General features: G+C 49.8%; 2 protein-coding genes and 1 long non-coding RNA gene across 7 annotated transcripts; 2 read left to right on the plus strand and 1 right to left on the minus strand.

Moving 5' to 3' along the window:
• The first annotated feature begins 21,101 nt into the window (after positions 1-21,101).
• CMKLR1 (chemerin chemokine-like receptor 1) lies at positions 21,102-66,879 on the plus strand. 2 transcript variants are annotated; one of them, XM_032847401.1, is made up of 3 exons: positions 43,317-43,881; positions 63,879-63,951; positions 64,496-66,879. In XM_032847401.1, the coding sequence occupies exon 3, from the start codon at positions 64,499-64,501 to the stop codon at positions 65,591-65,593; it is 1,095 nt and encodes a 364-aa protein (XP_032703292.1). In that variant the 5' UTR covers positions 43,317-43,881; positions 63,879-63,951; positions 64,496-64,498; the 3' UTR covers positions 65,594-66,879. The 2 variants fall into 2 exon arrangements, 1 of the variants encoding a protein (XP_032703292.1); XR_004381390.1 differs by lacking the exons at positions 43,317-43,881; positions 63,879-63,951; positions 64,496-66,879 and adding exons at positions 21,102-21,214; positions 21,482-21,530.
• A 40,160-nt stretch (positions 66,880-107,039) lies between these two features.
• Positions 107,040-221,434, minus strand: WSCD2 (WSC domain containing 2). Of its 3 annotated transcripts, none has more exons than XM_032847396.1 (9): positions 221,046-221,434; positions 156,520-157,420; positions 145,870-145,984; positions 141,911-142,095; positions 129,565-129,686; positions 127,076-127,250; positions 120,856-121,020; positions 113,887-114,087; positions 107,157-107,509 (listed from the first exon to the last, which is right to left on the minus strand). In XM_032847396.1, the coding sequence occupies exons 2-9, from the start codon at positions 156,896-156,898 to the stop codon at positions 107,157-107,159; spliced, it is 1,695 nt and encodes a 564-aa protein (XP_032703287.1). In that variant the 5' UTR covers positions 156,899-157,420; positions 221,046-221,434. The 3 variants fall into 3 exon arrangements, with proteins under 3 accessions (XP_032703289.1, XP_032703287.1, XP_032703288.1); XM_032847397.1 differs by lacking the exon at positions 221,046-221,434 and adding an exon at positions 219,035-219,050; XM_032847398.1 differs by lacking the exon at positions 221,046-221,434 and having other exon boundaries at positions 107,040-107,509; positions 156,520-156,898.
• Positions 221,435-223,124: 1,690 nt separating this feature from the next.
• Positions 223,125-224,895, plus strand: LOC116860990. 2 transcript variants are annotated; one of them, XR_004381389.1, is made up of 3 exons: positions 223,125-223,161; positions 224,495-224,600; positions 224,857-224,895. It is a non-coding gene; the product is annotated as an uncharacterized LOC116860990 (long non-coding RNA). The 2 variants fall into 2 exon arrangements; XR_004381388.1 differs by having other exon boundaries at positions 224,495-224,618; positions 224,857-224,894.
• Positions 224,896-286,912: the final 62,017 nt, after the last annotated feature.

Here is a 286,912-nt window from a genome sequence, read left to right on the forward strand (position 1 = left end):
GAGCCACAGAGCTGGGCGAGGATGGAAGGCAACCAGAGAGACAGAAGCCAGAAGCTGCAGATCCCGGGAGGAAGGGGAGCAGGGGCTGTGGGCTCCTTCTCCTTGCAGACAGGTGCCGGGTGATTTAGCGCTGAACACAACGATGAGCATATTACCCGGGTGAGGATGCAGCCCCAGCAGAAACCATGAGCCAGTTCTTGAAATAGCACCCCAAATCGGTTGAAATCATACCATCAGATTCTAGTGGGTCTTTGTTTCAACAGAGTAGACATTTCCTGAGCACCTGTTCCATGCTGAGCTCTGTGAAAGGCATTGTGGGAATTAAGAGAGGCAGGGCTGCATGCAATGAAGAGAATGGGACCTGGAGCCAGACTGCCCAGGTCAGTTTGCTCATCTGTAAAGTGGGGGTAATAGTAACACCCCACGGGGTTATTGCGAGGATTAAATGAGGTAATACACACAAACCACTTAGCACCGTACTGGCATATAGTGCGTGCTTCATAAGTGCTACGAAGATGTGACTAGAGTGCATGCCTCTGGCATTATACACATGGGACTGCAGGGACACTCTGCCCTAATTACAAAGGCTGCCAGCCCCTGCTTGGAGGACCTACTCCCCCTTTAATATCTTCCCCTGGGGTTTCTGGAGGGCTTCAGGGATGCCTCCCTCCCTTGTGTTCAGGAAGTTGTCTACCCACGTTCTCCTCCTCTGAGCTCCCCGAGGAAGTCCCTGCCCACATGCCATTTAATTGTCCAGGTCATTCCTACAGTCCGGTCCCTATTTCAGACCTCACAGATTGGCAGCCTGCTCTGCATATGTAGTTCTCAGACAGATTTTTATGGACAACATGCTGTTTCAAAACCAATTTGAGCTGACTTCTGTAAGCCAGGAGATTTCATATTTAAAGAAATCATATTTTCAGGCATTTTCAAGCTTTGTTTGTTTGCTTGCTTGCTTGTTTGTTTAGAGGACAAGCTGGAGGGGCAGAGGGAGAGGGGAAGAGAATCTCAAGCAGACTCTGCTGTGCGTAGAGCTCAATCTCACAGTCTGAGGTCACTATCCCAAGATCACCACCTGAGCCAAAACCAAGATTCGGACGCCCCGTTAACTGTGCCACCGAGGCACCCCCTTTTCGGGCAAAACAAAAAGGAAGATCTGGCACATGTTCCAGAAATGCAGAAACAGGTCTGCCTTTCTGCTGGGCAGTGAGAGAGTAGGACTGAGGAGTCGCCACCCTATGGGGTCAGAGCACACAGTCTCCATTTGGCCCCGGTTCCTCGGGATGCCTCTACTCACCCCCAGCCCATTCATCAGTTCCTGTGGCCAGCCTGGCCTCTGGAAGCATTCATGTCTCCTGATCTGTTCTCTTCCTGGCCCTGCTGAACAGGTCAGGGCTGTTAGCCCTTAGCATCCCCTCCCCAAGAATTCACCGCCCTGAGCATCCGATGCTCCAAAGACTTTCTTGCTACTAACTCCCACCCTATCCCTTGCCCTTGGAGCATAGATTTTAACACTGGCACAATTGATTTGCCAAGGACAAGTGATTAATTAGAAGCGAAGACTCGCTGCAGGAGAGCCTCCGAGGCCCTTTTGATCTCTGATGCCTCTTGAATTTTGCTGCCTTTGTTCTGGCCCCAGATGGGGGACTCCTTAGGCAGCGGGGGTGTGCAGATGGTTTGCTATTTATGACAACCACCTACCTAGCACCCCATCTTCCATCCCAGCACCTTCGCTTTCTTCCTGAGATCTGCTCCATGCTCTAAGGGTGTGTGTAGAGTGGGAACGGGGCGCTGCCCCGGGGCTTTGAAGCCTGGATGAGACACAGGTGTGCACCTGGCTGATTGCCAGGGTGTATTTTGTTCTTTCCTTATACTTTGTTATCAGCTCCAGGCGATGCTTGGGACTGTCAGAGAGGGGAAGCAGTGGTGGGAAGCAGCAGCCCTGGTCGAAGAGGTTTCCTGGAGAACCTTGCCATCCACAAATAATTCTTGGCCCTGCATTGACACTGGGAGCGCATTAGAAATGCAGACTCTTGTGCATCCATCCAGACCCGCTCAGATCCCCCAGGCAATTCATGGGAACAAAGCACTTTTCATCTTTACCTGGGTTCCCATACGTTCACTGAGAGCGGGTGCAGCCTTCTGTAGTGATTCTCAGATGACGGTGGGACCTTAGGCTCACTACCCCCGCCCCCAGCCTGCTGCCTGGCACAGAGCAGGTGCTCAGTAAGTTTTCGTAGACTTGAATCTTCCACCCGGGTTAGAGGCCCTGTGTAGTTCTCAGCCATACTGAGACTACTGTGTAGTTCAAGGCCATACATTGCTCCGAGGAGCTTTAAACATTGCTGGTCACCGGCCCCAACCTGCTTAAGGATTGGTTGTGGTCTTGGTGCAGCCTGGACAGTGAGGCTCAGAAGCTCTCCGCAGTCCTAAGCACAGTCCCTGGCTGAGAACCTCTACGTTGGTGCCTATGACAAAAGCTCACGGTCAAAAATCGGTCTTTCAAATCCCATGGGAGGCTGATGCTGGAATCCCATCCACCCTCTCCATTTTCCCTGCGTGCTGGGATCAGACAGCTGTACACCCATTGAAGAATGGAGACCCGTGCTGGCGTGCATTTAGGGACCACGACATATGAAATACATAGTTTCAAATGCAAAGATGACACTTGGAGGATGGCCCAGGGTGGCTCACTGTATGAGAGGTACACGGGACACCTAGGTGGATGCCCCTGCCTTTTTACCTCCTTTTCTTCTCCCACGCCCTCTGGTTAATTCGTCTTCTTTAGCTCTGAACTTGATGGTCTCTTCCTCCAGGAAGCTTTCTCTGACCAAGGGAGGCAGGTTGCTTCGTTAGAAGTTTTCAAAGAAAGGTGCTCTTCTTCCCAGAGCCCAGTTGCCAGGCACTTGACCATGAGCTTGGCCATGATGTCTGGCGCCCCCTTCTGGACCGGAGGCTCGCCGGAGTCCTGTTGTATTTCCAGTGCATGTAACTGTACTCAATAAAATAAACATCGTGAGGAATGTTTGAACGAGTGAACGGATGAATATATGCAATTCTGCAGTCACATGTGGCTGAGGGTTCCACAGTTGGGGAAAGGTTCTTCTTTTCCACACATCTGCTATGTAGACTTGGTTTATCCAATTACCGTGAGGTGTTCTGTCAACCCTGTAGTGTGCAGTGAGGCATAGCCGTATTTCTTAGGTCTGTGATCTTCCAATAATTAGACCTTCAGGCACGTATGTCTTGCGGTTCAAATATGTTTCAGTTATATCTCTGTTGCTAAAGTAACTGCATACGTAAACCCTCAAAAATGTGCTTTAATAGTGATGGTCTACTGTGAATGTGTGCTATTTAAGTAACTTGCAATATATTTCCAGGACAATATAATTACATGGCTGGGTTATTTTTAATTTCACTGGGCAGCATTTCTCAAGGTTTGGTCATTTCAGCTCCACTTTTTTTTCTTTCCCTGCTTGTATGCCACCTCTATGGTATCATGAATTTAATATTTTTCTTGAAATCTACTCATTAAAAATGTCAGTAAATGTACTCCTTAACTATCAATAAATGTAGCTCAAAAAGAAAATCTACATGACCACAGTAAATAGGAAACCAGCTTTCACTTTCCTCAAATAGAATATACCCACCAAGCACCACTCCCAATAAACAATGAAAATAAACAATGTTATTAAATATTAGCCAGATACTGCTAGCTGGATACCAAGGCTCTGAGCCTGATGCTTGCTCTTTCTTTGTTATAAAGGAAGCTCTGCAAGTATTGGAAAATGTGGTAAAGATCTGTTTAGTACCAAATCGATACCTTTTCTTGGGTATAATTAGACGGATTGGGAAAAAAATTGAAAAGAGAATAATTTTCTCATGTTGTGACTCATTACATATTTAGTGTCTTGTCCATATTAAAGGGTATTGCTTTATCACAAATTCATTTGTATGAACTCATAGTTTGCTCTTATAAAGTCAATGTCAAGTTTAATGTTTCAGTATTAAGTTTACAACAACTAATTTTGTTTTTCTCCAGTTCTTTCTTACAGACAAATTGAAAAGGGTAGAAACTGGGTGGACCTTGAGGTCTTTTGTTGTGTATAAACTGTAAAGTTAAGAACCACTGACCAGCTCCTGGGTGGCTCAGTGGGTTAAGCATCTGCCTTCAACTCTGGTCATGATCTCAGGGTCCTGGGATCGAGCCCCACATCAGGTTCTCTGCTCAGCGGGGAGCCTGCTTCCCCCTCTCTCTCTGCCTGCCTCTCTGCCTGTTGTGATCTCTCTCTTTCTGTCAAATAAATAAATGAAATCTTAAAAAAAAAAAAAAACACTGACAAATCACAGGTGACTTGGAAGAGTCACTAATGGGGTTTGGAATCCTGATTTTACCACCTGTTTGTTCTGTGACCTTGGGCACCTACTTCTCTTAGTTTGCAATTTCTCAGCTGTAAAATGTGAATAATGGCATCAGCCTTAAAGTACTGATTTGTGGCTTATAAAAAAGTAACGTAGGGGTTCCTGGGTGGTTCAGTGGGTTAAGCATCTGCCTCCGGCTCAGGTCAGGATCCCGGGGTCCTGGGATTGAGCCCCACATTGAGCTCCCGGCTCAGTGGGGAGCTTGCTTCTCCCTCTCCCTCTGCCGCTCACCCCTGCTCATGCGTGCTTTCTATCTCTCAAATAAATAAAATCTTAAAAAAAAAAAAGTAGTGTATGTGAATTACCCTGTCAAACAGAATAGGTGGTCTGTAATTAGTAGTTATTGTTGATCCTGTAGGCTCCGAGAAAGCAGGATGTATCTTACTTGTACCACAGCATGAGTGGTTGGTCCCTGGTCAATGTTCAATAAATATCCTCACACTTGACCAGGTTCAGGGGTGCAGAGGGTGGGAAATGCTGTTTGCTCATGCTGTCTTGTTCAGAAAGTCTTCTCTGATTAGGGGGATTGAAAAGTGTCGTGTGTCAATTCAGACATTACTTTTGGGGGCAGAATGGCTCTTGAGATCCTGGGGGCTGGGACTGTAATGGGCATTCAGTAGGAAGAGCTGCAGACTGTCTGTTACATGAATGGTGGAAACAAAGGCAGCACATGTGAGATTACAGAATCATAAACCATCAAAATAGAAGGACCAAGTGCCCTCATTTCAGAGGGGGAGGCAAAGGCCTGAGAAAGGAGATGATTTGACTAAGGTCATCCTGCTGGCTGGGAGCAAAACAGAGGTTTGAACCCATGTCTCTTGATGCCCACCCAGTCCAGAGCTCTATCCCCCACGTCATATCCAGTCCTTATTCGCTATTGTCACATAGTGATGAGCTGCTTGTCTTTCTTCCCGCTATTTTGCAAAGCCTCTGGCCTCATCAGCCCTCTGGGAATAAATCTACCTTCTCCGCCAACACCCGCAGAAAGCAGGGGATGCTGGGAGCCTCCGTGTGCGCACATGTCCTTCCATTTAGGGCCCAGCTGCGATCCCAGGGGCGTGAGCGTGCTCACACCACAGGGAGGGCTGCGCTAAGTCATCTCCAGAAAAACATTGCCTGATATTTTCCCTCCTGGGCCTCCTCTGTTGGACAAAAAAATGTTTACTCTTCAATATTATGCAACATTCTTTAAAAATATGGAAAAGGAAAAAAAGTACCAAGAAGATAAAAAAAAATCACAATCCCACAACCTAAAGATAACCACTGATAATCTCTTGGCATATATCCCTTTGGTCTTTTTCTCTGCTGTATATGTAATTTCCTCTCCTTTCCCCCACCCCCTGGTAGACTCATATCCTGCAAACAGAGCTTTGTACCTGCTTACCACTATATTATGTCCACTTACGGCCATTTCCCCTAGTTAGTAAATATTTTTTTCTTTTTTTTCCTAGAGCATCAACTTAATTCATGGGTTTGGAGAAAATAAATCTTTTTATATTAAAATTAACATGGCTGTATTTTGAAATGGAAGGCAGAATGTGCCTGACTTATGTAACTAAAGCTCGAAGCTTCAAGAAAAATGTGGCTTGTGGCTTAGGCTCCATGCTAGACCCTCAGGATTATGCAGTCATTCTTTGTCATTTGGTGAGAAGTATTTGTAAAAATCTGAGAGATTTTTAAAATATGATATTCAGGGACGCCTGGGTGGCTCAGTTGGTTAAGCAGCTGCCTTCGGCTCAGGTCATGATCCCAGCGTCCTGGGATTGAGTCCCACATCGGGCTCCTTGCTTGGCGGGGAGCCTGCTTCTCCCTCTGCCTCTGCCTGCCATTCTGTCTACCTGTGCTCGCTCTCTCTCTCTCTCTGACAAATAAATAAATAAATAAAATCTTTAAAAAAAAATATGATATTCATTGGGCATCATTTATTTTGTATGTATATATGTTATATATAACACATTGACAGTATGTATACACAGTGTATGTAACATGTTATATATATCTATACTTAATATATACATATATTTATATTATATAATGTGCTTATATATGATATGCTTAACATATAACATTTATTTTGTAATAATATATATAAAATAGCTTCACTGACATATAATTTACACCATACAATTCACCCATTTAAAGTTGTACACTTCCCTGGCTTTTAGTATGTTCTCAAAAGTGTGCGACTATCACTACAACCAATTTTAGAGCATTTCCTTCGCCTCAAAAATAAACCCTGTACGCATTAGCAGCCAGCTGCTCTTCATTTCCCTCCAGCCCCAACCACGAATCTGCTTTCTGTCTCTGTAGATTTGATGTTTCTGGATCTTCCAAATAAATGGAATTATACAATATGTGGTCTTTTGTGTCTGGCTTCTCTCACTTAGCATCACGTTTTCGAGGCTCATCCTCGTTGTACTGCGTGTGAGTACCTCTTTTCTTTCAAGATTTTATTTATTTATTTATTTGAGAGAGAGAGAGAAAGAGCACAAGCAGGGTGAGCAGCAGAGGAAGAGGGAGAAGCAGACTCCCTGCTGAGCAAGGAGCCCGATTCAGAACTTGATCCCAGGACCCCGAGATCATGACTTGAGCCAAAGGTAGACACTTAACCGACTGAGCCACCCAGGCGCCCTTCTTTTCTTTTGTATAGCCTAATAATCTGTTACATGACTGTACCAAATTTTGTTTATTCTCCTCCTCGGCCATTATGGGTAATGGTGCCGTGAACATTAGCGTATACGTTTTCTCGTGGACATAGATTTTCACGTCTCTCGGGTGTGTTCTCAGAGCGGAGTGTTGGGTCATACGCTAACTCTGCTTGCTTCTTTTGAGGAACCGCCAGGCTGTTTTTCCAGCGTGGCTGCGTCATTGTACGTTCCCACAAGCCGTGTCTGAGGGTTCCCGTTGCTCCACATCCTCTCCGACTCTTGCTATTGTAGCTGTCCTAGTGGGTGTGAAGTGTGGATCTCACCGTGGTTTTGATTTGCATTTCCCTAATGACTAATAATGTTGAGCGTCTTTTCACATGCTTATTGGCCATGTGTATATCTTCTTTGGAGAAATGTCTGTTTAGGTCATTTGCCTGCTTTAAAAATTTTTTTTATTTTTATTTTTTAAAGATTTATTTATTTATTTGAGAGAGAGAGTGAGAGAGAGACAGAGAGAGAGAGTACAAGGAGGGGGAAGGGCAGAGGGAGTGGGAGAAGAGAATCCTCAAGCTAACTCCCTGTTGAGTGCAGAGCCCAACATGGAGCTCGATCCTGGGTCCCTGAGATCATGACCTCAGCCGAAATTGAGAGTCAGACGCTTAACCAGCTGACCCACCCAGGCACCCCTCATCTTGCCCACATTTTTTTTTAATCATTTGTCCACTTTTAAATCAGTTATTGAATTGCTTTTTTTTATGGTGAGTTACAAAAGTTCTTTTTATATTCTAGACACAATCCTCTCATCAGATATGTGACTTGCAAATCTTTTCTCCCATTCTGTGGGTTGTCTTTTCACTTTCTTGATGATACCCTTTGAAGCACAAAAGTTTTTAAATGTTTATGAAGTTTCAAGACTGTCTTCCAGAAATGATTTTATGATATGATTTAATATTTCATCTGAGCATGCCATGATTTTCTTACCTAATACCTGTTGTTGAACCCTTGAATTGTTTCAGCTTCTTTGCTATTATCCATCATGTGAAGCTATATATCTGTAGAAATAAATCTTTGTGCACAATTCTTATGGTCTCCTTAAGACAGACTTCCAGAAGTGTAACTACTCTGCACAAGGTGTGAATGCTTTTACGACTCTTGGGCTGTTTGCTTTCCAAAACTCTCCTGCCCCCACATGCCCTCCCCTATACTGCATTTAAGTGCCTGTTCACTGTGTCTTCTGGTGCTATTATTTACAAAGGAAAACACCTTTACTGAAGTCACAGAATGTCACTGAATTGTGCGATGTGTGGGTTTTCTAGCTGGGTCTGGGCTCCCCTGTGCTTGTCTGGGGAGAGAATTTTAAGGTCCATGAAGGGGAAGTCCAGGTAGAAGGAATCCCAGAATATCTTCCAGGAAAGGCAGTTTCGGTCCTTCTGGGTTACAGACAACAGCTGTCTGGAAGAAGAAAACCTCCCCTCCATGCGGTTCCTTGGGGAGGCTGCTTCTGTGCCCACAGCAGGAAAGGCCGCTGCTGGCCGGCGTGGACACCCTCCAGGGTCGGTGGCTGCTCATTCTTGTTTGTACCATCCACATACCACTCCCTTCCTGCTGACAAAAAAAGAATCCATTTGAATTATCCCCAAATCCCAAATGAGAGCGTTTCGGCCATCCAAAAAAATCTGATCATCAGGCAGCTTGGCAGTTTGTGGTTTCAAACAGTCTTTCCGTAATCGATTCATCCAGCAAACCTTTCTCCAGAACCTATCATGCACCCACCGTTGCAATAGGCATTAGGGACGCAGCTGGGGATCAGATTTGGGGTCTCATGTTTATAAACCATTTGAGGTTCTGGAAGTCTTTTGAAAATCTGATGAAAACGTCAGACCCCCTCCCTAGAAAACCCTGTGCACTCACTCGGATAATGTTACGTGTTTACAGCCTCCTCACAGACCGTCACTGGATTTCCTGAGGGTGGGGGGCTCAGAAGCATTGTTATATTCTAATAAATGAAAGAAAGATGCCATTCTTACGTTCGTGTTGTTACAATTACGTAACACCTTGAAGCTCGACTCCTAACAGGATTTCCTTCCTCCCACCGCAGCGTTTGTAGACTTTGACGTTTGCGCATCACTTCCTGTGTGGGGGCTGTTGGGAGATTCGCAGCTTCAGCAGAAAGTCCGATAAGCCTGGTCCTAGCCCTCACAGAGCCTGCAATCCAGGGAGGAAGTCCTGTCCTCACCGGATCTGGCCTAGCCTGGGGACGCCTGCTGGATCTCAGCAGGGCATGCGTCCTCTGGCTGTCCCTGACAGCGTGTTGGGAAGAAACAAGAGCCAATGAGCTGAAGAGACAAAGCAGGGGGTGTGGCATCTGGGTGCCTGCATGTCACCAGTCTTGGTGACCCCCAATAAAGACAGGGACTGCAGTTGGCTGAGTCCAGCCTGGTCTTCTAGGTGACATTAAGGCCAATTTGGGTTTTGGGAACCAATACTCCTAGAATAGTGGAAACCATGGGATGAAGCCCGGGAGCATGGCCACGGGGATCCTTAGGATCTGGGAGATCTACAAATACCTTTCTGTGCTGGGTTGTATACCCCACAACCAGAATCCCATCAGGCCAAGGAGGCAGGCCAGATTCTCCTGTCGAAGTAGGGAGAGGACCAGACAGGAAGACATCTTTCTGTGGTGAATAATTCACAGGTTTCCTTTGCTGAATTCCCAGTAAGCTCTTGCCCCACCCCACCTCCCTCCATGGCCTTTCTCTTGCCCCAGCATCACACACATCATACGAAAGGAATGTGAAGCGTCCTGCACCAGGAGGCAGCCAGCTGCTCAGCGTGGGTGCTAAAGTAGCACAAAGAGAAAGCTCATCAGTGAAGCCTCGGCGGCGCCTGGGGCCCTGAAGCGGGACTGTCCGAGAACTGGCAAGCCCAGGAAAACAGAGGAGGGCACGGATTTGGTTGCAGGCCAGCTCTTCTAGTGTTTACGTTCCTGCGCTTGTGGACTTCTCATGGGTCCACGGGTGCCTCTGGGAAACCAAGGAGAGCTACAGACCCCCTCTCCATGCACTAGGATCGCCAATCATTTAAGGAAGCTTTGGGACCATTGGAGCTCAACTGTGGGTTGCTAGGGCTTCCTGGAAAGCAAATCTTAATTTGTGTGGTCTCCTGAGAGAGATGAAATGTCTCTGTACTGCAATTATTGCCATGAAAGGTCAAGATGATAAAAATCAGGAAACTTTTTCTTAAACTGCCAGATAGTCAATATTTTGGGTTTTGTGAGCTGTACAGTGGCTCATCAAAACTCCTCAGCCCTGCCGTTGTAGCAAGAAAGCAGTCATAGCCAGTATGTAAATGAATGGGCATGGCTGTGTTCCAATATTTATTTACAAAAACAAGCAGTGGGCCAGATTTGGTTCATGGGCTATAGTTTTCTGACCCCTCATAATAATAACAGCCAGAGTTTAGGAACACTGACCATGAGCCTGGAGCTGAGCTATGTGTTTGTATTATTGTATTATATTATATTATATTATATTATATTATATTATATTATATTATATATGTTTGTATTATATCCCCATTTTATAGATGAGAAATCAACATTAATGACGTTTTGTAACTTGTCCAAGGTCACTCAGCTGGTAATTGATGGAACCTGGATTTTGATTTCATTCCTTTGATTGTATAAGGTGGTCACCAAAAGTGTTCTGAAGGACTGGGGTCAGGAGATGATGATAAACCTTTATTAAGATTCTGCTCTGGGCCAGGGACTATGAGAAGTCCTCATATGAGTTAACACCAGTCATCCCCACCACAACTCACAGTTACTAATAATACCCATGAGTGGGAGCTGAGGCACAGAGAGGTTAAGGTGCTTGCCTTAACCTGGTAACTGGTGAGGCAGGATTCAAACCCACACTGTGCTCTCAATTCCCGCTCCCCCACCGCTGCCCCACCACAGCCACCTCCAGTTGCCATGTTGAACCCCATGGGCTGCGTAGTATCCCTTTTATCATCCGATAGGACGTCCCCAATTAGAAAGCAGGCCTGGGTCAGACTTCTGGCCCCCCCGTTTGTCGGTTGTTTACCCCTTTAGCCCCTGGGTCATGGCGTGGTCCTAGGAGAGAGTCTTGTTTAGCTGGGGTTTACTGGCTGGTTAGATAGTTACAGAGCTGGTCTGAGCGCCCCAGCTGGGCTCCTATAAGGTGGGGCTGTTCTGAAGAGGCCCGTGGAACGGGAGTGTGTAGAGGAGCACAGAATGGGTGGCCTGTGTGGTGATCAGAAGCGCCAGGGGCACCAGGGTGCCTGGAGGACATGTCAGTTGAGGGGGATCTGCAGCCTGGGACCCTTGGGCGCCACCCACCCTCGCCTGGGGCCATGACACCCCCCCTCCACCCCTGCCTCCTTTATCTCCTCGGGGGCAGCTGACTGAGTTCTGGGCTTGCCCCTGAGTCAGAGGCCCCAGCAGGAAAATAAACTTTCTGTACTAAGGGGAGGAGGGAGCAGCTCACTTTTCAAAAATAGGAGAGGCAGCTCTGTTGCTATGACAAATTTCTTGTGTTGCTCCGTGTTTTTGAAATTTTCTACATTTTTTTTATGACCCACATAAAAAGGTACATACAGCCTCCTTATAAAAATACATGGAAAAATCTCCATCTTATGCCCGATCTGAGGGAGATTCAAGGAGCTTTGGGGCCAAGAGAGCTTGTCGTAAAGGCTTTGATGGCTCTGGGATCTCTGACGTTTTGGGGACCCCCACCCTACACATTGTGGCAAACCTCAAAATGTCCCTATAGATCCCATTATAGATGTGCCTTTCTTATAAAAATATCTGAAAAGGTTTTAAAAGAATTTATACAATCAGGGTTGGGTTTTTTTTTTCGAAGAATAAATTATTCAGCATGTTCTTGTGATTTGGGCTTTTCTATTTCTAAACACACAGGCGCTGTGGACTAGCAGCTGACTCACTAGTGTACTGTAGATCGTTCACCAGACATTTATTAATGTTGAATTTTTAGCTGCCTTTCAGGGTCCTGGGGTCGGTTTGCTTGCGATTTCAGGTTCTGCATATCTCCAGACACCTTTGACAAGCTTGTGGACTTCAGGTCCTGGGCCTCATTTTCCTGTATGCAAAATGGGAGCAGTTTAGGAAGAGGCGAGCAGAAAGGAAGGGGGACGCAGAGGACGAGGATGTTAGAGCAAATGGAACAAGATAGCAAAAATCAGTGACTTTGGGCGAAGGTGCAAGGAGTTCCTTGTCCTATTGTTGCTGCCTTTCTCTGAGTTTAAAATGGTAACAAAATGAAAAAAGAAAAAGTTCCCCCTCCCATCGCAGGTGGTGGTGGTGGTGGGCCAGGAGTCATCAGTGGATTGATGGGAAGCTTGCAAAGCCTGGAGGGGCAGCAGGGGCTTAAGGGGTGTGGCTCTGTGACCCCCCACCCCCACCGCCGTCCTCTCTAGCTGAGCAGGCGCTTTTTCATGTGCCTTTATATTTTGAGGATCTCTACAGATCCTTCTGGAAGAAAGGCGTCTTCTAAGAAGGAAGCTAGAGACCTGTGGCCATGGAATCTAAAGACTGAGTCCATTGATCTTGGAGGCCTATCATTTTTCTAACAGCGGAGACTAAAGAAGCCAAGTCCCTGGTTGTAAACTGGCGGGTGGAGCAGGAGCAGGGGGGGGGGGGGGGGGGGCGGGGGGGGAGGCAGTGGGAGGAGAAAGAGGGCGGTGGAAGAAGTGGCCCAGATGGCGAATTCGTGTCTTCCTACAGCCGCCTTGCAAGCCAGCACGCAGCACTCGCCAGCTGCCACTCTCCGAGCTTTACCAGCACGCATGCTAATCCGACAATACCCTGCCAGGCAGGTACTATTACTATCCTCATGTTACAGAGGAAGAAACGGGGACTCAGAGAGGTGAAGTCGCTTTCTCGAGGTCACACAGCCCAGGGGGTGGCAGAGCTTGGATGCCCATCTGGGCACCTGGTTAGTGTGGCTTAACTTACTCCATGTTAACAACACAGCTAGAACAGGGACTTTGGTGACTGATGCAGGGCCAGAGCCAGGAGACAGGGTGGGGGGGCGATGGGCTTTCAGAAATGACCCACCGAGCTATGGCAACACTAGGTATTAAGCGCTGACTCTGAGCCTTGTGTCATATACACACATGCATCATCTCAGAGAATCCTGCAAAGCAACTCTGCAAGGTTGAAATCAGCATCTTCATTTTGCAGAAAGGGTAAGAAAGGCCCAGAGAGGGCAAGTATCTTACTCCAGGTCACATAGCAAGAAAGTGGCAGGGCTGGCATTCAAACCCAGGTTTTTCTGACCTCAAAAGTCTGTGTTCTTTTTTTTTTTTTTTTTAAGATTTTATTTATTTATTTAAAAGAGAGAGAGAGAGAGCATGCACGAGCCATGAAAAATGGGCAGAGGGAGAGGGAGAAGCAGACTCCTTGCCGAGCAGGGAGCCCAACACAGGGCTGTATCCCAGGAACCCGGGATCATGACCTGAGCTGAAGGCAGATGCAGAAGTCTGTGTTGTTGTTGTTGTTGTTGTTGTTCTTTTTTAAAGATTTTAGTTATTTATTCGACAGAGAGAGAGAGAGAGATCACAAGCAGGCAGGCAGAGAGAGAGGGGGAAGCAGGCTCCCCGCTGAGCAGAAAGCCCAATTCAGGGCTGGATCCCAGGACCCTGAGATCATGACCTGAGCCAAAGGCAGATGCCTAACCAACTGAGCACCCAGGCGCCCCAAAAGAAAAAGAAGCCTGTGTTCTTGACCATTAGGCTGAACTGCCTTAAAATGCAATGGCTTTGGTGCTTCTGATCTGTTTCCAGGAGTCCACAGTAACAGCTGGTCCTGGGAAGGGAGGTGCAGGTGTGAAGCCTGGCTCAATTCATCAAAAATTTCCAGTGTGGGTCAGGCCCAGTGCTGGTAGCTGGTACAACAGCAGTCTAGGGGTGGAGACAGATGTATACCTGATAAAAGGAAGAGGCAGTGTGATTTGAGAAAGGATGAATGTGTTGGCCAGATACAGACCCTCCTGGCAGGTCAACCTTCCCAGTAGGAGGGAAGAGGTGGGGTGGCCCTGGAAGGCTGACTGGAGGAGAGGACATCTTGCATTTGAAAGTTGAAAAGGTTACTGTGGCTGGAGGCAGGGTGGCCAGACAGGGTATTTCTGGCAGAGAGGACGGCTCTAGCACCGGTGCAGAGATTTGAAACCACATGGATGGGGTTAGAGTTGAAGGAAGGGAAGGGGTGAGCCATGCAGCTGGAGGGATGGGCATGGCGAGGCCACTATGTGTGTGTGTGTGTGTGTGTGTGTGTGTGTGTGTGTGTGTGTGTATAGCAGGAATGGAGGAGTTCTCTGGGAACTGAGAGAACTGGCTGTTTAGGACTTGCTGTGTGGCTTTGAGCAGCTGCTAACCCTCTCTGAGCCTCTGTTCTACTGCCTGGAACATGGAAGGTTTCCCAGACCTGGGGAACGGCCAGCTTGGGTTTGAGATGGGGCCTCAAACATGCTCCCAGCTCCTCCCATCCCCATCCTGAAGCAATGGGCTGGAACAACCCTGCTGGTGCCCCCACTCCTCTCAGGCATCCAGGGTGGTCTCCCTTCACCCCTGCAAATCTCTCTATCCCACTGGGAGGAGCTGGGCTGAGTGGGCAGGCTTCTGCTCATAGGGGAGAAATGGGCCTCATCCAACCCCCACCCCACCTCCCCCAGGAAGCCCCCTCCCCTGTTAGGGCTTCCTCACTCCTGGTCACATACACCCCTCAACACTCCCTCTCAGTGCTGTTAACCCTTCCCAGCCTGGACAGGAGCCCAGGGACTGGATTCTTGCCAAGCAGACAAAATCGGCTGAGCTGTCAGCACCCTCCTACCTCCTCCTCCTTCTCAGTTCCCAAAAGTCAGCTTCTCACTTCTGTGCTCTTTCCCTCTGTCTCAGATGATGTCCAGGAGCCCGAGGAATCCTCCTTCCTCCTCCCTTCCTGAGCCCCATCTACAGGACCTACCGTTACCTGAACACATACCGCACAGACAGACATCATGTTCCCAATAACATTTTTGGCTGTAGGAGTTACCAATGTCTGATGATGCTTGGCACAGCGTTCCACTGTCCCATCTTGGTAGCCCCGCAGGCCTCCCCATGGTGAAGAGCCAGAACTTGGCCGTCAGGAAGAAGTCTTTGGGAACATGGCCCAGCTGGTCCGAGAAGGCTGGTCATCCATCTGCTCATTCGTTTAACAAATATTTATAGAACAGGTACTATGGGCCTAGCAGCAGTCCCAGCCCCTGGAGCTTTATGTGTGGTTACGGGGACGGATGGTATATTCACAATACGAATGATCGGGGCATTACAAATGAGGTCGGTGCTACAGTGTGGGACGGGATGTCACGAGAATGAATGACAGGGACACTGACCTTGCTTGGGAGTGCAGAGAAAGTGACATTTCAATCGACGTGGGAAGATTTGGGTCCTCCAGTCCTCTTTCAGCTTTGCCATCCCTTTCATTTTTTCTTTCCTGGGAGATGAGGTTAGGTACTAGGGAGCCATGGAATATTGTTGAGCAGTGGTGTGGCCTTGAACAAAATGGAACATCGGGTTGGTGGCTCTAGTAGTGCCCCAGGGATGGTTAGAGGGCCTGCATTGGGCAATGCCAGCCTTTTAATGCCCAGTAGGACAGCAAAGTGATCTGACATTCATTGAGTGCTGTGTGCCAGACTGTTCTGGGCCCATTGTATATATCAACTCCTTTCATCTTTCCAACAACGGTCTGAGGTAGGTCTTTCATTACTCCTTTGTGCGGAGGAGAAAGAAAGTCTCTCTCTGAGACTCAGAGAGGTTAGGAAAATTGTGCAAGGTCACACAGCTAGCAGGTGAAGCAGGGACTCGAACCCAGAACTGTCTGCCACCAAAGTCAGTGTTCTGGTCTCTAGAACAGCCCTTGTGTTAATGTCCTCCTGCTCCTCTACAAATTACCACAAACATTATGGCTTAAAACAGTATGTATTTACACTCCCTCAGTTCTGGAGCTGGGAAGTCCAAAATAAGTCTGAAGGGGATAATACCAGGATGTGGTCTGTAGGGCTGGTTCCTGCTGGAGGCTTCAGGGAGAAGCCGCTCCTTGTGTCTTCCAGGGGTGGAGGCTGCTTGTATTCCTAGGCTCGTGGCCACATCACTGAGCTATCTGCTTCCTTCCTCATCCTACTGTCTTCTCCCCCTTTGATCCCTTGCCTTCCCCTTCTGAGGACCCTTCAATTACCCTGGGATCCCCTGGATAATCCAGGATAATCTCCCCCATCTCAAAGGCACAGTTTCATCACATCCACAACTTAATCCCACAAGTACTGAACGAACCAGAGATGAAAAATGACTTGCCCAAGGCCCCACAGCCAGTCAGTGGCTGAGACAGAGCTCCCATTCCAGTGCGGTCTGTCCACATCTTTTTTTTTTTTTTTAATTTTATTTTTTATAAACATATAATATATTTTTATCCCCAGGGGTACAGGTCTGTGAATCGCCAGGTTTACACATTTCACTGCACTCACCATAGCACATACCTTCCCCAATGTCCATAACCCCACCCCGCTCTGTCCACATCTTAAGCAAAGTCTGAAGTAAGCACAGTGTGGGTTTATAGGGAACCCTTCATGTCACAGAAAGTTATCTTCCCCAGCTTCCTGTGGTTTGAGAGCCTCTCTGGTAAACCTAGTTTCGCAACTGATAATCAGGGAGAACAAGGAAACCATTTGCTTTAACTAGAGTATTGGGCATCAGTGAGCGCTAAAAATCAACCAGAAAGAGATACCAAGGGGTGTGGGAGTTAAGGTATAAGTTTATCTACACTAGGGTTGGCCAATCCATGGGACAGGATGAAGCAGAGCTGGCAGTGGCCCCCCAGTCCCCTAGGCCAATGGATGGACTTTTGTTGGAGAACTGAGTGGGATGAAAGAGGCAAAGCCCTTCCTTTAGGTCCAAGGTAGGCATTGCTCATGGGTCACTGTCCAGCCACACGTGGATGTGGCCTCAGATTTCCTTTAACACAGAGCTCTAGGATTCCCGAGCCAACCAACTAGATTTGGGTATAAGACAAAGCTCGATCTGCCATCTTGGAACTACACAGCATTTCTGAGGGAATTAACAGAGTCTTCTTTGCCACCACCTATCTTGGGAGTCTCAGTACCCCAATGTTAGGGCTCGGGTTTCAGAATCTTATTTGAAAACAACAACAAACAACTCCCCCACCCCATCCACAACCCTCTTTATTCCAAGGAAGAAAAAGCCAGACTTCTCAGCCACATTCAGCATGGTGACGGAAGACCTGTGGCTTCTGACTGGTGGGGGCAGCAGGACCCTTGCTGTTCCTCCCTGTCGGCCCAGGTGGGGCTGTGTGCACTGATCCTTACTTTGGGCATCCAGGCCCCTCACTCTCTTAGATTGCCCAGCCAATAAACCCAAACCTCGTTACAGCCTTGGGTTGGCTTTGGAGACTGGGGGTGGGGTGGGGGTGGGGCTCCAAGAGACCTGCATTAACAGGATCCAACATCCAGTGAAGGAGGAAGAGGAAATTTCCATAAATCCATCCAGACACTGAATTCCCAGGCTAGGCTCCTCTTCCAGGATATCCTGAGTGTGCCAGATCTTCCTCAGAGGTTACCTCCCTGTCTCCTCTCCCTCCTCCTCTCCCTTCTCCCCTCCCACCTCCTCATCTCCTCTATCTCCTCCACATCCTCCTCCCCTCCCCTTCTCCCCTCCTCTCTCTTCCCCCTCCTCCTCTCTCCCTGCTCTTCCCCTCCCCCTTTATTTCTTCCCCTTCCCCTCTCTGTCTGTACTTCCTCCTCCCTCCCCCTCCTCCCTCACTCCTCCCTCTTTTCGTTCCTCTCCATACTCCAGCCCCCCTCAGTCCCCAGCAGATTAAGGAAACTGGTTTAGAGAGGTGGGAGGACTTGCCTCAGTCACACGGCTCACAGTGGTGGAAACAGGGATTCGGTCCCATCTGCTCTAATGTCAGAGCCCCCAGCTCTTGACCTTGGACTCACAAGGTAACTTGTTCCAGGATCCAGGATTTATTCCTTGTGGAAATATCCATACCAGTGGTTGTCAAACTTGAGTGAACGTCAGAATCCCCTGGTGACTTTTGAACACACAGCTCCCTGGGTCCCGCCTGCAGAGGTCATTGTTCCCAAGGTCTGTGGACTGACCTGGCTCGAGAGCTTGAATTTCTAGCAAGCTGCTCAGCAAGGTGGCAGTGGGTCCAGAACCCACGCTTTGAGAACCACTGATCTCTGTTAATGACAGACCCTTATATGGTGCTGTACCCAGTGCTCAGGCTGCTGTCGCATTGTGGAAATAGCCTCACCTTCGGACCAGGATGCTCTGGGGCTGTGACCTGGGACATCCCTACCTTCATTGGGTCTAGTGTTCCCAGTTGTGCAGTAAGGGTGTGGATGAGATGCTCTTGGTCCCCTGGGCAAGCCTGGCAGCACAGGGAGGAGAGGGGTTTAGAGTCAGGCTGAGTCTGACTTCCTGACTCTAGGGAGCTGTGTGACCTTGAACAGTGCCTTAACCTCTCTGTGCTTCCAGTTAGTATCTAGGAAATGAAAGAGATGATAGTTTCTAAGTGTCAGTTTCACTGAACTAACAGTTGAGGATGGTGGGAAGAGGAAGGAGAGGTTCTGAGGCTGGTCAGATGGTGAAGGACATGTCCACAACCACCCAGACCCTTAGGTCTAAAGAAGACAGCATAGGGGCACCTGGGTGGCTCAGTGGGTTAAAGCCTCTGCCTTTGGCTCAGGTCATGATCTCAGGGTCCTGGGATCGAGCCCCCCCATTGGACTCTCTGCTCAGCAGGGAGCCTGCTTCCCCCTCTCTCTCTGCCTGCCTCTCTACCTACTTGTGATCTGTCAAATAAATAAATAAAATCTTTAAAAAAAAAAAAAAGAGCAAGAGACCCTCTCTTCCATCCTCTCTCCATTTTCCCTTCTCCCTTCTTCCCCCACCCTTCTCTCTCTCTTTCCTACTCCATCTCTCCCCCTCCCTCCCTCTTTCCTCTCTCTCACCTTCTTCCCTCCCCACTCTCCTCCCCTTCTCTTTTCCTTTCTACACAAGTTAGTTTTGGCAGCCTTCCCTTTGGAATGAGCCAGACCTGGGTTCAGGGGGGCCTCTGTCTGCCAGCCCCATCTGGGTGCCCTCGGCCAAAGAACAACTCCCCACAGCCCCAACACCCTCAAACTGTAGAACAGGTGAACTGGCAGGTCCTCCAGAATGGTGGGAGGGTCATGTGACCCATTCCGTGGGAACTGCCCCCCCCCCCAGCCCTGGGGTGGGGCCATGCACACAGTGGGCCCCTCTGTTAGTTTATCAGTCTGGAGGCCAAGGGCTGGGCTCTGGACCCAGACAGCCTGGGTGGAATCCCAGCTCTCCTGCGTATGGGCTGTGTGGCCCACGGCAAGTGACTTAACCTTTCTGGATCCCCATTTCCTCGTTGGTACCACAAGGGCAGAAATAGCACCGCCTTAGCAGAAATAGTACCTCCTGAGAATGAAGGAGCAAGTGGCCGGCCAGCACCCTGTCTGGGTGTGCACTCTTGTGTTTATTCTGCTGATGATGCAATCACGCGGACAGCGAGCCAGCACCTTGCTTTGCGGCGCAGGGGCCAGACGGAATACAGCTCCTTCCCCAACTGAGTTTCCAGGGTAAGGGAGACAGAAACTGGAAGGGGAAGGGACACCCCTGCTGCTGTGGTTGTAGGGGAACACCAGGGGAGCCGAGAGCAGGCCCCCCAGTGGCAGGGAAAGGCTTCTGGGGAGATGGTCCCTAAGTTGAGACTTGAAACGAGTGAGGCAGCCCCTCTGAATAATAAAACGTATGTTCATAGGAATTTTGGATAAGAAAATAATTGGACAAGTGTGAAGTGGGGCATTTATTATAGTCAAAGAGTTGAAAAGAACCTAACCAGTCACCCAGAAAGTGTCAATTCAATAAACCTATGTAAGTAGTAAACTGCATCCATTGGGGGTGGGGGGGGGAGTTAAATAAATAAATAAATAAACAAACCAGTGCATCAGTTCAATGAAATAATGAACAGGGTAAGTTGTGTACACACACACACACACACACACCCCTATCGCTGAATGAAGGAGTTTACAGTTTGGAACGCGGAGTATGACTGAGCCATTTTCCATCTAGATGTAGCATATATATGTGTGTGTGTATGTTCATACCGAAGTGTTAATGATATTTCTCTCTGGGAAGCAGGGCTTGGGATGAAAGCAGGATTTATATTTAAACAACACTGGGCCTGAACGTAGTTAAAGGTTTTGGTGTGTTTTGTCAGCCAGCTCTCCAGAAATGGTCTATCAAGGTATATTGCAAGTACGCAGATGTTTTGCTTCCCGGTGACATTTACTAAAACCAGACATTATGAAACATTTTCATCTTTGTACATTTGACACTAAAAAAAACCCCAAAAACCAAACCCATTGCTGTTTTAATTTGAAAAAAAAAAAATTAAATTAAAATAAAATAAGGAAAGGGGAGCACGACTAGGGGGCCAGGAAGGGCATTCTGGTGGAGAGAGCCGGCCCAGGCTGGTGGGATATCTGGCAGCTCCTGAGACCCTTATAGGGAGCAGCTGCCCTTCCCACAGCTGCCTGGGGCTCGCATGTGCTCCTGGTTTGCGTGCGCTCAGATGGTGGGCACAGCTCCTAGCTGGCCTCCGCCTGCCAGAGGGGTGGGTCATCCCCAGTGGGCCTTGCCACCAGCCACCCAAACACCACCCACAATCCCAGTCCCGGCTGGCCTGCCCGCCAGCCTCCTCTGGAGGCCCCCACTCCACGCAGCTGGCCGCTCCCGCCCTCAGCCAGCCCAGTTTCCTGCCCCTCCCTCTCTCTCTCACTCTCTCTCGCTCTCTCCTCCCTCCAGCTGTTTCTCTGGCAGAGTTCTGTCCCATTCAGGCTAGCGAGGAGCTCGGGAAAGCACGAGGTCTCCCAGAGAGGCTCCTGAGGGCTGAGGCTGTTTTGGGCTGGGTGGGGGTGGGGGGCATCCTGTGGCCGAGAGAAAGAAGCTGGACCACGCAGGTCCCCTACACGGCCTCCAGTGGCCTGAAGTTCAGGGGAGCCCTTGGGAAGACCTAGGCGGAGACCAACCACAAGGTAGCACGCTTGCCTTTGACACTGTCTGGAGGGGCCAGCAAAGGGGAGAGTCATAGAGAGAGGAGGTCTGTGGTTCTGCTTAGCATTTAATGTTTGTCAAAATGAAAACCTGATTTTTCAGATTTCCGAAGTCATGCATGCTAATTGTAAAAAACAGCAGGGTCACCCTATTTTTAAAAGCGGCGAGCTCCGTGTTTTCCTTCATGACTCCAGTGCTCACAGCTACGAGGCAGGTGTTTCCCTCTCACAGGTGTCCTCATTTTACAGGTGAGTGAACCAGGACCCAGAGAGGGAAAGGCAGTGGCTCAGAGCTGCAAGACGGTAAGCGGGGGATGGTGGGGGTGTGGGGGGCAGTGAGGGGAGGTTGAGATTAGAACAAAGCCGGTGTCATCGGCACAGCCCACTGCCTCCATACAGAGACTTCGAAGGAGGGCCTCACCCAGAGGTGGCCCTTCAGGGAGCTCTCTCCGTCGCTCCTACACTTGCTCACTCACTAATTCATCTTGAGAGCCTACTAGATGGAGCAGACACAGCTAAGGATGTAGGTGTGGGCTCGCACACACGTGTCCAACATCTGATTTGGCAACCTCCCTTGTCTTGCACAGGGGACTGTGCACTCCCGTCTATTCCTCCAAGATGCATTGTAATGGCTGCATGGAAAGGCTGTCTTGGGATTTATGTAACTGCTTCTCATCGTGGTTGCTTCCTTCTTTTGTTTGTTTGTTTGTTTGTTTGTTTCTTTTTTCCATGATTACAAGCGGTGCTCTCTCGTGTACATCATCTTTGCATGTCTGGCCTCTGGATACTTTTCCAAAGGCCAAATCCCTGAGCCAAAGGTGTGCCTGTTCTTAAGGTTTGTGAAGCTTCTAACCGCTTCCCTCTACATTTCTTTATTAACGCTGATCACCCCCTGCAAGTTGCTTGTCCATTTTTCTTTTATGAGTCTATGGTTCAAGTCCACTCCCATGTTTTTTTCTGTCAGTGTGTTTATCTTTGGCTGATTTTTAAGAGTTCTTTGTATATGGAGGATGGGAACCCTTTGGCCATGCTACCTGTTGAACAGACCTGCCCTCCCCTCTGCTCCTGCTGGCACGGGGGTGCTGTGCTACTGTTGAAATGAGTACGCCGGAAAGGCTCGCCTTGAGCAAAGTTAGGAACAACATATCATAATCCAGTAAACACTGCTCGCTACAAGTCTGATCCCTCAGACCAGCCTGTGGTTCCGATAGGCCAACGAGGAGGGGGTCAGGTTTTGGGTCTGTCTTCTTTTTCTAGTAAGAGGCCTGATCCCCGCCCTCCCTTTTGGCAGCCCCTACTTCCTTTCTAAGGGCGATCTTACCTGTGGTTCTCGCTGTCTCTTTTCCTTCCTCCAATCTCCAGTGGTGGGAGGAAGGATGCTTGGCATCTTCTCGAGAAAGAAGGCTTAGCTTAAACCAGGGATGCTCAGACAGTGGGGTGTCAGGCACTGAGAAGCCCATAGGAAGAGTTCTCTCTTGGGACCAAGGACTTTCTCTGGACTCTGCCAAAACTTTGGGGAATAGGTAAACTTGACTTTGGGCAAGTCACTTCTCTCTGGCTTGACCGTTTCTGGGAGGTCCCTCTCTCCATGCCTAGTCTCGTCTGTCTCTCCTGCTGGCCTGGGGCTCCTTGAGGCCAGACTTGGGATATTTACACTCCTCTCTATATCCTCTGGGTGCTCGGTAAATATTCTTGAATAAGTGAAGTAATTAGGCCTCAGTTTTGCCATCTGTAAAATGGGACTGGAGGGTCAGACAAAGTCTCATCCCTCAGGTATTTCCTTAATTAAATCCTCCCGGTTGGCAAACCACTTTACTGCCATGCTTTTCTTGAATCCTCACTGTGGCTGCATGATAAAGATATTATTAACATGCCCATTTTACAGATGAGGAGACTGAGCCCTGGGGAGGGGTTCTGATGTTAGACCTCCATGGAAGGCACTAGAACATTGTGGCTGCAGCATGAGTTTGTTTGGGTAAGTTTGAACCCCATCTGCCCCCTGCCAGCTGAGTGACATGGCACAAGTTATCTGTATCCTCCAGTCTCCTCATCTGTAAGACCGGGATATCATAAAGACTACGTGAGATCACACATGTGGAACAATTAGCAGAGGGCTCATTGCGTAGTAAGGAACTCTAGCAACGTTAGCCAGGAGTCTATGATCATTTCTACACCACACCTGCTGTCCATACTTTCAACACCCATCCGAGCCAAATAGAAGTTATTATTAATTTCTTTACCAGTGGAGTATTAATGCTCAGATTCCCATCAGCTTACAAAAAATCCCTCAAAGCCTGTTTCACTCACTCTGAGGTACGCTGCACGAGCATGGTTATTACTGCCCATAATGATTGCCACTTTCCAGGCTACAAAGTAGACTTGGGGCTTCTCAAAGTGTTGTCGTGGGAATGCTGGCATCAGAACAATCATGAATAATATCATTCATGCCGGATAATCATGGATATCTCCTAAAGTTTCAGTTTGGGCAATCAGAGTCTCCAAGGCGAGGCATGGGAGTCTGCACATGGCACCAGTTTCCCAGATGATTCGGATGTACCCCAAAACTTGAGGGCTGCTGAGCTAGAGGATGTGAACATCTTTTCTGTTTGCCTTTTGTCCAGGTTTCTGGGTTGTTTATTGCACACTGAGGTTGAATTTTTTTCCCTTTCTAAGCAAATATCTACGCACTTCTGTGAGCCTGTGTGTCTGTCCTGTGTCAGCAGTTGAGACCAGGAGGCCTGGTGCAGAAGTGAAACTTTATCTTGTAGCACCATAGACAGTCGGAACATGCTAGCCGGCACCCAGTGTGTGGGCTTTGGAATTATTTTAAGAAACAGAACTCTTTCCTGCAATGAAGACATAGGGAGGACGGCAGTTGGAATGCAGATACAAGGCATGTTATTCTAGTTGAAACAGAGATGGAGGATTCCAGGCCGTGTTCATGGAACCTCACTCTTGGAGCTCTGTAGGGCAGGTTGAAAATGGCACATCTATTCCAGACTGATCAGAGACCAAAATTCTGGAGCTTTGCAGAATTTGCTACTGATCTTAGGCAAGGTGTTTTCACTCCATGGCCATAATCATCTCATGTGCGAACAAGGAGGTTGAAGGTTGTATTAGTCAGGTAGTAGCTGCAGTAACAAATAGTCCCAAACAGGTATAATGGCTCAGACAAAACAGACGTTTACGAGAAAGCAGGTGTTTCTGTGTGGGGGGAGGTCCTCTTGCATGCATGTCCCTACTGTCCCCTTGGACTACACCCCTGATGAAAGAAAGCATAGAGGTGTGTGGCACATTTGCTTCTTCACTGCCCTCTGCCACATGGGAGATAGTCATATGACCAGTGTAGTCACAAAGGATGCTGGAAAATGGAGTTCTTGGCAGGGTGGTTCTATCTCAGTGTCTGATGTATGCTATGGAAGGGGAGGGTAGATTTTTGTGGACAGCTAGTTGTCTCTGCCACGAATGTGGTATCTTTGGGTGTCTCCCATTCTCTGATTTTCAGTCTAGATTTTCACTAACATGGTGCTAACAAGGTGATGTTGGACCCACAAACACTTTCCTATCCTAAAGATAATCCCCATCATCAGATATACTGAGTAAATGCCCATGGTCCAGACCCATCAACGTGGGTTTCCCTGGAACTTAGGCAACTACTATTCTCTTTCCCTCCTGGAATAAACATAACAATTCTATTGAGCACAGCACACTTCCTGAGCCCAAGGCTTTCATATCCAGCATCGCCCTACAGACTGACTTGGAAAGGCTCCATGATTATAATCCCCATTTTAGAGATGAAGAGATTGTGGATCAGAGAGGTAAAGGGACTTGCCTAAGGTCACATACCTCATAAGCAAAAGAGCTGGGATTTGAACTCAGATAATCCTAGTCCTGTCCTGAGGTGGCATTGCATGTTGGATGTGTGTGTGCAAGCCTGTATGTGTGCATGTGTGTGCATGCTCCCATGTGCATGTGTGTGGTTAGGGTAGGAGGTCTCCTTGGGCTGCATCCCCCAGGGCTGGGCATGAGGAAGTGGAAGTGTAAGGAATTGTCCATATTGCGAGCATGGGCTGTGCTGGCTGGTCATAAGGCAGCTGGGTGGTTGTCCTGGCCTGGGGGAGCTCAGTGTATCTAAGTGTCACAGTCACTGACCAGAAAAAAGGGAAGGGGATGGTGTGTGAGGACACAGACTGAGGGTGTCTGGATGGGACTGAGGCCTCAAGTGGGCCACGCACATAGTGGGTGGTGGGAAAAATTTCTTGCATGAATAAGCCTATGGAGAAGTAGAAGCTGGACCAATGTGAGTACCTCAAATGAATTGGGCCCAATCTCTGGTCTGAAGGCCCTTCGGGGACGAGAGGGAGGCAAATCAGTAACAACTAACTTTTCTTTATTCACCCAATAAACATTTATTAGTACCTACTATGTGTCTGACACCCCTCAAGGCAGAACGAGGAAAAAGACAGGACTCTTCCTGCCTCAGTGGAACTTTGGATGGGCTGCGGGCTGGTTATGTTTGCCCCCACTTTAGACAAGAGGAAGGTGAGGCCCTGATTGGTTCAGTGACATTCCCGAGGTCACTTGGTGGGAGTAGGACCTGGGCTCCTAGTTCTCAGTCCAGAACGCATCCTTGTTCCCTTGGCCGGGACTGGGATGCAGGGAAGGCGCCCTCCGGGTTGATAGTCACTTTGTGCCACCTGTGGATGGACATCAGGAGAGGCTGGTTTTAGGCAAAATTAGGAAACTCCTTAACTTACTTCTCTTTTGGAATTTCTGTAGTTTTGCAGTGATTGGCACAAGAGGATCCAGAAAGTAGAATTTCTTGCCCGGCTGGGTGGAAGGGAGAGGCGGTCATTCTACCCAGTGCCATCCAAGAAGGGAAGAACCAGTGGTCACAGAATCCACAGCTGCTTGCTCTAGAGTTTAGAGCCCATCTCTGCTTCCTAACGTCCTGTCACCTCTGTGTCCTCCTCTGTAAGATGGGTGTACTCTAAACACCTCCTTCATGGCATCATTGGGGATCACATGAGTTAATATACGTAAAGCACAGCATGGCACATGGTCAGCTTAATGAAGACCTTTCTATTGTTTACTAGGAAAGCAGGCATGGAAATTTGCCTTTGCACACCTGGGTCCCTATGGGAGTGTGGCACCTCGTGAGCTTGGATCCCCAGGTGGGAAAAGGTCATTTGGGCGCATCTCTTGGCTTCATGTTTTGCCCCTTGGAGAAGCCCTGGGCTGGGGGGAGTGAGGGAGTCTCAGGCCTTGTTCTACCGCACCCTCCCCCCCCAATAGCCACTCTGCAAGCTTGGAAGTACCAGCAGCTGACTCAGCAGGGGGTAGTCAGCGGCTACGCAGGCAATATGTCAGAATCGGTTCTGCTTTCTTGAGGTTCATGACTCGGATCCTCTGATCCCAGCCCTAGGGACAGCTCTTATGCAAGGAGATGGTTGAGTAAGGCAACTGGGGCAAGAGACCATGGCTAGCGTCTTCAGGTTTTCCTCTGGGAGCCTGGGCCCAGAAGGACAGGAGAGCTGGGTTTGGCTCCAGCCACCTGGGTGAGCTTGGGGCAGCCCGTTACCTCTCGAGCCTCAGGTGCTTGCTGCCTCAGTGTTGCGGAGAGCCCGTCTGCAGCGCTCAGGAAACGATCAGGGTGGCGATGAAAGACAGGGCGACGTACCACACGCACCCATCCCTCATTAGCTGGATTTGTTAGAACGGTTGTCTGCATCTATGAATTCCTGAGTATGAGAGGAAGAGCTCAGGGAGCCAGTGTAGGAGTTCGTCACTACTGCTGTAACAAACACCACAGGTGTAGTGGCTCAAAACCACGCCCATGTCTCAGCTTAAGGTTCTGGAGGTCAGAAGGCCCGAACGGGTAGCACTGGGCTGGAAGCCAGGTGTTGGCAGGACTGGGCTCCTTTCAGAGGCTCCGGGGGAGAATCTACCCCGCCCCCAACTTTTCCAGCCTCAAAAGGCTGCTGGATCCACAGTCCGTTTCTCCATCTCCAAAGCCAGTGGCAGTGGGTTGAGTCCTTCTGATGTGGAGTCGCTCTGACTCTCCTGGCTCCCTCTTTCATTGACAAGGACCTGTGTGAGGACACTGGGCCCACCTGGATAATCTGGGATAATCTCCTGATTCTCAAGACCCTTGACTCAATCCCAGCTGCAAAGTCCCCTTTTAACACGTCAGATAACATATTCTCAGGTTCCGGGGGTGAGGACACGGCATCTTTGGCAGAGAGAGGCATTATTCTGCCCACCACAGTGGGGGGACATCTCGAACACTGTTCTGGATCTGTTTCCTGAATTGGGAAATTGAGAGTTCAATTTGGTGGCCGCTGCTGCAGTGACAGCTGGCTCAGTGAGGCACTGACCAGTCAGAACTGATATGGGTGTGAACCGCCCACGAGGCTGTACTGGGGTGTATGGGTGACCGTCAAGCCTGACCGACGCCCCAGGCTTTGGCATCATTCAGCCTGGATTCAAATTCCAGCTCCACTACTTACAAATCCTGTGGCTCTGAGCCAGTAAGTTTCTCCTCTGTGAAATGGGATGGCAAGCTGTAAGTCAGGGTGGTGGTTAGGAAGAAGTGAAGGTGCCCACGTCTCGTGTGAAGCGTGGTGTCTGGAACCTGGTAAAACACTCAACGTGAACTAGTGATCCTCCTGGTGGTTGGGCCTCTACGTCCAGCCCTGGTGATTTCTAGACGGAGAACCCTTCTGTTTCTACCCTGTGCTAGGGGAGAAGGGCTAGCCTGGCTCCTGGGCTGCGGGTACCCTCAAAGAAAGAGGGTTCATTGTTGGGAGTGTGTATGCCAAATCATGCTTGAGTTTGGGGCCGGGGCGGTACCAGATGCCCAGCCAGGCTTGTGTTCAACTAGAAGTTTCTCAGGCTCTGACGTGGCTCCAGGGAGGGGCCGTCTCATCCCTTCCGCTGTAAGACCCTACAGCTCTCTGTCCTGCTGTTCTACCCATGGGGCTCAGTTTCCTCCAGGTTTGTGTCTTTTTGAGTTTCTCTTTCTGTTTCTGGCTGTGCTCCTAATTGTGCCACCCTCTCTGTGTTGTCTGCTGGAACAACCCAAGAGGGCCCCCTGGATTCATTGAGTCCTAGCAGGGTCCTGCTTTCTCTCTGAGGGATTAATGCCCCCCTCAGTCAGGAACCTTCCTATCTAGTAGGCCCAAGACAAATCTCGAATTGACAAGGAATCAAATTGACATCGTCCTTGACATTGTCTCGTCCGTGGAGCTCCACACTCCTCACTCATGAGCCACGGCAGACATGGATCTGTTTCAGTTATTTATCTCTGTGATTCAGATCACTCCAAAATGTGAAATGGCTTCAAATGACTTCTTTATTCACTGTTCTGTAGCTGGGCTGAGTTCCGCAGGGATGGCCCATGTTCATTCCTTGGGGTCTCTGTCAGGTCACTCATGGGCTGTGATCAGCCGGGAGCTTGACTGGGGCGGGGCTCCTTAAGATGGCCCCATGTCCTGCGGGGACGTGTGCTGCCTCTCCCCACATGGCACCACTGCCTGGACTTCTCTCCCCAGGGGCTCAGGACTCTGAGAGAGTGAAAGCCAAAGCTGCCAGACCTCCTGAGATCTAGGCTTGGGGTTGGCAAGCATCACTTCTGCCCCACTTCATGGGTCACAGCACATCACCAGCCCAGCTCAGACTCAAAGGGAAAAGCAGTAGGGTTCACCTCTTAATGGAAGAGCAATGTGCATCTATGGGAAGGGGGTGATGTTAGGGCCCATCGGTGATAATGAGCGATCAACCAGATTTGACCTTAAAATTTGGTGGACGACGATGTTCATCTGAGATGATCATGTGTCGTTCCTGAGTGCCATAGTCTGTTGGGGCTGCTTTCACAAAATACCAGAGACCGGGGCCTTGTAAATGGCAGACACTGATGGTTCATAGTCCTGGAGACTGGAAGTTCAAGGGTCAGGGTGCTGACGTGGTCAGGTTCTTCTGGGCTACAGATGGCTGACCTCTCGCTGTGTCTTTACACAGTGGAGGGGGTGAGGGAGCTCTCTGGGTCTATTTTATAAGAGCACTGATCCCACTCATTAGGGCTCTACCCTCATGACCTCATCGCCTCCCAAAGACCCCACCTCTGAATACTGTCACACTGAGGGTTAGGACATCAACATACAATTTGGGGCGTGGGGGAGGGGGAGGAGCAGAGGGGACACAAACATTCAGACCAGAGGCCTGAGTATGAGTTAGTCCCCCCCTTTCACTGCTCTGATGGAGAAACAAGCTCGAGAAAGGAAGAAGGACTTGTCTAAAGGGGCCCATGAAGGTAGTGAGAGAACCAGGATAGAGCTTCTGTTCCCCCCACTAGCATTTATTGAGCACCTACTGTGTGCCAGGAACATGGCATCCAGGGAGAGACCAGCCCTGCCCTCAGGGGGCTCCCAGTCACTTGGGAAGACAGGTATGTAAACAGAGTGGGGTCCCTCCAGCCGGAAGGTTGGCTTTCATGGCGGGGTGCACAGCACCAACTGCTCTTGGGTCATGATCAGCCATGATATTTTCATCCATCATCCATTCACAACAGTAGCCGAACCCTAGTCATTTGAATAAAAGCACATTGTTGGTGGTTTTTTAGTTTTTTGGTTTTTGTTTTGTTTTGTTTTGTTTCGTTTTTACAGATTTTATTTATCTATTTGCAAGAGAGCATGAATGGGGGGAGGTGCAGAGGAAGAGGGACAGGCAGACTCTGTGCTGAGCACGGAGCCCAACTTGGGGCTCAATACCACAACCTGAGCTGATACGGAGAGTTGAGTGCTCAACTAGCTGAGCCACCCAGGCCCCCTGAAAGCATATCATTAAATACACTCAATGCACCCAGTACTATAGGGGCAAAGAACTTTGCTGGGGGTGCCTTTGCTGGGGAAGTCCGGAAATAGCACCTTGAGAAGAAAGTGCAGATTTGAGCAGGCTCCAAGGATGAGTTGGCTTTAGATGAGACCTCCAGTTGGCTGGAGCAGAAGCTGGCCAGAAATAAAAGATATTTCAGGTGGGGAAAGCAGCATGAACAGAGATTGGGAAACTTCATGAGCCTGGGGTGTCTGGTGTGGTGGGTGGAAGCAGAGAGTGGCCGGGGGAAGTCTGGACACTCTGCAGGGTCTTGAAGATCCCACCCAATTTTCTGGGTGGTCCAAGGCTGCCAGTATTCACCAGAACAGCATCCTGTTGTCCTGAGGCTCACTCTCTCCAAACTCTGTGCTTAAGCTTAAACGTTTGAACAATCAAAGATTCCAGACAACCCCAAGCTAATTGAGTTTGAGCTTCCAACTTGGCAGAGGGCATGTTGGTTTGTGGCTCTATCTCTTGAGTTGTCTGGTCCAGAAACCAGCTTGGAAAAGAGAATATTTCTTTGCATTGGTGGCTTTTGTGACAGAATGATGGGTCTGCTCTCCTCCTGTGCCTGGGACTTGCTGACGGATGGAGACGCGGAGCTTGGGGCTAAAGAAAGTTGATTTAGGCTGGCACCCGTGGTCAGCCTGGGACTTGTTTACTGCTGGGAGACTTTGCCAATGCTCCATTGGAGCCAGACTGAGCCGGGCTGGGAGCCGAAGGGCCCACCAGCCTCCCAGAGGCAGGGGAGGTAGAGCTGACTGATGTTGAGAGAGTCTTTGGGGAGTGAAGGCAATCTGCAGTCTCTTTTCTCGATGACTTGTCTCACAGCGGGCCCCTTCAGCTGTTGGGGATTTGGGTCACGAAGAAAAAGGGCGTCCCTTGAGTCAGAATGGGACAGCCATCTGGTGCGTAGAAGGAGAAACTCGGCCAGTTCACAGACCTGGTTTGAAACCTGTTTCTGCTGCTTGCTGGCTGTGAAACGCAGAAAAGATCACTTAACTGCTTTGTGCCTCAGTTTCCCCCACTGTAAACTGGGGATCACCAGGGTGTTACGTGGCTTACATGAGATCATGTGTGGCCCAGAGGTGGGATTGAAAAGCACTGTGGCCTCTGCGTGAGGGGGCCGGTCTCCAGTGGCTCAGAATGGTGATGGGGGAGTAGGGACCAGAAGTCCTGAGCCAGGAGAGGCTGAGAAATGCCAAGTGTGGACCATGCCAGGGTAATGTTTGGCCCCACACTTTCCCCTCCATTTCCTGCCTTGGCCCGAAAACATGGCAGGAGTGGGTGGGGACCTTGAATCACCAGCCTCTCGTCTCTTGGGGGATGCCAGGCCTGCCTGGCCTCAATGGACCTTTCTTTTTCTGATCCCCGCCCCCCCCCCCCCCCCCCGCCCTCCATTTCCTCCTGTGAAAAACCCTAGCCATGAAGGAAATCTGGAACAGGGCTCTGGGGAAGGGCAGGGCAGCTTCCTGGAGCCTGGCTGGGCGATGGCTCTCACCTCACCCTCACCAATTCCTGGCAGGCCTGGTGGTGAGGGCCCTGGTCAGGCTGGGGTCCCGGGCCTCCTCCCTGTCCAGCCTGGCTGGCCCCGGCTCCACGGTTTCTGTTTGCTCCACGTTCTCGGGCCTCTCCCAGCGCTGGCATCTCATGTTTCCTGGGAAGCAATATCACCCAAAGTTCTTCCTTCTCAGAGCTTCTTGTGTTGTTTCCCTTGCCCCAGGGGACAGCTAACTTCCATTGGCTGAGTCCCTGCTGGGCTTCTGCCCCATCCTACTTCCTGTCTTTCAGATTGTCTTCTGGGGCCAGTAGGCATCCCCTAGCCTGTATGCAGCCGTACTTTCCTATCCAGGATGAGGCTTAGAGAGGTAGGTTGGTTGCCTAAGGTCAGACAGGAGACAGGCCCCTGACACCTCCTTCTCTACCTGCCCCTACACCTAACTGTATCCCACATGGCTCTTCTTGTTTTCCTGGCCCCTTTGTCCAGAGTCTACCTACCCTCCTCCTTTGTGGCTTCTGGGCCTTTCTGCCTTACGTCTGCCTCACATCCTCCCTATTCCAACTAGGGCAACTCTTATTCTCTTATCTCTTCTTCCTTTTTTTTTTTTTTTTTAAATCAAATGCCCCGTTCTGTCAGAAGCCCATTCTCATCCAGGTGTCCAGTTGAAAACCACAGCAATCCAACTCATTCACACTGAGGTATTTGCAACTAATGACAGCTCACCAGAGTGGGGGGTTGTGAGCAAGGTGGCTTAAGTCAGCAGAGAAAGTCTGTGCTGGTGGACATCCAGGCACTGTAGACACAAGGCAAAGGGAGCTTTTGGCCAGGGATTCCCAGGCAAGCCAGCAGCAGCTCTGTCCTCTTCCAGAGATCCGAGGACAGGCAGTTACAGAATCAATTTCATAGAAGTGTATATTTCCAACTTCCTCACACCTCCGCCAGAGAGGGCTTCTCTGTCCCTCCTTTTTCTTGTAGATAGAGTGGCCAGAATTGAGCCTTTTTTTTTTTTTTTTTCTGTGACGAAGCTGCACTTTAGCAGCGTGGGAAGCCGTGGGGACAAGTGTCGCAATCTGGGCACACCCCGTGTCTACAGGGTCCGCCTGCCTGCCACTTTCTCCCAGAGCCTGGGGGCAGAGGTACTTGCCACAGCCAGGTCCTGGATCCTAGGTGAGGAGCCTGGTGTCCCTGTCACCCTTCACTGAACTAAGAAAACTGTCCCCCGGTGCAGGCATTGGCGGGGAGCCTGGAGGCTGGGCAGGTGTGGGGAGAAGCCCTTCTCGTCCAGGTGCGTCTGGAGAGGTAGGGGGCATGGCCAGTGGCATTTCCAGAATCCTACTCACTGTCTGGTTTCACAGTCCTTGACTTCCTAGCTATGAGAACTTGCTTTCCTTATCTGTAAAATGGGGGAGAGGATGATACTGCCTCATAGGGTTTTTGGGGTTGGGGAAGATAGATGTAGGGGAGGGCACATTTTATGTTTTATCTTTTTTTTTCCCTTTAATATTTGCCACCATCAGCTGTTTAAAGGAAGAATGTGGAATGGGGCGTCCACACATAGCGTGCGTGCAGCTCGGGGGCCCAGTGATCAATGAATGCCCAGTGTTTGCGATTTTGCCATTAGCGGTCCAGTCCAGTCTGTCCCTAGCGATGAGGTGGCTTTGGGAAGAAGCTCTGCCCTTTTCTGCTTTCTTGCCATGAGGGTTTGAGCAAGTTGCTTCACCTCGTTGAGAGTCATGTTCTCGAAGACTCGAGATGCATTGAGAGGGTGGTTGAGAGGGCGCAGGGCTGAAGCCAGAAGCCCTCCTGGCTCCAGGGCAGTGATAGGCTTCTGGAACCATTTGAAACTGTCTCTCTGGGCATCATCTGGCTCCTCCAGGGGTTGGGGTGGGGGCTGGCTGGTTTCTCCCTTCCATGTCATATGGAAATGCTGCAGGCATCTTGGGACATTCACATTCCTGAAGGGGCTCTAAGACTCGAGGGTTCTGGGCTCTGTCCCCAGACATGGGGGTACAGAGCCAGGCTACTGTGAGAAGCTGGGACAGAGGCGGGCTGGCCCTTGTCTTCTCCCTGTACTTCCCTGCCCTATGACCGCTTCCTCCTTCTCACTCTCCCTCCTCCCCCCTCCACCTCCTCCTCCCCACTCCCTCCCCTCATTCTCCCTCCCTTCTTCCCCCCTCCCCTCCCCTTTCTTCCCTAGCCAGTGCTCTAAGTTCCAGAGGCTGAGTGGACATCTTTGGGCAAAAGCAAGCACTTACCTTGAGGTGAGGGAGGGTCTCTGAAGCTCTGGGTGCCAGCTGGGCTCTCTGACTTGTCTGGGAGCTGGCTGAGATAAGATGCCAGGAAAAAAAGAAGCAGGCCTCAGTGGTCCAGGAAACCTGTCACAGGCACCCCACAGCCCTGCACACATTGTGGGCACTGCACAAGTGCTAGTGGAGGGGGGATGGACCAGCGAGTCCCAACAGTGGAGGGGCACGCTCTGGGAACCACAGTCTGGAGCATCGCCTCAAGACCCCTCCCTCTCTTAGCAAAAACCGAACACTCACTAAAGTTATTTTGAGGTTGTGTGCCTATTTTTAAAACATAAAATTATTTTGAGGGTGCTTTGTTTAAACAAACAAACAAAAAAAAAGCATGGAAATTTTGCATTCAGTGCCATAATATTCTCCTGCATTTAAAGACAGAAATTGCGGCCCTCAGAAATTTTGGGGTCAGCTCTGCGGAGGGGTCCTTCATCTGTGTTCTGGTTTCCTGTCTCTATGGCTCATTCAGAGAAATTTGGGGTAGAAAATGCATGGATCGTCAGGTTTGAGGGGGACAGTGACAGATGACTGACTCTTCTTCCCCACCCCACCCCCATCTCTCCACTGTGTATTGAGGAAATAGGCACAGAGAGGTTAAGCGACTTGCTCAGAGTCACACAGCTGGTAAGCAGCAGAGCTAGAGTTTGAAGCCAGATAGAGTTCACCCTAACACTTCAAGAGATGCCCCTTGGGTGAGTCCCTGTTCCCCTTCCCCTGATGCATCTATGGCTGGGCAGCTGGGGCAGTTTCCTGGACATCTGAGACCCACTTCCTTCCACTGCATCACCTCTGGTCACAATCAGCTCCCAGACCTCAGAACCACTAAGAACCCAGCTAGCACCTGGGGCTGCAAGGACGTTCCCTTCGGAGATAGGGACAGTTTTGCCCTAAGACGCAAACTTTAGGATTCCCCAGCTCGAGTCCTGGACCTCTGGCCTGGGCTGGGTCTCTCTAGAGGAAACAGCCTGTGTGCCTTCTGAGGCAATGGCCAGCCTCTTTTTCCAGGTGGTTTGGCTTCTGCCCAGTGTCCGGCCCTTGGCTCCTTGACTGCTATCCGTGAGCCAACTGTGAGTTGGCAGGTTTCTGAGAACTCATTTCCAGAAGAGGAAACTGAGGCCCAAACATGATGTCAGAGAAAGAAGCCTGGTGTCCGGGCCTATCTCTCTAGCCATGTTGGCATGTGTGTTCAGGTGGGACTGATGCCCTGAGTCTTCCCTGCTGGGCAGAGGGCTTAGGGTCTCCTGGAAGAGCCACATGCTCGTGGCTTGGAGAGGGAAAGAGATTTGTGCAAGTTCAAGGGAAATTAAGAGCAGAGTGGGACTGGAAGCCATGTCTCCCACCTCCCCCAGCACCTTGTTTGTGCCTCAGTTTCCCCCACAGGGACATTCAAGGCTCAGGGTTTGGATGGGACAGACAGAGCTGCTCTTGGGGTCTCCGTTTCCCCTGCTTATATATATCCCCCTATAGGGCGATTGACAAACCTGGCCCACTGGAACCTGTATGTGGTCAAGTTTTTACTAGTCTGCAGAGAAACAGAGAAAGAGAGAGCATACAGACAACAGAATGAGTTTTTTCCTAAAGTAAGATGTTTTCAGCTGAGAAAGAGGTCTTTTTCCCACTGATTTTTGTTGGCATTAACATCCTGGTTTGTTTTTTTTTTTTTTTTTTTCTGAAATGGTGGGGGCGGTAAAGGACAATTTTAATATTGCAACACTCTTACTTGGCATAGAAAGGTGGGGGCTCTAGGCCAGTTTCAGAACTGGGAAACGTAACTGGGTTCATGAAACTCCTAAGCTTGGAGTTCATTTAGCTAACACAGGGTCTTGGTCTCCTTTGAGCTCAAGGAGGGTCAGGTAGGCAGAGGTGTGGCTGAGGTCACATGATTGGAAAGTGCTGAGAGACTGGGCCCTGGGCATGGAGGGGAAGATTCCAGCAGCTAAAGCCAGAGCCAGACTGCAGAGCAGGGATTGTACCTGGCACATAGTAGTTGCCCATGATTATCACGTGAGTGCTCAGCACACAACTCAGAGTCAGGGCAGTGGGCAGGGAGACAGAGGACTGGGTTCTGAGTTGGATAGCTGTTGTAGGTAGGGTTTCCCCAAAGCAGAGCCTGAGGCAAGGATTTAGGTGAATGTGAGGTATTGAGTAAGTTCTGTAAGGCAGGGTTGAAATTCAGGGAGGTGAGTGAGGCAGGGTCACCCAAGTTCAAACTTGGAGTCCATCTTTGTTTAAAATTGTGATATTTTGCTCATCATGCATTTTGTGCATTAGTTTCAATTTTTAAAAAATACGGAACTAGGCATGCCTGGGTGGCTTAGTCTGTTAAGCGTCTGATCTTTGGTTTTGGCTAGGGTCCTGATCTCGGGATTGTGAGATGGAGCCCGGCATCTGGCTCTGAGCTGAGCTGGGTGTGGAGCCTTCCTGGGATTTTCTCTCTCCTCCCCCTCTACCCCCCACCCCTCCCCCGCTTGCAGGCACTCTCTCTCCAAATCAATCAATTAATTAATTAAAATATGGAACTTAGTATTAAGATAATAAGATAATATAATTAACATAATGCTAGAATATGGAATTTGATTAATTAATTAAAAATATGGAACTAGGGGGTGCCTGGGTGGCTCAGTGGGTTAAGCCTCTGCCTTCAGCTCAGGTCATGATCTCAGGGTCCTGGGATCGAGTCCTGAGTTGGGCTCTCTGCTCAGCAGGGAGCCTGCTTCCTCCTCTCTCTCTCTGCCTGCCTCTCTGCCTACTTGTGATCTCTCTCTCTGTTGAAATAAATAAATAAAATCTTTTAAAAAATATGGAACTAAAATATTATTTCTTCTGATTAGTGTATTTTGGAGCATAATCTTTATGCCTTCAAGGACAGAGCAGAGGAGGAACTCAGTAAGGAGGCAGTCTCAGGCAGAGACAGCCTCAGCCTGGTCCCACGGGGAGCTCTGGAGCCTGAATTGTACTCTGTCCGTTGGGAAGAGGCAGCCCCTGCTTAGCTCAGGGCCCTTCTCAGGAGAGGGGGCCAGCTGTGAGCTGTGAGCATCTGGTACTCTATAGCTGTGGGATGGGTGCCCCCAATGAGGAAAGGGGATCTGAACTGGGCCCCAACATCTACCACGACACTCTGTTTTTCTTTGAGAGATGGCAGTAAAACATTTGAATCATTTATAAGTGCTTTTGGCTGTTGGACTGTGTTTCTTTGTCTAGGAGGGTGCTGAGGCTTTCAGGACCCAGCTTCTATTCCTGTTATAGAATGGAGGAATGTATGAATGTTCTGGAGCAGGGAGGGCATTCTGGGTTGGGGAAGGGAAGGGGCAGGGAGCTGGTGTGGATATGGGCATGGCCCAGGGGGTTGAGCTCATTTCAGCTACCAGCTCTTTTCCTGGGAGGGTGGGAGCAGGGGGAGAGGAAAACCCGAGTGGGTTAGGTGTCTGTGATTCTGGCCAGGGAGGGAAAAGCAGAGGGAGGAGGAAGAGGAAAGGAGGAAGGAGAGGGCTTTGCCCCCCAGTAAGCAGGCATGTAGTCGGGGTGTTGGGAGGTGCCCTGCCTTTTCCTAAACTGGGAAGCTGAGGAGTGTTAAGCCCCTGAGGCCTGGGATATTTAGTCCTGAGTCCCAGAGCCCTGGAGATGGCTGGGCTTCTTGGTGGAACTCAGGATAAATACCACCAACCAAGTGTAGCGTGCATCCCAGGGCTCAGGGAGAGAGGCACGGGGTTGGTTCCCTGACCACACCTTCCCTTTGGGGTTTTAGGGTGACACCAGAGTCCATATGTTCTTGCTCAAATTCTGCTTCTGCTGCACACTGTACCTGTCTGTACACCATCAGAGCTTTAAATCCGAACTCAGTCTGAAATCACCTACTCCATACTGTAGCTGTGGGACCTTAGGCAGGTTGCTTTGCCCTTCTGTCCCCTCAACTGTGAGATGGGGTGGGAATCAGGCCTGTGGGGAGGCTGGAACAAAGTAAAGGATCAGAAGGATCCCAAGGGCTGACAGTGATGGTTCCCAGGGCTGGCTCATGGCTCCTCACTGTGGGGGCCCTTGGAAACCTGCACCAGTTTCTTGGTTTTTGGCAGATGGATGAGGAAGCAAGGAGCAGGGAGACAAAGGCCCCTCTGTCTGTCACCTGGGGCCCTCCATCTGGGAGGTGAGTTGGGAAGAAGTAAGAGCCCCGCAGAGGAGATGAGGACTCCTGCCTAGAAGTGGGACGGGCACCATGCTGTCTGCCAGGATTTGTTCATCATGAGCAATGGGTGGAAAATTATCTTGGATTCTTTCCTGAGGGGACAGGAAGGCTAGGGCCATCCATGGAGAGGAGAAGTTTCTCTACACCAGGAATGTGATCACTGATTTATTTTAAAATAGAATAAAAGTGGAAAACTTTCAGTTGATCATGGTTTGGGGCTGCTCATGGCTGCCTAGCCAGGTCCAGAATATGACTCCTCAGGAGCTCAGGCTCCAGCCTTTGACATGGAGACAGCTCTGGAAAAAGTGCCAGTTGGCCTGTCACTGCCCAGTTCTCTGGGGAGCCTTCCCCCTCCAGCCTGACTGGCTTCTTTTCTGGGAACCCACAGGGTCCAGATCTACCCTTTGGAGTTGGCAAGGGGGTTTTGGGCACAAATCTGTCTCCCTCGTACCAGAAATAGTTTCATACACCTGCAGAATCCATTCCTGATCCCTGATCCCCACCACGGCCCTGTGTGTGATTGCTTTCTCCCTCTGATAAATCTGGAAACTGAGAACCAGAAGCTGGAACAGCCGGGACAGTCAGAATAAAAACCAAGAACGCCCAACTTCCTGTGACACCTCATACCACAGATGTGGCTTGGGCTTTCTGGGGACTGACAGTCTACGTGGCTCCGAAGCATTTTCTTGACGGATTAAAACACAACATAGCCACTGCAAAGGGAGGCCTGAAGTCTTGTTTGTTCATCGTGAAAGACAAGGGCTTGAGAGCACCAGATGGTATTAAGAATTAGTAGGAAATGATACACACAAAACATGTTGATTATATTTTAACACATATGCAATACTGAATTTGAGTAGTAAGAGACTAGAAACAAGTCAAGTGCTCAACCTGGGGAGATTGGATCAGTAAATGGTGGTTTAAAAAAATTAATTTAAAAATGTGTGTGTGTGTGTGTCTATATCCCAAAATGGAATACTATGCAGCCATCAAAAAGGACAGGTACTTTTTCTACATACTGATGGGACATGATCTCCAAAATGTATTGTTAGGTAAGAAAGGCAATTTGCAAAGTAGCATGTGTAATATACTACCTTTCATGCAAAACAGGAGAGAAATAGAATATACATTTGTGTTTACCCAAAGAAATCCTGGAAGGGGATATGAGAAGCAAATGCTGATAGTTATAGAGGGGAATGGGTAGATGGTGGCACGGTGGGAGCAAGGATTTGCATTCTAACTTTTAAATAATTTTAGATGGTTTTGAACATCACTAATCAGATGGGAGTTGTATTACCTAGTCAAAAAATTAAGTTACAAAACCAAGTGAGAATCAAAGGCCCAGTAGACTAATAATAAGAGTTATTATGAAGTATTATCTAGCCTGTAATGACTTTTGCCACCATTGTCCCTTGACTGTCACGTGAACACATTTGAGGTCTTAAACCTAGCTTGACCTGACTCTGGCTTCCTCAGTGTCCCAGGAGAGGGTCCCTTTTAGCCCACTTTGAACCTAGCGAGGGTTCCTATTTGGGTTTATGCTGGGCCCACACTTCCCTCTAACGTCCACGTCATCTTGGTGGCCCCTTTGGCCATGGGTGGTCAAGTCAAGAGACATGCTTGTCTCGTTCCAAGAAAACCCTTGAACTTTTAAACTCTTGGTGAAATGTTTATAGGAAAAAATGTGTCCTTGTGGGCTCTCCCTGATGCTAATATCCAATGGACGGAGACTCTCTAGAGAAGATAATGACTGAAAACCTGTATATCATTTGAGAAAACAACCTGATAGGGCTGTTAGCCAGCCTTTTCTCTGCCAGGACCTCCCCAAACACTGCTCCCACCCCACCACCCAACAGCCTGTGTGTTAAGTGATGCTTGCCGTTTCCTGTTAAAATGAGCCAAAGACACAATGCGGCCCCACTGCATCTTCTGATCTGCGTATGGTCCCCCGTTGCCCAGTGGCTCCAGCTTTCCTTCCCAGACCAGAGGCCCCTTACATTTCTACAGTGCTCACACCTTGCTCCTAGCTCTCTGGTCTTTGGGAATTTCGGAAATAGCCTAAGGCTGCCCTCTATTCTCCAAGCTGCTTTGGAACACCCACAGGGCTGTTCGTGGGGCCCCTTCTCAGCCCACTCTGGGTTGGGTCCGTAAGGCCTTCCTGAACCTTCTCAGGAGTCAGGCAGAAAGGTGGCTTTCAGCCTTTCCCCCTTCTGTCTGACTCTGAATCTCTGTATTTGCTTTGTCTTAGTCTTTCTTCCCTGCTCTCACCTTTTAGGTGCTTCCCTTACCCTCTCTGTCGACTCTCTGTCTCCCCATTCCTGCCTCTTGCTGTCCCCCTCCTCCCGTCCTCCCTGTTCCTCTGTATCCTCTTCCCTCTGTGAGGGACTTGGCTGCCCTGCCCTCCTCCTATCTCCTTCTGTGTCCACCTCGGTGTCTTGCCCTGCTCCCACACACCCCTACCCCAGCCCAGATCGCCTGGCCCACCCAACCCCTACCCTGCTGGGCTTGCTGGACTCTTCCAGAGGGGGCACCCCTCCAGATGGGCAGGGCCAGCTTCATGGGTGGGCCACCAGGGCAGCTGCCTGGGGCTCAGAAGGGCCTGAGCTTGGTTTGACACCTCAGAGTTGCTGTCTTGAAACTCTTAGTACTTTTTGAATAAGCGGCCTGCTTGCTCACTTTGCACGGGGCCCCACAACGTAGGCAGCCTGCTCTGCTGAGGGGCGTGGACTTTCTGGGAGGGTCCAGGTTCTGGGCATGCTGCTGCCCCCTCCCGCCTGCTAGTAACCACATCTGGACGTGCGCCCAGCTTCCGAGGCGCTCCCACTATGGGCTGTCCTGCAACAACAGAAGGTAATTGCCAGATTCATTCCCATTTTACAGATGAGACAAGCGAAGGCTCAGAGAGGCCAAAGTTCCTTGCCCCAGAGCCCAGAGCTCAAGAGCCTGCCTCTCAAATCCAGGCTTTCAAATTTCAGGCTGAGACTTCAGAGTCTCCAGCAGGACCCCTTGTGTTTCTGAGCCAAGCGTCAGTCTCTGCCTCTGTGAAATGGAGGTGGTGGGAGTAGCTGCCCCACAGCAGAGCCAGTGGGCACTTAAACCTCGAATATTCTGGATACAGGTGCCTGGCACGTACATTTTTACACAGTCGCCCCAGCCTCTCTGTACCTATTTTCTCGTCTGCCAAGTGGGGGTCATGGGAATGTGAGGACCCAGATCAGTGCTCAGCACAGGGTCCAGCACGGGTGGGCGGGCAGGGTCCGCACTCAGAAGCCTCTGGCCGCCCTCCCTCTTGGGCAGAGGATGGGGTGATTTGTGAATAGGAAAACCATATTGTCCAAACTGGGGCACTGTGAGAGTAAAAGCAGCACTCTTAATAAGCATGTTGAGATAAGAGGCCCAAGCCAGGATATAGGGTCACTACGTAGGTATCGTGAGCATCTTGGGCCTGGTAACAGGAAAGCAAGCATCGGGGAGGGAGCAGAACCACACCCCGGGCCTGCCTCCAGCTGGTAGGGACTAGGGCTGGGATCTAACATTTGCCACAGAGAATGGTTGTCCCACTTGCTCTGGCTCATAACATCAAGACATCTGTTCAGGGAGAAACAGGATCAGGGAGGGCACCTCAAAGACCACACAGTTCAGGCCCGCTCCCAAATATTCTAGAAATGTCTTCCAAGGAAACGGGCAATGCGTAAACCGGGTCTAAACACTCCTGCCCAGGCCCGGCTGAGAAAATGGGCTCTTAAGGAACTGCCCTTTGGGGTTGGGCTGCCAGCTTGGAGGGAGGGTGCTGTATTCAAGCCACAAGCATCTGGATTCCTGTCCTAAAACAAGCAGAACCTCAAGCCTGTGCCCATGGTCAGGGCCTCGGTGAGGACAGTGATCACCACATCACACCTTGTCCTTTCTCTACAGACCTCCGGAGAAAAGTCCTTCTGCCCCCTGGTCCCAGGAAGGCCTCCCATTCCCCGGAGTGGGTTTGTTTGTAGCCAGAGGCACGTGACCACTGGGACTGGTTTTCGTTTCTGAGACTAGGAGTCTGGGAGTCCGTGGTTTGGCCCACCCAAGCTAAGCATGTAGGACATTACTTATCGTCTGCATTTTTCCCCTCAGCCCTGGCTCAGCTTTCTGTCTCCACCCACGTTCCCTTCCTCCTTACACTCTCACTTTTAATTTATGATCCCCTGTATTTGTGAGTCTTTTGAGATTTTTTTTTTTCCTCCCTTCTGGACCAAGTCAAAACATAAGCAAACAGACAAACCTGCAAGCAAAAACATCCTGTAGCACTCCTCCTTCTGCCTGGACAGAGAACATCCCAGCCGGTGAGAGCCAGAAGGCAAGGGGTTAAGAATGTTGCAGAGGAAGTGCTGGCCCACGTTAAAAGTGAGGAAGTGATCCTCATTTGGGGGCAGGGGTGGGAAGGAGGTAGCCAGCTTATCCCGTGTGACTCTAGGGAGGCTGAACCAGGCTTGAGGTGAATATGACAGGTTGCTGCGAGTTCAGTTTAGTCCAAAAAGGAAGAGCTTTCTAATGACTCGATGGGTTTTTCTGGAAGTTCTGCTGGGGAGGGTTTGGGAGGGGGGAAAGAAAGAGGATTGACCTGCCCTGGAACATGGCAGAACCCAGGGCGAGTTTATTTTGGATTCTTTTATTTCTGAGTGTTGACCTGGGGGCCCAGGGGATTCCTGAGGGACAGTCCCAGGGGCAGTCTCCCCCCATTTCCAGGCAACGCTAGGCAGTGAGACTGGCCGCGGGCACTCCTGCACGATGTCGCCCGCATGCTGGTTTCTTGGGTGCAAAGACTTGTGTCTCGTCCCCGCGTGAGGTGAGCTCTGCCAGACACGATTCTTTGCACACCTTGCTCTCTGCGGCATTCCCATACCTAGCCTGGCGCCTGGCCCACCGCAGAGATTTGTCACAGTAATCAAATGAAGAAAACAGCTTCTGGTGGCAGAGCTAGAATTCCAACTCGGTATTATCTGCCTCCAGAAATAGCCCTCTGTAAACATAACAGCCAGGGGCCTGTGTGTTGGGGCCAGGATCGTTACCTACGGAAGCTGCCCGATCCATCCTGGTTTGCCTGGAATGTTCTGGAAGCACCGCTTCGCAGGACACCCCCAAACTGGATGGCTGATCTCCTATACACCCTGTGCTGGGGATCCCACATAGTTTTTACAATGACCAACCTTGCAGATGAGGCGATGGCTCTGTGGCCCGAGGTGGCATGGCAGGCGTGGGGCTGGGCCAGCCTGAGCATCTGGCTTTGCTGCCGCCTGGTGAGGCTTACGCTGTAACCGGAGGGGGGCAGACCCCTCCATCCTAAAGCCTCTCCAGCAACGGCTTTGGAGATCCTGGAATTTCCTCTGGGCTCCAACCAGCTGTTTTTTCCGTTGAGGGTGGAGGGGCGGTTTTCCCAGCAAGACCCTTCCTTAGGGCAAGGCTGGAGTGTTGCCTTGGGAAAGGTGACGGCGCAGTGACGGGGTCGAGGGGGAGGGCAGCCTGTTCCTCCTCCCCCCACGCCTGGGAACAGGGTGGGATCTCAGGCTCCCCTGTCCCAGTTGCTGGCAGCAGCGCCTGCCCTTTTGTCAGCCGCCTGGGCTGGAGCCAGGGAATTCTAAGGGGCCAGAACCTGCCTAGATGCCCCAGGGCCCCTGTGCCCAGGGCCAGCAGCCTGGGCAGGGTGCAACTGGGCAGCTCACGGCTCCAGGATCTCTCGGGGCTCCACCGGGCTGAACGGGCCTCTGCAGCCCCTGCCTGTCCAGGAGCCTGGTGAGTGGCGACTATTTTCCAAAGTTGGGTGAGTCTAGACACCAAAGGCTCTTGGAAGGTGGGGTTGGGGAATGTGTGAGACGCGGTGGCCCTGCCAGCCCTGGGCCCGGGTGGGGGTCAGCAGGCATAAGAACGCAGGGCTCTGTTCCCAGGGATCTCTAGCAGGCAAGTCACAGAATGTCAGCTACAGTCACAGGGACCGCAGGTGGGGCCCTCGTGTCAGGGCAGACCAAGTTCAAATCCCATCTCTGCCCCTTCCTGGCTCTGGGATCTTAGGCGAGTGGTCTTGCTTCTTTGTGTCTCAGTTTTCCACCTCTGCAAGATGGGACTGCAAAAGCCCACGTGGGTGGGTTGTTCTGAGAAGAGGTACTGGGTGCACAGTGGGCACCCAAGACGTGGGAGTTAATGTCTCATGCCAGCCTTTTGGTTTCTGTTACTCTCAGCTCAGAGCTGTGCTCTAGGACCCCAAGACGGGAGAGGGCTTCTGAGTCCGTGCATAGAAGCTTGCTAGTGAGACGTGAGGGAAGTCTGACAGATAAGAAAGGCTCATCACAGCCTTATAGTGGAAGGGCCGTCTTCCCCTCCAGATGCTTGGACGTGCTGTGACAGGACAGACGGATATTTCAACCAGCCTCATGGACTGCTGCTGCGATCTGTTAGAACAGACCCAAGTTCCAGGCGTGGTTGGTGATCCTGATCCTGTGCCTTCCAGAGTCCCAGTTTCAACACCTGTTAGGTGGGGATGGTAATCCCCCCGTCTCTGGGGGCCTTGTCTGGAGACTGGGAGATAAGGAAGGCCAGACCCAGCCAGACGCCTGGCTGTCCCAGCAGGAGCATTTGCTTTCTTCTCCCAGCTCTGCCTGGGTTCCTAACAGAGTGCCCAGTGGGACTGGGAGGAGCAGAGGGAAAGAGACAGGGCCTCCCCAGGCAGAGGAATCTGCCCGGGTAAGGGCCCCAGAGGTTTCAAACACTCCTGGTGCCCAAGGGAGCAGGTGGGATTAGAAGAACTTGGACTCTGCGGTCCTTCACTCCCCAGCCCAGGTAGCCCTTCTTGACCCTAGGCCCTGCAGCCCTGTGCTGGGTCAGTGACCCTAGGTCGCTGACATTACCCAGGACCTGTGCTCACATTCAGGGGGCCTCTCTTCCTCTCTTTGTGGCTTTTCTGCACCTGGGCTCCTGCCCTGTGCTGCTTTTCCCCACCTCAGCCTCTCCTCCCTGGAGCTTTGTAAGCACACAGCGCTCCCCACAATTGTAACTCCCACCTCTCCCTGGGTCCCACCTCCCTGATGTGGCTCTGCTGTCCCCTCAGTCCCCTCTAGGATGCAAACCCTCAGCTAGAACCACTCCCTCCCTCTTCCCTGCTCCTGCCATGTGCCCTACAGATGTCTGCCACAACCCTGTAAGTCCCCATTCTAATCCCACTTCTGCAGTTTCCTGGCTGGGCGGCCTCGGGCAAGCTACTTAACCTCAGTGAGTTTCTCCTCCTTCATCTGTAAATGGGGCTAATAATAAAATAATAGTTCTAACCTCCTGAGACACATAGAGACTGAGCTAGTAACATGAAAATGACACACACATAAGAAGCTTTCAAATTTATTTAACACATTTTTTTATGGAGCGCCCACCGTGTGTCACTTATGACTTAAGGGGCTGGGGTGCAGCAGTGGCCAGAACAGGCCACAGAGGCCACAGCCTCTGCCCTCAGTAAATGTCAGCTCTGACTCGGGCATCTATTTGCATGACTGCTTTTCCCAGCTCCCCACAGCAGGGTGGGCGGGGATGTGGGGGTGTGGGGTGGGGTGGGGTGGGGGTGGGGAGGAATGTTGTCTAATTCATCTGCATGTCAGACTCCCAGCTCAAGGCCTGGTCTTGCTTGCTTGTGAAGGGAAGGGAAGGGAAGCCCTCTGATTCTGGGCTTCCCTTGGCATTCCTGATTTCCCTGGAGAGTTGATTTCACCTGAAGGGGAGCCCCTTCCTTCAGCAGTGGAACATTGTAGGGTCAGGCAAGCAAGTCTGTGAGGCTCTAGGTCTCTCTCTGTCTCAAGCTGCTGCCATTTTGGATGGTCCTGGCACTGTAGCAGTGAGGTCCCTCCTCAACATTGAGATATCAGAGCTGGAACAGCTGCGTGTGAGGCAGGGTTCTCTCGGTGGCAGGGGACAGGATCCCAACTCAAACTGGCTAAAGCAGGAAGGGAAATTCATCGGTTGAGGGGAACTCATCTGTCCAGCAAGTGTTTCAGGCATGTTTGGTCTCGCTCCATCTTTGAGGTCTGCTTCCTTCCACTTTGGTCTTGTTTTCTGGTGGAGTTTGCCCAAGGGGTGACAAGAGTATCTGGGAAGGCTCTCACTGGCCCACTTCAGGCCCCTGTACCCAATTCCTAAAGTGGTCATTGGTGGCCAGGGGATGGGGTATTCTCATTGGCCAGGCTTGGAGCAGGGGGCTGGGTTATCTCTTTCCAAGCCCCTTAGCCTGATGAGGCAGAGGGAGGGCTGGCTTTCCACAAAGAAGAGATGGTCGGGTCACTCCCCAGAGGGACCCAGAAATGGGCACCACCTGGGAGCAAGTAGAAGTCCAGAAGCTGTCTCTGGATTCCAGGGGCTCCTCATCAAAATCTTAGGGTTTGCTAAGCTAAGGTTTGCTGAAGGTTACCAGGAAGGGGTACTTCTAGAGAGAAAGGCAGCATTTCTTCTGTTAGGGGAGTGATTTATATTTGATTCCTTTCTGGGACCATACACCAGGAAGGAGGAAGGGAGCAGACGTTGCTGGCCTCCTACTCTGTGCCGCACACTGCTAAGCTCTGCGTGCTTCATGACACCAGAAGCAAGCACAGGTTGTGGAAGGAAACTCCAGAGTGGTGAGCAGGGAGGAATAGAGTGGATGCCCACATCTCAATCCTGGTTCTGCCCCTTCCTAACTGTGTGGCCTCAGGAAGATTGCTTGACCTCTCTGTGCCTCAGCTTCTTCATCTTGAAATGGGAGCAGTAATACCCTCTGTGCTGTTACTATCTAGATTGCACGAGCTTGTGTGTTGAAGTATTTAGGGCAATGTCTGGTGCATTGCAAACTTCCAGTGAATGTTAGTCATTGTTTTAGTCTGTCTTGGTGGCTATAACAAAAATATAAACTAGGAGGCTTATAAACCACAGAAATTGATTTCTCACTGTTCTGGAGGCTGGGAAGTCCAAGGTCAGGATGCTGCCAGATGTGGTGGCTGGTGAGGCCCTGCCGCCTGCTTCATCGATGGCTGTCTCCTCACAGACCGTGGAACTTGGGCTCTCTCTGTGGGGTCTCTTATGGAAACACTCATCCCATTCATGGGGCTCCGCCCTCAAGACCTCATCACTTCCCAAAGGTCCCGCTTTCTCATACCCTCACATTAGGAATGAGGCTCCAACATGTGAATTTGGCAGGGGGACAGCGTTCACGCTACTTGTTATTGTTACTACTTTTATGGCAATTAATTGGGGGAAGGGAATAGAAAGTCCATGTCTTATGGTGGAATTCAAGGCATAGCAGCGGGGGTTTACCAGATGTCAGTTTGGGGTGGGGGAGGATGCCTTTCTGGAATCCAAAAACCAGACCCAGACGCTGCTCCTTCGGCTGCATCCATACTCATCTCCTGGGGGTCTCCACACTTACCTGCCTTACACCCTTGTCTTAGATGTGCGTATTTTGTGAGTTGCTGGTTCTGGCTGCCCCTTGGCATTACTCACCCCCACCCCCATGCTGAAAGACCCCAGGTCAGTGAGACTGAGAGATGAGGAATCAGCATTATCATGGTGACCAGATTGCATCCATGGCTTCAGGGGCTCTGGGAGCAGATGAGTCTCAGTCCCCGGGACTGGCCAGTGTGGGCCCCTCTCTGTGACCTGGCTTCTCCCATGAAGCCTCATTTGGGTATCTCTGGTCCCCACTTGTCTGTCCATCTAAGACCTTTCTTAGAGCATTGGCCGTTGCCATGGAAACAACTCTTGAGGCAAAACTGCCCACATGGGCTGAGGAAAAGGAAATAGGGAGATTACCAGATTCCCTTGCTCTCTGAGGGGACCCCAATTCCTAGAGCCTCCAAAGACTGCTACTTCTGACTGGACTTGGAACTAGCAGAAGGATCCTTACCCAGCTCACAGGGCCCCTTGCTTGTCTCCTGCCTCCAGCCTCCAGCACAGCCCCCATATCAGCTGTATGAGTTAGAACTGGGGTCATTTGAGAAAAATGGACACCCCTCTGCTCAAAAACCATCCATGGCTCCCTATTGCCCCCAGGGAAAAGTTGGTGCTTTGCAGGGGTCTTCTTCTTACAGCCCTCCCTCCTGCCATCCCACTCCACACGTACTCTCACCACACTTGATCAAGCCTCTGTGCCTTTGCACACAGTTCTGTCTGCACAGATGCTCCCCTCCTTCTGTGGCTCCACTTAGCAAAGGCTTTGCACCCTCCAAGGCTCAGCCCAAATGTCACCTCCACCAAGAAGCTTCCTCTGATTTCCCCGACCAACTTGCCTTTACTTGGTACAGAGCCAGGGTAAAAAACTTGGCTGCTAATGGCCAGGAAGGGGACACAATGAGTAATGTAGGGACTATGTTGTCACTTCTGCAAAGAGATCTGCACCCTCCCATTACAGCTAGAAGTGAGAATGACTTGGCTCATCTTTATCACCAGATCTCTCTGATCTCTATACCAGCAGGACCCAGGGCAAACTCTGTGATGAACTGCCACTGGCTCATAGCCACAGAATCAAGAAGGTATTAGGGAGGGGTGGAGATGGCAGAGAACCCCATCCTGTTTGTGATGTAGCCCAATATGGCCAGTTCACTGGAAGTCTGGACTTTAGATGCTCTGAGGAGCATCGACAATGCCCCTGTGCCCACCTCCCCTACATGAGGCCGGGGACTGGCCATCTCACACCCACAGCTTCTAGCAAGGAATGTGGCACTTAGAAGGTGTTCACTAGCAGCCTTTTGAATCAATGTTTGAATGCACAGATCTGTGCCGTTTCCTGAACCTGTCAAACCTGCTCCTGCCACAGGGCCTTTGCACTTACTATTTGTACTGCCTTCAATCAGATAGTCACATGTCTCCCTCTTCTTATATTCAAGTTTATGCTCAAAGGTCACCTTCTCAGAGAGGCCTTCTCTGAGCACTCAACCTAAAATAATACCCTCTCCCCCATCTCTATGCCCCGTTCCTCTTTTTTCTTTTTATAAGATTTTATTTATTTATTTGACAGAGAGAGAGCGGGAGAGGGAACACATGCAGGGGAGGCAAGACAGGGAGGAGCAGGCTCCCTGCTGAGCAGGGAGCCCGATGCAGGACTTGATCCCAGAACCCTGGGATCATGAACTGAGCCGAAGGCAGATGCTTAACGACTGAGCCACCCCATTCCCCTTTATATTTTTTCTATAGCACATCCCACCACCTGCCACTGTAATCATTTTATTTTTCCATCATTTACATAGTGTTTCCGGTGAGCCAGGCCTGCTTCTAAAACACTGACAATGTAAACTCATTTAATCCTTAAAACAACCCTGTGAGGGAGGAGCTGCATCCCTGCTAGTTTTCAGATGACGGAGCTGAAGCACAGAGAGGTATGGTGACTTGCCCGAGGTCACACAGCTGGTGAGTGGCAGAGCAGGGATTCAAACCCAGGCTCTCTGGCTCCAGGGGTGATGGCCCTCTTCATTGTGCCTTTGTTTATCTGTTTGTTCCCATGCCCCCACCCCCCTAAAGAATACCAACCCCGTCAGTTCCCAGATCCAGGCTTGGGGCCTGATAGATGTTTAATAAATATTGCTTGGAAGGTTAGAGCAAAGGAAACAGGAGGATCTGAGAACTGGAGGGAAGAATCCCCGGCCTTCAGAGCTTTCCGTTAGCCCAATGTCAAGGCCATCTTGCCGGAACTTTCTCAGCCTCCCGGAGGGTTTGAGTCAGCCTGTCTGGGAGAGGCCCCAACCTAGCCTCTCTCACCCTCCCTCACCCTCCAATAGGGCCTCTGTTTTCTGACCTCTCCCAGGCCAAGGTGCCAAACCGCACTCCTGGAACCCCAGGCCCATGCTGAGCGCACTTCCTCCTGTGACAGGGCCGCGGAGGAGAACGTTCCGGGCCCGAGGCAGGAAGTCTCGGAAACAAGGTGGCCTGGAGTGAACAGGGCTGTTGGGCAGCCAGGGAGGGGCCCAGCAGGGCTGTCCTCCACCAGATGTGCTGGGAGCCTCAGCGTGGCTCAGGGGACAAGCAAACAGGACATGAGGAAAAGGCTGGAAAGGGGCCCAAGTTCCGATGCTGCAGCCTGTCGGTGACCCAAGCATAGCCAGCACTCCCTGACGTTTGACCCTGTTCGGAGGGCTTCCAGAGAAGGCACGCGCCCTCCCAACTTCCCCTTGGACCCTCAAATAGCAGGTCTGCCAAGGTAGCAGTGGGAATGCAGTTCCCAGGCTTTACCTTGCCGGTGGTGTTTGTAAGTCCTTGTGATTGTGATAGGCACTCTGCCCGCGGCTTCGCCAGCCTCATGTCACTGAATGCTCACAGCTCCTGGAAGCAGATGCCAGGGATGAGGCTCAGAGAGGTGAAGCAACTCATACCAGGTCACACAGCCTACAAGGGCCGGAGCTGGGATCCAATCCTAGCTCTAAGTGGGTTGGAACCAGATTCCAGGAAAGACCACAAGAGAAGCCAGATTCTACCCATTGCTCATTTGTCGGGGTAACCTGGGGAAAGATCATGAAACTTGTTTGAATTTCAGTTTTCCCGTCTGTCAAATGGGAATAAGGGGAACTCAGCATCGCGTGAGACCCCGCAAGGGCTGGCTGTGTTGCTAGGTGCATCCCGTTGGGCCTTCTCCTTGATCTTCACAGCCTGCAGGGTGATCTCCACGCCCCAGAAACAGAAATGGGGGGTTAGAGATGTGGGGAATGGGTCCAAGACCTCACAGCCTGGGGCTGGCTCTGGGTGATGCTGTGCGGCTCTGTGTGGACCGACGCAGGACAATAGCTTGGGTTCAGCGGAGAGATTTCATCAAGTGCAAAACTGCTTTGTAGAGGCTCTCGTGGAGGATGTGGGGACGCAGGACGGGAGAGGAGACTGAGCTGAGGGCGGCGATGGCAGTGGCCAGGGCAGCTGTCTGATCCCGGAGGAGGAGGCTCAGAGGAACCACTGCCTGTGGCCTGGCTCCCATCCCTCCTCTGCCCCCAGGCACATTCCAGGCTGGTCTTCAAGTTCCGTTGGTTTCTAGAAGTGTGGCTTTTTGCTTCGGTTCAGAATCTGCTAGCTGGATTCAGCCCAGCTTTCTCTTCACCCGGGGACAGGGATGCTGCTGGTTCTCCCAGATAAGCACCGTCTGAATTTTCTCCACGAATGTTTGCTGAGCACCTGCTGGGTTGGGGGGTGGGGACACTGTGTCCACCCATGTCATTGCTTCATGACCCGCTCATGAGAACTCTAGGAGGGAGGTTGTACCATCAGCCCCAAATTACAGACGGGAACACTGAATCTTGGAAAAAAGATAATTTGTACCTAGTTGCTTAACTAGGAAGGGACTTTGAACCTGGTGGGTAGCTTGGAAGGGGGAATGAGCCTGAGACCACCTTGTCACAGTCAAGAAGGACCCCAGACTTCCTCACGGGGTGGGGAAGGGGAGGCTTCTAATCAACCTTCAACCCCTGGGCCAGAAATCTTAGAACTGCAAGAGGTCCCAAGAGATGATTTTACTCAGACTCCCTGATTTTCTGAAAGGAAGGTTTTACCTTTTTTTTTTTTTTTTAAGATTTATTTATTTATCTGAGAGAGAGAAAAAACGTGGTAGGGAGGGGATGAGGGACAGGGGAAGAGAGAGAGAGAGAGTCTTAAGCAGACTCCATGCTGAGCAGAGCCAGACACAGGGTTCGATCCCACAACCCTGAGATCAGGGCCTGAACCGAAGCGAGAAGTCAGACGCTTAACCAATTGCCCCACCCAGGCACCCCTGAAAAGAAGGTTTTAATATTACCATTTTATAAGCAACCCAACCACGCGTGGCCCCTCAGAGAGGGAAAGTGATTTGCTCGGGGTCACACAGCATGGAGCTGAGCCACCCTGTCTTTTTATCGGCACAAGACAGACCCATGCCCCGTTCGACTACGGCATTTTTTTAAACCTGGAAGGGAGACTTTGACACCATCTATTCCAACCTCCTTGTTGCACAGATGGGGAAACCAAGGCCCCTAGAGTGTCAGGGGTTTAAATAAGGACATGTGCCAAGCAAAACCAGTAGAAGTATAAAGACCTTTGCCTCTCAGTAGCCCTGTGACCCTGGGTAGACTCAAGCTCGCTAGGCCTCTGCTTCAACTCTAAAAGGGTCATAATAATGCCCACCACCCCCACGGGGTTTGTGTGAGGGGGTGTATGTAAGGTGCTTCTCAGCATCCTGGCACCCGTAGTAGGTGCTCAGTAAAATACCATTATTTTGATGATGATTATTAATACTATTTAACCCTGACACTCTGGGCTCCAGGGCTCCTTACAGGGATGGTCTATCTGGTCTCAGATACCCGGCCTGGGGCTCTGGTGTGAGTTTCAGGAGCTACAAAGAAGGAGGGAGGGACCAGAGCCTGGAGGCTGAAAACAAGGGCTCCAGAAGCAGGAGCCTGGGGCTCAGCTTGCTTGCTCTTGTCTCCCATGTAGGTTGGGGCCCTGCTGATGGAGAAGGTTCCTTTGGCCGCCAGCTCCCAGGGGTCTCAAGGAGGCAGGGGAGAAGCCACACCTGGGGGCAGTATCAGATTCACTCTGACCCTCGGAACTGAAGGGGCTGTGCTGGCCTGGACTTGGGGCAGGAGCTGTGATGATGACTTCTGGGGAGCACCCAAGAGCCCCTGGGAGTCAAGGCTCCAAGCCCACGCTGTGAGCAGGACCCTGAGCACATGTGGTGCGCCGGCGCCTGGCCTGGGGAGACGGCGACCACCGCTGGCAGCCCTCTCAGACCACATCCTGAGCCGCTCATGCCTACGCCCCCAGGGCCTGCCATCTTCCGGATAAACTGTGTACACAGCTTGGGGATTGCTTGTGTGAGCGGACTCAAGGCTGATTTCAGGGGATTAGGCGGATCGGGTGCTGGGCCTCCTAGTCTCAGGGGACCTAAGCAGGGAGGAATTTGTTTACAGGCCACCTCAGGGGCTGGGGGAGTGTTTATGGGAAGAGGCACAGGCTATCTGTCTGGAGTCTTTGGGCACAATCTGAGTGCTTGGGAGGACACGCGGTGTTTGTGCATCAGACCCACTAGTGGGGCCAGAGCTTCCACTGAGCCTGGAAGGAGAGGTGTCCCCCCAAGCGCTCTTGCTATCGGCCTTATGCAGCCAAGCCTGGCTGCTGGCTCTCCCCTACGAAGTGGGGCCAGGTTTGCAAGGAAGTGTCTGTGCTCTCCCTGGGCACCGGAACCTGATGCCAAGTCAGGCTCTCATCTGGGGCCAGGGTCCAGCCCAGGCCCAGTCTCAGGATAGAAAGGGGCCTGGGGGACTTTGGGAAGGAGTTGGTGCTGCTCTCAAGGAGGGCTTTGAAGCAGAGAGTTGCAACCTCTCCGGCTGCCAGTTGGAAAATGAAATCACGGTGCAAACAAGAGGCTGGTTAGGCAGTGGCCACACTTCATTGTCAGCCAGGCTGGTGTCTGCTGGGCAGAAGTCATGGGCAGATCTGGGAGCTGTGTGGGAACAAAATGGGTCGGATCTGACAGATGCGGGAGGAGGGCAGGGAGAGTCTTGTTCAGGTCTTAGCAGGAAACAAATGACCAGCTCAAACTGGGAGGGAGCCTGACCACCCCTCTCTCTTCCTACCCTCTTCCCCCCAGCTGGGACTCTCATGGATCAAACTCAACTAGAGGTCTGAGGTCAAAGAGCCTTGTGATGTCAAGGGGAACCCTAGGACACAGAGAAGGGGGGACTAGATGGGGACAGACAGAGCATGCTGGGGAGGAAGGAGTGGCATTCCAGTGGGCAGGGGTACCAGACAGCGGAGTGGGTATTTTGGGGGTCTCCTGCTTCTGGGCACTCATCACCATTGGGGGTTTCCTGGGGTCTCTGGTCTCTGCGCAAGGGGGTTGTCCGGGTCCCAGGCTGTAAGCTCCGTGCTTTGGCCCTCTTACGGGGTCCTCAGCTCAAACATGGGCCCACCCAAGCCAAAAGAAAATGGGACAGACTGTTAGGCAGCCAGCACTTTCTAGTTCACTGCAGTGACTCAGCGTGAGCTCTTAAGTGTGGGCGTGGGACCGGGGAGGAAATTTGCTCTGACATAGAGCTAATTCTGTCCCGGGGCTGGCGGCCAGCCTGCGGCAGGAGTATCTGCGGTGCAGTGTGGTTTTGAGGCTCCTGAGTCCCTCCAAGCTGGGGATCCAGGCATTGTAACCCCTAAGGTGTCTCCCTGAGAGCAATCTGTCGGGGACCAGGGGCCCTTCTCTCTGCCCTGAAGGGTGGTGAACTGGTAGGTGGGGGCAGCCAGGAGACCCTGCAGCAGACTGACATCAGAACCTACAGAAGCTGTCTGGCTGGGGTGGGGGGTTAGGGGGTAGGGGGGTAGGGGGGTGGGGGGAGGTGAGGATGCCGGTGGGGAGGGACTTCTGTGAAGGAGGAGCCGCATGTGGAAGGCCTCCTGACACTTCAGCTGCGGGCCGAGGCTGTGATCTTGAGCAAGTAGAAATAGCAAAGATTTGGGGGTCAAAGCATCCTTGGTTCAAGTCCTAGGCAAAGGCTTAAAGGCCATGGGAGCCCGGCTTGGCCACCTCCCCTCTCTGAGTGAGCCTCTATTTGTAGGTCTCTGAAGGGAGGCTCCAGAGGGGTGAGGCATGAGGGCGTATGGTGGGCCAGACAGAGTTCTAGGCTCTGGGGGACACACTACGCACAGGACAGACTGAGCCCCTCTTCTCTGTGGCTTAGGGAGGGTCGCTTGCTCAGTCAGAACCCCAGTTTCTCCAGCCCCAAAACGGGGTGCCCTCTGAGGGAGAGGCGTCCCCTTCCCGAGGTTGGAGGGAACTAGAAGAGAGGCATCAGGGCTGGCCCTCTGCCCGCCAGGGTGGGCCGTGTGGGGGGGGCAGAGAGGAGACCAGTCCACGGCTGCCCCAGCTCACTTTCTGGCCATGCCACCCCCACTTCCAGGCCAGACACCAAGGCAAGCGCTTCCAGTTTCCCTGATGGGCTCCCACACCCACGGGCCCTGATAAGGCCCCTACCGTGGGCCCGTGGCCAGGAGTTCAGTGGCAGGCGCGCTGTGGCTGGAGAGGCGGCGGGTTGGGAGGGTGAAGGGCCTCTGGTGGCAGGGGCCAGGTCGGCACAGAGGTGAGGGAGGGCAGGTGAGGGGCCGCTGAGCCTCTCAGAGGGGAGGATGGGGCGGGGCGGGTGGAGGGGGAGCCGGGAGACAGAGACAGGGAGACTATAGGGAGGACAGAGTGCGACCCAGAGACGCACACGCACAGATAAGGAGAAAGAGGGAGGCTGAAGGACAAGCAAGCAGGGAGAGACCTGACAGACGGACACAGACAGACAGGGAGCGGTGAGTCCTTTGCGGACTTGGGGTGCCCGTTTAGCAGGGGCATGAGCAAAGACACAGGGGGGAGCAGAAGGCACACAGCTGCTGCCCAGATGCCTCTCAGCCCTGCTGTCCCCTGAGCCCTTGGGGACACAGGCCAGCGGGCAGCAGCTGGAGAAGCGGGGGCCTTGGACTCAGACCAACCCTATTCAAATCCCTGCACTGCCGCTCACCAGATGTGTGCCTTCAGGCAAGCACGACCACCCCCACCCCCTCTGGCCTCAGCTGTCCCCTTGAGAAGGCTGACTTGGTGACAGCCACCCTTTCGGTGTGAGGAGGAGGTCTGGATGGGGAAAGGCCCAGGTGGTGCAGCCCAGCCTCCAGGCCTGGGCCGGGGGTGGGAGTCGGGGGATGGAGGACACAGTCTCCATGCATGCTTGCAGAATGGATGCACGAATGCACCCCCATCTCCAAATGACTTTTCTTGCTGTGGGGCGCCCGGGTGGCACAGTGGGTTAAGCCTCTGCTTTCGGCTCGGGTCATGGTCTCAGGGTTCTGGGATCCAGCCCCACATCGGGCTCTCTGCTCAGCGGGGAGCCTGTTTCCCCCCTCTCTCTGTCTACCTACCTGTGATCGCTCTCCTTCTCTGTGTCAAATAAATAAATAAAATCTTAAAAAATAAAAAAAAAAAAGACTTTTCCTGCCGCACCTGGGATGATGACACATTCCTGTTTGGGCCATTCACTAGAGGTAGGGGGTCCCCGGCAGAAAAATCGTAGGGAACCTGGAACCCTGTCTTGCCCCATCTGTAAAATGCACACTGTGAACCCTGCCAGACTGACCTCATGGGGGCTCTTGGGAAGTTCCACTGGAGCAAAGACCAGAGAATTCCAGAATGTTCTAGGGAGGCCAGGTGGTGAACGAGGACAGAGAGTGGGTTTGGCAGTGTGGCAGGCTGAGTTTGAAGCCCAGCATGATGCCTACCTGCCTGGAGCCACACACAATGCTCATTTGACCTACCTTGCGTACCTGAGTTACCTCTGTGACCTTGGGCACATTTCTCACCCTCTCTGGGCCTCGGTTTCTTTGTAATAGTGCATAGAACAGTGCCTAGAATGTAGTGAGGGCTACATGCATGTTTCTTTAATAAAAATGAAGCCAATAACATCCTCCTGAGGTCTTGTGCTCTTTGTGGCAGGAGGAACCAGATGTGGATTTGAGCCCCCATCTGTCTGGCCAGGGGAGGGGATTGCCAAGGAAGTGTGAGGACTTGGGTGCTGTGGAGCCAGCTTAAACTGGACCAGGGCTTCCAGTGGCTCATCCAAATTCATTCCCAGTCTGAGAGGAGGCTCCGGGGTTGGGGGTACCCAAGGGCCCTGGGCAGGACCAAGGCTGCTTGCTTGGCCCTTGGCTGGCCCAGCGTGGCTTCATCGGGGATTCAGGGATGCAGGCGTGGGCTGGGCACTGCCCGAGCGTGAACGCCAGCCAAGGGTTTGGGCTGTCTGTTTGCCCTGGGCTTTTCTGGACCTCAGGAGACGAGAGAGGGCTGACATAATGGACACCCCTGCATCCATCCTCGTTCACGTCACCGGCCTCCGGAAGCCCCCGCACTTGACCTCTCTTCCTTCACAGTGCTCATTTCCTCTTAGCCTCATTTTCTATCCTTCTCCCTCCCACCGCTGCTCCCACAGGGCCATTGTAATCCGTTCAGTGTGTATCTTTTTATTTGGTAGTGTTCTTGCAAAACGTTTGTTACTGTTTTGTGTGCTTTGCCGCATTTGCATGTGTGTTTTCAATGCACTTAAGAGCTATTATGGCTAGGTGGTTTAAGATGCTCTGAATGCCACTGCTGTGTACACACTGGATAATCTGTTGCTTCTACCAGCTGCGTAGCATTCACCGGTCCCATCTCCCACAGTGGACATTCAGGGGCCTCCAGCTTCCAGCCATCAGGGGATCCTCTGTGTGCTGCCCACCACCCCCAGCATCCCGGAACCTTGATGGTTTTCATGCACATGATCTCCCCATGGTCTCTTGCCTTGACAGCCAGCACCTTCACTCTTTGTTGGGAGGAGTGACCTCAGGGGCTGGGAGTGCCTGGGAATGCACATAGGCAGGGCAGAGGGATACAAATACTCAGCCTCCTGGACCATGACCTCCATTGTTCCCGGAGCACAAGCAAGAGCCAAGGGCACCTTCTGCACCCTTGTCCAGCCTCCTCCCCTTCCTGATCCTATTTCTCCACTCCCTTACTGATTTTTCCTGGAACATTGCCTTGATAAATCACTATTGCAGGGGTCATCATTGGACGTTTGCTTCTGGAGAGCCAAAGCTAAGGCATGACCCCTAACCCCCAAACACTACCCATGAGCGTCCCCAGTGCTTGGTGCCTCCTGGGGCTGGAAGGTGCACAGGAGTTCTTGGGTACCCATGGTGTGGCATGAGAACCCGTGCCCCTACCCTGACAGCCTGCGGGGTAAGCTTGCCAGCTTTGCATTCATGCCACAGTCCAGTAGGCACTAAGTGTTATCTGGCTGTGGTTCTCATTTGGATGTCTTTGAGCGTGAATTTGTCATACACCGACATTTGGAGGTTTCTCTCTGGTAAATTACCTGTTCGTACCATTTGACCATTGTTCTGTTGGAATTGTTCTCTTTTTAGATTTGAAGGAAGGAGTTTTTGTACCTTGTAGACGGCAATCCCTTGATGGGTTTGGAGATTATGGCAATCCCTTGATGGGTTTGGAGATTATAAATCTCTTGGAGGCAGGCAGCCCTGGAGGCAGGGCCTCTGTGTGTGTGTATGTGTGTGTGTGTGTGTGTGTGTAACCCACTGTAGGCAGGGGGCTTGGGCCCCAGCATGGGTGAGGCCCTGGGGCATAAAGCTGGGAATAAGACCCTGTCCATGCTCAGAGTGAGCCATCTGGAGGAACCACAAATAGCAATGCTGGGTTATAACACTAATGACAACACACAGGTGTTATAAATTGAATTGTATCCCCCACCCCCACCAAATTCATATCTTGACATCCAAACCCCCAATACCTCAGAATGTGACTATGTCTGGAGACAGGGCATCTGGAGAGGTGCTTAGGGTAAAATGAGCTCACAAGGGTGGGCCCTAATCCCTCCTGACTGGGGGCCTTATAAGAAGAGATCAGGACACAGACCCACGCAGAGCGAAGACCATATAGGACGCAGGGAGGAGGTGCCTGTGTAAGAGCCAGGGAGAGGGACCCTCGGAGAAACCAATCCTGCCAACACCTTGATCCTGGACCTAGAGCCCCCAGAACTGTAAGAAAATCAACATCTGTGTTCTTTGAACAGCCCATGCTGTGGTCCTTCGTTACAGCTGCCCAAGGTGACTGCCCTAGAAGGCATGATGCTCCTTGTTTCCAAAGCCTCGGGGGAGAAGGACACCTCCCCCCCTTGCAGGACTGTTACCTGTGACCACATATCTAATGGGCTTGGCACCTGCCACACAGAAGTGTCCGGTCAATGATGATGTCACACGTGCCCCTTAAGTGCGTGCTTTGTGCCAGGCTCTGAGCTGGGTACTGGTGAAGAATGAGCATCTGTTGTCCTGCAGGCCTTTTGGAGGTGCTGGGGGGCAGTGGGTAGGACGTGGTCAGCATCACAGGGAGAGGCCTGAGAGCTGGAGGGACCAATGGGGTCAGAAGCAGGTATCAGTAGGAAACTCTAGCAGATGCTGATTCTTACTGACTCCACCGCCACCCCACAAACACCAACATTAGTGGCCTTAGGCTCTACCCATATGTGTACAGTGCTTCACAGATCTTAATTTGCCTCCCTGTGCCTCCGTGTCCCCATTTGTAAATGGGTATGCTCGTGTCCCGGCACCGGAGTTCTGTCGTGAGGGGTGAGTAATGCGTGCGTGAAGTGTGTGGTCCGCTGTCCAGCACACAAGAAATGATCCGTTAGTTATAGGGGTGAGCTTTCATGCCCCAGGCAGCACCCAAGCACCCCAAAACACACCCCCACCTACTCAAGCCTCACAGCAGCCTGGGGGTTGGTCCTGGGATCTGCCCCGTTGCACTGGGATCGCGGTGGAGCCCCCGAGAGGACTCAGTCCCTGTCCAGGCTGCTGTAGCAGAATGCCAGAGACTATGGGGCTGAAGCCTCAAACCTTCCTGTTCACAGTTCTGGAGACTGTGGGGGGTGGTGCAAGACCATACCTGAACAAGTTGCTTCTCTCAGGGGTCTCCGTTGCAGGACCTGCAAATAGGAATGATAAGAACACTTGCTCTGCTGCTTCTCAGGGTTGCTGGGAGGGCAAGCTGAGGCCATAAAAGGAAAGAAAGCCATCCTTTCCTTTGTACACTTCCCGTAGGTCTCCAGGAGGGGATGCCAGGGAGGAGAGGGCATGGAGGCAGAACACTGTCTCGGTGGCCTGGGGAAGTCTGTCCCAGAGGCCTCAGAGCTGCCCAGCTCCAGGCCTCGTTTCAAATGGGTGTAAGGTCAGGGTCACAGGCCGAATCTGGGAGTGATCCAGAGCGTCCTGTTTGCTCCCTGGGCTCCTCTGGGGAGCTGAGGGTGGAAAGGGGCCAGGCTGGCCACAGGCTCACCTGCCTGCCTGGGCTGTGATGAACGATGTGCCCTGGGCCTCCACCAGATGTCCCGAGAACTGGGGAAGTGGCTTCCTTGACAGGTTAGGAAAAGGGGAGCAATGAGTAAGACGCTCTAGGGCATGAGGAGGTGTGGGAACAGACATGGAAAGACGTGCTCCACCTTCTGGAAAGCCAAGTGGCTAAAAGCAGGGCTCAACGTCTGCTCATCCTGGGTGTGAATTGGCCACTACTTGACTGGGTGACAGTAGCCTCACTTCCTCGCCTTTACATGGGGAGGTGACAGCAGCACCGCTCCCCGGGCTTCCTGGGTACGCATGAGCAAATGTAATGAAAGTATTTACAAAGTGCATGGGCTATTGTACGCACCCAGTCAATTCTTATTTATCACCAGGAACTAAAACCAATCAAAAGTATCAATAGACAGAGACCTAAGAAGCAACCAAAACCAGTGCAGATGCCTGAGGAGCAGCAAGGCCAGCGTGGTTGCTGGCTTTGACCTGTGAATGTGACTGTGAGCTTCCCTGTGGCCACATCAAACAGGGAAATGCAATGTTGTAGCACCTGAATTACTAAGAATGAGGAAACAGCCCAGTTCCTCAGGAGAAGCACTGCTGCTCTTTTGCTGAATTCTCCTGGGCATTTCTCACCGAGCAGGGGGCTTCCTAAAGGGCGCCCGAGAGAGGCAGTGGGTGGGCATGGGTCCCGGACTGGGATACACACGGCATCGTAGGTGTGATTGTCACATGGAGCCATGTGTAGGCACCGCGAAGGAAAGGAGAAGGGAAACCCTGCACGGTGGTTCAGAGAAGGCAGCTCCATGGGAGGAGCAGGAATGTGACGAAAGTCTGAGCTCTCCGGGTTCAAAGTGAAGGCTTAAAGAGCTCCAAGGGGTGAGTGGCAGGACTGGGGACCGCTAATCCCTCAGGGAAGCAGGGGGAGCCCAAGACACTGCTCGCTGGGGTCCTTGGAGGTCCAACTTCCCAGCTGTGTGGCCTTGGGCGAGTCGGCCCCCCTCTCTGAACCTCCATTTTTTTGCACCTGGCAGTTAGATTTACCCCTTCGGGGCTGTCAGGAGCACTGCATGGAGCCTGGCAGAGCAGTGTTGGGCGTATACTGAACGTTCCAATAAATGTTGGCTGTGTGTATACAGAGAAGACGCATTTGTAGTTACACATGCTTTTTTCAGGAGCTTCCTGATTGTTTGTTGAAGGAACACAAATAACTAGAACTTTATAGCTCTTTATCATTTACCGTTGGCCAAGGGTTCACTGCCGCTTCACCTGACCTTCCCGACAACACGAGGGAGACACTCTTACCCCTATTTGAGGGACAAGAGATTAGAACTTAGAGAAGCAAAATCCTTGCCTGTGTCACCCTTGATCCGCCCTTAAACCCAGAAGTGGGGAGGTAAGTGGAAAGGACGTGAGGGTCCTATGGCCTTTCCAGCCCCTCCTCCCTTCCCAGGCAAAGTTCATTTTAGGAGGGCCTTAAGAGTAGAATCCTGGGACTGGAAAAGCATAGTGCTTGCCCTGTTCTAAGAGCTTCACAGGTGACATTCAAGCCTCACAGCCATCCCATGAGTTAGAGACTGTGGGGATCACACCCATTTTACAGATAAGACAACTGAGGTGTTGAGAAGCTAACTGACTTGCCAATGGTCACAAGAGGTTCATGTAGACCCAGGATTTGGGAGCTGGCAGCCTGGTTGGGCCGCGGAGTCTGTGTCCTTGACCCCCTGCTCTATGGCCTGGGTTGGCGCAGAAACAGGCTCAGGGTGGGAGGGATGTGTGTTGGGACAGGCCGAGGGCAGGCGTGTGATGAAATACTCTCCCGGGGAGGGCTGAGGGGCTCAGGGGGAGAGCACAAGCCAACTGGGGACACTGACTCACTTGATTCCTAGTCGGCTGAGGGGGTGGACGGACAGACATGCCTAGAGGATGTCAGTGTCACCCTGTGCCACCTCAGCCTGCCCACCCCCATCCCTGCTTACCGATGAGAAGACGTAGCCTCTGCCCCCGAGCTGTTCCCAGCCCAGCTGGAGAGCCAGACATGACGTTATCTGTGTCCAGTGCCTGTCTGTAGACGCTTGGAAAGTGCTGGATCCCCACTCCTCTTCGCCTTCCTCTTGGGTTCAGATGTGTGCGCCCCCGCCCCCCCAGCCCCACAGCCAAGGAGGGAGGCATGCTGGGGGCAGGGAGATAATCCCGCCTGCTGCAAGAAGCATAGGACAGATGCGCAGGCTGGGGGACGCCCCCCTCCAGGCTCCTTCGGGCTTCCTGGCCTTGCTCCAGCCCCAGCACACATCTGTCCTGTGCCTTGTGACTGGCCGTGAGCCCCTGCGGGAAGGGACCCAAGGAAGGCACTTCCACGTGCCTGGGGCCTGCACAAGCTGGCATAGGGAAGGAGGACATGGTCATTTCGTCTTCAAGGCCACTCTCGGTGACTGTCATCAGACCATGATTTTGGGGGCAGCATGTAGTGACGGTGAGAGCCCTTGTTCTGCAGACCTGGTCTTGAACACCGGTCACATTTTGCCCCAGTTACAGGGGGTGGGGGGTGCCGCACTATTTCCATCTCCTCTCTGCATTCCAGGGGTCACAAGAAGCCCCAGGGAACCCCTCACTGGGCATGTCTGGACTGTCCTCCCAGCCTGCGGAGTAAGTTGATACCCACGTGGGGTGACACTTGAATTCTGAGTCCCTTGAGCCTATGATGCTCAAGGGAATTGTCCAAGTGGCTTTTATTTAATAAAAACAAAAGATGACTTTTCTGCCATAAAATACAACCTCAAGCCCATTAAGGACCAACAGTGCATTTCTGCAGTGGAAGGCTGGAGTTATTTATAATGAAGCATTGATTGGCAGTCGTGCGAGCTGAGCGTCTGGTTTGGAGCTCATGTGTCGGGATGGGAAGAGCTTGAGTGGTGGAAGGTGTTTGGGTGTCCAGCTATCAGAGCCCCATGTTCAAAGCCCAGCCTGGAATTCAGCAGTTCCCCCACGGGGCCCTAACAGAATCACTAATATTTTTTGAGGGTTTATGATGCGCCAGCAACGAGCTGATGTGCCCTATTCCCGGTGCCTGCAATTTTTATTTCCGTCCTGCGAAGGAGCGCATGTTCCCATTTCATGGATGAGGAAACAAAGGCTCCAAGAGAGGTCACATAGCCAAAGCCACATGGGTGAGGTGGTCGAGGTTGGGTTTGAACCATGCCCGTGGGCACACCTCCAAGACCTCCCAAGCTTGCCAGCTCCCCAGAATCTCAGGGTGTTCCTCCTTAGAGTGGGAAAATCCCCAGCAAAGTTGTTCTGGGAATTGGCCCATGTGCCACTTAAGTCGCCTGGCACATGGTAGGTGCTCGGTGAGTGGATTCGTGGCCATGTCCTCCCCAGACTGCTGCGACACAGGTCTGTGTGTGATCCATGGCCCCCACGGAGCTCAGGGTACGCCCGGAGGAAGGATGCTTCTCTCTCTCTGGGCCTCAGTTTCCCCAGATCTGAAACAAGAGTCCCCACGCCGGCCTCTGAGAGGCCCTGGGAAGACAAAATGAGGGAATTATTCCTTGGCATGTAGTGGGTGTTCAGGGCCATTTGTCCTCTGTCTTCCGGGTAACGGGATGGTGTTTTCTGGGCTGTCCTGGCAGCAGACCTGCGTGGAGCCGTCTGCGCACTCTCCCCCGTGCCTTCCCCTGCACCCACCCCCGACTCAGGCCCTCCTCTGTGGATGTGCTGGGTGGGGTGGGGGTGAGGTTGGGATGAAGGGTCCGGTGCTTCATCTGGTTTCGAGGGGCTCGGCCACTCCCCGGCCTCCACCCTTGGGTATCATTCGGCCTTTCTGAGCCTCTGCTTCCTCCTCTGTGTACTGGGAGCAGTGACGACAGAGCCTGTCCCTGGCTCTGAGTCCACCCAGGCTCCCACCCCAGACCTGGCTCCAACCCCTGCCTCTCTGTTCTTTTCCTGCAGGTGTCTCTAGCTGTGCCCAGGGACTGACGGGCCGAGGACCCCATCGGAGAGCCTTGGACACGCTAACCGAACGGTGAGGGGCTTTTGTGGTTGCAACTAGCGTCTCCAAAGGCCACACCAGTGGGGGACCCGTGACAAGGGGGGAGCACTTGGAGAATGCCAGCCAGCTGTCTCCTGGGTTTGGGAAACATGGAGGGACCCGAGCTCCCAGCACTGCACTCCCCTCCTACATTGCACCGAGCATCATCACCATTTTACCATGAGTTGAGGAATCTGATGAATGATTGTCTCCCTCACTAGACTGTAAGCAAAGGGGAGGGTCCCGGAGAGGCAGCAAAACAGGGTGGTAAAGAGGCTCGACTCTGAAGCTGGGTGTGGCTCCCGGCTCTGCCTCTTCTTCGGCCGTATAACCTCAGGCAAGGGACTTAGGCTCCCTCTACCTCAGCTTCCCTGTCTGTGAAATGGGGTTTGTAGTTAAGTAAGCACTTAAGCCATCAAGATACCGAACTGGCCTGGCCCCGAGTCAGGCAGATCCCCGGCGGCCTTGCTGGTGTTGGCCAAGCCCTTGGAGCCAGTCGCCATCACGCTTCCCCACTGACCCCTGTCTCCCCTCGCAGAGAATGGGGGACGAGGATTACAACACTTCCCTCACCTACGATGACTACCCGGACGATTTTGACCCCATCATGGTCCTGGAGGAGTCTTCTCCCCTGGAAGGCACAATGGCCAGGATCTTCCTGGTGGTGGTCTACAGCATCATCTGCTTCCTCGGGATCCTGGGCAATGGGCTGGTGATCATCATTGCCGCCTTCAAGATGAAGAAGACGGTGAACACGGTCTGGTTCCTCAACCTGGCCGTGGCGGACTTCCTGTTCAACGTCTTCCTCCCGATCCACATCACCTACGCTGCCCTGGACTACCACTGGGTCTTCGGGACGGCCATGTGCAAGATCAGCAACTTCCTCCTCATCCACAACATGTACACCAGCGTCTTCCTGCTGACCGTCATCAGCTTCGATCGCTGCATCTCCGTGCTCCTCCCCGTCTGGTCCCAGAACCACCGCAGCGTGCGGCTGGCCTACGTGGCCTGCATGGTCATCTGGGTCCTGGCTTTCTTTCTGAGCTCTCCCTCCCTGTTCTTCCGGGACACGGCCCATGTGCACGGGAAGATAACCTGCTTTAACAACTTCAGCCAGTCGGCGGCCGGCTCTGCCCCGTGGCCCACTCACTCCCGCCTGGACCCCGTGGGCTTCGGCCGGCACACAGTGGTGACCGTCACCCGCTTCCTCTGTGGCTTCCTGGTCCCCGTGCTCATCATCACGGCCTGCTACTTCACCATCGTCTGCAAGCTGCGGCGCAACCGGCTGGCCAAGACCAAGAAGCCCTTCAAGATCATCATGACCATCGTTACCACCTTCTTCCTCTGCTGGTGCCCCTACCACACCCTCCACCTGCTGGAGCTCCACCACACCGCCGTGCCCAGCTCCGTCTTCAGCCTGGGTCTGCCCCTGGCCACTGCCATTGCCATTGCCAATAGCTGCATGAACCCCATCCTGTATGTCTTCATGGGCCAGGACTTCAAGAAGTTCAAGGTGGCCTTCTTCTCCCGCCTGGTCAATGCTCTGAGCGAGGACACGGGCCACTCCTCCTACCCCAGCCACAGGAGCTTTACCAAGATGTCATCAATGAACGAGAGAGAGACCAGCATGCTTTGAGGCCCATCTGGGAACCCCGATGGACAGACACTCTGGCCTTGGAGGCCGCAAACTCTGCCTTCTTGAGACCATGGAAGAAACCTCCCCAGGACACACTGACACCCCCTGTAGTTTGCATGGTGTTGACTGGCATTTTGAGCTGGGAGTCCAGGGCTTGGAACTCCTTTGTTCGAGTGGCCTGATGGACTGGGCAAGCCATGTCCTCTCAACCTTGGACTCTTTCCATGAGGATCTGGGGTCTGGGGGAGGCAGGGAGGGAGAAGAGCTCAGGCCCTCAAAGGAGGCTGACTGAAGATACTCACCCTTGAACTTTCCAGGGTGATGGTGCTTTGCGGGGCCTTAGCTGTTTGGGAGATGGGATGGTGCCAGCCCCTCGCCCCAGGCCCTGCTCGCACCTTGCCTTTGTTTCCTGGGGGCCGGGTCATGGCAGGCAGCATCATCCGCAGTTTCCACCCCATCCTGGGCCTGCCCTTCTTTCCCTGGTCCACCGACCCCGGCTGCCGGTGCTCAGAATAAAGCACGCCAGGGCGGGGGGCCAGGGAAGGAGGGCCTGTCCTCCTCCTCAGCTTCCTTCGAGCCTTGCCCAAGTCAGCTTCAGGAAACAAGCTGGGGTTGTCCTGCAGGTTGAAGAGCGGGTCCAAGGTCTCAGTCACGGAACTCAGCGGAGCCTGCAGCCTGGGCCCTTGTCCTGTGCTGCTGAGAGGCAGGCGGTGGGGCCCGCCCAGGAGCAGCCCTGTTGCCGTTTCTCAATGAGGCCTGACACCTTCCCGTGCTACAGTGTCATTATCCCACTTACAAGTGACAAAGAGGACGTTCCTTTTCGGGGTGGGGATGGGGAGTAACTCACAGTGACACGCAGCTAGCCGGAAGCCAAGTTAAGAGGTGAAGCCAGCTCTGTCTGGCTCCAGAACCTCTGTTTTTTTTTTTTTAATGGAGGGTGTATCTATTGAGAATATTCTAGACTCTCATGATAGCCTACATTTACTTAGCATGCCCTATGCTAGACACTGTCCATGTGTTATCTCATTTACTCCCCTCTGCCCCGGCAGGCCTGAGTTAGGTACGGTTATTACTTCCCTTTAACATATGACGGATAGCTGCAGCTCAGAGAGGTTAGGTAACTTGCCTAAGGGCGTCCAGTGGGTCTCTGCCAGAACCTGGATTCGAAAACAGGTCTTTCTGGCTCAAAGAAGGCTGTAGAATCAGGGTGCGGAGAGAGGCTTGGGGTTTTGACCATAAATATCTATTACTTGGCAGATTCATATAAACCTCTTAATAGCGCATAACCCAGGCTTGCAAAAAGTTTTTCAAAATGACCCAACACGGCAAAGAAAGTACACTTGGCCTCCAGTCTCCTGACACCCACCCACACGTGCCCACCGTGGTTCCCATTTGCTGCACCCCCGGCAACCTCCAGGGAAGGCGGGGTGGGGAGAGAGGCTGGGCCAGAGGCGGTCTCCAGTGGGCCTGAGGCCCTCCAGCCTCTGAGTGTCCACGTTCTCTTGTCTTCCATGTGCCGCCGTTGTGAAGCCAATTCCCTGACAAGATGCAGTGAACACATGTAATGTCTACACAACGCTGGGCAAGTTCCCGAGGCCACGGGCTGTTTGGAAATCACACCTCATTAAGAGAGAGACTGTTCCTTCCCTCCTTGGGTCATTGTGCTTATGAGGAGGCAGCTCGGAACTGACCCTAAGTCAGGGCATCCAGTGGCTTCAAGAAATCTAAACTCGGGCCATCTGGGAGCAAAAAAAGGGAGCTTGAAGTCGTGGCCAGTGCCTTTTGTCACCTCCCACCACTGTGGCACAGGTGAAGGAGCTAAGGCACAAGACAGCATGGGATGTCCGGCCCCAGAGGGACAGTCCTCAGCCACTCAGCCTCTGACCCCCAGGTGCTACTTGCTCGGGCTGGGGCCCTCACTCCTCCTGGGCTGCATGCCGTCTGGGCCGGGCCAGGGAGCCAGGAAATCATTTTGTCGTTGGAAAAGCTGATGAGCAGGAGTAAAACTCAAACCAGCTGTTTCCTCCTTAGGGTCAGGCCTCTTTCTGGCTGCCCCACCAGGAGTTTCTCATTAAATACTGAAATGCAACCGTGACTTCCTCCTGCATCTTGTCCCTGCAGCTTCTTCAGAGTGTCTCCCAGGGGACATATACAAAGGTCCTGTGGTTCACAAAGAGTGTGCCCCTGCACTACTCCACAGGTGGCCAACGTGCTTTGTGCCTGAGAGGGCCTGCCCCTGTTCGGGGCCAGGAACCAGACGATGGGGCACCCATGCTGCTTCCTGGGTGGGGTGGGTGGGCGGAGGGCAGACGGGGAAGTGGGCACAGGGACAAGAAGTGAAGGTGGGGTTTGACAGGAAGAGAGGAGGGAAGCACAGAGGAAATGCAAAATAGAGACAAAGCAAAGGGGTCTGGCATTCATTAAACAAGTCTTATGTGTCAGGCTCAGGATCTCATCAGACCCTCAAAAGGAGAAGAGGACCATCGGAGCCACATGGGTGATGCAGAACCAGAGGTTCGGCTTGCAGACCCCACCTGCTCAGGGGGAGCTCCCAGCTTATTCAGCCTACGGGAGGAAGGAGGGGGCAGGAGGCAGAAGCGGGACCAGAGGGAGGGGCTCAAGAGGGGACAGTGACCCAGATGTGGCACTGGCTGAGGAATGAGGAAGGAGTGGCTTAAGCCTGCCCCCAGAGTCAACTCGGGAGGGCTTAAGGGCCATGCTGGGCAGGAGAGGATAGAGCCCAACAGTGAGTGCCACAAGGGGCGTTCCCATTTTACAGATGAGGGAGTTGAGAGCTGTTCTTTGCTGCAAATGGAGCTGGTATTTGCTTGGATGGAAGTGATCCGTGATTCCCCAGCCCTTCCCTCTCCCGTTCCTCCCTAGCACGTGGTGCTATGGTGGAGATGGGTGCCCTGGGCCTGTGATTGCCAAACCCTGGATTCGGAAAATTGCTGCTAGGGGTGGTATTCAGGACCAGGAGGATCCAGGAAGCTATTTGTCCAACCAAGAAATAATTCAGGAGGGTGGGGGTTGCTTGCTTTCTCCCTTTGAGGACATAGTTGCTTTTGAATAAAGAAGCGAGAGATGAGAGCGGGGCTCCGTGCTGGACGTTCCTGCCCACCCCCAAACCCTCTTGCCTTCCTCCTCCACCTCACAGAGCAGCAGGCGAGGCTCAGAGAAGTGCAGCACGCTGCCCAAAGTCACATAGCAGTGTTGTGAAATGGCAGCAGAAGGAAGCCAGAAATTTCCTACCATTCCCCAAATTTAGGACTTCAAAGAAACTGTGTTTTAAAAAGCATTCTCTCCACTTTATTTCAATTTCTTAGCAACCAAGGACAGTAGATTGTTATAGTAATGACTCAAGATAACCCCACCCATCCACTCCAACATCCCTCTACCCACCCAGCTACCCAGCCACCCATCCATTTACACAACCCATTCATCCATTCCATAAAAATCTGTTTAATACCTTCTCTTTGCCAGGCCCTGCGGTAGGCACCGGGAATGCAAGGGTGATCAGGGCATTCACAGTCCCTGTCCTCAGGAGCTCATTCATTGGTCAGTGGGAGAGATAGCCAATAATTTTTTAAAAACCACACCCTTGATGGAAAACAACCACTCGAAGCGCTACACACCTATTAGAGAGAGATCTGACTCTGTCCAGAGGCGAGAGAAGCCTTGGGGAAGAGACGCTTGAGTTGAGATGTGTGGGATGGATAGGTGCTGATTCGGTGGTGGAGGGGCGGGTGCTGGAGAAGGTGCTCCAGGTGGCGGGAACAGCATGGGAGGAAAGAGTGATGGCAAGGGACGGAAGGGGGTGGGTGCTGCAGCAGAGGGAGGAGAATGAGCCCAGAGCAGACAGGATGGAGAGGAGGGCAGGGGAGGCCATGGACAGGGCAGGACGTGCTCAGATCTGCATCTTGCAATGATGGCGGGGGCTGCTCTGGGCGGAACAGGATGTGGAAGAACAGGAGGGGAAGCCGGGAGGCTGCCGCAGCCCCCAGCTGAGGGTGATGGGCGCAGAGGTAGAGCTCAAGAGAAGGGGACTATTCTAGAGATACTTAAAATCTACCCAAGCTTTCTCAGGGGAGCGGTTAGCGGGAAGCAACGCAGGGCCCATTTCAGCGGCACAGAGGCCTCCGTGCGTTCCTTTATTGATGGAAATTAATTGTAAATATTATTCAAATTTACCTCCCAATGCACAATTACATTTCTCAGGGGAGCCCTCTGAGCACATAATAAAGCCCTATAAATAATACATATATTAACCTAAGAGGAACGGAGGCACATTAATGCTGCACTTGCGGGTGGCGGCTGGGGGAGTTGATGCAGACAAGACGCTAAATGCTTGGACCGAGGATTAAACTTGGGAGATCACCCGAGCTCTGTCCTGGGGAGCTTATGGAAGTCTCCCCCCATTCCCAGAGGGGCAGCTAGCTATTGCTCTAGAGGCCCAGTCAATGGCCAGGTGGTGAGGGTGGAGAAAGCACAGGTGTATAGGACCCTTACCTTGTTCCCGAAGCCCCAAGAAAACATTTCCCATCGTCATAATAGTTGGTCCTATTAACTGAGCATGCGCAGGGTTTGGGTCTCCCCCAAGTGCTTTGGTTTCATTATCTCGTTGGATCTTTACAACAACCTTTGTGGCAGCAGCCATTCCTCTCCCCACTTCCCCATGAGGAAATGAAGGTTCAGAGAGGTGCAGTGTCCTGCCCAGCATCACACAGCTAGTAAGTGACAGAGCTAGGCTTTCCAACTCAAGTGTTTAACTTGAAAGCAACTTGCAAACACAAACTGTCCTCTAACGAGACTCCTTCCTGGAGAGAGGAAGGCAAGTGTATGCTCCCTGTCCAGCGTCAGATTTTAAGGAGATGGGAACGGGGCTTGGGGGGTGGATCTGACAGATTGCTTTTTCCTCTTGGAGGAAGGAAATGGTGTCCGGATGGGCTCGTCATTTCCTCACAGCCCTAGGAATCTTAAAAACCACATCCCTTCCCACCCCCAGCCCCCATTTACAGATGGTGAAACTGAGGCTCTTTGCAGATCAGAGGGGAGCCTCCCACCTCCCTGACTGCTGGGACATGAGATGCATGTGGGAAAATGCCCACATGAGCCACATTTCTGAGCACCACTGTTCTAGAGATCCGAGCATTCACTGAGCCTCTAGTTTGTCAGTAAAGGCTTTGGTGCTGAGCTGCCATGAAGGAGCCCTGCCCAGCATCTGGGGCGGGGGCGGGGAATGTCACTGGGTCATTTCCAGCAGAATCCTATAAAGGGAAAGCAGGAGACCTTGGAAACCCTGGTACAGGGCAGAGACAGGCCGTGTTTGGGGCGTAAACATTATCCCTCACGTTTGTCCTGCATATGGGTAACGATGCTCTCTATCCGGATCTTGGTGCTACTTACAGGACTATCTTCATCCATCCAACCTCATTTGTCTATACATACGTGATCACTGCACTTTACTGTAGTAAGTTAGGCCTCAATGAAAGTATTTGGAAAAATAAATTATAAAATAAAATGTACCATTTATGAACCTATTCATGGGGCCCGCAGGAGTGACACGCCACTTCCTTTGGCACTCTGGACAGAATCAGATTCAAGAGAGCAAGTCAGAGGGAGGTAGTCCCAGCAGGGTCCATCCAGGGAGGCAGCATCTCGGGAAGGACTGAGCTCTCCCAGGGGTCACCCCAGCCCTTTCCCCATAGCCTTGGATGGCTATGACACGGGGTTGTGTGGGCTCAGGCTTGAATCCCAGCTCCACCACTGACGTGGGCTATGGTTAAGGCCCTATGACTTGGCCAAGCAGCTCAACCTCTCCAAAGCTTCAATGTTCTCATCTGGAAAATGGGTTTAAGAATCTGCAGCTCACAGGGTTGCCACGAGGATTCAAGGAGATGTCACAGGTACGCACTTGGCAGGTACCGGGCTCGCACATACCACCCACTTTCATCTGGAAGTACGTCAGCCTCCTTCCTGGGCTCTGGCCCTCCAGCCTGGCCCCGCCCCCCGACAACCCACCCTCCACGAAGCAACTGGAGTGAGCTCCGTCACGGAACACAGCAATCCAAACCCCTACAGGGGCTTACAAAGCCCTAGAGGATCGGCACTGCCTCTCCTTCAGCTCATGCTCTTCCCCATGCAGGCGTCCCTCCCTCCCCAGACCACTGATGGCATAACCAGTCCCCCTCCTCCTGCCGGTACCAGCCCCTTCTGAGCGAGGCCCTTCTGGACCCCGCCCTGCAGGTAAAGAAACCCCATCCCTATTCACGGTCTATCAGATCCCCTATTTTCCATCCCTGACACGACTTCCTGCCATCTGGAAGAAGTTTATGCATTTGTGTTTAGTCGCTTTCCGTCTGTCCCTCTGCTGGGTGGAGAGCTCCATCCGTGCGGCAGAGCCCTTGTCTGTCTGGGGCACCTCTGTGTCCCTGGCACCCAGAGCGGTCCTTAGCCCAGGAAACGCGCCTTGGTTGTACAAATGAAGAAATAACCATAAGCTGATGTTCCTTTGATCAAATCATCGCCATCATTGAGTTTCAGGACGATCGCTATTACAATACACTGTTTCCAAAGTGCTTTCACATTTTTTTCTATCCCGAAGAAACTTGCAGGAGGGGACTATTGCCCATTTCACAGATATGGATACTGAGCTCCCCCATCCCCCCCACTCCTGGCCGGGCTCACTTGGTTCAGAAGTGGAGAAGCCAGCACGGAGTTCTTGTCAGGGTACCAGCAGGAGCTCTTCCAAACCAAGGAGGTTTCCATTCAGGGCTTTTATCTCCCCTGGCCTTTTCCTTTTCCCTTTGTCTGATTAATTGCAGCCTGAAAATAAAGGAACCAGATGCCTCCCCTCCCACCCACAACACCCCCGCCCCTTGCATTGTTTTGTAGTTCTTTTCCGGACCAAGACTCTGTTAAGGATTTGGCTGGTACGACCATGACCACAAACTTCCTGTGTTTATCCTTCCACTTAGAAATCATGGATTAAGCAATCAACTGGGTACCAGGTCTGTGGTGGGCACTGGCCGATGCTATGGCAAAAAGTCCAGCTAGACACCTGATGCCTGAGGACCCCTAGAGCCCAGAAGAGAACCTCAGGATTTTCTTTTTCCCTGGTTTCCACCATGCAGGTGTCTGGCACCCATGCAGCAAGTATCTGGATGACTGAATGAGTTTCTGGTTGGCTCCCAGACGCTGGAGCTGTGGGGTAGGGACACACACACAGGGAGGTGGGGAAAGGGGGCTCCCAGCCATGGCTGGTGGGTGGTAATAGCTGGCAAGCCCCTGGTCGATGGCAGGCAGTTTACTATGATGCTCAGGCCACGGCCAAGACCCTAGTGCTTGACTGGGAAGCCCGACTCCTGATGGCATTTCAGGCAACATGACAAACAGCCAGAGCCAATGCCATATCCATCATTTCGTCTCATCCTCATTAAAAACCAGCTGGGAAAAACCGCCTTCACATTGGACATGAAGACGTTGAAGTCCAAAAAGGTCAGGGATGTTTCCCAGAACCACACTGACAGCCACCCGTTGATTTCTGTCTTGAGCACCTACTATGTGCCAGGGACCATGCTGGGTTCTGGTGATACCTCAGCAGCCACCGCCATAACATTCTTGAATCTTATGACATGTTTGTATGTTCAAGAGCTGGGATTTGAACCCATGCCTGGAGAGCTTTGTTGCTTCTTCTCCTCCCCCAGGTACACTGCTTCTTGAGTTACAGAACCCAGGTACAGAGGAATCAGTACAGAATGGAGAGAAAGGCTTTCTGTTGTCATGCCTCAAACCTCTCAGGAGTTAGAGAAATTACATCTTGGCTGGGAACTGAGATCGATTCTGGGAACCAGGAAGCAGCTGTCAGCAACTGCTCTCCCCTCCCTGACTCCTCAAAATTGGGCAGTGATTGATTCCTCCAGCTCTTTCCCTCCTTTGAAAGACCAGCAGGTAGAGGCGCCGCTTAACCCAAAAGAACAGCACGCTCGAGCTGGAACCTCAGGAACTGTGGCAGACCGACAGGACATGAAATTAGGAATGGAGTGGGTTCTACAGTCCCCTCCCAGACTCACTATGGGATCAACAGGGTTTTCATCTGAAATGTCACCTTTTCTAGACCCCGGATTGTAAGCCTCATCCTGATCCCCTGGCCGCAGCATTGTCAAAGATGCACTAGATCGATGGAAGTGACTGTTCAATCTTAACATGTCAGATGGCAGGGTCCTTAGGGTCAGTCGAGTCAAACCCCTGCCCAGGGGAGGGAGGTTAGTCCCACAATCCATGGGAGGTGACCCAGGAAGGAACCCAGAGGTCCCCATGCCCAGCGATTTTGTTCCCTGCTCTTGTACATAATCATTTGTGCCCTTCAACGGTGTGGGCTTTTGTCACATTCTGGTTCAGACACATCAATCCATGTAAACTTGAGAAGCAGAGAAACAGACAATCAGTGTATCTTCTAAAACTGGGAATATAAATAACACAAATAAAAGTCCTAATAATCCGTGCTGTTTGGCGTTCATCTCCCCACCAACCATGTGAAATAAACCAAGTGAAGGACGAAAGAAATAAGATCATAGCAATCAGGATGCATTTGGCTGCAAGTAACAAAACCACAACTAAAAACGTCTGACGCAGTAAGGAAAGCACATTCCTTCAGGCAATGGGAACACCTGTAGGTTGGTAATTCAGCAGCTGGTGATAACATCAAGGGCTCAGAGCGTTCCCTTCTCTCTGCTCTGTCATCTTCAGAGATTAGGATTTGTCCGCAGAATGGCATCTCTCCTGGTTATAAGACAGATTCTACCTGTGTGACATCACGCAGAAGGGAGAGAAGGTTTCAGAATGTTGCAAGCGCCCCTGGCAAGCTCCCCTGGCATCTCATTGGCCAGAACCGGGTCACACGCTGTTGCCGAACCAATCACTGGCAGGTAAAGAAGATGGCTTAGACCAATCAGAATCCACCCAGGAACCATAGGTGAGAGAGAGGACATTCAAACACAGGGTACTACCCGGAAGAAGAAAGGGAGGGGATTAGGGACAGCATCCAGTGGTGTCTCCTACAGAGAAGGCAGGAGATGTAAGTTGATCAGCTGGAAGATTTGCCTCCTTGTCCTGCGGAACCAGAAATCCTCAGACCTGACCATTTTAAAACTACAGGGGGCCTGCGGAGGGTGGGGGCAACTCTTAGAAATTAAAAACTTATTTCTTAGAAAATCAGCATGCTTTATTCCCTGAGAGTAATGATTTCTTCCTGTTCTTTATATTAAGTAACGCATAACCTTTGGCAAAAAACGAAACAAAACAAAACAAAACCTTCATGTATTGAACGAGCAAAAAGAAAACAAAAATCAAAGGAAAATCACTTATGATCCCAGAGATCACACAGGTATCATCACTACTAGCATTTCGGTTTATAACCTACAGTGTAGTCTGTTTTTATCTTCTTACAATATCTATCAGTGTAGCAAAAAAAGCCTTATTTAGATATTCTCTTCTATAACATTTTAGTCCATTTTTTAAAAATCAGGTCATCCAATGTCCCCAGAGCATTGATTGTTCAAGTGACGGCCAGCAGATCTGGTAGTCCCACAGTTAATTTGGCCAATCTCCTTTTGATGGACATTTAGGTTGTTTCCTTTTTAGAAGTATGATTTTTTTGTTGTTTTTATAATTCCCTGATGGGTTTTCCCAGAAGCAGCTGCTAGAGAGCCCTAGCCCTGGGTGGCCTCCAGATCTAACCTGGGCTTTTTGCCCACCAGCCCAGCCTCTGGGTCCCTGCACTCCCTTCTCCCCTTGGAGTGGAGGGAATAGTTCTTGAGGCTCTTAAGACGAGGTCAGCCGTCTCAGGAAAGGCTCTGGCAGGGTGGGCAGTGATCACACACACGCAGGCTCTGGAATTGGGCCAGGTTGATTGGGCACATAACTGTTGCTCTCTAAGCTGGGGTTTACCCATCTGTGAGATCGGGAGTGTAATAGAAAAAGCCTTGTAGGGTTGCAGGAGAGTTCAGTAAAATAATCCACGTAAAGAGCTTATCACGGCCCCTGGAAAATATTATGTGCTTGAAAAGTTGCTAGAGCTTGCTGTTATGTTCTATTCCAGTTTTCCCTCATACCAGTGCTGCAAGACTGCATTTGCTTTGTTATCTCTGGGGGCCATGCTTAATCCAGACCAATGATTTGGGAGGCTGTGCAAATCTGCCTAAATTATATATTGGGGTTGCACATTGAATGCTTGCTACAATTTGGCTGTGTGAAGAAAATGTAATTTCTTTGTAACCCGCATGATCTGACTTATGACGTCTCTCCCAACCCCTCCCAGCCCTTACCCCACAGTGACAGAGAACAAACCAGAACACAAAAAATTAAGCTTCACCCATGTTATGGCTCGATTGCACCCCCTAAAATTCCTGTGTTGATGTCCTCACCCCCCAGCACCTCAGAATGTGACCTGCTTTGGAGACAGACCCTTTCTAGATGTCATCGAGTTAAAATCAGGTTATCAGGGTGGGGGGCCCTGATCCAGTATGACTGGTGTCCTTAGAAAAAGGGGATGATATGGAGAGAGGCTGGCATGGGAAGGTCATTGACAAGCCAAGGAGAGGAGACTCAGAGGGAGCCAACCTTGCTGGCACCTTGACCTTGGACTCCCAGCCTCCAGAACTGTGAGACCTTACCTTCCTATTGTTTAAGCCCTCCAGTCTGTGGTGGTTTGTTACAGCAGCCCTACCCAACTAAAATAACCAGTTTTTTTTTTTTAAGATTTTATTTATTTATTTGAGGGAGAATGAGTGAGAGAGAGCATGAGAGAGGAGAAGGTCAGAGGGAGAAGCAGACTCCCCAAGGAGCTGGGATCCCGATGTCGGACTCGATCCCGGAAGTCCGGGATCATGACCTGAGCCAAAGGCAGTTGCTCAACCAACTGAGCCACCTAGGCGCCCTAAAATAACCAGTTTTAACATTTTAGCTCAAATGTCTGTTTTACAGGTTCCTGAGCTAAGTTTTCCTTGGATAAACATACTCTTTCTCTCCCAGGCGGTGCCCTCCCCTCCCTTTCTCCTGGGCTAGTTGGGGCACATGGTGGGCAGGGTTTGCTCTAATGTCTCCACAGTCTGGCAGAGCATGGAGGTGCCCTGGGCCCTCTGCCTCCTGGAGCAGAGATGTGTCCTGCACGTGCAGGTGGAAACCCATGGGAGGAGGATCTGACTCTGGGCGTGGCTGACTTGGTTCCCTTTGGCTCCTCCCCTTGCTCCCCAATGCAAACGCCCCACCCGGGGTGTCCCCCCTGCCCCCCCCCCCGTGCTGGATGCCTCATCCTCCCTGTACCAGGAGCAAAGTGAACATGCCTGGCTGATCCTCTCTCCAGAATCCCTTTCCCCTTCTACAAATCCTGGTTCTGGGAAAGCAGCGGCTTTTCTTCTCTGCCAGTGCTCTGTGTTCCCATCATCGGTGGTCAGGGAAGTTGTTCCCGAGTTGTTCAGGGAAGGCGGTCTGATGCTCACCCAGGGAAGAATCCAGAGCTGGGCTTCCAGGCCCGGCTTTGGTGTGTCAAAAAAGGAAAATAAGGGAAACTGGAAAATCCGCCCTCGAGACAGTGGTCTGACTTGAGTCCATAGCCTTGCGGCTGCCAATCCTTCCATCCCTCATAGACCGCCAGCGCAGTGTCCCTTTCCCCCATCCTTCCTCTTCTGTGACAGAGCCTGCCCTCTTCCTGTGCTCACAGGCTCATCAGATCACTAACAAGAACGGCTTCTTCGTAATTTCCAGAAAAGCCACCCATTAGAGTTACTTCTCCACGCTTTCTGCTATTCCCAACAGGCTTTGCGGCTTAAAAGTTGAAATGAGAAAGTCAGAATGATACTATTAAGATGATTATTAACAACCCTTCAGTAGTTACTGACGAGGGTTCCACGCTTCGCAGATGGGGAAATGGAGGCTCAAGGAGGTGAGTCACCTGCCCAAGGTGACCTGGCTGGGAGCTGCGGTGGTGACAGGTGTGAAAGCCACCTGTGTCTGACTTCAGACAAACCCGTTTCTCTTTGCACATCGAAGGCTGCACTGTGGCTGCCCAGCGGGCCGCTGGTACGGCTGTGAGCAGGTCCTGTGCATAGCTGCATGTCCTGTCTCTGCTCGTTGATGGGTTGAGCTGCTCACCAGACTTATGAGAAGCTGGGGATGGGCCAGCAACAGGGTTGGAAAAGCTCCATGGGGAGGTGGGGCTTCAGACGATCCCCTAAGGTTCATAATGTATCTGTAATAGGATTAGGGTTGCCTGGAATCCCCGGCGTCTGTCTTCTCTTCCTGAGCAGTCTGTGGCCCCTGGGTCTGAGAGTTGCCAGGAATGAGGAACCCACCCAGGCCTTTGCAGACTATGGGAACAGATGCTCAAGCTGTTCCCCAACTGTGCTGTGTGCAGGGCTGTCAGCCTCCTGCTGACCTCACGCCACCCCAGATGTCCACTGGGATGTCCTGGTGAGCCCCGCTTTTGAAGAGGAGGAGCTGGGGGCTCAGGGAGGTCAAGGTATGTGCCCAAGCAACACTAAAGAATGGTGGGTGCTAAGACCAGAGTCCAGGGCACCATGGCTGTAGGGCTTCTGGGCTCAGCACCCAAGTGGGTGACCTTGGCCACTGAGTCCCCACTGCTCTGTGCGCCTCAATTGTCCCAGCTGCAAAATGGAGAGGCAGTTCAGGATCTGAAATGAGATGTCAAATCAGGGACCAGGAGACTAATGTTTGAGTCTCAGCTCTGTTACAGGGTCTCTGTGTAAACTTGAGGTCACATGCCCTTTCTGAGTCTCAGCCTTCCCCTCTGGAAAGTGGGAGATGGGTTTTGAGAAGAGTGCAGTTACCCGAAGCTGGCATATAACAAGTACCTACCTGTGCCTAAGGGGCTTAAGATACAGAGCACTTCACAGACCCCTCTCAGCCCTGGGCACCCTGCCGGCATGGTTCTGCACATGTTATGGGTACGGAAACTCAGGTCTGGGTATTTATTTGCAGAGTCTTGCACTTGGCAGAACAGCCTCTGAGGACCCCTATAAGCTCTGGCTTTCCAAGATTCTAGGCAGAGGGTTTGGACAGATCAGGGTTCAAATTCTGCCTCTGCCACTTCCCAGCTGTGTAATGTTCTGGACAAATTGCCTCGCCTCTCTGAGCCTCAGTTCCTTCATCTGCAAAATGGGTCCATCGGGTCCACCTTGCAGAGTTACTGGGATAATTATATGATGTGCTACAAGTCCGCTCTCAGGCTCACGGTTAAGTAGTGGCTCTTTGTCCTTCCCCCACCCACATTTGTGGGGATGCTTGAGATAAAGCATACTAAGCCAGGAGGCCAGAAGAGCCCTTCTCTCCCAGCAAAACCCCACCCACCCCTCCCTTGTTGCTGTTCTGCTCCGCCACACTCCAGTTCCAGCAGCTGCATTTAATTGGATTTAACTTAATAGTTTTATTGATGCCTTTTGGTTCAGGGGACAAAGAGGCTTCTGGGTAACTGGCATGTTTCTAACAAACCAAATAAAGAGCTGATAAGCATAAACAAGTCCGTTTTAATTGGATTAAGGGAAGCCTTGGCTTTGGGACTGCTAAAGCACAGAGAGGAGCTGTAGAAAAAAGGACTCAGATTTTCTGCTTCCTTGGACCCCCAAGCACCCTGCACAAGGTGCTGATTTCCTTCTCAGGAGCTGTGTGCTGGTGTGTTTGCATCCGTCCGTGTCATACATTGCACAGGAAGCTCTCCCCCACCCCTCTACCTCTTGTCCTTCCCCACCTGCGCCCTGCGACAGGGGATGCAACCCTCCGGCTTGGTCTCAGATGCCCTGAAGTTCAAGTCCTACCTGGCCTGTTTCATGTTCACCTTGAGCAAATCATTGAATCCTGTAAGCCTGGTTTCTTCAGCTGTAAAAGAGGGTCATGGTGGTTTCTATCCTCCAGGGTTAGTGTTTGAATTACATGCTGGTAAATTACCTGCTACTGAAGAGGTTCACGGAATCGGAAACCGCAGCCTCTGATAACCAGAGTCAGGATGAGGGATCACAGTCCCTGCTCTCCCCAGGGTTCCAGCCAAGGAAAGGAGGAGCTGCCGGAGGGTATGATCCTTGCTAAATAGAGGGCCTCCTAACCCAGCCTAGGGTGTCCAGGGGACAGCTTTATGGACTGAGAGAAGAGACAGAGCTGAAGCAAAAAAGCATTTATTAGGGGTCTCAGAAGTGCAATTCGGGGAACACAGATTTGGGCATCAACCCAAATGGTGTTTCTCCCCACCCACCTCCAGTACAAAAGTCAAGGTTTTTTAAAGATAAAAGGGAATGCTAGTTTCTGAGTATATTGTTCACAAAGAATTCTGATTGGTGTTCGTGGCAGAAAACTCATCTTGGCTGAACACAATCAGTTTCCAAAGCAAAGTCTCTCATTGTAGCAAGTTGCAGGTGTTGTGGTTTGGCATGGTTCACCTTCCCCCGGGTGAGGACTGCATGAGACCCACCTCCTTATGGCCTCCCAGCTCTGCTTTAAAAGCCTTGGGCACAAGTGACCCCACTTTATTTCACTTTCACAGCTTCCAGGTGGCCATTGAGGAATGAATAGGAGTTGCTTGCAGTCATGCTTCCCAGACTTGACGGCACATGCAAATCCCAGGCATCTTCTTGTTAGAATGTAGATTCTGATTCCATGGGTCAGAGGGGGAGCCTGAGATTGATTTCACATTTCTGATCGGCAGCCAGGTGATTGTAGGAGGCTCTTTGGAGGACCACGCCTTCAATAGCTGGAGGCTAGAGGGTTGATGGGGTCCTGTTCTGAGACCAGTCTGACCTTCAAACCTGCCTTCTCATGAGCCCACTAGGAGTGTACTGAGGGAGGCATGGCAGATTCCAGAGTCCTCACTACCTATTGGCCATTTTTGACCTTTTTCTTGCTGACTGAACTCTGGTTTTGTTTGGGGGCAGCAACAGAACCAGCCCCTCGGATGCTTTCTGACTCTATTACGCCTCTCTGCCCCTTTCCTTGTACTACATACTTACTTTTTTCAGCCTCCTTTACAGCCTGCAGTGGTTTATCTGAGTCTAGTTGAGCCCATGATGGGATAAGGGGAAGTCCACAGGGTCCGGACAGTGTCATTCTAAGAAAGGTAGTTTGTTTCCTAATTAAAAGGGATAGGCATGAGAGAAGAAAGAGTTGGCTGGCAGCCCCTCTTCACTTTTTTCCTGCCCCAAATGCAGGCATTGGTGGTTTGGGCTGTGGCAGCCATCTTGAGGCCATGAGGCAACATACATGAGTTCATCCAAAGATGAACACACTAAGAATGGCCAAAAAAAAAAAAAAAAAATTGGATCCTTGGTGTCATTTTTGAGATATTGAATTGGGCCTGGAACACTCTACCTCCAGCCCTCTTGTTAAGTGGGGTAACAGTTATTGTATAAAGTACTACAAATCTGGGCTGTGGAGTCAGGCAGAACAAGGCTGAATTCCATGTACCTCCAAGCTGTGTAACTTTGGGCAAGTCTCCCTCCTCCACCTGGGCATTAGGTTTTTCATTCCCCATCTGTAAAATGGGTAAGAATACTACTTCTCTTGTAGAGCTGCTGTGAGTCACCACATATCTCCAGCATATTGGAAGCGAACTATACAAGAAGTAGGAAAGCTTGGAAGGATTCTATGGTAACTGAGCTAAAGAGAGGAATGACAAATATAGTAAAAGACATCACTACCAATGAGAATCACTAAATTCCTAGAAATAAGTTAGTTGGCAGCTTGAGGCAGTTAGCTCTACAAGATTTTTCTCACCTTTTAAATATATAATATAGATATGCATATAAAGATATGTATTACTACACACACACACACACACACACACACATACTGTGAGTTAGATATAGTCTAGTACTTACCATCCAAAGCATTCCAAACTGATAGGGCAAGGAATTGTTTTGTCATATGAAACACTACACAAGGGGCACCTGGGTGGCTCAGTGGGTTGGACCTCTGCCTTTGGCTCAGGTCATGGTCTCAGGGTCCTGGGATAGAGCTCCACATTGGGCTCTCTGCTCAGCAGGGAGCCTGCTACCCACCCCCCGCCTCTCTGCCTACTTGTTATCTCTCTCTCTTTGTTGAATAAGTAAATAAATAATCTTAAAAAAAAAAAAAGAAACACTACACAAAACTTCAATACATAAAACAGAGAACTAGTAGTATTCCAGTTAAAATTAAGTTAGGGGTTGGCACCACCCCCTTATACTCACCTCCCTCTGGACACTTCCACAGACCTTTACAACTCTGAGGAACCCTATTTTCAAACTCTTAGAGTGGGTAGTGTATCAGTTACCTACGGCTACCATAATGCTGTCTAACAACCCCAAATTTCAATGCCTATAACCATCAGGGCTTGTTGCACTCCCCTCTGAGCTGATCAGCTAGGCAGTTCTGCTGATCTTGGTTGGTCTCACTCAGATATGTGGGGATGGCTGAGGGCTGATTGATCTGGGATGGCCTATACTTGGGCAGTTGGGGTCACTCAGCTTTGCTCTCATCCTCCAGCAGGGATGGCAGACATGCAAGAGGGAGATCAATTCTAACCATGAAAGTACATTTCCCACCTCTGGTTACATCATATTTACTAACCTCTCTTTGACCAAAGCCAATTATGTGACCACACTCAGAGTCAGAGTGGGAGGGTGCCTCAAAGTCACATGATGATGGGTATAAGGAAAGGTGAAGAACTAATGGCTTAAAAAAATAATATAGGGGTGCCTAGGTGGCTTAGTCAGTTAAGTGTCTAACTCTTGATTTTGGTTTAGGTCATGATCTCTGTGTCCTGGGATCAAGCCCTATGTCAGACTCTGTGCCCAGTGTAGAGACTGCTTGAGATTCTCCCTCTCCTTCTGCCCCTTCCCCTACTTGCAGGCCTGCGCTCTCTCTTTCTCTCTCTCTCTAATAAATGCAAACTTAAAAAAATAATAATATAACACACATGGTCTCTAAGAATCTTCCTGATTTGAAACACATGATCTTGAGAGCTCCATTGAAACTCTACCTTAAACTCTACCTTAAGAAGGTAGCTTTTTCTATTTCACTGGTGGGGCCACGTGGTTTGGGGGGTTATGCCTGAGGGCTTGTGCTATAAAAATTATAAGCTCTCAGATGCTCAGGCCAGCTAGTTGTTGAATAGTCCCCCCATTTGTATGACTGCAAATATGACCTATCTTCCATCTATATCTCTAAGTTTAAACATAAGACTAGAAGCATTGCACTGTGGGGGGTGGGATCAAAGAGCTTATGATCCCAACTCAATTTTCTGAAGTGGAGAGGGGGCGACTTGTAGTTCAGAAACATAGGAAGCCTATCAAACTTCCACGAAATCAGCCATATAAAATCACAGAACTTAAGGCACAGTTCAACTTGTTCTGTGATGCATAAATGTCTCCAAGATGAAAAGGAAAACCCCAAGGATCCTTGTATAATGAACTGAGGCTGACACAGCAATTATGTCCTGTTGGTGTGGGGCTTGGTTTTCTTTCCTGCCCCTAGGAACTTCTTTGTGTGGTATCCACACAGCTTTGTGCCCCTGAGTACATGTGTTCTCACTCTGCTCCAAATACTTGATTTTCTAGTCCTGCTCACATGTGGTTTCTTTCCTGGGAGCTGTTACCACTTGAAAGGTTTGTCCAAACAAAAGTCTATCTTCACCTCATCAGTCTTTTAAGGTAACTGTCTGCCTCTGCGCATTTATGCATCTTATTTTTATTCATGTCTTTCATTCTCTCTTCTTTCACCTGGATTAAAATTCCCTGGAGGGTTGGCTTGAAGTTAGGGGTGTTTCAAGAACAACAGTGGCTTCTTTCTTTCTTTCTTTTTCTCTTTCTTTCTTTCTTTCTCTCTTTCTTTTTTTAAGATTTTATTTATTTATTTGACAGAGAGAGATCACAAGTAGAGCAGCAAGCAGAGAGAGAGGGGAAGGAGGCTCCCTGCTGAGCAGAGAGCCCAATGCGAGGCTCGATCCCAGGACCCTGATATCATGACCTGACCTGAAGGCAGAGGCTTAACCCACTGAACCACCCAGGCGCCCGAAACAGTGTTTCCTTAGGCAGAATGATGTTTCAGAACCACGGACAGAGCACCTCCCACTCTGTAGATATGGTAGCCTACAATGTAGCCTGTGGAGAACATTTAATTTTCCTCTGTGTAGGGCACCATTTCATCAAAAGATGGTTCAGTGGTTAACAGCTTGAGTCCGGGGTTAGAATGCCTGAATGTAATTCTGCCATCCCTCCCATCACTAACTGCCTGCCTCAGCCATGGTTTCTCATCAGTAAAATAGAAATCATTAATAGTGTCTAACTCCTAGAGTTGTCAGGATTACGTGGCATGGCATATTGAATTATTGGCCCTGATTCTTCAGCTCTACTGGTTATGCATGCTATGAAACTTGGCAGTTAATTCTGCAAGAGTCAAAGCCTGCCACTTGACCTCAGGCTTGGCCATATGGCTTGTTCAGCCTATGGGATGTTTGCAGATGTGATGTAAACAGTGACCACAAATATGTTCGGAAATGCTCTCTTGTGCTTCTGTCATTACCATAAACAAAGCTTCCCCCCAAGCAGTTGCTGCCTCTTCAGCTTTGCCCCTGGAATAAACATGGGAACACATTTGAACTCAGCCTTCAGTCTGGAGCTTGGCATCCTATCTATCCCTGCCAAGTTGCAGCTCACACCCAAACCCATGAGAAGAAATGGTTGCTGTGTTGACTCACTGAGTTTTGGGGCTATTTGTTATGCAGCATTTTTTGAGGCAGTAGCTGACCAATACAAGTAGAACAATGCACGTAAAACACTTTAAACAGTGCCTGCGCAAAGTAAGTTCACCATTCCTTTTGGCTCTCAAGGTTCTTGTCAGGAGGAGATGCAAAGATCGGTGGTACATTACTAAGATCTGGCTGTCTGACCCTGGGCAAGTCCTTTAACCTCACTGGTCCTCTCTTTGCTCATATACAAAGTGAAGCTAGGAATACCCCTTCTGAGTATGTCCAAAATCATCAAAGGAGACATGAACCTAAAACAGTATTGGAAACTATGGGCTGGTCAGCAATGAAGGCTATGTGATCAGGTGCTTCTACCACCTCCCACATGTTAGAAACATTCAGATTCAGTCTGAAGACACCGGAGTATCAATGGGGGCAACAGCCATGAAATCAACAAGCTACCAGCTTTAAACTCATTTGTCAACACTACACTTTCTACTGATTTGATGCTAATTTCCTTGTCAACACTACACTTTCTACTGATTTGATGCTAATTCCCACGTACAGAGTCAGGACCCATCGGAGACCTCATACACGTTGTTTAATTTAGCATCAGGAGGGCGCCTGGGTGGCTCAGTGGGTTAAAGCCTCTGCCTTCGGCTTAGGTCATGATCCCCGAGTCCTGGGATTGAGCCCCACATCAGGCTCTCTGCTTCATGGGGAGCCTGCTTCCTCCTCTCTCTCTCTCTCTTTCTTTCTCTGCCTGCCTCTCTGCCTACTTGTGATCTCTGTCTGTCAAATAAATAAATCTAAAAAAAAAAAAAAAAACTTAGCATCAGGAGAAGATCCAAGTAGCTCCCACCAATCTCTCATGATAGCTGGGGGAAAAATGCTTCCAGGAACACCATTCTCTTGAAGGAAGGCGCTTACTTTTGCAGGATCCTTGAAAAGGTGTCTAAGTCACTAAGAACAGAGACACAATGATAGTTATGTGTCTATGAAAGATTAGCAAGCTCTCCGCCAACTGGGAAAGGGAATGAGATGAGTGCAGAGGTGTTCTGATGGCGGGCATGGGTTAGGCTGGAGGAACAAAACACAAAGCATGAAATCAGGTCAAGAAGAAGGAATTGGAGTGGGAGGATGGAGGAAACCAACAGTGGTGTTTGTGGAAGGTGGTAGGAATTCAGCCTCAATATGCCCGGGTTCGTAAGTGTATGTGGAATTTACACAAAGATTTCTTCAATAGGATGCAAGAAGTACAAACTGAAACAGAAAACTGATAAGGTGGTCTTTGTTAAAATGAACAATTCTTTCTCTTCAAAGATAATGTTAGGAAAATAAAAAGGAAAGCCACAGACTTGCAGTAAAGCCCTTATACCTAGAATATATAAAGAATGCTTCTAATTCATTGATGTGAAGGCAGCACATTTTTTTAAAGGGCAGAATATTTTTATTTTAAATTCCAGTATAATTGATACACAGCATTGCATTAGTTACAGCTGTACAAGGTAGTGATTCAGCAAGTTCATACAATACTCCATGCTCATTACGATAAATGTACTCTTAATTCCCTTCACCTATATCAACCATCTCTCCTCCTCCCCTCTGGCAAACACCAGTTTGTTCTCTATAGTTAGGGGTCTGGTTTTTTGTTTCTTAAATTCCACAAGAGTAAAATCATATGGTATTTGTCTTTTTCTGATTTATTTCACTTAGCATTATATCCTCTAGATCCATCCATGTTGTTGGAAATGGCAAGATCTTACTCTTTTTTTATGGGTAATATTCCAATGTGTGTGTGTGTGTGTGTGTGTGTGTGTGTGTATACACCACATCTTCTTCATTCATTTATAAATGGACACTTGGGCTGCTTTCCTATCTTGGTTATTGTAAATAATGCTGCAATAAACACAGGGTGCATATATCTTTTTGAATTCATGTTTTCATTTTCTTTGGGTAAATACCCAGTAGTGGTAATTTACTTTTTTAAAATTATTTTTATTAACATATAATGTATCATTTGCCCCAGGGGTACAGGTCTGTGAATCATCAGGCTTATACATTTCACAGCACTCACCATGTCACATATCCTCCCTGATGTCCATAACCCAGTCACCCTCTCCACAACCCCCTCCCCCTTCAACCCTCACTTTGTTTTGTGAGATTAAGAGTCTTTCATGGTTTGTCTCCCTCCCGATCCCATCTTGTTTCATTTTTTTCTTTCCCTACTCCCCACAACCCTCCACACTGCCTCTCAAATTCCTCATATCCGAGAGATCATATGATAATTGTCTTTCTCTGATTAACTTATTTCACTTAGCATAATACCCTCTAGTTCCATACATGCCATTGCAAATGGCAAGATTTCATTTCTTTTGATAGCTATATAGTATTCCATTGTATGTAAATACCACATCTTTATCCATTCATCTGTTGATGGACATCTAGGCTCTTTCCGTAGTTTGGCTATTGTGGACATTGCTGCTATAAACATTTGGGTGCACGCGCCCCTTTGGATCACTACATTTGTATCTTTAGGGTAAATACCCAGTAGTATGATTGCGGGGTCGTAGGGTAGCTCTATTTTCAACTTTTTGAGGAACCTCCATGCTGTGTTCCAGAGTGGCTGCACAAGCATGCATTCCCATCAACAGTGTAGGAGGGTTCCCCTTTCTCCACATCCTCGCCAGCATCTGTCATTTCCAGACTTCTTAATTTTAGCCATTCTGACTGGTGTGAGGTGGTATCTTATTGTGGTTTTGATTTGTATTTCCCTGATGCCGAGTGATGTTGAGCACTTTTTCATGTGTCTGTTGGCCATTTGTATGTCTTCTTTGCAGAAATGCCTGTTCATGTCTTCTTGATTGGATTATTTGTTCTTTGGGTGTTGAGTTTGATAAGTTCTTTATAGATTTTGGATACTAGCCTTTTATCAGATATGTCATTTGCAAATATCTTCTCCCATTCTGTCAGCGACTTTTGGTTTTGTTGACTGTTTCCTTTGCTGTGCAAAAGCTTTTGATCTTGAAGAACTCCCAATAGTTCATTTTTTCCCTTGCTTCCCTTGTCTTTGGCGATGTCTCTAGGAAGAAGTTGCTGTGGCTGAGGTCGAAGAGGTTTGCCTGTGTTCTCCCCAAGGATTTTGATGGATTCCTGTCTCGCATTGAGGTCTTTGATCCATTTTGAGTCTATTTTTGTGTGTGGTGTAAGGAAATGGTCTGGTTTCATTTTTCTGCATGTAGCTGTCCAGTCTTCCCAACACCACTTTTCTCCATTGGACATTCTTTCCTGCTTTGTCAAAGATTAGTTGACCATAGAGTTGAGGGTCCGTTTCCGGGCACTCTCTTCTGTTCCACTGATCTATGTGTGTCTGTTTTTGTGTCAGTACTATACCGTCTTGATGATGACAGCTTTGTAATAGAGGGGTAATTCTATTTTTAATTTTTTGAGGCACCTCTGTACTGTTTTCCACAGTGGCTACATCAGTTTGCATTCCCACCAACAGTGAACCAAGTGTTCTTTTTTCCTCCACATCCTCATCAAAACTTGTAGTTTCTGGTGTTTTTTATTTTAGCCATTCTGACACATATGAGATTGTTTCATTGTGGTTTTGATTTCCACTTCCCTGATGATTAGTGGTGTTGAACATCTTTTTGCGTGTCTGCTGGCCATCTGTATGTCCTCCTTGGAGAAGTATCTGTTCTTGTCTTGTGCCCATTTTTAATTGGATTGCTTTTTTGGTTTTAAGTTGTAGAAGTTGTCATATATTTTGCATAATAACCCCTTCTCAGATGTATCATTTGCTAATATCTTCTCTTTAGTAGCTTGTCATTTTATTTCGTTTGTGGTTTCCCTTGCTGTGCAGAAGGTTTTTACTTTGATGTAGTTTCAATAGTTCATCTTTTATTTTGTTTCCCTCGCCTTAGGAGAAATATCTAGAAAAAATGTTTGTATGGCCAACGTCAGAGAAATTATTGTGTGCTCTCTTCTAGGATTTTTCTAGTTTCAGGTCACACATTTAGGTATTTACTCTGTTTTGAGTTTAGTTTTGTGTAAGAAAGTGGTCCAGTTTTATTCTTTGCATGTGGTTGACAGTTTTCCCAACACCATTGGATGAAGAGACTGTCCTTTCCCCATTGCATTATCTCTCCCTTTTTAAAAAAAAGATTTTGTTTATTTATTTGACAGAGATCACAAGTAGGCAGAGAGGCAGGCAGAGAGAGAGGGGGAAGCAGGCTCCCTGATGAGCAGAGAGCCCAATGCGGGGCTCAACCCCAGGACCTGGGATCACGACCCAAGCCAAAAGCAGAGGCCCTAACACACTGAGCCACCCAGGTGCCCCAGCCTCATTGCATTTTCTTGCTTCCTCCTCTGTCAAAGATTAATTGACCATATAATCATGGGTTTATTTCTGGGCTCATTATTCTGTCCCATTGATCTATGTGACTATTTTTGTCCCAGTGCCATACCATTTTGATTACTACAGCTTTGTAGTGTATCTTAATCTGGGAATGTGGTACCTCCAGTTTTGTTCTTTTTTTTTTTTTTTTTTTTTCAAGATTGCTTTGGCTATTGGACATCTTTGTGGTTCCATATAAATTCTAGGATTGTTCTAGTTCTGTGAAAAATGCTATTGGTATTTTGATAGGGATTTCATTAAATCTGTAGATTGCTTTGAGTAGTATGGACATTTTAACAATATTTGTTCTCCCAATCCATGAGCATGGAATATCTTTCCATTTGCTTGTGTCATCTTCAATTTCTTTCATCAGTGTTATAGTTTTCAGAGTACAAGTCTTCCACCTCCTTGGTTAAGTTTTTTCTTGGGTACTTTATTATTTTTGGTGCAATTGTAAATGGGATCGTTTTCTTAATTTCTTTTCCTGATTCTTCATTATTAATATAGAAATGTAACAGATTTCTGTGTATTTACTTTGTATCCTGCAACTTTACTGAATTCCTTTCAGTTCCAGTAGTTTTTATTTGGTAGAGTTTTGTATATATAGTAACATGTTATCTACAAATAGTCAAAGTCTTACTTCTTCTTTACCACTTGGATGCCTTTTATTTCTTGTCTGATTGCTGTGGCTGAGAGTTCCAGTACTATGTTGAATAAAAGTGATGAGAGTGGACAACCTTGTCTTTTTCCTCATCTTAGAGCAAAACCTCTCAGTTTTTCACCATTTGGTATCTGGACTTTTCCTCTAAGGCCTTTATTATGTTGAGGTATATTTTCTCTAAACCTGCTTTGTTGAAGGTTTTTAAGGGATGTTGCACCTCACTGAATGCTTTTCCTGAATCTATTAGAATGATCCTATGGTTTTTATCCTTTCTCTTGTTGATGTGATGTATCACATCGATTGATTTGTGAATATTGAACCACCCTTGCATCCCAAGAGTAAATCCCACTTAATTGTGGTGAATGGTTTTTTTTTAATTTTTTAAAAGATTTTATTTATTTCTCTGACACACAGAGAGAGAGATCACAAGTAGGCAGAGAGGCAGGCATGGGGTGGGGGGAGCAGCTCCCCACTGAGCGGAGAGCCCGATGTGGGGCTCTATCCCAGGACCCTGAGATCATTACCTGAGCTGAAGGCAGAGGTTTAACCCACTGAGCCACCCAGGTGCCCCATGAATGGTTGTTTTAATGTATTATTGGATTTGGTTTGCTAATATTTTTAAAAAGATTTTATTTATTTATTTGACAGACAGAGATCACAAGTAGGCAGAGAGGCAGGCAGAGAGAGAGGGAGGGAAGCAGGCTCCCCACCAAGCAGAAAGCCTGTCGTGGGGCTTGATCCCAGGACCCTGGGATCATGACTGGAGCCGAAGGCAAAGGTTTTAATCCACTGAGCCACCCAGGCTCCCCTTGGTTTGCTAATATTTTTTGAGGATTCTTGTATCTCTGTTCATCAGAGATATTGGCCTGTAGTGTTTTTGTAGTGCATCTGGTTTTTGGTATCAGGATAATGCTGACGTCATAGAATGAATAGAAAGGAAGGTTTCCTTCCTTTTCTAGGACTAGTTTGAGAAGAATCAGTATCAAGACTTTAAATATTTGGTGGAATTCATGTGGGAAGCCGTTTGGTCTTAGACTTTTGTTTGGGAGGGTTTTTTTTTTATTACTTATCAATTTCATTGCTGATAATCATCCATTCAGACTATCTATTAATGATTCATTTTAGGGCCATATGTTTCTCGGAGTTTCTTTCCTCTAGGCTGTCCAACTTGTCAGCATGTAATTTTTCATAATACTATAATCCTTTGTATTTCTCTGGTGTTGATTATTTCTCTGCTTTAATTTCTGATTATGAATCTTTTCTTTTTCAGTCTGGCTAGAGGTTTTTCAATTTTGTTGATCTTTTCAAAGAATAAGCTCCTGGTTTCATTGGTCTGTCCTATTATCCTCTTAGTTTCTATTTGATTTCTTTCTTTTTTTTAAATTAAAAAAATTTTTAGATTTTTATTTATTTGAAAGAGAGAGAGAGTGAGAGAGAGCATGAGAGGGGAGAAGGTCAGAGGGAGAAGCAGACTCCCCGTGGAGCGGAGCCCAATGTGGGACTCGTTCCTGGGACTTGCTGATCGTGACCTGAGCCAAAAGCAGTCGCTCAACCAACTGAGCCATCCAGGTGCTCTATTTCATTTATTTCTAATTTAATCTTGATTATTTCCTTCTTCTACTGGTTTGGGAGCTTCTTCTTCTTTCTCTAGCTCCTTTAGTATAATGTTAGGTGTTTACTTGAGATGTTTCTAGATTCCCGAGGTAGGCCTGTACTGCTCTTATCTTCCTTCTTAGAACAGCTTTTGCTACATCCGAAAGATTTTGGACCTGGTGTTTTCATTTTCTTTTTTATCCATGTATTTTTTTTTTATTTCCTCCCTGATTTCTTGGTTGACACATTCATTGTTTACTAGCATGCTCTTTATTTAACCTCCATGTATCTGTGTTCTCTCCAGATTTTTTCTTGTGGTTAATTTCCAGTTTCCTAGCATTGTGGTCAGAAAAGATGCACAGTATAATTTTAACCATTTTGAATCTGCTGAAACTTGTTTTGTGGCCTAACAGGTGACCTATTCTAGAGAATGTTCCATATGCCCTTGGAGAGTGTGTATTCCACTGTTTGGGGGTGGGATGGTCTGTATATAGATTTGTATTCAGAAATATTCACATTCATATTCAGAATCCTGTTAGAGTCATCAGGTCCAACGTGTCATTCAAAGCCACTGTTTGCTTGTTAATTTTCTGTTTGGATTGTCTATCCATTGATGTAAGTGGGGTGTCAAAGTCCCCTACTATGAGCGTATTCCTATCAATTTCTTTATGTTTGCTAAAAACCACATTATGTATTTGGGTACTCCCATGTTGGGGAGTATTTACAAAGTAAATACAAATATTTACAATGGTTATGTCTTCTTGTTGGATTGTTCCTTTTATTGAGCATGTAGCGTCCTTGTCTCTCGTTACAGTCTTTGTCTTAAAGTCTGTTTTCTCTGGGGCACTTGGGTGGCACAGTTGGTTGAACGTCTGACTCTTGATTTTAGCTCTGGTCATGATCATGAGAATGAACCCTGCATCAGGTTCCATGCTTATCACAGAGTCTGCTTAGGACTCCCTCTCCCTCACCTTCTGCCTCTAGCCCCTCTCAAATAAATAAATAAATCTTTTAAAAAATTCTAGATAGATATAATGTCTAGATAATATAATGTCTGATAGAAGTATTCTTCCCCAGGTTTCTTTTCATTTCTGTTTGTATACTCAACATTTTTTCATCCCCTCACTTTCAATCTACATGTGTCTTTAGGTCTGAAATGAGTTTCTTGTAGGAAGCATATAAAGGGGTCTTTTTTTCCCCATCCCATCACCCTATGTCTTTTGATTGGAGTGCTTCATCCATTTATATTCAAACTAATCATTGATGGGTGTGTATTTATTGCCATCTTGTTATTTGTTTTATGGTTGTTTTTATAGTTCTTTTCTGTTTCTTCTTTTGCTCTCTTGTGGTTTGATGGATTTTTTAGTAATATGCTTAGATTCCTTTCTCTTTATTTTATGTATATCTATTACAGGTTTTTAATTGGGTTACCATTAGGTTTCTATATGATATCCTATGTATATAGGAGTCTATATTAAGTTGATGCTGACTTAAGATTAAACCCATTCTAAAAGCACTAATTTTTTACTCTTCTTCCTCCTGCCCCCACAACACACATGTTTTAGGTATATGGTGTCCTATTTTATATCCCTGTGTGTGTGTATGTGAATCTCTTAACTGATTTTTATAGATATATTTAATTTTCCTGATCTTTGTGCTTCCTACGTCTTTCTTTTTTTTTTTTTTTAAGATTTTATTCTTATTTATTTGACAGAGAGAGACACAGTGAGAGAGGGAACACAAGCTGGGGGAGTGGGAGAGGGAGAAACAGGCCTCCTGCTGAGCAGGGAGCCTGATGTGGGGCTCAATCCCAGGGCTCTGGGACCATGAACCAACCCAAAGGCAGATGTTCAATGACTGAGCCACCCAGAGGCCCTTGTGTTTCCTACTTTTCTTACTCCTGCTTTTGGTCTTTCCTTTCCACTCAGAGTTCCTCTTTTTTTTTTTTTTTTTAAAGATTTTATTTGTTTATTTGACAGAGACACAGCAAGAGAGGGAACACAAGCAGAGGAAGTGGGAGAGGGAGAAGCGGGCTTCCTGTAGAGCAGAGAGCCGAATGCAGGGCTTGATCCCAGGACTCTGGGATTGTGACCTGAGCTGAAGGCACATGCTTAATGACTGAGCCACTCAGGTGCCCCCCGCCCTTTAACATTTCTTATAAGATTGGTTTAGTCATGATTAATTCCTTTCACTTTTGTTTGGGGGAAACTCTGTCTCTCCTTCTATTCTGAATGATAACATAGCTGGATAGAATATTCTTGGTTGTAGGTATTTTTCCTTTTAGTGCTTGGAATATATCATGCCACTTTCTTCTGGCCTGCAAAGTTTCTGCTGAAATATTGACTGATACCCTTATGAGATTTCCCTTTATATGTAACTGTTTTCTTTTCTCTTGCTGCTTTAAAAATTATCTATCACTATTTTTTGTCATTTTAATTATTATGTCTTGGAATGGACCTCCTTGGGTTGATTTTATTGTGGGATCTTTGCACCTCCTTGATCTAGATGTCTGTTTCCTTCCCCAACTTGGGAAGTTTTCAGCTACTTTTTATTCCAATAAATTCTCTGCCCCCTTTTCTCTTTCTTCTCCTTCTGGGATCTCTATAATGAGAATGTTATTAGATTTAATGGTGTCACTGAGTTCCCTTAACCTATTTCATTTTTAATCCCTTTTTCATTTTCCTTTTCAGCTTGCTTATTTGCCATTACTCTCTTCCAGCTCACTAATCTGTTCTTCTGCTTCTTCTACTCTATTTATTCCCTCTTGTGTATTTTTAATTTCAGTTACTAAGTTAATCTGATTCTTTTTATATTTTCTGTCTTTTTGTTGAGGGTCTCCCTGAGATCCTCCACTCTTAAGTTCAGTGAGTATCTTTAGGACGATTACTTTATATCCTCTATCAGGCATATTGCTTATCTCTGTTTGATTTAGCTCTATTGATGTGATTTTTGTCCTGTTTTTCCATTTGGCAGAAATTAACACCTCTGTCTCCTCATTTTGTCCAACTGTCAGTGTCTGTTTCTATGTTTTAGGCAAGTCAGCTTTGTCTTCTGCTCCTGAAAATAATGAGAAAGAGGTCCTGTAACAAAAAAGGCACAGTATTTGAATAGACACTTAAAAGGAAATATAGAGCTACTAAGTACATGAAAAGATGTGCAACACCATTCACTATTAGAATCACAGTGAGATACCACTAACATGTACTAGAATATCTAAAAACAAACAGATGGGCATTACCAAAGTTTGGTGAGGATGTGAGCAATTGAACTCTTGTACACTGTGGGTAGAAATACAAAATGGGACAGTCTTTCTGGAAAACAGTATGGCAGGTTTTTTTTTTGTTTTGTTTTGTTTTGTTTTAATAAAGTTAAACATACACTTGTGACCCAGCAGCAATTCCACTCTTAGGTATTTACTCAAGAAAATGAAAACTTAATTTTATTTTTAAATAAAAAATTTTATTTTATTTTTAAGTCAGCACAAAAATCTGTATGCCAACATTTATAGCAGCGTTGCTGATAATAACCCCAAACTGGAAAGAAGCCAAATTTGCTGTCACTTGGTGAATGGGTTTAAAAAAGATATGGTATGTCCATACAATGGAATACTACTCAGCAATGGAAGGAATGAACTACTTATACTGATCATGCAACAATTTAGATAAATTGCAAAAGCATTAAGATAGCTAGAAGAAGAGAGTCTTGTATGACTTCATTTATATGAAATTCTGGAAAAGTATAATGCTAGCAAAGCAAACCAGTGGTAGCCAGGGGCCAAGAGGGAGAGCACAGCAGAAGGAGGGAATTAACTGCAAAGGGCATGAAAGAATTTTTTGAAGAAATGTTTAAGTTCTATAGCATTATAGGGATGGTAGTCATATGATTATATCATGAATACTAAAATTAACTAACTCATATACCTGAAATTGGCAAATTCTGTCATATAAAAAATATATTTCAATAAAGCTGACCCAAAAGCAAAAGAAAACATTGAGCTCATGGTAAAAAAAATACTAATATTGACAACAATAATTAAGTCATTTCAATGGGTCAGATACTCTGCATATATTTGCCTCCTTTTCTAGACTAGGAAGCAGATGCTCAAAGAAATGAAGCAACATTCCTAATGTCACACATCTGGGACGTAGCAGGGCTGGGACTTGAACTTGCAAAGGTAAAATCACAGCCTGTATGCTTTCTGCAGAAGTCCACATCTGGGCTCTGATACCAACTAGCCTGCCATCCTGTGGCTTGGAAATTGGATGACTTGCTGGGGAAAGACGCAGCCCTCACACCTGAGGGGTTCCTGGTTTCTGCTTGGGAATTAGCTAACAATTAACAAATCCATGCACTTAATGAGGTGGAAAGTGGCCTATGATAATAATAATTAGCTCTCAAACATTGTTCTTTCACATTAGCTTGCTTTAAAGGCATGTTTATTAATTAAATACTTTGCACAGCCCTAGGAGGCAAGAGAAGGATGGGGTGGCTGGCTTTCCAGAAAAGTCAGATGAAGCGAGGAAGTGGGTATGGTATGTCCCAGGTCAGGGTCCTGTCAGCCTCCCATCAGGAAACAGTGGCCTCAGTAGTTCATTCAACCCATCAACATGCAGAGCAAGGTGGAAGCTCTCTGACTTGTAGCTTTGACATCAGGAAAGTAGGTGTGAAATACCGTGTGCCTTTGGGCAAAGCCCTTCCCCTCTCTGGGCCTTATTCCCCTGGTGGGTCGGTGTGTGTGATTCCAAGTCCTCCATATGCCCCCAGTCTTCTCAATCCAGGGGTGACTGAATTCTTAGGGGCTTGCCCAGTTCAGCACACTGGTTTTGCAGAGGGGAAACCAAGACCTGGAGAGGGTAGAGCCTTGTTTTTGTGGTTTTTCTGAAGCAACATTTAGCTCCATGATGAGGGAGGGCAGAATGAATGGATTTGAAAGGAACAAGGAGTCACTGAAAGTGCCCCTCTGTGGTTCAGTCCTTGTAGGATAGCCTGGATCTGCGGGAGGGCTGGATTCCTGTGGAGTGTGTTGGATAAGTAGAACTTACCAGGGAGTGAGTAAGGGTGTGGTGATGTGTTGACGGTGAACCAATCATTCCGTGAATAAGCAAATAATGAATTGATGGAAGAGGGGCCATACTTTCCTGTTTCTTCGCATGCCTTGTAATTTTTTGTGGACAGCATTTTGAGTATTATAATGTGGTAACTCTGGAAATCAGGTTCCCCCCCACCCCCTTCTCTAAGGTTTGTACTTGTGGATGATTGGGGCCTGCAACCGTTTCGTGACTTTTCCAGCCATCTCTGTCTGCCTCCGCCCTGCAAAGATGGTATTACTTGTCGTGTGTGGTCACTGAAGTGTCCACTCTGTTATCTCCATGGTCAGTCCGAGGTCTGAGTCCTGTCACTTACTTAAAATGAAATTCATTCCTTACATTGTTTTCTTCATGAAGAATGCCCTGGTTTCTGGAAGTCTTGGATTAGGTTTCAAATGCAGAGGAATGTTCCTCTTATCCGGAGTTGATTTTTGTTGGTCTTTGCAAGTCAATGGTTGTTTCGGTGAGGGGTCTGATTCTTTGAGTAGCGTACTCCACAATCTGGGATGCCAGTGTGCTATATAATTCCCACCTCATCACAGTTCCCAGCCCTCCCGATTGCCTCCCCCACCACCAGTGCCAAGTTGACTGCACTAGTGTATTTTTCTTACAGTAGAGAATGAGTTCTCTGGATGTGTCTTTACTAAAAGTAAAGGTGTAAAAATTAAGGATACGAGAGCCTGATGTTTCAAGAAAATGGGGAGGGTCTATTTCTTTACAGAAAAGAGGAATATTCCTCTGTGAGGAATGTGTGGGCTTATTGCACAACTTACCTCCTTTATGGCGCTGGACTGGTTCCCCCAGGTATTCAAACTTGAGAGCTTCTACTAAAGCTGGTCTCGTGGTTTTTTTACTTGGAAGAGTGGAAAAAGGAAGATTTTTGAGCATTCTAGCTGAGCCAGTGTCAGGTGGAACCTGTTCCAGAAGTGAACTGCAGATAGGGACCGGGGGCATGTCAAATAAGCTCCTCCCTGAAGACCATTATAGTGGCATTCACCCACAAAGAGCCTCCTGATGACTCCCTCCCTCCCTCTCCTGCCAACCTGCCCTCCATTTCACCCTTTGTCTCAGAGTCCCTCAGAGGCACCCAGTTTCACTTCCTAGGAGTTCCCTCTGTGGGATAAATCATGTCAGACAGGTTCACGAAAGCGAGGCAGATTACAGAGCTGAGAAAAACCGCTTTCAGGTCAGCGCAGCTGCACTGGCAGAAAGGTGACCACTCCTGTTTGCTGGGCACCTACTTTAAGAGGGTAAGCTCAGCCCCTCCTCCCAGCAGCTCTGTGAGAGAGAGGTGCCATTATGCCTACCTTATGGAAGGAAACACCGAGACTCCGAGAGTTTCATCATCAGTGGGGGTGAGGCTTGAACCCAGAAAAGGAATTGTGTGTCTGTTGTGCCACATCCTTGTTTGCTCACTCTGGCTTTCAGTCGTGGCTGGTGTGGACCATTCTGTGCGGGAGTGGGGGATGGGGCTTCCCATTCTCATTCCTGTCTTGTCTCAAGTGTGGGCCACACACCTTGCTTTTGGTCCTGGGTCTCTCTAGTGCCATGAACTCCTGCTGCATCCCACACGGGCCATACAAGGAAGTTCAAGGCTTCACTGATGACCCCTGACCTGTGGAGGTGGAGAGCTGATGGGCAGATGTTCCCAGCTCCATTCTGTGCATGGTCTGGGATACATCCTGTATACTCTTCAAGGGGTCCTTGTGGCATAGCCCCTTCCCTTCCCTGCCGTGGTCTCCACCTGAGACCTTCATTAGGTACCTAACGTTGTCCTTTTCTTGTGTCATCTTTCCTGCTCCCAGGGGTTGCCTCTTGATTAAATGACCTGGACATAAATCCTTGCCCCAGATTCTGCTTTTAGGAAACTCCCCTCTGCCCCAAGCAAAGGCAGGCAACATATATTTCTTAAATCAATAGTCATCCCAAAGATGGTTGCCGGGGTTCTAACTGGTGAATGTAGGAAGTGTGGGTATGCAATTATAAGGGGGTGTTTTCTATGAACTGCCAGACCAGACATGCCCACAAGGGGGTTGTCTGTCTGCTTCAAGGCAGTCCTTGTGACAAGTGTCTCAGATGACATTGATGAGAGACATTCATCTACTTTGGGGCTAGTTTATAAGCTGCACAGGGAGAAACAGTCCTGTGATCACGCTGCTGTGGTACGTTTTCAGTTCGACAAGACACCTCTCACCTTAATCATGTCCGTGGAGGTGGCTGTAACAGATCATCACGGACTGGGGGACTTAAACAAGACATTTATTTATTGTGGTTCTGAAGGCTGGGAAGGACCCTCTTCTTGCCTTCTTGCTGGGTCCTTACACAGTGGAGGGAGGGAGAGGGGTAGAGGGACCTCAGTCTTGTGTCCTTGTCTCCTGTTATATGGGCATTAATACCATCATGACTTCATTGAATCCTGGTTCCCTCCAAAGGCCCCACATCCTGCTACCATCACCCCGGGCCTTAGGAGGATGCATTTTGGGAGGACACATTCAGTCCCTAGCTCTCCTGGGTCCCTTGGGCTAGCCAGGGAGAGATGCTTCTCCGAGTTATTACAAATGAAATCCTTCATTTGTGAAATCTCCCACGCCACCATTAATAATGTCATGAGAGCAAAAAGTACAGCACCCTCGTTCTTTGCTTCCCCTGTGCATAGGGTCCTGTGGCCAGCATAGCAAGCACCTATGGTTATAGTTCACGATAACCTCTTTTTAGAGATGAAGACATTAGGGAGCTCCATACCCCCACTCCTCACCCACTTCACTGAATCAATGAATGAAAGAATGGATGGATGGATGGATAGAGGGATGGATGAATAATTCCCCTTTTTGATCTTACACCAGGGTTTGTCGACCTTAGTGCCACTCACCTTTTTGGGCAGATCCTTGTGTCATGGAGGGAGCTGCTTGTGCTCTGTGGGATACTGAGCAGCACCCCTGAATTTTACCCAGTAGATGCCAATAACCCTTCTCTCTCCCCCAGTTGGGACAACCCGCAATATCTCCAGACACTGCTAAATATCCCCCCGGCTGCAAGATCACCCCTGATGAGAACCCCCGCTACTAGAGGCATCACATTTGGTTTTGATTAAAGATAGGATTCCGTTGCCCTAATTGGGAAACCGCTACATTAGATGATTTTTTAATTTCTTGCTTTAGGTCCCAAGGGATCTACACAGTCCCTGAAACCACACAAAATTCTGTAAGTGTGGGTGCAGGTGGGTGCTCACGTTCTTCTAGGGAGGTAATGCATGGTTTGCGTGAGATTTTTATGGTGGTCTGAAAACCACCTTCTGCAGGCCCTTCCCAGTCTGATGATTGGACCTTTGGGGTTTTAAGCCCCCCTCTCTCTTTTCTTCTGCCCCCACCCCACTCCAATATCTCTTTTCTATTGTCATAATAAAAGAGTCTTGGCTCATCTTATCCAGCACAGCTTCTCCTGGGGAAGAGGCTGTCACCTTGCCTCTGTGGGCTGGGGGGAGTGGCCGTGAAGGGAGGAGGAAAGAATTTCTAGAGAATCACTGAGCCGTGGAGTAAGAGATTACCGCTTAGCAGTTGCCATGGGGATCTATAAATCAGCCTCGCTGCTTAGAACCCAGTGACGTCTGGCACACCGCTTCCCTGCCTGCCTCCCCGCCCCACCCTGAGGGTCCTCAGCTCCAGAAAGGCCAACCCTTCCCAGGGTTTATTTTCCTTTCTCATCTCCTGTGCTCTGGTCTGTCTTCTCCCAGTTGCCTTGCCAGAGCAGCGCCTTCCTTCTTGGCTTGGCACTCCTTTTCCCCTGAGGATGCAGCGTAGTGGTTAAAGGCAAGGACTCTGAAGCTAGACTTCCCAAGTTCGAAGTCCAGTTCCTAGAGTCTGGCTGTGGGTCGTTGGGCAAATTACTTACCTTCTCTGAGCCGCCGTTCTCTGGTGGTAAAATGGGGATACTGAGTCTCTGCCTCCCAGAGGGCACTGATGATTCCATACATTCCCCATGTGAAGCTCTTACCTTAGTATATATATAACTTGCACTCCAACGTATAATTTGTCCTCAATAAATATTACTTACTCTCATACGTAGTTTCTCATTTCCCTTATTGGCCCTTGTCTGGGCAGCTGGATCCTTTTATCCTTTCATTGCAATGTTTGTGAGCACTGAGGTTGGGAGCTGTTGTTAAATAGGATCTTTCATTCTTTCATTGGCTAAATATTTGCTTATTACCTAGTCTGTGTTGGGGGCCATGGAAATGGACATTCAGAGGTAAAGATATGGTTTCTGTCCTAATAGAGCTCAGGTCCTGGTGAGAAGAGAGGGAGAGAGATCCCAAATTATTCAAGTGATCACAACAATGGTCATGTCCAAATCTATGATCAAGGTTAGAGGAAGAGCTGAATTTGGTCTTTGTAGTCTGGGAAGGCTGCCTGGAAGAGAAAGAGCCTGAGCCAGTTCCTAAGGAGGTGAAGATATTAACCAGATAAAGGCTTTCCCGGAAGAGGGGACGGTCTGAATGAAGGACAAGCCCTAGCACGGTGTGTGTCTGTGTGTTGTGGGCCGTGGTGTGCTTGTAAGTACTTAACAAATGACTGGCCCTACCCCTCACTTCCCCACCAAAAGACAACTCTGCCCGATTTGCAGCATTTGCCAATTTCCATGGTGTAAATACTCTCCCCACAGCCAATTTCCAGCTACCAGCACGACTTCACTGAACGTGAATTTGAGAAGAGATGTGCACAGACGTTTCTCAGGATCGTGTAGAGCCATTGGCTTTGGGGATTCAAGCAGGGGGTCTGTCATTAATTCGGTATTACTGCAGATAAAACTCAGGGCAGCTGAGGGAATAATAACTCAGGTCTGCTTCGGCTGATGACCTGTGGCTTTTCTCTGAATATCCTTTAGTATTCCTTAATTCACTTACTTAGAAAACCCCACACACATTTCCTTAGCATTTACTGTATGCCGAGTACGAGCTAGTTCCGAGGCATACAGAGCTCTCAATGCATGAAAAGCCGGGAATGCCTGCATAATAACAATGGTCCTTTGTACACTTTGGCTGTGGTGATGCCTAGACTGGGGCCAGTGGTCATCAGTAAGAGCCCCATAAGCATACATTTGCCTCTGGCCCCCACTCCTGGGCTCCATCTTTGGGAAAACTTGACTCAAAGTCTGACCTCAGACCAAAAAGCCTGGTGGATTACAGGTTGGGTGTTAACTCGGGTCCCAGAGGAGAATTTGGCCTCGTGCTTGCCTTCCACATGCTCATGTCCTGTCCCCACTGTCTTGGACACACAAGAGTCTGGTCACCTCTGGTCCCCTCAGAGATGGACCCTCTCCATTCTGGTTGACTGGTCCTTCCCTGTAATTGTTGAGCAAATGACTCCAGAACACACAAAAATCTTCTCATTTCCTTGCATTCCATTCCGTAAGGACTGTTCATTTTTCTTTTCTTTTCTTTTTTTTTAAGATTTTATTTATTTATTTGACAGAGAGATCACAAGTAGGCAGAGAGGCAGGCAGAGAGAGAGGAGGAAGCAGGCTCCCTGCTGAGCAGAGAGTCCGATGTGGGGCTCGATCCCAGGACCCTGTGTTCATTACCTGAGCCGAAGGCAGAGGCTTTAACCCACTGACCCAGGCACCCCAAGGACTGTTCATTTCAATTAGCCATCAGAGGCCCGAAGCAGAGATGCATGGTCTGCTCTGGTCCATCCCCACCTTTGTTTCATGTTGGATTTTGGGCAGCCGGGGAGTGGGGTTGGGGGATGGAGTGAGGAGATAAATATTTTATCATTGTTTCTCCACAATGTTCTGCCAGTTCTCATTTCCATGTTTCTCCCCCTGCACGCCGGCAGATTGCAGACCGTAAATTTGAGGGGAAATAGTAAACGTGCAAACATGATAAATAAACATGTTGCTTTTGCGAGGTTGGATATTATCATCCAGATTTATGGCTTGCCTTGCCCGCACGTTTTATTGCATTTTGGGAAAAGCTGAGCGAGGTTTCTGTGTTACATTGATCAACTTTCTGCCCTTCGCTCCTGTCACCCCCTCACCCTCACTGAGTCACTGAAATATCAACCTGGACCAGGGACATAATTTGTCTCCCAGGAAGGGAATGCATCTTGACAGGTGTTTTCTTTGGGGACAACTATTTATAGCTGTAATAACGATCGTACTGCTGGGCACTGTTGTCCTGTCCTCCCCTCCCTCAGTTCTCAAAAATGAACATATTTGTGTTGTCCTGGTGGGAAAAAGTGCCAAATCAGTGATTTAAGTCACTGCTCTGTTCCTCTGTCTCTCTCTCTGCCTCTCTTTCCGTCGTCAACCCTCTCTGTGGACAGGCTCTGGATCATGCCCCGGCTCGAATCCAAGCGTTGCCACTAATTTCTGTGTCACCCAAGCAAATTATTGACCCTCTCTTACAGGGAGAATTGCAGGAGGCATTTCTGTGCCTGTCTTCACCTTCCCTCCCCCGGTCTCACCCCAGCTAGATGGTGAAGGCTTGCCGTCTTTTTTCCCTGCCCTCACCTGCTCCTGGGCCCCACGTTCTCCGTCTGTCACAGGACCCCCACCTGGGAGCTGCCTAGTAGAACCTTGGTGACCCCACTGCCTTCTTTGTCACTGCCCCCTCCCCACATCCAGCCGGTCACCTGGTCCTGTGGATTCCTCTGCATGCCTCTCTCTGCCCCGCCTCACCCCTCCTATTTTTGAGTGTCCTCAGAGTGCCAGGCACTGAGCTGGTCTCTGAGCACTGTCCCTTCTCAGGGTCACGACAGTGATCTTTCCGGGGACTCCTGTCTCCTGGCCTGATGCTGCCTTCCTCCTCTCGGTACTTACTGTAACCGCTAAGGGACCGGGCAGTGGCACGCGTGCCTGCATTTCTGTTGCTAAGGAAACCACTTCCTTGGTTACCAGCCCGGGTAGCATTTGTCTTACTGTGTCTGCCTCCTGCAGAGTTGTCCCCCCACTCTCCAGGAAGATGAGGAAGAGGAGGAGGAGGAGGCAGGAGAGGACAAAAGGGGTGGGGGTGAGCAAGGGACAGGTAGGGAGACAGAGATCAAGAGGTAGAGAGATGCTGGCACAGACAGCACAGAAATCAAGGAAGAGATAAGGATGAAGGGGGGGATGGAGGGAGAGGGGGTTGGTGAGGACAAGACAGAAGAGGTTTAATGAGCAGCTGGAGAAAATAAAAGCAGAAAGAGGGAAATGGAGCCCAGGAGGCACAGGCGAAGGAAAATGGAGAGAAACCAATGGTGGGGGAGGGGTCTGGGCCTCTGGGATGAGATGGGTCCTTGTGGGATGGGCCCCCAACAGCCCTCTGCCTCATCTTTCTCCCCCTCCCACACTGTCCACCGAATGTTTGCAGTGGCCTCCTGGTTACTATGCAAATAGGGAGGAAATCCCAGCTATCAGCAGACCCCAGGTGCTGCCTGTTCTCTTCTAGAGGTGACCACAGGATGAGCCAATTGTCCTGACTTCTGAGCCAGGCACCCCCCCCCCCAACTGGGTAACCCCGGAATCCCCAGGGGGCACTGTTCCTCTGTGCATGCGGAAGGACTTTCTGGAGAAGGCCCAGTTCTGCTGTGACCTCTGTGGGGCTCAGGCCAGTTCCAGCCAGTCTCAGGCATCGGTGTGCATCACCCCCATCCGTTAGGGTCATCAGTAACCTCCGGGGGGTCGGCCAGAACCCACATAGGGTCATTGCCTTCTCAGCCCCGCATCACATCCTCAAAAGCTTTCTGCCACTAACAAGTGTCTGCTTGGGACTTGGTAAAATGTAAGCTTGGCAGGAGCGGGGGTTTTTTTTATCGGTTTTGTTCCTCTTTAAGTCTCTAGACGCTAGAGCAGGGCTGGGCACACAGGAGATGCCCAATAAATATCTGTTGAATGAAAGAGTCAATGCTACCTTGGTTCCTTTTGGGTCTGGAGTACAGATTTGTTTCAAGAGGGTTGCAGAAGTGCGGTAAAGACGGGCAGAGACCAGCCAGAGAAGTTGCTCAACTGTCCATCTCACCAGCCCCCTGCCCCGCTGTCCTCCTTGGTGGGAAGGACACGGCACAGGATCTGTGAGATCTGGGGAGGAGTGTCTAGGGGAGCGTGGGGCTAGATAGTCGCTTCTGGTCGGGGAGGAAGAGATCATAGACAAGGTCAAAGAAATTGGCATAGGGCTTCAGCACTCTATTTGGTACCAGAGTCAAGTTTCCACCTGTGGTTGGGTGAGGGCCCAAGGGAACCAAGAGAAAAGACTCCTCCAGGGCCAGGAGCGGAGCTCAGTCTCTAGCCAGAATCAGCTGTGGTGGATTCAGGCTCAGTCCAGACACACCCTCGGCCCAGGCTTGGGGGCAAGTCAGGGTTTAGCCTGTGCCTCAGGTTGGAGTGCTGCCAATGACCTGGGTCAGGACTCAGTATGGAAAAGGCCAAGGTTTGATGCGTGGCTGGAACTGGGCATCAGTATAAGACTGCGATTGTCGATCAGTAGATGTTCAGAATTGGGACTCAGTGGTCACCCGGGATCAAGACTCTAGGACTGGGGCTCAGTCTGTGAACAGGTCAGAGTTGGCTGATGGGTGTAGCCTGGGGCTGGTGAGTCCCTGAAGAAGGCTTTCTGAAGCCCCAGAAGAGAAAGACCCTGCCCTTGGTCCTGGAGCAGCCTCACACTTTCCCCTTCCCTGAGCTCTTCCCCTGCCCTCTCTATTTCAGAGAACCCAGGGCTGGGGGAAAAGGCCTCCTCCCCACTCCTCCTGAGCACTCCCCCATGCCGGGGTGTGGCGGGGGGTGGGGGGGGGGGAGTCTCTCCCTGCTCCTCCTCTGCCTGCCCCAGCTCTGCTTCCGACCTCCCTCCCCATCTCCATCCACGAGGCTGTATGTAAACCCTCGTCCCTCCCAGAAGCTGCCTGCTCCGCCCCCTTGTGTGCTCACGGGTTCCCTCTACACGCACAGGGGCACAGCACCGCACACCCAGGACACACTGTTGCTCGCAAACAGAATGGACATCCCTCCCAGACAACCTCTTCTGGACCCATGCACCGCCCCCCCCCCCCACATATGCACATTTACCAAGGATCAAGGGCAGAGGCAGAAGACACCCCCCGCTTCTCTGGCAGGGGCTCAGGTACTCCGGCCCGCTCCTGTCTACACCTGGGAGCTGACACAAACGCCTTAGAAGTGGGGTGGTTAAAAAAAGTTGTCATGTGAACATGGGGGACATAGTCTCTTCACTCAAAAGGGCAGGTGAACACAATTTTACACACACACACACACCCCCCACACCCCCCAACTTCTCAAGCACAGACACAACTACCTGCCCCAGAACCAAAAAAAGAGAAAAACCCGTTTGTGAACTCCCCTTACACAACACTCTACCACGTGGTAGAATCAGCAACAAAACTCGCTTTTAATGACGGTGTTGACCTGAGGAATCTTCAGACAGAGGCCTGCGGCCTGAGGCGACCGCCAGAAGAACGGGCCCAGGTCTCAGACCCCACGGCTCCCAGAGAGAGCGGATGTCCCCGTGGGAGGGGAGGCCATGCTGTCTACTGCTTCTCAGAAGACTAGAAACTAGCCTGGGGTGGGGGGGTGGGGGAGAAACATGGTACAAAATACATTCCGGGCTCCCCGGCTGGGCCCTGAGCCTGGGCGGGGAGCAAATCTCACAGAGGAGGGGGTCAGGGAAGAGAACCACAGGCCTAGTCCCTAAGCCCTGCTTCTCTTTGCGTGGCCAGGTGCAAAGGGGCAGAACGTAGTAGTTATATTCCTCTTAAAAAAATAGATCTCTTTACAGTCACCTTCTCCATAGTCTCTTGGGTATTTGGGAAAGAGCATTTACCTGCACCCCAAGCCTTCAGAGGGGCTGACTGGGGGGCTGCTCCGGACAGAAGAGCAAAGCTCTGGTACCTATGGCTTTTGCGTCTATGTTGTAGGGGACGGAGCAGGTGTGGGCAGGATGTGAAGCCACTGGGATCCGAGATGGGACAGATGGGGTCCTGAATCAGTGCTTTCTGAGACTGATGGTTAGCAACCCAGGTCCTGGAGAATCCTTTGGTTTGATGTCTTACCACCAAGGGAGGTGTGTTTCTATGGAAACGAAAGAACCATCCTCTCCCTTAAAGAATCATTTCCATGGAAGCTGGCCCCAAGGGACTAGGACCAAGGGGTGGTTGGTGATCTGGGAAGGTAGTGGGGGGATCTGTGTGGGTCAAGGTCCCCACCTGATGTCGAGCACTCCAGGCTCTCTCACCTGGATAGCAAAGGACCCCCGCTAGGGGTCAGAGGGCAGTATAGGGTCACTGTGTTGGGCTCCACTGTGGTAGAGCTGCCCCTGGGCGCTGTCAGTCTTACTCAAGCTTCTGCTTGTGGCATGTGACCATCCTGGAGTTAACTGCTGGCACCTGAGGACCCCTGGGAATGGGATCAAAGATGCCAAGGTCCCCTCCTGGGTACAGTTTGGGGGGAGCGGGGAAGGGCAGCATTCTGGCAACCAGATTGTTTCTCGGAGCCATGGGACCTGGGGGTGGGCTCCTCATGCTGGCCCCCCACATGGCAGTGCCTGTTAACCTCCTGGGGGGTACCACTGCCTCCATAGCCCCCACCGACTGTCAGAGACCCTTCTTCCAGCAGAAGCGGCCTGGGTCCATGTTGGAGTCCCTGCTTCCCTGGGGCATGGAGGAGAGAAGGGGAAGCTGTGAACGCTCAGCCCGGAAGGGAAGAGCACCCGGGGCCACTTTCTCCCTTGACCATCCCTTTAGCTCTCGAATCAACATCTTTGATTTCTGCAGTGGGACACCTGCTTCTTGGGGACACTGTGAGCCCTCGCTCCCTACAGGCAGGATCCTGAGTGGTGGGGCCTGGGGCACCGGAGACAGGCAAGGGTCCATGGGGCTCGAGTGCCCCAAACCAGCAGCCCCAATTCCAAGGGGGGCAGGGAGTTGGGTGGTGAGTTCCCCCACGGTCTCTTCCCTTGAGCTTCCTTCGTCATGCAGGAAACTCCACTGAGGGCCAACACTGAGGGGATTGTCCCCAAACCAGAAAGAGAGGACAGGTTGGGGGGAGGTTCCCCAAGGGAGGAGAATCTCGAGACCCCAGCTGGGTGGGTACTCCCAACCCCCTCGTCCCCAGCCCAGGCATCATCTGGGGTAGTAGTCGTCAGGGACGCCCGTGAGGTTCCTCCCCTTAAGGGCCGCGTCCACCATCTTGATGTAGGCCGAGATGACCTTCTGCATGTCGGCCGTGTAGGGGTCATACTCGAGCTTTCGGAGGCCCGAGCGCTTGAAGTTGCCGTCCTTCTGGCTCTCTACGCACAGTAGCCGGTCCTCCCTGACGGCCACGCCCAGCAGGCTCACCATGCGGCCCAGCTGGACGAAGAGGTCCTGCTTCAGGTCCTCAAAGTGCACCACCAGCACCTTCTTGCCAAACTTGAGCCAATCCAGCGTGTGAGTGGCCCACCACGGGGCGTAGTTCCTCACAAACTCCGGCCACTCTGGGGAGAGGAGGCAGGGCAGGGTCAGAGAAGGGGAGGGGCGCCCAGAGGACCAGGGTCAGGATCAAGGCAGTTACGGCAACGCCCTTCGCTCCTTCAGATCCCACACTGGCCCGGTCCCTCCCACCTCCATAATGTTGCTGCTACCTGCAATGTTCTCAGCCTTTCCTTGTCTTTGGAGAGAACCATAACCCCTCTTAGGTGCTTCCTGCATGGCCGCCCCAGCCTTCTCCATAAATGCATGTTATTGTGTTTTTATATACGTTTGTATTAGTGTAGCTAGTAATTTGCTTATTCCTCACGGCAACCGTTCTCTTCCTTGAACCCAAAAGTGAGGCACAGAGAGGTCAAGTAACTTGCTGAAGGTCACACAGCCATGCAATGGCAGAGCCAGGATTTGAAACCAAACAGTCTGGTTTCAAATTCTGGGCTTTGAACGATCAAGTTGTCCTGTTTAGTAATGTTATATACTCACAGGAGGATAGTAGGACCTTTGAATAGAGAAGTGGATAAAAGCATATGAAATTTGGCTGGGGGGATGGGGTAACTGGGTGATGGGCATTAAGGAAGGCAGTTGACAGAATCAGTACTGGGTATTATATGCAACGAATTACTCCTAAATTCTACCCAAAATTAATAATCTATACTATGTGTTAACTTGAATTTAAAACAAAAAAGTGACTGCCCATAAACAAACAAAACAGTCTCTGAGGGTTTTAGCACGGCACCCCATACTCAGTAGGTGCTCAGTAAATGCTGCCTGTTTCTCTTCCTGTCATTGTTCTGAGCTAGGACCTTGTCTCCCCGGACTCCCCAGGCCCAGGCTGGTGTTGCCTCTGGGCTTCACTGCCCCCTCCACAACCCCCATGTGTATATTGTCTCTCTCCAGTAGACCAGGCTGGGAGTATAGTTTAAGTCAGATTCTATCTCGTCATCTTTGCCTTACTGTTCTACTTTTCATCATGGTTTTTTTTGTTGTTGTTTTGGGTTTTTTGTTTTTGTTTTCAGTTTATTACCTTACTGCAGTAATCTGGCAGCGGGGGGACTGTCATGAACAGGGAATGGTGTGTTGGGGTGGTCTGGCTTGAAGACAGGCTACACCAGAATGTGGCTGATTGCTTGGGGAGCCCCAGAGAGAATCTCAAAGAGCTGCAAGCCAGCCGTGGGGCTGCGGAAATGGACAGAATGAGAAGTCCCTGTAGAGGAGGGGGGCGGTCACAGAGAACATTGGGAAGGGAGAAAGGGATTCTGAGCCCCCGCTGGACAGTCACAGGCAGGTGCTCTGAAACCCGGAAGCCAGACCCCCTGCTGCTCACAGAGGCAACGCTACCCCGCACCCCCCAGAGGGATCTGTTTTTAAATTTTTATTTTTTATTTTATTTATTTTAAAAGATTTTATTTATTTGACAGACAGAGATCACAAGTAGGCAGAGAGGCAGGCAGAGAGAGAGGAGGAAGGAGGATTCCCTGCTGAGCAGAGAGCCCGATGCGGGACTCGATCCCAGGGCTCTGAGATCATGACCCGAGCCGAAGGCAGAGGCTTTAATCCACGGAGCCACCCAGGCACCCCAAGGGATCTGCTTTTTGAACGAGGGTTTATCAGTCTCCCAAGCTGGGCTGGGGGAGCCCAGTTGCTTCTTGACAACTAAATCCTCCTCCTTTGCTGGGTGATGGGTACTTACAATCTCATTTAATCCTAAAGTGTACCCTGAAGGGAAAGGGCTACTGCTGACTTGTATCACCAGTGAGGAGACAGGAGGCTCAGAGAAGGGAAGCGACCCGCCCAAGGTCACACAGCCAGGGCCCAGGTCCTAATCTTTCCCAGGCACCAGCAGCCTCACCCCACTCCCTCCCACTGCCTTACCCGCAGCAGGGTCTCAACAAACGGCTGTTGAACTACATTGGAATTCCTCACCGCCAAACTGTGACATGATAAAGGGCTCCTCTTCCTTCGCAAAACCCATCCGACCCGTGGTGAGCCTCCTGCTCCCCCAGCGCCCAGAACACCGCTGCTACTAGGGAAATGTGAATGCTGGGGACAAGGATATCTTTTATCTTTAGGATAGATGATTTACAAGGTGTCTGGCTAATTGGGCCCACACTGTTGTAATGGGTTAAGACCAGATGTATCTGAGTGATTAGAGGAACATAGAGCATGTACATAGTCTGTTGTAATTTTTTTCTTTTTCTTTTTTTTTTTTTTTTTTTTGGGAGTCTGCCCCCTCCTGAGTCCTCCACCCACCCCCGCACATATCCCTGCGGGGTCCGGACACCTGCTGCTCTTACCGTAGAAGCCCAGCAGGAGGAAGGTGGGACTCAGTTGCCCAGGAGCGAGCAGATCACATTTCTAGGCTGGGCTACTTCTGACCAACCATCTCAGGTATTTGCTGGGGGGGGTTGCTGCACAAGCTCCCCCCAAAAAAGGAGAGGGAAGACCCATCTGCAGGGTGGTCAGGGCCTGCAGAGGGCGGTCCCAGCCTCGGGTGCTTCTTCGGGGGTCGTTTAAGGCTCAGGGTCTGGGCACAGACCATTTTGGAGGCAGACGGCAGTGTTCACAACCCCCTTCCTCTCTCTGTTAGCTGTGGCAGCGTGGGGACCTTGGTTGGTCGCCTCAAGATTCAGTTTACCCATCAGTGAAAGAACTGTGCTAAGACCTGCATCCTGGACGTGAGAGGGAATGGAAGCAGAGGGGCAAGGACCCCAGCCCTGGGCCCCAGCAGTGGCTCCTTCAATGTCAGCTGCTGGTACGAGGATTCTGGAGGTAAGCGCCCTGGCGTCACCAAGACGCACCCCCTTATGTCCCATCAGCTAGGTCAGCGCTTCCCACCAACAAGGCTTGAGCAACCCCGCCCCCAGACTGCTTCAGCAATAGCTGCTCACCTACTCCCCCAGATTCCTTCCTGGGAGCTCCTGAACTACTTCACTAAAAAGAATAAAAATTACAAACCAAAGCCCTGATGAGCACAGGATCCCCGTCCCAGTGGGTCATAAAGGCACCCTGAGCCCCAGACCATGGGTCCTGGCCCCGGTTCTGCCAAAACAGTCACCCTTGGAGCTCCCGCCTCTTGCCAGGGGGAGGAACCGGGGCCTGATTAATAGCTTAACTGCACTTAATTCCCTGCGGAATCATTAAACACAGTCTGTTTCATTAAACGGATCTAGGACAATTCACCTTGTGTAATCATATCACATAAAACTTTGCTTTGGACCCACTCCAGGGAGACTGTAAAATTAACATTATGGAACCAAAAATGGGGGGCGCAGGGAGGGTTGCAAGAGCCTTGCTCCAGCTCTACATGGAAAAGCAGGCACCGGCAGGGAGGGGTGGACCTGCTCCCCAACGGGGACCTCTGCTTTTGGGGGAGGTGGGGAACCCTCCCACACTAGGCAGTGATGCCCAAACATTCAAGTGCACTGGAAGCTTCAGGTGACGGGGGCGGGGTGTGTGGCGGGGATCTTTTTCAAGTGCAGATTCCCATTCAGGGATCCTGAGGGCAGAGCTGGGCTTTTCTAAACCCTCTTCCAGGTGGGGTCAAGGCACTGCTATGGAGACCCCACCTGGAGCAGCAAGGGTTTAAGGTGTTAACTCTTAAATTGGAGTGTGTATCAGAAACGTCTGGAGGGATTGGGAAAACACAGATTGCCAGGCCCCCTCTGAGTTTCTGATGCAGCAGGTTGTGGGGTGGGAAGGTGTGGGGCTGGAGGATATGCGCTTCTAACCCATTCCCCCAGGCTACGTGTTCCAGCATGGCTGGCATGGGCACTCTAAAGCCAGGGTCTCAACTCAAGTGCCTGCGGGGGCCAAATGGGAAAGCTAAGAGCAAAGAAAGAAAGGGGTTCTTTGGGGGAAGGCTCCCAGAGCCCTGAAGACCTGGGTCAGGCCCGGGAGGGGATGCAGGGAGAAGGTTCCCCATCCCAGGCTACTGTGGGGACCCCAGGCACCCTGCCAGGAGATGCGTGTGCTGGAACCTTCTCTCTCCCTTGCCCTGCAGTCTCGTGCTTCAGCACGTCCTGACTCCTCCCTAACCTTCGGTTTGCAAGCTCCCAGCTGCCCCGAGGGAGGAAAAAGAGGCCAGGCAGCTCCTGGGAACTGGAACTGCCTGAACCTGAGACCAGGTGCCAAGCCAGGCAAGCTGTAAACTCATCACAAAGCCAGGGTCACCCCTAGGTAAGAGACAGCTTGGGAGCCAATGCCTGGGGTCAAGCTCGCTCAGCACCGTGACTGTTCCCTTCCTGGGCTGGTTTTCTCACCTGTGCAATGGAATGCTGCAGTGACCAGCAGCCTTTCTTACCTCCTCTGGGAATTAGGTTTAAATGACCTAATGAATGCAAAGAAATTAGCCCTGGGAGCTGCCCCATGGAGTCCCCGCTCTTCCCCCTGGGGGCAGCAGGAAGCCTGGGAGGCAGACAGTTGGATTTTACTCCTGTCCCTGGGTGCCCGAATGACCTTGGCAGGTCCCTGCCTCTCTCTGGGCCTCAGTTTCCCTGTTAATCAATAGAGGGTCAATCGAGGTTTGGGGTCCTACCTGAACTCTAGAAGCAGCGAGAGCTTTAAAAAAAACACCGGAGCCCAGGTTGCATTCCAGCAATGGTCCCAGTGTGGTCGGGGCACTGGCCTTTGTCCCCACTCCTCCAGGGAGGTGTGGCTGCTGTGTGGCAGGGGCTGAGGATCCCTGGGCTTGGTCGCCCCCAGGTCCTTTCCAGCTGGGCTGGCAAAGTCTCTGCTCAGCCAGGCCTCTGCCAAGTGCCCCTGCAGACTTCTCAGCCTGGCCTTGAGTGTTCATTTCCAACCGTTCCACAAATGAATCAGAAACCTCTTCTGGGAACAGTGGAACAAATGTCACCACCTAAGCTTCCACCCTCTGAGAGGGGGAATGAAGCAAGGGGAGGGACAGAGGACCCCCTGGACTGAACTGGGAAGCCAGGGCCCCGCTGGCCAGACAGGCCCAGGGGTTTTAAGGAATGACATCATTAACCACAGGATGGCCGCGTTAACACCTCTGGTGGGGGACAGTGTGTGGGGGTGCTTTGGAGCAGCTTTAGGAGGGGTGAAGTGGAGAGCACCCCTTCAAGGCTGAGGCTGAAGCAGCCTGGTTCCTGGAGGCTAAGGTGGAGGGAGCTCCCCTTTACGGAGCACCAACTGGACTGACTGACCCCACTGTTCCATCAACATTTTATCCCATCCATCATCATAGCTCAGTGGTTAAGGGCTTGGGTTCAGGAGCAAGACTGTGTGGGGTCAAACCCCAGGTCCACTACCTCCAGGGAAAGCCTCTTCACCTCTCTGAACTTGGCTCATCCCATCTCTAAAACGGGGTTAATTATGGGTTTCAAGACTCTCCTTACAGTGATGGAGATGCGGGTGATAATGGATATGGGATTTTTTTTTTTTTATATAAAGCTTTTATTTGACAGAGAGAGAGAGAGAGACAGTGGAAGAGGGAACACAAGTAGGGAGAGTGGGAGAGGGAGAAGCAGGCCTCCCTCGGAGCAGGGAGCCCAATGCGGGGTTCGATCCCAGGACCCTGGGATCATGACCCGAGCCGAAAACAGACGCTCAACGACTGAGCCACCCAGATGCCTTGGATATGGGATTTTAAGAGCCAGAGGGCTTAAAGATTTTTAAGATGCTCAAGGGTGGGTCTGACTTCAACGCTCTCACCACGATCGTGGGCCACTGGCTCTGGACTGAGATCTTTATCCACAGGGCTGTCATCTACTAAGTGCCAGAAGTGAATCTCAAACCCCGATCATATTAAGATTCACGGCTGTGGGGCCAACATCGTCACTCCTCAGCTGTGTGACCTGGCACAAGTCACTTACTCCTCAGCTGTGTGACCTGGCACAAGTCACTTACCCTCTCTGAGCCTCACAACCCAGAGCTGCTGGAGGTGGTTCATTGAAATGACGCTCTGTGAGTTCTTAGGGGGCTCTTGAGTGACCTCCTGGCCATCAGCCACTGACCATGGGCTGGATTCTGACCATGGGGCTGGATTCTGGTCTCCCGACTCCCAGGAAAGGGCTCTTGAAACTGCGTCCAGCCATCCCATATCAATTACATGAGGATCTCCATTTCCATAATTACTGAGTGTTTTTAAAGGGTTAAACTCTTATAGCCCCACTATTATTAACCCCATTGTATAGGCAGGACAAGCCGAAGTGCCAGAAGATGGTGGAGCTGGGGTTTGAACCCACGGAGTCTCGCTCTTGAGCCCATGCCCTTGACGGCTGCCTGTGACCCCATCAGACTCCCAGCAGGTGCAGCTCATGGGCTGGAGGCCACGGGGAACCCTTCTGGATCCCTGGCAGCACCCAGCACCAGCTGTACCGCCCACCCCCGCATGGCAGCCTGCCCCTCACCCCCATCCCTGCAGTACCTTTGCCCTTCCAGTGGGCGTGTGCAGCAAAACCGATATGGCCGCCGTACTTGCGGTTGAACTCGGCCATGAGCGCCTTGTAGGGGTTACGAATGAGCAGGATGGCAGCATCGAAGGCCTCAATCTCCTTCTGGCCACTTTCGTGCGTCTTGATGCAGATGGTCCTGCCGCTGCGCCAGTGGTCCCGCTCGCCTTTGAACCCTGCTCCAGTCAAAGGAGGGAGATAGAGAGCAGTGAGCCCAGGGCCAGGAGTCCCGCCCAGTCCCCCAGGCTAACTCAGGAAGCCTGATGCATTCACTTGTTTCTTCCCATGTTTACTGAGTACCTGTGTGCCAGGCACTGTGCTGGCAGGTGGGAATAAAATCTGCAAAAATCTTCATGGGTCTTGCCATCTTTGGGAGTCAGGTAATGCAGATCATGACCTCGTTGACCACAATGAGCCACCGTGCCACAGAAGTGGCTGGGATTTTGTGCCCAGGAGCCCCAAGAAGCACTGGAGAGGGACGCACTGGGGGAGTCCTCTTTGGGTGGAGTGTATGTCTCCAGGCATGGCCCTATGACTCTCTTTGGCCAGGGCAATGAGGACAGAAGTGGTTTTCTAGCATAGCCCCCAGGCACATCTCATGTTCCTTTAGTCTTATGTGCTCTGCCGTTACTGTGAGGACGTGTACTACAAGGCTGCTGGTCCCAGATGGTGAGAGACTTGTGAAACAGACACAGGTGCAACCTGGAGGGAAAGGGGTATAAAGTGACATGGAAAGGATGAGAAGGAATGACTAGCCCAAGAGAGGAAGGGAAAGGTGTGGGGGAATAGCAGATACAAAGGTCCTGGGGTGCGTCGGAAGAAATGTGTCACATGGATGACTTCTGAGGGGGAAAAGAGGGGAATGTAAACTCAGATCGGATTGTAGCGGTCATGATGGAGAGTTCAGCACTAAGACAACAAAGATTGGGAAGCCCTGAGAAAGGATTTAAGCAAAGACAGCAGGACAAGATCAGATTTTCCTTTCAAAAGCCGAAGACCTGACAGAAGTTGTGGGTTGCAGGAGAATGTTTCTCTGGTGCCAATGGTTTGCTGGACACTGGTCTGAGCCTTTCATGTAATTGGGCAACTCCATGCTTGCATTGATCCTAGGAGAGATTTTTATGGATAAGGACAACTGAGGCACCGGGAGATCAAAGAATTTGCCCAGGCTCTAGAGCGAGGGAGGGAGACGTGAAGCCAAGATTCAAACCCAAGCCATCTAGGTGCCAGAGACTGAGTTCTTGGGCCTCCTGCTCTCCCAGGAGTGAGGGCACTTGGATGGCATCTTGAAAGCCAAGCAGAAATGCTCTCAGACGACGCCTTCAAGATACCTGCTGTGTTTCCAACTCCATGATATTTCTTTGGGCCTCCGTTTCCTCATCTATAAAATGGAACCATGCTGCTTCTCCTTCACAGGGCTGTTTGAGAAAATCAATGAGGCCCAGAGGAGGAGTCCAATCAATGGCAGCTCAATGACAACAAGTTTTGCGGGGGGACACGATGGGCTGAGAAGCCACCCTTCCTCCCCTTTTCTCTCCTTGTCCCATGCACAAAGGTTTCTGAGGCTTTTAAGGTGGATTAAAATGAGGCCAGCCTGGTACCTATTCCTGTTCCTGGAGATCAGGTTTCAGAAAAGGTAAAACTCCAGTTTCAGAAAAGGTACAACAACCCACCCCCCAACTCCCCGCTGGGGTCACAAGAAATGGAATATCATCTCCTGAGCTAGAGTCCATCCTGGGACTTGCCAAGTGAAACCGCAGGAAGTATCTTACCCTTGCAAATTAGCACTGGCCCCTGCCCACAAGGAAATATTCACCCACAGTCTTGGAGGCCCACGGACTGCCCCATGTCATGGGACAACGAGGAGTGGGGTCTGGGAGCTGAAGAGCAGAGCCTGGGACACAGATGTTGACCCACGAGTTGGGTCCAATTTCAAGGCATGCAGTCCTGCATTCCATCAGCAAAGTGCCCCATGACACAGACAACGAACTTCCCATCTGGGATGGCATTTTATCTTTGCCAAAATGCATTTCAGCATGAGCACAGCAAGAGAAAAACACATATGGGGGTTACACAAGGACACATACAGTTTCTCAGAGAAGAAAGAGAACTAGAAACTTGGCGGAGGGGTTACAGTAGTTTAAATCAGCTCTTGCCATCAACAGACGAATGGATAAAGAAGATGTGTATATATATACTCTGGAATACTATGCAGCCATCAAAACCCCAAAATCTTGCAATTTGCAACAACATGGATGGAACTAGAGGGTATTATGCTTAGCGTAATAAGTTAATCAGAGAAAAACAATTATCATATGATCTCTCTGATATGAGGAATTTGAGAGCCAGAGTAGGGGGTTGTAGGGGATAGGGAGGAAAAAAATGAAACAAGACAGGATCAGGAAGGAGACAAACCCTAAGAGATTCTTAATCTCAGAAACCAAACTGAGTGTTGCTGGGGGGTGGGAGGGGAGGGATAGGGTGGCTGGGTGATGGACACTGGGGAGGGTATGTGCTATGTTGAGTGCTGTGAATTGTGCAAGACTGATGATTCACAGACCTGTACCCCTGGGGCAAATAATACATTATATGTTAATTAAAAAAAAATCAGCTTTGGTGCATTGTGAGACCTAGAGTCCATTTCTCTGTTACGTGGTGGAGTCAACCCAGCACCACATTTATCAAGAAACAAAGATTATGCACATCGGAAAAGACCTGGTCTAGACTCCAGATGTAGGTCTCCTAAGAAGTTAGTCTGTAAGGTGCACTGCAAAAGTAGGTAGGTGGAGAAAATTCCATTTAGCACAATGCCTCCCAGAGAGAGGAGTTCTGTGTCTAGGAAGGAGCCTTTAAGAATCTGCATGGGATCTGCCTGAGAAACTAGAGATGGTTGCTCCAGCAGCCTCCAGGGAGGGCCTTCTAGGTGATTACAATCAGGGATGCAAGCGGAGGGCCAGAGCAGAATTGCTGAACTCCACCACCAGGGGGCCCCCTCTCCACTCCTCTGTGACGCAGGACCCAGCTCCATTGCATCTGTGTGGAGCATTTCAATCCTGTTCCTTTGAGGGTTCACCATAATAGCAGCTCATCTGGGGTACGCATGGGACCCTCAGAGACTCTGAGGAGCCAGACAATGGTCGAGGCTTTGGAGAATAAGCTATTTATTCTTCTCTCCACCCCACTGCCCACTATGACATGTGCTTGTGCAATCTGCAGTTAAAGAAGCCGTCAGGGAGAGGGGCAGGAGGCAGGGCTCCACATTTCTGCATGCCCTGCTGTTTGCTGGGGAGGGAAAGGCCCCCAAGAGCCTGCCTCATCCATGCCCTGCCACATCTGTGTGGCCCCAAGGAGCGGAGAAAGACTCTGCCGAACTCTGGGCAGTCATCCCAGCCCCTCCTGCCTTGGGGTTCACTCAGCCCAGAGAGCTGGAGCCTGCACTCTGGGCACTGGGGTCCCTGAGATGGGGAGGGGGACAGAGAGGGGAGAGGGGGCCTAAGGAGAGGGAGGGAGAAGGGGAGAAGCAGACACAGACACAAAAGAAGAAGAGAGGCATAAAAAAGGAGAAAGGGAGAGAGAGACAGATGGACACAGACACAGAGAAAATCATGTTTTGCAGATGGCCAGCCTCTCTGGGTAAGGGCAAGAGGGGGCAAAATGCAAGAGGTACACACACTTGGATTCTTGGAGAATGTTCTCCCCCTGCACCCCTCCTTCACTCAGCAGCCCCTCAGGGGGGCAGGCTGTTGCCAGGAGGAGAGAAGAGGAGGTTGCAGAGAAAGTGCCAAGCAGCCCGTTAGACCTAGGAGGGCCCTGGGGGTCACCCACTGAACACAAGCTTGTTACACAGGAGGAGATGGAGGTTTCAAGCTGGGTGGTGGTGGTGTCCCCCCTTATCCAGCTAGTTAGCTGCAGGGATGAGGGAGGAAACTCTGAAATATCACGAAGCCAGAGTCCCTGGAGCATCAGCTCATCCTACAGAAACCAGCCCCCTCCAGGCCCATCCCTGAGGCCCCTCACTTCCAATCAATGGGCTCCTACTGTCCTTCCCACTGTCCCCTGTCCCCACTACTGTCCCTGCAGCTGGACATCCTCTCCAAGTTCTGCAGCCAGAGGCGTATTTTCACACACACAAATCCCAGCACACCACTCCTCGGCCTGAGATCCCTCCATACCCCACTCCGCACCGGGCCAGGGGCCCCAGCATAATATGCTTTCAAGGGCTTCACCCACCCAGTCCTGGCTGTCCCTCCTGCATCGCACCCCCAACCCTCACCCCTGCCACCGTCCAATGCCACTGAATGGCCATTGACCAATCACACAGTCCCCTGCTCCTCACATCACTGCCCCCATCCACAGCCTCTCCCTGGGGCTCCTCCTCCACTGGGGGGGAGGGGGGGGGAGTCCTGTATACTTTTGCACACCCCTGCCCCAGACTAAATCACAAAATATGGAAAGCACCCACCCCAGAGCTGGGCCCATCGCAGACATTCCATAAACACCCACAACACTTAGTATCACTAAGGGCGACATGACGTATTGTAACGACAGGGACCATGATGAAGGAGGGCTCTGGGAACAAGGAAGATGGGGCAGGTGGATGTGGGAGTCTGCCAGAGGTGCTGGAAGGAGGTTGTGATCTCGGCTTGGGGAGAGCAGGTTTCCAGGCAGAAGAGCTAGGATGGGGTGGGGGTGGGGACTGATGATCCAGGCGTGTGGCTGGCATGTTTTTGAACTATGAAGACCACATCCTACCTGGAGCCTGACACTCGAAGGGGGCAGCAGACCAAGCAGCCAGTGGGCTGCAAACCCCCTCCCCATGCCCCACCCCCCAGAGTTTGAGGATTTCCTTAAGCTGCAGAGGTCATGTGGGGAGGGACTTGGGGTTAGCAGGACTGAACAATGGTATTTTAACACCAGAGCCTCATACACATTGTCTTATATCTTTTTTCAAAACCAGTGTGCATTTGCTGTTGACATCCCCATATTATAAATGAGGTAACGGAACCTCGGAGAAATAATGAAATCTTGCCCAAGGCCCCACACCTGATAACTACCAGTGTTCAGTCTGAAGAGTCAATGTCCTGACTCTGTCTTAAGACACAGTTTCCCTTTGAAGCTAGGAGGCTGAGTTAGATCAGAGGTGGTCCTATCAGGCACATAGCCCACCATTCCCCCTTCTACACCCTCAACAGGCATCACTACTAGATTAAGGCACTTAAAGAGAACCTCAGAATCCTTCTTAACACATCAACCTAAAACAGGGATTCATCGGAATGAACACAGGAGATGAAACCACTTTGAATACCTGGACTGATGATCCTGAAAGACCCTTATATTTGTAAATTCTACAATTCCATAAATAGGGTTCCTGCCCCAGCCCAAGGGCCAGCCATGGGATGCTTCCTGAGTCTGCTTCTCCCTGCCACTCTCCAGGACAAGCCAGAGATATTCCAGACTCTGCCTGGGTTCCTCCCAACAACCCCCATAAAGGTAGCACGACAAAGTGTTTGTTAAAAGCACGGATATAATGTTGACAGCTGGGCCTGGGTTCAGATCCTGATATAAGCATGAAAAACCCTCACCTTGGAGCCTCGAACACATTTCATGCTCAATAAATGATTGCATAAGCCAAAACGAAAAAAATCAGTCATACCGAACATCGGGATCCTAAGACAGACCTTACTGCTTGTTAACTCCATCCTTCAACCTGTCCCTTTTCATCCTTCTTGACTTTCCTCCTTCCCGCTTCCCACCCTCAGACAGAGGTCCCCTGGCTCTCCCAGTGCCTGGTCCCCAGACTGTAGTGTTCACAGCCTACACTGATGGCATGCTCACTCTGCGCTAAGCCTGTTACATGGAGCAACTTCTTAACTCTCACAATGACCTCACCAGGGACATACCGTGATCTCTGATTCGTGCATGATGACGCAGATCAGAGAGGTGCAGAAACTTGCTCAAAGTCACACAGCCAGTAAGCGGGTCTTCATCTGGTTTGCAGACACAAAGACCCACAGCCACAGGCTGCCCCGCGTAAAGACAAAACCTCTCACAAACAGAGCTGCTTCCCTGATGCCCCTGCCAGAGCTGGGAGGGGGCCTCACATCCAATGGGGCTTTCACCCAAGGTTTTCAATTTCCCAGTAAGAACCCCCAGGGTCTTCTTGCCCAGATGATGGGAATAGTAAGAATGCAGGCTTTGAAACTGGGATGGCCTAGGCTGTAATCCCTCACCAGCCTGTTGAAAACAATCTGCGTGACTTGGAGTAAGTAACCTTTTCTCTCCAAGCCTCAGTTTTTTGAATCTGGGAAATGGTACCACATCCTATGTCCTAGGGTTATTATGCTGGGCTAAAAATGGAGCACCTGGCATGGCTCTTGGCAGCCAAAGAAGTCTGTCCGTGGCCATCTAAACCTACACAAAGCACATGGCACACAGTGCCGCATAAATGCCTGCCAGGAGACTACACTTAGGAAGTGCCTCTGGAGCCGAGCAACGCTCAGTGAACATCTGTGAGCAGAAGGAAAATAAAGCACCCGCACAACAGATACCACTGGCTTCAGGGTACGTAGGACACTTGGTACATAGTAGGTGCTCAGTAAATGTCTCCCAAAATGAGCTTCATTCTCTCCTTCTTTATATAGCACAGAGATGCTGGTCCATCGACATTGGTGGCGAGGGACCTGCCTAGAGTTGGCACTCCAGGAAAGTTGCAGTGCCCTAGCCAGAGAGAGAAGATAGCACGCACATACTAGGTGCTTGATAAATGTCCCTTTTTGAATAGATGCTGCTCAGGCAAAGTTTGTGGAGCATACAAGGAGGCAGGGTACCGAGCGCACAGTAGGTCCTAGCAACCATGCCCAGGTGAGCCAAGTGGCACACAGTAGGGACGCAGGAAGGGTTTTCCCTTGCCCTCCCCCCAGGTGGGTCCGCTCCGGCCTCCTCACCTTTGTTGTAGAGGGAACCGTCGAAGTAATAGCTCCCGGTGTAGAAGCCGGTGGCCAGTTCAATGAGGTGGCGAGCCCAAGTGTTGCCGGCACCGGGGAAGCTGGCCAGAGCGATGAGCTGCTTGGACTTGGCTGGGAGGAACTTTCGGTCCATGCAGCGGTTGTCTGCAAAGGGCAGGACACGGTCAGGGGCAGGCAGATGGAGCTGGACAGGAAGGGAGCAGGGCGTGAGTCCCACCCCGACCCCTTCCCAGCCCTGCAGCCCAGGTCGTGTGCTGGGACTCTCCCCGGGCCCCCTCCCTTCCCATGGCTAAAAGGAGAAAAACGGTTCCTCATCACTGGGTTGACACGAGGGTTGAAGGAGACCACGGATGAGGAGGGAGGGATGATCCCGTAGCAGGAATTCAATGAACATCGGCTAGTTCTGATCTCCTGCCTCAATCTCCCCCCCAGCATGGAGACTCATTCTCACACCACCCCCACCATCCTTTGCTCAAGAAGACAACCCTCCAAAGTCATCTGCCTACATGGGGTCCGATCCAGGGTTCTGACCTTGGCTTCCAAGACAGGTGTGGCCAGGCTCATGTTTCCTTCCAGGCTCATCCCTCCCACCCACCTGCCGGCCTCCAGGGTCCCTCCACTTCCTGTCTGTGCTCTGCTCCTTCCTGATCCAGCAGCACCCCCAGGGACAGTAAGAGACTTTGCTGTCCCCACCACCCCTGCTTTTGCCAGGCCGATGTTTTATTTCCCTGTCCTCTGCCGAATCAGCACCGCCTGGCTTCCCTCCTCCCCAGGTTAGCCTTCCCGAATGGGGTCCTTCCCCTCCTTGTCGCTCATCTCCATTGTTACTCGAAGGATGATTTGTTGATAATGCCCTTTGCTTATTCTCTAGCACTTTCTATATCCTCTGGCACAGAGTAGGGATAATAAAAGCGTCTTGGGTGGATGGATGGATGACAGATGTGTAGGTAGGTGAATGGGTGGAAGGATGGATGGTGAGTGGGTGGGTAGACGGGGAATAATAGTATTTACTTTATAGGAATCTTGTAAGGATTGACATAATACATATAAATACATTAATACGATAAAGTGCTCAAAGGGGAGATTTTTTCCTTTCTCTCTTTTTTTTTTTTTCTTTTTAGTTTTCATCCTCCTCATGTGTATGTCTAGATTCTCTGGCTTTATAGAGTCCTGAGGGTGCTCCTGTTGTCAGAGCCCCAACACCTCCCACTGCAGCACAGAAGGCACCGTGTTGATTTATTTTGACCCCTAGAGATACAAGGGAAGCTGAGGGAAGGCCCAGCATAGGGGACTCTGCAGCAGGGGAAGGAGAGGAGAAAATCCTAGATTGGGGTTCTAGCCCTGCCTCCTCACTTGAGACCAATGAGCTCGATCCTTAGTTACCACAAAGGGACAGCAGACATCCCTGTACCCCTGGCACGTTTCGCCTGCCCCTGAGCCCATCAGACCCCTTGCCCCCCCCCTCCCCACGCTCCTCCTTCCCTCCCACTCCCAAGGGAGAAGGGCTATCACCGCTCCCGTGCCTGGGTCCCCATCTCTTCCCTCCTCCCCTTCTCTCTCATCCAGCTGGCTCTATCATATCCATACTCACACATGAACAAATCATGCCATCATTACAAAAATCTCTTTAAAGGAACACCTCTCTGTTCTCATCCCATTCCCATCCCACCTCTGGCTGAGCTGTCCACACTCGCCATTCTACCCTCTTTCTGCTCCTCCTTGCTCCCAGGAGCTCCCCTCTGAACTCCGCCCTGTTCATGCACAGACCCAGACCCTCTAGAGTCCCTGGTGACCTCCTGGAGCTCTGTGCAGCACCTGACACCATGCCCCGTCCTGCCCTTCACAGAATTCCTCCACAGAATTCCTCCCAGGGTTGTCTTTCCTGTCCTGCAGGACCTGCCCTTACCAAGATCTTGCTGGGAGCCACACTGATGTCTTATAACAGCCCATCAAGAAAATGTCTGAGTTCCTAAACTGAAATTCCAATTCTGCCACCTGTTTGCTGGGTGCCCTGGGAAAAATGACGGGTCTGAGCCTCACTTTCCTCACCTATAAAATGGGACTACTGAGACAGTGGTGCCCTTGGGAAGGTCACAGGAGGGAAGGTGTATGAACACGGGGCTCCCACATTAGAGCTCTGATCAACCACACCTCATGCTGTGGCTTCCAGTTGGGGGGCCCCAGTTCTCCATCCCCCCCACCGCCCCAGGTTCAGTATGTTCAGAGCAGACTTCAGAAAAAATCCAGTTTTGGTCTTTGTTAATGCCAAGTGGGTGCCTGGGGACAGTTTTCCTGGAAACACTGCAGAAAAAGACTAGGTGTGTAAAATTCTTGGTTAGGTCTTATATTTTGATACGGGTACGGATTATCCTGTTGACTTTGAATGGTCCCCTTAAAATCTTACATGCTATGTAAATGTTACTTCAAAAAATCAATAGTGGGAAGCCTGGGTGGCTCAGCCGGTCAAGCCTCTGCCTTTGGCTCAGGTCATGATCCCAGGATCCTGGGATAGAGCCCTGCATCGGGCTCCCTGCTCAGAGGGAGCCTGCTTCTCTCTCTGCCTGTTGGTTGCCCCCCTGCTTGTGTGCGTGCTTGCACCCTCTCTGTCAGATAAAATCTTAAAAAAAAAAAAATCAATTAGCCAAATTCAAAAATATTTTTAGAAAGCCAAAAATATTTTTAGAAAGCCAAAAATATTTTTAGAAAGCCAAAAATAGCAAATATTGAATTATAATTAAAGATATGTACATGGACATGTAATAATGCAACTTAGAGTTGACCTTCAAAAGACCTGGGTTTGAACTGTGCAGGTCTGCTACACATAGAATTTTTTTTTAATAAATCCAGTACACGACCATAAATGTGTTTTCCTTAATAATATTAATAATATATAATAATTTTATAACATATAATAATATATTATAATATATAATATATAATAAATATAATAATATAATAATAATAAATGTATTTTCTTAATAATATTCTCTTTTCTCTAGCTTATTTATTTGGATACGGTGTATAACAAAAGTAACATACAAAATATAGGTTAACTGAACACTGGTGTTACCAATACGGCTTCTGACCAATAGCAAGCTGTGAGCTAAGTTTTTGGGGAGTCCAAAGTTAAATGTGGGGGTGCCTGGTTGGCTCAGTCGGGAGAGCAATGCAACTCTTAATCTCCAGCTTGTGAGTTCAAGCTTCACTCTGAGCACAGAGATTACTCAAAAATAAATAAAACTTAAAAAAAAAAGTTAAATGTGTGGGGTGGCTCAGTGGGTTAAGCCTCTGCCTTCTGCTCGGGTCATGATCTCAGGGTCCTGGGATCGAGCCCTGCATCGGGCTCTCTGCTCAGAAGGGGGCCTGCTTCCCTCTGTCTCTCTCTGCCTGCCTCTCTGCCTACTTGGGATCTCTGTCAAATAAATAAATAAAATCTTAAAAAAAAAAAAAAAGTTAAATGTGGATTTCTCAACCACACCCGCGAGGTCATCACCACCCCTGACCCCCATGTCATTCAAGGGTCAAGGGTGTTTTGAAACGCACGAAAAAAATAAGAAGGATTGAAGGATGGCAAAATGGAGAGATGGAAGGTTGAGTCTGTATAATAAAAAGTCTATGGGATGCATCGTGGGTGTTCACGGTGTGATTCCAGTTTTTTTCTGGAGGTTTGACATTTTTTTTTTCCCCATCATAAAATGTTGGGAGGGAGGAAAATCAAAAACAGAAAACAAAACCCTAGTCCCTCAATTTCTCCAGAAAATGGCATTCTCCATTCAAATGCTGCTTGGGAGGTCAAGACCCATTTTGAGGTAAAGGCTGTTGTGTTCAGCCTGCAAAATAAAGTTTATTTGTTTATTTCAGCCCTGAAAAAGATAGCTCCAAAAGTCCAAGCAGGTGCTAGAGCTTTGGAATCAGAGCTCGTCTTACGCCAAGGCTGTCACAGCCAAGCATGAACAAGGCTTTTCCCTCTCAGAGCCCATTTCTTCCTGGAAAATGGGGCTAATCTCCCTACAGGATGAAATGGAGAATACGTAGGAAGCATTTTCAATGGATACTGAGAAGCTCCGGTTGCCCAGGATTCAGACCCCACCTGGGTCTGCATCCCAGCTCTGCCCCGTCCTAGCTGTGCCACTCAGGCCCAGCTACCCAACCTCTCTGCGCCAAGTTGGAAGACAGTCATTTTAGAACTTTTGTATATTTCAGAATATTTCTAAGTATTTAGAATTTTTGAACAGTTGTGGACCAGTAATAATACGGGCACCTAGGTCCTTGCGAGGACTGAATGAGTTAATTCAGTCTCAAGGGCTTGGACAGCACCTGGCACACAGTAGGTGTTGGAGAATCCTGTTCCCGGCAGGAACGTCAGGGTTTAGCACGCAGCAAATGCAGAATAAATGGCAATCATGATGGACCAGACTCTTGGCAACCTAATAAACCATGGGTCTCTCGAACCTTGCCAGTGTGAGGGACTGCAAGCCTGTCATGGAAAAACTGGAGAGCAGTAATGGCCTGGGGATATGGCCCAGGGGATGAGCAAAGCCATCCATCAGGGGCTCTTTATCGGCTATTGAAAAGACTCCACTGTCTACTCCGTCCACATCAAAGCCATTCACAGTCACGGAATAATTAATCTGTGCATGACTCTGCCTTAGGCCAGGGCCACACGGTTCTGCAGAGAGTCACCCACACTTCCTAAATGCTAACACATGTTCATCCCTCCTCGCTGTGCTATAAACAAAGCCAAGAGCTGCACTTACTAGATTCTTGCTCACTGGGCTCTTAGCACAACTTCAAGTACCACAGAAGGAGCTCCAGGAGGCTGCTACTGGTATCCCCATCGGACCCAACAGGGGACAAGCTCTTACTGGAGCTGCCACTAGCTCTTTAGACACCTTTGTGCCCATTAGAAAAAGACACCCTCCCCTTCCTCTGGGTAGAAGTGCTGCTATCCAGAGTGCAGAGCATGGCCTGGCTTTTGGGCACCACTTATCTTACAAGTTGTGACTGTGCAGTGCTCAACCTGCCCAACCGTACATGGAAGCCCAGTTCCTGGGAGATGAAAAGGAGGTCTAGCCCAATCATGTTTCATTGTATCTCCAGGCTTCAGGGGGTATGGGGATTGTTCTTTGCTCTGTGGGCAGAGTTTTCTAGCAAGGGCTTTGGAGTCTGAGACATGAAAACAAAGCACTCTCATAGAGTGCAATTGTGGCCGGTTCCCAACCTCAGAGTGCTGCTTCTCCCACCTGGAAAACAGAGATGATGTCGTCCTGATTGTAGGCTTACTATGGGCTTTACATCATTCAGGGAGCTGAAGTGGGGCAAGGGACCCGTGCTTAGTAGGTGGTCAGCATATTCAGATATTCAGATACTGGGGTAACTCAGCAAGGGTTTCCTTTGGCCTGAGTGCCCCAGCACCCTGTGTGCTACCCACACTTCATGATGCCTCAGTCTGGGGAAATGGCTTTCAGCTAGAAATTGTATAAGCAGCGTGACCTGGGGCAAGGCCCTTAACGGTTCTGTGTCAGTTTCCCTGCCTGTTAAAGCAGCCATATTGACTATTCCCACCTCCCGGGAGAGCCGAGAGGATTCAGCGAGAAAGCATGAACTAAGAACTCAACACAGACTCGGGCACCAGGAGACGCTCAGCACTGCCACCATTATGGGCCAGCAGCCCCAAGAGTCGGGAGGGGAGCCAGGCAAGAAGCCGAGGTCCTTCCAGCAAAGAGAAGATGACAGAAGATGAAGAAAGAGAAGATTTTATAAATAAATGGACAGACTCTTGGAATTGAAAGGGCTCCTAGAGATCAACCATCTAGAGCTGCATTTTGCAGATGGGGAAACTGAAGCCCGGAAAGGGGACGTGACTTGCCCAGGATCCTGCTGCAGGTCTGGGTTGGTCACCCACATCCCCCACTCCCAGCCCCAATGACATCACCCTCAATCTCACAGCCTCTACCACGGGAGACGAGCCACCCAGGTGGGGGCTCAGTAGGAGGGACAGAGATGAGGGTCTCTGGAACCTCCACATCCCTTGCCTCTGCTGTCCATTGGGATCACTGAGCCAGGCCAAGTTCTCCAGCCCTGTCCTTGCCTCTGCACTCTGGCCTACACAGTCGGAGCGGGATAGGCTGGGATGGGCTGGCCGGGAGCCCTCTGCTGGGGGGGGGGGGGGACGTCCGCGGGGAGAACCCCGGCTTACCTTGGACTTGTGTCTGGTACACGATGAAGTAACTGGGAGTCCCGCAGCTCTCAAATTCTTCTGCACTACACTTCTGGGCACAGAGCTGCTCGTCCTCCCTCTCGTGGAGGGGGAATCGCGTTGTGGGGAACCCGCAGTGGCAGGCATTGCCAGCGAGGGCGGCCAGCGGGTACTCCTGGACAGGGGAGATGAGAAGGAAGAGCGTCACTAAATCCCCGGACGGCCCAGACTCCCCATGCAGACCAGGCCTGGTGTTCCAATCGTCCCCAGCCTGAAAGGTCCCCAAACTTCACTTGGATGAGTTTGCCCCTCTTCGCGTCCCTCCCATGCTAGCATTTCTTTCCAGCTTAATTGAGGTACAATTGACAAATAAAACCAGGCACTTTGGTACATTCTGCAAATACTATAGAAAGAAACAATGTAATTACTTTCCAAGGAGGCACTCTGCCTGCCAAGACTCTGAGTCCCCATGGGCTCTGCTTTTCCTGCAAAGGGGAGATTAGTGGAGGGTTGAGAGGCGTTAGAGACACCTGAGCACGGAGACGGAGCTTTCTCCTGGAGGACTGGAAAGAAAACTACAAAGAAACTGCTTTTCTTACCGTCCTGCGCCCTGCCACCGGAAAGCCTCGGCTCTCAGAGGGACCTGAAGCCCATGCTTTGGGAAAAGCTGTCTGAGCCCATACTTTTAAGCCAAAGAGGACACGGATCCCCACGTCAGCTACGCTCTTCTTGGGGACAGCTGCTCCTAACTTCTTAATTTGTTCTGCGGAACAGCTGAGCCGGAGCGAGGTGGGGCTCAGGTTTGCTGTCCTTTGTCCGACCCGCAGCCCTGAACCCTCCTCGACAGGAATAACCTAGTAATACACCAAGGTCGCATCTCTGTGGCCAATCCTGCAAACTTTGCATAATAGGTTCGGCTTCTTCCTAACACATACTGAATAGGAACTTTACCTCTCCGCTGAAGGGCAGAGGCAGAAAGAGAGGGACAGCCAGATGCTGGTACGCAGGCGGGGCTGCGTGGGGCGTGACTGATGGCGTTTCTAACAGGTGATACACATCGAGCCTCGGCCGATTGCCTAAATCCCCTACCCTCTACCCCACGGCACAGGTAGTTCTGTACCCCTGCCCACAGGATCCCCTCAATTTTTCTCTTGTGACCCTTAAGGAGATCGGAGGAAACCAGAAGAGGGAGCTTTGCAGAGGGGCCTTCCTGTCCATCTACACACGCTCGCTCCCCTCCAGTCCTGCATACGGTCTGACTTATTGTTGCGCTGCTTCACCTGGGGCCTCACTGTCTCACCTGTCTGTGTCCCACCTGCAGCTGACCGGTGACTTGAACTTGCCTGGCTGCCCTCGAATGGTTCTGGAAGCCTCTCTAGGGTAGCTCAGAAATTCGGAGTGTAGATGCGGAGTAAGGCTCAGGTGTCATCCCTACTTGCTTGTGCTATGAGCTCAGGCAAGTGACTTCACCTGTCTGGGCACTGGCTTTGTCATCTGTGAAATGGGCTTGAAAATCCTCAACTCCAAGTCTCCGTGTGAGAGGTAAACTGAGACCCATGGTGCAGAGGGCTACACAGTGGGTGTGCTCAGGAAGCAACAGCCTCTTGGCATTCCCACGAGGGGCTTCGTGGATCGGGAGGCTCAGAGGGGTGAGACAAACAGGGGACGTGGGGCATTGGTGAGTTGGGGTGCAGGCTTGAGCACCCAGCAGGAGCCACAAGGCCGGCCCCCAGCAAGTGCCAGCATCTCTGAGGACAAACACAGCATCTGGTTGAGCCCGCATCCCCAGCACTGAGCACGGGGTTCTGGCACAAAGCAGTTTCTTGGTAGATATCAGCAAATGAATGAAAGGGGCAACCACTTTTTGTGGTGTAGAAGGGGTGGTTTTTTGGACCCTCATGGAATGAGTTCATCTTGAAAGAATGGAGCTCCTCAGACATCACTGCCTAGCCCAACTCTGGGTGTTGGGAGGGCACCAACGTTCGAGGCACAGCCCCTACTCTTGTGGAATTCATGGTCTAGTTAGGGAGGAAGGATCTCAGGATCTCGGGCTAAGACAGGACCCACAAATCATCTAGTTCAACTTCAATCCAACACCCAAATCCTTTGGATTCAGCTGGACACGACAACTGCCCTGACTCTACTTGCATGTCTCCAGTGACGAGGATCTCACTCTGTCTCAAAGTGGGGCTGCCCTTGCCTTTCCCTGACAATCTCATGCTTGTGGGCCCAAGTTAGAATGTTACCCTCATTCCTGAGCATTCCTGAGATTAGAATAAACTCACCTCCTCAGTGGGAAACAGACAGACCCCAAGTAACTTCTACCCCTTAGATTCACATGAAACTGTTGTGTCCCTCCTGTGTCACAGATCACAGAAATGACCCCCTCATCCTGGCTGGGCCGCTGCCTCTCCAGCCAAGCCCCTGCTTCCTGTAGCTGTTCCATACTGCCTCTTCCCGTAATTCTCTGAGAAGGACCCCTGGCTCACCTTCTCGGTGCAGAGGTCCACACACTTATCCACGGACATGTTTGGCATGGCAGCTGTCACGGGCAAGGCCAGGGAGAGGTTGTCAGGTCTGTGGAAGCAGCCTCGGAAGACTGCGCTTCCATCTGGAGAACCGGGGGAGGGGAAAGCAGGAGTCAGATTTCGGCTGGAGAACCACCTTCTGAAGAAAGTGCTTTTATTTTCTTATTTAAGATTTTTAAAATTTATTTGAGAGAGAGCACCAGCGGGGAGGAGGGGTAGAGGGAGAGGGAGAAGCAGACTCCCCACTGAGCAAGGACCGCCCCCCCCCACCAATGCAGGGCTTGATCCCAGGACCCTGAGATAATGATCTGAATCGAAGGCAGATGCTTAACCAACTGAGCCACCCAGGAACCCTATGATGGTTGTTTTAGGTCAACATGGCTAGGCCATGGCACCCTGTTGTTTGATCAAACATACATCTAGGTGTGGCTATGAAGGTATTTTGTAGATGTAACTAACATTTATACATACTGGACGTCAAGGAGACTTACAGGACATTACCCTGGAGCACATGGGTGGGCCTCACCCAATTAGTTGAAGGCCTCCAGAGCAAAACCTGAGGTTCCCCAGAGAAGAAGGAATTCTACCTTAAGGCTGCAGCATTAACTGCTGAGTTCCCAGCCAGCTGGTCTACCCTACAAATTTCAGGCTTGCCAGCTTCCACAACTGCACAAGCCAATTCCTTAACTAAATCTCCTAACGTGTGTGTATGTGTGTGCGTATGTAACTCCTACAAATTCTGTTTCTCTGGAGAACACTAACTAATAGAGTAGCATCATAGGCAATTTTTATTCTGATCTTTTTAAAACCATTTCTAGCTTTCTGTATGGTGAATATGTATTTTTAAAGTAATTAAGACAAATTTAAAAAATGTTTAGGGGCACCTGGGCGGCTCCGTCAGTTGAGCGTCAGACTCTTGATTGCATCTCAGGTCGTGGTCTCAAGGTCGTGAGATGGAGCCCCTCATGAGGCCCCGAGATCAGCAAAGTCTGCTTGAGATTCTCTCTCTCTCTCCCTCTGAACCCCCACAACATGCTCACACTCTCTCTCGCTCTCTGAAATAAATAAATCTTTAAAATTTTTTTACTGCCCCTGTCAAATCTATCGAAAGGCTCATGATGCCCATTTAAAATTGAGGTCAGCTGTTCTCAAATTGGAGTTGCTTGAACCTTTCCAGAACACAGCTGTCAGGTAAAACCAAGGACACTGTCCAGACAGCGCACCAAAACCAGAAGCCCAGACATTGGTGTTGTTTACTGAGTGCCTGCTGCTTGTGATCTACTCTGCTGGGAACTTTACTGACATCCTCTCACTGCCCCTTCTGGAAAACTCTGCAAGGTCTGGAGTAAGCTCTCATTGTGCCCCTGAGGGCAACAGGGCTCAAGCCGTGAGGTTACGGGACAAACCGAAGGACCCACTGTTGGCAAAAACTTACTGGAGATCATCTCCCCAACCAAATAAAGCAAGCTGCAAAAACCATGCACCTCCATCCCTGTCTCCCGGTCCTTCTTGAGCATGAAACCTCCCGGTTGGCGCACACGCATATGTTAGGTTTGCATGCAGGGAAAGGATACAGAATTGTCCCCTGGGCAGCCGAATGGTGGAGGAGCAGGAGGGAGGGAATTTGGGAGTGATCGTTTTAAAGGTCAGCTGTCATCCTGGGGATTATCTCTAGCACTTGGCACCCAGGAGCCCGAAGTCTTTCCTGGCAGAGGTAAATCTAGCAAACTGACAAGACATCTGGAATTTGGGTAAATGGTGACTTTCCAGAGCTAACTTCCAGCCTTGCACCATCCAGTCCTGTCTCCCTCACTGTCCTCAGCAATTGCTCCAGGCTGGTGAGGGAGCTGGCAGTGGCTGTGGTGGCTAGAAGTGGTCAGTGTGCTGTGGACCCACCCTGAGGTCCTCTGGGCCTCAGTTTCCCCACATACAAATGACAGGGAGGCGGAGAGACCACACAGATTCTCTTCCGTACAGGGTGGCACTCCATCCCCCCTCAAGTAAGGCACTGTCACACCCCAAATATCACTAGTGTCCCATCCCGTAGCCCAGGGCACTCACAGGGGAGCCCCAGAAATCAGTCACCCCTAGGAAGATTTGAGAGAATGTGCCATCCAAAGTGAGGCCTGGGAGAGGAGTCAGGCATTGGAGCTAAAGACTCACGGCTACGAGATGGGACACCGCACACAGGTGTGTGGACCCTCATTAACCAGAAAACTCCATCTGGAAGCCCACTCCGGTCCCAGGCCAGAGAGATACTGCCTGGTTTCCAGAAAGAGGGGAGCTTGTCTTCTCTCTTCAACTCTCCCTCCGGCTGATTGACCCCTACCGCCCATGCTGGGTGCCTGGCCTCTCTTCACGGCAGCCCCTGGGGTAGATGCTGGGGCTCCCCCCACTTATAGATGTGGAGCCAGAAACTCAAGGACTCTCTGCCTTCCAGCATCACCAAGTGGTCCAATGACAGAGTGATATGAAGCCAGGTTGCTCTGTCTTCCAAGTCCCAGCTTCTTCCAATAAGAATGATGCAGTTATGACGATTGGGGGCTTCGAGGAATATCGGGGTATGGCTGGGATCACCGTGGTTCCCGCATACCGGCCACATGGCTGTCTGGGGGAACCAGGCTTAGCTGCTCCCACGCATGGACTTGGTGAACACTCCCATCACTCTAGTGGCGAAAGCTTTCCCCTTCGTACGGATATAGGAACAAGGCTCAGAGGGCTGAAACCACTTGACGCAAGTCAGTCAACATCGAAGAGGCAGAGTGGATTCTGGAATCGAAGTGAGACTCCTTGTCCTGGCTGGGTGTCCGTCACTGGGTAAATACCTCTTCCCTACAAGAAAGGTCTCATTCTCCCCATTATACAGAAGGGGAAACGTAGGCTCAGAGAAGGAGAGTGATTTGCCCAAGGTCACACAGCTGACGAGGAGTGGCTTTTGGATTCTGAACCCAGGAATGTCTAAGCTCCAAGGCCTCACAATCTGGGCTGTCCCTCTTTAAGAAGCCACCTCTGAGCCTCATTTTATTAGCCTTTGCAAAACACTGTGACACTCGTTTTGCCTCTCCTGCCCTTTACACTCACTCCACCTTGACTATGAATCCTTCACAAAGTCAAGGCCATCGCTCTGAGGTATCTTGACACTGGAGTCAGATTTTCTTTAAGTACCAAGAAAAACTCTTGACCCTGAGTTTCCAAAACCATATTCGAATTGTTAACCTTGGGGCGCCTGGGTGCCTCAGTGGATTAAGGCCTCAGCCTTCAGCTCAAGTCATGATCCCAGGGTCCTGGGATCGAGCCTCACATCAGGCTCTCTGCTCAGTAGGGAGCCTGTTCCCCCCCGCCCCCGCCTGCCTCTCTGCCTACTTGGGATCTCTGTCTTTCAAATAAATAAATAAAATCCTCAAATTGTTAACCTTCCTATTTCCCATGGGATTTTATTCAAGAGACCATCCTATAGCCGCCTGGGTCATGGTTGAGGCTGGGAAGGCTGCTCTGGGAGATCATTCCGGGGCTGAGGCTCAAGGAGGCCCCTTCGGGATGGGGGGTAAGCCGGGGTGTACTGTAAAGTTCTGAAGCCCACCACCTCTTCCCCTCTAGGAGCTTCCATCCTAAGTGCCCCTGCCACTCCCTTGAGACTGTATGGGGGAAGACAGAGTGTGTTAGAAGGTGTTAACGGTGTTGGGGCACCTGTGGGGTGAGAACATGTCTCTGCATCATTGAGGCAAGAGGAGGCAGCCATGAGGCTAGCTGTGGCCTGGTTGTAGTGAAGTGTGTGGGAGGTGGGACAGGTGTGCATACTATGTGTGACGAGGAAGTGTGTGCCCCTGATTGTGGCAAAGTGAGTACAGATCGACCTATTCAGGCGTGTGGACGCTAAGCACTGAGACTGCGAACCTGGCCATGAGGGTCTGTCTATGTGGGTATCTGTACGTGGCTGCGGCTGGGCATGGGACCCCCACGGTGGGGTGGAGACAAAACCCTAGGTGATCTCTCTGGGCTGCCCGACAACCATGTACCCAAGAAGAGGGCTCCCTGTCTCCTAGCAGAGGGCCAGGCGGAGCCTAGCCAGCCTCCCACCAGACAGGCTCAATGCTACCAGGGTTGGGCATTTCTCAAAAATCCCTGAAGAGCCAGCACCTAGGTTCCAGCCAATATGGGTTTCCGCAGTGCACCATGCCAGAGAGAGATCAGGAGGGGGCAGGTCCCTCTACTGAGCCCAGCCTGAGTGGTGTCTCTCCCCAGGATGCTGTGAGTATGGGGACTATCCCCACTGGAGCTCACAGCTGGGCACTATTGGTATCTGTCTGGGTCCTGCGTATCACGGGACCTGATGTATTGATCTCTGGACAGCAGCATGGGTCTGCCTGTGGGCATGTGTGTGCTGGCATCCACCCACAGCGGTCTCTGGGGTCGCCCCGCTAGGAGTCACCCCTGCATCCTCTTGCAGACGTGACTTGGAGTAACTGAGGTCATGGGGCCATGAGCCCACACACACATCAGGACCCCCCCAGGGCCAAACGCTCGGCCCTCCATCACCCCAAGCCTGATACCTGCGTCTGGGGGTCCAACGGCTGATGGGCCCACACCAGCATGTATCTGCAGGGGTCTCGAGGTGCTCGGCTCTGACCCAGGGTCTGTCCAGTCTGGCCCCACCCCCAGAAGCCGCAGTTCCTCCCTGGAACCGACAGGCTGGGGACGAGCTGCCTGGCCTGGGAGTTGAAACCCAGTGGTAGGCACACATGAGCTCTGGTGCTCACTTTGCTTCTCTCCCCTGGAACTTGGGAGTCTCCACCTGCCACACAGGCAGCTCCGCCCTTCCATGATGTTTGCCCCTGGGCAGTTTTGGAGGCTTTACATTCTCATCTCTAAAATGGAGGCACGGACGCTGGGCGGAGGACACAGAGACAGCGATGCAGAAGTCTGGTGAGCGGGAAGTAGAGTGGAAGGGGCAGGGGAAGGTGTGGGGACCCGTCTCCTTGTCGCCTGGCCTTAGGCTTAAATGGAAAAGCAGGTGGAGAAGTAGTTGAATCTCTTCCCCACCATCTCTCCGTGTGACTTCTTCCCGCTGGCCTGGACACCGTCTTCAGGCAGGCAGACTCCGAGGGCGGGAAGGGGTGGGAAAATTGTCAGCCCAGCTCCACGCAGGTTGTCTCCCTTTGACGTTTAAGCATCTGCTAATGAGTCCCTGACCCTCCCAGCTTCAGAGGACGGCTGAGCTGAATTCTCTGAATGGCAAATGTGGCAAGGTTTTCTAAGGATGAATGAGCCAGGATGGAATCAGGAGGGCACTGTTCTGAGTCTCTCTTTGGGCAAGGTGTGCGCTAGGGTTGGGGAAGGAGGGGACCAGGGGTGGGAAGGCGGGTCCAGGCACAGCTGACCTGTGGGATGTGGGGTCTTCCTCCAGTCCTGCCTGGTAACTGGGGGCTTCCTGATGTCCGGCAGAAAGGCGGGGCTCCCGGGGATCTGGGAAGCATGCCTTGGAGGCCACTTCTCTCAGCCGCTCGCTCTCCTTCGTGGTTTGGTGATGGGAACGTGGATACACATAGTGGCCAAGACCTTTAACTCTCCCGCTACTCTCATCTTCTCCGTCTATAAAGTGGGCCGCCTGGTTCTCCCCATCAGTGGTGAGTGGCCCTCTCACTACTTACGTCTGCAAATGAAGAAGGGGCCAAACCCGGGTCCCTTGACCTTCCTGACACTCTTCTTTGATAGAAAGAATTTTGCATTTCCACGGCAGTCGGGAGAAGCCTTCCTGTTTGCAAAAATCCCTGGTACCCGCAGAAAGGGAAATGATTTACAGTTCAGGCAGACCTGGGCCAGATATTGACTAAGCTGTGTGTCCTCGGGCAGGGGACTTCCCCTCGCGAGCCTCGGTTTCCCGAGGAAATAAACAGGGATCCTATTAGCGCCGCACAGTGAAGGTGGAAGTCCGCGTGATCGTATTTACAATGCCTGAGACCTAACCAGGACTCCCTGCTCCTTTCTCCTTCGCCCATCCATGATATGGGAAGGGTGTCTGGATCCTACAAAGGAGCCACTCTCTGTGCCCCATTAACGAGCCCCTGGCACTCCCTATCCTGAGACAGATGGATAATGACCAACAACAAACACCCAGGACTGGGTCTTTGAACCAGTGAGGAATGGGCTGGACCTACCAAGGAGTTCCTCTCCCTAGGAGCCCCCCTCAGCCCATGATGGGGGAATGTGGGAGGGTAAACACCGCAGCTGCCTGTCCCTCTGGTGGGACACATCTGAAGCATGTTTATCCCCATCTCCCAAAGCTCCCCAGTGGGATTAAGGTTCAGCTGTCCTCAGTGGTGAGATCTGCTTTGTAAAAAACCTTGTAAGGGCTCCCTCCCTTCCTTGTCTCACTTCTTCGTCTCTCACAGGTGCACCTGCAGCTGGCTTGAACCCAACTTGAAATGGCTTTGGATCTTGAAGCATTTTTAATCCACAGGGGAAGTCCCACATGGAGTTCAGGGCCACTGCTCTCCCCAGGCCACAGTGTGTGGGAATGGTGCTCGGGGAGTTGAGCCATACCCAGCCTCTGGACAATGGCAGTGACCCTGGGTAGGATCTTTCTCCTGACCGACACTAAAGCCAGTGGAACATCAGCTGCTGGCTCTACGTCACCAGTGTTGCGTGTTACACGTACCACACCTATGATGTTGGCCAGACTGTTATCCGGTTTCACAGGTGGGGACCCTGAGACGTAATGAGAATTCAGTTGCTTTTCCAGGTCACACAGCTAGCGGGGAACAGAGCTGGGATGTGACCCCCATCCTGCTTGACATCTCCTCTTGGTTTTCTAATCCTCTGCCGTTCTGCGGGAGGCCTGCCCTATTCGCACACGGCTGGGGGCTCCAGAGACCCCACACCAGCCCCCCGAATTTCCCAGAAACCCTCTCAGGCCCCACAGCAGGGGTCCAGGAATCACAAAAGCCCATGGCCCACATTCTGATAATGTCAGCTCTTCATTGCCAGGCCAGCTGGGATGGTGCCTGACCTCGGCAGCTTGAGGCTTTTACTAGCAAGAGGTGAGCAGAGCAACTGTTTGGCAACTCCCTTTGCTGGGGGCAGATGAAGAACAGCCCGGAACCAGCTGCAAGTGTCTCTGAAGTCCTATCATCTCTTTGTTCTGGGGCTTCACAAAAATGAGGTAAATGTCACCAGGCGTCAGCTTAAAGGCAGGTGTGGAAGAGTTCCCCTCGGTTTGAAAGAGGCCACCACCCCCTGGGTAATTAGGCCAGGCTCTACTGCATTAAAGATGCCAGCGAGGAGGGAAGGCAGTGAGCTGGGAGCTGTTAACGGCTACCTATAATCAGAGAGAGATTGAATTACACAAAGAGCCTAACTGTCCGAGAATTCAAACCAGCTATTTTTAGCCATCACCAAAGGCTCCCATGGGCTGTTGCAAATTCAGAGAGCATGAATTGGGTGCTGCTTAGAGTACATTGAGTTTTCATTTCAGGAAGAAAGGGGCATCACAACTGCTCAAGAACACTGAGCTAGGTGCTTGCTTGACTTTATCTCCCTTGGTGGTCACAGCCATCTTTAAAGGCTGGAATTGTTCCCATTTTACCAATGGGGCACTCAAGGCTCAGAGAGTCAGCAGCCTGGTCAAAGGCAACACGCCAGATAAGTGAGAGACCTGGAAAAGAAACCATGTCCACCTGAGTTCAAGACCTACAATGTCTCTATCATAGTCTTTGTGGACTTTCTGAGGGGTTAAGAGCAAACCAAGTATTCCCCATCATGTTGCAGAAGAAAATTTTTCTAGCTATCATCTTTTTTTTTAAAGATGTTTATTTGTCAGAGAGAGACAGAGAGAGAACACAAGCACAGGGAAAGGCAAGCAGAGAAGGAAGCAGGCTCCCCGCCGAGCAAGGAGCCCAATGTGGGACTCGATCCCAGGAGCCTGGGATCATGACCTGAGCCGAAGGCAGATGCTGAACCCACTGAGCCACCCAGGCATCCCTAGCTATCATCTCCTTGACCCTACACAGCAGAACTCCTGAAGACCCATATAAATTATAAAATTCAGGGGTCCTGGGAACATATCAAAGGGGAGAGAGCTCCAGAACTGGCAAAGGAGGAGCTAGGGATGGTCCCTCCAGCCACTGGGACTTTCCACGATCATCTGTGGCTCTCCTTGGCAGAAGTGGCTGGAATGGAGTTATCAGTGAGCATAACACAAGCACAGACAAAAAACTCTCCTAACTTTCAAAGACAACAAATCGCCAAAACTCACAGTGCACAAAATACACTATGTAAATTGTGAACCCTAAGTCAAGGATCTGTTTTTTTTCCACGATCATGTAATACTTCCACGATCATAATACTTCCACCAAGACAGAAAACAAACAAACAAACAAAAAACAAGAGGAAAATGTGCTGAGTCCTGGGAGAAGCTAGTCTATCGGCAATCCTGGGGGTTTCAGGTAGAACTAATGGGCGGTCACCACCACGGACAGCCACCCAACGTGTCTTGTATGTACAGAACAGGTCCAGTATAGTTCGAAGAATCCATGTAGCACATATCTTGGCAAGAATCTTACAGGTAAATGGAATTTCTTGCAACATCCCATAAAGCCTTAATGCTCTGCCCCTGGGAGGAGAGCTATGTTTGCTGACACATTTAGCAAACTTCTGTGAAAAATGTAATCCAACCAAGAAGGAAGTCAATTTCTCGCTTCTTTTGTAACAAGAGCAAAGAGACCATGTGCCTGAGAGTCTGTGCTAAGGAAGAATAGGAGGGTGCCTGCAGACATTTGCTCTGCCAACCTCTTAATGCTCTTGCTACTAAAGGAGCATTCCATCACCCAGGAACACATAGGCTGCCTCCCTACACAAGGCGTATGCCCCACCAGAGTGGAGCTCGAAGAGAACAAGCCTCCTTTAGATCTTTCCAATCATTAAGAATTCTGTGCCACAGCTCAGGGAAACACAGTTAGGATACAGTGTTAATATGAACTAATGACTATACAAATGGAGTCTGGTTTCTACCATACCTGTTTCCTGGTGCATTTTCTCATTTCCCTGCCTAGTGTTGAGCCAGTAACTTGGAAGGCCTCCCATTCTGATTCATTTGTACACAAATGTATAAATCAGAACCAGAAATGGGAAGCCAAAGGTACACTGGGTTAGAGCAAAGACACTGTCAATTCTGTTTTGCTTGGAGTCAGCAAAGGGGGCAGAAAGATCAGAAGTCAGGGAAAGTAGGAGGTAATGTGCTTTATCAAGGGTTGTAAATCCAAGGAATTCTCCCCAAAGAGAGAAGCTGAGGTCCAGAATCCAATACAAGAGGTCAAGGGACCCATAGCACCCAAACTAGGAGTCAGAGGGGTGGGTTCCCACCCATGTGCAGTCCCTAGGAAGCACCGTGGCCTTTGGAAAATCATGCTTGCTCACCATTTCCTGAAGCCACCTTCAGACATTTGCACACTAATTTCTTCTGCCTACATTTCTCTCCCATCCCTTTGCAACTTGAGTCTAGATATCCCCCTTTCCTACACCAGGCAAAATCCTATGCATCTTTTCAGGCCCTAATCAAATAGCTCCCTTCTGTGAAGCCTCCCTCTAAGGCCGTTCAACTCAGCCACTTATGCTCTCCAGGCTTCAGTCCCTAAAGCTATAAAAGGGGACATAAGCAAGGAAGGTGCTTCCAACAGGGTACTCGACATAGGACCTTTGCTGACCCTGCACCTTTTGCTCGTGGTTGGAATATAGGGCTCTCCCTTTCATCCAGAAATCTCCTTGGAATGAGATTCAGCTCAAATGTTGCTCCCTTGGTTCCCACCGACAGAGCCCCTGCGATCCCCCAACACATACCACCCCTGGGGCTGGGTCTGTTTCTCCACTGGATGGTGAGCTCCCCAAGGACAGGGACTGTGCTTCATCCTCCACTCATCTTCCCCATACCTAATCCACGTACATGCCCCTCAAGCATTTTGCCTCAATGTATGGTCCCCATGTTCTCTCCAGACACCCTGTTGCCAACTAGGAGCCCACCAGAAATCTCAGTCTGACATATCATCAACCATCCATCCCCTTATCCAAGCCACTTCCATTCTTGTGTCAATCTTGAGGTTAATAAGGCTTCGGTTTTCTTCCGGAGGCTTCTGCTGAAGGTACCCGCTATCATAGTCACGGATGCCATCCTCTGTAGACACAACTTATGTTCCCTTCTTGGACATCAACTTCAAAGACTCTTTTCTCAGATGGAATAAAATGCCATCCCGGGTAATTTTGCTGCTGCAGGAGGCGGGTAAGCTGAGGGGAGGCAGCGGCATCCCTGCCAGCCCCTGGGGGCTGACTCCAGCAACCACCCAGCCCTCCCGCTGCTACAAGGGCAGGACACACCCTGTCATACAGAATCGAGTGTCTTTGAATCCTGCGGCTTGTGTATTTCAGCTAAAAAATCTTAGATGGCCTGTGATACTGTTCTTCCTATCAGGTGGTCACAGTAGTTGTGTATGTGTGTGTGTGTAAGAGAGAGAGAGAGAGTATGTCAGGAGTCGGCGGGGGGAGGGGCAGAATATGTCCAGATTATCCAGCCAATCTGAACATTAACCAAAAGGAAGTCTGGCTGCTGTCTGGCTAACGACCGACATGGCCTAATTCGGTGACCCAGCTCTTCCTAATGCACTAGGATGCTGTAATGGCAATAGCTTTCTCGCCAAACACCCACAACTCTAATGCCACGTCGCCAGATAGTCAAAGTCGCCATCAAAATAACATAAATATTGGCATAAATAAAGGGATCTGCTTGAGGATGGTAAATCTGCCATCAAATTAAAACCTCATTACACTAACGGCCAAACCAGAGCCTTGCCGTGTGAACATTCTCCAGCCTGGATGTCACACACTGCCTGTGACCGCTGCCAGCCAGGACTTCAGCCCCAGGTGACCTGGGGCTACTCTGGGGCGGTCGATGGTGCCACTGTTTGCAGCAGTCAGCACCCTTGGAAACTGGCAGCACCCTCAACCGTCCTGTAGCGCAAAGCTCGAGCAGGGGCTTCAAAAGCGCGGGATTTGGGAGACAGAATGCATTATCAGGCAAACCAACAATGAGTTTTTATAAACAACAGCACTGGCCCTGTGGAAGACAGGCAAACCTGCCCACGTGGGCAGCCCCCCCCACCCCGTTCTGGGCAGGGCAAGTCCCCCGCTGAGGTCTGAGGCCTTATTATTCAAAGTGTGGTCCCTGGCCCAGCAGCCTGGCATCAGCTGGGAGCCTCCTCAGAAATGCAAAATCTCACCCTGACCTGCTGAAACAGAATCTGCATGGTAACATCTCCATAGGGTTCACAGGCGCATTCAGATCTGGGAAGCGCTGGCCCAAGGGTCAGAGCTTCGGTTGTGGGTTCCTGTCCCTGCCTCGGGACTGCATCAGAAGGGTAACGGGGAGAGACGCAGCCCTCCAGCTTTTGTATAGGCCCTTAGCCATTTTCGCAAGTTTGTGGGTCACCTTTAAATAGCCTGGGTGACCTTGGCAGGTCTACTTAAACTCGGCGAGCCTCAGTTTCCCCACTGTAAAATGGGAATTAACACTGGTAACCGCCTGGAGGAGCTATAGGGAAGGGATACGAAGTTGGGTCTGTAGCAGGCTTGACATAGCGCCTGGCACACGGCAGATTCTTGCTAAACAGACATTAACTGTTAGGAAGCACCCAGAGCAGGGGACAATGCGACGATGTCTGCAGAAGACGGGTCAGTGCCCATGCTCTCCTGCTCGTCTCCCTCCCTCCCTCCACGTGGAAAGGGAGGGTTTTTCTAACAAGACTGCAGCATCAACGTGCAAGAAATTCTCTCAATGGGAGCATTAAAGACACAGCCTGCGGAGTTGGTTTAAATCCTCTGCGGCTTAGGTGACACGACCCTCAGTTTCCTGGTCGTCAGATGGGAGTCAGAGAACAGTGCCTACTTGCAGGGTCACTGTGAGGATGGGCTACTCCGCATAAGGCACTTAAAAAGGACCAAATGTCCGCTCTTGCCAGGGTCATAGTCATCTTCCTCGCCCGCATCATCAATACAGACAATAGGCTCTCAGGAAATCAGGAAGGCTCACTTTGTCAAGGAGGAAAACGGGAGAAAGGGGGACGCGGCTGGCACAGGGGACAGCTCAGTGTGGGAGGGAGAGGACACGGACAGGGGGAAAATGTTTGGAGAAGCTGGAGCAGAGGACTCTGCAAGGACTGTGGTGGAAGCTGGGGCAGGGCAGGCCCGTGGGGGTGCTGGGGAGCCACGGAAGGCGCAGGGCAGGGAGCAGCACAGCCACGGAGAGGGGCAGGGCCGACTCACGTACACCTGCGAGCAGACTCCTGGGCCAGCTGCAGCCGGTAGACGGAGAGGCGGTTGGCGCCACCGCACACGCTGCCACGCTCGCCCTTACATCCCATGTCACACTCGGCCTCGCTCACGTTTGTCGCCTGGATCTTGTGGCCGCAGTAGCACTCGGCTCCGAACTCCAGCCCGGCATACAGGTAACCCCTGGGGAAGGCTGCAGTCAGGCTACCGTGCGGACCCCAGGGGCCGGGAGACTCGGGGGGATGGGAGGTCTCCGGGGCCCAGAACCCCCAGGACCACCCCCCTGCCTTCATCCCCATATACCTACCCACGTGGCCACAAGTGTCCTCCTGACTTTATACATGTCACACACACACACACACACACACACGCCTCCAAGCCTGGGGTCCGTCCATCCCAACCCATCCTCTTGCTCCTCCCGTCTAGTGCCAGGCGCTAATTCTATCTCCAGAGTCCAGCCCTTTTATTCCAGGAAATGTCCCCCAAGAATGATGCCTCCAGGTCCCTTGAGAAGAGCTGGAATGAAAGGAGGAGGCAGGGACTCTTGTATCCCCTTGGAAGATGGCAAAACCAAGGTCACATAGCCAGCCAAGGAAAAATTCCTTCCCCTAAAAAAAAAAAAAAAAAAAAAAAAAAAATCCAGGCACTGCAAGGTTTTCAACTTTTTTTTTTTTTCCTTAGCCATCAGATTGTTTCCTAAAAAGGACTCTCAGTGGACACCCATTCTGTAAACAGAAAGGCATGGCCTGCTCTGGTTGCAGGGGGTGGGGACAGAGGGAGAGGGTTGGGACAAGTCCTGCTCAGCTCCCTTGCCAGTGAGGTGTTCTCCAGAACCAGGAAGGCTTAGCCTGCAGGGCCCCTGGCCATGCATGGCGGCCCCGAGGGGAGCGGTCAGCTCACATCTTCAACTGATGGACCCACGCAGACTCAAGCCTCCACACACCCCCACTACCGTGTGGCATGTGCTAGCCTCTGCTCCACACGTTCACCTGGACAGGTGCAGCTAATGGGCACCTTGGTGCCTACCCCCAGCATCCTGGGGCTGGGCCAGACTGCCTTGCGCCCATCTTTCTCAGAACTGCTGTCTCTCTGAAGCCCTGGTTCTGGGGTGCCCTGAGCCCCTCTCGTATAACTAGATCCAGTGATGGAAGGAACCCAAGGCGGGGGAGAACCACTTCTAGGGGGTGTCACAATTCTAGAACAAGCAGTAGCTTCCTCCTAACCCTCTCCCTTGGATGGCTCACAGCAGGGAGGGCGGGGGACAGCTGCTCTGGGAGGATACAGCCACCAGCTGGGAACTCCTGTTTCAGAAGGGGATTTTCAAGTCCCGTCCGTGCCCTCAGATGGCTGCAGTCGCTGCCCCTCTTGACCACAAGGTCATAGAGACACTGAGGCAGAAGCACCTGGCTAACCCCACTCCTAGATTGTAGTTTCTGGCACCCAGAAACTCTGGGAGATGATAATGTTTGTTGGCTTAAGACGCTAAGTTTGGGGATAATTTGTGGCCCAGCGAAGGATAACTAATACAGGAAGGGAAATGGAGTCGGCCTTGCTATCCTTAGGGTCCCTGGGAGGACCTCAGACAGTTAATCTTGATGTGCCTGCAGCGGCCTTCGACAGAAAGATCTTTCCAGAATTCAAACAGATCACACCTCTCTACTGCCCCACCGCCCCCTCCCCTGCCCCACCCCCAGCTTCCACTGCAGGCAGATAAGCTTCCAGACGGCTTTGCTCAGCCTACAAACCCTATCAGTGGTTCTTTAACATGGACAGCCATTAGGATCACCTGGGGAACATTTTTTAAATGCTTCCAGAGAGTCTAATTTAATTGGCCCTGTAATTCTAACGTGCCGCTTTGTGTGAAATTCAGAGGAGTGGTGCACCAGCTGTGGGCCCGGGACCCACAGAATCCATATGATCTCTGTCTCAGAACTCAGGAAAAATGCAAATTCTGGTCGCCTTCCGCCCCCTCTCCCTCACCCCGGCCCAAACCTACCGAACCAGAAAGTGGGAATGGAGTCCAGCCATCTATATTTACAAGAGCCCGGGTGATGGAGTTATTCACTCCAGGCCGAGGACCCCTGTCCTAGATGATCTGCTCCCCCCCACCCTGTCTTCCCCCCCAAACTACCCCTTCATTCTCAACACCTGGTGTATGCTAAGTGTTTAACAAATATTTGTGGAATGAATGTACATCAATCCCCCGATTAACAGCCTCCAGCAGCTCCCCCTTGCCAGTGGCTAATCCAGATGCTTCAGATGGCATTCAAGGCCACACGTCAGCAGGTGTCAGCCAGCCCTACAGCTTCCCCTCCCTCCTGACAGCTTCCCATTGGGACTCCCTGTGCATCCCCATCCTGCCTACCTGAGGAGGCTTGGTATTGAGGATGTTTCAGGAGTTCTGGTCTTTGAGTAGGCTGCTTTTTCTATCCTACTGACCTCCCTAGAAAACTCCTATTCATCCTTCAAAACCTGGTTCAAGATCTCACCTTTGTAACTCTTCCTGAGCTCCCCATTCCCTCAGCCTTTGCAAGCCTGCTGTCGTCTGGCTAGCACACGCCGCCCAGCACCCCTCGTACTTGATGTCCCCACAGTCTGGTTTCCTCATCAGCCTCTTAGGGATTTTGTGGGAGGGGAAGGAGTTTAAGAGTTAATATTTGCAAAGTGCTGAGAACGGTGTCTGGCACAAAACAAATGCCCAGCACAGATAAGATTCTGCTCTTCTATTCCCCAAGCCTGTGCCTGCCTCCATCTTCCCAACCAGCTGGGGAGCCCCCAGAGGGCAGGGCTGCGGCTGACTCACTGCGGCTCCAGCACCCGGACACACACACGGACAGCAATAAATATCTGCTGAACTCAAACGGATTTCGTGAATTCATCCAACTCACTCTGAAGCTCACCTTGGTGGTCACCTCCTCTGAGTCTTTCCTGATGACTGAGGCAGGCTGGGGGCTCTTCTGCATTTCCACGGTCTGCAGTTCATGCCATCTGAACCCTCATCCCGCTACAAGGCCCTTCTCGGTGTACCTGCCTATCTTCCCGTCAAGGCTGTGACTCCATGGGGGTCATGAACTCTGCAGAATTCACCTCTGTCTCCCCACAGTTTGGTACATCCTAAAGGGCTCCGCATCTTTCACAAGATGGAGAGGGCCCCGGGCTCAGGGAGCGGATTATAAAGGGACATCCTCATCAAGCACAAAGGGAGGAGTCCCTCGGCCACCCTCGTGCTCATTTCTAGGACAGCCACGCAGCTGAGGTCCATCCGAATTTGTGACCTCAGAGCTAGCCAGAGAGAGTCCGAAGGTAGACGAGCCAGCAGCCCCTTCACAAGCCACCCCCAGACTAAGGTGGCAATGCCAGGGCCCAGGCACAAGCTGAGGCCCCTGTCCCCACTTGCCAGTCCTGTGGGACCTCCTCCACTTTTGGGAAGTCCACTGCCTCCCCCAGTATATGTCCCCATCAAGAACATCACTTACTGCAACTGGAAATCACTGTGGGTACAGGTGCGTGTTTCTACGTGTGAGATGTCCCATGGGTGTCCTACAAGCCTCCCGCTCACCGAGTCACACCCGTGAGCTTTTCCCGCACACGGGCACAGGTTTGGAGCCTTGCACACAGATTCACAAAGTCTCCTGCGCACACAACCACCATCACTTAAAGATCATGCTGCATGCGCGTGAGGCTTCCGAACCTAGGCCGCTGAACCCGCACGCTGTACGCACAAACTCACACCGAGGCACAGGGTCAAACTATGCGACCAGAAACTCCCACAAACCAACGGTCCAGCTCATTTGCATACACGCAGGCGCACAGCATGCACACACCCCCACCCCCCAGCATCATAAGTCCCTCGTGACCACGTGCTCATCCTCCACTGTGCCCTTCCGCGGAAGAGGAAAGAACACCGCCAAAGGAAGGAGTCTGGAATGAATGGAGCGCGGGACATCAGGGCCCTACCGTTCTGCGCAGTTGTCCTGGCAACGGAAGATGGTCATCTTCTTGTAGTCAAAAAAGGACACGCCTCGCAGGGCCCGGCTCTGGGTGTCATCCAGGTAGCAGCCGATGTACTTGGCTTTGGGGAGAAGAGAAAAGTCAGATCTGGCTGGGGACAAAGCAGAAAAGGATTTGCAAACGAGTGGCAACCGGGGTCCCTCTGGGTACGTGGTCGGTTCTTCCCTCCCATCAGAAAAGCAGAAACAAGAGACTGAAAGTCATGTGGGCTGGCAGACGATGACCCTGAAGGGCACTGGAGGCCAAAACAGGATGAAGGGACTCTTCTGCGGCCAGGGTAATGAGCAAGCCCCTGGACTCCACTGGTGACAACCAGTAGACGCCCAGAGAGCCAAGCCAGGGTCATTCTCCAGTGACCCATATGGAGACAGCTCGGAAGAGTCTGACACAGCTGATAGCGTGTTCTCATTTCTACAAGCTGCCTCGAGATACTTACTTTTCCTTGCACACGTGGGCTGGGAAAGCTCAAAGGATAGCCTCAAAGGCTTCCCAGTTTGGTTACTTCCGGGCACTGGCCTAGTGAGTCTGGGCCAGGGTCCCTCCCTAAGGTCTAGTGTTCTTCACTGTGGGGATGAAAACACCACCAGTGAGGTCAAAACGGAATGATCTGCATAAATGTTTCTACCATAGTGTCTTGAGTGTAACAGGCGCGAAGGTAAAATGAGTGCAACACGATCTGTCATTCGCAGCGCCATGCAGGTACTTCACAGTGTGCCCACGCCCGGGCCAGGGGGAGTGCTCTCATCCAAAGAAAAATTTTAAATGATGTATAAAAACCAATGTGCTCTTGTACTTCACGGTAAATAGTCATTCTCGCACATCAAGACCACACTTCACAGTTTATAAAACGGTCTTTCCCTGTATGTTCTCAGGACTGGGACGTGTGCTTTGCTAAGTGGTTTACATAGACTGTCTCGCTGAAACCTTACGATCATCTTCCAAGTGCTAATATTCCCACGCTATACAGAAGAGGAAATGGAGGCCCAGAGGGGTGAAGCACTTGCCCAAGGAAACACAGCTGGTACTTGTGGAGCCAGGGTGGGCCCAGGTGCATGTCCTGAATCCCTGCTTATTTCTAGAATCCAGAGAACCTTGCAAGGACCCAGGTGAAGTGGGGAGTGCTGGCAGGTTCATGCTCTCTGATGACTCAGCAGAGGCCCGGAAAGGTCCAGCGGCTGGCCTAAAATTTGAGGCTCAGTGGTGGCAGGACCAAGATTTCAGTCCAGATCTATGGGAGCCCCAGACCACAGCTCTTTCCACTAGTCCATTTGCAAGTAACTGGAGGATGCCGCCAGCTCTCGCGGAGGATGACTGAGGACAAGATGGGTCACTTTCCCTGGCAGGCCTGCTGTCTCTTTCAGCTGTGGGCTGGCACCCCCCGTCGCTTGTGGTGGAGAACGGGCTTGAGCAGAGGGTACCAGCTCCTGCTGAGCAGTTGAGCCCCTTGGGGCCAGCCTGCTAAGTGCAGAATTTGTCAGCGCTGCTGGAAACGGGCCTCGTCCTCATCACTCTGAATTTCTTTTCTTTTCTTTTTTTTTAAGATTCTATTTAGTTATTTATTTGACAGAGATCACAGGTAGGCAGAGAGGCAGGCAGAGAGAGGAGGGGAAGCAGGCTCCCAGCTAAGCAGAGAGCCTGATGCGGGGCTCAATTCCAGGACCCTGAGATCATGACCTGACGCGAAGGCAGAGGCTTTAACCCACTGAGCCACCCAAGCGCCCCTGAATTTCTTTTCTAAGACAGCGGTGATGTGGTTGGCTAAGAAGAGTCCAGCTTGAACAGAAAGATCGCTTCCCTGGAGCAGGCCCATCACACGGGGACAGTTGTGGAGAAGCCCCCTCTTGTCCCCATGTTTGCTCTATGTTGTGTGCCTTTCCTATCACAGAGGGGGTCCTGGCCTGGGGTGCTGTTCACACCTGAGCTGGGAGGAAGAGCTTCAGCTCAATAGTTCAGTAAAGGACATAGTGTTCTGGGAAGGATTGTAGAAGGAATAGGACAGGCGTGGGGGGGCGGACAAATGGGGAGTAGGAAGAGGGAGAGAGGAAGGGGGGAAAGGTTATTTTGACAGCGTGAGTTCTTTGTTATCAGATCAAAAGACTGTGTGTGGGGCCAATGATTGAGCACCTACCGCATGCTGTCTACTATGGATTATTCCTTTTAATTTTTAAAAATTTTTAAGGTTTTGGGGCACCTGGCTGGCTCAGTCGGTTAAGCATCTGCCTTTGGCTCCGGTCATGATCCCAGGGTCCTGTGATTGAGCCCCACGTTCCTTCTCCCTCTGTCTACTGCTCCCCCTGCTTGTACACTCTCTATCTCTCTCTCTGACAAATAAAATCTGAAAAAAGAATGTTTAAAATTTTTAAGGTTTTCATTCCAGTAAGTTAGCGTATAGTGTTTTATTAGTTTTAGGTGCACTATACAGCGATTCGATAACTTGATATAATTCGATAACGTTACTCACTCATCATGGTAAGTGTCCTCTTCCTCCCATCCCCTATTTCCCCCATTCCCCCACCCACGTCCCTTTTGGTCACCATCAGTTTGTTCTCTAGAGTTAGGAGTTGGGTTTCTTGTTTTTCTCCCTCTCCTTCTCCCCTCCCTTCGCTCATCTGTTTCATTTCAGGAAGTCCGGATAGGAGTGAAATCATATGGAATGTCTTTCTCTGGCTCATTTTGCTTAGCATTATTTTTTTTTTACATTCACACCCTCCCATGCTTATTAACCCATTTTACAGATGAGGAAGCTGATCCTAATGACAAGGACACCTTCCTGCCTTAGAAGCGACTCTGAGTTTTGGCATACTGTGTCTGTTCTGACCCGTCACCACGTTACTTCTGTTTCTCCTCTTTTCTAAACAGAATTAGAAGCTACGGCATTTACCTCAAGTTCCTACACCCTGTAAGCATCTCGCTTAAAACTTAAGCCCGAGTCTGTCCTCCAAATGTTTTATTTGTGGGGAGGATCTGCTTCCATTGGTCCAGGGTCACCAAGAGCCACATAGACCTGATGGGGAAAATTGCAAACGCTCCCCGATCTGCTGGGCTTGAAATGAGATGTGCTATGGCTTCGGGTGGTCTCACCTAAGGGTGGAGGTAGGGGCATTTTGCTCTATGCGGGACAGTGGATCGATCTGTGCTTGATGCAATTTTGATCATCAGAGTAACAACAGTCAGGGTACATGTGTGTATACACGCGTCCACTTTGGAGTGAACGGGGGTAGGGGGTTGTCATGATATCGTTCACACCTTCAAAGCAATACCTCTTCTGTTTTTTTCTCCTAACAGACCTTACCCGCCCCTGACCTTGGCAGGGCCAATTATGTTGCCCCTCCCACCAGCCAGTGATTGTCTGATTGCTCCAGGGAAGGGCACACGGTCTACTCTCTGGATTCTTGCAGATCAAAGCTAGAAGAAAGAAATCTGTTTCCCTTGGGTTAATGACATTGGCAAGTCTCTAAGCCTAGAGCGACCAAGAGCCATGATCCCTGGGACCAAAGTCAGCCTGTTTGGGAGGATGAAACCCATGGAGGCAAGCAGAGAGGAGAGCCACAGAGAGATAGAGGGCGCACATCACTCCTTTGAAAACTCCAGTTCCTTCTGCAGTTGGTGACAAGACACAATGCATTTTCCTCTTTAGCTTAAGCTGGTTCAAGGTGGGTTTTAGTTCCTTGCCCCCAAAGTGACACTGATTTACGTGTTAATACTCAAGCCAAAGGGCCTGAATCCACCCAGCTCTGAGGGTCCAGACTAAACCCATGCTCAGGCCTGTCTGTTCCATGCCCCTGGATGTGTACCATGGTGAGTCTCGGCCTGGGAGGAGGACATCTCTGTCCCCAATAGAGAGACCTCCCTGGGGATGCTGGGAGAGAGAGGACCCGTTAGAAGAGAGCTGGGATTTGAGCTTACGTCCAGCTGTCCCCAAACCTGGGCTTTTAAGTGCTGTGCTACCTCCTCTCCATCCCTCCCATCAGGCCAGACAGCAGGCTGCAAGTTCTCACACAACGGGTGCTCTAACGGGGTGGGGGTGGGGTGGAGGGGAGATTCATGGTCCCTCATGAATGCCCTGGAGAAACATGGGTGTGTTACACACTCTGACCTGATGAAACGGCTGAACTCTGTGGGTCAGGAAGCAAATTCTGAATGTTTCCTCCCTGGCCTGGGCAAGTGCTAGAGCATCTTTCCCTGCAGACCCCAGTCAGCACAGCCATCATCCGGCCCCCGGTGTCAGCCACCTGCTGACCTCATCACTGCAGTTTCCCCGCCAACCCGCCTCAGCGGTTTCCCCAGCGCCCTGCCTTCAAATCTTGCTGTGGTGGCACAATGTGTCCAAACAAGGGGGGACACCAGGTATGTAAAACTCAGGCAAAATCACAGGCCACTTGAGGGGGGATAAATGGCCAAGTTCATACCATCTATCAGCTCATGTCTGCAGCTATTCAAATATTGCTGAAATGGCAGAGTCGCCCCGGCTGGACTATTTATCTCCGGCACGGGCACCACGGAGCGGGGAGCCCGGGAGAACGCAGGCAGCTGGAACAGAGCCCTCCCCACTGTGGGTTCCCCTCCCCCCTTTCCTTTGCTTTTTTCCTTTTGCTTCAATTAATCTTCCTTTTCAAGAAACGTTGCTCTCTTCAATAAAGGTAATTTGTTAAAAGGATAACTAAACACGAACAGATCTGTATTCCTTTTCTTTACTATCTGTGAGTAGATTCCACAAACCAGGAGGGATTACGGAGTGTGGGAAGAAAACCAACTGTGGGATCAACCAGATTTGGGTTTCAGTCTCAGCTCCTGGATATATCATTACCCTGCCTGGAAAGTGGGAATAAGAAAGTGGGGGAGGGGATGGGTTGAATTGTGTTCCGCTTCTCCCGCCCACCCCCCAAAAAAGACAGGCTGAGGTCCTACACTCAGAACTTAAGGATGTGACCTTATTTGGAAACAGGGTCATTGCAAATGTGATTCATTAAGGTATGAGTGTATATCAAAGTGATGGCACGGCAGTCGATAGGACTGGTGTCCTTATAAAAAGATGGCCATCTGAAGACACAGAGCCACAAGGTGAAGGCATGTGAAAAGAGGCAGAGGCAGGAGTTTTACAGATGCAAGCCAAGGACCGTCAACGGTTGCTGGCGATGCCAGAAGCCAGGAGAAAGGCATGGAACGTGTTCTCCCTTGGTGTCTTAAAGAGTGCACGCCCCTGCTGACAAATTGATTTTGAACTTCTGGCCTCCTGAACTGCAAGAGAATACATTTCTGTTGCTTTAAACCACCTAATTCCTGCTGCTCTGTTATAGCCGTGCTAGAACAGGAATACAAAGGGGTATTGTTAAAGTAAGTAGGATTAACCTATACACTGAGCCTTGGCACCAGGCTTGGCACAGAGCAGAGTCTCAGGAGTTATTTTCTCTGCCATTCTGAATTCTCCATCCTTCAAGATGACCACTCCAGCGCTGTCTGAGTTTCCTAGTGCAGAGAATAAAATTTTCTGCTCGTACCCAGGCTTCCGTGGGGCACAAGAGATGCATCTTTCACTTTGGCCAAAAGGCTACAGATCCCACAGACTCAGCTCAATAATCTCTTCCTCCAGGAAGGCAGCCATGATACACTCCGATGGCTGAACGGGATCCCTCCCTTGGGATGCCAGATCCCCTGGCCCCCACCCTTCCCTAACGCTGTTCTAAACAATTCTCCAGACAATGTCCATTCCTTTTCAAGCCAGAAATGATTTAGGCTCATCGCAGAAGAATTCTGACCACAAAGAAAAGGTGTTAGCACGGGGGAAAGCAAGACGCAATGCTATCTAAATACAAGATGTGCTTTGTCAATACACGTGGGAAGGAAAGAGACAGGCAAGACACCCAGGGTAGATGGTGGTTGCAGGCAGATGATCTGTATTTTCTTTTTTTTTTTTTTAATCTGTATTTTCTTCTCTTTCTACACATTTTAAGTTTTCCACAATGAGCATGTGTGATTTTGATAATCAGGACCAAGTTATTTTTTGAACATACAAATTTTTCGTTTTACTTGCCTGTCTGCCTTCCCAGGGACTGTGACTGTTCCTCAGAGGGAAAACTGCTCTTGAATCATTCCTGTGTCTCCACCAAACAGCACTGGGCAGGGGTCATAGCGGGAGTGTGATAACTATGAGATGGATGGATGGATGGATGGATGGATGGAGTGAGGTGGGGATTGTATAGCTCAGTGGTTAAGAATAAGAGCTTTAGGCTCAGACTCGGGTTGGAGTCACCTCTTGACAGCTGTGTGACATTGTTTAAGTCACTTAACCTCTCTGAGTTTCAGTTTCTTTGTCCATGAAAGGGGCTCCAGTTGCTACCTCGTGGGAAGCTGAGGGTATGGATACACCGTCCCTGACATAGACTGGACCCTCAACAGCCCGCAAAGATTGTATCTTCAACTAGAGAAGATGGGGAATGGGTGCCCCGCTGCTCTTTCCAAAATTGCAGATCAATTCTCCCTACTGTCCTTCTTCATGCCTGGGCTTCAAAATCAAATTGGATTTGGTTTCTGCACAGGCTCTGCCTGTGACTAGCTGTGTCACCTTAGGCAAGTCCCACCATCTCTATGCTTCTCTGTTTTCTCCTGTGGAATTATAATAGTGATAATAAAAGCTGCCATGCCTTAAGTGCTTGCTATGTGCCAGTCTCTGGGCTGAGCACTTCCTGTATACCGAGAAGTGAGGCGCTACGATGGTCAAGGTTCAGAGGTAAGACTCAAAACAGCAGGGTTCCCAATACTAGTTTACTCCCTCCTCCTGCTGGACAACCTTGGGCAACTGCCTTAACCTCTCTGTACCTCTGATTCCTCCCTGTGAGATGGGGTTAACAACAGTGTGCCCCTCACTGCGTTGCTATGAAGATTGTGGGATGGAATAGGTACAAGGTGCTTGGAAGCACGCCTGGCACTTAGCCCACAATCGATTCATCTTGGGTAATCTGCAGGATAGCCCGCTGCTGTTAGGTACTTCTCAGCTGCAAAAGGAAACGGAGGCTCAGAGAGGTGGAGAGACCTGCCCAAAGCTGCACAGTCAGCAAGCTGCAGAACTGGCAGGAGGACCCTGATTTGGCGGCTCAGAGCACAGGCTCACCCAGGGCTGGGGGAGGTTAAAGGAGCTGGCAAGGTGCGCGTGGTACATCCAAAGTGCCAGCCCCACCCCGGAAGTGAGACACGCCCCAGCCCTGGAGTGGCTCCTCCCTCCCCTCCCAGCCCGGGATGGGCTCTGAATCCTTGACAGCCCAAGTCCCGCATCACTGCATCAAGTAGAGCCCTTGGCAGCTTCAGAGAAAAACCAAATGTGTTCCGCGTCAGGTCAGAGAAGCGTCTTGTTTTTATTAGTGTTAATCTAATATGTTGTCTTTCCTCGCTGAACTCTGAATAAGTTAATCAAGGACAGGCTGGATTTGTGTTTTCTTAATAACGCCGCCTGATTCCGAAGACTGCCTGCTGTGAGCTCTAGGCTCCGGCTCCTTGCTTAGTTTCTCTTCTTCTCTCTTTACATTTTATAAAATATCTATAATGTCCAGGGGCAGAGGGGTTAGCATGGTATAGAAAAAGGCTCGAGAGCTTTGGAATGAAATGAACCTTGTTTCAAATCTCAGTTCCTCACGTCTACCCATGTGACCTGGGTTTCTGAGTTTCAGATTTTCCCATGTGTGAAACAGAATAACAGTGGTTTCTAACTTTCTGAGTTGTTGTGATAATTAAGTAAGGCAATGAAGCACTTACAACATGGTCTAGACCACAACGATCACTCAAGAGGTGGTAGTTATTATTTCTACTATGGACAGTAACAACACCGGTTAAGTGACCTATTATTATGAACTAGAAGAGGTGATAAGCATCTTACATATAACATTCCATTCAAATATTATGTGAAAAACAGGACACCTGGGTGCTCCTTCATTTAAGTGTTTGCCTTTGGCTTGGGGTTGTGATCTTGGGGTCCTGAGATCAAGCCCTGTGTCGGGCTCCCTGCTCAGCAGGGAGCCCGCTTCTCCCTCTCACTCTGCCCCTCCCCCAACTCTTGCACTCTCTCTCTCTAATACATAAAATTTTAAAAAATCTTTAACATATGGAAAACAAACCGGACAGTGGCTAGCATGATGTAGGTGTTCAAGAACTGATAATAACTGCTAGTAGTAGTGGCAGTGAGTTCATTCTCACAACTGGGAGGTGTTGTGAGTGTTGTTTGTATCAACTGCACCACAAGGAATTCTATCTGGAACCTTGACAAGCACAGGTGATTATCATTCGCCTAAGGGCCCTGACAAAGACCAGAGAGGAAGGAGGAGCATTTGATCAAGTCTGGCAGGGGATCACAGACAATTTCCTGGAGGTGAGCGAAGATGAGAGCTGGAGGGAGTGGAGTTGACCCTCAGAGGCACTCCAGACAGAAGGGTAATTATTCATTCACGGGTCCATCTGATCTTTCATTCATTCAACAAGTAGGTCTGAGCACTATGCCTGTGTTGGGTGCTGTCCCAGGTGCTGAATGAACAGAAATGGTGGGAATAGGACTGGCAACATCTCCGCCCTCACGGAGCTAACAGTCTAGTAGGGGAGACAGACTACAGACAAGGAAGCAAAGACATCAAGAGGATGCTTTTGGGTGATGGTAAGTTGGTAGTGCTGTCACAAATATAACTGGGGAGTATGTTGTGACCAAGTACAAAGTGGGGCTATTTTCCTTAGGAAGGCTTCTACCAGAAGGTGAGGTTTGACTGGGGACCTAAAGGAAGGGAGGAATGGAGCCATGGAAAGATACAGAGGAAGAGCATCCCACATAGGAGGAATTGGCCATGTAAAGACCCTGCGTTAGGAATGGGCTTGGTGCATTCAGAGAAAGGGAAGAAGGACGGTGGGGTGTGGTGGTAAGAGGGACAGAAGGAGTGCTATAAGATGAGACCCGAGAGATGGCCACAGTAGGAGACTCTGGACTTTATCCTAAGTGGAATAACAGTATAGCCTAAGGTGTGGGCTTGTGACAAACTTTGGGGCTTGCAAACTACCAGAAGGAGTTGGGAGTGGCTGGGGAGGAGATACAGCCAAGTGGGTAGAGAAGGAAAGAGTAGCCACTTCCTGATTTCTCCATCAGTGCAGCACCTCACACCTCTCCCATGCTTACAGGAGGGGGTCTCTTCCCCCAGGCAGATCCACGAGAGTTTCCTGACCACCTTTAAGAACCCACTATGTGCCAAGTGCTTTTACAACCACTGTCTCAGTGAGCTCTCAGGAAAAGCCTAGGCGGGTGGGGTTCCTGTCCCTACTTTACAAATGATGAAACTGAAGCATGAGAAGGTAAAGCCATGTGCCTAGCCACATGGCCAGCTGGGACAGAAGTGGAATACAAATCCAAGTCCCCCAATCTGTTCTGCCACCTCCCACCTTCTCCTTCACCTCCCTGTGAAGAGGCAACTTCTAGGAAATCCCTGAGGGCGGGATGGTGGGGTCTCCTGGCTGGCTCCTGAGCCAGGTATGGGGTGGGACGGAAGCAGGGGAACGTGTTTGCGGGGGAAGGGGGAGGGGCAGTCCCACCACTAATCCTGCTTCCCTCCGTGGGGAGAGAAGGGGTTTTCTAGGCGCTGAATCACAGCGGAAGTGTGACATGTGGCAGGAAACACAAAGGCTGGGGAGGATTTCCTTCTGTCCTGATTGGTGCTGGATCTTCCCAAACCATCTGGTCCGGACTCCCAAAATGTGCGTTTGTGTTCATCTCCGGACCGGCGGGGTTGCGCGCTCCTCCCCGACACGCCGGCCAGCTGCCGGGAAGACATTGGCTGACTTTGGGAGACTGTCAGGGGGCCGAGCATTCAGGCCAGTCGCGTTTTATTTCAACTCTACCGCTCTCCGGACTTCGGCAAGGGTCCCCCTTCACCAAGCCTCAGTTTCCCCAAGTGTAACCTGGTTGTAGGATCATCCTCCTTGCTCAAGTCCATGGGGCGGGGTAGAAATCAGATAAGGTACTGCACTCACAAAGAAGAGCCCTTTTTGACTGAAAGGCTAAGAAAATGCAAGGACATGTGCCCAGGGCAATGATGTCCTCCGGGAGCCATCACCAAGAGATCCAGTGAGGCGACCGACAGGCCATGCGGGAGAGCAGTAGCTCTACTGCTTACCAGCTACACAGCCCTGGGCTTGTGGTGCCTGTTTCCTCCTCCCTAAAATGGGAATAACAGCACCATCCATGTGGAATCGTAGGAACACTTTAGTACAAGTAGAGGGCTTAGAAAAGTCCCAGGAACACAGTAGGTGCTCAACAGATGCTGCTTCATTCTCGTGTGTTATTTATTTAACAAGACGGAGAAGGCTGTGAGGAAGAGTTAGCTTTGAACTCTAATGGTTGCAGGGTCCTAATCCATGCTTGGCTGTTAACAAGCTGTGTGACCTCGGGCAAGTTACTTAATCTCTGAGCTTCCCCTTTCTCCTCCGAAATGGGGGTTACAGCGCTGCCCAGCATGCTGATAGCAATGACTGTATGGCAGCTGGCTCCTATTATATGCTGAGACCTGGTGGCTCTTGCTATATTCTTCCAAGCCCCTCCCTTCTGCTTGGCCACCATCCCTGTCTACCCCTTACCTCGTTCCTCCTCCTTCTCCCGGACGATCCTCCCCTTGAGGGCTCGGCTCCAGGCTCCACCGTAGTCACTCAGCTTGGTCCTCTCACTCCCGTCCTTGCCCTTGAACCAGGGTCCGTAACGGCGGGCAATGCTGGAGGCTTCGCCCGTGTCCCGGAAACCTCTGCCCAGATGCAGGTCGCCCAAGAAGGGCAGCTCGGCGCTCTCAGCCGGGACCCCTGCGGCAGGGCTGGCCTGGCTCTGGGAGACGGCCGGCTGGCCCACAAAGCCAGAGTGCAGGAAGACCAGGCTCCCGGCCGTCAGGTAGAGCACCAGGAAGGTAAAGAAACGCACAGGCTTCCTGCGGAAATACCGCTGGAATTTGAACCAGAGCTTGGCCATAGCAGGCTCATTCCGGACTGGCTCGCTGGGAGTTCGGCTGGTAGGTCAGGGGTTCAGGAAGGGGAAGGAGGGGGCTGCGTTTCCCAAGCTTCCCTTAGGGATGGAACCCCTGGGGGTCTGCAGTCTTCTTTCCTCCGTGAAAGTGATGGCCAAAACCAGAGCAGAAGGCCAAGTCTGGCACTTGGCCGAGACCAAGAGAACAGGACCCTCCTGTGGTCAAGGCGAGCTTCTCTGGGCCACAAAAGAGGCCCAACATCCAGGAGTTGGTCCCATTTTCCTACATCTTGTTCTTTGTCATGGAGAGTTCCCAAAGAACTTTGACCACAGCAATCGCAGGAGAAATCTGCCAGCTCACTTCTCGCCTCTTCCTGGCTCCTCAGGCCTGTCAGGGCTGGATGATTTCACTCAGGGCAGTTTTCTGGTCCCTTCTGCAGATGGCAGCCAAGCTCAGCGTGTCCACCTCATGGAAACAGAAGTGGGTGGGCTTCCATCGGCTCAAGCATTAAGGCTTGGAGCTGCGACCTGCAAAGCAGCACGAACACAGATTTAAGAAGCTCCCTCACAGAGACCCTCAAAGGATCCCTGAAACCTTCTCAAGGGGGATGTAGAGGCCCAGAGAAGTGAGGGAACCATGTCCTGAAGCACGCAATAGTGCCGGGTCTTCTAGAATCCCTCCCTTTTTCTTTAAACCAAACTGGGAATCTGGGGGCTTGACTCCTATAGGGCCCATGTTTTGGGACAAGCTTTATCTTGGACAAACCCAAGTTCTTACACCCCCCCATTTCCTATATATTTGTCAGATATATACGGATTCATGAATTGTTTTAAGTCCGAAAAACACCTCCTGGGGTCCTTGCTGAACTGCCTCCTGGACCTGGCTGATTCTGAACCAGATCAAATTAATTCCCCGCCCCCACCCCCCCGAGGAAATACTTAGTGATCACCTACTATAAACCAGGTGTTGTGCTAATTTTTGGAGATAACTCTGTGAACCAGAGAGACCAAGCCCCTTCTTTCACAGGGCTCACATTCTAGAGTGGGAGAGATCAGTGTCCTAGCCTCTCTCCTCTATCCAAGGAAGAAAAGGAAATCAGGATTATTTAGCAACAGAGTCATTCACTCTGCATTTATTTAGCACCTACAGTATGCCCAGCTTTGTACCAAACCCTCTACGTGTATTACTCCTTCATTCTTCCCAGTAGTCCTAGGGGAGGTAACCATTTCCTTACTTTACAGATTAGGAAACTGAGGCCACTTAGCCAATGAGTGGTGGAGCTGGGATTTCAACCCAGGACAGTCCAAAGGCAAAACCACAGCTCGTAACCACTGCCTTTATGACTTGGCTTTTTTCCCACCCAGAATGGGTACCAGGGGGAGATTGGGAGAGAGACCCTGAGGCAGTAGCCCATCTCCACTGCCTCTCAGTGACCAGTGACTCACTCATTTGACAGGGGGTCCTCAGAGCGTGGTCCAAGAGCCCCTGATTCATAATCACCTGAGAGCCTGGTCAAGTATGAAGATTCTGGACCTCTCCAACCAGAATTTCTGATAGAAGGGGAAACCTACAGGTATAACAAGGTGCCCTCAGAAAATGGTCACGGGCACAGAGGGCTGAGGGCACTGCTTTATGAGTAAACGTTAAGGCTCATTAGTCAAGAGGAAAACAGAATGTAAATTAGGAAACAGAATATGCCTTTTGGCCAATGCGTTTTCATATTCTCACCAGCAGGGGGCCTCGTGACCATCTTGGTCAATGCCCAGGATTAACTGGCCGCCAATGGAAGATCAGAGGGGTAACCACTCCCCTCCAGTCCAGAGCAATATGGGAGTTTAACTGTGGTTCGAAGTAGATTCCATCAGTCCTCCATATGCCATCCTATTCATTCTGGGACGAAGTACTAAGCACGTACTGGGCACCAGTGATTGTTCGAGGCACTTGGAATAGATGAAGAAACAAAACAGCCCCAAATCCATGCTTTTGTGGAGTCAAACTACCTGCTTATCCATTGATCCATCTATCTGCCCAGCATCCTTTAATCCATCCATCATTCCACCTACCCATCCATCCATCCATCCATCCATTGCCCACACCTCAGTCCATCCACCCATCCCTCATTCGTGTCTCCATCCATCTGAACTACGGCAGCCCATTCATTCACGCAGCTCTCCCCCCATCCGGCCATCTGCCTGTTCCTCACTCATTCAAACACGTGTGTTGCTCGCCTACTGTGTGTGCTTGGGAATAAATCGTCCAGGGTCCCGCTTTCAGAGAATTCAGAGTCTACCGAGGGGGACAACAATGGAATCAACCATCACACCAAACGGCTGTACTAGAGAGTGATAAATCCTGCTGGAGAGGTACGCAGAAGACAAGCAACAGCAATAATATGAATAGCTAATGTCTCCTGGGCACTTGTTATGTGCAGACATTGCTCTGAACACGTATGGACTCTGACTCAATCCCCACACCAATCCTAGGAGAGAGAACTGTAGCCTTTTCACAGAGGAGATAAATGAGGCTCAGAGAGATTAAGGAATCTATCCAGGGCCACACAGACACAGCGAGCCTTGAAGGCCAAGTGCAAGAGTCTGGTTGGGGTTCTAATGGCTTGTGTGGGGAGTCAGTGAAGTTTCGTGGTCACACCGGCACTCTAGAAAGACCTATTTCTTAATCAACATGAAAGCCTCCAGCCTCCAGGCAGTGGGGGATGACCCATGGTATTCCGTGCAGATCACACACGGGCCAGATGTTTCTGCAGCTGGGCCTGAGAACCAGCCAGCAGCCAGCATGGGGATGGGCAGGGGGAACACCAGCCCTTCCCGAAGCAGACAGGCAAGAGCCTGGGCTCTGGAGGTGGACTGACCTGGGTTCAGAACCTGCCTCTTCCACCCACCTGCGGTGTGACAGGGGTCAAGACACCTGTTCTCACTGGCTGAAAAGCCCGGCTGTGAAGTGGGCATAAGAATCTTGACACCTCCCCAAAGATACACAGCTGGGAGGACTGCATTTAAAGACGTCGCCGAGGGCCTGGCATGGGCGCTCCAGGAAAGCACGTCCCCACCCCGCTCCTCACTCCTTGCAAGGGCACGTGGGAGCTGCCTTCAAAGGAGTTTGCCTCAGCAGCACATTTGCTGCTGTGGAGACGACAGAGATTCTGGCTGTTGTGTTCCCTGTGGCTTTTTGTCTCTCTGAGGATATTTCTGGGTCTAGTCCTTTTTTGTTGTTCCCTTCTCGTTCTTTTCTATTTCAACACATCTTTTCTCTAAGTGGGTGCCAAATGGGTTTTAAGAGGATAATGAGATCATTAGAAGCTGGCAGGGAACAAAAAGAGATGGAGGCACTGGTGATGTGGGGAGTGAAGGCGGCCCAGCCGGAAAGGGGCTGTGAGGAGGGGTGCTCCTTCCAGGGGGCCGGGGGCGGGGCTGACTTGAGCCACCCACACACCTGCCAGGGCTGGGAGGGAGGGCACCCCGGAAGCTGGGCTCTCCACAGAGGTGGTAGCATCCTGTCTGTTCTCTCTCCAAGTGAGCCCCAACATCTGGAGCACAGGCAGTCCCCAAGACATACAGGACATGAGTGAAAAGAGTCAGGGGACTGACCTCCCCTGGGGGCTTAAACCTACACCCTGTCACCAGACAGTGGGGACAGCCTCAGAGAACAATCTTCAGGACTCTGTGGAGACAGTGTCTTCCATTTCTCAGCTCTGGGTGGTCCTGGGGTTCAGGGCCCCCCACTGAGCCACAGTCTCACCTCCCCAAGGGAACCTGGAAGACTTCTCTGCCTCTCATGACCCTCTGTCACTCCCCCATCCCCAGGTTGCTCTCTATCTCTTTCCCTCTCTCTGTCTCTCTCACCAGACAGAAATTCTGACCCAAAGGGAATGGGGACATGAAGCGAATGCCATTTGTGGAACACCTGCCACACGCTGGACACTGCCTTCAAAGGCTTTGCAAACACATTTGAACAAATTCCTTCCTCCCAGCAATCCCGTAAGGTAGGGGACGGTCCTCCCCAGCCCACAGACAGCGCATCTACAACCCCAGGCAGGGGGCACGTGGGAGCCTTCACCTCTCGGTCTTCATTGGTCCATTATGCGCTGGAAACCACAATCCTGTCAGCATTCTCTCCTGTCACGGGCATGAGACCCGGGCATGTACCCTGACCTCTGTGAGCTGCAATTTTCTTTCTCTGAAAGGGGTCAACCATAGAGTTTTCTTCTTGGGGTCCCGGAAAGGCCTGATGGGACAGCCCACCAAGGGCTGGAGCTAGTGCTCGCCATGAGCTCTCCGTTCTGCATGAGCACACTCTGAGCCTCAGTTTCCCCATTGACTGAACGTGGCGGATGACCTGATGCCTACCCTGCCTTCCCTCCCCGGGGCCAGTGTGAGTTTCCACAAGGGGGAGGGCAAGTGGCTGCCTTTGTAAGAACCGCAGCATTTGGTTACTGCAGCTCGTGTTTCCAGCTGGAGTCTGAGAGTGTCTAAACACAGCCTATTTTTAGCACCGAATGAACCTCTGGTGCCGAGCTGCCAAGAAAATGACTGGAGGGGCAGAGCTGCCCTGCGGGGAAGGAAAATGGGAGGTTCAGCTGCCCACGGCTCCCTCCCCTGGGGGGCCGTAGAGCTGCCCCTCCAGATTTGGGGGGTGGCAGATCCTGCTGGAAACCCATGAGCCTAGGCAAGGGGCACTCCCTCTCTCTCTCTCTAGCCTCCTGAACTTGACTTGAGGGCACCCGCCCAGGGACCAGCTGACCCATCAGACCATCTGAGCTTGGGAGCCAAGAAAGAACTCCCAGGTTGTGATTTCTTCACACTCTGAGTAGGAGATGCACCTGGGGCTCTCCAAGAAGCTGGGAGCCCAGACCAGAGACAGAATTTTAGTCTTAGTCTAATGATAACAGTATTAGCCAGAAATCACCAGTATTTGCTGGGGATTCACTTTGTGTCAGGCACTATGTCAAGCACCTTATTCCCACTGGGCCATTTAATCCCTTCAAGGACTCTTTGAGGTGGTTATTAACCTCTCTGTTCCTCAGTTTCTCCATCCCTAGAATGGGGGGAAATAATAGTACTTTTCTGATAGGATCTGGGGGAGAACCAATGAGTTCATGTACGCAAGTGTCACCTATGTGTTACCTCTTACTGTAATGATTTGTAGATCATGTATGTAGTTTTGCCTGCCCAGCACCCATTTTTGTTCTGGTTTGGTTGTTTTTTGTTTTTCGTTTTTCCAGGAGAAGGACCCCATTTTCCTGCACAGAGCTTCTGTGTCATTAATTCTTAGCTTGTATGGCTGGGGTAGAATGAAACTCCCTCACCAGCTGCTGCAAACACTTGAACCTGTCATCTCCTGATATCCGTGCTCCAAGCCCCCTATCCCAGTTGGAATATGGGCTTTCCTGTTGCTCCAAATCAGCATCAACACTCAACATTGTCAGCCTTTTGCAGTTTTGCCAATGTGATAGGTCTTTCATGGATATCGTATGTGTCCCTCTCGGGGAGTTAACTCCCAAAAGCCATTTGGAAGCAATGGCGGGAGCTGGTGAGTCAACAACCCCACCCCTGGCTCCATCTACCCTGGGATGGGGTAACTGTCAGGTGGTCAGTTTTTACAACCTCCCTCACTCTCCCTGGAGGAAATTGCCAGTTTTCCTCCCTTATAAATAAGTAACTCTACGGTTAATCTCCTGTACGTAGATCTTTGTCCAGATTCCTGGAAGGCAACATAGGACCTCTCAATAATGAGATCTAGTTATAATTACACCCATTTTATAGATGGGGAAAGCCAAGGCTCACAGAGATGAAGTGATTTGCCCAAGCACATAGCTTGCAAGACACAGAGCATGAATCCAAGTGCCCAAATGTCTAGATCTCAAAATTGTGATACGCTGCCACCAAGTAGATCACCAGAATACCTAGCTCCCCCTTACCTATTCCTCCCCTCCCCGCCGGGGAATCCCAGCCTCAATGGAAAGATTCTTCCTGAGCTTGGAGACATGGAAAACCATCCCTCAAACACTTCTTCTCCAGGGAGCCTAATTAAAAAGTTCTGGGGCGCCTGGGTGGCTTGGTGGGTTAAAGCCTCTGCCTTCGGCTCGGGTCATGATTCCGGGGTCCTGGGATCAAGTCCCGCATTGGGCTCTCTGCTCGGCAGGGAGCCTGCTTCCCCCTCTCTCTGCCTGTCTCTCTGCCCACTTGCGATCTCTGTCAAATAAATAACTAAAAAAAAAAAAAAAAAAAAAAAGTTCTTCTTTCTCATCCTTCCTGCTCCTGGACCAGCCATTTAGCAAATGAAAGAAGTCATGAAATAGCCCCCAAAATGTCATTATAAATTATATGCCAGTCTCGTGGTTTTCACTCATGGTCTTTAGGAATCTAGAATTTTCTTTTTTTTTTTTTTTAAGATTTCATTTATTTATTAGAGAGAGAACATAAATGCGGGGAGGGTGGCAGATAGAGGGGGAAGCAGGCTCCCTGCTGAGTAAGGAGCTCGATGTGGGATTCTATCCCAGGACCCTGGGATCATGACCTGAGCCGAAGGCAGATGCTTAATGACTGAGCCACCCTGGTGCCCCAAGAATCTAGAATTTTCTTAACCCAATGAACCTGAGGAAGAACTTTATACCTCTACGTGCTGTGTGGATGCCCCGCCAGGACATACTCTTCCCCTCGTGGGTGTCCGCCATATAATGATGCCACTGGGTCCATGATGGACCTGCCGTGTGGGATCTCCCCAGTTCCTGGCTGCTCTGTGCAAAGGTACAATGGGCACTTTTCAGACTTGCTTTGGGGAACCGAAATGTGGGATTATGGTGTCCCAGACTGTGCAAATTTGTGTGTGTGCCCACAGGGGGAAAACCTTGCTGCAGGCTCCTAAAATCGGCCTGTGCCTTCTGCATGCTCATGTGGCCTCCAGGAAGAGTCCTGGAGCCCCCGCACTTCCTTCCTTCTGTTCCTAGGACGGGACTCACCCGCCACCACCCAGCATCCACAGCTCGCCATCCGTGTCCATTATCATTCATCTTTCCCAAAACTCAGGAAAATAAATGAGAAGGCAAAGTGCCATTAGCTTAATGGCCTTTAACACCCAGCCATCTGCCATGATGTAATTAAATAAAAAAATCAAAAGGAGCATATGGTGCCCATTAAAAATAAATATTAAAATTTTGTTTCCCTGGGTAATGACTCTAGTGCCTCTTGCTCCACAAGCAAATTTTATGGCCTTCTTCACTTGTTGCAGAGAATCAGGCTGGGGCCACAGTGAATAGAAACCAGCAGGGGAGAACCGTGGAGAAGGATCTGATCCAGAGGCTGCCATTTCAGGTTTGACCCCATGTCAGCCATATGGTGGCTGTGGGATCTTCTGGCAAGTGGCCTGCCTCTCCAAGACTCAGTTTCCTCACCTGGAAGATGTGGCCAATCTATGCTGCCTCACTGGTAAGACAAGCTAAAGTGTGTCAAAGACAGAGTACTGTAATAATTGCACGTCCTCTTGTTCATTGAGCACCTACTATGTGTCAGGCACTTTTAACCCTCCTAAAAGAAAGGTCTCATTGGTTAGCCCCATTTTACAGATGAGAAAACTGAGGTTTAGAGAGGTTAAGCATCTGTGCAAGGTCACACAGGTAGGCAGTGGTGAAGCCTGGCTCCGGACTCCACATTCCGCCAAGATGGACACAACAATTTCTCAAAAGATGGTCATACTATGCCCCAACTTTGGCCAATTCAACAAACCATCTCCCCCCTTCTCATGACCAATACCGTTGGTCCAGACTTCATCTCTGAAAAGGATGAAGATTCAATGAGCTGTTGTGATGAGTCTTGACTACCCATGGTAGGTGTGGAAGACCCATTCTGGGGAGGTCGGTCTAGTGAGTGACCTCCAAGCCCCTGCTCATGGGGGGCAGGTCCCGGTGGCCATGTCTGTACCCCATAACATGCCCACCACCATTGCTGTTGACCACAGGTGGACTCATATCTAAAACTGGCCAATCAGTCCTTGCCCCTCTTCCCCCAGAACGTGGAGATGGGGTCTGAGACATGATACTCTCTGATTGTTGCTTGGACGAGAAGCTGTTATCACACAGCCAAAGAAAGAGCTGAAGTTAGTCTGCAAAGAGAGGAAGAAGAAAACAGACAAAGACAGAGGGGCCAAGAAAGCTTCGGGTTCCTGACTCATGGCAGGCCACGTGCCAGGCTGCAAGGCCTAGAGTCAGCGCTGAATGAGAAGATGTGAGCACTTTGCTTACTATGGGGCTGTGTATACAGCAGGGACTCAATAAGAGTTCACCGGGGGTAGGGTTCAAAGGGCAGCCCTACAAAACTGAACATACTCTAACCATGTGATGCAGCACTCATGCTCCTTGGTATTCAGCCAAAGGAGCTGAGCACACAGGTCCACACAAAAACCTGCACACAGAGGCTTACGGCAGTTTTATTCGTAACCGGTATAACTTGGAGTCCACCAGGATGTTCTTTAGCAGGTGAATGGTTACCTAAACCGTAGTACATCTGGACAATGGAATATTCCTCAGTGCTAAGAAGAAATGAGCTCTCAAGCCATGAAAAGATATGGCAGAAGCTTCGATCCATCTTATGAAGTTAAAGCAGCCAACCCAAAGAGACTATGTTCCGTACGATTCTGACCACAGGACGTTCTAGAAAAGGCAACACTAGAGAGACAGTCAAAAAAATCAGTGGTTGCCGAGGGGTGCAGGGGACGGGGAAGGAAGGATAGGGAGGAACACAGAGGATTTGGGGGGCAGGGCAGTATTCTATGTGATACCAGAGCAGCAGATACAGGTCATTATAGATTTGTCCAAATTTGTCCAAATCCAGTGAGCCCGAACATAAACTGTGTCCTCTGGGTGACAGTGACGTGTCAGCGTAGATCCACCCACTGTAACAACTGTCCCACTCAGCTGCGGGATGTTGGTGGTGGGGGAGCCAGAGCAGGGGTGGGACAGGAGGCCTCCAGGCCATCTGTGTACTTTCTGCTCCATTTTGCTGTAAACCTAAAACTGCTTTAAGAAAGTAAAAATCTGTTAAAAGGGGGGATTGCAATCCTACACCTGAAAAGGCGGGACCCACCAGAGCGGATGTCCACAAGCCCTTAAAACTCTGGCCTGGGAGAAGGGGCTGAGATACAGGAAGGGACGGAGTGGGGGAGGGTCTTGAGAGGGGTAAGTAGCAGCTCCCCTCTGTCAAGGGTTTGATGAAAGCAGCCCAAGGTGCAGCTTGCCCAGTCCCCTGGCCTTTCCTGTCAGACACGCAGCTGGCAGCCTTTCTTGGAGCCCAGATCACTTTCCTCCCCAAGAGGGACGTCTAAAGAAAGGCCCTAAATTCCTATCATTAAGCCATCTGGAGTCATCCTTCTCCTCCAGGAGCTGCTCTGTCGCAGGTCAATTAGGGCACATTTGCATACAGTTCCTTAATAGGTTGCTAATTGTCTGGGGGAGATAATGGATGGCTCTGGTGATTCTGGGCAGAATGTTTACCCACAGGGGCAGACCTACAGGGGGTATCAGAGACTAGGGAGGAAGGCAGGAAGGGAGTAGAAAGGAGGGAAGGGGAGGGAAGAAGACGGTGGGGGGGGGGGGGGGGGGGAACAGAGCAAAGGTTACGGCTTGACATGCAGCAAAGGAGAATTACCTTGTGAACCTTTTGCTTCAGTTGTGTGTGTGTGTGTGTGTGTGTGTGTTTGTATACTGGATCCTAACTGTAAAATGTCTTTCTCGCTGTAAGTCCATTAAAATTGCTTGAAAGCTCTTGTGATGGAGAAGAGCAGGGGAGAGACGTTCTGGGTAGCATTGTTGCAGAAGGACCCACTGAGAATCAGGCGGCATTGGAGCGGAGAGCTGATCAATGAGAAAGGGGGTGACCGTGGAAAGATCTGGGGCAAGGCTGTCACAGGCAGAGGGGACATAGTGCAGAGTGGGAGGTGGGAAGGGGCCCAGCACATCCCAGAAGTGGGTGGGCAGGGTCCAAGCAAGCAGGACAAGGGGCCGGGCACTGGGGCACGGACCCTGGCACCCAGGGGCCTGTGGGAACTGCAGCGTGAGCCACACCTGTCTCCCACAAGGAACCGTGAGGAGGTGGCAGAGGGTACTTGGGAGGACCCTTCCTGTCCCAGAGGACTGTGCCCACGACTCTGTGACCCTGAGGTGGGACTGGAGAGGAGAAATGTTTGTTGAGTGGTGGAGCTGGGAACCTGCCAAGCGATCAGTGGTGGCTGGGGAGTTTCTTTCTAGGTGGGGCTCAGGGGAAAACTCTGGCCACAAGGGCAGGCTCGGGGTTTGACCTGACCGTGTGAGATGTCAAGCCCTTAGAAGAAGTGAGAACGTTTGTCACTATCAGGGTTGGCCAACCATGACCTCGGGTCAAACTGGCTCTTGGCCTGTTTTTGTCAGCCCTAGAGCTAAGAATGGCTTTTATATTTTTAAAGGGTTATGAAGAAGGATAAGCAGCAGCAGACCCCATGTGACCCCCTCAAAGCCTAAAATATTTACTATTGGGCCCTTTCTCAGCAATGGAGGCTGATATCACACTCCCCTGTGGCGACCACAGCGGAGAAAGGCGTAGGGCCTTCCTACCCCAGAGCTCAAAGACCACCCCCGCGCCTACTCTCTTATCAAGTTCCTCAGAGCAGGTGACAAAGGGCTGGAAGGAAGTCTGGAAATCCTTGGCCTTGAAAAACAGTCTCCTTTTACAGAAGGGAAACTGAGGCCCAGAGAACCCTCATTCATGTGCAATGCCTCCCACGAACCTGAACCCAAATAAGGCTTCATTAAGTTTTAGCTATTCCCATCGTTATCACTATTGTTTTTATGCCACCATAGAATCATAGAGTCAAAGGGTCCTTAGAAGCTGTGAGAATAAGTCTGCGAGTTTCCAGATGAGGAACCTGAGGCTCAGAGAGATTCAAGGGTTCCCCAGGGTCACAGAGCCAGGCCAGGTAGCACCAGTTCCCAGACCAAGCATGAGGCCCTACAACTTTCTTCCCCGTGCTCATGTCTCTCCCCCTGCCACCACCACGAGTCCATCCATGGACACTTACTGGCTCCCAGCTGGCAAAGGTGGATTACACTCTCATTTAGGACCAGGGACAGCTCCCGTGAGCAACTGCTCCCAGGAGAGGTTTTCTTTCTTTTTTTTTTTTTTTTTATTATTTTATTTATTTATTTGACAGAGGGAGAGAGATCACAAGTAGGCAGAGAGGCAAACAGAGAGAGAAGGGGAAGCAGGCTCCCCGCTGAGCAGAGAGCCTGATAGCAGGGCTCTATCCCAGGACCCTGAGTTCATGACCTGAGCCAAAAAGGCAGAGGCTTAACCCACCAAGCCACCCAGGCGCCCCATGGAGAGTTGTTTTCAGCAGGGGGTTCCCTGGCAAGAACCCTTGCTCCCACCCCCAAATTCCCCAGGCCCGTCTTTCTGCCCAAGCTGTTATTGTATATGTGTGCATGTGTGAGAGGTATGTGCCTGTGTCCATGTAGGGGTGTGTGTGTGTGTGTGTGTGTGTGTGTGTGTGTCTGTCTGTCTGTGTAGGTGTAAGTATGTTTGTACATGCATATCTACGTATGGGTTGGCATATATGTCTGTGTAGGTKTGTGTATGTATGTCTATATCTACGTGTTTGTGTGTGTGTGTGCAGGTGTGGGTGTGCATGTACATAGGTGTGTGCTTGTGTGGGTGTGGCTGTGGAGGTCTATGTATACAGGTGCAGATGGGTAGGTAGGCATGTGTGTGTCTGTGGGTGTGGGTGTGTAAGTGTATGCATGTTTGTATGTATGGTTGTGTGTGTGTAAGTGTAGAGGTCCATGTATGTGTGTGCAGATGTGTATGTAGGTGTCTGTTGGGGGGAGGGGCCTTTGAGCCCCCAGCCCAGCTGCTCACATTCACGCTCTCTCCCCTCCCAGTGCACTGACCCCTCTGTTCTTAGAGCAGAACCGAGAGGTAGGCGCTCAGCCCATCAGAGCTGGAGGGAGGACCCTTCACAATCCCCAGGCCACTTTCCTCACTGACCCAAAGGGGAAGGTGGCGTCAGCCAGTGACTCTATCCAGACCTCCTAGATCCCAGCTAAAAGTCATGATGTCCTCCCTGGGGGAAAAGGACAATGTATAAACTGCTGTTTATTGCACACCTACTGCGTGCCAGACCCTTCCACTTACACTGAGTCACTGCTTCTCTCCCATGGCTCTATTCGGCAGGTTGGGTTTATTCTCACCTTACAGCTGAGCCAGTCGGGGTGGGCGGTGGGGGAGGCCAGTCACCTGGGCAGAAGGCCAAGCTGGTGAGTAGAGCAGAGCAAGACCTGACCCCTGGCCTGTCCAACCCCAGAACCTTAATCACAACATCCCTGTGACATTGCCTCTGGCTGCAGCACCGACCTCCGACCTCCACGACCACCAACCTCTGACCCCTTGGACCTCTGTGTGGTGAGTGCGCTGATCCCAAAGGCTCCAGAAGGGCTTTCTCCAGAGAGTGTGCCTGGGCAGCTGGTGCCCCTTCTGAGACCCCTCACCTGGGAGTGAGGGAAAGGAGCCCCTTCTAGAAGGCACAGGGGTTTGGGGACTTCAGTGTGGACTTCGGTGGCCCAGGGGGATCTGCTGGCATCCGACAGAGATGTCCCCTCCCAAGAAGGTAACCACTGCCAAAAATGGACAATACCCCAGCCCCCTGTTTCACCATCTGGACGTCATCAAGAAGAGACACAGGCATGCATGAACACGGACACCCCCGAGCCTGTCACCCTCCCTCACAGCAAGCATGCATATGGACTCACTCCAGTTTCTCCAACCCCATTAACGGCACATGGCAGGAAGCCTCCAACCTGACTCCCAAATGACAGACAGCAGACCCTGGGTGACACCCAGACATGCTTATGGTTACACCTAAAGCCAGAAACCAAAGCTTCTCATTGGGACCAAACACGGCCCCTTATGCCCTGGGATTACCAAAAGAACAGAGGAATGGACCAGAACACCACTCTGAGCCCCTCTGACTCCAGACGCACAGAGTGAAATCATTTCTACAGCTCAGTTCTAAGATTTTCCCCCACTGCTCTGTCGTCAGAGAGATCATAAGCTCCAACACCAGGATCCCTGACGCCTAGCACTCTGTGCTGGGATACCGGGGTCCGTTTCAATGTTGGCAGGGTCTGAGATTCTGAAATTCTGCTCTGAGCCCGTAAGATACCATCTCCTCCCGTGTCAAGGTTGAAATTCTCCCCGGGTGACAGCCATGCCTCACTGCCTTCCAGTGACCAGGATGAAAGACGAGCGCATGAATTATATATTTCCAGGCATCTCTAAATTGCTCAGCAATTACGGAACACCGAAGGTCAGCCACCTGGAGCAAGACTGTCCCCTTCGGCAGAGAAAAACAGCTGGATGGAAACTCACCAATGTACATAAAGACATTACCTCTCACAGGGAAGGTGTATAAGGTTTTTTTTTTTTGTTTTTTTTTTTTTGCATTTTGCCTGTCTTTTCTTTCTTCCCTTACTGGCTATGGTTTAAAGAAAGAGATGGAGAGTGCATGGATTTTTGAGGTCAATGAGACTTGAGTTGGGATCTTGGCTTCATCACCAGCACTGAGCAGGAGAGGAAGCCATTTACCTCCCCTGGCTGCAGACTCCTCATCCATAAAATGGGATAAGGATGGTGGGCCCACTTCACGGGTTGTTTTAAAGCATTTGTCCAAGGGGCCCCTGGGTGGGTCAGCTGGTCAAGCATCCGACTTTTGATCTCAGCTCAGGTCTTGGTCTCAGGGTTGTGAGTTCAAGACCTGTGTTGCGTTCCACACTGGGTGTGGAGTCTTCCTTTAAAAAAATAAATTAAAAAAAAAAAAAAAAAAAAAAGAAGGATTTGCTCCAGTAACGCACATAAACTACTTTTTAGCACAGGGTCAGGCACACTGCTGGGTCTCAACACAATCACAACCGTTGCTAACTTCATGTTTGAGTCCAGCAGGTAGCCGAGGCTTGGATGAGAGCATGGGGTTTCTGGAAAGTACTGGCGTCATTGAAATCCTACTTTAACTGTCTCTGCCTAACCTAAGACTTCAGTAGAGCATGGCCCGTCTCTGAGGCTCTGTTTTCCCAGCTTGTAAAACGGGCATACACAGGCCGCTTCTCGAGGTCCCCCATGGGCGTCTGGCCCCAGCAGCTGTGTCTTACCTGCGATGATCATTCCAGTGAGTGAATATACCGTGTTACACTAGCTTCAGGTGGACGATAAAGTGATTCAGCCCTTCCATTTATCAGCCAGCACTCATCACCACGAGTGCTCTCCTTCATTCCCATCTCCTGTTACAACCCCCTGCTGCCAGAGGGCTGGGGCCTGCCTGGGGCAGAAGTTGGGGGGGGGGCACCTGCTCCTTCAAATTATTCCTGATTCTTCTTAAGGAGAGACCTCACCAATCTCCACATTCATAGGCTGTTGCTGGCATGATGGCTTTAAATTTAGACAAACAGCCCCCACACAAACACGCATCCACCCACAGACTCCCAGGAATAAATCTTCCCCTAGGGGAGGTGGAGGGAGGTCTGTCTCCTTCCATCCTGGGAGGGAGAGGGAAGCAGGGGAGCAGTCAGGTCCCAGGGGGGCTGGGGGGGGCAGGGAAGCTCCTCTCCTCCCTGCCCAGAGCGCCAGACCGCAAGTCAGAGCACTCAGACGCTCAGCCCCCAGGGGTGCTCAGGGACAGGTCAGCACAATAAAGGAGCAGACTTGATGACTGCTAAGGTCCGTGGGTTCGAATCTGGGCACCCGAGGACAGATGGGGTGTCCCAGGTAAAATGTGCAGCCTGTCCGAGCTGGGGTTTCTGCGCCTGTAAATGAAGTGGTCACAGGGCCCTCTCCCTGGGCATGCGCCCCATGTGGTCTCGTGGGATCCCGCCCTTGGTTTATGGCCACCATCTTGAAAGTCTTGGCAATTACTGGACAGGAAGCACCCGCATTTTCCAGGAGGTCCTGCAAATGACGTAGCTGGTCCTGGTGGCTGTGAAGGTAGAAGAGGCTCAGGACTGACACCCCGTGCAATCACCAGATGAGGATTCAGATTCAAGTCTCGTCTTTCACTCTCCTACCTCCTCCCCCGCAACCTTTCAAGCTCCTTCTATGCCTATGTGTCTCAAGGCAACTGGATTGTCCTCTGGGTGCCTTCGGTTTCTCCTTTGGAAAACACAAAGACTACGTAAAATGTCTTCTGTCTCCTGCTCACTGACCCCCTCCCATTCAAATTATGATTCATTCATTCGGTGACTGAATGCTCACTGAGCGCCAGCCACCTGCCAAGCCAAGGTTTGCCCCCCAGGCCTGATACAGACCAGGGGATCTATCTGTGGTGAGAGCTTGTCCTGGAGAAACTTCACAAATGCATCATCTCTGGAGAAAATTTCTCCTTCCTCACCTCGAGAGACCCCTGCTCTGGGCCACAGGAGCCCAATACTCTCCCCCAAATGTCCACCATCTGGGGTGTGCAACGTGTTTTCATTTCTTCATTCAGCAAGCATTTATTGCGTGTCTGCTGTATGTCAGGTGCTGTAGCGATCTCCCGCCGCCCCGCCCCAAAGAAGATGGGGCCTCTGCCATCAAAGAGGTCAACCTGATTTCTTAGCCTGGGCTCCAGGGAGGGGGAAGGGTGAAGTAGGTGATGGGGATTAAAGAGTACATTTATCATAGGGAGCACAGAGTAACGTATAGAATTATCGAATCACTATGTTGTATACCTCAAACTAACACTCTTTGTTAACTCTACTGGAATTAAAGTTTTAAAAATATAATCTTGGGGTCTACGATGGTTTCAAGCACTAACAATGACACTTCGTTAGCTTCCAGAGCTTGTAATGAGGAATTTCAAATGCTCATAATTTTGTAAGGTGGGTGCTATTCTCTCCATTGTACAGATGAGAAACTGAGGCTCGGGTAGGTCACTCAGCTCACAAGAGGCAGAGCTGGGATTTCAGCCCAGGGGCTCTGTGGCCTCAAAAGGTTTTTGGTGACACCACTGCCTCTTGGATATCTTTCCCCCAAAGGGAACATGTGCTCCTCAGGGCTGGGGACCCTGCCTCAGAGTCTTCTCATCTCCATGGTTGACTTGTAGCTTGGGACATGGAACCTTCTAGCAAGTCCTGACTGAGTCTCTGGAGCACACCATTTTTTTTTTTTTTTAGATTTTATTTATTCATTTGACAGATCACAAGTAGGCAGAGAGGCAGACAGAGAGAGAGGGGGAAGCAGGCTCCCTGTGGAGCAGAGAGCCCACGCGGGGCTCGATCCCAGGACCCTGAGATCATAACCTGACCCGAAGGCAGAGGCTTAACCCACTGAGCCGCCCAGGCGCCCCGAGCACACCATTTCTGAAGGAATCCCAAATACAAACACCAGCCCCACCGGAAGAAACTTTTCTGTGCTACTCAAACAGTGAGTCGGTTCCCGAAGTCTCTGGAATCAGAGACGAGGAAGCCATTTAAGACCAGAGAGCCACAGGCTGTAGGCCACCTGGGGCTGAAGCTTTAGGTCCCATCTGCGATCTGCCCTTTGGACCTGATTCAGTTAGGCAATTCTGTGCTTCGATGTGATCCTCAGGGTTGACAAAGCAGGGGTTCTCAAACTGGAGTCAGCACAGAAAACCTCTGGAGGGCACAGGGTCCTACCCCCAGTGTTCCTGATTCAGCAGGTCCGGGGCGGAGAGCCTGACAATGTGCTTTTCTTTTTCTTTTTTTCTTTTCTTTTTTAAAGATTTAATTTTATTATTTATTTGAGAGAACAAGAGCAAGTGGGGGGAGGGAGAGGGACAAGCAGACTCTGACCTGAGCGCAGAGCCGGACGAAGGGTCTCGATTCCAGGACCTGAGCTGATAACAAGAGTCAGATGTTCAACCGACTGAGCCACCCAGGCACCCCGACAATGTGGGTTTCTAACAAGCTCCCAGGGAGGTGGCGGCAGCTGCTGCTGTTGGTCCCCGGTCCAGACTGTAAAATCCTCCTGTCTAGGTAATTCGTAATTACAAGAGGCTGGGACGAATCAGGATTTGATCCTCTGGCCAGGGGCACAGCCTCAGGAGACAAGCAGACCTCCATTCACATGCCAGCCCCCCACAGGGACCCAGGAGACATGGGGCCCAAAAGGGAGCTGTTCTGAGCCTCAGTTTCTTCACGTCTGAGTGGACGGTAACGCCCTCACAGGTTGCCATGAGGAATACAGGAGTGACACCTCTAACAGTCGTCCAAGAGCGCTTTCTACGCACAGTGATGGGTTGAACTGGGTCCACCCCAATCCCCAACCAAATTCAGATGTTCGAATCCTAACCCCCACACCTCAGAATGTGACCATATTTGCAGCCAGGGTCTTTACAAAGGTAACCAAGTTAAAATGAGGTCACGCCAGGGCTCCTGGGTGGCTCAGTGGTTAAGCATCTGCCTTTGGCTCAGGTCATGATCTCAGGGTCCTGGGATGGAGCCTCCTCGCTTAGCAGGGAAGCCTGCTTCTCCCTCTCCCACTCCCCCTGCTTGTTTCCCTCTCTCACTCTCTCTGTGTAATAAATAAAATCTTAAAAAAAAATAAAATAAAATGAGGTCATGAGGGTGGGCCCTGATCCATGATGACCCGTGGTCCTATAATAAGATATCAGTCGCAGGTATGGAGGGAAGCCAGTGGAAAGTCATCGGCAGGAGGTGGCTTTGTAGGAGCCAAGGAGACAGGCCTGGGGCAGAACCTTCCCCCATCACCGGCCCTCGCAAGGAACAACCCTCCTGACACCTTGATTTTGGATTTCCGGCCTCCAGAGCTGTGAGACAATACATTCCTGTCATTTGAGCCACTGGAGCAACTCAGACTTTGTCTTACCATTGTTTTTTTTGTTTTTGTTTTTGTTTTTTTTAAGATTTTATTATTTTTTTGAGGGAGAACGAGAGGGAGAGAGATCACAGATGAAGAGGGAGAAGCAGAGTCCACTGAGCAGGGAACCTGGTGTGGGGCTCGATCCCAGGACCCCAGGATCACGACCTGAGCTGAAGGTAGATGCTCAACCGACTGAGTCACCCCGGCGCCCTGTTGCTTTTTAAAACAAAACAAAACAAAACAAAAAACCAAACAAACAAACAAACAAAAAAAAAAACCCAAGAGAACCTGCATACAGTTTGGTAAAAACCGCACATCTTTTTTTAATAACCTTTTTTTTTTAAGATTTTATTTATTTATTTGACAGAGAGAGATCACAAGTAGGCAGAGATGCAGGCAGAGAGAGAGAGGAGGAAGAAGCAGGCTCCTTGCTGAGCAGAGAGCCCAATGTGGGGCTAGATCCCAGGACCCTGGGATCATGACCTGAGCCAAAGGCAGAGGCTTTAACCCACTGAGCCACCCAGGTGCCCCTTAAGTGCAGGGGAGTCTTATAGAATCCTATGTTACACACATGTCCACAGTCATGTGGCCTCACCGGGATCAAGACCTGGAACATTCTCCGCACCCCACAGAGGATCCCTCGTGCCCCCTCTCCAGCAGCCATGCCTGGTCTATCACCGTACATCAGTCTGGTGTGTCCTTGAGCTTCACGAAGGGATGAACAACATGGAACAGAGCAAACCCACCCGTCACATTTTAAAGCCACCTGACTCTCATAAAAGTCCCCCCCTCCCCGAAAATGGTACTATGCTGATTTCCATGGTAAAGATGAGGAGTCAGGGGCCCAGAAAGGTCCTGTAACTTGCCCAGGATCACACAGCTAGGATGTAGGCAGCAGAGCCAGGATAGGAACCCAAGTAGTCTGGCTCACTCCCTATATTTACTGCTTTTATAACACACAGTGAGTGCCCAGTAAATACAACCACAGTGACTTCTACCAAGCCGGTATACTATATTATATAATATATACATATACACACACACACACACACACTATGTAGCATAGCTAGTTGTAAATATTAGCACTGTCCCCTTTTACGGAGGGAAAACTGAGGCTCAGAGCCCATCCAAAGTCACAGAGCTCATGAGTGGGACAGCGGGGATGGAGTATGGCTGTGTGCAAACTTCATGCTCTTGGCCGCTGACGTCACCAGCCCCTGGCCAGCTTCCTCTAAGGGATAGCACCAGGACCAGAGAACACAACAAACTGCACTTCCATTAAAACCACAATGAGATACCACAGCACGTCCCCCAGAAGGGCTCCAATGTGTGACCCAACAATCTGAGTGCCAGAGAGGATACAGAGTGACCAGAACGCTCCTGCAGGCACGGGGCAATGCAAAAGGGGATATGGACACTTGGGCAGGCAGTCTAATGGTTTCTTATAAGATTAAATGTCCACGTAGGACCCAGAAACCCCACACCTGGGTACTGACCCAAGAGAAGGGAGAACTTGTGCTCACATGAAAACCTGGATGCAAACGTTGATAGAGGCTTTATTGTCGTTGCTGAAAATAAAAACCACCCAAATGTCCTTCAAGGGTAAAGGGACACCCTCAGAGGCATTTATAAAAACAGGAGTAGTACTTGGCCATTAAAAGGGATCCACTACTGACACACACAATGGCACTGATGAATCTCAAGGCATTTCACTGTGTGGAAGACGACAGATTCAAAAGGCTGTATGATTCCATTTATAGGACATTCTAGGGAAAAACCAAAGGCAAAGAGCCCAGGGGCTAGGATTGGGGAGGGGGCTGCTGGAGTGACTACAAAGGAGCACAGGGGAATTTTGAGGGCGACGAACTCCTTTCTATCTTTATTCTGGAGGGGGTTCTGTGGCTGAATGCATTTGTTAAAACTTGTAGAACTATAAACTACCATGGGCAAATTTTACTGTAGGTACATGATACTCCAAAAACTGTGCTGTTTCCCCACCCTGCTCTGCTGGCTGAGCTCCGAAGGAAGAAAGGAAGGCTTCCAGGAGAGTCAACACCTGCTCTCTTCTCCTCTCGGGGCCCCTGGGATGCTCACCTGGCGGGAAGGAAGGGCTCAGCCTGGGCAGGGATGGCTCCCATGAGCACCTGGGTGCCCATGTGACCCTCCACTCATCGCAGGCTCTGCTCCGAGAGCAGGAACAGTCAGGGTTATTTTTGCTCTGAGAAGTACCAGCCATAGGGTACATCCTCCACAGGCAGCCGCCATCCCCTGCTGTGTTTACATAAAAACACATTTGCCCAGGGTTTTGTTTTTACATTTGTCTTAGCGCCCTGGATTCTATTAACTTGTGGGGAGGCCTGATGATCTGGCTGCAGGCAGCTGGTGGGAGAGGGCACAGGCTGAAGGCAGGTGGCTCAGGCTTGAGCTCCCTGCCAGTCCTACAGAGCCCTGGGGTCTCTGTGCAGAGATGACAACACTCACCATGCTCCCTGGTGCACACGCCGGCATTTCCCAACCTTGGCATCTGGGGGCTGGATGATCCGTTGTGGGGCGGAGGGGACTGTCCTAGGCATTGCAGGATGTGTCTAAGCATTCTAGCTTCCGCCTACCAGCGCCCCTCCGCCAGTCATGACAATCAGAAAGGTCTCTAGACATTGCCAAATGTCTCCCAGGGGAACAAAACTGCCCCCTCCCAGTTAAGAATCACCAGCACATACACAAAGATTCATACACGCCAGCTCTGCTAGGCATCCCTCCACCTTCCATCCCTGACTCCTTCCAAGGTGCCTGACACATTCGTATGCTAGACGCTCAAAGCCTTTTGTGGGATGGGTTACCCACGGCAGCAGGGCTGACGCCTGTGGTCCCGAGCTGCCTTGGTTTGGAGGATACAGTCCAGGCCATGTGTTCATCTACACCCCGTACCTGGCGGTCCCCACATCACCACACCCAGCCCCGGGATGGAGGTCCATGACTGTCCCCATTTGACAGGTCAGGTAACTGAGGCAAGGGCAAGGAAACTGGGGCACTCGGCTGGTGGGTGGTAGAGCTCGTCTGACACGAGCCCCGATCTCTTCATCATCTAACTCCACTTAAGGCAACTGCAGCCTTCAATATTTTTTAAGGACAAGATGAGGAATAAATAGTGACCGAGATTCTCAGCTTAGCAAAGCTCTACTCAGCCTTCCCTGAACTTGCCTTCAAGTAGGCGTCTCTGCATTGTCCAATTTTAGCAAGAATCCTGTCAAGTCAGCTCAGCAGTTTCCCCATCCTCTGTAGCTGATCACCTTCAACACCGTCTCGAGCTCCTCATCGCCCCCACACGCCACCCCCTGCAATCTCCTCCCGCCGAAGGTACCGTCTGATCCCCCGGCCCACCGGCGGCACCAATCCTATGGGGTCGGTTTAGTCAGAATCCCGCCCTATACCCCCGACGGTTCCCAATCTCCCACCCACTGACCGCCCCCCAAACCTGGTTTTAGCTCTAAGTTTCCATTTGCCCATGTGGGATTCAGATTGGAGCTGTTTCTACCCATGTGTCTCTTTTCCCCACATTACACAGTCTTGAGTATGATCTGCTTCTATCCCTGCAGCCACCGCCCAGCTCTGGGGAGGGAACATGGTCACAAGGCAGAGACCCTCCCAGGGTCACTGCGGTCAGGAGGTGTGAACTCTGGCAGAAGACAGAGCCGCTTACCAGCTCTGTGAACTTGGGCCAAGGACTGAGCCTTGATTTTGGTCCTCTGCAAAATGGGGACAATGACAATAATACAGCCCAGGATGTCTGTAATGGTTAAATGAGATAATGCTGGAAAGGGCTTTCCTAGAGCCTGGAAAATAGCCCGGGCACCATAAATACTAGTTGGATGAATGTGCACATAGGCTTAGGGGAGAGTGGCCCAGGCTAAGGTGGAAACCAGAGGGAGAAGAGACTTGATCCCACCAAGCGTCAGGCAAGGGTGTTCAAATCCCAGACAGTCCCTAACACACACACACACACACACACACAGTGAGCCTGAAGCCAGCTACTCCTTGATGGCCTCCTGCCCATTTGATTGGACCAAGTGGAGGTCCACGGTACATGTTAACCAAGGACAGGCTGGCAGGCTGAGTAAGAAGCCCACCCCGGGCCCTCTGCCTAGGCATCAAAAGGCTGCTGACCCCCTAGAAACGGCAGAACCTAATTCAGGATCCCCTGACCCCTGCTGTACAGACAGACCAAACCCGAGAGACTCTGACCTGGCCTTGGCTGAGACTCTGGGAACCACCAAGAGGCACCACTGTCCCTCCCAGGCCTGACCGCAGGCCAAGACAAAGGCGGCCATCAGTCATGGAAGGTTCTGCTTCTCCTCGTTAATTCAAGAGCATCCACGGCCCCTGCTGAGTCGCTGAAGAGCTCTCTGGAACCTCTTTTCAACTGAAAACAGTAATTTGCAAGAGCTCACAATGCAAGCAGCAGACGGGATGTCATGCCAAGTTGAACCCAGCCGGCCTTTCTCACAGCCCCCACCCCCCCACACACCCTCCACCCCCCCACCCCTGCCCCCGGCTCTGTGGAGCCACTTGGAGGCTGGGCCACTGCCACAGGCCGGTGGGAGGGGACAGGGATGGGAAGGGAGCACCACACGTCCACAGCTACCTGGAACAAGCTGGGGCATTCACCGTGACAAGCAGCAAGACTGTTATGGCTGGAGCATCTGCTTCCTAGGGCTGCCGTAACAGATGACCACACTGCGGGGCTTAGGACAGCAGAAATTCATCTTCTCCCCGACCCGGAGGCTGGAAGCCCAAAATGCAGATGTCGGGTGGGCTGGTTCCTTCTAGAGGTTCTGAAGGGACATCCATTCCGTGCCTGTCTCCTAACTTCAGCTGGCTTCTGGAAATCTCTGGCTTTCGTTGGCTTTTAGATGCGTCAATCTGATCTCTGCCTCCATCTCTACGTGTGTCCTCTCTTGGGCATCTGTCTTTGTTTTCTCTTCTTAGAAGAATACCAGTCACTGGGTTGGGGCCCAGTCAAACCTAGTAGAACTTCTTCTTAACTCCTTCTACCTAGTTCCATCAAAGGCCCAGTGTGGACGTTCCTGATGGACACGAATGTTGGGGGGACACTATGCAATCCGGTCTACACTGTACTGAATTCCACTTTTGCCACTTCCTGCTGTGTGATGGAAGACAAGTGACTTAACTTCTCTGATCCCATTTCCTCATCTCTATTTTTTTTAAAGATTTTATTTATTTATTTGACAGAGAGAGAGAGAGAGATCACAAGTAGGCAGAGAGACAGTCAGAGAGAGGGGAGGAAGCAGGCTCCCCACTGAGCAGAGAGCCTGATGCAGGGCTCGATCCCAGGACTCTGAGATCATGACCTGAGCTGAAGGCAGAGGCTTAACCCACTGAGCCACCCAGGCACCCCTGTTTCCTCATCTTTAAATAGGAATAATTTCAAGACTATTGTGATAGCTAGACCATGATGCACTACAGCAAGGTGTCACAAGCAAAGACTCTAGAGCCGGATGACCTGTCACCTACTTGCTGTGTGACCCTGGATAGGTTGCCTAACCTTTCTGATCATTTGCTCGCCTGTCTGTAAAATGAAAAGGTTAAAAGAAATCATGGTCCTCCTCCCCCTCCCATATCCCAAGTTCTTAAAGATCCCTAAAGGTACCACTGAGGTCAATGGGACCTCTTAAGATTTCCAAAAGCCTAGAAATTACACATTAACTGTCAACAATGGTACAACTCCATGTTTGGGGGCTGGAATTGGATTCACTTGTGCTACACTCCAACCTCTCTCAAGACAGACAGAATTCCTTATCAAGAATTATCAGTGTTGGGGCATCTGGGTGGCTCAGTGGGTTAAGCCTCTGCCTTCGGCTTAGGTCATGATCTCGGGGTCCTGGGATCGAGCCCTGCATCAGGCTCTCTGCTCAGTGGGGAGCCTTCTTCCTCCTCTCTCTCTCTCTGCCTACCTCTCCGCCTACTTGTGATCTCTGTCAAACAAATAAATAAAATCTTAAAAAAAAAAAAAAAGAATTATCAGTATGGGGGTGCCTGTGTGGCGCAGTGGGTCAAGCATCTGACAATGGGTCTTGCCTCAGGTCGTGATCTCAGGGTCATGAGATCAAGCCCCGTATAGGTCTCCACACTCAGTGGAAAGTCTGCTTATGACTCTCTCCCCTTCTCCCTCTGTCCCTCTCCCTGATCTCTCTTTCTAAAATAAATAAATAAATCTTAAAAAAAAATGATCAGTGTCTCTGATAAGTCTTTTTTTTTTTAATATAGTGAAAAAAAATTCTTACTTAAAATCATGCAGTTCGTTTAAGAAACAAAAATCTTTCTGGTCCCAGAAGGGACAAATAAGAACATTCTCAGGGCTGGAAAGGTCTGGGCTCCATGGGGTCAGCCCAGATCAGCTCATAATAAACAGCAACACAGTTCTTAGTTATGGAACACTCACCTGATGCCAGGTGCTATTTTCACTACCGTCCACCTTGTCTCTCATTTGTTCACAAGATAACTCTATGAGGCACGTATTCGTCCTATCTTTATTTTACAGTGGAAGAAACTAAGGCCCAGAGAGGGGCAGTGAGTTGCCCAAGGTCACACAGCTGGTTAGGAGCTAGGCATCCGGAGATCTGAATTCAGGTCTGGAACTCTCCTGAGCAAGCTGTTCGACTGTGGAACTATTAAATCTCCGCTAACTGTGAGCTCAAGAGCAGAGAATTACAACATCAGCCATGTGCGTAACCAAAAATGCTCAAGCAGCCACATCCAAAAGGAAAAACAGGAGCAATCAGCTTTAATCAGGTACTTCAACAGAGCCCCCAAATCTAGAACATTGCCAACCCAGCATGAAATAAATAGAAACATGATTATTAACAACGTATTTTATATTCTTTTCTTCACACGAAGATCCCCAGATCCAGTGTGTGTCTTACAACCTACACAGCACAGCTCGGATCAGACTACCCCCTCTTGACCGCCCGGTGGCCCCACGGAGGCTGGGGTAGCCCAGCAGATCCGGAGATCCATCTGCGGATTTGCAGAGCTGGAGAAAATATCTGGGTGGAGCTCACTCCAAATCAGGAGGCATCCCAGGGCCTCCTTAGGTGGGAGGCGAGGGAAGTGGCAAACTGTGCCTGGCATCCAGATCATCTAGGCACCAGGGGACTCCTGCCGCGTGTCCCAGAGCTCTGGCCACCCCTGCCTTACCCACTCCAACCCTGCAGGCAGCCCCAGGCCGCTCAGCAGAGGTCCTGCTGGGGGCTGGCTCAGCTCAGCATGCTCGGGGGCCCATCTGGGCTCATGTGGACCCAGCCCACGCACCCCATGGATCGAAACCACCGTGCAGGGATGACTGAAACTGCTTCTGCAGGCCAACGGGACTGGGCGCCCATGCCTGGCTCAGCACCCTCTGTGTGGGAAAGCAGGCCTGCTCCGTAAGATGGGAGGTTATCAGAATACCCCTCCTACACGGGGTTCACAGGAGGGCCCCACGAGGAACTCTCAGAATCACTTTTTTTTTTTAAAGATTTTGTTTATTTATTTGAAGAAAGAGTGAGAGAGAGCATAAGCAGGGGGAGGAGATGGAGAAGGAGAAGCAGGCCCCCACCCAGGAGGGAGCCCCAGGCAGGACTCAATCCCAGGACCCCGAGAGCATGACCTGAGCTGAGGAGAGATGCTTAACTGACTGAGCCACCCAGGTACCCCAAGAATCACCTTTATCTGGGACACCTGGGCGGCCCAGTCAGTGAAGCGTGGGGCTCTTGATTTCATCTCAGGTCATGATGTCAGGGTGGTGGGATCGAGCCCAGCATCAGGCTCCATGCTCAGCGGGGAATCGGCTTGGGAGTCTCTCTCTCCTTTTCCTCTGCCCCTCCCCCGGCTTAAGCTCTCCTTCAAATACATAAATAAATCTTTAAAAAAAGAAAAGAGAAATAAAAAGAATCACCTTTATCTCTTGAATGTTTATGTCAAACACTGAGTGTGCTCCAGAGACGTGCCATCTATGGATAGGGAAGCCAAGGCTGAGATGAAATCACTTCCCCAGCATCACACGGCTGCCACATGGTGGATCCAATGACAACAGATCCTGGCTCACAGAGCGGCTACAAGAATAAAATCAATTAGTACATTAAATGAAATCACTTCAAAGGGTGCTGGGCACCTAGTGGGCTCAGTGGGTGTTTGCTCGGTCATCACCCCCATCGTCATTGATATCACATCACCATTTATATTATCGTCACCATCACCATCGTCATCATCACTGTTAACATTGTCACCATCATTGTCATCATCACCATCACGACCATCACCGTCATCATTGTCATCACCATCATCACCACCATCACCACCATCGTCATCACCATCATCACCATCATTGTCATCATCACCACCATCACCACCATCACCATCATTGTCATCATCGTCATCACCATCATCACCACCACCATCATTGTTAACCCCATCACCACCATCACCATCATCGTCATCATCTTTGTCACCACCATCGTCATCATCACTGTCACCATCACCACTGACATAACTCTCACCCTCATCCACTGTCTCGCCACATGTGTGTGAGCAAAAAGCACTGCTGGGCATAGAGGGACAGGGCCCAGCTTGAGTAAGCTTCTTAACCTAAGTAATAAATTGACTGAAACCCAATCAATAACACATAAAAATCAAGGTAAAGCTGAAAGCGGATTCTTATTTGGGACAGACACATACACATACACACCTCTACACCCAGGACATTTTCTTTGGCCAAAGAACACTGCCAGCACACAGCTTTGAGCATGCCTGGGTTGGGGGGTGTGGGTGTGGAGAGAAAGCTAAGTCAGCCGCCACAAGTCCTATGCAGTTTATTTTTATTTTTCTCCATCTTTGGCTTCTTGGCCTCCCACGGAGGACGCTGCCAAGTGCAGTAACCTCCCTCAGGTCTTTAATGGTCTGTCCAACAGAGGGGGGCTTGTTTGGGCATTCTGTTTATATATTGTTAGCTCTGCTGCCAGCCCAGCTTATACAGGGTCACTGCAGGTCAGGCTCTGGGCAGAACCAAAGACGCTCTCTCCAGCTGACTTTCCCCAGCCTCTCAGTGACTCCTTCATTCCTCCATCCCTGACCCTGCAACAGCTACCAGCTGGGTGTTCTACCCCCGACAACATGCTGCTCTTCTCATTCACTCTTTATAAAGCCAGTGACACCCTGGAGACCACGGATTTAGGACCAGATATCTGGGTGTTAGCGGGGCCTTCCTGAAAAGTTGGGGTTCTGGGTGGGGGGGTCTGGCAAGAGCAAAGACTGGAATCTAAGAGAAGAGAAACCTGGGACATTTATTCCACAAGTCTTATTAAGCACGTACTATACACCAGAAGGGATGCTAGATAATGAGGTAGAGGAGAGAATGATAGGAAGCCCAAGTTTCATGTATCTTACATGACAGGAGGCTAGAAAGTTGATTTCATTAGCTCAATAGTCCCCCAGATGTCAAAATCACCCCCTTTTATTATTTTTTTAGAGATTTTAAGAGAGAGAGAGTACAAGCATGAGTAGAGGGGGAGCAAGGGGAGGGGGAACATCTCAAGCAGGACTCCCTGCTGAACAGGGAGCCTGGCATGGGGCTCGATACCACAACCCTGAGATCAGGACCTGAGCCAAAACCAACAGTTAGTTAACCGACTGAGCCACCCAGATGCCCTAGAATCATTATTATCTTAAACTAGCATTTACTGAGCCCAGCTCCTGTGTTAAATGCTTAAATTACACAAGATAATTACTGCAACAACTCCAGGAGCTGGGTACCACTCACATTATCTCCCTTTGACAGATGAGAAAACTGAGGCACAGTGAGGTTGACAGACTTACCCCCACCTCATTCACTGAGAAATTGGGACAAGTGGGACTTGTACCTGGAAGTCTAAGGCTCTACAAGAACATGAAGAGGCATCCAACCCGTCCTGGGGTCAGAAATCCGGCAGTGACCTGAGATGTGTAGGTGTGCCTAGTGGAGGAGCTGGGGACAGAAAGAAAAGACAGTGGGGGATATGTGGAGCTGTTGGCCCAGGGAGGGTAAGGCACTTACCTGAGGGCCTGAGACAAAAGTGGCAGAGCCTGATCATGTCCAAAGACTTGTGCCTCCAGTCCCATGTTTCTGCTCCCTTTTTATACCCTTGACCTCATGAGCCCTGTTCTCTAACCAGCTAAGCTAAACCAGGGCTCAGCAGGGGCCCAAAATAGCTGCAGCTTCCCGGCAAAATTAGTGCAGAGTCAATCTTGCCCCATTCATCACTCTGACTCCAACCTTGTTATTTTCAGGCCACACAGCACTGGGAATGAAGAGAGAGAGACAGATGGACAGACAGACACATAGAGAGATGCTCCTTCAAACCTATTGCACTGTTAGGTCTCTAATGGAAAATCTATCATTTCTTCATCTCAGAAATGTGTCAAGACATTGGCTGATTGCAACCCCAGCATCCTTTTATCCCCCCCACCCCTCTCTCCTTCCAGCATCAATTCCCTACAGAATCTACATATCCTCCAGCCTGTGTGGTTTGAGTAAGGCTAACTCTAGATTCAGTTCCAAAGATCGGTCCTGACAGGCTGAACCCAATCACCATAGACCACCTCCCTCGCTCACCCCTGGCTGGTTCAAAAAAAAAGCAGGTAAATTAGAACCAATAAGACTGGCTGGCAGAAGTCCTGGTTCCCAATGGATTCGGGTATCTAAGAGAAGTGGTCTTGGATTCTTTGGGACATCTTGCTACTCTCGGAGTGCCAACAATGAGGGAAATGCAGAGAGGCAGAAAAGCTAAGACCTGATGGTCTTTGAGCCTGGATCAAGCCATACCTGAAGGTATTGTAGATTTTGGTGACTACAAGCCAAAATAAATTGCTTTCTTCTTAGAAAGTCTATCTGAGTTGTGTTTTTGCCACTTTCTACATAAAAAGGTCCTACCTGAGTCAGAGCTGTTGTAGAATTCCCACCCAGGTTTGTGAAAATCTGTCGTCTCAGCTGTGGGGAGCAGAATTTGAGGACAGAATTACAGTTGAGAGGGAGGAGCTTCCTGACACAAAGATTTGGGATGATCAGGAGTTGAAGAGGCAGAACAGGCTTTGCAGAGAATTTAAATGCAGTCCATGGCTTCCTCGAGAAAGAATAATTATAGTAGCAGTTTTTGTCTCAGAATATCTGGCTATTGTCTTTTGTGCCTTATCTAACCCAGTCATTCTTATCTCTTGATGAGGTAAAGGTGAGTATTCCCAAACTGAGACCCAGGGAGAAGTGGCATAGTCAAGGCACAGGGTGAGAAGACAGTAGAACTGGGCTTGGAACCCAGATGGCCTGACAGGGACACCCCCTCTCCACATCACAACCTCCTTGAAAGCAGGTGCCTGGGGAGATCCTGTTTACCCTCCAATGGATGGGCTTTAATGTCTGTGCCTGTGAACAAATGACAAAGTGTGAATTTCACCAGGACCATATTCTCCACTTAACCTTGGCAGGATCCCAAGGGCAGTAAACACTCCCCTAGAACAGTATGAAGTGGTCAGATGACTTTGCTTAGGAGCAAGGGCCTTAACAGGAATTGCCATATGCACGGCCATCCTGGATGCTCATTCCCACTGCAAGCCCCAAGATTCGTGAGCTGTCCCCATCATGATGTTGCCAAGATCAGGGTCATTCCATGGGAAACCCCCAGGCCACCAAAGCTGGGGCCATGTTGATCCTGTTGTACAAATGAGGACGCTGAGAGGTGAAGTCACAGATTCAAATTACAGAGCTCAAATGACAAGATTCAAATAAAGACCACTTTCCAGGACCCTGGCATTTCCCCAGGTATGGACCCAGCCTTGGCATGAGAGAAGATTCCAGCATTAAGTAACATCCGATCACAAAGTGAGAAAGTAATTCCTTTTTAGGAATTAATTAATTCCTTTTTAGTTTTCTTCAATGTCCCTGGTTACATCAAAAACAAAGTCTTGGGGCGCCTGGGTGGCTCAGTGGGTTAAGCCTCTGCCTTCGGCTCAGGTCATGATCTCGGTTCTGGGATCGAGCCCCACATCAGGCTCTCTGCTCAGCGGGGAGTCTGCTTCTCTCCCTCTAGCTGCCTCCTTGTGATCTCTCTCTCTCTCTCTCTCTGTCAAATAAATAAATAAAATCTTTAAACAAAAAGTCTCACTTGGGTTCTAACAATTCTTCAATGCCTCTCCTCCCTGATGTTCACCAGTCCACCATGATGACAGAGAGGAGCCTCAGGGGTATGGCCCCTGGCGGGCAACAGTACCTGGCTAGAATGGATCAACTTTGTTTTGCTTTTATAGACTGAATGGGGATTAACCCCTACTTAGGGACAGTCCGATTGATTTCATATTTGCAGGTAAGTTAACTCCTTCCAATAAATAGTTTTCAGCTAAAAAAAAAAAAAAAAGGAAGTCAATTCAAAGAAAAACATGCGAACACGGAAAAAATCTCAAAGGTGGGGTGCTGGCAAGTTTGGGAGAAATCACTACACACTCAGCTGAATCCAACCTTCCACCTTACCAACTCACCACATGGGGCACAAAGATTTCCAGCACGGAATGAGCCCCAACTGAAATAGAAAGGCCCTGCCCCCTTCCTCTCCAGCTGTACCTGTGTCCCACCCACCCTAACCCTAACCACCAGGTCTGTTGATGCTCTCCTGGGCCAGGAGGGGAGGGACCAGTCTTGCACCTCCTTGTCTCATAATCCCGGGGACCAGTGCAGCCCAGAGAAAGAGAATGGATCTTTTGGAAAGAAGGCTGAGGTAGGCCAAGAAGGCACTCCCAAGGTTCACTCCAGGCCAGAGAACCAGGGTATCTACTACCATCTACCTGTCCTACGGTCCCACAGTGCCACTCCCAGGCACACACCTACGAGAAAGGAGCGCTTGTGTCTACCTCAGGACATGTACAAGAACACTCCTAGCAGCTCTGTTCATTACGGCCCCCAACTGGAGAAACACCCCACACATCCTCTGGTAGGAAAGTGAATGAACTTGGACTTGCTGATACGTGTAACAAAGTGAGTAAACCTCAGACATGATGTGGAGCTAAGGAAGCGTGCACAAGAGAAAAGACACCATGGGGTACTATTTATATGAAGTTCAAGAACAGGCAAATTAATCTTTGGGAACAGAAATCAAAGAGGCGGGTTACCCCCAAGGGGTATCGGTTAGGAAGTTTCTGAGAGATGGGAATATCCTACATCTGGACTTTGGCGACAGCAACACGATTCTATACTTTCGTGACACGTCCTGACGTTTTACTTTACCATATATAGGCTGTACCTTCATAAAAAGCTCAGTCCCTCTCCCCCGAGATCAGGGGTTAAACAACCCTATAAGAGAATTAAAGACTTAGATCACAATGGCAGTGCCAACCACTCCCTCACTGGGCCCCAGCGGGGGTGGGGGCAGGGAGAAGACTGTAACCCCATTGGGATGTCCCACAGGCGAACACTAAGGTCACCGGGTATCATTCATTCAGTCAGTCCCACCGGGGAGCCACGCCTACATTCACGAGCTCTCAAGACATGCTTTATGCTCTTCGTTAACACCTTTTATTTTTCTTCTCTATGCTTTGTGAATTCACTTTCTAGGGCTGCAGTAAAAAAAAAACACAGAAGCTTAAAATGACACAAATTTATCCTGTTAGAGTTCTAGAGGTCAGAAGTCTTTTAAAAGCAAGGTGTCCACAGGGCTGGCCTCTGTGGAGACTCTGGTGACTTAACTTCCTAACTTCTGGGGGGCCACTGGCATTCTTGGCTCGTGGTCTCTTCCTGCCATCTGTCACACCTCTTGCAAATGTCATCGCATCTCCTTCCCTGACTCTGACCCTCCCCCCGCCTCTTCCTCTTCTAAGGACCCTTGGGAGGACACTGGGCTCTTCCAAATAACCCCGGATAATGTACCCTTCTCGAGATCTTTAACCTCATCCCATCTGTCAAGTCCCTTCCCCCATGTCCAGTAGCATATTCATGGGCTCAAGGGATTAGAACATAGACATCGTTGAGGCGGGACCCTTAATCAGCAGACCTCACTTAGAACAGAGAGACTTTTTTTTTCAAAGATTTTATTTATTTATTTGACACAGAGAGAGAGAGATCACAAGTAAGCAGAAAGGCAGGCAGAAGGAGAGGGAGAAGCAGGCTCCCCACTGAGCAGGGAGCCTGATGTGGGGCTTGATCCTAGGACCCTGAGATCATGACCTGAGCCAAAGGCAGAGGCTTAACCGACTGAGCCACCCAGGCGCCCCCAACAGACACTTCTGAAGGGCACAGATTTCAGAATCCGGTTAGACCCCTGCGGGCTCAGATGCTTGTCCCACCGCACACTAGCTTCTCATCCTTAGGAGCGGCGCTCAGTCTCTCTTGAAGGCATTTGCCCGCCTGTACAATGGGGCGTCAATGCATTTCCTTCGAGCTGCTGGGAGGGCAGGTGAGGAATGGGGCAGCTGGCGTTTAGTCTGGCTCACTGGAAGCACTTGGTAAGGAGCCTGTGCTTCTTCAGTGATAGTCAATGAATGAATGATTTTTTTTATTCTCGATACTCCCCACGTAAGTGTGGTCACCATCTGTCACCATACAACGGTATGACAGTATCACTGACTGCGTTCCCTGTGCTGTAGCTCTTCATCTCTGTGACTGAGTTTCTAAATCAGGTTTGTCTCCTTTAATTCTCTTTACCTAGTTCACTCATTCCCTCCACCGCCCACCTCCCCTCTGGCAACAGGGTGTTCTCTGTGTTTATGAGTCGGTCGGTTTTTTGTTTTGATTTTTAAATTCCAAATAGAAGTGAAATCTTATGGTATGTGCCTTTCTCTCCCTGGTTTCCCTTAGCCAGATACCCTCTAGGTCCATCCGTGTTGTTGCAAATGGCAAGATTTTATTCTTTTTTGATGGCTGAGTAATATTCCTGTGTGTGTGTATGACAGAGAAAGAGAGAGTGTGTGTGTCACATCTTCTTTATCCATTTATCTACCAATGGACCCTTAAGTTTCTAACATCTCTTGGTTACTTTAAATATGCTGCAGGAACTATAGGGGTGTGTATGTCTTTTCAAATTAGTTGGGGGGGTGTTTTCACTGGGTAAGTACCCAGTAATGGAATTACTGGATTGTAGTATATCTCCAGCTCTAGTTTTTTTTTTTCTAAAAAGATTTTTATTTATTTATTTGAGAGAGAGAGAGAGAGAGATCATGAGTGAGAGTGTAGAAGCAGTGAGAGCAGCAGGGGGAGAAGGAGAAGCAGGCTCCCCACTAAGCAGGAAGCCTGACGTGGGACTCGATCCCAGGACCCTGGGATCATGACCTGAGCTGAAGGCAGACACTCAATTGACAGAGCCACCCAGACGCCCCTATTTTTTTTTTTAAGATTTTATTTGACAGAGAGCAAAAGTAGAGGGAACAGCAGAGAGAGGGAGAGGGAGAAGCAGGCTCTCTGCTGAGCAGGGAGCCCAGCCTGGGACTCTATCCCAGGACTCTGGGATCATGACCTAAGCCAAAGGCAGCTGCTCAACCGACTGAGCCCCCCAGGAGCCCCCCAGCTCTAATTTTAAGGAACCTCCATACTGTTCTCTACAGTGACTGTACCACTTTCCATTCCCACCAACGCTGGTGGTTTCTTTTTCTCTACATCCTCGCCAACACTTGTTATGTCTTGTTTTCTTGACACAAGCCACTCTGACTGCTGTAGGGTGATCTCATGGTTCTGATTTGCATTTCCCCGATGAGTGACGCTGAGCATCTTTTCATGTGTCTGTTGGCAGCCGGGATGCCTTCTTTGGAAGAGGATCTATTCAATTCTTCTGCCCATCTTTAAATCAGATTATTTGGGCGGTTTTTTTTGGTGTTGAGTTATATACATTCTTTATACATCTTGGATATTAACTCCTTGTTAGGTCATTTGCAAATACATTCTCCCATTCAGTAGGTTGCCTTTTCGTTTTGTTGGTTTTGCTGTGCAATGAATGAGTGATATAGATGGGGAAAAGCCACCTACTAAGTTCTGGGCACTTTTCTACCGAGTCTACCTGACTCTAGAATTCTTCAGAAATGTTCCTGATGTCCTTAGGTCTGGGAAGAGCTTATCTGGAGATGGGGAAGGAAAGGACTGGCTCCAGCTCTTCCAGAAAACAGATGGAATGTGTTCTTCAGAATGCTGGGTCGCGGGTCTGAGCCAAATTCCTCCCCTACCTGGGAGTACACATCTTAGCGTTTCTGGTGACTGCTTACTGTTTATCAGAGGCGGAAACTCCTTGGCATTTTGGGGGAAAGAGATGCTGAGAAGCAGAACAAAATAGCTTTTTTTCTTCCCCCCAAAAGCACAACTGGCTGGAATGATAAAGATCTGTAGACCCTGGGGACCACGGATGTCATACTGTGTGTGAAGTGGGTTAGAGGGGTTAAAGCGCCGTCCCCCCAGCCCCAGTCCCTTTACATGGTACATGCAGTCGATTATTCTACATGTGGATCTGAGGAGGGATCTGGAACTCCCCACCCCAACACCCCCTCACCATCTTATCTCCCCCAGTGAACAGAAGGACTCTAAGAGTGTGGGGAGTGACGTGGACTACAAGGGAGACATTGGATAAGCCCAAAGGAGGAAATGACAGGAACAGGGCCAATCCCATCTCCCTGCCTGGACGGAATCTGAGATCACCCTCTTTCTCTTCTGCCCTCACTAGAGCTCCATGGCCAAGGGCCTTAGCATGTGCAGTCTATGTTTGACCCCATGTCTGACACTTGGCCTTAGTATGACCTTGGGCAGGTAACTTCTTCTCTCTGGGAGCCTCAGTGTCCTCATCTGTCAAATGGGGAGGACAGCAATGATAGAGGTCATTGGGAAAATCTGGGAAGAGAGAGCACAGAGAAGCTGGAGTGAGGTGGGCACGCAAGCGGTCCCATAGAACATCCACTTTATGAGTTAGGGCACTGAGAGCCCCTGAGAGGGAAAGTGACTTACCTAGGTCACACAGCCTCGCTGGGAAGGGGCTATCTGCTAGCTCTGTCCAGCTCTTGACCTACCGTCAGTTATATAAGAATTGCACAATGGAACATACTAGTGATTGTAGCGATGCCGGGCACCATGCAGCGGGCTCTCAGTCTTCACTGGGCTCTGTACTAAGCCCCTGGATTTGTTTGCTACAGTTGCTCACAAAATACCACAGACGAGGGGACTTTCATAGCATGGATTTATTCCCCCCACTTCTGGAGGCTGGAAGTTAAGGTCAGTGTCAGTTCCTTCTGCAGCTATGAAGGAAAACTGTTTCCACAGCTCTCGCCTGGCTTCTGGCGATATTTCATTCCTGGGATATGCATCACCCCGATCTCGGTCTTCACAGTTCCTTGGCATTCTGCCTGGCTGCATGTTCATGTCCAAATTTCCTTTTTATATGGACACCCCTCCGTTAGATTAGGACCCACCCTACTCTAGTATGACCTCAGCCTAATTGAATGAATTACATCCACAATGACCCCATTTCCAGATTTAGTCCCATTCTGAGGTACTGGGGATGGGGTTAGGATTTCAGTCTACGGACTCTAGGGAGACACAACACAATTCAACCTGTCCCAGCCACTACATATGTTATGACATTTTCCTACAACAGCTCTACAAGGTAGACGGGAAGTTACATTTGCACGTTACAGATGGGGAAACGGAGGCTCAGAGAGGTCATGGGGCAAAGCTGAGGATGCACAGCGTGTCAGGGGACAGAGCTGGATCTGAATCGGGGCGTCTACCTCCTAAGTTTGTGTGATGCCCTTGTCACTCGGTTTCTGTGAAATCTGGGTTTATTACGTGGCCTGGTGTATGTGGCACAGATCAGATAACATGGTACAGTATAGAGAGTTTAATAGACGGTATTGTATGGACAGTTTAGTATAAATTGTGTAGCAGAGATAGCCTAGAATACTCCAGATATTATAGCTCGGACAGTATAGTATAGAATAGACAGCATACTACATATGGCTTAGTGTAGACGGTGTAGTATACAGAAGGGATGGTATAATATAATACAGATAATACAGAATATAGTGTAACAGTATAGTACAGTGCAGAGAGCATAAGATAGATAGTATAGCATATAGTATGGACCGTATAGTACAGATAATATAGTTCATACAATAATATAAATAGTTTAGTGTAGTATAATATAGTATAGGATAGAGAGTGTAACGCCATGTAGAACAGACAGGTCAGTACACACAGAATACAGCAGAGTCCAGTTTAGTACAAATAGTGTAGCAGAGCTTAGAGAGGACAGCACAGCTCAATCATCTAGTAAAATGAGAATATTCTAGTACACATCACACCACAATCATATCTAGCTATATACAGCACAACCAGGAAAGGATTTGGAGCAAGCTGTGTAGACACCAGACCTCAGGCTCTGAAAGGAGTCCTTCCGACAGCCCTTGCTCCCCTGCCCGTGCTCCCAGCCATCCTCCCGCAGATCCCACAGCAGTTCATGTGCCTTTTGGGTCTTGAAACCAGCCTAACATTCAGCAGCCTCCGCAGCCCCCAGCAGCCCTCATGCCTGGTCCAGTCTGCTGCTAAGTTAATGAGGAGGCTGTCCCGAGGCGCGGCTCTCACGTTGCCATGCCCGTGTCTAACATCCCCACTAAGGCCCCAGCAGAGCCCCAGCCAAGCAGACGCCCTGTGTCTCGGTGCAAGGGGAAACCTCAGGAGTCCACCGCAGGCAGAAATCCCCCCCAACACTATTGTATCCTTGGACGCCACTGCATGCCGGAGGAGGCAGTCTCTATTGGAAAACAGTCTGAGAAAAACAAATCATGGCAAGGACCCGCCTCCCACACCCTCACTGCCTGGAGAGAGATGCTTTGGTGGCAGCCAGGCCTCTCTGGGGCAGGGAGACTGGATTCCTCCCTTGGCGGAACCAACTCGTAGTCCAAGTGGAATAATAAGTACCCCTTACGAGCAGGCAGTTCCGAGCAATTCAAGCAGGGCTTTGACCGCGATGAGCTCATTTATTGCGCAAGATGGTCATTCATCATGCACGGAGACTTTGCTGAGCACCCCCTCGGTGCCAGGCCCTGTGTGCCGAATGCTGAGGCACAGCCAAGCGAGACAGAGACCCTGTCCCGGGGGACCCATGATGGAGTGGATAGAGGCAACTATAATATTGTGGGACCCCAGCAAAGACATTTTGCTCTCTGTGCCTTGGTTCTCTCATCTGTAAAATGGGCACAGAGTCAGACACACAGAAAGCATGGTCTGTGTGTTTGCTGTTACTCTCATCGGGGCTGTGATGGGGAAGCAGAGAGGGCTAAGGAGGGCTGCCTGGACAATGAGGTGTCAAGAGTGACACCTGAAAAGAAGATGATGTTGTATTAAGAACACGAAAGCAAGTGGAAGGAACGGCAAGGGCAAACAGTCAGAGGCCGGAGGGGCTCCATCAGCTTCAGGGACAGAAAGGAGGCGAAGATGGCTGGTGAGTTTCCATTTCATCTGAGAGGCAGCAGGGAGCCCTGGATACATTGGATCTGTGATTCAGGAGGAACTCTGGCTACAGTGTGGAGAATGTTCCAGGAATCCAGGCAAGAGACAGAGGTGGCCCAGATGACCTTCTGGTCATTGATGAGATGCTGGTTTCCCAAGGCCAGGGACAGGGTCTATCTTGTCTACCACTGTGTTCCCTGGAGCCGAGGACAGTGGCTGGCACCTAGTAGGTGCTCAGTAAATACCTGTGAATTGAATAAATATGGAAGGCGAAGGAGGGGGAGATGGGGAGGGAGGATTTGAGTAGGATGACTGTGACAGGAGAAGAAAGTTGGTGCTACGGGGAGGGAAGAAGGGCGGGGACAGAAGACAGAAGAGCCCCTGAGACACGACAACTGCACTGACACTCCCATGAGACCTTACTGCCACCTTCTCTTTTTCCATCCAGAGATGGATACAGGGACTCAAAGAGACACAGCAACTTGCCTAAAATCACACAGCACAAAGGGGGCAGATACTGGACTCCAAATCAAGTGCTCTTTTCACCACTCCTCGACCTGTCCTGGAGGCTCTGAGCATAAGGACCACAGAGGGCCTTGCTGGAGGTGGCGGGTGGGGGGAAGAGAGCACGTTCCCATCATGCCAGATCGCATTTCACTGCTTAGAGATGCAGGGTTTCCTCCCAAGTAAAAGCCCGAGGCCAAGGTCAAGGGCCGTCTTTATTTCCGGCCATGTCTCAGTGATGCTCTGGCCTCGCGTCTCCCCGAGTCTCCCCGTGCACCTGCCACCTCCACTCCACCACCCGCCGCTCCACCGGCAATTTAATATCTGGGTGTCTAATTCCCCGACACACTCCAGGAAGGGAGTTAGTAGGGTGAGTTGCAGCATTAGCATAAATAATTGACCCACTGCTGTGGCAGCCACTGAAGGACACTGTGCGTAGCGCGATGCCGGGGTCCATGGCCTCCGACAACCAATACTTGCAGGTTGTACGGAGAACATAGGCGACTAGAATCTGCTGAGTGCAGGATGTTGGCTGACTTTGTCCCAGCCTCACATGGCCCCGAAGCTGGGTGTTTGCATGGCTTCAGGTGAGCCTCCCACAGGTGATAAGATAATTTCCGGGGGAATAAATTTTTGTTGGATTTCCCTGTGTTCTTCTCGTCCCCATTTCAAGCAGGTGGCCAGGCTGTTGTGAGACCTGGCCTTGGGGATGTAATTTGCAGGGCAAGAAACAGAGGCAGCCCACAAATCGGAGGCTGTTCTGGTCTTTGTAGGAGGCCAGAGCAGGGCAGCAAACTCCAGTGCCTCTAGGGGCCAACAAAGAGAGAGGGCACCACCCATGCAAGGACACAGAGGAAAGCATGGGATGGCTCATTCCCCTCTCAGAGGGCAGCAACTGGAACTCAGCTCTACCAGAACCTACCGGGGATATCCTAATTCTTCATGAGATTTTGGTCCCCTGGGTTTTTACATAAAATTGTCTACTTTTTTTTTTTCATCCTGAAAGCTAAATTAATTTAAACAACACAGAAAAGGCAAAACTATGGAGACAGTAAAAAGATCAGTGGTTTCTAGGGGTGAGGGTGAGGGAGGGAACATAGGATTTTTAGGGCATGAAGCTATTCTGAATGAGACGGTCACGGTGGGTACAAGTCATTACACACATGTCAAAACCCAAAGAACGTACAACAGGGAGTGAACTTGAACTTAGGTAATAATAATGTATCAGGGGACACATGGGTGGCTCAGTCGGTTAATTGACGGCCCTCAGCTCAGGTCATGATCCTGGAGTCCCGGGATGGAGTCCCACATCAGGCTCCCTGCTCGGCAGGGAGTCTGCTTCTCCCGTTGACCTTTCTCCACTCATGCTTTCTCTCTCAAATAAATAAATAAAATCTTTAAAAAAACAATGTATCAGTATTGGCTCATCAGCTATAACAAACAAGCACACTAATATATTTATCATAGAGGAAGCCCAGGGTGGAGGTGTGGGGGAGCAGGGTTGAATGGGTATATGGGAACTCTGTACTGCCTGGTCAATTTTTCTATGAGCCTAAAAATGCCCATTCTCACACAAAGTCTATTAATTAAACAAATAAGCAAACAAAACCAGCAAGCAAAACTGAAACATTGCGGGGAGGGGGGGGTCTCATTCATTCTTTTTTTTTTTTTTTAAGATTTTATTCATTTGACAAAGAGATCACAAGTAGGCAGAGAGGCAGGCAGAGAGAGAGGGGGAAGCAGGCTCCCCGCTGAGCAGAGAGCCAGATGCGGGGCTTGATCCCAGGACCCTTAGACCATGACCTGAGCTTAAGGCAGAGGCTCAACCCACTGAGCCACCCAGGTGCTCTTCATTCATTCTTAACAACGGTCCATCTGCAAAGTCTCGGCAGTACTAGAGCAAAGCGGGGAGACCCCTGATGCCAGAAATACCCATCTGGGCACAGGTTCCGCCCCCGCCCCTTCAGGGTTGGCCCAGAATTGGCAGAGTTTCCCGACTTGGAGAAAACATGGAGGATGAGTGCATGAGTTGATGGGGGCAGGTAGATGGGCTAAGTTCCTGGGGATATCTATCCATCCCTGGTGAAGGAGCCCCAGCAATGATGAAAATTCAGTTTCTTGCAAGCCGGTAGAGACTCCATGTCTAATCTGAAATCGCTCGCAGAGATTTAAGAAAGCTGGTATTTCTGGTAAACCTGAATTTGTTGGCTTAAATAGATTTCTTGACACCCACCACCCACCCCTGTCTGCCTGCACCAAACGCAGCACTCTGTCAAACCAGATTCTTAAATAAGCTGGTTCCTGAAATATACAGACAGGGCTGGATTTCAAGCCGTTCTTGGAAAGGCACTGCTCAAATCCAAGCAAACTTCCTCCATGGATCTCTCTGCTACTGGGTCCAGCTTGCAAGGATGGTAACAAGAGTTAGCCTGTTGCTGAAAGACCAAGGGACTGACAGGAGAACAGGCATGACAGTCCCAAGAGGTCAGCGCTTGCTGAAAAGCCCCTCGTGGGACTGGAAGCCCCCAGAACACTCCACGGTGAGCATATGGGCTCTGTGAATCAGACAGACCTGAGCTCAAATCCCAGAGTCACAATTAGGTGCTACCTATGTGCCAGCCTCTTCATCATCATTATTTTAAACATTTCCAACAGCAACTAGTGGTTGGGTTCACTGAGTACCGAGCTAGCGCGAAGGGGCAACGTGGGAGTGATCCATTTGCATAGAGGGGGCACCCGTTCGGAGACACCAAGTGGCTGTTCTGAAGTCACTTGATCATAAGCAGCAGAGCAAGGAGTGTACCCAGCTCACCCTCCTCTTCCCCCTCCTCCTCCTCTTCTTTGTGACGAACCACATCTACTGCCTTCATTTGCTCCCCATCTCCAATCTTTTCGTGCAACGTAGCGCCGATTAAAGATATTTTTTGTTCACGTGGGATTTTTCCTTTTGGCAGGCCTGGAAGAAGCCTCTTGAATACGGTTTTGGCTTGTTGCATCTGAACCCTGTTTGCACTGCAACAGGAACGCTGTTGGTGCAAAATGGGAGCAGGGAAGTCCACGGACATTTCGGAGACCCCAACATGCCTCCTCATATACAGGGTCTCCACAGAAGGTCCCCCCTGTGGGGGCCCGGAGAGGCGTGGGCACTTACAGATCATCCACATCTTCCCCAGACAACGTGGGTGGCAAAAGTAATAATAGCCCTTTCAGTTGTTATTTCTAGAGCACTCTGTGCCAGGCGCTGGGCTGGGCGCTCTCCCTAGATGATCTCACGGAACTCTCAGCGCACACTTAGGAACCCGCTTCTGTGAGCGCCCCCACGTACATCCGAACAGCGAGGCTCAGGGGAAGTAACTTGCCCGCGGTCAGGGAGCTCCTTGGGAGTGGCTCTGGGATTTGAACCGGGGTCTGTCTGATTCACAGAGCCTTCATGTTCACTCCTGAGTTTTCTGGGAGCTTCCGGCCCTCCGAGGGGCTTTTCAGCAAGCGCTGGCCTCTTGGGACGGTCATGCCTTTTCTTCGGCCAGTCAGTTGGTCTTTCAACACTTGGAAAATATGCTAAGTGTGTATTCCAGGTCTGGTGTGATGGCCGCGAGGCTGGCTAAAGCTCGGTGTCCCCACTAAGAGCCATGATGGGTATATGCATATGGTGCGACCTGGGGCCCACGAAGTACAGGTCATGCTGGTCCTGGGGTGGAGGGTGGACCCCTACGGGGCCTGTAACTGGAGCTTCCATGCTAGCCGTCTGTGTCAAGGCCAGTCTGCCCCATGTTCCAGCCTCTCGTTACCAAGGTACCAAGAGGTGAACAGCAAAAGCTTTGCATGTCTGAACTTGAGAGAACCTGAGGAATGGTCCCCAGCACCCAGTTGGGGAAACTGAGACCCCCCCACCCTCGGAGTGGAAGAGACTTGCCCAACATTACAGAGCAGACCCAGAACGCACACTTCCCGCTCTGAGTTCTTTCCATAATGTCCCTGTGAGGGTTAATTTTACGTGTCAGCTAGATCAGGCCATAAGGCACCCAGACATTTGGTCAAATGTCCCTCTGGGGGTGTCTATGTGGGTGTTTCTGGCTGAGATCAACACCTGAATTGGTAGACGGAGGGAAGCAGATCGCCCTCCAGTACAGGTGGGCCACCACCCATCCTTTGGAGGCATTGGTAGAACAAAAAGTTGGAGTAAAAGGGGAGTATTCACTCTCCCCCGTGTCCTTCTGCCTTCGGACTCGGACTCGGAATGGAATCTACCCCATGGGCTCTCCTGGGTCTCCAGCTTCCCAACTGCAAACCGTGGGACTTCTCAGCTTCTGCGATTGTGTGAGCCAAATTCTTATGATAAATCTCTGTCTCTCATGTCTCTGCCTCTTACACACACACACACACACACACACACACACACACACATTCTGACTAATATAATCACAGTGCAGCTGGCAGACTGGGACTCAGTATATTTGCCGTTCAGGCAACAAATTTGCTTTTAAGATGGTTGCCCAGAGCTCCCCACTGTGCAGTGCACACAGACCCAGAGCATTCTACAAGGCACTTTTTGGTGGCTCATATATCAGCTTTCCTTAAAATGTCAATAGTTATGTAATTGTTTGAATGGGAACAGTTAGAAAAATTAGAAGTGAACATGAAACCTTGCCTTCACACATATCGTCATTTAGAATGACACAGAGTACAACAGTGAGTTGATGTAAGTTCCATTTAAAGATAAATACGTTGCTCTGGGAAAATTCTGGAGGGAAGATCAAGAAGTACTGGAGTTTGAGAACATCATTAGTCCAAAAAAGAGACATGAATGGAGAGCATTTGGGATTTCCGGGCATGGCAGTGGGAATATATTCTCCCCCTGAGAAGATTCTAGAACCTTTTAGTGGTGGTCCCCAAAGACGTCCTAGTCCCCAGTGACTCTGTCACCTCCCATGTTAAAGAGATGCTGCAAATGGACTAAACTAAGGGTCTTGAGGTCAAGGAGGTTCTCCTAGATCATTCAGTGGGCACAATGTTGTCATAAACATCCTTAGAGGGGATGCCTAGGTGGCTCAGTGGGTTTAGCCTCTGCCTTTGGCTCAGGTCATGATCTCAGGGTCCTGGGATGGAGCCCCATATCGGGCTCCCTGATCAGCTGGGGGTCTATTTCTCCCTCTCTCTCTGCCTGTCGCCCAACCCCTGCTTGTGAATGCTCTCTCCTCAAATAAATAAATAAAATATTTTAAAATAAATAAAGAGCCTTAGAAGAGGGAGGCATGAAAGTCAGAGTCCAAGAAGCAGATACGACAACAGAAGCAGAGAGCAGAGTGGCACTATCGATTCAAGATAGAAGCGGATCATGAGCTAAGGAACGTGGGCAGCTTCTAGAAGCTTGAAGTGGCAAAAAAATGACCTTCCCCTAGAGCCTCCCAAAGGAACCTGCCAACACCTTGATTTGAATCCAATGAAACCCATTTTGGCCCTCTGATCTTCAGAATTCTAAGGGAATGACCATGTGCTGTTCTAAGCCACCAAGCTGGGGGTAATTTGTTACAGTCCCAATAGGAAATGAACACGCCTTTCAACACCTGGGGAGCCCTCTACTTGCCCCTGCTGTGCATCTGCCTTCCCTCCTTCAATAACCACTAGAATACCTTCAACTTCTGCGTGTCGAGCACCACACTCCACCTAGACTAAGGAAAGCCTTCCAGAACTGAGGCTGTCAGCAACATCACCGGTCTTGCCCCTTCTCCGCTGGGATCTTTGCCTGAAGGGCGGTCTGCATGGACCACGCCAACAGGCTCTCCAGCTCTCTGGCTTCCCCTTCAGTATGACCACTAGGAGAGCAGGAAGTGAGAAGTTAAGTTGTGAATGATCAGGGCACTCCTTCCCCCAGTACCTCTCGCTCTCTGTGAGGCCACCAGGGCTGGCTGAGCCCCTCCACTGAACACCCCAGTTCCCATAGGTGGTCCTTTCTACACAGCTACTTCCTGCCACTGCCCAGAACTAGCACTGGGAATGTCTCCCCCTGTTACTAACTCTGGAGTGCTATGCCATCCCTTGTGATTTCCCCACATCACCCCATACCTCAGCATTAAACTCTCATCCACTACCCAACATGAGTGATTGATCACTTCCTGCCAGGCTCCTGACGGATACCCCAGACAATGCAAACATGACACAGACAAATTGAGCCACTTGTCCAAGCTCCAGAACCAGGCAAGAAGAGAGTCAGCATTGGAGCCTACATCTGTCCAAAACCTTTGGCCAGGTTTGCCAGGATGGCCCACAAGCTGTCATCTACTGACAGCCAGGGGACAAACTGTATTTACCTATTTTTTTAATTTGAGTTAATTACCAATGGTTAATGATCTGGAGCTCTTTTTTTTTTTTTAAGCTTTTTTATTTATTCATTTGAGAGAGAAAGAGCACACAAGCAGGGGAAGAGGCAGAGGGAGAAGGAGAAGCAAACTCACTGCTGAGCAGGGAGCCCAATGTGGGGCTCAATCCCAGGACCCTGGGATCATGACCTGAGCTGAAGGCAGATGTTAACCACCTGAGCCACCCAGGTGCCCCAATTTGGAGCTCTTTAATACAAACCCAGTGCTCTTGCTTGTCTTAAAAGAGAAAGTTAGCTCTGAAGTGCTTTTGTGTGTGAATGCTTTAAACCTCACAAATGCTGGTGTTAACCAGAAGTTCCATGTAGGGAAACTGAGGCATGGGATCAAATTGCTTGTCTGAGGTTACCTAGCTAGCAGATGGAAGAGGTGGCATCTGAACCTGGCTCACCAACTGGCGGTGGTACATGGAGCCATCGCACGTGGCACGGGCTCCCCACATTGCCAGGTCTGCCACAAACCGGCCTTCACTTCCCCTGCCTGGCCCCTGATGGCATTAGGGTTTGCAACCCCTTCTCCTGGGCTCTTCAGTGTCTCCGGGGCAAGAAAACCCAAGCCCTCCCCATCAGGTTCCTGGGATGGACCTGGCACCTTCCTAGAGTCATCTTTATCCCAGAGCCGGCCTGGCCATTGGAGAGGCAGGCGGAACTCATTCCAAATGCAGCTCACCGAAGAAATTCCGCTCACAGCAAGGTCACATGGTCCTGGTGCCGCCCAGCCACATCATGGATTTCTGATCGCGTCCAGTGCGGGGCTAGAGCCGGGGGCATGTGCTTTCCAGCCCCGTGCCCAGGAACACAGAGCCCTTGTTCTCCTGGCCCCCACACTGCCCCGCTCAGGCTGGACCCTTGCCTCAGCTTGTCTGAATGGGGCCTCTGACTCTGTCCTCCCCTGGGCGCTGTGCCCTATCAGCCCACTAGTGGGGAACACAAGCCACGCAGAGGCACTTCCTAAAAAAGATCTCTGAAATCTGACCTGGCAGGGCCTCATTCTCTCAGCGCATGGCCTTCGGAATGGCCAGTTGTGCTGGCTTCTGTTTCTTCGCTTTCTCCTCCCTGCTATTCCTCCGGTTTCTGCCTCTGAGGAGTCCCAGGAGAGGCGAGTTTGGCTAAATGCCCTCATTTGAGGGGAAACTGAAGCCCCCGGACACCTTGAGATGGGTCCAAGGAGGGCAGTGCTGCCCGTGAAAGGGGATCGATGGTGCTCTTATCATGGAGCTGCCCTCCCAGTCTGACCCTGGTGTGGGCAGGGGGAGGGCGGGGATGGCAAGAAGGCCACCACCAGAAAGAGCTGGTTGGAGCTCAGGGGAGGCAAACGAAATTTCTAGAAAAGAAGAGCAGCGTTATCTGGCTGAAGGGAGCAGTTAATTGGCCATTAGCCTGCGGAGTAGGTTTCCATCTCCCAAACTCCCAGAGATTAGGGTGGGGACAGGATTAGTTCCAGGGGGCACTTTGGAGGAGTTCCTCAGCACATGTGGTCACTCAGTATTTATGGGGGTGCCTTGGGTGCAAGGCATTCTGGGAGGTGCCTGGGATTTTTTTCAATAACTATGATACAGTATATAAAGGTATTTGCTCTTCCCGAAGATTTACTTAATCACAATTTCTTTCTTCTTACTTTATTGTTAGATTATAGGAAATTATATATAACATACAAAGTATGTCTTAACATGCTATTTATGTTGTGGGTAAGACTTCCAGTCAATGGGGGCACCTGGGGGACTCAGTCTGTTGAACGTCCAACTCTTGATCTTGGCTCAGGTCATGAACTTGGGGTCATGGGATGGGGCCCTGCATCTGGCCCTGTGCTCATTGTGGAGTCTGCTTGTCCCCTCTCCCTCTGCTCCTCCCCCTACACTCTCTAAAATAAATAAATTTTTTAGGGGTGCCTGGGTGGCTCAGTGGGTTAAAGCCTCTGCCTTCGGCTCGGGTCATGGTCCCAGGGTCCTGGGATCGAACCCCACATCGGGGGGGGGGGTCTCTGCTCAGCAGGGAGCCTGCTTCCCCCTCTCTCTCTCTGCCTGCCTCTCTGCCTACTGATGATCTCTGTCAAATTAACAAATAAAAAAATCTTTAAAAAATTAATTAAAAAATAATTTTTTTTAAATAAAAGACTGCCATTCAACTGCAGGCTATTGGTAGTTACGTTTATGGGGGGAGTCAAGTTATACACAGATTTTCAGTGACAAGGGGCTCAGCACCAGTAACCTCAGAATTTTTCAATGTCAACTGTTTTAACACCGCTGAACCATATACTTAAAAATGGCCAACTTTAGATCTCCCTGATATGAGGAAGTGGAGATGCAGCATGGGGGGCTAAGGGGGTAGGAGAAGAATAAATGAAACAAGATGGGATTGGGAGGGAGACAAACCATAAGTGACTCTTAGTCTCACAAAACAAACTGAGGGTTGCTGGGGGGAGGGGAGTTGGGAGAAGGGGGGTGAGGTTATGGACATTGGGGAGGGTGTGTGCCATGGTGAGTGCTGTGAAGTATGTAAACCTGGCGATTCACAGACCTGTACCCCTGGGGATAAAAATATATATTTATAAAAAATAAAAAAAATTAAAAATTAAAAAAAAATGGCCAACTTTATATTATGTGTACAACTGACCCTTGAACTCAGGTCAAAGGATGGTCTAAAAGGCAGGGACGGAGGTCCACATGGCAAACTTCCAGCGGCTACACTGGGAGGCTGGTCTGTGGCTCCAACAAAGGGGCTTTTCTTCCAGAGCCCAGGGAGGTCTGCCCAGAGTACTCTCGGCCGCAGTCACCACCCACGTAAGAGGCTGAGGACAGTGCCTGGCACACAGTAGGTGATTAATAAATACTTGTTCACAGACATTCCACATAAGGAGTGTTCAGCCAAAGATGGAGGCTATGTCATGGAAACACTGTCAGGCTGGGGCTACACAAAGAGGAACGTAAACAACCTTTGGCTTCCAGAGGGCACCCATCTGTCTCCCAGGAAGCCTGGGTCTCAGCTTCCCCATCTGTAAAATGGGCTATGAACACGGCTTGGGGGCTTCCTGGCTGAAGTTCAGGCAATATTGGTGCCTATTACATGCTTCCACTCCAGGCCCCCTGGGAAAGCTTCCAAAGAGAGGGAGGGAGGAAGATGTAAGGGAATTTAACAAAACAAAACAAAAAACCCCCCACAATGCCATTGCTACAATCTACTTCCAACCCAGTGGTGACTTAAGCTAACATTGGGTCAGACTCTCTTTGGCTAGAAAGAAATAAAAGACTCTCTATTTGCTCAGGGGCTTGCTCACTTGACTTCACATGCAGGAATGCTGTAAGCCCCCAGCTCCATTTGGCCCAGTTCCCCACCCCTACCAACGGGCTAGGCTTGAGATGAAGGTTAAGGAGCAGGAGGTTTCTCATGACTGAGGGCCTTGAGAATTTTACAGAGTCTCTGCGGCCTTGATAATTAATGTGTCAGTGGGAGCCCTTTGATCATCTGCCCTCAGCTGACAAAAGGCAAAGGAAAGACTCTCTGGGGTGATACAACTATCTGGGGTGGGGTGGGGCGAGGTTGTGCCTCTTTGTCTCCCACTTAGAAGTCAGCCTTAGACTCCAGAGTCAGATGGGCCCCTTCCACCCAGGCTGTGTGACTCTGGGCAATTCACTCCACCTCTCTGATCCTCAGAGTCCCATTGGTAAAAAGAGGATGAGGTTGTTGGAGGCTTTAACAAGGGGATGCAACCACGGGACAGCGGCTGCCCCTTAGCAAATGCTCCATAATGGCAGTTGTTGTTCTGTGAGGGTATAGGATGCCTAGAAAAACTCTCAATTTGGTTTCTTGACGACTGAGATTTTTTACTCCCATTGCTTAACCTCTCTGACCCTCTCCTCTGTTGTAGGATGAAAGGAGTACACATACCAGCCCTAGAGAGGATTAGGAAGAGGATCTCCATTTTCACTGTAACAAACACAATGGCACCAAATCCCTCTCTTCCCTACTGGCTCAAGACAGCACCTCCCACTCATTCATTCTTCCAGCCCTTGTCGGGGACCCCCAGTGGGAGGCAGGCTTTGCCTTTCAGGCACTGGGGAGACAACAGTGAAGGACCCTGACATTGCAGTGCCACAATCCTCCACTGGTGGCGATCCTGCCCCCTTCCTCTCCTGGGGACATCCTCCTACATCTGCAGATGTGCCTTGGATTAACAGCACCTGGGGAGGGGAGCGCCTGCATCCATCAACTTACAGGACGGCTCCCTTCCACAACAAATTATCCAGTCCAAAATGCCAATAGCTCAAGGTTGAGAAACGCTATTCTTGGAGGGGGAAGCAGCAGAGAGTAAAGAAAATAACTAAGTCGACCACATGGTAGATTGGAAGGTGGGAAGAGCTATGGAGAAAAAAGCTGACCTGGGCCGGGGATGCCAGGATGGGGATGGAGGAGGTGAGAAGCAGCTGGATATACTGATGATAATATGCTGGGCAGGAGAGGAAAAAAGCAGCCAGAGATGAGGCTTTGAGCCTGAGCATCTGGAAGGATTAATAAGCAGTCCTACCCAGTGGTCTCTTTATATCCATTCTTAATTCTTTCTTAACTCTTTCCCCCAGCCTATCTCCTCCCTTTCTCAACATGGGCCAGGAAAATTCTTTTTTTTTTTTTTTTTTTTTTTTTTTTTAAGAGAGAGAACAAGCCGGGGTTGGGGGCAGAGTGGGCAGGAGCAGAGGGACAAAGGGAGAGAGACAATCCCAAACAGGCTACACACTGAGCGCAGAGCTCAACGTGGAGTTGGATCTCACATCCCTGAGATCATGACCTGAGCCGAAATCAAGTCAGATGCTTAACCGATTGAGATCCCCAGGCATCCCTAGGACAATCTTTAAATATAAACTTGGTGCCTCCAGTTCATTTCTCTATCCCCCCAATAGGGTTTCCAAATGCCCAGTAGGTGCCAACCCTGAGCCAAAAGGTCCTACCATGACATGAGCCCTCCGGGTCCCCTTGCCTCTCCCCCAACCCTTTTCACCACCACCCAGTGGCCTGATTTCCCTCAGGAAAATACCAGGCTCTTGCCTCTCTCACCTGTCAGGAACCCATCACCCTCCCCCTTTACTCCTGCCTGACCCTGTACCTCTTGAAGGCCTTAGTTTAGATGCCACCTCCTCCAAGAAGCCTTCCTGGACATCTTCTGCTGGGCGAGGGGCCTCCTCGGGGCTTTCATACCACGCTGTGCTTCCTCCACTGAAATGCTCATCTCATGGTTTGTAATTCCTGCCTCCTCTACCTGGCTGTGAGCTCTGTGAGAGTGGGCCAACCAGCCAGGTTTGCCTAGGACTGAGGGGTCCCCTAGGTACTTAGCCTGGGGGTTAAAATGGAAAATCCCAGACAAACCAAACCCAGTTGGTCACTCCAACTGTAACCTGATGCTTTGTAGAGTCTAGCCCAAGATAAGCTCGATTCACATTTGTTGACAGAATGGTGAGCAGGAAATTTACCTGTGTTTCCTAAATGGATGGATGAAGTTCATGATCAAGGATTTAATAATCCAAAACCATAGCCAGGCTTCTCAAAGCCCCTGACCCCATTTCACTCTGATCTGAGCTCCAAGGTCCTATAAAAATCATAGTGTTTCTGCTCTCCCAGCCAGGGCCAAGATTCAAGGTCAGAATCCAGGCCCACCCTCCTGCCTGCACAGAAAGGGAGGTCAAAGTCACAGGCAAACAGTGAGGACACCAAGTCCAGAGACCTAATTCTTGTGGACCTAGAGGCCAGCCCACCCTGGACAGCACTCAGCCGCCGCACCTCAGGGCCCCAGGTCCTCATTCTTATGCCCTCCCAGTCCTGTTATCTGACCCTCCAACCAGGACAGCTGATCTCCCGGTCTTTCGGTGGCCTGCAAAACTAGAAACTCGAAAATGCTTTGGGGGTTTTATTTCACTCTTTCTTTCGGGTTTTGTTTTTTTCCTTTTTCTGGGGCAATCAACCCTCTATCCTTATCACACTCTAAAGAAAGGGGCTAATCGTGTCTTCTGGCCAGGCGGCCTCAGTGCCAAGACAAAAGCTGTTCGGGTTGTTCCTGCCCCTGGAGATCTGCAGCCCTCAGACAGGGGCGCAAAGCACACCAGAAGCAATTCATTGCTCTGGAAAGAGAGGCTTAAAAGAAGATGGGGGGGGGGTGGTTCTCTGTGCATGAGGGCCAAAGTGGTAGGTTTGGGGTGGGGACCCCTCCAAGTTAGGACAGACACAGGGGATCTTTCCATGGGACCCATGACTCACATTAACAGCAGAAAACAAAGATGAACCATTTAGTGAACTGTTGCACAATGAACACATACTTTCCAGGGCAAGACACAGAACGTGGCCGGCACCCCAGAAGCCCCTTCTGTGCTCCCTCCCCACCCGAGGGAACTGCCACCCTGACAACTGTGGCCATTTCTTCCTGGCTTTTCTTTATGTTTTGACCTAAGGGAGCAGGCATCCCTCAACACTCACGTTTAGTTTCTATTTCAAGTTTTTATAATGGGAATTATATACTGTAGGATCTTGTATGTCTGCCTTGTTTGCTTGGTATTATTATGTGCGTGTGTGATCCATCCTTCTGAGGCCTGTAGCTGCACTTTCTTTCTACTTTCAACCTTTCTACTGCTGTGTGCTATTCCGTGGGGCAATGGAACTTCCTTTTACTGGTCCAGTCCACCAGAAAGGACAGCTGGGTAGCTTTTGTTTTTTTCACTGTTATTATGTAAATATACACATTATTACATACATGTAGTTGTATATTTGTCATAGCAGTTGAAGAAGTAGAGAATACATACACACATCCTGATTATTGCTGAGTCTGTATCTCAAAGGGGATGAGCAGCTTGGAGACGGTCTCAAGCCACAGCAGTAAATACCGCCAGGTGGTTTTCCAAAGCAGTTGTGCTAATTCATGCTCTCCCCCCACCCCCAGCTGCGTATGAGGATCCTCAGTCCTCCTTTTTACATTTAAGTTAATAACCACAACCTTTTTGCTGCCACAAGTGGCAGGCTTGGAGTGTGAGCACAGAAAGGGAGCTCAATACCTTCCTGACCCCCCCCCCCCCCCCCCACCCCATCCAAAGCAGACAGCAGGGTAGAGGTGACACAGGCTAGTTAAATTGTCACACAGCGCTGTAATCCCAAACCCTAAGGAACTGATCTGGAGTTTGGAAAGCTCATAGCAGGGGAGATCTGACCTGGTCTAAAGTTACCCCAGAGGAATTTTCAGAAGTAGGGTTTCAGCCAAGATCCAAAGGAGGAGTTGCGATTCTCCAGGTGGAGAAGGGTAGAGACAGAGAGGGAAAAGCATGCTGGGCATCTGGCATAGTGTGTGCAAAGGCCTAGAGGTAGAAGGGAACAAGGTGAGTTTAAGGAGCTCGGGAGGGGTGCCTGGGTGGCTCAGTCAGTTGTCAGGCACTTGATTTTGGCTCAGGTCATGATCTCAGGGTTGTCAGGTCAAGTCCCACATGGGGCCCTGTACTGGGCATAGAGTCTGTTTACAGTTCTCTCTCACTGCAGCACCTGGGTGGCTCCATTGGCTAAGTGTCTGACTCTTGGTTTCAGTTCAGGTCATGAACTTAGGGTCATAAAATCAAGCCCTGCATCAGGTTCTGGGCTCAGTGGGAAGCCTGCTAGAGATTCTCCCCTTTTCCTCTGTCCCACGCCCCCACTCACAAATACTCTCTCTAAAATAAATAAAATCTTTAAAAAATTAAAAAAAAGTTTTTTAAGATTTTATTTATTTGACACAGAGATCACAAGTAGGCAGAGAGGCAGGCAGAGAGAGAGGAAGGGAAGCAGGCTCCCCGCTGAGCAGAGAGCCCAATGCAGGGCTCGATCTCAGGACCCCGAGATCATGACCCGAGCCGAAGGCACAGGCTTTAACCCACGGAGCCACCCAGGTGCCCCAGAAAATACTAAAAATTTTTTTAAAAAGGAGTAAAGAAAAAAGGCCCAGAGAGCTGGGTCTAAACTCTATGGCAAAGGGGTCCTGGCACAGAGTGGGTGCTCGGTACGCAGAAAGAACCCAACCATCTCCCCAGGCTGCTGGGGCTGCAGCTATACGGGAGAAGCTAAGCTTTGCTGAGTACCTACTATGCGCCCCACACCTCCTTAGGAAGCAGGAGCTCCAAGGACCCCCGTGTTGCCGATGAGAACACTAAGACTCAGAGAGGTATAGTAACCTGCCCTCAGCACACAGCAGAGGGTGGGAGCCAAAACTGAATCCTCCTTCACCTGGAGGAATGGCGACTGAATTACCTTCTCAGCCTCTGCAGAGAAAGTTTTATACCAGGAAATCAATAATGTGAAGCAGCAAATCAGAGAATGTTAATAATCTCGGGCAGCAAAATGAACTCCTTCTAAATGGTCGTTCTCACCGAAGTCCATCCAATCCACAGAGCCTGTTAAAAATGGTGCAGCTCAGGGGGAAAAGGTCCCCCTGTGGCCATCCAAGGGGATGCTGAAAGCACACTGCACATGACCCAGGTTTCTAGAACAATGGGCCGCTGTGTCTTTTGAGGTCATCCACAACGCAAGCGCTCTATAGTATTTGCAAGAGAGGCTCCGTGTCCCCCTCCCTGGTGACACCTGGCTTTACAACATTGGTCCGAATGAACCCACAGACAAGCTTGGTTGGTCTGTCCTGTGCTTTAAAATCACCTAAATTTGTGGCCAACATTTATAATCAGGCGAATTTTGCATCAGACCTTGGAAACCTCTTAGAAGAAATCATCAAGAGGCGCGGCCACCCAGGGCTCAGCACTCCCCAGCGATGGTGGGCAGGGACTAGAAGCAAGAGCCCCTGTAGACGAGGCACCTGGTCTCGGGTTCAGTGCAGTCCCTGTGCTCTGTCTCCCTCCTGTGGGACCCACCTACCCCTGGAGGGGTCTGGATATACAACCCCTCCTTGCCCCCTTTGAGTCATCGCAGCTTTTAGCTGGGGAAGTGACGTGTGCGGTGGGGCTTGCTGGTTAAGGAACAAGGCAATGGCTTTCAGCAGCCATCGCTGGAAGGGAAGTGACAAGTCCAAGGCTCACAGCGGTCACTAGGGTGTCCAGGCTGAGGATTCTGGTCAGGGGTGTCTCCCATCACCCTAACTACTCGCAGAGCTCCAGCCTGGCCTCTGTTATCAGCACGCCAGTAATGACCATCATCGTGGCAGTGCAGAGAAAAGCTAGCAGAAACCCAGAACCTGGCACACTTGATCTCATGTCAGCCTCATGCCGCTGGTGAGGACTAGACAGGCTGCCAGGAAGTCATGTTAGTCTGACTGGCATTCGCCCTTCTTCGGTTAACTAGGTCCTGATTTCCTTTGAGGACCCACCTTTCTCCCACTATGGGTCTTCATGGCTTAGGAAGCAGTGAAGAGTAGTCACCTGCCACAAGGCTCCAGGGGTCATGTGACTTAAGAGTGGGGCCATGATGACTGGTTCCAGGAGGTGCCAAGGCTCACTTCCAGCCCTTATTGGAGCTGGGCTTGCAGCTGGCACAATGGTAACATGGCGCTACATGGCACAGTCGGTTAAGTATCTGCCTTAGACTCAGGTCATGCTCCCCGAGTCCTGGGATCCAGCCCATGTCATTGGGCTCTCCGCTCAGCAGGAAGGCTGCTTCTCCCTTTCCTTCTGCCCTCTGCTCCCCTTGCTTATGCTCTCTATCAAATAGGCAAGATCTTTAAAAATAAATTTAAAAAATTAAAAAAAAAAAAAAAAAGGAAACCTGGAGCTACTAATGGGCATTTGTGCTCAGAAGAAGACAACCAGAGCCAGTCTGAATAGGAAGCCCACACAGAGAAAAGGAGAGTCAAAAAACTGGGAGGAAGGAAGGAAGAGAGTGAGTGAGCAGTAACACTGTCGAGCGCCTGGATCCAGCCACATCTGAAGGTAGGATGCTAGTTACATGAGGCAATATATTCCCTTTATGCCCGAGAATAAGAGCGTAATGATATTTAAATTGGGTTTTCGGTCTTTGACAAACACAAGAATCCTGATGAATATAAATACCATCATTAGTTTCCATTTTACACAAGTCACTGGAGGCTAAGGGGACTGAAGTAAATGACCCAAAGCCACACAGCTATGAATTGGTAGCACATGAATCTGAGATTTGCCCTAAACCTAAAGCAATAGGTTCAGAAATCTTAGAGGTCTCTTATTGAGCAGTCCCTGTGCCTCTAGGAGCTGAAAGTTGGGGGTTTTTAGGAACACCACATGTTCAGAGCTGCTGGTACATTGTGGTGTGCTGGGGAGGCTGCACCGAGATGAAATATATAATTATTATTTAAATCAGTTCAGATGCCATAAGGAGAAAAATCAAAGCTTTCCGTGGCATTTCCCCAGTGCCATTTTTAATTCTATCTTATCAAAACATGGCTAGGATTTGTTTTTCAAAAAGAAAAAAAAAACTCCTTTAATTAAAAAAAAAATTCTCTAATAAAAGTTAAAACAGCCCACAGGCCATTAGGTGACAATGGAAGGAAGACAGGACATTTCAGCAACTTAAAGCAGATTAAAAAACTAATTTGTTGACTCTTTTTTCCAAAGCTCACCTCTCCCTTGGAAAGCTGTGTGTTTTGCATAATGAGGCTGAAATCCTGAAATTGCTGCTGTCCGCTCAGCTCCCTTTTGTTGGGATTTCAATGGGCTCCCACCTCATGTGGGGGTGCAGGGTTTTATCTTGTTGCTCTGACCAGGGTTTAATGGAATCATTTCACTCTCTGTGCTTAAAATCTTTACAAGGTGTTCCACTGCCAGAAGGATAAAAAGCAGAACGTATATGGGGCCCACAAGGCCCTGAGAATTGTCCACTTTCATCATGTACCAGCTCCTCCCCACCCTATCCCTCCACACTAAAAGCCCTAGTGTCCATTTCATTGGTTCATACCACTCTCCTTCACACCCCAGGGCCTTTGCACATGCTACTTCCCCTTTCTTCTCATTCTTCGCCTGGTCAATCCTGCTCATCCTTCAGATACCAGGCTCATTTTCTCTGTCTCGAGGCAGCCTTCTTTTCAAATGCCCTAACTTGTGCCCTTCCAGTATCAGACACTTCCCCTTCTGGCAGTTACTTTGAGTTGTAATTATATGCAGGAAACCATCTTGTTTTTTGTTTTTTTTTCTCCATGGTCTTCACAGGGTTTGCACATAGTAAGTGCTCAATAAAAATTTGCTGGCAAACAAATGGGTGAACCTCAGTGGATGGGAGGGCATGGTATCAGCATGCCATGGGTTCTCTCAACACCTGGACTTCCTTTACTCCCATCTTGTCTCAAATACTCTCCCATTTAAATGGGAGACTCTTGTCTCCCATACTCTCCCATCTTGTCTCAAAATCAGCTTGCACATTCACCTTCTGCTGTGTGTGGCACCCTAGGCATGAGACCATGCTGTGCAGAGAACAGAGCATGGGCTCTAGGGTTGGACCGATGTTCAAATCCCAGTTTTGCTACTCTAGGCTGTGACTCTCTAGATGTTCTTTCCTTCTTTTCCTTCTCTTCCTTCCCTTCCTTCTGCCTTTCTTCCTTTCTGTTGGATGGCTTGTCAGTTGGAATCACCTGCCAGAGCCGAGCACAGAACCTGGAAGCTCGTATGAGGTAGGCACCTAATAAAGGCATGTTGGATAAAGAATGGATGCCCACGTATGCTTTTGAATGGAAGAGAAAGCTCAAGTTCAAAGAGAAAACCTTCCAGAGATGTCCCAGCTAGTTTGAGGTAGATGCAGAAATTGGCAAACTCATCTCCCTACTGGTCCCGAGCAGAAGCTTATGGACACTTCAATGCTAGAAGGAATCTAAGTTATGCCCATTCAAGAAAATAACTTGTCTTCTGGCTGAGATGATTATCACTGTGACTCACTTATATGCTGGGCATTATTTCACTGAGTCCCCCTTAACAGCCCATCGCAGCAAGCATCACTGTTCCTGTTTAGCACATGGGTAAATGGAGGCATGATGAGCTCAAACAACTTGCCAACGATCACTCAGCTTGTGAGGGACAGAGCTGAGATCTGGACACAAGCCTGTTCACCTGTGCAGACCACGATCTTGGTCCCCACTCCTGAGTTGGACCAGAGTTAGACAGGCTACCGGACGTGTATAAAGACACTGCTTTACTCCTGGAGGCTGTGGCATCTATGAGCCTGGCTCATCCCTGAAGTCCATCGCAGTGTCCTGTCATGGTGGGCCTTCCTGTACGCCAGCCACCCGACAGCCAGAGCCCTGCATCTCAGTGCTCCTGCCAGCCGGGTTTCTGCAGGTGCCTGGCTCTTCGATGACACACACAAGGCAAACATCACAAGCCAGACACCAAGCACAGAAAGAGGGCCTTTGGTTTTTGGCACCAACTTTAGCTCATCTGCAGGTGTTCCCATTTTATAGATGAGAACACTGATCCCGGAGATGGGACCACTAGCTGTTGTGAAGTGTCTGGCCTCTGATCCCAGATGTGCCTGATTGCAAACAATGTTTATTTCTTGAGTGCCTACCATGTGCCAGATACTCTTCTAGGGGCAGGAAAATAGGTCACTTATTCAACATTGTCAGAAACGAGCTGCACATAAATGAATTTTCGAACCCCGGAAGCATCAAACACAGAAACGTGTATCAGTTTAACCACGGGATAGAAATATTTTATCCAATGAATTATTGTTGACCCTTCACCCTGCCTACTGAATGAGGTTCACCCATTCTTCGTGCCATCACACAAGCCAACATTGTTGCTGTTCTAGAATACTGCATTACAGAGCATTACAGGGTTCTATAATGGGTTGCATGGTTCTGTAATATTGAGACGAGCAGTAGCTATTGGGATAGGGGGGGATTTGACCCCTCTTCTAAACTCCCCCTTGGGCTGTGATTCTTCTATTTCCATGCTTAAAGACTTTATTTGTTAAGCAATCTCTACCCCTAAGGTGGGACTCGAACCTATGACTCCGAGATCAAAAGTTGCCACAATCCACCACCTGAGCCAGCCTGGGGCCCCTCGTGCTCATGCTGAGAATCTTGTCATCTGTAGCCTCGTTCTCAGGCCATCAGCTGCTGTTCCTGGCTGCGGTCTCTCTGCTTCCTCTACCATCCCACACATGTCCGATTTGCTCCCCCTAAGGGCTACAAGCCTGGAGAAGTCAGGCCGCTGAGCTTATCAGAGCGGTGTGCAAACTAAGAGTAAACGGGCTCTGAGTGAGAAGAAATGTTGGCTCTTTTCTGATGCGGACAGTGCAACCATTAAATGGGACGACCTTCCTGTTCTGATTTACATTTAGTTGAGTTCCCAAGAAGAGCCTGCAGTCATCACAGTGATAGACCTAACAGTTTTATGGAACCAAAAGCAAGTCTGATTGCTCCAGAGATTCTGAATTTACTCCTTGTTTGTGACATGGGCATTCAAACTGTGAAGAACCCAGGCCAGTGGCTTGTCAACGGACACTTTGTGGGGGATTCATCCGGGCCATCTTGGTGCAGTAGGGCTCACCGTGGGGACAGTTCAAGAGGCGGAGAAACACAAGGAGTCTGCCATCTCCAGAGACTTCTACAGTGTTCATCATGGCCAATGTCGTGTGGCCCCAGCTTCCTGGAGGTTCAGGGACTGACTCTGCAAAGCCAGAGCCCAGTGCTCACAGACCCAGTCCCACGGATATTTTCTGCATTTCACTGTCCTACAGGGGTACTCCTTGGTCATCCGCAGTAATCCAGGCCCACCCAGTGTGCAGCCTTGCCCACAGACCCATGCTCGCCATTATTAGCGGGAGAGGGAAAGAGACTTGCTCAAGGCCACAACGTCAGTGGGTGGCAGAGTGGGACCCAGATCCCTCACTTCCCCTCCAGAGGGGCACACAGCTGTCCTAGATTTCTAGGTATCAAGACCCTAGTCATCTGCTTTCCCACTAGCTGAATGGCCTTGGCATGTCCCTTCCTTTCTCTGGGTCTACATCACCCCAACCAAGAATTCTCCTAGCTCACAAAGTTATAAAGTCTCCAGAGGGGCTACCCTCTTCCTGACCCCCTGGAGGGAAGCCTCAGGCATCACCTGACCCACAGTGATTCGGCCAAGTGCACGAACTTCTCGCCTCATCACTCTTGGCCAATACCCAGGACCCTGGCTGGGCTTTTTTTTAGCTCAGAAGTCAGCAATTTTTTTTCTGTAAAGGATCTGATAGTAAATATTGTAGGCTGTGCAGGCCATATGGGCTCTGTCACAACTACTCACCTCTGCAGTGAGAATTGGAAAGCAGTCATAATACATACATGAATGGCTATGCTTGTGTTCCAAAAAAATTTTATTTGTAAAAGCAGGCAGTAGACTGGACTCGGCCTGTGGGCCACCGTTTACCAATCCCTGTTCTAAGTCATTCCAAGTGGGGTCTGACACCTCCTGTAGGACTAAGGTAATTAACTTTTCCTGGTTTGCATATGGGACTTTCCTGGTTTTAGCACTAAATCCTGCATCCTGAGAAACCTCATAGTTTTAGACAAAACAGGATGGTGATCACTCTATCTGTAATCCTGTGAGCCCTGCTTTCTTCCATCTCAGCATTACTCTGGCTCCAACATTCAACTGTCTCCTCCTTAGGGAGAAGGAGGAAGAGAAAGAAGAGGAGGAAGAAGGGGTCACTGTTTATCGTGGCTTCCTGGGTGCCAGGCACCATGTGAAGAGCTTGGTCAGTGTGACCTCCTATGATCCTCTCAGAGCCGGAAGAGGTCAAGACTGGAGTAGATCCCAGTCTAATCTGCCTCCTCCTTCCTCTCCAAACTGTAAGCTCCCGAGGACAGAACTGGGGTCTCTCCCAACGGTATCTTCAGTACCCAACACAGTAGGATACTTAGAAGGTTCTGAGCAAATGCCGATCACTGATGTTGAATGAGTATGTCCATGAATGAATGAATGAATGAATGAATCATCCCTTGATCTAGGCAGACATTTCCCACATCTACAACATGATTCATCCCTGCCTATCCAAACTCCAGGGGAAGTAAGCTGAAAATGCCAAATATATGCTATGCCGTCCGTTCTGTTAAAACAGGCCTGTGGCACTGGGGAGGCAATAGGACATCATAGTTGAGAACATGGTCCCTGTCATCAGGTGATCCGGGCACAAACTTCAGCTAGGCCTCTTCTGGGCTGTGTGATGGGACCAGCCAGCTCGCCTCTCCAAGCCTCCCAGATTAAACAGAAGACAGTTATAGAACTGCTGGAGTTTGGGCCACGAGGCATGGAGGCATGGAGTTCGGTAAGCCCTCCGAAAACATTCACACATTATCATCATCATCACTGCTGATGTCGGGATGAGCAGAAAGCAAGGAGGGGACAGGGGATATCCATGCTGAGGAAGCACAGGTGTTCACTCTCCAGCTCTGAATGAGCACCCGGGCCACATGGGAAGAAATGCGCGTCGGCTAGCTAGAAGCACAGTAATGGCGTGTAACAAACAACCAGAAAACCTCTGGAACACACAGTAAAAAGAATTTCTCTCGCTAACCCTGCAGGCGGTGTGGGCTTGGCTGAGCTACGCTCTTTATTGAAGTTCGAGCTCAGGGTGGTTGGACGCGTGTTCATTCTGGGGCCAGGCTGAGGGAGCTTTTCCCCTAACCATGGCAGGAGCCCCTTGAGACCTAAGCTTGGAACGTACCCGTGGTCACATCCGTCTTCTACTAAAGACCAAAGCCCCTCACGGGGCCAAACCCCCAGGAAAGGAGCAGGGGCCTAAACCACCCCCCCCCCACCTCTTGAGTGAGAAAAAGGCCAAGTCCCACAGCCAAGGGCAGGGGTGCAGGGAGAAGGGAGGAAGCAGGGCCAGGGATAGCTCCATCCCAATAGCAAAACACCAGCCACACCTTGGAAAGGGCCCCCCCACCAGCCCTGCCCTCCTCACCAGGTTCCTCTTCAGCCCCTTGGCCTCATCAGCATTTTGTCAAAACGTAGAAGAGACCCCAAGTGCTAACACTTGTAGTCTTGGGGGACCCCATCCCCAACTTCCCAACATCTGGACCTGCTCTGAGGAGCCATTAATCTTGGGCAATTTCTTTCCTCACTTGATTTGTTTATTTAAGGAAAACAAGTTGTTCTTAATTAGAAGCACGGCTGGCGGGATGTTCAGTGCGTCCTAGGCTGCCTATTTTCAGACCTTCTGCCTAAAATTACACCTGCACTAACATCTGTGAGCATGTTCGGCAACTGTCCCGCATGCAGGCTTTTGGCGAGAGAGGCTTGCGGTGCTGTGGGGGCCGAGGGAGCCGGGGGCAGGGGGTCCCTGGGCTTCAGAGCAAAGGCACTTGGAAAGGTGCACAAGTAACACATCCCAACAAGCTGCTCGCAGCTGGCACAGATCACCAAGTCAACCCTTGGCGAGTGTAGAGCCTGAACACCGCCCTGACCCGAGGCATGGGGCAAGAAGTTGTTTTAAAGAGTCAGAGAGGTTTTCTGGTGGGACGCTCTTAGCTTACACCTCCCCACCAGTCTTGCACCTCCACGAACACTCAAACACACCCGCAGAGACACACATGCTCAGAAACACATACACATACACACACAATCACAGAAGTCATTCTGTCCCATATACACTGCAGGTGTGCACACGCACACACACACGCACAGGTGCACACACTCAGAAACTCACACACAGGAGACATGCACTAAAGTCACATTGCAACCCCCCCACATAATCAGAGACATAGGCACGTGGAGACACACTCCAGTGTGCACAGCAACCCCACACACTGGATACCAACACTCAGAAACACGCACCAAGAGATACAATCAAGTGTGCAAAGCTACACACAGGCATGCACAACCAGAGACACAGGTCCATACACAGAGGTGCCCAGAAAGTTCACCGCGCCATATACACAGGTGTACGCCGCCCAAAAACACACAGTGACACAGAGACACCCACAGAGGTTACAAACAGTTCCCTGCGCAGATGCAGAGACAAGGGAGTGTGCAACACTATGCATACACGGGCACAGAGTAATATAAAGTTATGCTGAAAAACAAGTAGGCTGGAAGCACATACCACAAGTTTACGCTCACTGTGTTGCACACGCATGCAGGCACTCACACACACCCACACAGCTGCCGAAGCAGGCGCCCAGACAGGCCTGCCCAGACTCTCGAACACAGCATGTGCCATGCGGAGCCCCCCAGACACATGGGTGCAGCCGAGCAGCTGTGTGCCTCCCTGACACAGACACACATCCAACTCACAAATACAACCGCTGGACATGCACAAGCTCGTATCCAAGCTTATATCCACTTGCTCTGACTCACCTACGCACACATTCCCCTGAAAACACACATGCACACACTCAAAAATCCACAAGCAGTCTCACAAGTGCACACCCAGACTGACCCTATTCACATGTGTGCACACACACGGCGATTTTTATGTAAGTCAGACTCCTCTGAACATGTGTGCATGGACCTGCATGAGAATGCACTCATTTACACACATCCACCTGCACACACCCACATCCTACTCTGCCCAGACAGCAAACCGTTCATTTTCTGAATACCCAAAGTCAGGCCCGCAGACCCAGCCAGCACCCGGCCAAACTGCTTCTGTCCTGCCTCCAACTGCCTGGTAACTCACTCTACCTCAAACCAGATAAGGTCTGCCCCTTCATCATGGACTTGGGGTGAACCCTGGTTTGGAAAGGACACAAGAGGTCCCAAGCCCCAGAACCACTCAAAAATAAATAAGACGTACCAAAATCTACTGCCTTTCCCCACCATCCTGGCAAATCCTCTTCCTTACCCCAAACACACACACACACACACATAGGCACATGTGCGGCACAGGGCACTTTCCCCAGCACAGCTGTTCCTGTCAGGAACGGCAGCTCTGTCCGCTCCAACAGCCTCAGCAGCCTGGGTGCCCGACACCCAGACATACTGAACTTCTCAGTCCTGGATCCCTACACTGCCGTGAAGTTGAAGCCATGGAGACAGCTTACCTCCACCTTCTGTTGTCATGGCGACGTGGCAGCTGGGCTGCCTCCAGCCCTCCCTGCCTGCCCTGAGCTCCTCTCTAGGAGCTGCTGGCCCAGCAGAGCTTTTATGGAGGAAGCTTCGAGGGGGTGGGGACTGCAGGTGTCAGTTGATTGGAGAGAATAAGGGCCCTGCCTCCCAGCCAGGATCACCTGGTGCTCAGGTGGGACAGGAGAGAGCCTCCCTGGGGAAAACAGCCCCCACAGGCTCGCACACAAGCGCCGGAAACAGACAGCCCCGCTCCTGCATACCCATGTCGGAGGAGACCCAGTCTTCACCAGACTCTACCATAACCACTTTCCAAGCACCATTCCCCCCCCACACACACTCCTCCTAACAAAAACTGTGAACTCCGCATCTTAACAGGGTGAAATGACTGGTCCACCTCAGATGCGTCTGAGTCCCACGCCCTTGAAACATTCAACTGTACTACGGGATTTTGAAAATCTCTGTGATGATCGCTCAGGGCATTAGAGTGTCTGAACTGGGACCTCTGAAGACACATGAAACCTCTTCATTTTGCAGAAGGAACAACTGGAGCCCAGAGAGGTCTAGCGATTTGCCCAAGTCACACAGCACATTGACAGAAGGCTTGACGCTCAGTCTTCCGACCCAGAGATGAGGTTTCCCCAGGACATCAAGTGCCAGCCTCTGACCTCCCGTCTCAGCAGTAGAGGGAAGCAGCTCCTAGCTAGGCCCCAGGTCAGAATCCTAAGCAAGGGCAGAAGGTCTTGAAACTCCTACCTCATCACTCGAGAACCGTCCCAGAACCACACAGCAATGTATTATTTCCCAGAGGCAGATGCCCAGCCCAAGCAGGACCAGCGGATTATTTCTAACCTTCAGGTCACGGTCAGAGGCATTTTCACTGCCTGCCTTCCTGACCAACTTGTCCATCCAGATGGCCCCAACCCTAGGCTGTATCCCCTGCAAGAAAGCCCCACACATCTAGGAGGCTGTGACCACAGGGATGGCTTCCAAATGGTCCTCAGAGACCAGGTGCCTCTTGGGAGCAGGCTTTTCATTAGGAGGGAGAGAAATCTGGCCAAACTCATGAGCTCTATGTTTGGGCTCTGCAGAACCTCTAGGGACCTGGAGTGTGTGGGGACTACCGACAGCCCGAGCTGCAGATGAGGACAGCTCGAGCCTCTATCCAGCTGTCCATTCCAGCCCCTTTACCGCACAAAGTTTGTCCCTCCCCAGGCTCTGAATGCTCTTATTCAGCGGCCCAGGTAACTTCCCCAAATCTTTGGCTCATCTCAGGAGCTGCAGGTAATGGGAGATGATCCCTACCACTCCTAGCATCTCTGCCAAGGAGGTGAGGGGGATCCTGTGATGCCACTTGGGGCTGCGGGAAGAGCTTGGATCCAGGAGGTCTGGGAGAGGGGGCCAGGCCCCATTTCGCTCTCCCCCTCCTGACACACACACACACACACACACAACCGAGGGAATGGGCAGAAGCAAGGCTGCAAAGCACACAGCCCATCCCCTGGGCAGCCCTGGAAGCCGCATGCACCCCAGCACCACCGCGACAAGCACCTTCTGAAGCCAACTTGAAAATAGGACCGGCTCCTTCTCCCCCGAACTGTAAACAGGCCGAATATGGGGAAATTCATCAATTCAATTAAAGGGGCCCACTGCCTCCAAACACCCCCCACCCCGGCCCAGCTCAGTCTGGGAAGCCTCGAGTGCCTGTCTTTGGGGACCCAGCGGGATTGCCCGCAGGAAGGACGCATGGATGAGCCCGAACGTCCCACCCTCTGCCAGAGAAGAGAAAGTTTGTCATTTACCCGGGCGCTGGGCTGTCACCACTCCGGGTTCCTTCCTCACCCGGCTCCGGGCGCTGAGCCCCCAGCCTGCCGGGAAGCGGCTGGACCTGTAAGCCCCGACTGGGGGCAGGAATCATTTGGCGGCAGCTCGGCCGCCCCGCTCCCTCTCCGGAGCCCTTCTACCCGGCCCTGCCGCCTCGGCCCTTACCTGAGGGGGGTCTCGGCCACTTGCAAACTCTGCCAACGGAGCCCAGCAGGCGCCGGGGTCTCCCTCGGCGACTCGCGCGTCCCGCTCGGCGCGCCCGCTCCGTGGGCGCCTTCCCCGCTGCCAGCCGCTGCAGTGGCATCCAGCAAAGCCGACTCGGGATCGCCTTTCTCGCCACCAAGCCTGCTCCGGGCCGGGTCCGGGGCGGGGCGGGGGTGGGGGGGCTGCTCTTCGGGGCTGGTGCAGGGGACCACCCTGCGCGCGGCCAGCGGGAAAGTGCAAGAGTGTGCGTCCTGGATTGCAGCAGCGGCGACAGCGGCGACCGGGGACGAGGAGGCGGTGGCGACGCCAGCCGGCGAGCCGGGGAGGCGGGCGGCGGCGCGAAGTGGAAGCCGGGCTCCCGCGAGCCTGGCGCCCCGGCGGGCGGGCGGCACTGCGGGTGCCCCGCGTCGCGACGAGGCCCCGCGCGCGCGCGGCCACCCGGCCGGGGGATGGCGAGGCCGGGGCGCGGCGGGCGCGGGCGGCGGCTGGGCGCCGGGCTCCGGCCGCCTTGCCTCGCGCTCGCCGCCTCGCGCGCTGCCTCGCTCGCTGCCCGGACTTCCCGTCTCCCGCCCGAGCTCCCCGCGCCGCCGCCGCCGCCGCCGCCAGCAGCGCGCCTCAACCGGGCGCGCTCCTCACGCGGAGCCACAGCGCTGCCTCCGCTTAACTCCTTACGTGCCACCTGGCCCTCCCGCAGCCGTCCGCGGAGCCGGGCAACCCGGCGCCAGGCAGGCCTCCCGGCCTTGCTTTGCTCGTCTCTAAAATGGGCTCGCGGCCCCGCTCTGGGGAGTGGGGTAGAGAATTAACGGAGCGGATTAGTGATGCTAAGTGCCATGCGGCGGGCATTAAGGAAGCACTAGATAAATGGCAGAGGATTGGCTGCTTCTGCTGCTGCTGCTGCTGTGCTGGGTTAGCAGGTTACCTTGCAAAGAGTAAACAACCTGAAAAGGGCAGTTTGGTTTGTTGGTATTTACTTTGTTCTTTTTAACAGGAAATAGGTTTAAGCTGTGTGACCCTGGGCTGGTCACTTACCCTCTCTGAGCCTGTTGCAGAAGATTCCCTCTGCGCTGTGTGACCTTGGGTCTCAGCACCCCCCCTGAACCTCTTGTAATAGCCTCATCTGTAAAGTGGGGGACGATCGATGTGGCCCACCTTCAAAGGACCTCCTGCAAATCTCTGGAAAGGGAGCTGCTCTCAAGAGAACCACCATGGAGCCACAGTCTCCTAAATGCCAGGCACCTGGCCAATGTAGTTCCAAACACATCACCTCATTAAGTCATGGAAACAACCCTAAGAGGCAACTTGTTTCAACTCCCCTTTGCAGATGAGAGATTTGGCACCCCAGGATGTTAAGTTCACCCAAGTTAGCACACTTAACAGAGGACTGGAGCTGGACCCAGGACCTTCTGACTCCAAAACCAGTACTGTTAAGCTGGAGATTGAAGGAGAAGCTCTAATGTGGGCCAACCTTTGTTGAGGCTAGCAACCAGAATTTGCATCTGCATTTCTTTAATTAGAACATGTTGTATTTCCAATTATAAAATTAATTCTTGTCTAATGTAGCTATTTCAGAAAATACTAAAATATAGGAAGGAAAGCAAATCAACCCTATTCCCACCACCCAGAGGTAATGATGAAGATCTTGATGTAGTTCCCCCAATCTTTTTTCTATACCCACATGTAAAGGCAGTTTGCATAAGGGGAATAATCCCAAGCACACCATTCCGTATCAGGAGATAAGAAGGGTCTGGCAAATGCAATTCATGAATCCCTTGCTGAGGCTGGACCCCCAGCTGCCCCCAGCTTCAACAATCCCAGATGACAATTACCCCACCACTAGTCCAATAGAAACCCTACCAGGTTGGAGATTTGTGCATTTCACCCAGTTACCATTGGACAAACCCTGCTCTGATGCTTTCCCTTCTCCCACTGTTCCTGTGTCTCTTAGAAGACCAAATCATTCCTTTGCTTGGAGACTACAGATGTCACATACACCTTCCAGGCTGCCCAATCCCATCAGGAAGAAAGCATTCCCAGAGTGCAGTCCCCAGGGGGACAGAGGCAGTGCTGCAGCTTAAAGGTGCAAGCAATCTGGGTTCAAATCTGCACTCTGTCTCAAGCAGCTGTCACCTCTCTGAGTCTCTGTTTCACGTCTATAACATGGGGCAGAAAGAACACCAACCCTCTGGTTGAGGCTTACACAAGACAAAGACCAGTAAATACTCAACTCATAGCAGCTGTTGCTTTTCATGAGTGAGGAGAAGTGATCTGAATAACACTAATACTGATTGCCAACAACTGTTGAGTCCTTGCTAAGTGCAGGCACAATTCCCATTAATTCCTAACAACAACTTCAGGTGATCGGTATTAGGATTTAGTCCATTGAGAGATGGGGAAACTGAAGCCCAGAGAGATGAAATCCTCTGTCCGAGGGTACATAGTAAGCTCACAGTAGAGGTTGGGTTAGATCCCAGCTCTTCTGGCCCCTGCTGCCCGGTCACCAGCACAATTCCAAATGGCAGACTTGGTACCTTTCCCTTGTCCTCCTCGTCCCTCCCCAGCTCAGAACCCTCTTGCTCTGTCTGGGGGACAAACCTCCTCCTGGGAGTGATCTGAGTGATCTAGGGACTGACACCTGGCTATGGAGCCCCCTGCAAGGTGCTGGGGGTCTGAGAACAGAGCTATTAATCTCCAGTGGCTCCCAGTCTACTTGCACCGCAGCCCACTTTCATTGTGTCTAATGTTCTACTTCTGATACCGTTTGGCGGATACATAGACGTTTTATTGTTTTTTGGATTTTCTATTGTATGCCTAAAATATTTTATTTTATTTTTTATTTTTATTATTTTTTAAGATTTTATTTATTTATTTGATGGAGAGATCACAAGTAGGTGCCTGCTTGTGCGCTCTCTCTCTTTCTCACTGAGCAGACAGCCTGCTTCCCCCTCTCTCTGCCTGCCTCTCTGCCTACTTGTGATCTGTCTGTCAAATAAATACATTTTTTTTTAAGATTTTATTTATTTGTCAGAGAGAGAGAGCGCACAAGCAGGCAGAGGCAGAGAGAGAAGCAGGCTCCCTGCCGAGCAAGGAGCCCGATGCGGTACTCGATCCCAGGACCTTGGGATTATGACCTGAGCTAAAGGCAGCAGCTTAACCAACTGAGACACCTAGGCGTCCTGAAATAAATACATAAAAATCTTAAAAAAAAAAAAAAAGTAAGGAGTAAAGTTTTAGGATTTTTGTCACACACAGTCAGTTTGGGTAGAATGGGACATAGTCCACTTCCTCTAGGCCTGATCATTGGACAAACTCTAATTTTTGCTAAGGTCCTGCTCTGAGCGGGTCCTTGGCCTGGCCCTCTTTTGTGTATCAGGTTTCTGAGCCTCTTCCTCTCTCTGCTCTCTCTATTTCAGCACAGAATCTTACTGTTTCTTGGCCCAAGTCTGCTGCAGGACTCACGGAGGAGAGTGAAGAAACAAAGCCATCTTTGAAATCAATTATAAAGACCAAAACAATGATGTAAGAGAGCTTCTGTGAGTAAGATGACGTAACACCTCCAAGCTACGTTCATAGAACAAGTCACTAACCAGTACATCCCTGTCTTTGAACAACAGCGTCTAAAAATAGTATTTGCTGTAATTTCCTGAGTAGCTGGTATAAATGGAAAGAGTGTTAGAGTAGTGAGCGAGCTGTGTCGGGTGGTAACTAACTCCCCTTTGATGGTAGTTTTCTTTTTCTTTTTTAAGATGTTTATTTTTTTTTTTATTTGACAGAGAGAGAGCACAAGCAGGGGGAGCATCAGAGCGAGAGGGAGAAGCAGGCTCCCCGAGAAGCCGGGAGCCCAACACTGGGGCTTGATGTGGGGAGTCCCGTCTCATGACCTGAGCCAAAGGAGTCTGTCAGGAATCTCCCTCTGCTCCCCAGCCCCTCCATTCGGAATCCTCCTGTGATTTCTCCCACATCTCCCCCACCCCAGCCCGTCCCATCTGATAGGGGCTGGTCTGCCATGCAGACTCCCAGAGTCCAAGAGCTGTGTCTTTCAACCATTCCTCTGTCCCCGGCACTCACTCAACACAGCGCTCGTCACACAGTAGGCTGTGTTAGTCCACTTGGGCTTCTGTAATGAAAACACTGAAGACTGGGTGGCCTATAAGCAATGGAAATTTATTTCCCACAGTTTTGGGGGCCGGGAAGTGCAAGACCAAGGTGCCAACAGATTCGGTGTCTGGTGAGAGTGCACCTCCTGGTTTGCAGACAGCCATTTTCTTGCTGTGTCCTCTTAGGGTGGACGGGGCTGAGGGATTTCTCTTTGGGTCTCATTTGTAAGGGCAAGGATCCTATTCATAGGGCTTCCACCCATGTAACCTATTCACCTTCCAAAGGCCTCACCTCCTCCTACTATCACCTTAGGGATGAGGTTTTAATGTATGAATTCTGGAGGGACACATCCGGTCTAGAGCACAGGTGCTCTGAAAGAAATGAATGAATTAATAAAAACCGTCCAGTATTGCCGCAGATATATACAGATGAAAAGAAAATCTGGTGTGATCCGGAGAGTTCACTCATTAAAAATTCAGTAAAAGAGGCAAAGGTATGTAAAAGTAGAAGAATGTATACTGCAGTACCTTTTAATGGCAGAATGCCAGAAAGAATCCAAATGCCCAACAAGCGAGAGGACAGAGGGACCAATTCTGGTATATTCTTAAAGGGAGGGTGCCACACGGCCATGAAAAGTAATGAACTAGAACTCTATGCATCAACTTGGATAAATCTCAGAAATTAGAGCATTGAGTAAAAAAAAACAAAAAGCTGGCTGCAAGATAATAAATAAGCTAATTGCAAAAGGACACATACATAATACCAGTTAATAAAATTCAGAACTATGGAAGGCAATTCAGTATATTTTTATGAGCACTTACATGTACAGTAAAAGCAGAGAAACCATGAATACCAAGTTCAGGAGAGAGGTTACGGCTGTGGGGGGAGAAAGGGGGCAGCAAAGATCCTGGAGCACTTTCATTGTGTCTAATGGTCTACTTCTGATGCTGTTTGGCAGATACGTAGAAGTTTTATTGTTTTTGGATTTTCTATTATATGCCTGAAATATTTTATTTTATTTTTATTTTTATTATTTTTTAAGATTTTATTTATTTATTTGATGGAGAGATCACAAGTAGGTGAGGAGGCAGGCAGGGAGTGGGGGCAGGGAGCAGGCTCCCTGCTGAGCAGAGAGCCCAATGCGGGGCTTGATCCCAGGACCCTGAGATCATGACCTGAGCTGAAGGCAGAGGCTTAACCCACTGAGTCACCCAGGTGCCCCTGTATGCCTGAAATATTTTATTAAAGAAAAAAAACCCAAGCTAGCTGTTGAGAGTGAAGGTCTAATTCCTACCCCTGTTCAGATATTCGCTATGTGTCTCCAGCAAGGGATTTAATCTCTCTGAGCTTCGGTTTCCTCAACATTACAATAGGGATAATAAATCTTGGAAGAATTAAGTGACATCATGGGTGTAAATTGCTTAAAGCAATGGAAGTATTCAACAAATGATAACTATTCATATCATAATTAATTATCAACAGCAGTTAGTTTCAAATTATTTGAAAACTGGAGACATCCAAGAAGATCAGCCATTTTTTAAAAGATTTTATTGTTGGGGCGCCTGGGTGGCTCAGTGGGTTAAAGCCTCTGCCTTCAGCTCAGGTCATGATCCCAGGGTCCTGGGATCGAGGCCCACCTCAAGCTATCTGCTCAGCGGGGAGCCTGCTTCCTCCTCTCTCTCCGCCTGCCTCTCTGCCTACTTGTGATCTCTGCCTGTCAAATAAATAAAAATACAATCTTTAAAAAAAAATTTTATTGTTAAGTAATCTCTACACCCAACATGGGGCTTGAACTTACAACCCTGAGATCAAGAGTCACATGCTGCACCGACTGAGCCAGCGAGGCACACCCAAGATCAACCATTTCTAACCTGTCTTCACAGATGACACCCCAAGACTTAGAGAGGTTGGGAAGTTGTCTGAGGTCATGGGGGGCATGGGAGGCAGCACTGAGGATGGGAGGTGTGCGGACAGCCCCCTCTGGGTAAGGTGCTGAGCCGGCCGGGCCTCTGTTCCAAAGCGCTTCCCTCAAAACCTCACTTCCTTCTAGGGAACCAAAGATGGTCACATGGGGACCTGCTAAAACAGGGACACAGGTCCCAGAGGCACCCGGACAGGTTCTAATGTGGCTTCCTAATCCCAAGGCCTATTTATGTCATCATGAAAGAGATGGAGAAGAATAATGTCATAAGGGCATCCCTTTCTATTATACATATATATATTTTTAATATTTTAATTATTTATTTGTTAGATATCAGAGATATCACAAGTAGGCAGAGAGGCAGGCAGAGAGAGAGGGGGGAAGCAGGCTCCCCGCCGAGCAGAGAGCCCGATGCGGAGCTCGATCCCAGGACCCTGAGAAAATGACCCGAGCCGAAGGCAGACCCAGCCCACTGAGCCACGCAGGTGCCCCCTATTTTATATCTTTTTAGTAAAAAATCTGATGCCTAACGCAGAGAGGCATATATCTTCACAAAAATACACAAATTCAAATGCACTGTTTGTTAATAGCCCCAAACTGGAGACAACGCGGATGTCCATCCGTGGAAGAATGGACAGTGTTGCACTCTTTCCACAGGATAATACTCTCCGGCAGAGAATGAACATGCTACTGCCATCAGGACCACACAGACGAATGTCCCAAACAGTGTGGATGAAACAAACCAGACCCAAAGCTTTTACCTGCTATTTACATAAAGTTCAGTACTGGCAAAACGAACCAGGAGGCTAGATGTCGGAGTACTGGTTGTGCTTCAGAGAGAGGTTGGAAGTGGGCTGGGGGGGCCATCCGGGGATGGACAGTGTCGCGTTTGTTGGTCTGGGTCCTGGTTCCAAGGCTGTGCTCTTCGTGAGAATGCATGAGCTGTACTCTTATTGCTTGTACACTTATGGCCATATATTACACTTCAATTAAAATGTTGTTTAATATAAAAACACTTGCCAATTGCAGTATTTTAACCACTATTAGTTACTGATTGCTTATGCGACATCACGGATGGGAGTCATATAATATAGAGGGCAATTGTGGGCCTCTCAGTTAGCAACTTCTCAGAAGCCTTGACCTTGAACGGTACCAGCTGAAACCAGCTTTCGTTTCAGGCTCACTGAAAGGGGGGATTGTCTACTGAGGACCCAGCCAGGTGGAGACAAGGGCCATTACTCAGGACATCTGATCCAGAGAGAAGGCAAATTATCTGATTTGGCAGTTTCCTGGGATCACATGACCCAGATAATAGTCAAACTGCCATGGAGACACCACACATCCCAGCCAAAATACCCACCAGGTGGACCCTTCTCCTGGAGCCATAATTGTGGGCAGAGCGCAGAGAGAGGCCTGTGCCCCCCCCCCCCCCCGGGGTCTCCTTTCTGCAAGAGGAGCCAAAGGAGCTCTTCCAAAATCTGCAGAGGCACGAGAAAGGTAAGGCCGATCTGGTCCCAGCGGTGCTCCAGGCCCGTCCCCTCCAGGGACCCAGCTCTGAGCCTTTGGGCAAAGATGATCTCATTTAATCTAGCAGCCCTAGGAAAGAAGTAGCATCACAACTCCCCATTTTGTGCAGAGGAAACAGGCACGGAGGGGTTGAACGAGTCTCCCAGGACTGAACACCAGGGGCGCTATTCCCCATTTCTTACCCAAGTTACTCGCACATCTGTATGAGCCTCACTTCCACTGCATGCTCAAGGAGTTCAGGTCCCCTGCCATGCAGGCTCGCAGGTGCGATTCAAAGTGCATGGGTTCCATGGCGGAAACCGCTGCAGAGGTAGAAGACAGAGAAAGCAAGATCGGACAGGAAGAGCCTTCAGACTGGATACAGGTCTGCTCCCTGGGAAAGGCCACGGGGAGGAAGGAGGTCTGTGCGGGGAGATCCCCAGGCCACAGCTCAGCTCAGAGACAAGAACATTATCCTGAGTGTACCTTCACTTCCATGGAAAAATCATATTCAATTATACACTGACACACCTCTCACCGACGGGAGCAGTACCAAGCAGAGACTTTTATTTTTTTGAGATTGTTTATTTATGAGAGAGAGAGAGAGAGCGAGATCAAGAGCGCACACATGCATGAGCGGGGAGAAGGGGCAGAGGGAGAGAGAAGCAGAATCCCCGTTCAGCAGAGAGCCCGATGTGGGGCTCGATCCCAGGACCTGGGGTCATGATCTGAGCCGAAGGCAGACTCTTAACCAACTGAGCCACCCCGGTGCCCCTGGATGGATTTTTTTTTTTTTCTTAAGATTTTATTTGAAGTAATCTCTATACCTAATGTGGGACTTGAACCCACAACCCCGAGATCAAGAGTTGCACATTCTACCAACTGAGCCAGCCAGGTGCCCAGAGTAAAGACTGTCTTAAAACACTGTTGCTTATATATCCAGTTATCTGTGCCCCAAGCCTACCCGTGGAGCCAAAAGCCCTGTCTTATTTGTCAGGTGGTACCAGCACAGAGCAAGGTGTTCACACATTATAGGGACTAATAAATGCACATTTCTGAGCCTGAACTGGAGGCATAGCTGTGGGACCACGTGCCACATGCATTAGTTGATTTAATCCCTGATGTGGGAAACAAAGGCAGAGGAAAAATTATTAATTTTCCTTACTACCTACAGCCCATTGACAAGCCCTCGAAACAAGAACTTCCTCTAGGAACTCAACTGCCTTGATGTTGACACTTTGCTAAGGGCAAAAGGCAATCCTGGCCCAACTTCCCCTGCCTAGGATCCTATAAGTCAACTTTAACATATAAAACTTCCTTTGGAAGTTTCCTGTATCTCTTAATCCCCCAAGATGGGTCTTGGCAATCAGCTCCCAAGCCTGTGGCCCACTGATAAACATCTGAAGGGTCTCAGGGCTAAGGCTTTATTAGATAATAATAAATGACCTTTTCCAACAATAGCTAGCCTCTTCAAGGTCCTAGAAACCTTGTTTCCAAATTCCTTAAGAGGTTTACTCTAACCTATCCCCTTCCCAACTTGAAAGGGTATAATGGGCCACTCCTCATGACCCCAGGGCAGCTCTTACTTCCCAGAGGTCCTGTCTCTGTGCTTTAATGAAACCACCTTTTTGCACTAAAGATGTCTGAAGAATTCTTTTTGGTACATTGAAAAGAAATTAAAAAAAAAGAAAAAAAAAAAAAAAAAAAGAAAAGAAAAGGAGAAAAAAAATAATTTTTTTTTTGGCCTTGGGCTTTGAACCTGAACGTCTTTCCTCCATCAGTCCCCACCACAGCCCCATGTGGATAGTACTGTTCCCATCTTCCCAATGGAGAAACTGAGGCCCACCAGGGTGAGACAAGCTTCCGAAAATCATACACTGGGAGGTTTCAGGCTGGGGTCGTCCTGGCTCCACGCTGGGGTTTTTCCAGTGGGACATGTGGCTGTCAGGCCCGGCAAACAGGTCAGTCCAAGATGCAGCCCTATGTCCTCATTCTCCCTGGAGATGCCCGCCCAGCCTCCAGGGAAATATTCTTGGAAACCAACCTCTTCTGGCTTGTTCCAACTGAAACCCATGAGTATCCTAGGAAGAGAGAGAGCCAGGGGCTTGTGGGCTGAGAGGTTTTTACCATGAAGGTCAGGAGAAGTCAGCCCGTCCTGGTTACAGAGCTGCTCCAAGAAGCTTGTGTTTTGAATGTTATTTCTTTCCCATGTCTTCTGTGTTCAACCTTTTTGCATGCTAATAAACTCAGGAGCCACAACTATGCGAATCACAACAGCAATTTTTGCTGATCTCCTACTAGGGGTGAGTCTGGGGTCTGCTGGTCTGGGACCCATCACATCCATGTCGGCCTTGCAAACACACAGCCGCCGTGCACCATGGGTATTCCTACTTCCATTTTCGAGGTGAGCAAACAGGCTTAGGGAAATGAGGTAACCTGCCCACTGCTGGAAAGTGGCACAGAGGAGACCTGGATCCAGCCAGGTCAAGGTCTGAGCATAAGACAGGGAGAAAGGACACCAGCAGCCTGAACTGGGAGCTCCCTGGAGGCAGCCAAACCTTAAAGACATATTGGGACAGCCTTGTCCTTGGCACCCTGCCTCCCATCACCAGCTTGTCCATCCTCCAAACTGAGCCACAGTAATCTCTTAGAACACAGCTTTGACTACACCACGCCCTGCTCAAGACCTCCAAATGGCTTCCTGTTCCCACAGCTGGAAGCCCAGACTCCTTCACTTGGCACCCAAGGCCTTCTGCAGCTGGGCCTCAAATCCACTTCCTGCCTCCTTTCCCACAGTTCCAGCCTACCCTCTGTAGCAGACGCTCCCCTGCTCCCCCACACCGCATGCTCGTTCTCCACCTTGCCTCCGAAGACGCTCTCTCTCCTCCCTGGAGTGTTCTTTCTCTCCTTCTCCTTCTCCACCCAATGAACTCCTCCTCGTCGTTCGATTTCAAATGGTGCCTTCTTTTGAGATGTCTTGGTTTCTAGAAACCGTGACTTCACTAACACACCAGGGACGGGAGAGTAGAGTGAAACCAGTTGGGCCAATGGAATCTTCTTCTCTTTATGCCTTAGGACACAATCAGAGAAGCCAATTCCATACCCTTGGTTGAACCCAAAGAAATGCCTCCCCAAAACCATTTACAGAAGCTGGAAGCCTCCCTCCATCCCCTTTTCCCCACACTGATTGTTTTGTTTGCCCAGAAATAGCATAGCCCATCTTTGGGAAAACTGCTTCTTTCCATTCCAATCTTGTGTGTCTGGAGGAAGCCATCCCAGAATGTGGTAGGGACACCTTGGAGTCTAACTTGGCCAATCTCAGAATCCCAAGGCCCCGACCACAGTAATTGGTCCAGGAATTGGCTCATGACCCAAACCCAGCCAATCAGAGAACTTCCCTGGGAGTTTTCTGACTAGTTGGTGGGGAACAATGCTATTTCGTGTGGTCGGAAGGTTCTAATGTTTAGATGCCCAGAGCCACCCGTGATACTGGTTTGAGACCAGTGAGGATGACTAGCTTGAGGGAATGAACCAGTATGCCGACAGTACACTAGACAGAGAGGATGTTGATGAATTAGTCTCTGGCTCCAACCCTCCTTGAGATTGCTTTCACCCCCGATCTTTCTGCAAATGGGTCTTGGGGGCCCATGAAGTCTTTAGTAGGAGTTCAAGTTCAAGATGGGTTCTGATCTTAAAACCATAGGGTGAATTTTGGTCACTTAACAACTACAGGGTTCTAACAAACAAGATTTAAAACTCGTTCTTCAATTACATTAGGTGATAATGCAGTCAATAAATATTTATTAAAGACCCGGTATAGACCAGGCACTCTGCTAAGGGGGATCCCAAAGGGAGAGAAAAGTATGGTCCCTGCCCACACAGAGCTCAGTCTGCATTACCCTCACTTAGCTATTGAAATTTAAAATAGTTAAAATTAAATAAAATTTGAAATTCAGTTCATTAGACTCATGTGCCACCTTTCAGGTACTCAGCAGTCCCATGTGGCTGGTGGCTGCCGTATTGGGCAGCATGGACACAAAACCCCGCCCTCAGCACAGAACTTTCCACTGGCCCACGCTGGTCTAGAGCCCTGCCCATCCAAAGTGTTCTTGAAACCAGCCCCATCAGCCTCACTGGAAACGCAGAATCTCAAATTCCGTCACAGATTTAGTGAGTTGGAATCTGCATTTCAAAGAGATTGTTGTGACTTCGTTAAATTAACATTTGTTAATGGAGTGTGTGGGAGGAGGGTGTTGAACCACAGTTACACTGAGACAGCGTGGTTTGAAATAGAGTTCATTGGTTACTCACCTGTCAGGCAGGGAAGGGGTACTCAGCTTCCTGTGGGGGTCTGAGCAGGGAGGTCCAGGCAGAGTGCCGGGAGCACAGGCCTTCATTATGGTCCATGGGTTCCCAGTCTGAGGCTAGATTGGTCAGTTCTAAACAAAAAGGGTGGGATTCTCGTAAGCCTCGTGGGCCTGGGCTGCAGGAGAGAATGCTCATCACAAGGGCCCTTGGTGGGTTCACTTGGGGAACTTACATTTACTTAAGACCACAGATTATTCCTTTAGAGCATGTGGTCATGGAAGAGTTGGCATCAGTTCAAGGCCCCTGCAGGACGCTGGGCCACACAGAGCAGATGCCGAGACCGAAAAACTACGGAGTCGTTGAGCAAAGTGCTCAACACAGACACGCAGGCGATTTACATGCGTGTTATCCAAAGAAACGCCATCCGAAGAGCCGCTCTGAGTTTCGCCCCTCTGCCTGACGCTGTCCCGTGAGCAGCAGAGAGGGTCCCAACCTGGCCTTCAGCCGGCTGACCTCCCCGCCAGCCACAAATTCACCTCTCTCGGCATCCGTCCACGAAGTGGATGGTGGTGCACCCACCGAGTTGGTAAATAGGATTCCAGTTAACAAGGACCCCTGGACGAGGTGGGACCCTAGGGGCAATCCCACCCCAGGAATGATTTTCTGGGATCCCTTTCTTCAGGGTAAAACCACTGCAGAGAGCTGGGAGTGAGCAGGCGTTTATGCTGTATTAGTTTTATTTTTTTCCCCAGAAAGAGGAAGAAGGCCCTGTGGCATGAGTTCTGCTGTTCTCATGCTGTAAAGGATGTGCCCACCCCTGTGTGGGCTTAGGGGCTCTCAACCATCCCAGCCTGATTGAGACGCACTGTTTGAAAAACCTCCCCACACACGCGCGCGTGTGCACACACACACTTCAACTAATTGATGGCAACCAACCATAACCAAGAAAAAAGGCAACAAACTATCCATTTAAATTGCAGATTGTGACCTTTATGCTTGAAATCTTTTCAAACACCCTGTTTATAGCTTTGGGGTTCTGGCATTCAATAATTCTCCAAATTATTTTTCTCCGTTGGTTGTTTTTTTTTTCCCCCAGTTGTCATTATGATGCATTGCATTCCCCCAATTTCTGGGCCTTGCCACTGCCCCCTCCCGCCCCCTTCTCCCCAGTTGGTTTCTCCTGAGAGTCCCATAATTTGCAAAGACCAACAGCAGGACTTTTCTTGAATGTTGCCACTTTATTCAGGCGAACCAGCTGCAGGAGCTGCTTTGCAAGGTTTCACCCTGCCCACGCAGAGACCAAGGCAAGGGGGTTTCCGAAAGGCTGGGGGTGGAAACGAGGACTTTTTCTCCAAGCTGTGCAATGCCTCTGCCCCCCCTCCAAAGATCTCCGATGCACTGACCTATGAGGTCATTCCCCAAAGTGTTAGTAAATTACAGGGGCAGATAATCCAACGTGTTACAAATAACTAGGGGTTAAATTCAGAGGAGAGTCTTCCTTATGGGGGATTTCTCAGGACCTTCAAACACCAGCTCCTTTGGGGGGTGACTCGAGGTGGCAGGTTTCCCAAGTTTACTTAATCAGAGTGCACCTGTTTCCTGGATGGTCTCGTAGAACACGGTCCACCATCCGCTTGGGGAGATGCTGCTTGTCCCAGTTATTACTGCAGCGAGGGTCCTGAAGACCCAGCCCACAATGACAGGAGGGGAAGTAGGCTCTGCCTCTCCGTAGAATGTGCAGCCGTCTCTGGCTTCCCAGACAGCACAGTAGGGACTCAGGGTCAGAAAGAATGGGTTTGAGCCCTGCTTCCTGGCATCCTTAATATGCCCATTTTAAGTACACAGCTCATCCCCACACCTGTACCTGATGATCTGGGAGCCTCAGTGGACATGGTTCCTTCTGCCTGCCCATTCTCCTCTCCTTTCTGGAAACAAACCCCTTTTTTTGAGGCGACACACAGATCCTAAGGATTAATTAGCCTGTGGAGGCTAATTACATGTTTGATTCTTCTCAGAGAGCTGATGTCTGCAACAAAAGTGTTTGATGACTGAATGTGGATTGCTGAGTCATTCTAGCAAAAATAACGAGTAATAACAACAACAACAAAAGTATCATGGGCTTCCTGTGTACCAGCCACTGTGCTGCTCTAGTTTCCATTCTCAGACTCACTTAATCCTCAGGACAACTCCATGAAGGGGCTCCTACAATTGTTCCTATCTTACAGATGGGAAACTGGAATCATTTGCCATATGACTCATAGAGAGTAAATCAGAGATGTCAGGCCAGACCTGTCCTCCTTCACATCTGCAATTCTTAAATGCTTGGACTAGACGGATGGAGAAAAGCAGTCAGTATCCATGAGAGTTGCTATTTATGGAATATTTTCCATATGCCAGGCTCATGGGTTACTGTTTATCAAGTACTTTCTGTAAAGCAGGCTCTGCTCTAAGAACTGTATACTCATTTAACCCTCATAGTGACCCCATAATCTAGGGATTGTCCTTTAAAGAAACTGAGGCACGGCAACATCTGTTAACTTGAAAATACAGAAGTTCTTTTACCAGCAAAATGGTTTTTTTCCGGGAGCAGCAGAGAATAGCAAAACAGAAAAAACATAGGCAAGTGTAACCAACAAAGGAGAGAAACGTTTTATGGAGAAAGAGGAAGTTAGTAGGGTTGTTTTGAATGAAAGTCCTTTAAGCAAAGCAAGACTTCAGGGTGCTGACAGTTTCTCACTAGCTCAGTTGTTAGGGTAGTTGATTTCTGGTGGGGAAAGCAGTATACATTTGCCCCCCCCCCCCCCACCGAGCCTGTAATTTATTATTTCCTGAATCTTCTGTTGGGAGTCTGCAATTGACAGTTCTTCCTATAATGGATACTTGAACAATACTCTGCCCCCTGCTAGACTCTCCCTTCTAGCCTCCTGACTCCCGTTTAGTGAGGTTTCCTTTGATTACTTTCTACATGTTCGATGCAGGCCCAGGGCTTACACGGCTTCTTGGTGATGGGGTCAGGATGTGAACCCAGAACTCTGGAGTCCAGGGTCTGTGCTCTTTCCCATGCTGCTGCCCCAGCAAAGGGCTTTTGTTCCTCTCCTAGAGGGCAATAACAGTTTGAACCAAAAAGCCAGGTCTCGATGGCACTCAGCTCTCTCTGAACATTCTAAGGCTGGAGCATCAACAAGGCTGTGGCGGTGTCCTTCCTCCTGCCTTGGTTCTGAGGACACTTACCTTCTCAGTTCCCCTCACCCTCCTTGGGCCAGCTCCTGCGTGAATCAAGGCTTTCAGACAGGGGAAGGAAAACTACAGACGGGCCAAGAGCCCAGCCTCAGGGGTCCTGTCTGCCAGGCCCGGCTCTTTGAACAGCCCACATCACATCTGACCACCGCTCGGACACCAGAGTGAAGAAGTTTTATTTAAGGGGCTCTGGAAGGCCCTGGCAGGCCCACCCCGAATTCCCCGCATTCCCCACTGCCTGGGGTGGAAAGAATTTCCAGCCAAACTTGGCAAGCCAGGAAGGACTGTGGTCTGGCTTCTCCCTTTGAAAGGTGCTATGCAGCTCTGGCAGCCCAAGGCATCTTTTTCCTCTCCTACCTCATTGCTAAGAATAACCAGGCCACCTCCACGCCCTCCACTCAGGCCCAGCCTGTGCCAAGCTCTCCCTCTGCTGGGTTTAAATGCTCTTTGGTAGTGAGAAAGTGGACAGCGAGCCCCTGAGAGTTGGGATGTAAACCCAGGATGTGTGATTCCAGACCTCACTCTTGTACTGTGTTGGAAGAACCACCTATGGGTAGGACAGCAGAGATCTTTTTCTGGAGATCAGACCTGTTTTCTACTCGGGACTGCATTCATGGTGCGGGGAACAGACCCTCAGACCTAGCTGTGGCTGCTGCTGTTGGCATCCTACCCGTATGCCCAGACACTCATCATTCTGTTGTATGGCAGTAGCTGCTTCTTCTTCTTTTTTTTTTTTTAAGATTTTATTTATTTATTTGACAGAGATCACAAGTAGGCAGAGAGGCAGGCAGAGAGAGGAAGGGAAGCAGGCTCCCTGCTGAGCAGAGAGCCCAATGCGGGGCTCAATCCCAGGACCATAGGATCATGACCTGAGCTGAAGGAGAGACTTAACCCACTGAGCCACCCAGGCGCCCCACGGGCAGTAGCTTCTTAGGCGAACCCGAGTGTCTGGGCCAGAGTGCTAGAGAATTGGCAAATGAGAATAAGTAGGTAAATGTCCTGGGTGCTTGTCCCTGGGGTGGGACAACTCTGTCCACATTATACCCCGTCTGCCCCAGAGTCCCCCCATGGGGCTGCCCATGGCACTCATTTGCTCAGTAATACATATTTGTTGGTTTCCTTCCCTTCCCTTCCGTCCCACCCTTCCTGCTGTTCCCAAGGATCTGCTCCTTCTTCAGCGTCTCTTCTGGGGGACGCTCAACATAGACGGCCCTCGAGAGTCCTGAAGGGGCTAAGGCTAAGGGGTCTCTTTCTTTAACGAGCCAGGCTCTTAGCTGTCCAGGCTCCTGAAGGTGCCAGGACGGAGTGGGCGAACAGACTGGTGGCAAGTTCCCATGTCTTCAGTTCATGGCCTTGGAATCCACTGCTTGGGTTTCTTTCCACTTCGGCTGCTCTGTCTTCAGGGAGCCTGTGCCAAGCAGAAGTTCATTTGCCTTGAAATCTGTACTGAGCATTGACCATGTGCTAAGCACCATGCTGGGCTCTGGCCACCCAGAGGGGAGCACTTGGCCGAGGAAGTCAGCCCAGCAGGAGGCCAGTGGACAGCCTTGCCAGAGAAGATTGAGATGCCTAGACCCCATCCCCAGAACCTGATTTGATAAATTGAGGTGTGGCCTGGGCACTGGCATGTTTAAAAGCTGCCGCGGTAGTTCTAATTGTTGCCAGGGTAGAGACCCACTTGCCTTAAGGCCTGTTTGCCTGTTCAACCAGTGGGCTGATGAGGAGGTGAGAATGTTGGCAGGGACTTCTAGGTAGCAGGGTCCCTGGTCTCCGTTGTCTTGCCCACCCTGGGCCATGGGGGTAGAGGAGGGTACAGAGTCAGGTTTCCTGGTCCTCAAGTATGTCCACCTTAAAAATAAAAGTCAATCTTTCACCAGCAAAATTGGGTTTACTGAGGAAGAGTAGAGAATTGCAATGTGGGACACACTATGGCAAAACCATAGGCAGGTCCAACAAACAAAGGAGAGGAATGTTATTCTATGGAGAGGAAGTTGGAAGACATCACTTTGAACAAAAGTCCCTTAGAGAAAAGCAACAGTTCAGAGTGATGACGGGTCCTCATGGGCGGACTTGCGGAAATCGTTGACTTCTCCTTGGAGATGGATGTACATCTCTCCCCTGTTGGGGCCTGTAACTGATGATACCTCTTGACCATACTTCCGTTGGGGTCTCTAGTTGACAGTTCTTCCTGTAATTAACAGTGAGCAACACATCTCCCTGTTCCAGGCTCCCACGCTAAGTACCGAGGTTCCCCTTTATTAATTTTCACAAGTGTGTACCCCAGATAACCAATCCGTCTACACCAACTGTGCTCTGAAGCAGAGGCCAGCTCTGAACCAGAATTTATACTTGTCCACATGTACACATTCAGCACGAGGCCCTGCACCTGATTACAGAGTCTCCAGAGTCAGAAAGATATGGGTCCTAACACCACCTACACCACCTACTTAGCTGTGTGCCCTTGTGCAGAAGAATTCACCACTCTGTGCGATAATAACAACACCTCACAGAGAAATTTTCCCAAGGAATACATTTTGACGATATCTAGAGACATTTTTAGTTGTTAGAACTGGGGGGTGATACTGTCATTGTGTCAGTGCTGCTCAATGTTCTAGAATACACAGGGACCCCTTCCCTCCACACACGCCCACCCCAGCTGCAGAGGATCATCTAGAACAAAAGGTTGATGGTACCACTGTTGCAAAACGGTGATCTAAGTCAATCATGCAGCACTGAGTTAGACACAGAGTGAGGGGCCCCGGAACGTCAGCTCCTTTCCATTTTACTTATTTACTGCCCAAATGTCGACCTGGTATGGTGATCCTGGGTGGCGCCTCAGGAGAAAAAAATACTAATTAATTAATATGGGGGGGTGAGGCAGAGGTGCTAGGCTAAGGCTCTCTGCCAGAAATAGGGTAGGAGGCACAAATGCAGACCATACATGCGAGGTGAAATATGGTAATATTTTAAATGTTTTACTTAACCAACCTATTGAAGATATTAGCATTTTTACATGGAAACAATATAAATTTTTAAGATAATTTATACTTTTTTTTTGCACCAAGTCTGCAAAATCCAGCGTCCATGTTACCCTTACACATTGTGGACTGTAACCTGTAGTAATGTGGACTTTTCACATTTCAAGTGCCCCATAGACACATGGCTCCTGGCTTTTGTGGACAGCAGAAGTCAGACTAAAGCCTTTCCTCTCACGATGCTTGGTGATGATCAGGTCAGGCCAAAAGAGAAAACAGATGAGGAGATAAAGGAAGAAAGGAAGATGGGAAGGGAATCTTTGAGAACATATAAGCAGGAAGCAGGAGTAACATCTCCAAAAAAGGTCTAGAGCCCTGTGCTCTGCCTCTGCCCACTGGCAGTGGGGAGACAGCAGGAGGACCCGTCTCTGCTCTCCAGGTTAACTTTGCTCCTAGGCACCAGCCACAGAGGAGCCTGGGCAGGGGTGGGAGGAGGTGCGGGTGGATGCTGACCTACCCACTGCCCACAGCAGGAACTCAAAGCCCTGGGGAGACCATCACCCAGCCCAACCCCCAAAAATTAAAGAGCCTCATCTAAGGCTGGCTCTCGCAATGTTTTTAAATCACCTTTGGCTTAGGGAGATGGAGTGTGCGCTTGTTCCATCAAGCAATGACTCCTGGACAAGACAAAGCCCATTTCAGTGGCTAATAGGACAGAGCGTTCAGAGAGTGCTGAATCCATTAGGGACCAAAGTGGTTTCCCCGCTGTCATCGGCAGAAATGCAGATGAAGATATAGCTCAGGGCGCTGGGTGGAGGCCCTGGGATCAGCGTGGGGATTCCCAGCCCCACAGCTAAGTCACAGCAGCCCCATGAAGACCCAGCCCCGTTAAGACCCTCTACAAAGTAGCTTAGGGTGTGTTTACTGTGGGTGGGTTACCTGGGGCCAGAAAACTGGCCCACGTCCCAGCTCCATCTGACAATGGGCAAGCAATCCAATCCTTCCAAGCCCATTTAGTCATCCATAAAAGGGAGTGATAACTGTTATTCCCACTGGTCAGTCTGCCCCCAGACATTTAGGACTCACACAGTCACCTCTTCTGAGTCTTCGTTCAGATGTTTCCTCCTCCAAGAGACCCTCCCTCCCCGCCCTGTCAGAAACCACAACTCCATTCTCGCCACTCTTCAGCTCCTTCCCTGGCTCTGATTTATTTTTTCATATGTAGCATAGATTTACATATTTTGTTTGTGTTCTAGCTCACCCCCAGTAGAATTTCAGCCCCAGGAGGGAGGGAGTTTTGTCTCTTTTGTTCCCTGCTATCTTCCCAGCACCTAGAACAATGTCTAGAATGAAGTAGATATTTGATAAATATTTGTTGAAATAATTTTATTTGGAATTCATTCTTTTCTTTTAATAATCTCTACCCCCAACATGGAGCTCAAACTCCGGTTCCAGAGATCGAGTTGTATGCTCTTCTGACTAAGCCAGCCAGGTACCCCAACTGACATAATTTCTTACTTAAAAAAAATCAACAATGCCTGGCACATAGTAGTTCATTAGGATTACTCAGATGTTGGTCACAAAAGCAGGAAAGCGCCACATGGTTCCTACTTTCACTTCATTAACTCATCTAAAAATGTGAACTGTGGCTTTACCAATGTGCCAGGCAGAGTACTAGGTTCTGCTGCAGCAGGGCTGGGCAAGAGGGCACAAAACCTCAGCGAGGATTTAATAGTACCCCCCTCACGGGTTGTTGCGAGGACTGAATAAACTCATGCCTGAAAATGCTTCGCATGATCCAGGAACATCGTGTCTGTATTAGTCAGCTTATGCTGTGATGAAGCCATGTGACAAACACCGCCCAAAAATCTCAAGAGGGCTCCAACAGAGTCACTTCTCACTTCTATGTTTGGAAGGGAGGTGGGTCCCTATTGGGTCTGCTCCATGTGTCTTCTCATTTGGGCCGCTCATAAAGGTTTAGCTCCTATCTGGAAATGCTATTCTCTAGAGACAACAGCTGTTCTTTGAGACAACTGCCTAGAAGTGGGACATCATCACTTTTGCCCACATTCTGGTGGCCACATCAATCCACAAGGCCAAGTCCCACATCTAGGGGGTGAGGAATTGGACTCTCCTCACTGACCAGGGAGGGAAGAGTGACTACTTGCTGGATAATAGTACAAAACACCCTATGTTTAATAGAAGGTCTTTAATATTCTAAGGGAGAGAGAAAAAAAAAACCCACTTCTACAGAATCTGGGATAGGCAGTCATTAACGGTTACAGATCACTCAAGGAGAGCTACCTAGAAGGTACCAGAGTTGGAAGCTGGATGCCCTGCTGGTGTTTTTTATGAATCAGAGAGAGCACCAGTTTGAACTCAACACAGACTCAGTATGCACATCTCAGCCCTATCGATGAACGGCCAAGCCTCTGTGTGTCCCTTTACCTCTCCAGGAGTCGTCTACACAGTGAGGTTCTCACATGACTCTGGGAGTTTCTGTGAGGAACAAAGGACTAATATGTGGGCAGACCCTTTGTGGGCCATGAACACCCACAGTGGCTGTCTAGGATTCCAGAGCCATTCACCCATTCATCTTGGTGGCCACCCAGCTGAGCCTCAAGCCCTTCCCAGGGGAAGTCTGCATAAAGGCACCCTTGAAGGTGACGTTGCAATATTTCTCTTGCAGTTCCCTCTCCCGCACTAATCCAAAGTCCCAGGCTTAGCAAGTCAGGCACAGGCCAGACAGATATTCCCTGAGCATGTCAATGGGCCTGATGCTCTGCGAGGGTTTGGGAATAAGGCAGGAAGGGAGGTAGTTGTACCCACACCTGCTGTCATGAAGTTCACATCCCATGAAGGATGGTGGGTAAGTAATTCTAAGTGTGGGGGGTGTTGGGGTGGCGCAGGGGAAAATGGATGAGGACGACAGAGCTAAGCTGGAAGGGAAGTCTTACCAATGAAGCAGCTACTGTGATGCCTGGCGATCAGAGGTGTGTGGGAGGGAGGCCGTGTTCCAGTGGCCATGCCGTGTTATAATGGGCAAGGTTGACAAGCTCTGAGAATATGCTCCAGGCTCAAAAGTCAGAGGCAGCTTCCTGGGGGCCGTGGATGGCAGCTGACCCACCTGCATCAGCTGCATCAGAGATGATTGGATGTGTCAAAGCCAATGAGAGTGATGTAGTCCTCTTCCTGCCAGGGACCAGCTCAGAGAAGACACGTGACCCACTCCAGGACAAGGAGATTTGAGGGAGATCTGCCTGGAAGCTGCAGGGAGGGGTTTCCTTGACTCTCAAAATGAGACACACATTAAAATAAAAAACCCTCTGATTTCTTTGGACGCAGTTGGGTCTGGATGCAAAGCCCGGTCTACAGCAGCTACTTTGCCACCTGCCATGGGTGAAGTTTACCAAGCAAAGAAATGGAAGGGGTAGGGATTCTCGAGGACACTGCACAGCAGCCTCGACCAAATGGGGACCCTCCACCCTCACCTCCAGACTTCCATTTGTGTGGGATATTAAATTTTCTTATGGGTTGTGCCTGTTTGAAAAAAAAAAAAAAAGGACTTTTTATATTACTTTACTAAGAGCCAATAGAGCCAATAGGGGTGATACAGAGCTGGGTCTTGAAGGTTGCATAAGAGTTTTCTAGGTGAGGAAGAAAGGAAGGTCCCCTTGGGGAGAGGGAATGGCTTGGGCAAAGGCACGGATGTATTCAGAGAAGGATCAAAAGGGGAGATCGGGACGGGGGTGCCGCTACGTCATGGAGGGCCTGCCATGTCTTCCTCTGGCCTTACTCTGAGAACAGCTCCTCTATAGATTAGTCAGCACCTTCAGAGACCATACAAAGCAAACTCTGGAGTCTGATGGAGCTAAGTTCCAATCCTGGCTTCTCCGAGGAAAGCAAGTAGTGATGCTAGACAATGAGGATAAACCTTAGGCAAGCCTCAGCTTCCTCCCCTGTAAAGTGAGAAGGGCCACTGTGACAATTAAATACAGACATAGATCTAGAGACAGAAGCAGATAGATATAATGACCTGCACAGTCCTTGAAACGTGGTACAGGATGGCTCTCGCTACCATCTTATTATTCTTATATAACTATCATCACACATATGCTGTATCGGTGAGCTGTTGCTGCCTAACAGACCACCCCCAGGCTCACAGCTTAAAATAAGAAGTGATTCTTTTGCTGTCTCCAGGTCAGCTGGAGGTTCTTCTGGGCTTGGCTGGGCCCACTGGGGGCTCTGAGTACCGCTGGGGTCGAGTAAGGGGCTCTGCTCTCTGGACTGGGCTGAGGTTTCTCATATTTGGGGGCCCTCTGGGAGGGGGTCTCTCATCCTCTAGCAGTCTAGCTTGGGCTGCGGCTCAGTAAGGATGCTGGGCAAGATTCTAAAACAGACGGGGCGCCTTGGTGGCTCAGTGGGTTAAAGCCTCTACCTTCAGCTCGGGTCATGATCCCAGGGTCCTGGGATGGAGCACCGCAATGGGTTCTCTGCTCAGCAGGGAGCCTGCTCCACCCCCCCCCCCCCCCCCCCGCCTACCTGTCTGCCTACTTGTGATCTCTGTCTGTCAAATAAATAAAATCTTTAAAAAAAAAAAAGTTTCAAAAACAGAGAGCAGGCATGTTCTAGTCTTCTTGACCCCCTGTGCTGGGGATCACCGCGGACACCTCCACCATATTCCGTAGGCCAAGACAAGTGACAGGGCCAGCCCAGGTACAGGGGCTTCCAGGGAAACTGAGTCCACTCCTTAATGGCAGCAGCTGCAAAGCGGTGTTAGGAAACAAGAAGATGCACGGGAGGGTAGAGAATTGAGGTCAGGAGTCACGAAGGCCCCGCTCAGGTTTGTACCTGGGTAAGAGTCCCCAGCTGGCAAACATCCCAAAAAGGCCTTGGCCCCCTCTGGAGGTGTCCCCAACCTCTTCCTCAGCTGTATTTGCATATTTTGATTGGTTCCCCTACTTATCATTTGTCCCAGCAGGAAGAGCCTATCTGTCTCCAGCCCCTGGAGAATTAATAAAATCCCACACTCTCGTCTGACCTCACCATGAGATTCCTGCAGGCAGAAACCTGACTTGCCCTAATTTCCCATAATTAACTCGTCAAGACACCTGGTGTGCCTGCTGTTCCCCTCAGGGGCTCTGGCTTTCCCCAGCGCCATCCAGTGGGTCCCTCCCTGCTCTGCTCATCTCCTGGTGGCGGGGCACGGGGGTTGCTCTGTTTCTGGAAGACCTACTGTGAGCCCAGCCCTGGAGTGGGTGTATCTGTGTGAAGTCATTGCTTCCCTTAACACCCCTGCCACATGGACACTATGATTCCCATGTTACAGATGAGCCGACTGAGGCTGGGAGAGGTGGTCACTCGGCCAAGGACACAGAGCTGGGAAATATCAGAACTCCGGTTTATGGTTACTTGCTTACTTAGGGAGCCATACCTGGGCAGAAGCTAAAGAAATTGGCTTAAAGCCAGTGTAAGATCCTCTCTCTGGGGAAGGCAGGCCTGGGGGAGGGGAGAGGGCTTTGACCAAGTTGTTGTCTCCCTTCCTGCTTGTCACAACGCCTGGAACATCCCTATTAATCCTTCCTTTCAAGGACTATGGCCCCCATCCTCACCCCCACCCCAAAACTGACACCAGGCAAGGAGACCCTATTAAAACACAAATATAGTTGACCTTGAGCTACAGGAGTTTGAACAGTGTAGGTCCACTTACGCATGGGTTCTTTTTCAATAAATACAGAACAGGACTGTAAATGTATTTTCTCTTCCTTATGATTTTCTCACGTTGTTGTAAGAATACATACATACAAACATACAATGTACTACAAGATACATACATACAATGTACCATGTTGGCATCAGTTGGCCGTGTTATTGGGAAAGCTTGGGGTCAGCAGCAGGCTATCAGCATTTACGTTCAGGTGGAGTCAAGTTATATGCGGGTTTTGGGGGCGCCTGGCTGGCTCAGTGGGTTAAAGCCTCTGCCTTCGGCTCAGGTCATGATCCCAGGGTCCTGGGATCAAGCCCCGTATGGGGCTCTCTGCTTAGCAGGAAGCCTGCTTCCTCCTCTCTCTCTCTTTGCCTGCCTCTCTGCCTACTTGTGATCTCTGTCTGTCAAATAAATAAATAAAATCTTAAAAAAAAACCAACACCTTTAAAAGTTATATGTGGGTTTTTGACTGTGCGGAGTGCCTCAAACCCTGCGTTGTTCAAGAGTCACCGGTACTGTGCATCTACAATTAGGTTCCTGGACTTCCTTCAGGCCTCTTAAAATGGACTCTTTCCAAATGAGGTGTGGGAATCTCCATTTTGATAATCCTCCCTTCTAGATGATTCTGAAGCCCTAGCCACTGACGACAGTCTTTGCAGAAGCACTCGCTGTTGTTAAGTGCAAAGGGTGCATTGCGTAAAGAAGGAGCCTCTATTTGACAGAGAGAAGAGATGTCAAATGGGCACAGAAAGAAGTCTGGAAGAATAGGTTAACAGTAGGCAGTCTCCCCTCCGAGTGGAACTGTAGAGCTGGATCCCGGTTATCCGTCTTGCTTGGTTATTGTGCACTGAGCATGTGTTTCCTTGTAATCAGAAGAGGCAACAAGGATCTTCTAATGCAAAATCCTTGAAAGACAGAGAGGGTATTAGCAGCTGGAAGGCAATGTTGAAAAAAAGATATCTGGCCTGTGGCAGCCAGCTGAGAACAAAGGCTTGTGGGAAAACAGCCTTGGTATAGGCACCTAAGGGGGCAATGGAGGAGGTGCGAAAGTCCCAGCGGTGAGAGGCACCAGAATTCAGGCCTTTCTGTTTGCACAACCTGTGATCTTGATCTCTGTGCCAGACCATTGTGGCAGATTCCAAGGGCGGCCCCAATTCTTCATCCCTCCCTGATCCTGCGTCCTTGACCATGGGACCACAGTGCTTCCCTCCCTGACTCAGCTCAAACCATGTGGCCTCCTCTGGCCAGTGGGATTTTAGCACACACACATTCCGACAACTCCAGAATCCTGTAACCATACCAAAGCTTGAAAATAATAGAAATAATTTATTGAACTACATATCAGGAATGCTGCTCATGCTTTAATCCTCACAAGACAGTGCAGTGGGAATCATTATCATAGGCTTAAAAAAAAATCCAAAAGATAATTCTAGAAAAACGCTATAATGCAAGTAAGAAATAAGGTCCATATTATATGGGTAATGTCCATATTATAGTAAAGAGCTCTCACTAATTAACAAGTGACAAAGGACCCAATACAAAAATGAGCAAAGGAGGGGCGCCTGGGTGGCTCAGTGGGTTAAGCCTCTGCCTTCAGCTCAGGTCATGATCTCAGGGTCCTAGGATCGAGCCCCACGTCAGGCTCTCTGCTCCACGGGGAGCCTGTTTCCCCCTCTCTCTGCCTGCCTCTCTGCCTATTTGCGATCTCTCTCTGTCAAATAAATTAAATCTTTAAAAAAAGAAAAAGAAAAAGAAAGAAAAATGAGCAAAGGATAAGAATTCATGGAACAAATCTCAGTGGCCACAAAACAAATATAGGAAAAGATGCTTAAATTCTCTAGAGGTTAGGGACACCCGGGTGGCTCAGTCGGTTAAGTGTCCCACTCGTGATTTTGGCTCACGTCATATCTCATGGGTTGGGGGATCCCCATATCCAGCCGGGTGCCAAGCCTGGGTTTGAGCTCCACATTCGGTGGCGAGTCAGCTCGAGATTCTCTCTCTCTGCCGCTCCCCCACTCTTGCACCTTCTCTCTCTTGCTCTCTTACTCTCTCTAAAATAAATAAATCGCTGGAAAAAATTCTCTAGAGAAGAAGGAAATGCAAATTAAAGTAACAATGAAATACCACTTTGTGCCCACTGAACTGGCAAAAATGTTAAAAGAGCTAGAACACCTCCTGCTGGCAAAGATGAGGGGAAGGAAACTCTCGTGAATGGCTGGTGGATGATCAGAAATGGGCTTTGGAAATTATCAGCTTCCCCAAGTTAACGAAGGTAGTTAATGTCAGAGTCATCATTCAAATCTGGTGGGCTGAACTCCAAAGCTCGTGCTGTCAACCACTGAATAAATGGAAGGAACTTCGTGATCTAATCTAGAGTTCTTTGGGGCTTTTTTTTTTTTTTTCTTTTTAATTAAAGCAGCAGAAGCTTCTCTTCAAAGAGCATTGCACAGAAAACCCAGCCCCATGAAAGAAATAAGAAAACTGCTGTGCTTGAAGCTGGGGTGGGGTGGTGGTGGGGTTCCCATTCCTGCTCCTGGGCACCTTCCTCATTATAGAGTCAATGAATTTCCAGAGCTCCTTGGAGCAGAGTTTGAAAACGATTGGTCAAGCTGAACCCCATTATTTTTTTAAAAAATATTTTATTTATTTATTTGACAGAGATCACAAGTAGGCAGAGAAGCAGGCAGAGAGAGAGAAGGGAGAAGCAGGCTCCCCGCAGAGCAGAGAGCCCCATGCAGGGCTTGATCCCAGGACCCTGAGATCATGACCTAAGCTAAAAGCAGAGGCTTAACCCACTGAGCCACCCAGGCACCCTGGAACTGCATCATTTTAAATATGGGAAAAACTACATGGACCAGAGAGGGCAGGAATCCTCAAGGTCACACAGCTCATCATGGCAGAACCGGCACTAGGACCTGGGTCTTCCTGCTATCAGAACAGCCCTCTTTCTGCTACATGATTCTCAAAGCACTTAATAATCCCTCCATAATCATCCTCAGAGCTATCATTCACTGAGCATCTTCTAAGTGTCTAGCAACATACATCCAACTGTCTACCCCTCGGAACAACCACGGGGCAAGAGACTCAGAGGTGACAGCACATTCCCAATGTTACATACCTAGGGAGTAGCAGAGATGGCATTCGAACCCATGTCTAACCTGAATTTAAAATGGGAGCACTTTCCACTGTACCAAAGGGGCCCAGGTAAAACACTTGCTGGGTGTGGAGAGTGTGGGTAATGGGAGAGGGGCTGGAGCCCGGCACCACCAAAGCACGTCATGTGTGGCCCCGACCCCACCCATCAGGTTGTACTCTTCTTAAAGGATCTTCACCGTTTTCTCTTACTTTTGGTGTAAGCTCCCTATGGCGCAGCATCCAGCACTGCCCTCCATCCACCACCACTGGATGTTCAATATCCATCATTTGCCAGCTGCTCATTCTCAGAGGCAGGCTATCCATCACCTAGGCGGGCTGGAGGCAGAGTCCCGGGTTCATAATCTAATTCAGATGTTCCTCCGCTGACGTGTTAACCGGCTTCTCCTGTGCCTGCTTCTTTAGGAATAAATCAGGGTTCTACAATAACACTGCTGCATCGAGTAGGATGCTTGGGGATACAGACCACAGACGCCCTCACCTGTCGTGGCTAATGCGCACCGGGGAAATCTACTATCCTCCAGAACAGAAAGTCCAAGGGGGGCCTTTGCAGTTATCGACTTAGCTCAGTGACAGCCGTGAGGACAGAGTTCTTCTCATCTTGTCCCTCTGACATGGTCAGAGTTACAGTTTCGTCTCTTACCTTCTGGCCCGTAGCAAGATGATTATAAAATCGCAGCTGTCCGGGACCCTATGTGGCTCCCGCAGTGAAGGTGGGACTCCTGATCTTTGGCTCAGCTCAGGATCTCAGGGTTGTGAGATGGAGCCCTACGTGGGCTGGGAGCTGGGCGTGGAGCCTTCTTGGGATTCTCTCCCTTCCTCTCCCTGGACCCCTCCCCCACTCTCACCCTCCAAAAAAAAAAAAAACCACACCAAAAACCAAAAACCGAAAACCCACACAAAACAAAAAAACCCTGCAGGGATCCTATCTGCACATACAGCAAGCGATGAAGGAGAGCTCCCTTCCTCTAGGACCTTCTTAGTCACCGGGGAAGGTTGCTCTAAGCCAGCGTAGACTTTCCCTCACTTCTCACTGGGCAGAACTGGGTCACATGCCAACCCTCAAGCCAATGACCCGCAAGAGGGTCCCATCACTGTGATTAGATTAAATCCATCCTCTGCAGCGCAGGGACTGAGGGGGAAGCCCACGATTAACCCTGAAAAGATACAGTGAATGAGGATCTGCCCTGCTAAATGGCCAGCACGTGGAACTTCTGCTTCTTTAGCTCTGAATCCCCAGCCCAGAACCCTGCAGACACTCAGCAACCAATGCGTGAGCGCGTGAACGCGTAAGCGCGTGCACAAAGGAAGAATTTCTTTCCTCCCCTGCTTGGCGTCACCCAAGTCAATCCTCTCTTGATGACCTCAATGTCCAAATGAATCCACGAAAGATGGAGTTTCTGGAACAAATTAGGAAACAATCTGAACTCTCTGGGAAGCGCTACTGAAGAAATGAGTGGATCTGGGCCAGGCCCACTGTTGTCTACGTCCAAAAATACTCATCAGCTCCCTACCTGGCTCCCTTGGGCGAGGGCGGATACCACATGACTCTTGTCGATTTTGATTTTGTCGTCGGTGTTGTTGCTGTTGTTGTTTTCAGTGAACAGTTCCTGGTACCGAGAGGAGTTTGGAAGCCTCGTTTACCAGTATGGCTAACAACCACCACCCTACCCTGTCTTCGGCAGTGAACCAACCAACATTTATAGCCAGAGGAAACTGGATGGGCAGCATTGGGCACTGAGTATTGGAAATCTGGTGGTCATTATCCAACACGGGGGCTGTCTTGATATTTTCTCCCACCCTGGGCCCACAGTACAGGTAGGAAGGTGGCTGCCTTCCCATTCCAGCAGTCAGTTAGGCTTTGTCTGGAAATTCAGACTAGGGGCTACCTATCAGAACCCCACCAATAGGAAACATACAGCGTCCCTATGGACACCTCCCAATCCCTAAGAGCCCCTGTGATTGGACACCACCACGGGAAGGGGGTTGCTCACCGCTGAGAAACACAGAAGGCAATGTGTGGTAGGTGATGGAATCATCTGGCCCGCAGCCTTGCTGTGACTTTTGGCAGCTGTGGTACTGACCAGTTCTCCACCCCACCCTCACTATAGCGCTCTGTGGTTGGAGTGAACCCCATTGCTGTTGGGCTGGACCGTACGCCTTGCTCAGGCCAATGGGGTATCTTGAAGCAACTGTGGATCGGTCCTGAGTTCAAGCCTTGGGCAGTGCCCGAGTTTTCATTCACCCCTCTTGAAATTTCTGTGCCCACCTTTAGAAGAGCAGGTCTTAGGTGGGTGCCTGTCCCAGAATGAAAGACAAGGGGAGCAGGCTAAACCCAACCCACAGAGCCATCCCCAACTGATCTGTGAAACTGAGAAGAAAAGGAGATAAACGCTCTTGTGAATCCTATAGACTGTTGGCCTGATGGCAGCAAAGAGTAATATATAACTCTGATCATTAATCATAATAAAAATAATAGCTAATAATAAATAGAGGGCACTTACTACATGGCAGCCTCTACTTGCTCTCATAACAGCCCATGACACAGGAATGAGCTGCGTGTTATAGGTGAGGTCATACAACCAGAGACCTGCAGAGCTGGAATCTGATGGTCTCAAAGGCTGGGCTTCTCCCAATCTTCTACCCAAGCACATGATGCAAGTGTCATTTTTCTAGGGCACAAAGACTGCTGTTCTGTCATCCGAATACAGGTGGGAAAGTAGGAGCATTTTCTGGAATGCTTCTCTCCAGAGACAATGGAGTCAACCCCGGGCTTGAGACTCTGGAAGCCTGGTGGTCCCAGGTTTGCTACCTGTGGTTCTGTAAGAACAGATGAGAGCAGGCTTGCTCCCTACTGCTAGGGTTGATATTTGATTCTCGGAAGCATTTATTGAGCACCTACTACGTAGCATATGGATATGAGGTGGTAAAACCCTCGGCTTCCTTCTGCCCCTCGCTCACCCTAGACTCAGGCACCTGCAATTGTTTCGATCCAGGGCTTTGTTTCACTAATTCCTGAGGTGCCCTTCTCTCTCTCCCATCTCAGTGATCACACTTCTGCTCATCATGAAAGACCTCAATCAAAGGTCACCTTCTGGGATGCCTCTTCCTCCTGTGACCTCTGTGTCTTCCAGGACTGCTCATCTCAACAGCTGATCTAGAGGAAGTTCTGTCTTTCCCAAAAGCTCACGAGTTTCCCAAGGATGGAGTCTGTCTCTTGCTGATTATGATCACTTCCCATTCGAACACACAACATGATGGGTTCACTAGGTAGACAGTCTGTTTGAGAACTACCAGAGAGCACTTTTCAATTTACAAACTGCTTGTCAGCTGCAGAGTCAAGTCTCAGACCCTGTGACTGGGACATGGGCTATTGCTTACCTCTCTGAGGATCTGCCTAATGGTATTACTGGAGGAGTCCAGGAAATCATCCACCAAAAGCAGCTAGCAGAATGGTTGGCTCATAGTTAGCCCTCCAAAAATACAATCTACTTCCATGGCTGGTGTTTTATCATCTATTACACTAGGTTCTGGGGCAACAGATGTTGATTTTTCCACCTCTTAGGAGTCAGAAAACTTTTTCTCTAAGGGCCCCAAAGTAAATATTGCAGGCTTTGTGGGCCATATGGTGTCTGTCCCTCTACTCCTCTGTGCTTTGGTAGCATGAAAGCAGCCACAGACCATGTGTAAATGAATGAGCATGGCTGTATGCTAATAAAACTTTATTTACATAAAGGGGCAGCGGGCCGGATTTGGACCAATGGCTGCAGTTTGCTGACCTTGGCCCCAGGAAATTAGAGGAAATCAGAGATGGAATGTCCACTGTACCTATTTAAGGTTGCAGTTCTTTAACTTGGATCTCAGGATGTTAACATCAATTGCAGAGTCACCGGGAGGAAGAACTCTGCAGAGGGGCAGGGGAGGGGGCATTCTTGGCTTGCAAAGTGGAGGACGACATCATAGGGCATCAAAGCATAGGCTTTGGATTCAGACAGACACCTGTCCAGAGCCCAGTTCCATCACCTGCCAAGTGTGACTTTGGGCAAGGGACCCCTCTCCATTCAGCCTCAATTTCCTTATTTATAAAATGGAAATAATAACGACCTTCATTTCACAGGCTTTGGGGAGGATAAATCCCATCAAACACTCAGCTACCTTGCCAGAATTTGTAGGAACATCTTCAAAATGCCGAATGGAGCATTACCTAGACCCTGGGCAGCAGGAAGAAAAAAAAAATCGAAATAGAAAATGCTGACCTTCTATTAGCTTCTAGTACATGGAATTTCTCAGCAAGACCTTGTAAACCGCTTAACTTTTGGCAAGGCTGACATTTGGGGGATGATAAACTCAGGTCTTGCTCATAGCCAAGAAGCTTTTTTAAAGAGGACACCAAAGGTCTCAGTGTGGCAATTCCACACCTCTAATCTCGCCCCCAGCAGGTTCAGGCAGAGGATGGGGTCCTGCATGTCTGGGGCTCCAAGGCCCACCTTTACCAGGCTCTGGGCACGCTGCCCTTCCCCCTCCCCTGCCCAGTGTAGTGGGCAACGCAGGCGGGAGTCCCAAGGGTGAATACAGTTCTGACAATCCAAAGCGGAGGGAAATTCAGGGAAAAAACATGGCTTAACGCTAGCAAGCAAGAAGATTAAAAAAGACTTCAGAGGGTAAAGAGAAGCTACAAACCCCGATCTATCGTCTACTTCTGTATCAGAACGCTGGGTTTTCTCTTGATTCCAATAAGCTCTTTAAAAAATTCATGAGGTTTTTGTTTCTCTGCTTATTTATTCGAGTCCCCAGGATAAACTCATGAAAAGCGGCTTCTCGTCGTGGGCATCCTGGGGGAAGGTATCATTTGTACAGTTCAGGCTAATAAATTACATAGTGTCAAATCTTCCATCATGAATGTCCCACGGCAATCCCAGCCCCTGTTAATGAGGGGTGGCCAGAGTAAGTAAACTTTCTCAGGCTTCCTCCTCCTTTCTTTGTTTCCTTGCCTTCCATGTCTGAGGGGCTTCCTGGTGCCCGGCACTGGGGACACAGAAGTGAAAAGGCTATGGAAGGTCACGGTGAGGCAGGAGACAGGAGGATTCAATGGAGAGTCCTTTAAGGCAGTATGCCAGGTGCAGAAATAGAGAGAGGCAGGGAGGTATCCTCAAGCATCATTTACAGAGTGCTTGCTGTATACTCAAAGCTGCTCCGGGGAAGAGGGGAGGGCAGGAAGCAAACTATTAATCCATGCAAAACATCTACCTCATGCCTTCCACTGCCCCCACTTATATTGGACCCAGGAGCCGCAGATAGGGCAGATTGGAAAAAGCTGATACTTTCACCCACAAGGATGCAAAAACTAGAAAAGACCTAATGTTCAACAATAGGGAGCCTGTTATGTAAATGAGGTTACTTAGGGACACATCAGAGAGCCATTAAAGTCATAAGGAAGAAGGTTGAGTTGAACAGAAGGAATGCTTAGAAAATAACCCCAGGCATCATCTCAGGTCATGATCTCAGGGTCCTAGGATCGAGTCCCGCATCGGGCTCTCTGCTCAGCAGGGAGCCTGCTTCCCTCTCTCTCTCTCTCTCTCTGCCTGCCTCTCTGTCTACTTGTGATCTCTCTCTGTCAAATCAATAAACAAAATCTTTAAAAAAAAAAAAAGAAAGAAAGAAAATAACCCCAGGAGGGGCATCTGGGTGGTACACTGAGCAAAGCATCTGACTTTTGGTTTCGGTTTGAGTCTGTGATCTCAGGGTCATGAGATGGAGCCAGCATCTGGCTCCCTGGTCAGTGTGGCATCTGCTTGAGATACTCCCTCCATCTCCTCTGCCCCTCCTGCTCATGCGCCTGTGCTCTCTCTCTTTAAAATAAATACATCTGGGGCGCCTGGGTGGCTCAGTGGGTTAAAGCCTCTGACTGCTGCTCAGGTCATGGTCCCAGAATCCTGGGATGGAGCCCCGCATCGGGCTCTCTGCTCAGCGGGGAGCCTGCTTCCCTTCCTCTCTCTGCCTGCCTCTCTGTCTGCTTGTGATCTCTGTCTGTCAAATAAATAAATAAAATATTTAAAATAAAATAAATACATCTTAAAACAACAACAATAACCAACCAACCAACCAAACAAACAAACAAACAAAAACACTCCAGGAATGGAAGGGGGATAATCTGTATTTTACCAGAGGAGATGATGGGGAAAAAAAAAGTTCACAAGGACCTGGCTGTCTAGGAGAACTGAATCTGGAGGGAGAGTATTCTGGTCATTGGGTTAGATGCTGGTGGAAGGATCTGGATCTTTGAAGAGCAGGGGCTCTGATATTGATGTTCGTATCTATAACTATACGTACATTCCTGTATCTGTATTTGTACCTGTACCTATATATGCATATATATCTCTAGCTCTATATGTCAGCATCAATATACCCATCTATATATTTGTGACTGGGTCCCAGGCCCACAGGCTGGTGGAGGGGACGTGATAAACGGAAGAGAGAAGAAAAGATGTCTCTGCCATTCGCTCCTGCATGCGGGGCCGTGCACAGTATCTTGCATACCGTGGCCAAAGGATCAATACTGGAGGCAGGAGGGAGGGCAGGATGAGCCAGGAGGGAAGACAGGAGGTGAGAGAGAAGAAAGGAAGAAAATGAGAGAAAGAGAAAAAAGGAAAGACAAAGAAAACAGTAGCAAGGAAGGGAAAGAGAAGAACGACTCTGTCGCTCACTCGCATCTATTCATGACGACGCCTCAGCCAGGACCCAGCTAGGATGTGACACCCACACAACTAAGTCCCTTAAGAAGCTGTTTTTCTTGATGGACCCAGAGCCGGAGCTCCCGGAAGCTGCAGCCAGGGGACTCCCCGGGACTGTCTTGGGTCTCAGGCAGGCTCATGGCAAGGAGCTCAGGGCAGAAGAATGGGCCTGTCTCCTTGGCCACTCTGTGGCCAGTCTCTGGCTGTTAAATCCCAAAGCCCACCTGGATCCACCTGTGAAGGCCCTGACAAGGCCAGGGATTTTCCTGCAGGTCTGGTGGGGGCCAGAGAATGGAGATTACAGAGCACATCTGTGAGCAAAGCTTTTTAAACTCCCCTTCTGGTGTCTCTGTCTTCACCATATTTGCATTTTACTTTTGGCAACCGCTGTCCTCTCTGTCAGCATTGTCCACTCAGGCTGGTTTCTCTCTGCACCTTGCTTCTTGAAACCTCCTGCTTGCATACCCACCCAGCAGTAAGGACCAAGCTCTAGCCTCTAGCCGTGCCCACCCTGTCCATCTTCCCCAGCCTGCCCCCAGTTTCTTCTCCAGGGCCCCCAAGTCACTCACGTGTTTTTTCCATCTAGTATCATATGGGAATATGGTGAGTGACATACTCTTTGGTGAACAAGACGGGCTGGAAATTCTGACTTAATCTTCGCGGGCTGGGTGACCTCAGACACGCGACATGTCTGTTTTTGCCTCTGGATCCATTTTTCCACCTATAAAATGAGGATAGCATGAGCACATGCCCATTCAAATTGCTGGGAGTGTTCAGAGAGTTGATGCATGCAAAATTTTGGTGTGTGGAGAGTGTGCAGTAACCATTGGCCATCAGTACTATGGTCTGTCCACTGGAAATTCTGTGAGGTCAGGAGGTTAAGGACTATGGTTCTAATTTTCTTTCTTTCTTTTTTTTTTTTTTTCTTAAAAGATATCTTTATTTTAAAAAGAGAAAGAGCATGAACTGGAGGGGCAGAGAGAGAGAGGGGGAGAGAATCCCAAGCAGACTCCACACTGAGCACAGAGCCTGATGGGGCTTGATCTCAGGATCCTGAGATCATGACCTGAGCTGAATATGGTTCTAATTTTCTAAAGAACAAGCCAAGGACCAGAGTGGTGAGTTGACATGCCTGTGGCTGCACAGGATAATCAGCCAAGCCAGAAGTCAAACCTGGTTCCTTGAGCCCGAGCTTTCAGATTCCAGCTCAGCTCCTTGAAGTCAAGTCCCGGGAGGCAGGGGCTAGGGAGTGAGTGGGTCCCCATGGTTTGGACCCTGGTTAATCATTCTGAGGAGAGGAGGTTCTCCTTCCTGACTTTAGTTTTCAGCCTTGGCATGAAATTATGATATGTAGGACATGGGATTGTGCTGCCTTTTAGTACCTGACAATTAAATTTCTTCCAGGCACATCTCCAGAGGGCCCATTTGGCCATTCTCAGCAGAGTCTGGAATGACCTACTCTAGTCCCTCTGCTTGAGATAGGAAGTTTGGTGCTCTCACGAGCTGTTTCTAATTGCAGCCATTCAAGAATTTCCTTAAAAAATTTTTTTTTATTTTAAAGTAATCTCTATACCTAATGTGGGCTCGAACCCACAATCCCAATATCAAGAGTCACATGCTCCACTGACTGAGCCAGCAGGTGCCCCAAGGATTTCCTATATCATTTCTAGTTAGACTGCATGGTGCCCCTCTTTGGAGTACTGTCAACCCCACATTCAAGCAGAGAATTCAAAGGTCATCCCTGACACCCTGCTAGTGTCAGGATTCCCTCTCCCCCACCTGCCATCACCACACTTGGTACTTCAGAGTATAGGGTGGTGGTTAGGAAATTCTGGAGTTAGACAGATGCTAGTTCAAAGCTTAGTTGTGACACTGAGTCTGAATTTGGGTAAATTATTTAGCTTCTCTGAGTCTCCATTTCTTCATCTGTCAAGTGGATATTTGGATAATGGAAAGCAGACAAATAATACTTCATAGGGCTGTAGTAATTCAGTGAGATTGTATTCGCTAGCTATGGTTACAACAATGCCACATAACAAATACCCCTAAAATCCTGGTGTCACGTGACCATCAGCAATCCACAGAAGAAGAAACAGAAGTAGCCAGCACATACATGAGAAGGCTTCACTGCAATAGGAAACAAAGAAAGTTAACTAAGGAAAACCCAAGGCGTGCCTGGATGGCTCAGGTGGTTGAGCATCCAATTCTTGATTTCGGCTCAGGTCCTGATCTCAGGGTCATGGGATCGAGCCCCAGGTCAGGCTCCATGCTCAGCATGGAGTCTGCTTGGGTTTCTCTAACTCCCCATCCCTCTCTCCCCCATGCTCTTAAATGAATAAACAAAATCTTAAAAAAAATAAAATAAAAAAGAAAACCCCAGATACTATTCTTCATCTATGCCTAATTGGTAATTTTTAGAACTTTTAGATTGATTTACTTTTTAGAACAGTTTCAGATTGACAGAAAATTGGAGAAGACAGTACAGAGAGTTCCCATATATCCCCAGTTTTGCCTATTAGTATCATCTTACCATCATATAGTACGTTTGAGATGCTGTTGATACACAATTATTAACTAGAGTTCATATTATATTAAAATTTCCTTACTTGTCACCTAACTTTCCTTTTTGAATTCAGAATCCCACCCAAGATAACACATTATGTATATTTGCCATGTGTCCTTAGGTTTCACAGACTTTCCTTAATTTTTTTTTTTTTAAGATTTTATTTATTGGGGCGCCTGGGTGGCTCAGTGGGTTAAAGCCAGTGGGTTAAATAAATAAATAATATCTTTTTCTTTTTCTTCTTTTTTTAAAGATTTATTTATTTATTATAATAAATAATCTTTTTCTTTTTCTTTCTTTTTTCTTTTTAAAGATTTATTTATTTATTTATTTGACAGACAGAGATCACAAGTAGGCAGAGAGGCAGGCAGAGAGAGGGGGAAGCAGGCTCCCCGCTGAGCAGAGAGCCTGAGGCAGGGCTCGATCCCGGGGACCCTGGGATCATGACCTGAGCCGAACGCAGAGGCTTTAACCCACTGAGCCACCCAACTGCCCCAACTTTCCTCATTTTTGATGACCTTGAGAGTTTTGAGGTGTACTGCTTAAGTATTTTGTAGAATGTCTCTATTAGTACCAAAAAATTGTTTTTTAAAGTTTTTATTTTTTATTTGCTTATTTATTTATGTAATCTCTATCCCCAACATGGGGCTTGAACTCACAAACCCAAGGTCAAGAATTGCATGCTCTTCCAACTGAGCCAGGCAGGTGCCCTGTCTGACTTTTTTTTTTTTTTTTAAAGATTCTATTTATTTGATAGAGGGAATATTTTGGAGGGAAGTTCCATGCATAGGCGCTCTTTGAGGGCAGAATACTTATATAAATTATTTGTAATTCTTCTGCATGGGATATTTGTCTTTTCTTCTCATTTATTAAGTTACTTAATTATTTAGTTATATGAGTATGGACCCATGGCTGTTTGTTTTATACACTGAGTTATAATCTAATAATTCTTTATTTTTCTTGCTCAAATTGTTCCAGCTTGGGCCACTGGGAGCTTTTCAGTTGGCTCCTATGTTCCTTTGATATACTCTAATCATTTTTTTTTTGGGGGGGGGGTTTTGGAGCATTCTTACAATTTGATAGTGGAAGATGCTCTAGGCTCATCTTGCATGTTTACAGTTCTGGTCATTGAGTCAGCTTTTTTTTCCAGGAATCCCTGGTTCTTTTTATGGGGGAATGGTCTTACAAACCAAGACATGGCCATTAAATATTCTTGTTGCTCTTGGGGTATTATTGCTTCTAGCCTACTCAGTGGACAGAGCAAGGAAATGTATGCTACTATGCTAACCTATGTATGTAAATACGTGTGGATATAAGTATTTCTATATGTTCCAAGAGGTACATATATTAAACTACACATGAGTTCATAGTGATGTCTCCAGGTCTAACCCATTACCACACGAATCATTCAGCCTCGTCTTGCACATTTTATACCCCAGCAATGGGAAGCCTGGCTCCCACCACATACCATCCATTTATGGAATTCTTCAATTCCAGAATACACATACAGTGGTCTCAGAATCATTACCCTGTACCCCACGGACATCAGCTTTATCGACTAGAGTACAGTGTTTGTGTGCTGTTCCTTTTGCCTTTAGTCTTAGAGACTGCACATTTCCAGTTACTTAGATCAGCATATTTCCCTCCTACCCTTTAGAGTTGTTCTGTATCTTTGTAATACATATAGATTGTTCATCACAGTCATCACAAAACACGGGAGCTGGTGTGGACCTTCATGAGGATGCAGGGTGAGTACAAGGCAACATCAAGTGAGACTAATGCATTTGGTATGGAAATTAGCTGCAGTGTCTCACATCAACTCCTCTCTCATACTACAGAATTTACTAGGCTTTATTTATTTATTTATTTATTTTTTGAGAGAGAGAGAGAGAGAGAGAGAGAGTGAGCAGGGGAGGGGCACAAGGAGAGAGAGAGAGAGAGAGAATCTCAAACAGGGACTTGATCTCACAACCTTGAGATCATGACCTGAGCCAAAATCAAGTGTTGGACACGTAACCAACTGAGCCACCCAGACACCCCAGATCATTTATTCCTTCCTCACAATCACCCATGTCCTGGGGATCAAAGGTGTATCAGACACGGGTCTAGACAAGTTTAGGAAGGCACAGAAGGCATGGGCATAGCTCACCTTAATACCAGGCAGACAATGAAATACAACATGAGAGAGCAGTTCAGAAAACAAAGCCTTCACTTCCAGGAGGGCTTGGAACCCACAGGAAGATCTGGGAAATTTGTGCAAGACAATGTCTAGGAAACTGAAAGGGAAAAGACTACTTGGAGGGGAAAAACATGGGGTGGAGAAAAGTCAGCAGTCCTGTGAATGGCAGCTAGTTTCCTGAGATCCTTTTGTTTCACTTTTCAAAACAGAAACAGCCTTATCACTTCTATGCCTAGAAAAGGATGTCAAGACATCAGGCTCATAGAAGAACAAACAAACAAATAAAAAATGGCTGCCTATATTCCACTGCAGGACAAAAATACACTTTACTCTATCAGTCTCACTGGTCAGACATTTGGTTTCTTTTCAAACTTTCACTGTTATAACGGACCCTATAATAAAAATACATATTTGCACTTGTCCAAGTTTTGCCTTAGGATAAATCCCTATTGGTGAAGTAGTTAGGTCAAAGAGTGTGTACATTCTAAGTTTTCAATATAGACTGAAAAATTTCCCTACGTGCATGAGTTTACACATTAAGGCACACGAGAGGCCACAGCTGTAGTATTGACAGTAATTTCCTGATGTCATTCTTTGTAATCTGCTGGCTCTGTGTGGCAATGCCACAGGATCTCATGAGTGACATGATACCAACTTGGCTGTCACCATTCACCTTCGTCTTCCTCCCCACATTGAGTTCTGGGCTCAGACAAAAACTTCCAGAATCCCCCACAAGCCACATTTGGAAATGTCTCCAGACTTTTTCTGTCTTCCCCAGCGACAGCTTGAAAACAGACAGCTTAGCAGCTCAGCCTGAAAGCAGTATGTTCATTTTCTCTTGCAGGTTGGGTACAGAAAACCTGGACTAGAGGCATGGGGGCCTGTGCTGTGATGGAGGGAAGACCTAGTCTTTAAGGATATTTCATTGACGTGCCTGGTGTGAACCAGGATTTCTGCAGCTACGGCCCTGGGTTCCCTTCATGCAGATAGATCACTTAAGGCCCCCAGGACAGAGCTCTGCAGAGAGAATTCCCATCACTCTGGGCACACACATCACGTCCCAGCCCCTTGGAACCGATATTTCCATAACTGGGGATGGCAAGCTGGTGGGCAGCCCTGGAATCTTGAGAGAAGGGGCTCAAGGTGGGGTTTAACCAAGACCATGTGTCTCATCTCTAGTTCCAAATCTTCCTACACTTTGAGTAAAGCAGGCTCATGAAGGAGGAAAAGTGAAGCCCAGAGAAGGGGAGACATTTGCCTGGGACCACACAGCAAATCAGCCTGCCTAAAAAGCCTTCTGAGCCTGCGTCCTTATCAGACCTGGCTGCCTCCCACGTGGCAGACCCCTGCTTCTAGATCTCGGTACATGGTGAGACTTGTGCAGTGGCTTGTTTATGAGGCTGCATTACTGAGCTTTTAAAAGTCCAGATGGTTCCAGTTGTGGGGATCTACAGGCCATGAAACTGTCATGCTCACAATGCAGCGTCTCTCGCTCGAGGTAATGATGTCATCTGTTTGCAGAAAAAGGCCCCTGGTCCAGGCTGTCACAAGAGCTGTCACAGCACGGAGCCGCAGCCGGGGTATGGAGGGCTTGTGACGGGTCTGTGCAGAGTCATTCTGCTGGGTCTGGGCTGCGTTCTCCTGCACAAGGGCCTGATGTGCTTGGGGAGAGCGGGAATCAGGTACGCGCGCCTCATTCTTTTCCTACATCTTGTCCCTGAGCAGAACTGCAGCCAACGCTCCCGGCCCTCTCCCAGCACTGCAGGAATGCCCTCCCCTACTTTTGTCTTCAAAACCAGCTAGGCAGGCACCTGGTTGGCTCAGTGGTTGAGCCTCCAACTCTTGATTTTGGCTCAGGTCATGATCTCACCAGTCCTGGGATGGAACCCTGCGTATGGCCTCGTGCTCAGTGGGCTCGTCTCTCCCTCTGCCTCTCCCCCCACTTATGCAGTCTTTCTCTTTCTAAAATAAATAAATCTTTATTTTTTCTTTGTTTAAAAAATTTTATTTATCCATTTGAAACAGGGAAATACACAGAGAAAAAGAGAGAGAGAGAGAGAGAACATGAGCAGGGGGAGCAGGAGAGGGAGAAACAGACTCTCCGCTGAGCTGGGAGCCTGATATAGGGCTCGATCCCAGGACCAGGAGGAGATCGTGACCTGAGCCCAAGACAGATGCTTAACCACCTGAGCCACCCAGGTGCCCTAAAAAAAAAAAAAATCAATCTTTAAACAAACAGACAAACAAACAGATAGACAAGCAAACAAACAAACCAGCTTAGAACTGTGGGTACCAATCCTGCGTATGGGATTTTCTGTCTGATCCAGGACGGGCCATTTCACCCGTCTCATCACATATTTCCTCATCTCTAAGTTAGTGTCAGTAACAGATCCAGCTCCACAGGTTGTTGCAAAGATTAAGCAAAATAATCCTTACGGGCTGCTGTGAGGACATGTCCGCTGTAACAAAACCCCGCTCAGATTAGCTGAAGCTAAACAAAGGAGAGTGAGGGTCTCCTCAAAATGGGAATAAACCCAATCTTAAATGTAGGGTGTGAAAAAGTGACATCATGTTTCCATTCCAGTTGATCCGCCAAGACCAGAGCACCTGGGACATCCAAAGTTCCTCTTAAACGTCCCAGCCGCACCCTCACCATGCTGACTTTTCTTGGGTGGTTCGTGGATCCTAGGGCTGGACATCGCAGGGAGAGGCTTCCACAGCAGAGAGTGACTTGCCTCATGTGCCAGAGGACCACCCTGTCCCCAGGGACCAAGCTGAGCCCCCAGATCGCAGCACTCAGCCTCACACTTTTTAGTCCCATTCCACTTGCCAAGAACCTGGGGTAAATTCTGTAAGGTCAGGAACCCTGTTTGTCTTATTTATTTCACTGTATGGCCAGCATCCAGAACAAGGACTTGGCACACAGTCTCCATTATATGTTGAAGGGATGAACGGGTGGATGATGGATGGATGGATGGACAGATGAATGGATAGGTGGATATATGGATAAATGACTGGATGGATGGGTGGAAGGCTGGCAAGGATGGGAGGAAAGAAAGAAGGAAGCAGAGAAGGAAGGAAGGAAAGAAGAAAAGATGACTGGATGGACAGACAACTCAAGGCGTGAAATATCGGCCCCAAGTCATGCCTAAAAACACTTCATAAGTGACCACCTTTAGTGATTTAGCATTTTAGACCATTTAAAACATATATATATTTTTTAAATAGAAAAAGTAGGTCAACATCTTTCAAATCACACTCTAGGAACTTGCTGACTCTGCATGAATTTACCAGGTTCTCGCGGCCTTACGTAATGATCACAATTACACATGTAAATATGTTTATAAAACATAGTCTCTAACACGTGGATGTGATTTCTGTCCATGCCTCTGGGAAAGAGGTCAAAGAACACCAGAACAGGAATGAAAGCAAACATTTACTGGGTGTCCACTAGGCATCAAATTGGTTTATCAAAATACTACCCCATCAGAGCCACTCAATTCTGCACGGAGAATAATTTTATGCCTGTTTCTCAGGTGAGGGAACCCAGATGCCATGAGGTTTTAGGGCCTGTGGGAGACCACACAGCTGGTAAATGGCAGAGCTGGCTTTGAATTCAGCTTTGCTCAGTCCCACATGGTGTGCCTGGGAAGAGGAAGAGGGCCTTCTGGAAAAGCAGGAATGGGATGGGGTGACCACTGTCTCAGGACAGTGCTTACCTGTGCTGGCTCATTAATTTCACAGCAATCCTGTAGGAAGGGAACCGTTAGCATCCCCATCTCGCAGGTGAGGAAACTGAGTTTCAGAGCTGAACATCACTTCTGAAGCCCTCGATTTAATCCTCAAGAAAGGTTTTCAAGGTCAATCGGATTTCATGGCAATATGGCCCCAGTGAAGGCAGACAATGGGCTTGGGGCCCCATGGGCTCACTCAGTGCCCTAAATTCCTCATTACACTCTCCTCAGAGTCACGGTGTGTTGATTCTGGTTAAAATGCAAACTGTATCTGGAGGGATAACACAGAAAGCCATTATTGGCCTGGAATAAAGCCAGGCCACATTTGTGTCCAAATTCCATTTTCAATACCTTTGGGTTTCTTTCTAATAACTTGAATTTTTTTTCCAAGTAATTCATGTTCATTGTAGAATTTTAGGAAATGCAGAGAGGTCAAAAAAAAAAAAAGAATAAAGAAAAAAATTGCTCATAATCCCTGTGAGGCAGCCATTTCTTTCCATATTGTCTAGTAGTGGTGCTCAAATTTAAAACTATACATTTCTCACTCTCCACACAGGTAATTACCGGAGGACGCCATCTCATGCTGGTTGGAGGGAGGATGGGGAGAAGCACGTGACCCAGAAATGACCAATCAGAGCACCACAGCCCTGGTCACAGTGATTGGTTCATGAAAGGAATAATAACCAAACCCAGGCATAAGCCAATTAGAGTTCTGCCCAGACTTTTCCCTGGAATCAGTGAGAGAGTGGTGCTTTTTTTTTTTTTTTTTTTTTTTTTAAATTGTCCTAAGTTGCAAAGAGGCTGGGAGCTGAGAGTGGCCACTCTTGCCTCAGTCTGTGGAGAGTTTGCCAAAGAATAAAGCCAACTCCACAGAAGAAAGGACAGTTGAGACATATGGAGAGAGAGACTGCTGACATTGTCTGAGTACCTGGATCCAACTACACCTGAAGCCAGTATTTTAATAGTTTTCAGTTATTAAATTGAACCATACACAGCTCCAATATTTGGCAATTTTTGATCCCAAAAAGATAATTTCATATCATTCCACTAAATACATGAGACAACAAATCCCCTTTCCCCCTTCGGTAAGTTTAAATTGAGTTTCTGATTCTTGCAACTGAAAGAATGCTGTCCAATATACCTGTCATTCAAAGAAAATCAACATTCACATTTTGGTCTCTCTCTTCCCATACTTACTTCTTTGTGTGCCTATATCTGTATATGTTTGTGTAATAGAGTATAGCACAGTTTAATTTAATATAATTAGTTTGTGACACTTTATTTTTATTTTTTCTTAAGATTTTTTTTTTAATTGGGGGGGAGGGGCAGAGGAAGAGAGAGAATCCTGAAGCAGACTCCCTGCTAAGTGGGAGTCCAACACAGGGTTCAATCCTAGGACCCCAAGGTCATGACCTGAGCCAAAATCAAGAATTGAATCCTTAACTGACTGAGCCACCCAGGTGCCCTAATTTGAGACATTTTAATTTAACTTATTATCTGTATAAATTCGTTGTTCAGTAACTGCCTTCTCCTATGGACTGAAAGTTAATGTCTGCTGTCCTTCACAGTGAACACAGAGGCAGGACCATACTAGATGCTCAGTAAACATTCATTGACTGTATCAATATAGGTATATGCTAATATACCTATATTGTGGAATATATGTGGAATCCAGCACACGGGAGTGATTTGGAGACAAGCCAGTCTGCAGCCAGGTATGTACATCTATTCCATAAAAGTGAGATACACTGTCCCATTAGAGTTGGGTCCACATGCCCAGCAAAGCAGTGAAAACTAAACACCTGCATTAAAATTTAAATGGCAAGCCAGCTAAACCTAGCAGGTGAGAAAGAAGACCAGCACCTGCTGAGGAAAATACGTTGTTCAACTTATCCGCCTTTTTTAAAAAAAGATTTTATCACCGGCATGTGACTCATTACTGCCTCCTCCAGGTGGCATAGGGAAATGCAGGGGAAGAAATGGAATGTAGTTGGTCAAACCATTAGTCCTGCTACTGCAAGCATCATAGGCTCAGTGATGACCAGAACATGGAGGTGTGCTCTCTCATTGTTGCTGTAGTTCTTGTGACCACCGTATTGTATCCAATATTCCCATCATCAGCACTAAGAGTGGCTGGTGGGGACAGCCAGGCAAGTTGCTAAGAGGTTCTTATGTGTTATCTCATTTCTTAGAATATCCTAGGAAATGGCTACTTTTAGGGATCCATGTTATAGATCAGGAAGCTGAGTCTCAGCCAGATGAAGACTTTTGCCCAAGGACACATAGTTTGGTAAGGGGCAGAGCTAGGACTTGAACCCAAGGTCTTCTGACCCTTTCTGCTCTGTTGATTTTCTAGATGATCTAATCGACCCTCGCCATTGTACATGTGAGGACAAGGAGGCTCTGAGCAGCAACCCCCACCCCCAGTTCTGAAGCTGTAGAGGATCCCAAATACCTATTAGGACCTTTACATGTTTATACTTCCATTTTTTTTTTTAGAAATGATCCTAAATAGAGGATGGGAGGGGTCCTGATGTGGTGGGGCCCAGGTGGGATCGAGCAGAAGATACTGGTTAATGTTTGCATTCTCGGCAAGAGAATGGGAGGGTAGCCGGGGCCAATCCAACACAGAGAAATTCACTGAAGCCCACGTGTTGGAGGCTGGGGGTACATGTGATATTGCTTACCATCAGGCCGTCTGTGGTGACAGCAAGCTGAGTCCCTCCAAGCGTCGGCCCCTAAATCAATGGATGAGTAAAGCGTGGTGGACACACACACGAGGGAGTGCCATACGGCAGGCCTAGATGCAGGCACGGCAGCATGGGTGAGTCTTAAAGTCACAGTACCACGAATACAAGGAGAAACAGGATGCAGCCCACAGCACGGTACCTTTTAGGTAAATAAAAAACACATGCACACAAAACATGTTTCCCAGGAACAGATACAAATAAAAGGACATCAAACAGGTCAGACTGGCTGCCTGTGGGGTGCAGATGGGAGGGATGGATAAGAGTGGGGCATGAGGATCAATGGAAATGAATGAACGAATAAACAAATGAATGACACATGGGAGATGCTTGCAGACAATAGTGTGAATGTGTCATAAGCCAAGAAACATACATGCCTCAACCTCAGCCCGCGAGATTAAAAAAAATAATAAAACTCAAAACAAAATCACCCTACCAGGCTTGTGAGCAAAATAAAGTCACAGCGGAAGGAGCCCAGCATTTCTAAGACACGTAAATTTTATCAGGTGCTGTGCTAGGGGTGTGTTATCTCATTTGCTCTTCAACTGAATACGGGAGGGAGGTACTGTTTGTTTTATAGACGGGGAAGGTTGAAAAGAGAGGGGAAACAAGTTGTATATTCACTGGAAGAAGGTGTTTCTCACCTGGGTTGTCCAAATCCAAAGCCATTGGTTTTTGGATGGCCCTGGGGATTCCACACCCTGCATGGTCCACTTTCCAGGAAGGGAGTGGAAAGACATTCTCAGATGAGCTTCAGAGAAAAACTGTGACAAGTCTATAGGATGGCCAAATGAAAAAAAAAAAAAAAGTGTCATGTGACTTAGCACAGAAAACGAGCTGTAAGGATCCGTGTCCAGGTGCTAGTGGCACCTGGGAGCAGGGGAGTCTCTGCTGGTGGCCCCTTGTCTTTAGCACACCCAGCTGGGCTGACCCCAGGAGGGTTTAATATACATTCACACGTGGTTCTTTAGATGGGAAGTACAGGCTTTTCTCTATACCTTTATGTATCATCTGCATGTCTTAGAAGAGCATAAATGGCTTTTGTAATCAAAAAGGAATGAAAAAGTATTTTCTGTTGGAAGGAAAATGTTTACTATGAATGAGCAGAGGAAATCTGAAGCCAGCATTGTCTGAGATTCCTGTCTCCAGGGGCAATGATTGCCTGTTTATTTGCAGGGACTCCGACCTTCCTTAGAACCCACTGGGAGCATGGTTCAGGGCAGAGGGCTCCAAAGGGAAAAAGCAGCTTTTTCCTAGTGTGATGCTGGGCATGTTCTTTGACAACGAAACCTCTGTTTGCACACCTGCAAAATGGGCATGATGCCAACTATAACATCAAGACAAAATGAGAGAGTGCATGGGAGGGGTTTAGCACTAAGCTTAGCACAGAGCAGGGGCTCAACACAAAATAACCTTTTTTTTTTTTTTTTAAGGTCTTATTTTAAAGTAATCTTTACACCCAACATGGGACTTGAACTCACAACCCCGAGACCAAGCGTTGCCTACTCTTCTGACTGAGACAGCCAGGTGCCCCCCTTAACAGGTAATCATCTTATGACAGTGACAGAGGGCCATCTTATGACGGTGACAGAGGGTCTCAGCTTGTGGAAACAGTGGGGACAGAGGTACTTAACACAACTGTGTCGGTCCCGTCAGGCTCTTCTGTTCAGATTTCTACTTTGAAGGATTCAGAGCCCGAGTGGCTGATTCCTTGTCCTCCCTCAGCCTCCTGCAAAGCAATGCCAGGGAAGTCTTAATTCCTGGATAAAAAAGACAATGAAGTATCATTTGGGCCAATTTCGTCAGTGGAGCACTCTGGGTGCTCAGGAAAAACTAGAGAATTCCAGCACAGCCCCCAGCTTCCAGGCCAGTGCCCTGGACCAAGTGATTAGAGGTGAAGAGATGAGAGTCTAGAAGCAGAGAGAGTAGGCGTTGCCTGAGGATGTGACGAACTATACCCAGACCAAAGCCCTGGGAATTAACAGACCCCGCACACATCTCTGAGGTTCTGGCAGTAGTCTCTGAGGAGACACACACACACCAGCTCAGGGAACTGTATTTAGAATTTTCTTTCACCTCAATCACATCAGAAATGATACCCCAGATTGTCCAACCACAATTCACCATCCCTTTCATTCTTGCCTTTAAAGTAATAGAAATATCTCTACCATATTGAGTGAATTCTATTAGCCAGGTACTGTGCTGACATCTTTACAGAAATTAGCTCATTTAATCCTCTGAACACCAGATAGCAATTAGGATTCCGATGGATTGTAAGGACCAGAAATAAAATAACTGTGGCTTAAGGAAGAAAGCTTATTTTTCTCTCATGTTAAATGAGTTCAGATATAGTTGGTTCAGAACAGATGTCAACGATTAGAGTTCCTTCTTTCTTGAGGCTCTGTCATCCTCACCATGTGGCTTTCTCCTCATGGTCCAAAATGGCTGCTTGAGCTCCTGCATCACAACCACATTCCAGTCAGCAAGCAGGAGGAAAGCACAAAGAAAGTCTCACTTCTCCCTCTTAGGGTTCTTCCAGGCAGGTGCGTGTGATGTCTGTTTTTTATATCTCCCCAGCCAGAATTACTCCCATGACTACCTTTAGCAATAGAGAGTGATGAAAAATAAGGCTTTCACTCTAGGTGAGCATGAGTCCACTTCCAAGTCAGGGGAGGAAATGGGAGAATGGCTATTTGGTAGAGAGAAGACTCTTCTGGCTTTGGCCACAGAGTTAATAATAATTTTTGCTTTCCAGAAACTGAAATTCAAGGGAGACAAAGGCTCAGAGAAAGGTCAGAGGTCACTCAGACAGTATGTGACAGAGCCAGGATCTGAACCAATGCCTGTCTGATGGAGCCACTGGGCTCTTTGAAATCTCTGTAAAAAGATATAGGTGGGAAGTTCTGCAAACAACGGAAACCCACAGAGACACACCTTCAAAATCACAGGCTTCAGACAAACCTTCAAATTTGCAAAATCACTGGATTTTATAAGCAGAGTTTCAAACCATTGAACAACTGAATCCAAATCCCCAGGAAATGGTAGTTTCTAGCCGGGGCTGTGACAGAGTCTTAATTTCCACAACCCAAAGAATGCCCTCCTCTGTAGGACCCAGGGAACAGGCTGCGAATTCAGTTTAGAAGGTCCCTTCCTGGCCAGGCTAAGCCAGGGAAGAAGGAGGTCAATGCCAGCCATGAGATCACACCTGGAGATCCCTTTCTAAGGTGACGGCAGGGGTGTTTGGCAGGGGTGTCATTTGTCTCCTGCCCTCTCTGGTTCAGAGGATGTGCAAATAATCATGGTGATTTGAATTGCCACTCAGAGCAGGAAGATAATGACATCCTGCTGAGGAGTCTGTGAGGAAGGACACGTCCAAGGTGAACCATCTCCTGTTTCGTGCTGACATTCAGGGCCCACAGCACCTTGATTGTAGTTCCTGCCAGCCAACCGTGGGTGCAAATCACCCAGCAAGAGGACAAAGGCAAGTAATAATGATTGTAGCTGAGCCACTTGGCGCACAAGTTCCTGACTTCCTCCTTACAGCACCTCCCTAAGGGCCATGCCACAGTCCCTGCTTACAGCAGAGAAAACAGAGTCTTTTTAAAATTTTTAAATTTAAATTCCATTTAGTTAACCTATACTGTATGTTAGTTTCAGGGGTAGAATTTAGTGATCATCAGTTGCAGATAAGACTCAGTGCTCATTACATCACGTGCTCTCTTAATGCCCATCAACTGGTTACCCGTCCCCCCCCCCCCCCCCCCCCCCCCCGCCACACCCCGTTTCCCTTTGTTTGGGGGGACTTATGGTTTGTCTCACTCTCTGTTTTTATTTTATATTAGTTTTCCTTCCCTTCCCCTATGTTCATCCGTTTTGTTTCTTAAATTCCACATAAGAGTAAGATCATATGGCATTTGTCTTTCTCTGACTGACTTATTTCACTTAACGTTATACCCTCTAGTTCCATCCACATCACTGCAAATGGAGAAGACAGAGTCTCGAAGACAAAGTGGCACAATCGCTTTGGAAATGTTTGTAAGTTGCTAGTAAAGCAATACAGAGTCTTCTCATTCTTATCACAGGACCAATTCTTCTCCAAGGTATTTATCCACAAGAAATGAAAACAAAAACACTTGCAAGGGACAACCTAAATGTCCCTCAACAAGAGAATAGCAGGGATGGGGAGGGGTGCAGAATTATGAGTCCATACAGGAGAACACTACTCGGCAATAAAAAGGGATGAACCACAGACATTCAACAGTGTGGATGAATCTCATGGAAATTATGGAGTATGTACAATAGGAACTCCTGCACCTGAAGTTCAAGGGCAGGCAGAGTTTCCCAATGCTGATAGGAATCAGAGGAGTGTTCACTCCTGGGGGAAGGGTACTGAGTCAGAAAGGGGACAGGGAAGTTTCTGGAAGGATCTTATAGAAATCGATCAGGGTGATACAAGAGTGTTGCCTTTGCCAAACTAAAGGAGCCATGGACTTAAGATTTCCACATTTTACCATATGTAAATTTTGCCTCGATAGAGTCTAGAGAAAAGAATAAAGAGGTGAAGTGATTCGTCCTGTTACACAATGAGAAAATGGACCCAGTTGTGCCATAAACCAAGAGCCAGGCAGAACCAAACACGGAAAGGATGGCTGCCGCCGCTTTTCCAGGGACTGGGAAGATCTCTGTTAGGGTGCATGTGTTTCTGAGTGTTCTCCCCGAGTGGGGCTGGGGCTGGGGCTGGGGCTGGGGCAGAGATCGATGTGATGGTCACGGTCCTGTCCTGATGAAGTCTTTGTCCTTGGACAGGGGAGCAGCCACTGCCAGGCCGCGTGGGGTGGTGGGCATGGGGGCTAGTGGATGCTGGGGACCAAGTCCTGATTTTCTAGACAAAGGGGCAGCAAAGCCAGAAAGGACTAAGGGAAGAAAGCGACATAATGCAGATGTAAGGAACAGGCCGGGCAAACGACCTGCCATGCGGAAAGAGAGAACGTGGTCCATCTGGGGACAGAACTGCTTCCAACAGTCCTCCCTAGAGATGGGACAGGCAGTGGTGAAAAATGCCATCCCTAAAAACCATAGAAGGGCCTATGCTTATGCGCTACTTACTCTGTGCCAAGCACTCTTTATACATTTAACTCATTAAATCCTCACAAGGGCCTTATGCAGTCAATCGTCCCCATTTCAGACAACGGATTTGAGGCTCAGCGTGTAAAAGCAATCTGCCTAGCGTCCCCCAGAGGGTAAGTGGTAGAAACAGGATTTGAGCCCAGGTCAGCTGTGTCTAGCCTCATTACCCGCTGTCACTCTGCTGTCCATCTATTGGGGCAGAGAGGGACAGATCACAAAGTCCTGCAACAGCCGCTTCAAGATTTCATCCTGTCAGCCGACAGGAGCTAGCCCCTCTCTGAGCTTCAGATTCCGCGTCTGAACGATATAGATGTTAACGATGTCCACCTCAAATAGTGAATGCAGAGTGTAAAGCAGCAAACGAGGGGCCTGGCTTGGACGACACAGTCCTGTATGGAAGCTGTCACTACATGATGGGAAGATTCAGTGAATGGCTAACAGGCGGGACCTACTATGTGCAGGCACTCTGCTAAGGGGTTTGCGTGAATTTTTCCATAAAATGCTCACAGGAGCCTGTGAGTTACAGGTTGCGATTGTCACACACCCCACAGACGGAGGAGGTGAAGGAGAGAGGTCTGTAACGGAGTTGGTGCCATAAGTAAATACATAATAACAAACACATAAGCAAGGCTTGAGCCTGGAGCGTCAGGCTCTGCAGGGCGAACCCTGATCTCCCCAGTGCGACGGCCCCATGTACCTGGTGAGCGCAGAAATGGTCACGGCTGATTAGAGGTGAGCTAGGCATGTCGAATACACACAAGATCCTGAAGACTTTGTTTCAAATATTGTACCTAATTTTTCCTATTGATAATGTGTTGACATGATACCCTTTAAATGTACTGGGTTAAATACAAGAGATTATTAAAATTAATTTCAACTGTTTTATCTTACTTTTTTTTTTTTTTTAATGTGGCTTCTTGAAAATTATAAACCACCTGCAAAGTGTGCAGTAGGTGTCTTTGGATGGTGCTACCTTAACCACTGTACTACGTGGCTCCCGGAGCATGGGGTGAACTATGAGTCTTGCCTCCCAGCCCCTCCACACGGTCCTTCTGATGTTGCTGTACTTGGAACTTCAGCCCCTGAGCCAGTGAGCTGATTCCCTTGTCCCTCACGCCTTAGCGAGTGAGTGTGTGTGTGTGTGTGTGTATGTATGCATGTGTGCACTCACGTGCAGGCAAGCATGTGTCCTCTTCAAAATCACTTCCCGCTGGGCTCCTTCTTCACGGCGGTTAACATCATAGCAGCTCACTGAGGGTGGGAGAGGGCAGAGAGCCCCCTCCCCCTGGCCCCCGTACAAACACAGAATCTCCACCCTCCGCTCCCACTCCTGCGGGCCGCTCCCTCTGATGGCCCACCAGCCCTGCATTTCCAGGTTCTTGCCCCCGGCAAGGTTATTGAAGCCGAGATCGGTTGTCCTCCCTCTCCCAGGGAAAATAAAAATATTCTAATTAAAGCTGGGAAGGCCCTGGGAACAATAGGGCTGGCACCAGGCTGATGGATGTAATTCAATTTGCAGCGTGAAGAGCAGGACTCTGGGCTCTCGCCCTTACCATGTGGGTTGTGGAGCGGACTTGATTCAGAAGTGGATTTAGTGAACATAGGCCAGCCAGTGTGGCGGTGGAGGTAGGGGGCTTGCGTCCTGTTCTATCCGCAGTCAGGGAACAGGCCAGGCCGTGGGATGAGGAGGCCCAGGTACACCTGGCTCCTCCAAACTTCAGTTTCCACATCTGGAAACAAGGGATCATTTTGGTACCCCACTTCCTCGGTCTTCATGAAGACCGAGGAGGGCAATGTAGGCAAAGGGCTTGGTTCAGGGCCTACAGAGTAAGCGCTCAGTGAAACAGGGCAGTTCTCTTTCTCTCTCTCTTTCTCTTTATAATGGGGTCAGGAGGGGCAGAGACAGAGAGAGAATCCCAAAAAGACTCCTCGGCTCGGCGCAGAGCTGGACATGGGGCTCGATCTCACGACCCCAAAATCATGACCTGAGCCAAAATCAGAAGTCTGACACTTAACCCACTAAGCCACCCAGGTGTCCCGGGGCCACTCTCTATTATTTTTGCTCCTTCCCCCTATGGTGACATTGGACATCACCAATTGTCATGTTCTAATAGGCACCTAATCCTACAGACAGGCCCTTGGTTCCAGGGGCAATGCCCTGGGAAGACAGTGAGCGGAGGAGGGGGAGAAGCAAGAGAAAGGCTCTTGTGTTGGTCTGTGGTCATAGCTAAAAATAGCCATCGCAATTAAATGGGAAAATATTATTATACTAACAGCTGGCTACTGAAGTAGGGTCGGGAATAGAAGGTAAAGTTGCAAAGGGCTGGTGTCAGATCTCCTACAGCTTTTGGAGAAGTCTGAAGTGACTTTGTACTAGACAACAAAACTGATTTTTTTTTCCCTCAGGGCAGAGGGTGGGAAAGTGAGATTAGGAGAGCCTAAAGAGATGGGAGACAGAGGAGACGCAGCCAGATGGGGAAGGTTGGAGTTGAGTGAGGGAAAGGGGGCTTGAATCACCCCCATCACCACCACCAACCCCAAAAAGTGTTGATCCAGGGACATTTGAAAAATCCTCATGCCTAATTTTCCATTTGGAAGCTGTTCTCACTAAAGCAATGTTGACCTTGACTGTCTTCTACCCCACCCCTGAAATCTGTGGAAAATTCTACTATCCTCACAAATTGTGGGTTCCTTCCTTTTCTTTTCTTTTCTTTTCTTTTCTTGTCTTGTCTTGTCTTGTCTTTTCTTTTCTTTTCTTTTCTTTCCTTTCCTTTCCTTTTTTCTTTTCTTTTTCTTTCTTTCTCTTTCTTTCTTTCTTTCTTTCTTTCTTTCTTTCTTTCTTTCTTTCTTTCTTTCTTTCTTTCTTCCTCTCTTTCTTTCTTTCTTAAATAGAACTCAAGCAGGAAGCAGAGTTTCACCTCCGGAGGGATGTGGGACTACCAAGTGTGGAAGCAAGAACAGTAAACACCTGAATCCTGAGAACTGGCAAAAATCTTGAAGAAGGCTTTGAACTTCTTAGGCTGCTGCTGAGCTAACATTGTATTAGGTATTGTATTATTGTATTATGTTATAATATAATACATTGTATTATAACTTCCACTTAAATACCCACCCCCTAGTCCTTCTGGCAAAGCAGACTGCCCAGAGAGTTGGGGTCCTTCCTCTCTGTTGGTAGTCAGCTCTGTAACAAAAAAGCAGATTGAATTTAGCTCAAAAGCAAGGGGAGGGTAAATTGGAGAGTTAATGCAAGCTCACAGAATTGAAATATGAGATAAACAACAGGCCACAGAAAGGCCAGTAACCAGGGCAGTCCCGGGGACCTTAGCAGCAAGAACGTTGGGCTGCCTCAAAGGACAAATAAATCCATTCCTTTTGTCCCTGGAGTATCTTCTCAAGATTCAAATCCCCAAGAAAGGGCCTCGGACTGGCCTAGCTCAAGTTGCGTGGTTACTCCAGCATCTGAGGGATACGGCTCAGTGGCATGACGTGGTGGGGGTGGGGAGGGACAGATAATTCCCTAAAGAAAGGGGATGGTGCTGTTCTCAGAATAATCAGAGATGGGATACGAGGTTCAAGTACGTGTGCATGCACACTTACACACACATTCTACCCCCTGCCTGCCCAGCATCCATCCTCCTTCCCATACGTACAAATTTTAAGTCACCTCCCTCACCTGATGCAATTCTTCCACCTGCAACTACAAACACCCGCACTCCTACTCAATGACAAAAGAGCAAATGAAACAGCCTATTTATCTGGAAATGCCACTTTCTGGAATACGAGTCACAATTTCAGGAAAGCTGTAAGAATGTTCAGGTAGGAGGCGAGGGGGAGAAGGTTGGGGGCCGGCTTTCCGATGAGAATTACCCAACCCGTGGTCAGCCCATAGGAAGACTGCAGCTCTGGGGAAGATGGGGGTCCTCAGGCCACGTATGGGGGCCACTTGCTCCTCAGTATTTTTGGCTCTTAGAGTGGTTACATCAGAGAGGAAGCTGTGCCACCCAGTGGGACTTCGTCCAGCCCTTGGAAGACCCTATGTGGGGCACTTGGAACTGGCTGATGAGGAATTTTGTTTGAGTTTGCAAATTCCTCCTTGCTCCTGTGTCTTGGCCTGCTCCTGGTCCTCAAGGAAGCAAGTACATAGGAGCAAGTAGAGACTGGTAGTAAAGAACATTGGTGTGAGGTAGAACTAGCTTCGAGTCCTCGCTCTTCTTGCTGGTCACGCAGCTTCGGTAAGGGCTGGACCCTCAGTCTCCTCAACTGTGAAATGGGTCGATGTCTCTCTCAGAGTGTCACTCTGATGAATAAGGGAGCTAACGATGTAAGATACTTGCAATAGTGCCTGGTAAAGGCTCCCTATGTAGTAACTCTGATTTTTCTCTCTTTCTGCCTGGCGAGGAAGCTGAGACTCAGAGAAAGATGGAATTTGTCCAGGGAACGGTGGAGGTCATCAGATTTCATGAAGCAAAAATATAAGAGGGAAAGGAAGCAACAGACCAGTGTCAGTCAACAGATAAATAATGAGAGTCACATATATAACTTTAGATTTTCTTATAGCCACATTAAAAAAACTAAAAAGGAACAGGTGAAATTAATTTGAAGAACATATTTTTGGGGCACCTGGGTGGCTCAGTCGTTAAGCGTCTGCCTTCGGCTCAAGTCGTGATCCCAGTGTCCTGGGATTGAATCCTGCATTGGGCTCCCTGCTCCAAGGGAAGCCTGCTTCTCCCTCTCCCACTCCTCCTGCTTGTGTCTCACTGTGTCTTTCCCTGTCAAATAAATAAATAAAATATTAAAAAAAAAAGAATATTTTTACTTAACCCCAGTATATCGCAGATAATATCATTTCAACATGGGACCCATAGAAAAAGTTACTGAGATGTTTTCCACTCGTTCTTTTCTGGTAGTCACATTAAAAAACCTAAAAAGTATTTGCCATTAGTTTTCTAGTATATTTTATTTAATCAGATAGATCTAAAATGTTATTATTATTTCAATACACCATCCATATGAAAAAGCATTAAGGAGTTACTACTGTCCATTCTTATTATCAAACACCTTGAAACCCGCTGTGTGCTTTTATATTTGCCACGCATCTCAGTTTGGACCTGCTGCACGTCAAGGTCTGGACCATGGTAGGTCGTCTGCATCTCCTTCGTTGAAGCTTCTCAGGAGCCCTGTGAGGTATTAATAGACCCATCTCCTAGATGAGAAAATTGTCCCTGAGGTCAAGTGACTTGCCTAAGCTCATACAGTCAGAAAAAGAGCAAAGCTGGGTTTGGGGCTGTCTGATCTGTTCCGGTATAACCCCTCTGGGACTTCTGGAGCCCCAGTGCCTGCCTCCTGATTGCCCACCCCCAAGCTATCGATTACCACCATGATTTATGACCCTCCTGCCAGGCAGTCCTGCAGATGGAAGTAATTTGTTTCTGACAGCGGAGGCGTGCCTGGACACCCGCACCTCCCCATGCGGCCTCGGCTTCCAGCCCAGACATCGATTGATTCCCTGCTAGTCAATGGTGCCGAGGAGTAACCCACAGCGGCAGTTAGATTCGCTTAATCAGGCACTTGCTCAGAGCAGCCCATCTGACAATTTTATTGGGCCGGGAGCATCATATTTCAGCTTCTGTTTCCGCCCGGGGCTTTGGTTCCTAGATCAGCCAGGTTTGGGTCTGTTGCTTTCTGTATTACAGCGGAGTCTATGCTCCTTCCCTGGAAGAGGAAACCTACCGGCTGGAGTATAATCGATCCTCTGACCTGGAAGGGGTCACCTGGCATCCCACCAGCATTTAAGGAGCAAAATCTGTGAGCTCAGCTCTCAGTGCGACAGTGTTACTGACAATAACACCAGTCGCTATAACAACAGTAATACTTGACATTTATTTAGCCCTTACTGTGTTCCAGGGACGGTTCTAGCATGTTGCACACAGACACGCAGTATGGTAGGATAGACCCTATTATTATTCCCATTTCACTGGAAAGCAAAGGGAGGCTTAGGAAGGTGAAAGGGCTTACGCAAGACCACAGAGCTGGAGAAGGATTTGAAATCTAATTTGAAATCTAATCTCAAGCAGTCTGGTGCTCTCAAGAGTTTGGTGAAGTGGCAAGATACATACCAAAAAAAAGGGAAAAAAAAAGTGTGATGAGTAATAGAAAAGAGAAAGCAACAGGGTCTTCTATTTCTGGACCAACAATCATAGTATCATAGCAAATACTTAATGGAAAGCTTATGAGGCACCAGTCTCTGTTGTAACAGCTTCACATACCATATCTCATTAAAGTTCTACAAAACTTTGAAGTAGGGACTATTAGCACCTTATTTTACAGATGAGGCAACCGACAAAGAGGTCAGATGGTTTGGCCAAGGTCATGATGATGTAACCGCAGTGAATGGACAGAGGATCCCGCTGTGATGTTTACCTATATATTTGGCTTGTTTCTGATCCCTGGGCTATCCACCCCAAGGCTGTAAGGTAAGGCTGACACCCCAAGAGAGACTTCTGAGTGGGAAGAAACTGGCATTGAATTGGGCACTCCCAACGGACACAGCTTGAGTAGTGATGACATTTTAGGATCCATGAGGACACATTTCATTGGATTCTCAAAAAAATATCTGCTTTAAAGGGTTATTTGGAGGAAGAAGAGGGGTTTGCCTGTCAATGGAAAGCACTGAATAAAGCAGTAAAGAGACTGTGGGACCTGGAGCCAGACCTGGGTTCAAATCCTGTCACTGTCACCAAATAGTCACATGAACATGGGCATGTCAGTTACCATTCCTAAGCCACGCCTCCTCCTCTCTCGGATGGGGGTCAGAATGGCACTGAGTTCATAGGGTTGTTGTTGTAGGATGTGCTATAAAATGATGTGCTGTGGACTGGATGTGTCCCCCACCTCCAAACTCATATGTTGAAATCCCAAACCCCGATAAGATAGTATTTGCAAATGGGAGCCTTTGGGAGGCAAAGAGGTCATGAGAGTGGAGTCTTTGTGATGGGCTTAGAGCCCCTATGAGAATAGAGAGGAGCAGAGAGCTTGCTTCTTCTCACTCTCTCTACCATCTGAGGACACAGCAAGAAGGCAGTTGTCCCTAAAGTAAGGAGCAGGTCCTCAACAGACATTATATCTGCTGGCACCTTGATCTTGGACTTCCCAGCCTCCAGAACTGTGAGACATAAGTGCTTGCTGTTTAAACTGCCCAGTCTCTGGTATTTGTTATAACAGCCTGAGCTGACTGAGACAGGATGAAATGAGATCATGTGTGTGAAGTTCTTAGAAGCATAGCATGTAGTTGGCCCTCAATGAATGTTAGCAGCTGCTATAAAGTCAGTCTCCACCCCTTCCCATCCTCTTCTCCTGACTTCCAATTGGGACTTCTCTAAAATGTAATATTAAAAACCACTTAAGCCTCCACTCCACCATTTGCCTGCACAGCCCTCTTTGCAAGTGTCATTTCTAACAAAGCAGGGTCTGAACCAATGGGACCCCATTCAGCCTAATGTAAAGGGGACATTCTCTAGAATAGCTTAGAACCTTCCCTCTCACTGGCCCTCTGGTCCTCTGGCCCTCTGCCCTTGACTCACATTCTCCAGTCCCCATGGTTTCTTGAACCCAGTCCATCTGCAGCCAAATGGGAATGAAGGGTGCCCAAAGGAAATCTTCCAGAAGAAACCTCAGGCTGGGGCACCTGGGTGGTTCAGTGGGTTGAGCGGCTGCCTTCAGCTCAGGTCATGATCCCAGAGTCCTGGTATCGGGCCCCGTGTTGGGCTCCCTGCTCGGTGGAGAGCCTGCTTCTCCCTCTCCCTCTGCCTGCTGCTCTGCTTACTTGTGCTCTCTCTATCTCTCTGTCAAATAAATAAATAAAATCTTTAAAAAAAAAAAAAAGAAAAGAAAGAAATCTCAGGCTAAGACCCAATCAAGAAACACCGGCTGTCATGGATACCTGTAACAGCTGCACATCTCCTGCTCTGAGCACTTTCCCTACATGTGCTCGTTTAAGTCCTCACAGCCCCCTCTGTGGTGGGTGATATTATTACCCTCATTTTCCAGTTGGAGAAGCTACAACTCAGAGAAATGAACTTGCCTGAAATCGCACACAGCAAAAAGCGGCAGAGGCAGGATATCAGCCCCAGAATCCACATTCTTGACTGCTATGCTCTGTTGCCTCCTTCCCCCAGAGCAAGGGGTCTATTCTGTACACGAGCATGAATTTTTAGAAGAACCCATGGCCAAATGGACTTTTAACCCCGATCTATTATAAAGAACAATCCAGCAGAAAGAAACTGACAAAGAGGCTGCCGCAGGAGGGAAAGAGAAGACCCCCACCCCATTGCAAAAATCACAATGGGATGTCTGTATACGGAGGACGTGGAAGTAAGGAGGGCACCTCAAGACTAAATAATCAGTGGGTGCCTGGGTGGCTCAGTGGGTTAAGCCTCTGCCTTCGGCTCAGGTCATGATTCCAGGGCCCTGGGATGGAGCCCCGCATCGGGCTCTCTGCTCAGCAGGAGCCTGCTTCCCGCACCGCTCCCCCCCCCCCCGCACCGCTCTCTGACTACTTCTGCCTACTTGTGATTTCTCTCTCTGTCAAAAAAATAAATAAATAATCTTTAAAAAAAGACTAAATAATCAGTTTGAAATAACCTTTTTTTAAGTGCTTCATGAGTTGGGCTAAAGCCTTGTGAAGTAGCATCACGTTCTGGATATTTACCAAAGTCGTTATTCCATATTACATGTCCCCACAGCACCTCCTCTCTCCCCTGATTCAGGCAGCAAGGCATCTCTGCCTGAGAAAGAAGAGCTGACACAGAAGAGTAGACCTAATAAAGCAGTCAGGTTCCTGACTTGAGAGCCTTCACGTCTTTTTCCTGACTCAGAATCCCTGGAGATGTGACCCGGGCAAAGCGGCAGGGTTTATGAGGTTCCCCAGGTGACTCTTGTTCATGCTCAAGTTTGAGAAGCACTCCTGGGCTGCTGCCAAACTATCTGGAAGAATGTTTAGTAAGGACAAGGTGTCCTAGTTTTTGAAAAGCTCTGTGGGGATCAAGAAAGAAGAGAGTCAAGGAGAACCCAAGAGCTCAGATTGTGTTAGGACCCTGAGAAGGAGCTCTACTCCTTGCCCACCATCCCCCCAGGCAGGCTGGAACACCTGAAAGCAGCAGGCTCCTGACACCCTTCCCTTGGGTGTCACCTGCAGACAGGGGTGGGGGGTGGGGAGGTAGGTTAAGACCTGCATTCTTGGTGCCCAGCCTGGGATGGGTCTGAGCATGTGAACCTGAGACGCGCCCCCACCCCCACCGAGGCTCCTGTGCCTGAAGCATGGCATCCGAGCAGAAGAATCCAGGTGTCAAATCAGGTCCTGGAGATGGTTTCCTAAATCCTAGAGTGGTGTGAAGGTAGCAGAAGAGCTCTTGCAGGCCAAGCAGGGTGTCAGAGACACAGACTCATTTGTCAATGACTTGAATGGGCAGATCCACCAAGAGCACAAAGGTGAGGATGTTGCAGCTGTTGCCAGAGGGAACAGATGAGAACAGAAGGATCTGATCCCCATCTCACTGCTACACTTGGGTACATCATATGCTTCCCAAGTTAACCCCAATGAGACCAAGTCTAGATTTCTGCTTGAGACAGCATGGGATTTGTAACACCTGCTCCTGGTGCCTACTTACCTCCCTCGGATCCCTTGCCATTTTTATGCACATACTCTTCCCAGGTGTTGGATTTTCTATGGCCAGCACTTATGTCTCTAGGTGGTGGGGCTGCCCTGGGGCTTCCAGAACCCCCTTGGCCCTTCCCATCTAGAGAACCCAAAGTGCCTGTGCATTCACAGCCCCTGGGGGGAAGCCTTTAACTAATACTTGGCAGGGGCAGAGAGAAGGAGATAAACATCTTCAACTTGGGGTGCCGGGGTAGCTCAGTGAGTTAAGCATCTGATTCTTGATTTCAGCTCAGGTCATGATCTCAGGGTTGCCAGATCGAGCCCTGCGTGGGGCTCCGTGCTCAGCTCGGAGTCTGCTTGAGATTTTTTCCCCCTCCCTCTCCCACCGCCTCTGCTCCTCTCCCCACTCACACATGCACACTCTGTCTCTCAAATAAATAAATAAAATCTTTAAAAAAAAATCTTCAACTTGTGTGCCCCCAATCTGGAACATTCTAATGTGTGGCCATCACTATCCCCAGCACCTTGCAGGTCTGAGCAGAGGCTGTCCTCCATGAGACCTGGCTTTACACCCCCTTCCCTTGGGGCTCTTGCTTGCCTTCACCTTTGTCATATTTTCCTGAGACCACTTCCTTCTAAGTCACTTTTACCTGAATCTTCCCCTTAAGGTATGTTTCTGAGGAATCTAATGTAAAACAGGAAGAGCTCAAACTAAAACCAAATCTGGTTACAGGGAAAAAAAATTTAAGTCCATTTTTGTGCCTGCCTGAGTTTACAGACTGAGATTTATAAGATTCTACCTGTTAATGAATATCATTATAAAAGGAACTTCTTTTCAGCACTCACACATTTCCGTGAACCATCTCACTAAATCCAAAAGTCGGAAACCCATCGTTGTGCCCATTTTGCAGATTTCAAGAGGTACAAAAAATCTTGGTTCGAAGGCTACAAATAAAGCTGGAGGCCTGCCCAAACCACAGATTCTCTATACTTGAGTCTGGCCCCAGTCTCATGCTCTGAGCAGAAATATTGAGGAAATTCAGAGACACAGTCACTAAGCCAGGGGCCCTGAGCTCCAGCTATAAGAGGCAGATCTGGGCCTGGAGAAGCGACAGAAACAGACCTCACAGACTGCCTTTGTCACAGAAGGGGCAGAGCATAGGCTCAGTGTATACAAACCCTGAGTGGGTTTAAATCCCAGCATTAACAGCTTCTTGTTCTGGGGCCTTGGGAGGTCCTGTGAGCCATCTCTGAAGTCCTGTTTACTCACTTGTAAAGCGGAGTTAGTGATTATTTAAAAAATTTATATAAAATAAGTTATTGATTCAGGGAACAGGATATGGATTCGTAACAGCTGTGGTCTTAATAAGCCCCTGACAAAGTGTGCTGATGGCTGCAATTCACTTCGACATGTATCAGAAAAACAAGAAGTTTGGGGGTTGATGGAGAAATAAGCGATAAAGCAAGAAAAATAAAATATTAAATGGTAGCATCTTTGTGATGGATAAAATTCTTTCAACTCTGCCATAGGTTTGAAACTTTCCATAATAAACTATTGGGAAGAAACTTTCCCAAGGAGTGGTTCCTTTACCTTTTTTTCTTTAAGTTATTTCTTTCTTTCTTTCTTCCTTTTTTTTTTTTTTTTTGACAGAGAGAGAGATCGCAAGTAGGCAGAGAGGCAGGCGGAGGGGGGGCAGGCTCCCCGCTGAGCAGAGAGCCTGATGTGGGGCTCGATCCCAGGACCCTGAGATCATGACACGAGCTGAAGGCAGAGGCTCAACCCAGTGAGCCATCCAGGTGCCCCAAGGGGTTCCTTTCTGATGTGAAATGTCCCTGTGTGCTGCTTTTATAAGTCACTTTGATGCCCAAAGCTGGCGAGAGAGGCAAGGCAAAGGCCTGGAAACTTGGTTATTTTTCCAAGGTGGCCTATCTTGGGCATTTAATTAAGCCTTCAGTTTGTATTTTCTTTTTGTTTGGGAGTTTCCAAGAAAGCATGTCCCCAATGAGGTGCTTAGCTGCAGAAGCATGCTGGATTTGATGGCAAGAGAGTGGGAGCACGGCTAGAGCTACCTGGGGAGAGAGGAGATGGATGTCTCTAGGCCCAAGATGTATCTCACAGACACCAAATGTAACTTCACTGTGGGGCCCATGATACTTTCCAGTGCTTCAGAAACCACTCCCATTCATCACCCTTCATGCTTCTGATTCATCTTGCAGGCAGGACAAGTTGTTTTACGCTGAAGCAAGAAGGATTCCTTTCATATAGCCTTCTGAGTCAGTGGGCTATTTATTCTCTGTTTCCAAAGGCTTCTGTCAGTTCATGCTGGATCTATCCAGGTTTTTTCTAAGTGCCTTCCTCCAGCAGACAAAGCCATGAGCAGCTACAAACTTCATGGGTAATGCACCCAGACTCAGAGAGATGACCACACCGTAGCAAAACAACAGGGGTCAGCGTTAACAAGCTACCTTTTCATCAGGGGTACCCAGGAAGTGACAAGAGGATGCTGGGTATCAGTCAAGAGCCTAGGGGTAGAGAACCAGCTTTTCTTCTGAAGTTTATTTTTTCCCTTTTTTATGATATAAAAATTAACTTGACTTTTTGGTGGCAGTTCAGTGCCCAACATGGCCAACCCAGCCACTATCTTCAGCATACAGCCTGACCGGTAGTATAGACTCAATAAATTTCTGAATGAATAAATGAGTGGACAATATAGAAAAATCCATTTGCCTTCATGGATTAATAATATTAGGCATCATTTATCGAGTGAATTGTGTGCCAAATGATGGTAGATTGTTGGTGAAAATGGTGTTCATTATTCCCCTCCCTGTAGCTATACCTCTCGGTGATGTGTCTTTGCATCTTTTCCCATCAAGAGGAGGGAGTCTCTTTTCCTGTTCCTGCATCTTGATTGGCCTTGTGACTTGTCTGGGCCAAAAGAATGGGGCAAAAGTGATTTGGGGTGCTAGTTCCGATCCTAAGCCCCAAAAGGCCTTGTGCAGGTTCCTCCACTCTCTTGGAACCCTGTCCCTAACCAGCTGGAGGATTAGAAATTAAGTAGAGCAGAGACAAGATGGGCCAGCTGGGACTGTCCTAAATCAGCCAGCAACCCCGCCAACACAACACAACCCAGCAACCTCCTGCAATGAATGGCCTGAGGAAGCCGAGATCCTCTGAGATTAGAACCATGCAAGTGAACCCAGCCCAAACCTGGAGCTAAACTAGTCATTGTTCTATGATCTAAGTGTTATTCTAAGACACTAAGTGTTACAGTTGTTGTTGTTGTTCTCACAGCAAAAGCTGAATGATATACAAGACTGTATTATGCGCAGAATATCCTCTAGCTCTTACAATAACCCTCCGAAGTAGGTGTGATGGATAGTTATCTGTCTTCCAAAATGCGTTCTCTCCTTATCCCAAAGCAAAAGATTTAGCTAGAACAGAGCTGCCCAGCTGGGTCTAATTCCTCAGCTCCTCTAGCAGGTGTGAGTGGTAATGTGAGTTCTTGCCAAGAATTGGAAGAGTAGAAATGATGTTGTGCTACCTCAGTTGCTGGAGATATCATATGATCTCCCTGATATGAGGGAGAGGAGATGCAACATGGGGGGTTAAGGGGGTAGGAGAAGAGTAAGTGAAACAAGATGGGATTGGGAGGGAGACAAACCATAAGTGACTCTTAATCTTACAAAACAAACTGAGGGTTGCTGGGGGAAGGGGGGTTGGGAGAAGGGGGGTGGGGTTATGGACATTGGGGAGGGTATGTGCTATGGTGAGTGCTGTGAAGTGTGTAAACCTGGCGATTCACAGACCTGTACCCCTGGGGATAAAAATATATTATATGTTTATAAAAAAATAAAATAAAAAAAAAATCTTAGCCTTGGAAATCTGCTCTTTTCCCCTTCTTGCTGGCTGGACTGGGGATAACTAGAGCGACCCTGTGTGAGAGGAAGCAGAGCCCCGCCATCTTGAATTCCTGAATGTCGCTCAGCAGAGACATGGCCCTGGATTGTTACACAAGCAAGAAAGAAACTTCTGGCTTGGAGCCACTGTACCACAGAGGCTGCTTGTTACAGCAGCTGGTGTTGGCCTAATGGCAGAGAAATTATTATTTCCATTTGACAGGGGAAGAAGTGGAGGTTTGGAGGGGTGACATGAATGGACCTGTACAATTGCATTGTTTAGGACAGCAGCCGCTAGGCACACGTTGCTATTAAGTTTAAATTAAGTAAAATCAAAATAGGTTTAAAAAAAATCCAGTTCCTTGGTGGTATGAAGCACACCTCAAGTCCTCAAGGGCTACAGGTGGCTGGTGGCTACTTTGGATAGCACGGGTGTAGAAGACTCCATTGACACAGAATGTTCTCTCGGATTGTCCTGGTTTAGAAGGCAGAGCTGTGATTCTAAGTGGAGTCTGCACGACTCCAGCGTTTTGCGTCTGCCTGCCTCCTGCCATGCAGAGTGCTTTTCAAGAGTTGGTCCCCTGGTGCACGTTCATGTTTATTTACAGATCATTATTATCTATCTGTCAGAGAGGCTAACAGGGAGGAGGGGGAGAGGAGACACAATTAAAGGGTGAGGACAGCTGGCAAGAGGATCAATAAAAAAAAAGAAGTCATCTCTGAAATGTTCACAGGGAGCTATTACGAAAATATCACTTATTTGCCAACCTTGGCTATGAAACGATTTAGATGTCTGCGCCTCTACCCAAACCATTAAAGCAGGGTGAACTGCCCTGGACAGGATGAACTGTCCCTTTCTTTGCAACCATATTGATCTGTCTAGGATGGTTACGGTTAGTGAAGGCCTGATGAATCATGGCAGTGGTGTTGGTGGGCACTGCTAGACATTTTCACCACACTGGTCTAGTTGGTGAGATTAAGCCGTAATCATGGCACAGTCAGATTTCATTCTACAAAGATCACCTTGAATGCATCCGTATGATGGATTTCAGGGGCAAGATGGGGGGGCTGGGTGACGGGTTGAGCGACTAAGTGGTGGTCCACATCAGAGACAGTCCAGATGGTGGCCTGGACTAAGGGAATAGGAGCAGAAAGGAAGTGAAGAGGGTGGTTTGGGGAAAGATCTTGAAGGAGACAGGCACGGCAGATGGAGGGACATGGAAATTCCAATGGGGAGAGGAGAATCCTTAACTTGTCCCCAGTTGTAGACCCTGAGACAAGGATTCAAGAGTGAGAATCTCATTTAGGAAGTGAAGATGGAGGAGTCGGAAGATAAGAGTGGGAGAGAAAGCAGCCAGTAAGGATCCAGTCAGCTACCACTGAAGACAAAAGCCACTTAGTCCTGCTGGGGAGCTCTAGGGATAGTGTGGACCATGACTGCCAAGGAATCCCACTCAGGCTGCAAGGGATCTGGGGTATTTATCCACCAGCTCCTGCCAGGATCAGCTGAAGACTGCTTCTGGACAGTGGGCTCATTCTCCAGCACATTTGAGCCCCCATATAGATGACAGAGAAGCCCTCAGGCCACAGACTGCAGGTGTCAGCCGATGAAGTCTGTTTGGTGTACTCGGAATGGTCAGGATGAGAGCTATGCTCAGGGCATGCATCTGCCCCTGGTCCTATGCAGCTCAGTCTGCTGAGAACATCCATTAGATGGATAGAGTCTCGGGGCAGCACAGAGGAAAGTGATTACTAAGAAGAAGTATCTGAATTAAGGAAATAATTCTCTAGCATTTTTTAATTAAAACCTTCAACCCAAGAAGCTTGTTAATTTTAGCTTCGGCAAGTGGTTCTGTCGCCTCTCGGCATCCTGCTGCCCGAGCTCTGTCGGAAGTGGCTGCCTCTGATTTCCCTAATTTGTGAGGTGCTCACACTTCGGGTGGCAGGCGGGTGATTGCAGCCAGATGGGAAGCCAGCCCCTCCAGAAGCAGATTCCTGTTGGAGTTTTGCAGCCAGCAGGAAGCTGGAGGGAATCCTGGGGCCTTTTTCATTCCCCCTCTTTCCTCCCCTCAGATTAGATGCATTTGAAGAGTAAAAGAGAAAACTCCTGCTTGGTCAGGGGTTGACAAAGAGATTATCAAGACAGGCTGGTTGAGAACTCCCCACTGTGTGAATGAAGAAGTGATATTCTTTCCTGATTAGCTCCATGGACAAATGGATATGTATGGAGTTCTTCCCATGAACCAGGCATTGTGCTCTTTGCCTGTATTCTCTCACTCAATCCTTACAATTA

The sequence above is a fragment of the Lontra canadensis genome, unplaced genomic scaffold (genome assembly GCF_010015895.1).
Source record: "Lontra canadensis isolate GAN:19392208 unplaced genomic scaffold, GSC_riverotter_1.0 scaffold187, whole genome shotgun sequence".
Lineage (NCBI taxonomy): Eukaryota > Metazoa > Chordata > Mammalia > Carnivora > Mustelidae > Lontra > Lontra canadensis.

Bases quoted from the DNA above. Each gene is read 5' to 3' on its own strand.
- CMKLR1 (XM_032847401.1), top strand. From the start codon at position 64,499: ATGGGGGACGAGGATTACAACACTTCCCTCACCTACGATGACTACCCG.
- WSCD2 (XM_032847398.1), bottom strand. From the start codon at position 156,898: ATGGCCAAGCTCTGGTTCAAATTCCAGCGGTATTTCCGCAGGAAGCCT. The intron at 142,096-145,869 runs GTAGGGCCCTGA...AGCCTTCCCCAG, and splicing joins CAGGACAACTGCGCAGAACG to GGGTTACCTGTATGCCGGGC. The intron at 129,687-141,910 runs GTACGTGAGTCG...CCGGTTCTCCAG, and splicing joins CCAGGAGTCTGCTCGCAGGT to ATGGAAGCGCAGTCTTCCGA.